The 269,489-nt window shown below is 43.5% G+C and overlaps 3 protein-coding genes across 11 annotated transcripts in view; 1 reads left to right on the forward strand and 2 right to left on the reverse strand.

Moving 5' to 3' along the window:
• Window positions 1-48,995: 48,995 nt before the first annotated feature.
• FAR2 (fatty acyl-CoA reductase 2) lies at window positions 48,996-191,745 on the forward strand. 9 transcript variants are annotated; one of them, XM_068162416.1, is made up of 13 exons: window positions 48,996-49,137; window positions 82,993-83,115; window positions 119,913-120,136; window positions 152,649-152,824; window positions 154,856-155,035; window positions 158,778-158,955; window positions 160,206-160,250; window positions 166,242-166,360; window positions 169,647-169,714; window positions 172,444-172,615; window positions 181,721-181,850; window positions 183,567-183,694; window positions 185,514-191,745. In XM_068162416.1, the coding sequence occupies exons 3-13, from the start codon at window positions 119,948-119,950 to the stop codon at window positions 185,674-185,676; spliced, it is 1,548 nt and encodes a 515-aa protein (XP_068018517.1). In that variant the 5' UTR covers window positions 48,996-49,137; window positions 82,993-83,115; window positions 119,913-119,947; the 3' UTR covers window positions 185,677-191,745. The 9 variants fall into 9 exon arrangements, with proteins under 9 accessions (XP_068018517.1, XP_068018518.1, XP_068018514.1 ...); XM_068162414.1 differs by lacking the exon at window positions 48,996-49,137 and adding an exon at window positions 49,964-50,286; XM_068162415.1 differs by lacking the exon at window positions 48,996-49,137 and adding an exon at window positions 50,359-50,704.
• An 8,277-nt stretch (window positions 191,746-200,022) lies between these two features.
• Window positions 200,023-242,155, reverse strand: CDHR3 (cadherin related family member 3). The gene is made up of 18 exons (XM_068162431.1): window positions 242,059-242,155; window positions 230,987-231,189; window positions 228,702-228,870; window positions 225,354-225,439; window positions 224,149-224,243; window positions 223,322-223,426; window positions 220,241-220,389; window positions 218,999-219,182; window positions 217,032-217,200; window positions 215,686-215,785; window positions 215,463-215,561; window positions 212,669-212,895; window positions 210,978-211,149; window positions 209,292-209,536; window positions 205,992-206,173; window positions 203,529-203,560; window positions 202,676-202,718; window positions 200,023-201,326 (listed from the first exon to the last, which is right to left on the reverse strand). The coding sequence occupies exons 1-16, from the start codon at window positions 242,153-242,155 to the stop codon at window positions 203,545-203,547; spliced, it is 2,298 nt and encodes a 765-aa protein (XP_068018532.1). The 3' UTR covers window positions 200,023-201,326; window positions 202,676-202,718; window positions 203,529-203,544.
• Window positions 242,156-245,984: 3,829 nt separating this feature from the next.
• NAV3 (neuron navigator 3) overlaps window positions 245,985-269,489 on the reverse strand; it is a 247,750-nt gene continuing 224,245 nt past the window's right edge. The window contains exons 13-24 of the mRNA XM_068162432.1: window positions 265,262-265,415; window positions 262,156-262,330; window positions 258,619-258,716; window positions 257,877-257,972; window positions 257,068-257,236; window positions 256,124-256,359; window positions 255,434-255,588; window positions 254,497-254,568; window positions 253,710-253,906; window positions 252,920-253,038; window positions 251,259-251,462; window positions 245,985-248,732 (exon numbers count right to left, since the gene is read on the reverse strand). Of these exons, the coding sequence (XP_068018533.1) occupies window positions 248,613-248,732; window positions 251,259-251,462; window positions 252,920-253,038; window positions 253,710-253,906; window positions 254,497-254,568; window positions 255,434-255,588; window positions 256,124-256,359; window positions 257,068-257,236; window positions 257,877-257,972; window positions 258,619-258,716; window positions 262,156-262,330; window positions 265,262-265,415 (1,795 nt within the window). The 3' untranslated portion in view covers window positions 245,985-248,612. The remainder of the gene's footprint in view (window positions 248,733-251,258; window positions 251,463-252,919; window positions 253,039-253,709; window positions 253,907-254,496; window positions 254,569-255,433; window positions 255,589-256,123; window positions 256,360-257,067; window positions 257,237-257,876; window positions 257,973-258,618; window positions 258,717-262,155; window positions 262,331-265,261; window positions 265,416-269,489) is intronic.

The following is a 269,489-nucleotide window of genomic DNA, read 5'->3' on the forward strand; positions in this document are numbered from 1 at the left end:
AGTAGCAAAAATAAACTCTGCCTTCTTAGCATCTCCTCACCCTTCTAGCTTTCCTCAAGAAGCAGAAGTCTTCCCCTTTGCTTGTGAAGACTGTGCACCCCAGCAGAGAGGAATGTCTCCACTGCTGGCAGGCATCAGCCTGATACAAGCTGATCTGAGCTATTGACAATTGGAGCTGGAAGTTAAGCAAGAAGCCCGTTTGTCTGGGCTCCTCCATAGAAGAGCTGCTGCTGTGACACAGATGCAGCCTCATGACACTTGAAGGGGTTAACATACCTGGAAAGTGAGTTTTCAAATTAATTCCTTTTCCTCTTGGCCTCAACACAGGGCAATGCTCTATTAGACATGACCTTTCAGTGGAATAGGATCCAGAAATCAGAGTCCCCTCCTTCTTCACATCCATGCATTAATCTAACAAAAGTGAAAAGGTGTCAGGAAGGCTAAGAGTAACTGAACAGTTCTTGTTCCAGTGCAGAATAAAATACAGACCCTTCAGAAGTGGAAGTAACATGGTTACTTCTGAACTCTAGGTATGGCAGGCATACAAAACAACCCCGAAACATGGACGTTGACAGATTGAGGTACTGAATTTAATGTTTTAGAAAGTAATAAAATAAAATAAAAATTAATTAATTCATCATTTTGGTAAGACAAACAAGAGGGAAATTATCTCCCTAGAATATGTTACATTTTCCCTCCTGAAACAGATTTGCTCAAATGACTTTAAAATGTGAAAGTGTCCCCTTGCCCCATTTCCATTGCTGCCTGGGGAGGGTTTCCACATCCATTCCCCTCGCTCAAAATGTTTCATTAATCTTGTCACCTTGGTCCTACCCTGTCTCATGAGGTAATGGATGGAGCCCAAGTAGACATGAAGATGTGCCATCCAGGAAACCAGACCAAAACTGGTATGTTTAAAAAGGTGTTTGAAGAGAACACAGGCTGAGGAGGGAGAGGGAGCAAAGGATGTTTTTCAGCCAATGCCTTCCTTCCCCCTTCTTCTCACAGCTGCTTGCTGTTGCCCAGCAGCCCAGAGAAAGCAATGTATATATATATATATATATATATATATATATACACACACACACATATATGGGTGTATGTATTTCTTCTTTGGTGGGGGGTGGGAAGGAGGCATGATAGCTAAATCCTCACGGCACATCTGTCTTTGGGTCCTCATGGGAGCCACAGCTGTGTGAGGAGGGGAGAGCAAGAGGAAAAGGGGTGGGAGGAGCGGTGTCCAACTTCAACTTTCTAGAGATGGAGTTATTTTAAGCAATATCTGTGAAACAAGAAAACATGTGTTCTCTGCTCTGCAACGCGCTGGGCAAGGCTCGAACGCCAGCCTGGGTTGCCCAGGGTTGCAGGCCCCGCCAAAGCAAACAGAGAGCTCTGAGGTGGGTCTGAGGCAAAGCTGGGCAGCAGCGAGGGGTGGAGTGCCCAACTGGCAAACAGGGGCTGCAGTGTTGAGTGCCCCCTGGCATTCCCCTACAGCACTGCCACTGGCAAAGCTTCTCTGGGGCATGGGTGAGGGATGCAGGCTCGCCTGCTGGGCACGAGCTTGGTGTGCCTTGCAGACTGGGTTTGTCTGGCCTGAGCTGGGCACTTGGGACAGTGAGGGCAGTGGTGACATGTTGCACCCTGTTGTGGTGCTGCACAGGCCTCTGCACCCTGTTGCCTGGGCTAGCAGCTCACGCCATCACGTTGTGATGCCTCTTCTGCACCTATAAAAAACAGCTCACACAGTCCCTGAGAGGAAAGCATTTAACTGCAGGGCACAGGGCTGGGGCTTAGTTTCCTCAGAGGGAAGAGGTCATTCAGTTGTATCTCCAAAGGACAGGTGTGTGAGTTTTCAAGTGAGTTTTTTTAGATAGTCTCAGCCAAGTGTGGCCAGCAGGTCGAGAGAGGTGATCCTCCCCCTCTACTCAGCCCTGGTGAGACCCCACCTGGAGTACTGTGTCCAGTTCTGGAGCCCCTATTACAAGAGGGATGTGGAGGTGCTGGAACGTGTCCAGAGAAGGGCCACGAGGATGATCAGAGGGCTGGAGCACCTCTCCTATGAGGACAGACTGAAGGAGTTGGGGCTGTTCAGTCTGCAGAAGAGAAGGCTCCCAGGTGACCTAATTGTGGCCTTCCAGTATCTGAAGGGGGCCTACAGGAAGGCTGGGGAAGGATTTCTCAGGATCTCAGGTAGTGATAGGACTAGGGGGAATGGAATGAAGCTGGAGGTGGGGAGATTCAGGCTAGATGTGAGGAGGAGGTTCTTCAGCATGAGAGTGGTGAAACCCTGGAATGTGTTGTCCAGGGAGGTGGTTGAGGCCCCATCCCTGAAGGCGTTTAAGCCCAGGCTGGATGAGGCTCTGTCCAGCCTGATCTAGTGTGGGGTGTCCCTGCCCATGGCAGGGGGGTTGGAACTAGATGATCCTTGTGGTCCCTTCCAACCCTGAATGAAACTATGAAACTATGAAAGAGGGGCATTAAGCTCCATTGTCAGTAAAAATAAACCACCTCTTTCTGGGAAAGGAACAAATACCCACACACACAAGGGAAGCTATTGTACTGGTTTTGACTAGGTGGAAAATGATGCTTACCCAGCACCTTGCGGAGAAAAACTGGTTTAAAAGGAAAGGATTCACATCTGCCAGTTGCCAGTAGTTTTTGGAGTGTGCTCACATGCTGCTGAAGCTCTTGGGTCTCAAAGATGCATATGAGGGGGAAGAGGAGGCTGGAGATTTGAGAAAGCAGTGGCAAAATTGTCACCCTCTCTTCCTTCCTGGCTGCATTCTTGGAGCCACACAAGGACATTTTCATGCATTGGGGGAACTATCAGGGAGAAAAGCAATAATCCCTACAGAATTTGCTACTTAAGGCTACAGATCTCCAAGTATTGCACCTATCAGGCAGACAGATACACAGACAGATAGATAGAGCTGATAGGTTCAGCAGCAGGTGAGCTTGGTGGGACTTCCTGTGAAGTGTAGGCTGAGGAATATGGCTGTGTGTGTTCAGATGGTTTTTGTTCCCTACATGACTATTTCACATGTGAATTTGTGGAGTGCCCACAACTCGGAGCCAGTGGGGAGCAGCAGGTACTTGGCATTCCTGAGAATTAGCCCCAGGATGTGTAAGTATTGCATTAAGTCTCCTTAGCATTTTGCAGATTTGGCTGATTTTCAAGTTCTTTAAAGCATGACAACATCCATTTGTCCCATTTTCCCCACTGGTATGGGTGTGTGCCCATGATGGGAGTGCTGCTATAGGAATTTACCTCAAACCTGACTTTTAAATGCAGCCTCTTGTTTTCCCAGGGCTATTTGTTTATGTGAAAGGCTTTGTTATGGCAGGAGGCACCAGTGTGTTTGAAATTTTGTCACACAGTAACTAATTTACCCTCATTGCACCAAGCTACTAGATAGGTTAACATTATCCCCACATGAAAGCAGGAGAGGTGAGGAATAGAAATTAACCCATGAGGGGCCTGAGGAGACGGTAGGAGAGCCAGAAAAGGAACCCACATCTCACAGAATGAACAGGCTAATGCCTTAACCACGAGTATCTTTCCTAGGGTTTTATTTGTTGCCTTTATCTTTTCTGCCTGATCACTTAAGACAAAATGACCTGTCCCTAGATAACACTGGAACTATAACTATTAATTCTCTTGTCCTACCCTTAAATTGTAGCCTTGTAAGCATAGTAACTTGTGTGAAAAAGACTTCTAGAGATCAAGAAAAAACAGATAAGGACCAACTGTGGAGAAGGCAACAACTATGGAGGGAAAGAACCTTTGGAAGTATCTGTGGGGGATTCAGCTCCAAATACTTCTCACCATTCAAGATTTTTCTTGTGACTTCCCTTCGTGCCCCTTGGAGGAATAAACATGGCATCACAGAGCATTTGTTTTAATCCTCACCTATAATGACAAGTGTGTCCAGCAGATCATGGTAGGATTTTCTCCCTCTGTACTCTGCCGTGGTGAGACCTTACCTGGAATATTGCATCCAGTTCTGGATTCTCCAGTTCAAGAGGAACAGGGATCTACTGGAGAGAGTCCAACAGAGGGCTATCAGGATTACTGAGGGACTGGAGCACTGCCCTGTGAAGAGAGGCTGAGAGACCTGGGGCTGTTCAGTCTGGAGAAGATAAGACTGAGAGGGGATGTAATAAATGTTTCTAAATATCTGAGGGCTATGTGTCTAGAGGGAGGGGACAGGCTCTGCTCACTTGCACCCTGTGATAGGACAAGTGGCAATGGGTAGAATTGGATAGATCTTCTCCTTTCGCATCATTAGTTTTCTGTCTTTGCCTCAAAATACAGCTTTGTTTTAGTTTTCAAGTGACCTGAAAGAGCTGAAGAAAGCCTAAGGTTGGTGGTTTCTCTGTAGTCTTTGTAAGCGTGAGGAGTACAAGACTTTATACACCCTGCTGTCACCTCAGGCTAATTTTGCAACTGTTTCATCGTGCCAGCCCATCCCAGACCTGCCAAACATCACAGTCTCGGCTTGAAGATGCACTCAGCTGGCTCCTGTCTCACAGCCCTTCATTGCAGGGCCGCCACTTCACTTAGCACCACATCACAGCCCTTTGGCTCTGGGAGCCTCTTACACCGGATGGAGTCAGCTGGCCTGTCAAATATCCAGTGTGGGATCTGCGCTTCCAAGCAACAGTGATTCACCTACCAAGACTGTGTCCCTCTGGCTCTGTAATTCTAGTCTCTCCCAGGGAATGTGCATAGAGAAAACCACCTTTTGTGCAAGGTGCCTTTAGCCATAGCAAGAAAAGCCTGGTCTGCACCTGTTTCTGTTGTGCTTTCACTTTGCAGGAGCCTGGGCTGTGTTTAGGAGTCTTACTGTGCATTGCTCACTGACAGAGCCTGTGATTGTGAAATTGAGCTGCACAGAAGAGTGCATGCAAGCTGAAGTAACCTTCCTTAGAGGAAAAAATGGGGTCCAGGTTATTTTTGGGTCTTGAGGAAAACACAGTCATTTGCCTGAGAGCAATGGTTCCCAAAGACACATGGCTCTGGTTTCAGAACAGGCAGTGGCTGTCATATACATGCATGAGCAGGAGGAGACAGGGAGTACATCAGCTCCTTCACAAATGCCTTCCCATATACTGCACGCTGACTGCTCTCCTATCAGTGCGACTCTGCTGTGGGGGTTTTCATAGCAGCCATAGAACAGCTGCTGGCATTCTGCAATGATGTAACTTGGGTGGAAATTTCTTACTAGCCATTTGATCTAAACCAAGCCAGCTCTTAGCTGAGATAAGGCACTCTAGGTACATATTCCATTGGGTAATCCAGCAGATGTGCTGTCTTCAGATCACTACAATCCTGGTTTCAGCCTGCAAGTAGCTGTCAGGGGGCATACCCAGCGCAGCACCTGTGGGATGCAGCCCACTAATTCACTTGCAAAGTTTATCTTAGCATCTAACCACCAGATAAAATAGTTGCCTTCGCTTAGGGAAATGTAGGGCTTAGACATTGTTACTGTGCTAGCAGCTGTGATGTCATGGATGAGAGTAGCTACAACACATTTCCTCTTGAAACCAAAGTTCTAGAGAAAGTATTTGTAGAACTGATATAAATGTAATTACTGGGTTCAGCTAAGGCCTTTAATGGGCATATTTCACAGGATCACAGAATGTTAGGAGTTGGAAGGGACCACAGGAGATTATCGAGTCCAACCCTCCTACCAGAGCAGGACCATAGAATCTAGCACAGGTCACAAAGGAATGCATCCAGATGGGGCTCAAAATTCTCCAGAGAAGGAGACTCCACAGCCTCCCCAGGAAGCTGGTTCCAGTGCTCTGGAACCCTCGCAGTGAAGAAGTTCCTCCTCACGTTGTGGTGGAACCTCGCATGCTATAGTTTCTATCCATTGCTCCTTGTCCTATCACAGGGTGCAACGGAGCAGAGCCTGTGCCCTCCCTCTTGACACCCAGCCCTCAGATATTTATAAACATTTATTACATCCCCTCTCAGTCTTATCTTCTCCAGACTGAACAGCCCCAGGTCTCTCAGCCTCTCCTTATAGGGCAGTGCTCCAAGCGCTCAATCATCCTCACAGCCCTCCACTGGACTCTGTCAGACAGTCCATTAAACTCGATAAGCCTTTCTTTATGATACAGAAAGCAAAGAATTTGGTATCCTTTGATAGTCAGTACAAGGTTTGTTACAGACAGAAATGGTGGGAAATTCCTCATTTAGGGCCTACACAGATTGTAGTCCAACTTGTATGGCTGTGAGCAGCAAGTGACTTGACTGTTACATGTAAATGTTCCAAGATGTGGGAGAGATGAGCATGTCTTATGCTTGTAGCTGAACTCTTTAAAAAGGAACCAAGAATCCACCCATGTAGGTCCCTGGTCATTTATGAGAAGCCCAGTCAAAGAACCTTCCATCCCATTAAAAACACACACCCCCCTCCCCCCGAGCTCTGTGATTGGCAGCAAGCAACCTGAAGGCAGCAGGTAATGCTGTCCTTCGGCAGGAACAGTTCATGCATAGTTAGCAGGGCTGGAAAAATAGAGCATAATGAGTTTTTTGTGTCTGGGTGGATAATGAATGTTTTTTTAATATCTACAGGGCTTTTACAGGTGAAATTTGAGCCAGAAGTTGGCATTATGCCAAACCCAGCTCGACTCCCCTCTCAGACTGGCTGCAAGGCACAATCATATTCTCTGTTCCTTCTCTCCCCTTTATCTCTTGAAAGGATAATTCCTGACAATTTACATTAACGGGCAGACCTGGGATGGGGAGTGCTAGTAGGGGGCTTGCTTGCTTACTTTCTGGAAACTGATTAACTTGAGATCTTCTGTCTCCTCTCAGGAGCCATTTAGACCTCATTTACTTGACAAAAAGAGGTGGGAACCAAACGAGTCTATTACTTGCTCTCTAGGCTATCTAAACAGGCTAGGGCAGAACATCTCACTCCTTCAGGCTCTGTTTTGCAAAGCTCCCCTGACTGGCTTCTGAGCAGATGATACCACGGTCAGAGCTAGGGGTGGAAGTGGTAATGTGGAGAAAGAGGGATATTGCTTTTCAGTTTCAATATAGGTGCTCCCTGCCAAGGTCATGTTGTGTTGTTCTGGGCTGCTGTTGGACATGCAGCCAAAAGCAATTTCCTTCTGAGACAGAAGCTCACAAGAGGTTGCAGGCACACAGTCTTCACGTAAGGATGTCACAAACATGCATGGATACTCTTGTTGGCTACAATGGATGTGGTGCTCAAGGCAGTGCTTCAGATGCTCCCAAGGACTTTAAAGAACTGACCTGGCAAGAGTATGCCTGGAGCAGGCACTGCTCTGTTCTTTGTTCCTCTGGTATGGCATGCACGGTGGTGTACAGGAACTGTGTTCTCTGCCAGAAAGCAAAGAAGGCTCCTAGAAAACCACCCACTGCCAGTGCTTCACAGTGAATGCTACTCACATTATCCCTGGCACAGAAACTTAGGCAGCCTGGAAACAGACATTATGACAGAAAAATAATGGCTCAGCATTTCTGCCTCAGTGGTACAATGAGTTTATTTTCATTGTGCAATGGGTTGAGCAGGAGAGGTAGGGCTGCTGAGCTGTACTTTACCCAGTGTATTCTCACAGGAAGGTTTTGAGCCCTTTGGATGTGCCAGCTTGACAGGAGTGGCATGGTGCCTTCTGCCATGTGCTGCCAGCCTGCTGCTGACATCCACATTCATGGCTTTGCTCAGAGTCTCCTCAATACCTCTGCCTCTCCACAGCAGCAGCAGAACAGCCTTTGCTGCCATTAGAAAAAGATAATCAAGTGCTGCATGCGGTTGCTTCCTTCTTTCTGTACCAGCAGTTCTGACATTTGAAAGCCTCTCTCCCAGTATTCAACCTCAGTTAATCTTTCTATTTTACCAGAGGGTTTAGTCACCTCAAAGTCATGTTTTATGAGATGGGTGGACTCTCCTGGGGGTGTTGGAACATCACTATGAACGTGACACAGAATATGGCTGCTTTGAGACTGGTTCAATGCAAGGAACATGAGCTTGAACCTCAACCTCAGGTCAGAAAGTGTTAATAACTAAGTTACTTTCTTTTTAGCTCCTAGTGGGCTTATGTTTTTCTGAGATGTTAAACCAGTTAGTAACCTCTGTGTAGGAAAGCCTGAGGTTTCAAACACCAAAGGAAAGCTTCTCCTGTATTGGCAGGGTTGTGTGTATCTGTACACAAACTATCCCAAGTCTTTGACAAACTCTAGCTGCTAATCCTTCTCTTTCCTGTCCTAGCTAATAGAAATCAGGCGATCCCTATGCATGTCCAGCTCTGGGTGGGGTGCTGCCTTTGTGGTCTGAAACCCAGTCAGTTTGCTGTCTTGATATGGAAGGCATTCAAAATGGATGGAAACTCTGTTTCTGACCCATATGTCTGGTTCAGGAAGAAGGAAAAAATTTTGAGCCAGATCCCCCTAACAGCCTGGAAAGCAGCTCAGAGGTCACTGCCTTCTGAACCGTGTTACGAATTTTTATTTAAGCTCATTTGGCTTTGACCTCTGTGTCTCCCGGCTTGCATCACAGGGAATGAGGTTTTATTTTATCATCAGGGTAACCAAGATGTCTAGAGTAAATAAAGGAGCCAGCATACAGAAAAACAGAAGTATCTGCTAACCTATTGGCCCACCATTTTCTGAAATCAGTGGGGAATTTTGATGTTGGAGATGGGAAAGCCCTGTTAAGTAATCTTATCTATCCCACTGCCAAAGCAGTTTCAACTGTGGAATATTATTAGCCAAGGCGCTTTTCAATCTCAAGCTTGGTGTTTGAAGTGAGTTGATTGTATCTACATCAGATAACACCACAGGAGAACAGCCAAAGATGACCGCAAAGCCAAAACACTTGCTTGCTTCTCCAGAGCCTTGTTTAGGAAGTTCACCTGATGAGGTGGTGGCAGGTGGTGAGTAGTGGCCTCATGAGTAGGTGTTATCCTAAACAGTGCTGGTTAGTAGTAGTGGATTTTACAGTAACTGGCTGAGTATGAAAGGCAAAACCACTTAGCAAACAAGATAATGAAGCTAGAAATGGTTCAAGAGGAGCATAAATAAGACACAAACAAAACTTGATGACTGAACAGAAGCCAAATACAGTGCAATGAGGATTTGGTTTATTTCACATCAGTTAAAACTTCAGCTGAACCAGTGAGCAATTGCAGTCGTGGAAGCTTCACAGCAAGGAAGATTGCGCTAGGAAAGCAATTCTGGCTCCAAGGTCTGGGGGTGTTCAGCTCAATAACTTTGTCTGCATTGTTCTTACTAGGTTTGTTCATTCTTGGTGTTTGACAGCTGGATCCAGGCTTTTCTGTTTGACATTGTGTGTTTTATTTCACATGAATTTAGAGCTGTTTTGTCATAGACACTGACTTCTCTTTATACCTATGAGGTAGGCATCAGCTCAGTAATTTTCCCATAGCTATCCTGCCAGGACATCCTAGTCCCAAGAACAGAACTGATTGCCCATGTCATTCATCCTCAAGCCAACAAGTCCACACAACAATTTCAGAGATCCTTACATTTAAAGGCCTAAAACGTATTATGCTGTACATTTACTATCATCTGCAATGTGGGATGTGAAACTACAAAAGGGATGTGACCAGCAGTAACTTCTGCACAGGTTTTTCTACCTCTTTCTCCACTCTCCTTCCCAGGCAGCAACCACAATTATAATATAATGTATCAATGTCATGTAAACACTGCTGAGAAACTGCATTGGTCATTACACCAATTACCACTAATTGTATAGGGGCTTCATTTTCCTGTGCAGCAGTGATGGAGACCTCTCCAGGTTTTCATTTGCATCATAATTTCCAGGAAGAGGAAAGCCTGTTAGGCTGACAGCTTGTCCAACAAGCTGTCCAACAATACAGAGAGAGTGCCAGAGAAGACTCTGCAAGAGCTGGTGCCATTGTTGTTCACAGGCATCTCAGGGACATGTTTCCTCTGTGCTGGCACTTCCAAGAGGAGGAATAGTCCCTGAAGGAAACCTTGGAGGGCTACCAGATTCCACCAGATTGTAGGTATGATGATAAAAGGCAAATGAAGGAGAAATTTGTACTCTTTAATAAAAAGTCAGAAATAATTCATAAACAGAATGTCATAACCCTACACAGTATCCATGGGACAGAAGGTAGAAAGCTCTGGGTGGCTTTTTAAGCTCATGTGTGGAAGGAAATGGATATTAAAAGGTTCTTTGTCAAGAAGGAAAAGCTCTTCACACCTGGAAACACGAGAAGGGTTGCTGTATAGCTAGTTGCTTACCTGCTCATGTAAAGGTGCTTGAAAAGCACATTGGTGAAGCTGTCGTGTTTCTTTCAGAACTAGCATAACTCTCCTGACTTCAACCAAAAGCTATCCCAAAATCTTTAAATGCAAAGATTACAGCAACCTAAGTAAGGAGTAGGTCTAGCTGTAGGGCATATAGCTTACACCTCTGCTGAGATGAAGAAAAGTGCTCTTGGCTTTAAGGGGCAAAGGAGGAAACAGAAAAATATTAACTGATTCTGTAATTCCCAGAGACTTGGTTTCTTGTTCCTGCCAAGCAGGAATTCTTCAGCTACATTATTCCTTTGCCATCCATCCCAGTTTTCTTGGCTCTAGCCAGATAGTACATAAAATTATTTTATTCCTAGTTCTCCCATTTAGGTTTGCCTTCTAGCTGGAAAGAATTGTCTCCTGAAAACAGATTTGCTTAAAATGTTTATGCACTTACATGCACAGAGGTGTTATGAAATATTGCATTTAGTAGCTATTGTAGTGATACAGGCATAAGAAGGTGTCTTGGAGGCATCTGGCTGTCATGCACAATTTCCAGTATTGCACCAAAGTGAGAAGCTATTGTCACCTACTTGCTTCTGAGCCTGCTATATGGCTTAGGTTATGCACTCTGATGATAACAGATCACAGAGAACATCAGATACCCAACATAATCAGGTGTATTAAGCCCTGATAAAGGATCTCCTAGGGAGCAAAGCATCTCCAGGGTAGGATTACAGTCTGAGTGGGTTTTATTATTAAAAATAAATGGTACATTATAGGCCCCATATGTTCCTGATTTCACTGATTTTAAAAATAGAAAGTGAAAGCTCCCAGCTGGGGGCACAGCTGCTGCTAAATGCTACTAGAAATCGTAGCTGGGAGTGTCAGTTGTAAATGCAGCAGGCTGCAACTGAAGTGGTGGGAGAGTTTTGTTTCCCCTTAGTCTACAGCTGGATCTGGGAGGGAGGGGAAGTCTTCCGCAGTGCCTGAAGAGTCAGCTTCTCTGAGGCAGATGTAGGCATGTTTAGCTGTAAGATTCTCAAATATTGACAGTGCTTAGCCAAAACTGTACTTCCAGGAACCTTCTGTTATTGTTACTGACTTCTTTAAAAATGATTCAAGTTTGAGCATTTCAAAAAAGTGCACCAGTGAGGACTGTCAGGATGGAGCTGGGCTGCAGACTTCATGACAAGCAGGTGATGTTGAGAAGAGGAAGGCCAACTTGTGAGGACAGCTGAGGGCAATTTTAATGATTTACAGGAACAGTGAAGGGAAGAATGGAAGTCAAAGGAAGAATGGAAGTGAAGAGAGGAATGGAAAGTGGATGTGTTGTGCCTTTTTCGCAAGTGCCAGCACCTTCTCTCAGCACTGATGTGTCGGGAGAAGACTGTCCTGTATGGGCTGTTGGGAGGGACAGCCTTGGAGATCAAGCATCTCCTTTCCCAGAAGAGAATAGCTCGCACTGAGTCCCTGTAGAAAAGCCTATCCTCTGCTCACTTGTGCTTTGGTTGCATTGTTTAAAATGCACCTATCTGTAAAGACTTATAAATACCAAATTCAGCTTCTTTCCAGTCTTCTGTACAAAGTGGGAGGCTTTTGTATAAATAGACTTTAAAATGCAAATGTAAACAGTCTTTTTGCCTTTCCCCTTTTAAAAAGGAGAAAGACTGAAACTGTGGAAAGTGTTTTTAGCCTGCTGGTGAGGCTCTGTGCAGGGTCTGTGAAATGAGAGACTCCAAGGAGAACAGTTTCTACACAGCTGCTGCCTCCTGAGCTTTCATGTCTGCAGTACTCCTGACTTGTACAGCGGGGAAAATAAGTAATGCTATCTTGTTTAATCATGCTGTCTCCTACCTTGCTTAGCATTTAGTGACTGGACTGGACCACCTAACTCGAAGAGCTGCTTTAAAGGCAAGTCTTTGATGGCAGACCCCGGATGTGGGCATTTTTGAAGCAAGGGCACCCTCTGATGGAAACGGGAAGGGGAGAGCAGCCGAAAGCAGCTGCATCAGGGAGCGCACATTTTCTCCTCTCTGAGTACGTATGCTAACCTTTGTGCAAGAATCAATTCCTCTCCTGTTCTCAAAGGAGTGGTTCCATATTCTACACTTTTTAACGTGAAAGGAAGAATTTTTTTTTTCACTGCAGATCAAAGCTTACAAAAAAATAACCACCTTCTGCTCAGCATCAAAAAACACTTCACCAACCTAAAAGCTAAATAGCATCTTGGCATCTTCTGATCCCAGCTGCAAGCTAGCACAGGCGCAGTGGCTGCCAAGGAGGCCAGAGCCCACCTTTAGCTTGTTTCTGTTTAGGTTAGATATTTTTCTTCCTGCAAACTGCATCAGTAGCAAATTGGCTTCTCCTGAGCTGCTGCTGGTGCTCTAAGGGAGCAATAATAGTCACATGGCATGGGAGGACACAGTAGTTGCTATTCTGTGGGTACTTATTCTTGCATAATTAATCTAAAGAATTCTTTCATGTTAACCAGTGTAAGTGTTCAGTGTGATTTTTTTAATCAGATCACTAAGGCTATGTTAGCAAGTCCTTGCTTATAGACAGAAATGTTTCACAGGTGGCAAAAAAGCTGAACAGAAAGGCAGTCATACGCTTTGAGGAGCAAGTTTGTCCTTGTGGCCCTGGTTTCTATGTTCTTAGAGTATCAGAGTACTATTGCAGGGTGCCACTGCACATGCTTCCATTTAATCATTAGCAATCTGATCTTGCCCTGAGCACCCACAGGCCTGTGTGACACAAAGGATGTGCAAGCTCTCTGAAACCACATCAGACAGAAGCTGTGGGCGATGTCCAGGCATGCTGGCTGCACCTACTGCATGGAATGTGCTCCATCATCTCCTGAGAAAATCTGGTGAGTCAAATCAGGCCAGCAGCACATCTCAGCTGTCTGCATCTTCTGTTTCTTCTGCGTTACTGGTCAATAGAACAAGGAACACTGATTGCCTCAGCTCCAAACCCTGCACGTGTAAATAAGTCAGCTCTGTGTCTCTATCACAGCCTCCACGTGAACACTGATGGAGTATTGTAGTTAAGACTGCAGAACAGTTTTTGCTCTAAGTCCAGTGTTTGCTCTTGCTCCCGAGTTTCTGAAAGGTTCTACTTTCTAGACTGAAATTTTCCATCACTGTGCTCAGCCAATGGGTTTTGGGAGAAAGTCTGAGGAGAATCCATCTGACCATTCTGTGAAAATAGAAAACAAAAGAAAGCTTCTCTGGAAAATGATTTAGAAACAGAATGATTTGCATATCCAGTGAGGAAAACAGGAGCAGAAAATATGACTTTGATTAGGAAGCTGATTAGAATGTTCTAAGGGCATGACTCTCTGGTCACTTAGATTTACCCTGATGTATCCATCCTGATTTCATTCTTGCCACATCCTGGTTTAGGTGACAGTGGAGTTAGACACTGTTTTACCCTGGCATTGGAGTTTTCTGTTGGCATGTGCTTTGAGTGCCAATGGGTTGTTACTTAGAAGAACATGAGTAAGCAACATGGACGGTCCTTAGCCTTTGGCCTGTGCCATGAGGTGTGGGGGCTGCCCTACTTTGTGACACCACACATCTGCCAAATAAATTGTCCTGTGGAAGGAGTCATTCAAAGCCTGGAAATCCAGAGAAGGTACATGAAAAAAAAAGAAGAAAAAAGAAATCCTTTTGGGTGAATTATGTCTAATGCTGAGTTCTCATGCATGAGAAAGTAAAGCTTATTTGGTATGTTCTTGGTGTGTTGATGTTCTGTACATATGCTTATGTTATTGCTAGGTAGTGAGGGACACAAGAGGCAGATAGAAACTCCTGTAGAACAATACTAATTTGTTCACATTTCTACAGATGCCAATAATAGGCACACTAATCCTCATCATCATATGTGTGTGATCCTGAGCAAAAATCCAATATTCAGATGACCCTTACCATAAAGGGTGAGCTTCTCACACTTTTATTTTGCTGTGGTACCTCTCAGGTCACTCACAGAACAAGGCCAGTGGGTGGCTGTGGTATAATCCTTGGCTGCAGCAGACACTGTGGGTCAGGTCTGCAGTGAAGCTGGATTGGGTAACGCTGACGAATTGTAGCAGCTGCAAGTCTGGCTTGCTGCTGTATTTGGGAACTGTGGTGATGGAGGTGACTAATGTGTTGTAGTGTTTCTCAAGCTTTGAGGCTGAACATCCTGAGGAAACTCTGATCTCAGAGCAAACCTGAAGGAAGTGCCTTGTGTATGTTGTGGGAGAGGAAAGCTAGGAGGTGGATGAGAAGGAAAGGATTTTTTAGGGGATTTCTAATGCTCAAGACTTGGCAAAACCAGATCTTGGGACAAGCTCACATTAATAAACAGAGCTTGTTTTGCTGAGTCTAGAGAAAAACTGTCTTAGTGAAAAAGAGGTGGAAAAGCGGTGAAAAAGCTCTTCTGTTAGAATTTTTAAGTTTTCATAAAGAGAAGAATAAAACCAAAACCAAACAAAACCCCAAACAGGCAAAAGTTCATATTTCCACATCTCTTCTTTCTGCATTTTGTCTCCTAGTCTATAAACAAATGAGCCTTCTCTGGAGAAGCTAGTTGGTGTTTACATCTTTGGACCAGGAACTGTGTCATGAAATTACTCCATGCAGCTAACCCTTACTGTGGGGATCCTGGGCCAGAGTCTTTGGTGTGGCTGAGCTCTCTTATCCTGTGGACAAACTGAACAGACAATTGGGCTGCAGGACTTTTGGAACTCCTTGCTGCTTCATTTGGCTGCTTCAAAGTTATCAGCACAGTTAGTCCTATGCAGTGGGAAGACAAGGGGAATAAAACACCAGCATTTGGTTTACCTGGAGCAGGCAACTTGCTTGGGTCAGTGAAAGCGAATCAGGCAAACTCATTTTGCATGCACTTTAGTATGCATCCATCATGCACTTTAAGAATAGCATCCAATTTATACCCCAAGAGTTTCAAACCTGGAAATGTCAAGAAACACTGTAGGTCAGGAGAAGATGGGAGAGACATGAAGGGCAAGATTCAGTGTGACTTAACACATTAACTGCTCAGCCACTACGAGCGGCTCAAAGTTCACCAGTTGTCCCCCTGAGCTGCGTGCTCAAGATGCAGCTCAAGGGCAGAGCGAGGCAAACGCAGCCTTTCGCTGGTACCAACGAGAGTGGCCGTTCCCACCTGGCCAGCTTGGCCTTGGGCGCCCTCCTGTGGCAGTTCTCTGGAAGTGTGTTTTCGGCCGGGATAAAACGGTCTCCAGCAGCACGTTGCAGTCCACGTAGAAAACAGCAAAGTTATGAAAGAAACCTGATTCTGTGTACGGTGGGTGTGAGTGTGCGTGTGCGTGTGTACACAGCTACTGAATGCTAGTGAGCAAGCCAAGCACATGTTGCTCATGTTGGGCAGATCATTAAATTTAACCTGACCAACCCCATGATAACTCAGCAAATTGAGCTTAAGCTTGAGTCGTGAAGCCGTTTGCACCTGTGTGAGTCTTGCCTGCTGACTGCAAGCACAGAGCTGTTTTTCCTGTCTATGTGAAAGGTTTGAGGGTAAGGCACCTTCTCTCTGTGCCCAGAGTGTCAAGGTGAACCAGCCAGCAGAGGAAGGCTGAATGCTGTGTGTGAAGTTGGCCCTGCAAAGAAGTCTGATCTGAATCTGATGCGTGGCTTAGAGGATTTATTTGAATCCTCTGAGAAATCCAGGTGGCCTGACTGGGCCTGAGGCCATTCCACATTGATGATGTGGTGAATTTGTGGACGAGGCTGAGAAGATGGGTGCCAACCTGTTGGGTGTCGATGCTGGTACTGCCAAGGGAGTCTCATATGGTCACACATAGCAAAGCACTCCAGGCAAAGCCAAAGAAAACCTCTCTTGAGGGTTCAGGGATTGCTACCCACCCACCAAGTTCACTGAGTGCTCGCAGAATTTACAGCTGCAATAATTACTGTCAAGTAGCACAGAATGGTGGCATGGGGGCATGTTTTGTTCACAGTGTTTTGCATGTTTCTGTCACAGCTTCTTGTGTGGTGGGCTGCCTCTGGGGTTTTCACTGGAGACTTATAGCTATGGCCACCCTGGGTGGATTGTATTTGTCAGCTGAGTGTATAGGAAAAGTAATCCCACCATAAATACTGTTTTCATGTTATTAGTGAATAGAGGGAGGGCAGGACCAATCCCTCTAATTGAAACTGCAAAAGCTAGTCATGAATCCATGCTCTAAGGGTGGTGTCTTCATGTCTGCATTGTTATGCACAAACTGCCGTAATACCTGTATCCTATTAGACACAATCTGTTTTATCTGAGACAAACCTTTATAAATTAGTGGTACTTCACTAAGAGGAAGATTTCAAAAGCATCTCTCTAAAGTCAAGAGTTTGGGAATATTGATGTCCAAAGTTGAAAAACCTGTTAAATTTGAATGAGCAAACACAAAGGCTTGTAAACAGCAGTGACACATATTGCCACATAATGCGGATGCACACACTGGTTAACCAGCACCCACTTGTGTGCAGGTTCCACACCGCATTCTGAAACCCACTTGGTTAAGCTAGAGCTTAAACAAACCTGTTTGCTTATACAAGGTTGCAGCATCCAAAGGGCTGAACCTCAATGTAATTATTGTGTAAGAGGCTGTGTCCAAGAATTGTAATGTAAGGGACCTGCTTTTATCTTAGATGCTTGAAATAATAATATTGAGGTGCAACACTAAGTGATGATGATCGAGTAGAATAAGTTCTCAAATCTTAGCTGCTGTATTAAAGCATATAAAAATTAAAGGATATAAAATTTAATTCAGCCATAAAGACTGAGAGGGGATCTGATCAATGTGTATCAGTATCTGAGGGGTGGGTGTCAAGTGGAGGGGGCCAAGCTCTTTTTGGAGGTGTGCAATAATAAGATGAGGAACAAGAGGTACAAGCTTGAACAGAGAAGATTTCACCTCAATATGAGGAGAAACTTCTTTATAGTAAAGGTGAGGGAGCACTGCAACAGGCTGCCCGCAGAGGTTGTGGAGTCTCCTTCTCTGGACACATTGAAAACCCACCTGGATGCATTCCTGTGCAGACTACCCTAAGTGATCCTGCTTTGGCAGGGGGATTGGACTTGATGATCTCTTGATGTCCCTTCCCACCTCTAATGTACTGTGATACTGTGATATTTTAATCTCTCTGTGTCAATGAACTCAAATCTTTGGTAAAGCTAATTGAACGTAAGATTCTGCCTGTTGCTGTGGATAAACACATGAACAAATATGTACGTACAAGTAGATAAAGAAAAACCTCTTCAATGCTGTTTTATTTTAACTACATTTTAGTTTTTCTTCCTTGATGTCTTCCCTTGCTCTTATGTTAAATATATCTTGAGGAGAAGTTCATGCAGGAAGAAATCCCATGCAAAAGGTCCAGGGATCACTGGTGGTTTGTAGCTAGGGGCTTCAGTGAAACTTAACTAATGCTCAAGCGCCACAGCTGTGGAGTGAATCTGACCTATAGTGAACTAATATGGTAGGTCTTGGTATTTGGGGACTGGCAACAGCTGGCAAGTTAACAGTCACCTTCTGTGCAAGCCTAGGACATTTTTTTCCCAAGCAAAGTTTGACAGGGCTTCCTATTCTGAATTCACACATGCTAATAGCACAATTACATGTCTTGTTTGCTGCCACTGCCTAATTATAAAATGTAATTTTCCTCTCCTAACAGAGAAGAGGAAATAAAAATATTTTTATAAACATAAATCTTGATTATGCAGATTGATGTTTACAAAATTAGGGCTGATGATGCTGCTGTGTAAGGACAACTTTCCATCACACAAGAAAAAAAAAGGAAGCTGTAGCATTAGGACAATAAAGGAAATCCTGTAGAGAGACTAATGGCTCTGAAGAGTTCAGCCAGGAATGCTCCTGATTCCCTTGCCCAGGCAAAATTCTTTCTGAATGGGCTTTTTGACATGTATGCTTCTTTAAAAAAGTCTTCTAAAAATTGCCAAATTTTGTGTCAAGATTTGATGATTCCACATACAAAACAAAATAAAATTTAAGATGAAAATGCTGAGGCCAAGACTTTTAAAAAAAAAAATGTGTAAGCCAGTTGTCAGTTCCATGCAGTGTTGCAGCGACTGAAATTTGATCAAGTCTTTTTGATTTATGCAGTGTCATCTCCTTCACACCATTCCTGAACAATGGTACAATGAAGCTTTGACTTACTATTTCATCAGGGAATAATTACCCCTTTGGTATAACTGTGATCAGACACAACCTTGTTAACTGCAGGATAAAGCCAGAAAAAGCCATTTGGCTTCCAAGAGAAGAAGCTCTGTTGCTCATGCAAGTATCTTTAATAATATTTACTTAGAAATGTAACTTACTGGCAGAGAAAAAGGTAAAATGTTTTCGTTTCTGTATGTTTGTCCCGGCATGAAAGTCCCTCTTTAATGACTTGCTACAGCCAGCTCCCTGCCAAGAGAGGTGAGGAGGGTGGGGAAACAGGCACACGGGGGAGAGCTATTTTAGAAAATATGAAAATGCGTGCAGGGCTCTTTTCCTATTGTTCTTTTGCTGTGATTTTGCTTCTTGAGAGGTTCCAGGACAGGATGGGCTCTTTGCCACTCTCTGTGATGAATGACAAGTCATTTGCCATTGGAATGTGCTGCCCGGGGAGGTGGTGGAGTCACCATTCCTGGAGGTGTTCAAGAGGGGATTGGACGTGGCACTTGGTGCCATGGTCTAGTCATGGGGTCTGTGATGAGAGGTTGGACTCAATGATCTTTGAGGTCTCTTCCAACCTTGGTGATAGGGTGAATGAGGTATCGAGCATGTCTATAGTGCTGCTGTGCCAAGGAGTGCTCTCACCCCAGCTGCAGCCTTGTGCTTCTCATTCTTTGACACTTTGCGTTCCTAGAGACTTCAAAAAGCTCAATGGCTGTTCTCCCACAGTCTGTGCTAAATTCACAGAATCATAAAACCAGAGATTTTTTTTCATTTGAAAAGCCTTGTAAGATCATTGAGTCCAATCACTGACCTAGCACCACCATGGCCACTAAACCATATCCTCAAGTGCCATGTCCACAAATTTCTTGAACACCTCCAATGATGGTGACTCCACCACCTCTCTGGGCAGCCTGTTCCAATGCCTGACCACTCTTGCAGGAGAGAAATTTTTCCTAATATCCAAACTAAACCTCTCCTGGTGCAACCTGAAGCCACTTGCTTTCATTCCATCACCTGATACTAGGGAGAAGAGACTGACCCCCACCTCAGTTAGAGAACAATGAGGTCTTCCCTCAGCCTCCTTTTCTCCAGACTAAACAATCCTACTTCCTTCAGCCACTCCTCACCAGACCTGCTCTCCAGGTCCTTCACCAGCTTTGTTGCCCTTCTCAGAATAGAATAGAATAGAATAGAATAGAATAGAATAGAATAGAATAGAGTAGAGTAGAGTAGAGTAGAATAGAATAGGAGTAAAGTAGAGTAGAATAGAATAGAATAGAATAGAATAGAATAGAATAGAATAGAATAGAATAGAATAGAATAGAATAGAATGGAATGGAATAGAATAGAATAGAATAGAATAGAATAGAATAGACCAGGTTGGAAGAGACCTTCAAGGTCATCGTGTCCAACCTATCATCCAACACCACCTAACCTGGACGCACTCCAACACCTCAATATCTTGTAGTGAGGGGCCCAGGACTGAACCCAGTATTTGAGGCATGGCCTCACCAATACCAAGTATCCTGCACGTGTAGGCTGCCCCTGTGGCCATGATAAATTCCCTGTTCCTGCTGGTCATACTGTTCCCGATCCAGGCTAGGATGCTCTTGGCCACCTGAGCACGCTGCTGGCTCACGTTCATCTGGCTGTCAACCAGCACCCCCAGGTCCTTTTCTTTCAGGCAGCTGCCAGCCACTGTCTCCCAAGCCTGGTGCATTGCTTGGGGTGATTGTGACCCCCAAAATTATCAAGGCTGAGCAGATACTGCAAAGCTCCTCAGTGCCACCAAAACTGCAAGACTGAAGCTCCTTAGACCCTTTCTGAGTTTCAGTAATGCCAGCTCCCTTTGCAGTGGTTTTTAACAGGCTGCCTATTTCTTCTTTTTGTACAACCTGTACTTTCAGAAGCAGTAAGGTATTTGTGGGTGTGTGGCAAAGGGATCTCAAAAGCCCAGACAGAATGTAAACAAAATACAGTTCTTCAATAAAATTCAATAAATATTGGCCAATATAAATCTGAGGAAAAAAAATAGGCTGTGCCATGCAACATTAAACCTTGTGAACTGATGAAATCCCTCACCTTAGCCTTTTTTTCAAAATACTAGAAGAACCAGAGCCTGATGTACACCAACACACAGAGTTTGTGTTAGGAAGGGATGCAGAGACCAGTGTAGTGTACTTGCTCCATATTTCAGAAAGCAGCTTTTTTGTATCTGTCTGTGCACTTAGAAGGTCCAGTCTGTAAACTCCCTATTCTATTGTCAACAGTGATTTCTTTGGAAAATAAACTGCCCTGGCTGCCTCTGGGACCGCTCCCAAATTCAGGTTAGTGCTCACTTCTGGGTAAAAGGTAGTAGAAAATGTGGACCAGCTAAGGTGAATGTGGTTTTTCCTGGGCACATTGAGCACTATGTTGATCCCAGACCTGGCAGTCTCAACACAGAGAGCAGAAGTACAACTGATAGAGCAGCTGCAAGGAGGTGACCACTGCCACAGGGTGGGCAAAGTGGCCCAGAGATGTGGAGCCAGTGGCTGCTTACTCAGACGTAGGTGAATGTTACAGTTCCACTTTTCCACAGTCTACCTTGTTCAGTCCACTGATTTATCTTTATTTTAACAGATGCCCTTCTCATTTCCATAGAATCATAGAACTTTTAGGATTGGAAGGAACCTCAAGGATCATCCAGTTCCAACCCTGCTGCCATGAGCAGGAACACCTCACACTACATCATGTTGCCCAGAGCCACATACAGCCTGGCCTTCAAAACCTCCAGGGATGGGGCTTCTTCCACCTCCTTGGGCAACCTCATCCAGTATCTCACCACCCTCATGGGGAAGAACATCTTCCTTACATTCAACCTGAACCTACCCATTTCTAGTTTTCTTCCATTCCCCCTAGTCCTGCCACTACCTAACACCCTAAAAAGTTCCTCCCTAGCTTTTCTGTAGGCCCCCTTCAGATGCTGGAAAACCACAATTAGGTCTCCTGGGAGCCTTCTCTTCTCCAAACTGAACAGCCCCAACTCCCTCAGTCTGTCCTCATAGCAGAGGAGCTCCAGCCCTCTGCCCATCCTTGTGGCCATTCTCTGGACACATGCCAGCACCTCCAGATCCTTCCTGTAATAGGGGCTCCAGAAGTGGATGCAGTACTCCAGGTGGGGTCTCACCAGAGCAGAGTAGAGGGGGAGAGTCACCTCCCTCGACCTGCTGCCTATGCTTCTGTTGATGCAGCTCAGGATGTGATTGGCTTTCCAAGCTGCAAGTGCACACTGGCGGCTCCTGTTGAGCTTCTTACCCACCAGCACCCCTAAGTCCTTTTCTTCAAGGCTGCTCTTAAGCAACACTTTGTTATTTTTTACTCCCATCCTTTTCTCACCTGGTTTGGAGGTACAACTTCTCTTATCACCTCCAGGGCCTCACAGACATGAAGGCCACCTAAACATTCCATATCATTCCCTTTTTGGGTTCTCACAGTAAACACTGCCATCTGTGTCCAAAGAGAGAAGTTCTGTGCAATAATAATGGGTGGACATCACTCAAACCCTTCAGTGATAGAATATTTATGCAGCACTGAAAAGCAGCTTACCTGAAAAACCCAGTGAGGCTGGGGGGCAGTGCTGCTCTGGTGGCACTTATCTGGATCTAGAACAAAAGTATATTTTGCCCAGACCCCATGGAGGCCATATAAATGTCATATGGCCAAAATTCTTTTGGGAAGATTTACACTTCCTATTATATACTAATCTTTTTAAGGAACAGCTTGTAGTGCAGAGGGACAGTTCACCCATTGGGGCAAGGCATGCAAAGTCAGGCAGAGCAGGAGATGGAGACAGCAGCCACTGCATAGCGATAGGATTGCTCATCTAGGCCCAACACCAGCTTTGTTGCTTTTCTTTGGACATGCTCAACCATCTTGAGATCATCCTTCATGGGCTGCAGGGAGGGGACACCCTGCCTTGCTGTGTCCTCCACAGGCTGCAGGTGGCTTCTCCCTCTCCTTCCCTGACCTTGGTGTCTCCAGGGTTGTTTCTTTCACATATTCTCACTCTTCTCTCCAGCTGCAATTGCTGCTATGCAGCAATCTTTCCCCTTTCTTAAATATGTTATCACAGAGGTGCTGCCACCATCTCTGATTGGCTTGGCCTTGGACAGCAGTGGGACCATCTTGGAGCTGTCTGGCATTATAAACATCTGCGGGATGTGTGTCAGGAGGGAGGGGACAGCCTGTCCTCCATTGCATCCTGTGTTAGGACAAGGGGCAGTGGATAGAAACTACAACACAGGAAGTTCCACCTCAACATGAGGAGGAACTTCTTCACTGGGAAGGTCCCAGAGCACTGGATCCAGCTCCCCAGGGAGGTTGTGGAGTCTCCTTCTCTGAAGACTATCAAGCCCCATCTGGATGTGTTCCTGTGTGGCCTGTGCTAGATTCTGTGGTCCTGCTCTGGCAGGGGGTTGGACTTGATGATCTTCTGAGGTCCTTTCCAACTCCTAACATCCTGTGATCCTGTGATTAGTTCTGCCAGGCACTGTCAGACAAAGGCAGCTTTTAACATCTTCTCACAAAAGCCACCCTTTTAGCCCTCCTGCTACCAAAACCTTGCCACACAGAGCCCTTACCATCTAGGTTTCTTTGGCAAATTGGGTGCTGCTGGTGAGTGCTAGGAGTTGGCTGGCTCTCTGCTCATGCTCTCTTGAGAGCGAGTCTTCACTGAGCTGGATGCATGCCTCTACCCTGATGCCTCTGGAAATGAAAGACAACTCCAGAATGAAAAGGCCTCTGAGGACGAGGCAGTTGAGCATTTAAAATAAATATGGATACAAGGACCTATTATCCTTTTTCTTTTTTTTTTCTGTGGTTGACAGCATTGCTGTTGTGTTGGCTCACCCAATACAATGCCTGTTTATGATGTGAAGAGATGAAAAATCTCTAGTTGAGCATATGGTTTTCATTTTTTTGTGGCATCTTGTTCTCTCTCCTCTTGTTTTTTTCCATGTCTTAGGTTTTTTTTTTCTCTCTCCGTTTATTTTTCTCCCCAGTTGCCATTACTGGACTATTAATTAACCACAGATGTACTTGTTTATGCTGATTCTGACTGCTATTTAACATTTATTCTTTTTGTAGCTCATGTGAAGGTGTCAGGACTCTTCTCCCACTTGGACACATGTCATCCTGAGTGCAATAACACAGCACTTACAGGATGGCCAAGGGATCAGGCCTAGCCAGCATGGATTTAGGAAGGGCAGGTCCTGCCTGACCAACCTGATCTCCTTCTATGATCAGGTGACCCGCCTGGTGGATGTGGGGAGGCCTGTGGATGTAGTCTACCTGGACCTCAGCAAGGCCTTTGACACCATCCCCCATAGCAAACTCCTGGCCAAGCTGTCAGCCGATGGCTTGGACGGGAGCACACTGCGATGGGTTAGGAACTGGCTGGATGGCCGAGCCCAGAGAGTGGTGGTGAATGGTGCCACATCCAGCTGGCAGCCAGGCACTAGTGGTGTGCCCCAAGGATCAGTGCTGGGCCCTGTGCTCTTTAACATCTTTATTGATGATCTGGATGAGGGCATTGAGTCCATCATCAGTAAATTTGCTGATGACCCCAAGCTGGGGGCAGGAGTTGATCTGCTGGAGGGTAGAGAGGCTCTGCAGAGGGACGTTGAGAGGCTGGACAGATGGGCAGAGTCCAAGGGCATGAGATTGAACACATCCAAGTGCCGGGTTCTGCACATTGGCCACAACAACCCCATGCAGTGCTACAGGCTGGGGTCAGAGTGGCTGGAGAGCAGCCAGGCAGAGAGGGACCTGGGGGTACTGGTTGATGGCAGGCTGAACATGAGGCTGCAGTGTGCCCAGGCAGCCAAGAGGGCTAATGGCATCCTGGCCTGCATCAGGAACAGTGTGGCCAGCAGGAGCAGGTAGGTCATTCTGCCCCTGTACTCTGCACTGGTTAGGCCGCACCTCGAGTACTGTGTCCAGTTCTGGGCTCCTCAGTTTAGGAAGGATGTTGACTTGCTGGAATGAGTCCAGAGAAGAGCAACAAAGTTGGTGAGGGGTTTGGAACACAAGCCCTATGAGGAAAGACTGAGGTAGCTGGGGTTGCTCAGCCTGGAGAAGAGGAGACTCAGGGGTGACCTTATCACTCTCTACAACTACCTGAAGGGAGGTTGTAGACAGGCAGATGATGGTCTCTTCTCCCAGGCACCCAGTACCAGAACAAGAGGACACAGTCTCAGGCTGCGCCAGGGGAGGTTCAGGTTGGATGTTAGGAAGAAGTTCTATACAGAAAGAGTGATTGCCCATTGGAATGGGCTGCCCAGGGAGGTGGTGGAGTCGCCGTCATTGGGGGTGTTCAGGAGGAGACTTGATGGGGTGCTTGGTGCCATGGGTTAGCTGTTTGGGTGGGTTGGATTGGTTGATGGGTTGGACATGATGATCTTGAAGGTCTCTTCCAACCTGGTTTGGTTTATTCTAAATAAAGGTTTATTCTAAGTGACTGCATTTTAAGCAATGCTGTCTTCATTTAGCTTGTCTCTGGAGCTACACCGCTTATTATAAACAATTACTTTACCACCCAATAACTAAATTAATTGAGTGAACCTTTTGGGCCAGGGGACTACTATCTGTGTGGATAGAGATATGCACTGGGAGACAGGAGAAGCTAGAAAACTGGGGTGATTTGAGTGTGATGTGTATGTTACAGGATAAGGGTTGGGATAGTGTCCTGGTTTGGCTGAGACATCCCAGGCCAGCCACGGGCTGCAGGCCATCAGCAGTTATGAGTCAGCCACCACAACTGAACTGAGTTGGCTACAGGTGTGTCTCAGAACATCAGCACCATGCTCATTATAAAGGAAGAAGTGTGAGATAAGCAGTCACCTACTACAGCCTCTTGTTTGGGCTTTTTGCTCCGCTCCATGCCCCTTTCCTGTTCCTGAGGTCTGCCTTTCTGCTTAAGGGTGAGTGCTGCACTTGCTGGGCTGAGCATGACTTTGTATGTTTTTCTATTGCCGTGAGATCCAGCTTGGATATCTCACTAAATCCATTTTTGTTTCAGCCTTAGGGTCTTCTCTTATTTTCCTGATTCCCCTTTCCTGCTGGAGAGGGGCATTTGCTGACAGAGTAACTGCTGGAGTTTAGCCCCAGATATGAACTGACTACAGATTAAAAACCAAGAGAACTATCATGTGTAAATTAGAATGCCTTTAGGCTTTTTTTTTCCCCTAGAAAATTGCAGTCTTGTTTAATAAGTCATGTTTTAGGATGCAGCACACTAGCTATTTACAGTCTTAAGGGATTTAGTTTTCTGTGTGCATTTATAGGATTAGTATTTGAATAAGGTTACTCTGATTCTCAGTGACTGCGAAACACTGAGATGATTTTATGGCGGTAGGGGATGACTGAAGCAGAAAACTAGGTTTGCATTACCTTGTACTCGTTTAGCAACACTTTGGTTAATCCCACCTTCTTGTTCTTCTTTTTCCCCTTGTTTGACAGGGGGTTCATCCAACCTTCATCACATTTTCTTGCTCTTGCCCTGGCCTTTGCATTCCAGGACTGCTTATCCCTTGTAAGAAAGTTTTTTCTGGGTACCTTGCCAATGAACTTCCCATTGAAGCTATACTGAGAATGGCCTCCGTGTCATGGCTTGTCTATCAGCATCCTCGAGGGATGTGCAAGCTTGCACTGCTGTGATTGTGTTAGTTTCACTTACAGAGTGTTTTACAAGTGGTTACTGAAAGGTAGGGTGCCTGTTATTTGTGTTCACCACCTGCTATTTGGTGGGGTGTGGGAGAGTGTTATTTAAGAGAAGAGATCTCTCTGTCACTGACAAGTTTCATTACTTGTCTAGTTCCTCTCAATTAAAACTGAGGCTTGGCCTTTTAATGACAAGTGTTAAGAATAATGACTGTCTTTGATGCATTTTTTTACTGTACAGAAGGGTTTGTCTGCTCTACTGGCTTATGCTATTTTCCTAATTTTCCTAAAAGCATGCAGGTAAAGAATAGAATCTTGTAATTATGGACTAATGAGTTCAAAATTCAATTTTATGCTCAAATATGCTTCTTCCCATGCTATTCAGTAGCACAAGATTTTTATCTTGTACTCTGTATGCTTAGAAACTTAGCAGAAAAAGCTAACACAGTAAATGAGCCTACTGAATTTCATCCCCAAAGGCATATTTGTTGGGGCTCCAATCTTGGCAGTCTTCTAAGAGCAATGTTCTATATACACTTCCACAGTCATGGAATTGAGGGCTGGAGGTGTAATAAAATCTGACAATAGACCTTTAGTCAGCCACCTGTGGTGTGACCTGATGCAGCAGAAAAGAGGCACATCACTTGCAGAATATAATCTCTTGTATGTCAGCTCTTCCTTCTACCTGTGTGGAGTCTTCTGTCCAGCACTCGCCTCCTGCCTGTCATAAGGCAACTCTTGCTTGTTAATTGTTTTCATTTTTTTTCTGTTCCTCTGGGGGCTTTTCTTGATCCTTTGTGAAGCTCTTCTCTATTTTGGGGAGGATGTATGTGAGTCACTTTGTTCCTCCTCTCACCCCTATCATACACATCCTGTAAAGAAGCTGTTCATGTCCAGATTTTCATATGCTGAAAGTACCAAGCTCAAATCAGGAAGGTTAAAAGGCAGGGCTCCTTGGCAGCATTATCATAACTCCTTCAGTGCCTGGGTAGACAGAACACCCCAAGAATGTTTCATTGTCTTTGGTGCTGTTCCGTGACACAGGCAGCATGTGTGTTATTGCTGCCATTCTGCCCTTGTGCTTTTTAGACTAGGAGTTCTTGTTGGAACAAATCCGTCTTCTGGACATCATTTAGAGAACTTGTGGTAGTCTGCACTACCCCTAAATTACTCCCCTACTTACTCACCTGATTTGAGTCCTGCCTTCCTGTTGAAGGGAATTCATTTATGGGAAAGCAAGCTACAAAGTGTGTATGAGGACAATCTGTTAGCTCCCTCTAATCCATTGGGGTTATTTGCTGGGGTGCATGTAGTGTTTCACGCGAGAGCTGGGTCTGTACAACTTTTTTCATGACCTCTGCCCATCAAGCAATTGTGACAGCTCAAGCTTCTAAGCCTAGATTTAAACAAGAATTGCCTTATCACTGTCATTTAATAAATTATCTAATATGAACACCCCAGGTTGGGTCTTTTGTTGGTTTTTTTTTTGGTGGTGGTTGTTGCTATTATTTCTTGGAGGTTGTTTCTTTTGTTTGCTCTAGTTTCTAAATAGCCACACTCTGAAACACTGCATTTCATTCACCCTCTTGTGTTCTGAGAATAAGCCACAGACATCAAGCGGGGTTGTTCTGGCATGCAGTGAGTGTTGCAAACAGATCTAGCAAGGGGGAAGAGATGTTTGTTTTTTCCTGAATGTATTTTGGTATGAATAGTTCAATTGGACCTTACTGCAGAAATTGGCAGAGCCAGCTGTACTGACAGATGAGGGAGCTAGGAGGCTGGTGATCGGTCTGGGCTGGAACTGTTAACTAGAGAGACTAAAGAGTTGTTATCACCCTTCTCATCCCTCATTAACATTTCCTGAGTGCACTTCCAGGGCCATATGATGGCATAAGTAGTTCATTGATGAATTTCTTGCATAGACTGTGGCTACACTCACCTGTGCTGGTGAATACGGTGAATTAACCACTCTGATGCATGATCTCTGGCATTTACAGTGCTACTAGTTTGCATCATAGAACCATTAAGGCTGGGAAAGACCTCCAAGATCAAGTCCAAATGTCAGCCCAACACTATTGTGACCACTAAATCACATCCCAGAGTGCCATGTCTACACGTTTATGTTTTTTTTGACACCTCTAGGGATGGCAATTCAACATCCCTGGGCATCCTGTTTCAGTGCTTGACCACTTTTTGTGTCAAGAACTTTTTCCTGATACCCAATCTAAGCCTCCCCTGGTGCAGCTTGAGGCTATTTCCTCTTGTCCTGTTGCTGGTTACTTGGGAAAGGAGACAAAAGCTTCACTACAATGTCCTTCCAGGTAGTTGTAGAGAGCAATAAGATCTCTCCTCAGCTATCTTGCATGTGCAAAGGATCTGGTACTGTGGCTCAGAGGAATGTCCTCACCAAAAGTTGTTTAAGCACTAAGCCTTCTGTCTGATAAAATCTAAGCAAACAGCTTGTGGTGCAGCTTAGTGCACCTTGCTTCAGAAACATAAAGGGAAAAGGAAACTTCATCTCCTCAAACCAAAAATGCATGAAGCAACTGTAAAAAGTAGGCTTCAAAGGTAGTATGCCCTACTCCAACACTGTCAAAACCTGTTTTGGATGAGCTATGCAGCAGCACAATCACCTCAATGTTCTGCTGAGGAAATTAAAAGGAGTTCAAGAAAAGGGGGGGGGGGGGGGAAGGAGGAAAAGACTTTGTGCCGTTGCTTTGCACCTTATTAAAGCTGAGGGAAGATGCTGCTTTTCTGTAGCATTTTGTAGTCCTGCAATTGATTGTGTAGAGCACAGGACAGCAAAGAATCCTTTTAAGAGATAAAATAAAAGGAGAGAGAGAGTCTACCAGAGCATGGTGATCAGCTGAAACCAGAGCACAAAAGGTTTTGGCAGCTGAAACCATCCTAGAACTGCTGTGGAAGGGGGTCAGACTGTGCAGTGCATTGCAGGATCTGTGCTCTCTCCTAACAGAATTGATGAAATCTTTTATGTTTGCATAGCTTTAGAAATGGAAAAGGGCCATTAGGCTTTCATAGCAGCTAACTCTGGACCTGCAAGGACAATCACTACAGCAGTGATTTCCCTGCTCCCCCTCTCCCCCCCAAATTCTTTTGTTTGCAGTCCTTAATGTTCACTGCAGGTACAAAACCCAGTGAAAAGGCTTGCTGCTCTTGGGTACACCTTAGGAGTATTTGCTATATGGTTGAGGAAAAGGGAGAGGTCTGCTCTGCCTGAATTTACCCATGGCAGGTGGGGAAGAGACTAAATAGACCATTGACTATCCTAACTATTCATTCTGCACCTCACAGAATGCTAATGCACAGACACAGGTACCACCATCACTTGCATCCCTCTCTTTCCCTGAAAAGGAACAATTTGCTCACAGGTTATCTACATGGAAATTTTGTTTATCTGAATGGTAGAGAGGAGAGTTATCCTGCTTTGGTCTTTTAGGCTTTTTGACTTTATTTTACTTATCAGAATAGAGATAGGACTCCATAATCCCTTGGATAAGACAGTCTCTTGACTAGTCATGTTTTGCAAGATGCAGGGAATATCTGGGCCCCTCCTGAACTATTGGCAATTAAAGGTGACCTTGCTATTTTCTTGCTGCTCTGTAGAGTGACAGGCTTGTCTCCCTATAAAGTCAGTATGGTAAGAGGGATAAAGAGGCTGAATGGAGATTCAGAGGGGATATTAAGCGGCTGCAAAGAGGCTTGTATGGCATCTTGGGTTATTGCTTTCCTGCTTAGAAAGATGTATTGGACAATTACTTGTGGGAATCGGGATGTGAATGCCATACACTCCAGCTGAGGAAACTTTTGAGCCAGGACTGAGAGGAAAGAATGAATGGAGCGGCTCAAGAAGAGTGAACAAACCAGATAAAAGGTGTTCATTTCTGAAGAGCTGTCTTACAGAGATAATATTAAGTCCAAAAATAGATGTCATTTTTTATGCATGAATCTTTATTGTTACATTATTTGTATTACAATGATCTATTGGATCATTTCAGTGTCTTTTTATAATGTGAGACTATTTTACATGGTACTGAGGAATTACTGTAATTATCTTGTTAAGAACAGAAACACTTATCCCCCCTTCTAAACACCTGCACACTTATGCTGTAGTAAGACTAGTAACAAATGGTCTAACAACCCAATAGAGAATTACTTTATTTAAAGATATCTCAGTCATCAAAAGACAACCACCTATAATGTTTAAACTCTTCCACTATTGTATTTCACATGAAGTTAGACCATCATCAGTACTACTAAGTCTAATGTTGCTTTGTTGCTAATGGAAAAATCATTAATACCTTTAAGATAATGCAATGTTCTAGTTGACACTTTGTGTTTCAAACTGCACTTCTGAAGATGGCACACTCCCTAAAGCAGAGTAATGATGTTTTCTGAGACATAACTGATTTTTCACTCCCAATCTACACAAAGATAAACATGAAAACTTCAGAAAATAGAAATCCAAATTTCAGTCAGCTTTATTAATGAATCTCTCTGGAGCTCTCTATTATACATCTTTATTACATGATCCCTTCTGGCTTTTTTTCCATACAGAGGAGCTGCAGTAAACTTATCACTTGTGAAATGTCCTGAGATCTGCACTGGGATTTGGTATGATGAGAGATAAGAAATACAAAACAACATCTTTTTTGATTTATGAACTACCACAGGCTAGATGTACATTTTCTTAAATACCTGAAAGTTTTAGCACCCTTTCCCTTCCTGAAACTGGAATAGCAGAGATTGCTAAGAGAATGATAGAGCTGAGTACAGAAAGAACCATTAGAATAAACCAGGTTGGAAGAGACTTTCAAGATCATCGCGTCCAACCTATCATCCAACACCACCTAATCAACTAAACCATGCAACCAAGCACCCTATCAAGCCTCCTCCTGAACACCTCCAATGATGGCGACTCCACCACCTCCCCAGACAGCCCATTCCAATGGGCAATCACTCTTTCTGTGTAGAACTTCCTCCTAACCTCCAGCCTAAACCTCCCCTGGTGCACCTTGAGACTGTGTCCTCTTGTTCTGGTGCTGGTTGCCTAGGAGAAGAGACCAAACTCTGCCTGTCTACAACCTCCGTTCAGGTAGTTGTAGAGAGCAATAAGGTCATCCCTGAGTCTCCTCTTCTCCAGGCTAAGCAACCCCAGCTCACTCAGCCTCTCCTCATAGGGTTTGTGTTCCAAACCCCTCAACAACTTTGTTGCCCTTCTCTGTACATGCTCCAGCAAGTCAACCTCCTTCCTAAACTGAGGGGCCCAGAACTGGACACAGTATTCGAGGTGTGGCCTAACCAGTGCAGTGTACAGGGGCAGAATGACCTCCCTGCTCCTGCTGGCCACACTGTTCCCGATGCAGGCCAGGATGCCATTGGCCCTCCTGGCTGCCTGGACACACTGCAGGCTCATGTTCAGCCTACCCTCAGCCAGTAAAGCTGGCATCACAACTTCCAAATCATTGTTTCTTGATCTGGTGGTTAGGGTGCAGGTAGTAAAATCAAATGGACCATGAGGAAGCGTAATTTAAATGCCATACCTCATGAAATAAATAGGAAATATATTCCAATTTGGAGGAGGTGTTTTGGCATTAAATAGATTTAGGAGTGATGCATGTGGAATATTTCTTCTCTAAAAAGATTTGTGTTGATGGTATTGAGCTTTTAACACTCATGGTTGTATCACTATCCCCTACCGGGATCGAAGCTTTAGTGATTAAAAAAGCTGTGTTCAACACACGTGGCATGAAACTATTTGTTAGATGAACAAGGGGGAAAAAGGAAATCATTAAATCAAGCAGAATTTAATCTGGCATTTTAAGCAGAACAAAGCAGTGCATTTTAATTTTATACTGTATTCATACCACTTCCTTTCCCTCTCATCATCTCCACCTAGAATGCACAAATGACTGAGTCACAAAAGATCCCCTTCCTACTGATCCAACTCTCAGCAACCAGCAGAAACTTGGGGGGGGGGGGGGGGGGGGGGGGGGAACGCATTAAGATCTTAATCTAGAGAAGTACTTTTCTTGGTGAATATGGAAGAGTTGGGCTGCAAGGGGAGAGGATGAGCTAGCTCAAGATATTTAGATGTGCCACAGCTTGTGGTAGCTGGAGGTCACCACAACAGCATGCCTAAACACCACCACTGATAGCTGTGTGTTTAACTTGCTCTGCTAACTGTTCTCTTGAAGTCATGACAAGAACTGAGAGCTTTTTCATCTGGTATTAACTTTGGGGACTTGTTATCAAGACATAGGCATCTTTTCAAGCTTGTTGCTCAGTGTTTTGTTTTCTTTTTCCTTAATGCACAGATTTTTAAGTGTTTTTTTTTTTTTCTTACTCCATTTGACCTCTGTGTAGAGCAGCCTCCTTTTTCAAGCTGCCAAATCTACCAGAAGGTAGGATTTGAAAACCTCAGGTCTACAAATCATGACCTAGCTTTATCTTTTGTCAATATTCCCACTAAAATCGTATGAATTTTAGCCTACCTTTCCTTAGAACTCTGCTGGGACACACATGTCTGTATATGTTCACTGACTTCCTACAAAAATTTCTTTCAGTTTCAGAATGAATTATGCAAAATATTTCACAGTTTTGTTTTTTTCTGCAAAATACTGGGGGTCTGGTAGCTTGGGCATATACACAGATTTTATTCGTATAAAATAGAGGTAGTCTTGCTTAGTAATAGCAAATTGGGTTTCAAAAAGAAGCTAGGCTTTGCTCCAACAGACCTTTAAATCCATGTCAACTTGAACCTAGCTGTAGAGTTTTAGCTAATGCATTTGTCAATACACTGCTCACAGTTTGGTGTTTGCCAGGAAGAGCATAAGTCAGAAAAATGTCTGTAAGCCTTCATGTATATTTTTAGATCATTCCTGAAGTGCTATTGCTTCAGTAAATACAGCTAAGAAAATAAACTTTGAGGGACTGTATTCACACTTGGAGAGTAATTTTAGACTTTTCCTCTGCTTCAAGTTATCTGCAGCTTTCAAAAAGTGTTCCTCAAGCTGAAGCAGCACATTTGAAAAGGGCAGGCAGCTACTCAGGAAAGGTTTCTGGTAAACAAGGGGTAAAAATTCCTATTCTTTCATGTTCCATTTGAGGACCTTTGTGAAAGCAGTTTGATTAATCCTTCTGTCACATTTAGAAGGCTCACATTTTAACATATTAATTTTGCAGAGGAAGAAGCTGAAGTTTAAGTAAAACAAAGTGAGGAGAATCACAGTAGATGTACAACAATGTTTGCCTCCCCACTCACCCATATAAAAGGCTCTTCTGTGCTCAAGAGTGATCAAAGATTTGGCTACCAGTCAGACAAGCTATGTGTTAGAAGCAATTCTTTGTGAGCATGCTAAGCAAGGGCATATTTTTCATCACAGTACAAAGATGCTATTGCTTTGCAGCCCCCAAATACTGACAGCTCATCAGCAGAGAAATATAAGAAATGCTGCTCTGGAATTGGCAAAAAGCTGAAAGTGCATCTTCCCCAGTGGACTGATGCCACCAGAACCCTTACTAAAGATAATGAATGCTGCATCATAATCTTGCAGACCACTGCTGTGTGTGCGCGCTGTTCTGTAGCATAAGTGCTGGTTTATATGCGGGAAGTTTTGCATTTCTTCTTCATGTGGCTTTGACCTTTGCAGCGATGAATAGAGAAGGCAAAAATTTCCACTGCAGTTTAAAGTCATGGCAGAAGTGCTCTTGTTTTCCCTTCCTTCAGAAACCCCAGAAGCATTATGTTAAATTTTCCTTCCTCTCCTCCTTGGACTGCGGCAATTCACAGACGTGCTCTGAACCCTCACATTTTTACTGAAGCAGTCGTGATGATAAGAATTTAGCTCCGGTATCACTTCATGCAAATGAGTTCCATCTTGGTAGTAGTATGAATGAAGAAAGGCTGATTTTAAACATTTTAGCAACCTTGTCTTACATTGTCAAGACCATACTAATTCTCTACTGTTCCATATGAACATTTCAAGTGTAAGATGCTAGGACAATTTTAAAGTATACTAGCTCTAAGTGGATGAAGCTGGAAAATTTTCTATATAAAACCTAGAGACGTTTTTTCTTGGTTAACTTTTTTTTTCCACTCTCTTTACCTCAGAAACTCAATTTTTGCCTTTCCCCCACCCACAGTTCCCTTTATGAACAAACAAAGGAATTCTGTAAACATTTGTAAAGGAAAAAAAAAAAAAATAACAGAATGCCACAGAAACCGTATGAAATCCTGCTGAGGAAAATACTCTGCCATGAATACACTGAATAATGATCACAATGTTTCAAAGCCCATGCCAAATGACTGGTAGGGCTGAGGATTGTGAGGAGGCTGGGAAAAGAGAGAGACTGCTGTTGCCAAGTTATTTCCCCTTCAGAGTGGAAAGCTGTCATCCTGCTTCTGTTAGGACTTACCTTCCTTTCTGCCGAACAATGATGAGCAGCCAAACAATGCTTCTCAATGCTTTGGAGAACATCTACATGTGTCCTGAAGACTCAAATCCCCTGCACTTCACCTCACCACAAGAAAGGTTTAGATGATATTCAGTTGCTGGTGTGCAGAACCATCTTTTCTTATTTTTTTGCTTGATGCTTCAGCATTGCTGTCTTCAGATCCAAGCAGCTCTCAGCAGCTGAACAGGAAAGCTGAGTCATGCAATGTGTTTTCCTTCTGAGGGGTAGGGAATTGTTTTTTCATACTTCTGTTCAAAGCTGAATGATAAATAACCCTACTTTTTGCATCAGGCCCCATACCTTCAGGCAGGAGTGCTCTTGTTCTTTTACATTGCAGATTTTTAGGGGATGATTTCTAAGCCATATTTTGCAAAGTTAGACCTAGCTGTGACCTGAACTAGAAGGGGTGGATGGAGGTGGGGCACTCTGCCTATGTCAGATAATGTAGAAGTCCATCAGTCATGCCAGGTGAGGTTTAACAGTTTCCATGGGTCTCTTCAGCACACACACCCTTCCCCCTCAACCTCCTCCCCCATTTAAATCTGTATTGATCTCTTATTCTTGTTCAAGTCTGGTTTACACATTTATCTTTGACAGTCTTCCCCTTGGCCATTAGGCAGAACAAAACCTTGTTTTCACAGAATCACCAAGGTTGGAAGAGACCTCGAAGGTCATCAAGTCCAACCTGTCACCACAGACCCCATGACTTAAACCATGGCACCGAGTGCCACATCCAGTCCCCTCTTGAACATCTCCAGGGATGGTGATGGCAGCACATTCCAATGGGCAACAGCTCTCTCTGTGAAGAACTTCTTTCTCACCACCAGCCTAAACCTCCCCTGGCACTGCTTGAGACTGTGTCCTCTTGTTCTGGTGCTGGTTGCTAGAGAGAAGAGACCAACCCCCTCCTGGCTACAGCCACCCTTCAGGTAGTTGTAGAGAGCAGTAAGGTCTCCCCTGAACCTCCTCTTCTCCAGGCTAAACAATCCCAGCTCCCTCAGCCTCTCCTCACAGGGCTGTGCTCAAGGCCTCTCCCCAGCCTTGTTGCCCTTCTCTGGACATATTCAAGTGTCTCGATGTCCATCTTAAACTGAGGGGCCCAGAACTGGACACAGTACTCAAGGTGTGGCATCCAACTACTTTGCTTTTGCAACTGAAACCTACTGACTGCCACTGGTAGCTGTCGGATGTTCAACACGGGCATCTTACTGGAACATCTTATGATGTCCTGGGCATCTTACTTTGATTTTTACCAGGTCAAAACCAAAGCACTTCAAAAGAGAAGAGCCGAAATAGCTGAGAGGCCAGCATAGATTCGGGAAAACTGCAAACCAAAACTGCTTGATCTCAACTGTGTTTCTGACAAATTATTTCCACAGTCCTGAATAATTAGCAATTTAAGCCTGCAGCTACCTTGGCTCAGCTCTGTTCACTGTAATCTGCGCAAGGACTGGATATTTTATTGCAGCAGAAGCAATGAATGAAGTTCAGCAGAGCAACTTAAGCTGCCTGAAAATCTGACCTCAGGTTCAATCATACTCAAGGATTTTGTTTAGCCAAGTTCCTCAGGCAGCTTAGGGATTTGACTATTGGGATGTAATTTCAATTAGCAATGGTCTTTGTCCCATTAAAACGATGAGCAGTGCTGCTTTAGGATGTCCCTTAAAACATAGTTTTTCACTGATTTAAGTGTTGGTTTTTTTCTTGTCAATAGCAAAGGATAATGATCTGCTTGAACATAAAAGAACAAAAATTTGCTTTCCCTGCTGTAATCTTTTGCCAATTGATTGCTTTCATTTGAGCAACTTCTCAGAGCCTCTGCAAGCAGGATTATACTTTCAGGTACACATCAATCACTTATTGACTAATACAGATCATAGATAGCTAGAACCAATGTAACACTAGGCTGAGCACCAGCATGCCTGCCACTCCTCAGCAGGCAGGTTCTGAGTCTGCCAGCTGAGTAGCTGACAGCCTGATGGGAAACTGCTGGCCTATGCTATTTATAGAGAATTGTCCTTATTCTTGCTGAGTTGCCTTCTGACTTCATGATGTTTTATCCTGAGGACTAACACTTTTCTGTATTGATGTTGGTTCTATTTTTACTCTTGTGTCCCTATCCATGTCTCAATTTTCCTTTCAGTCTTTATTTTATCTTTTCTTACCTTACAAAAGGTGCTTTTTTACAGCTCTACCATAAAAAATCTTTTTTGCAAAGCTCAGCAAGGTCACACAGCCTGTGCTTCTCAAAGAGGTTGCTAGTCGTGGAAAAGTGATCCTCTGTACTGCAGATCATGCAATAGGCCTCTGTTTCATAGTTTCATAGTTTCATTCAGGGTTGGAAGGGACCACATGGATCATCTAGTTCCAACCCCCCTGCTATGGGCAGGGACACCCCACACTAGATCAGGCTGGACAGAGCTTCATCCAGCCTGCTCTTAAACACCCCCAGGGATGGGGCCTCGACCACCTCCCTGGACAACCCATTCCAGGGTTTCACCACTCTCATGCTGAAGAACCTCCTCCTCACATCTAGCCTGAATCTCCCCACCTCCAGCTTCATTCCATTCCCCCTAGTCCTATCACTACCTGAGATCCTGAGAAGTCCTTCCCCAGCCTTCCTGTAGGCCCCCTTCAGATACTGGAAGGCCACAATTAGATCACCTGGGAGCCTTCTCTTCTGCAGACTGAACAGCCCCAACTCCTTCAGTCTGTCCTCATAGGAGAGGTGCTCCAGCCCTCTGATCATCCTTGTGGCCCTTCTCTGGACACGCTCCAGCACCTCCACATCCCTCTTGTAATAGAGGGTCCAGAACTGGACACAGTACTCCAGGTGGGGTCTCACCAGGGCTGAGTAGAGGGGGAGGATCACCTCCCTCGACCTGCTAGCCACACTTCTCCTGATGCAGCCCAGGATCTGATTGGCTTTGCGGGCTGCAAGTGCACACTGAGAGCTCATGTTGAGCTTTTTGTCCACCAGCACCCCCAAGTCTCTCTCCTCAGGGCTACTTTCCAGCCAGTCACTGCCCAGCCTGTATTTGTGCCTGGGGTTGCCTCGACCCAGATGCAGGACCCTGCACTTGCTCTTATTGAACTTCATGAGGTTGGCTTGTGCCCACCTCTGCAGCCTGTCCAGGTCCCTCTGGATGGCCTCTCTTCCCTCCAGCGTGTCTGCTGCACCACACAGCTTGGTGTCATCAGCAAACTTGCTGAGGGTGCACTCAATGCCACTGTCCATGGCACCCACAAAGATGTTGAATAAGACAGGTCCCAGGACTGATCCCTGAGGGACTCCGCTTGTCACTGGCCTCCACTGGGACATGGAGCCATTGACAGCCACTCTTTGGGTGCGGCCATCAAGCCAGTTCCTTATCCATCTAGTGGTCCACCCATCAAACCCATGTGTCACCAGTTTGGAGACCAGGAAATTCATAGGTGTGCTGAAGCCTGGCCATTAATAATATTTACCAGATAATTGGGTTTTAACTTTGCTTCTAGTGGTTTACTGTTTGTCACCCTCCAAATGCTGTTGCTGAAATACTGGACAGCCTGGGATCAATGGACCAAGGCAAATTGCCTGAGATTCAACAGGGCCAAGTGTTGAGTCTTGCACTTTTGGTCAAAACAACCCTAGGCAATGTTCCAGATTTGGGGAAGAGTGGCTGCAAAGTTGTCCAGCAGAGAAAGATCTGGGGGTGTTGATCAATAGCCAACCGAACCTGAGCCAGCAGTGTGCCCAGGTGGCCAAGAAGGCCAACAGCATCCTGGCCTGGATCAGGAAGTGTGGCCAGCAGGAGTGATTGTTCTCCTGTACTCAGCACTGGTGAGATCACACCTTGAGTACTGTACTCAGTTCTGGGTCCATTACTACATGAAGGACATTGAGGTGCTGGAGCAGGTCCAGTGAAGGGCCTAGAGAAGAAGTCTTGTGAGGAGCAGCTGAGGGATGTGGGGTTGCTCAGTCTGGAGGAGGCTGAAGGGAAACCTCATTGCTCTCTACAACTACCTGAAAGAAGGTTGGAGTGAGGTGAGGGTTGGTCTCTTCTCCCTAGTATAAACTGAAAGGACAGGAAGAAGTGGCTTCTAGTTGCACTAGGGGAGGTTTAGGTTGGACATTAGAAGAAACTTCTTCACTGAAAGGGTAGTCAAACCCTGGAACAGACTGCCCAGGAGGTGGTTGAAGCCCCATCCCTGGAGGTGTATAAAAAGATGCATGGATGTGGTACTAAGTGACGTAGTTTAGCACCAGACTTGTTAGAGTTAGAGAATGGCTGGACTTGATGACCTGAAGTGATTCTATGAAATGTGGTAGAGCAGCCATCCCCTGATTGATGCTCCTGCTGACTAACTCCCTTTAGCTGCCTTTTGTGCTACCACTTACTCATGTTTGTCCCTTGTTTTACAATGGCATTACAAGCAGCTGAGAAGGGGCTCTCAGACCACCATGTGTGGCCTGATCTGATGCTAGTGTGCCTACTGGACTATGATCTACTTGTTTTGTGCTGTTATGTCCTGCCTTTGGCTTCCTTCACTTGCTTCTCTGCATCTAGCTTATCTAGACACCACTGCACTGGCATGGAGAATGCTCCATTGTGGTCAAAGACCTCCTTGTCTAAACATGGCACTTCTGCGCAGTTGCCTTCAGCTTCATTACTGTTTCTCTTCCAAATCTGAAGATATGAAGTGCACGTAGCAGCTCACTACAGGTTGTAGTATCTTGCCTTTGCTCCATGGGGCTTTCTCATAGCTGGGTTCAGTCTTGCTTGCCAGTCTGTAGCGGCCTTGCATGCTAAGCCTCATTGTTGCAAAACAACTGCTCATGCCCAGGCGTGCACTCTGCAACAATCCAGAGTGTGCTTGCTCCACTTTAGTTATCACAGTGTCTGGCACTTCCTCCAGTTTTTCCAAGGGACATGTGGCACTCGGTGTCATGACCTAGACAGACTCCAGCAGCGAATGATGGATATCTGGAGCTCCTCAGCACAGCCAAAGTCTGAGTTTCTGCAGAGTACCACTAGGTGTCCTCTCATAGTAACTTTACTCCTCTGATAGTATCTGATTGTGTTGAGGGACGGAAAAATCCTGCCAAACGAATAAGCCCCTTGGGTTTTCACACCCCAGAACTGATTTTTGGCTTGACTTCCAGCAGGTTTTTAAAACTGTTTCATTTTCAAGACAAGAAATATTGTCAGCTCACATTTCTGTGCAGTATTGATCTGATTTCCAGATCACACTGTTATGGATAAAGATCAAAGTAACTTGGGGAAATAATGGAAGAGATGATGTAGCAGAAAACTGCTAACGTGTCTGTCACCTGCAGATTCACAAGTCAATGGATCAGGAAATAACTCATTCCACATCTGGATTCCTAATAAACCTGAAAGATTACAGTGCAGGCACTATAAGGACTCTGGTCAAAAAAGCAGGCTAAGGCTCGCATGACAAAGGATGCTGTTTCTGGCTGCCATCACTTACTACTTGCAAAGTGGCTTGACATTTGGTGACAGGAGGGACTTCAGACACTCACAGAGACATTTATTCAGGCATAAGTGGATCTGAAGTCAGGATGTACTTCATTAATTCTTTGCAGCACTGTGACGTTTCACTACTCAGTGCCAACACTGCATCAGGGACAACTAGCAGCTAATTTAAAACCACAGAATCATGGAATCATTTGAGTTGGAAAAGACCTTTAAGATTGTTAACTCCAACCAATAAACTAACACTGCCAAGTCTACTACTAAATCATATCTCTAAGCACCATGCCTACATATTTTCTAAATACCCCCAGGAATGGTGACAAAACCACATCCCTGGACAGCCTCTTCCAATGCCTGGCAACCATTTCAGTGAAGAAATTTTTCCTAAGGCACAACTTGAGGCTGTTTCCTCTCAATCTGTTACCTGGGATAAGAGACTGATTTCCCCGCCCCCCCCAGCCCCCAACCTCACTCCAACCTCTTTCCAGTGAGTTGTAAACTAAATAACTCTACTTCCCTCAACTACTCACCATAGAACTTGTGCTTGAGACCCTTCACTAGCTTTGCCCCTTTTTTTTGGATGCCCTTCAGCACCTCAGTTTTGGTCCCCTCACTACAAGACAGACATTGAAGTGTCTATTTGAAGTGTATCACAGTATCACCAAGGTTGGAAGAGACCTCAAAGGTCATCAAGTCCAACCTGTCACCACAGACCTCATGATTAGACCATGGCACCAAGTGCCGTATCCAGTCCCCTCTTGAACACCTCCAGGGATGGTGACTCCACCACCTCCCTGGGCAGCACATTCCTATGATGAATGACTCTCCGTGAAGAACTTTCTCCTCACCTTGAGCCTAAATTTTCCCTGGCGCAGCTTGAGACTGTGTCCCCTTGTTCTGGTGCTGGTTGCTAGAGAGAAGAGACCAACCCCTTCCTGGCTACAACCACCCTTCAGGTAGTTGTAGAGAGCAATGAGGTCACCCCTGAGTCTCCTCTTCTCCAGGCTAAACAATCCCAGCTCCCTCAGCCTCTCCTCACAGGGCTGTGCTCAAGGCCTCTCCCCAGCCTTGTTGCCCTTCTCTGGACACATTCAAGAGTCTCAATGTCCTTCCTAAACTAAGAGGCCCAGAACTGGACACAGCCTCACTCAGGCCAAGTACAGAGGGAGAATCTGCCTACTGGGCCCCACAGTGGGTTCACAATGACCCCAAGCAACATTCCAGGCTTGGGGCAGAATGGCTGGAAAGCTGCCCAGCAGCAGAAGACCTGAGGGTGCTGGCTGAAGATGGGTCAGCAGCATCTTGACCTGTACTGGAAATAGTGTGGCCAGCAGGAATGCATCATGGTACATTAGTCTGACCTTCTCAGATTTCTGATTTCCTTAAAGGCTTTCAGCATTTAAAGGCCTGTGCACTGAAGTTCTTGTGCTGGTAACATTCTTTCTAAAAATGAACGTTTGTCCTTTATTTACACTCCAAAACTTGCCGTCTGTCTCCTTGAGTATTATGACCGTGTGAGGAAGTTGTGAGTTAGATTACTGTCATTCAAGAGACCTTGGCTCTGTAAGTCCAGTCTCCTTCATGGACAATAGCAAGGCAGAAATTCAGAGGAACAAGTCCCAAGTCAAGCTTGGCTTGCTTAATTTTTCTTCATTTGTGCCATCACCCAGGAACACAGACCTAATAAAAATGGTATTAACAGCACTCTAAAAATCAAGGTTAATTAATTTGGTACACTTTCTACTATGCTTCTTCTCCCCTCTGGATGCTTAATAGAAGATGATTGCTTTGCTCAGAGAGCTTCACAAAGATTGGATCACTCTCCTTGACAAGATTCCAGAGAAACCCTGACACCTAGGAAGGAGCCAAAGAGAGCTCATCTTGATAAAATGAAAATGAAGCCAGAGAAAAACTGATGCTCAAGAATGAGGTTGGAGAATCTGTAGATTGAGTTTCCTGGTGTATCAAAGCACTTGCAACCCTCCTCAGAGGGAACTGCAGATCGTAGAATCATAGAACAGTTCTGGTTAGAAGGGACCTCCAAAGATCATCTAGTCCAGCATGCCCCACAAGTAAAGCTTGCTCAAAGCCTTGTTGAGCTTGAGCTTGAATATCTCCAGGGACAGGGCCTCAGCTACCTCCCTGGGCAGCATGTTCCACTGTTCTCCCACCCTCACGGTAAAGAACTTCATTGTAACATCCAATCTAAATCTACTCTTCTCTAATGGCAAACCATTGCCCCTTGTCCTATCACTACAGGCTTTTGCAAACAGTCCCTCTCCAATTTTCTTGTAGGCCCCCTTCAGGTACCGGATGTTTCAACTCTGTACTGTTCTCCTGCTAATTCTCAAAACAGTGAGGAGGATACATTTAACAGTGTCAAACACGCAGTAAGTACTAAGAGAGGCCACAAAAGTAAGCATCTTATAAATAACCCTGGGAAAATAATTTTAAAAAACTTTAAAGAATCATTCCTTGTGAATGCCAATATATTCACTACTCTGCTGAAGCCTCGCTCTCTCAAGTACAAAACCAGAAGTTCTATCACAATGTCTTTTTTTCAATTTTCTTGGAGAAAGTGTGAAGGGTGTTTCACATAGGCTTCAAAATTTGAGAGCTGTGTGGCCTCTTCCATGCCTAGAGGACTGTACCATGAACACAGCGAGGAGCTGGAACAGCAGGAGTTCTACGTATTTAGTGAACAGAGAGTTTTACAACATGTTCCAATTCTTGCCTACCTCACATGCCCCTCGAGATGTTCTTTGACTAGATCTTGATCCTGCTGAAGAGAGCCTTTGCTAACAGTTTGCCCCGGAAGAATGAAGAGATGCGTTGCTTTGGGCCTCTGGATTTGACATTAACCCCAGATTTCACCTTTTGTTATTAGTAAGCAGCAAAGCTCTCTTTAAGATAGTTGTTTAACCTGCAGAGGGTGCAACATTTGAAGATCTTCCCTGGCGGGGGTAGTGTATGCTTAGGTGGCAAGGGATCTAATGCATGGGTGATCTCAAGTGGAGAGACTCAGATAGTGCCCTGTTGGTCAAAAGCCAAAGCGGTTATTCTCATGCCTATGGTAAACCAAGAGTGTCGGTCAGCACTGCAGCTAAAGGCAGGAGAGGGAGAAGTCTTTGAACTGAGGACCTGCCTTTGTACCCTCATGTAGATGAACTTGGGAAGAGGAGCAGTTTACATCTCTTGCCATGTTGATACTCTTGTTCAGGTTGAGGCTTCTTCTGTTTAGCTCTGGCCTTGGATACAGAAGCAGGATGAACTCTGGCTGTAACAGATAGGATTCACATAGATATTAATGGCACATAAATGTTAAATACTTCTTTGGATGGTGTTAGATCTTCTTGACAGGCTACAGTTGAAGACCCCAGTTTTGACTGGTTTTGAGGTCTGTGTCTGCAATACCAAATTCAATCTGCGAAGTACTCATACCTGGCAGAATGCCTGCTTTCCAGAATAATCCAACTAGATTGCCTCAAGCTTTCAATAAAAGTATTTTTCCCTGTTGAAATTAGGCATGAAAAAGGCAATTTTAAAATAAATTGTTGAAGAAGGTTTAAAGTGCAAGCAAAAAGGAGGGATAAAATAAATTTCAGCAGACAACTTCAGCAATTTCTACTAGGAAAACAATCACTAATATTAAAATGGCTGCTGAACCTTTATCCTTAGATTCCTGGTATGTTGATAGCCTTTAGGATCATTTTTTGTTTGTTTTTAAGTTTACTTATCTTCTAGGCTCTTGTGCTGGTTCTTCAGACTAAGCTGCTTTGCTTGTGTTTAAAATAAAAGCCCTGTATCTATGCTTATTATTTCCATAGTTATTTAAAAGATCTGGGTGGGCTAATATAAATTCCCTGCTCAGGATAACAGCCAATCTGAAAATAAGCAATAGTGTTTTGCAAGAGCTAGTCACAAATGCTCTAGCCAACATTTTCAGACTTGAGATGAGGCCTAAACTGATTTTTTGGGTGTTCAAGCAAGTGTGGGCACCACACAGAGTTACTGCATGTAACAGCAATGAAGTTCTTTAGTGCTTCATCTACTAAAATACATCAGTATCAGAGTGGTTTTTAATCTAATAATGTTTTGTGGATTTTTTTTGTTTGTTTTTTTGTTTTTCTGGTAAAACTAAGATATGCCACAGATAAACTGCAACTAGATCAGTTACTTGACTATAAATTACAGTAATGTCTCACACTGTACACAATTCATAAATGAGCAGATTAAGCACTTCATTCTGTCATTTATAGCCTGCTAGGATAGGATTCTTACTCTAATGGCCCATAAATGACATGAAGTTTATTGTTAGGAAATTCAGTTATTGCTCCTAAAGTGCTTTCTTGGTTTTGTGCTCCTAAGGCTTTTTTGACATTCACTTGAGAATTCCAATTTTTTTATAGATATAAAGGTGTGTAAATCAAATCAGAGCAAAAGTTAGTTTCCTGAGGCTCGGTTCTTTTTGAAGGGAACTACCTACAAAAGTGCTATGCTTAATGTTGCACCCTTAAGCTGTTCCATAGAAAACACTTCACACCTAAAGCATGCTCCTCAATTTGGCATATGAAGGGAGAAAGAAACACGGGTCTTCACCAGGCAATGTGTGTGCCTGGCCCTCTGTTGAAATGGCACACTGGGTAAGACTCAGTCAGCAGGTTATAGTCAACAAATCAACAGGCAACAATGCACCTGGTACAGATCTGCAATTATAACAGAAAGATTGAGTGGCCTTGAAGCAATGAAGCTGCTTCACCTCCCCTCATTTCTGTGGACCCAATGTAAAGTTTGTTAGATCATCATCCCTGAAAGATGAAAGGGGGTCTATACTCAGACTGATGTGTCCCAAAGATACTCAGTGAAGTGTTTCAAACATTTGACTCTTCCATTCTGAACTATTTCATTAGGCATAGAGTTAGGGCTGTTCCAGTTCTTCCAGTATTAGCTTTGTGGACTCTGAGGCAACTTCCTTCAAGCAGTTTTGTATCAAATCCTTCCGTGGTAGCTTCATGTCAGTTGTAATTTTCCTACTTTTACAGCTTTCTTACACTGCATTAGAAGTTCAGGTGTGTTCAGTCTCCGGAAAGGTTAGTTTGATTTGGGCCTCATCCTTGTGATATGCATTAAAGCCCTAGGTTTGCAACAGCTCTTTCTCCATCTCAGTCACTGCATTGAGTGATGGAATTAAGAAGGTTACTCAAGACAGAGTGAAGGCTGGTATCTCTCAGTTTCCCTGTTAAGTTTACATTTATAATTCCTTTTAAACCTTTATATGTCCTACTTCAGCTAGCTAAAAGGCCTTGCTTTCACCAGAGCCTCACAATTTCCCCTAGCTCTTGATGCATTTGAGAGCTCCAATACCACCTTCAGTTCAGTTCACCAGGTCAAAGGGGAGCCTTTTCAGGTTGGCACTTTTTCAATGATTCTTCATTGTTTCTTCACCTCCTTAATGAAATTATCCCCTCTTTTTGCTAGAGAGTTTGGAGAAGCTGTCATGAAATCTCTCTGAAAGGCTACCTGTTTAATGTCCTAACTGGCTGTTAGTTGGGAACTATTCTTCAAACCTCTTTGCTTTTCTGAACTTCACAAAGGAATTTCCACATGTTTGTAGATATGAATGTACTTTGTCTCCCATGGAATGTCTCTTGAAAAAGTTCTGCAAGAAGTGAAACTTATCAAGTTCTCTGATCAATGTCCTGAAAGATAATGCTAGCACACTGATGATGCCACACTGAGTGGGGAACTGTATGCTTTGGAAGGGAGAGCAGGAAGACCTGGATACACTGGCAGAGTGAGCCAATAATAACATGAAGTTCAGCAAGGACAAGTGTAAGGTCTTGCACCTGGAAAAAACATAATCCAGGAGAGCAGCACAGATTGGAATCCACCCGGCTGGAGAGAAGTTCTGTGGAATGGGACCTGGGGATGCAGAGTTGCATCAACAAAAGTATCAATCAGCAGAGACAAAGAAGTAGTCATCCCACTCTGTTCAGCACTTGCCAGGCCACACCTGCAACACTGTGCTCAGCTTTGTACCCACTATACAAAAAAAAAAAAGAAAAAGAAAAGAGATGTGGGCAGGCTGGAGAGGCTCCAGGAAAGGGCCAGAAAGGTGATCAGAGACCTGGGAAGCTTACTTGATAAGGAAAGGCTGAGAGAATTACCTTTGTTCAGCCTTGAGAAAAGGCTTAGATAAGACCTTACTACCATATTCCAGTATTTAAAGGGTGGCTACAAAGAAGATGGAGCCTTCCCTATTACCAGGAGTCACATGGAAAAGAGGAGGAAAAGAGGAGGTACAAGTTACTCCTGAGGAGATTCTGGTTGGACATAAGGAAAATTTTTTCCAGTTAGAACAATCAGCCGTTCAACAATCTCCCCAGGGAAGTGGTGGAGTTCCCAACACCAGACACTCTCAAGCTCTAGCTGCACAGTGCTGGGCCATCTGGTCTAGATCATGCTTTTGCTAAGAAAGGTTGGACCAAAGACCCATGACATCCCTTCCAACCTAATATTCCATGATTTTGTGATTTAGTCACTTTCCCTCATTCAGTGCTTCTCAGAAACTGTCCTAGTGTTTTTAAGACTACAAGATCATGGGGTTTGCACATAAGCCACTCCTGACTCCCTGGTCTATGAATTCACACCTTTGTCTACCTGCTCCCAGCTTTGGTGCCAAGCAGTTGCCTTCAGCTAGCAGTTCAGTTATGGCTTTTTCTGTTTAGACTGAGGCCAGTCTCTGAAGGCAGGGGTTTATGTTATGCCTGACATGAAAGCAACCAAAGTCATGTTTACTCAGAATTATCTCAGCAATCATTTGTCACAAAATGTGGGGACTTCCTTGGGTAAGAGCCACTTGTATGATTTCTCTATTTTCAGGTTCTCTCCCACTGCATTTCCAGTGAATGCATCTGAAACCCATCTCCTAGAAGCATGAAATCATTTAGATTGGCGAAGACCCTTGAGATTGGCTGCAAACATAAAAGAAACTGTAGGATGTTTTCCCTTGTAAAAGAAAAATCAAAGAAGAACTTTGGTTGGAAAAGAACTCCAAGATAGAGTCCAACCATCAACCCAACACTAAACCATGGCCTGAAGTGCCATGTCCACAGCTTTCTTGAACACCTCCCAGGCTGGTGACTCCACCACCTCCCTGGGCAGCTTGTTCTGATGCCTGACCGCTCTTGCAGAAAAAAATTTTCCTAATATCCAACCTAAACCTCCCCCAGTGCAAGCTGAAGCCACTTCCTTTCATTCCATCACCTGACACTAGGGAGAAGAGACTGACCCCCACCTACTTTCAGGTAGCTATAGAGAGCAAGATTATCTCCCCACAGGTTCCCTTTCTCCAGATGAAACAACCCCAATTCCCTCACCTGCTCCTCACCAGACCTGTTCTCCAGCCCTTTACCAGCCTTGTTGCCCTTCCCTGGACATGCTTTCATGTACTGAGGGGTGCAAAACTGAACCCAGTATTTGTGGTGCATCTTGACCAGCACCAAGTACAGGGATGTGATCACTTTACTGTTCCTGCTGGCCACACTATTCCTGATACAAGCCAGGATGCTGTAGGCCTTGCTGGCCACATGGGCACACTGTCAGGTTCAGCCTGCTGTCAACCAGCAACCTCAGTTCCTTTTCTGCCAGGAAGCTTTTCAGCCACCCTGATCCAAGCCTGGAACATTGCATGGGGTTCTTGTGACTGAAGTGCAGGACCTGGCACTTGTCCTTGTTAAACCTCATAGAAGTGACCTCAGCCCATCAACCCAGCCTGTCCAGATCCCTTTGCAGAGCCTTTCTACCTTCAAGCACATCAACATTTCCATCCAATTTAGTGTCTTTTGCAAACTTACTGAGGGTGCACTCTATTTCCTCATCCAGATTCCTGATAAAGATATTAAACCACACGTCCCAAATCTGAACCCTGAGGAACACCACTAGTGACTGGTATCAGCTAGACTTGACTCAGTTCAGCACTCTCTCTCTGACCCTGGCCAGCCAGCTCTTTACCCAGCAATACTGAAGCCAGAGCTTCCACTCTCCTGCTGAGTCCTCATATCCACTGAGATATCATGTCCTTCCCTGTGAAGGCAGCAGCCTTTCTTCCATCTATACAAACAATTAAGTCCACGTACTCTACACCCCATCCCATCGTGTGGGTTCAGTTCCCCGAACAGCTGTCTGACCTCACATGTAAGCACTGCTCCAACTCCATAGCTGCAGCATGGAGAGAAGTTAACATAGATCTTTTGTCCTGAACAATTTAGACTTCTGTGATCCACACTGGTCTTAGAGCTTTATGCCCAAGCACCACAAGTACAAGCTAGGACACAGGAGGTTCCACATTAACATGAGGAGACACTTGAGTATGGTGAGGGTGCCAGAACCCTGGAGCAGGCTGCCCAGAGAGGTTGGGGAGTCTCCTTCTCTGGAGACATCCAAAAACTGCCTGGATGATCAGACTAGGAGATCTCTGGAGGTCCTTTCTAACCCCTGTCATGCTGTGATTCTTTGATTAGGAGTAGTGGGATGTGTACTGTAAGAGCACCAGGCAGGAGGAGGTGAAAATGTGGATACTTTGGAGACTCCACCTAGTCGTAGGCTTTAACTACTAGTGTGCAGTTGTGCAAACAGACTTGCACAAGGAGATCCCATGTGGAAATGGCAGGCATCTGCAGTCTTTAAGCCTCTCAAGAAAGGAGCTAGAGACTGGAAAGCTGTGAGTGGGTGTAGCTCCTAATTCCTTTGTGTTTGGAGTTCTGCTGCCAGCTCTGACACCGATGCAGTCATCAGTGGGCATCTTACCCAACCTCTCTGGGGCTGGTGCTTTTGCAGCACTAATAAATTGAAGATGATAATTAGATAAACACAACTTTGTAATATTAGGGTTTGTACCTATCATAACAAGAGGATATAAAAGCACAGTATCTTGCTGACTCTTATGTTGGGTTGCAAAGATCTTTCTAAGGGTGTTACCTGCAACAGCTGAAGTGAGAAAATCAATGTTCGTGGCACAGGTAGGTACGGGTAGCTGAGCAGTAGCTATTGTTGCACGGCTCGGTTTCTCTTAATGCTTGTAAGACAAACTGTGTCATTAATATGCTGATTTTATAATTCTTATTTCTGCGTACAACATCCTTCTTGAGCATTGGAAACAGGCAGGTTAAATTCTGCCTTAAGCTGAGAAGAGGAGGAAGTGTAATAACCTTGGGGAACACCCGGGGGACTGCTTACCTTGCCCCTTCGCCATGGATTTAAAATGCTTTGGGTTTCACTCCTCTTCCCTGAACGTCTCCCCTCCTGGCCGCAGGCAGGGGCTGCAGCCCAGCCTGCCGCCCGCCGCCCGCTCCCGCCCAGCGCTGCCGCTCTCCGCGACGGGCGGAGGCGGGGGGTGAACGAGGGCCGGTCAGGGGCTCGGGGAGGCGCTGAGGAGCCGCCGCAGTCGCTCGCCCCCTTCGCCCCGGGGAGCCAGGAGGCAGCCGCACCGGCAGAGGAGCCCCGCTACGCCGGTAAGGAGAAGGAGCACTCGAGAAGGGAGTTCTTACTCGCCAGCTTTGAATTCCTCCGAGGGCTGCTGCGGCGTGCTCGGGTACTCTGCGGCACAGCTAACGGGGAGAGCGGCTGAGGCAGGCTGCGCAGGGAGGAGGCAGCCAAACGTGGCATTGCTGAGCGATGCCGGCAGCAGCAGGGGCTGAGGAAGAAGGGGCGGCCTGAGGCAGGACCTGTCCGAGTCCTGTCGGGGGTAAACCCCTGTCGCCTGCCCCTGGTGTGCCTGGCCCCCGCTTGCAGAGTCGTGCCGCTCGCCGTTTCTCCTGAGCTCGGCAGCACAGTAGCAGGGCCAGGCAAGGTGGAGGAGAGGAGCCGAGCGCGGGCGGCCTGAGCTGGTCCGCATCCCTCGGCAGAGCCGCCTCTCCGGGAACCCCCGGCCGCAGCCGCTGGGTGCGAGAGGCAGCGGAGGGGGAAGGCAGAGCCAAGCTGCCGCTCCTCCCTCCCTCCCCCGGCCGGATATATAGTATCAGACGCATAGGGGAAGGAGACCGTTCTGCTTTTCATTTGCATTTTCTTGTTTGCCTCCTGTTTTTCATTGCCGGGAGTTGCTTGTGCGCTAGGGAAGGTGGGGACAGCGTTTTGGAGACAGGAATTGGTTGGGAAAGCGGTGATTGAAGGTAATAAACCCGCTGGGGGACATTGCAGGGGGAAGGGGGGAGAAGCAAAAAATAAATGGAGGTGGGGGAGAGGAGGCCACGCTGTGGAAGATGATGCCCAGGAGGTAAGGAAGACGGCAGGGGTGCAGCCGGCCAGGGGCGGCGGGGCCGGGCCGGCTGCGGCTGCCGCGGTTGTGGGAGGCTCGGCTGGGGCCAGGCCGGATCGCGTCGGGCAGGTACGGCGAGCCCGGGGGCAAGCTTCGACCCGCGGCTGTGGGGAGCGGTGCGTGGCTGGCGCAGCGCTTGCGGTGATGCGAGCGGGGCTTGGGCGGCCCCCGTGGCACTGGGTGGTGCCCCGAGGGGAGCGGCGGCCCCAGCCCAGCCTCTCCATGGCAGAGTTGAAGCTACAGCGCAGCCCTGCGAATAAGGAGAGGATGTGGTGAGTGGCTCCTGCTAGTTTCACAGCAGGGTTTGCTCTGGGTGGGGGCAATCTTTAGTGCGGTGTTACAAAAAATATAAATGGGAAGATCTGGCATAATTGCGCCGGAGGCTTGCCTTTATGTCTTCCCTGCTGTTAGGCCCATCCGTTTTCCTTTTCAAAAAAGTATGGTATTATACAGAAATGGAGTTTTAATTGTATGGGGGAGGGGTGTGCTCCTTATTCTGAGCCTTGGTAGTGTTTTGTGTCTCTTGATTGGGAAATTGCTGGATGCTCCTGCTGCCCACACATTCACATGACACCACAGAAATTCAACTCCAGTTTTGTTGGAGGTTCCTGTGAGGATATCCTCGGTTTTCTAGAAACTAGAGACCGTGCCCTTGTCTTCTAGAGCCCTTCACAGTAGCGTTGTTGCTCAGAACAATTTGCTTTTACGTGTTTGCCTCTAAGCCTTTTAAGGGCATAACCACACGAATAAATAATGACAGCCCACTGACTTGCAGTAGGAAGCAGTAAAACTAAATAAGAGTTGCTTCTCCCAGAAATATTGCCCTAGAAATTCAATCAAAAGACTAGCTTTGCATCTCCATTTAGACTTAAGACTTTGCTATCCGTGAAGGTAGATGAGAAAAATGTGCTGTGAGATCCATATTTGTTCTAATCCTGGTTCACTTGAATATGTATTAAAATAAGTATAAAACTGAACTGTTGGGCAATCCCAAAGATGTAGTAAAATGCATGGCCTTTCAGAAGCTTTTAATACCAAAGCTTACATTGCTTTGGTGTGCTACTTTTAGACCATAACTTGCTGCTTGTGCTGGTGTCTGGGAACCTTCGTGCCTATATGATAAGAAGCTGATGGCAGTGCAGAGATTTGCTGCTGGAGTTTGTTTTCCTTTGCATCTCCTATATCAAAAGCATCATCATTTTGTGCTTACCTGCAATGTTCTTGAAGAGGGCAGTGCAAGTTCTATTTATTACTGTATAATCTGCTCCTCTTCAAAGTAACTACAGCATTTAAAAATTATACTAGTAGCTGCTGTAGGAAAGTTGTAAAATTCCTCTTATAAGGTAGTGCTTCAATCTCCTGATCTGTTGTGTTTTCTTCCTCTGATAAACTATAGTTGTGCAAAACCAAGGGTTTTTTCCCTTTGTTTTGGGGTGTTTGTCGAAGTTGAAGGCACTGTAAACATGAATACCTGGGTGATGAGAACAGAACATTTGAGAGAGGGAGGAGAGATTCACTCACTCAAAGGTATCTGAATTAAAAATAGCTACAGCAAATTGAGGACAGACTTTTACTATATTTAGAGGATGTTCAAGGATGCATCTGATACTGTAACAAAACTGCAAATTCATGCCAGTTTGAGTTGTGATTCTAATGCTTATTAATGCTTGTTTAAATTAGTAGTGGAGAATTGTACTTTTAAAACATCATGATGGTCATGTGGGAAAAGCCTGAATAAATAAAAGCTGTAGTACATCAGCTGGGCAAAAGAAGACTCTAGAGACAGACTGCCAGAGAAGCAGGGAACGACCTGTTAACAGAGGCACCAAGTTTGCAGCTCTGCTCTGGAGGCAGCTTTGACTGATAAACTCCCTGTGCTTTTTCCAGTCAATTCAGATGTCACAAACTGGATGCTTACAATTTAGTTTCTACAGTTGTCTTTCAGCCTTGCCCAGATCCATGTTTTATTGTCCTGAAAGATGAGAGGCAATTTTACCATGTTATAAATCAGGTCAGTGGCAGAATTGTCCTGAAACCTTAATTCAGAGCTCTGTGTTCTGAGCAGAGGAGGTAGTTGTTTAGCATGTCAGAGTAAGGCCCCACCTCCTTCAAGAATACACTTACTTAATTTTTTGGCCTTAAAGTTTCCTGCTGTGCTTAGTTTGTCAGGTCCTTGATTATGTGTACCTTTATAACAAACTCAGTTTCCACTGCTGTTTCTGCAGTGCTGTATAAACTTGGGGCCAGCTGGACTGACAATTGCTTCTTTTTGTTTGATCTTCCTCAAAACAACCATACACCCTGATTTGAAGGAAAGAAACATTCCCTGACTTTACCTAAAGAATGTAGATGTATTTTGTCATAGATGTTTAAGAAGGGCCTTTTCTTACTTGGGGGATGCTGAACGTATATACACTGTAGTGTCACACCCTCTCTGGAATATTCCTTCAGAAACTGTCTTGTTACTGGGAGTGAAATGATAAAAATGTAGCTTTGTTGCAGCTTTGTAGACAATGCTATAGATGAATGAAGAAAAGATTCTTCCAAAGCTACATATGCTAATTAAAGAAATGGAAAACAACAGTAAGTGTTACACTGACATTGGGTGAATCAGACCTGTTTCTGAGAAAAATCTGCAAAGCAGAAATACTGTGTGGAAAATCAGTCCTTTTCAGAAGTGTAATTCCCACAGCACCCCTTAGTATGTCCTAAAAGAGGGATTCTTAATTTATTCACAAAATGTGTTGGCATTAACAGTCTTCTAAGAGGTTCTTCGAGATGGGTGTGCTGTGGAGTTAACAAGGGGCTACACATACGAATTTGATAGTAGCCAGAGATGGTACCATTTGACTTATTTTGGTGGTGGTATATGAAATTGCCTGAGTCATCTTTATAGGTGTGCTGTGATACCTCAAAAGAGCTGCAGCTGACCTCAACTAGTGCAGCTGACCTCAACTTCAGCTAATGCAGCATGAAGAAAATGATGGCCTCAAGCTGGCATTGTTTGCTCATTAGGAGTGGCTCTTTGCTCTTAAGCACAAGTACAATGATATGAAGAAGGTTGTGGCTGCAGCAGTCAGCACTGTTTTGGCCAAAGGCACAACGATCATTTGGAACTGTACTTTTCTGTTACTGCTTTCATTGACATAAGAAAGCATTTCTTTGCCTGCTGTCTTTACTTTGAGATATAATGTGAATAATTATGCCTGTCTGAGCTTTGCTTCCCATGTGGCTAATGACATAAGGTTATTCACCATTTGTGGAATTTGTTTGGTTATGCAGAGTTGAAGCGTCTGAGAGACCTCCTCCTTTATCACCAAGGCCTTCAGAAATGAGCTAGTGCTTTCAGCAGAGGTCTGTGCTGGAAAGTGTGTTGTTGTCTAGAGCAGAGCATTCAGTGATGCTCACATTTAGATCTTTCTCTGGCATGGTCAGAAGCAACAACTAGAAGCAAAGTGATTGTGTTCTGTGGTGAATAACCATAGTGCTAGACTGCTGAAACCGGGAGCGTTGCCTGCTCTGTTTCTGGTTAGGACCAGCAAACACAGAGGTGATTTTGTGGCTCCTGTCAGCTGACCACACAGCTTCTCAGCCTGTATCAATCACTTGTGTTTGGCTGCAAGGAAGAAGCAATTTGGAGTGGGAGTGGGATGAAGAGTGTGGCTGAGCATGCTTTGCCAGTCTCATCCTGGCCTTGTGGCAACCAGCAAAGAAAGAAGAGTGAGGCAAAGAAAGAAGAGGAAGGGAACCGCTTATTTCTGCCAGAATCCTGTGGATTCACTATGTCAGCAGAGCCAGGGACTGATGCAGATCTTTTCAAAACCATCTGCTTTTACCACCTGTCTTTGCTTATTCACAGTCTTACTGGGCATCGGTATTCAAAAGGTTTCTCTTTAACTATAAAACCAATCAAGTTTCTTCTGAAATTTGTCTATTACATGCTCATAGCTCAATCAGGAGACTATAAAAGTGCTCTGTTGTGAAGGGGAGAGAGAAAAAGACTTGCCTGCCCAACACAAACCACTTCATAATGTGCACACTCACAGTGCTGTTAGTGAAACTTATTTTTGTTATTAGCTGGTCTGAAATGGGTAACATGATTCTGTTTAAACCTAAGTTTCAGGGCAGTTTTGAAGGTGAAATTTTGTTGCGGAATTTTGTTGGCAAAACTTCTGTTGCATGCGCTGACATCAGCTTGTTTGTTGCTTCTAGCTTTAAGTCTAGGGGAATATCACAGTCTTGGACTGATTCTAGATTTCCTGTGGCTGTTGAAGTCAATGTAATTGCTGTAAAGCACCCAAATTCTTTGTTGGACGACAAAATTTTTTAAGAGACCGAGACTGTTGGTCCCCAGACCATTAGTAAGACACCTAGTCTCATGTAGTCATGTTTCTAAACTGAATGTGACAGAATTATGCTCTTAGTTAATCATCACTTCATATATCTATAAAGGAAAAGTTTGCAAACCTGGAGCTCTGATAGCCATGTGGTCTAATATGGCATGCAGTAAATTCCCCTTTGTTCCAGTGGCTGCAGCTCCAACTTCTCAGCAAGGCTTTTTCTGTGCCCTATGATCCTTTATTCAGTAACATACATTATTGCTTTAATGTGGTTCTGCTTGTACTTCCCAATGGAGCCCATCCCTTGCCATCTGTGGGAAGAAATGAAGTCCCAGATCACTGAATCATACTGTCTTCTACCAGTGACCTCCTTTGAGCTGTCATTGCTGCTGTCTTTATCAGATACTCCAGAGTAAACTGGCTAAGTTAACATACTCCTAGTATGGATCAGAGTGTCAGTGATCCCCTCTGCAGATATTTTTTTGTTTGGTTGGTTTAGTTTGGTTTGGGTTTTTGTGTGTGTGCCTTTCTTTGCGTCTGAAATAAACTTGATGACACTGTGGCAGAGAGGAGAGGGCAAGGAGCCCAGAGATGCCAGAGTGTTTATGCCATGCTCTGTTGTATGTGTCAAAACAACCATCAGATCTTGCATCTAGATGTAGTCAAACCTGTCAACTCAGTGGAAAACCTTTGGGGTTTTGCCGTTAACCAGTTTATTTTGCCATAACACTGTCTGTCAGTAGCTCTCATTGTTCATTATTCTTATGCTCAACTTCAAAGAGTGTTGTCTTTTCTCATGTATCCTCCAAACAGCCTGTGGGGCAATACTGCACTTGAATTCAAGGTTTCAGGGCTAGCTAAACAATGGATGGGTTTGATGGTAAATGATGGATGCTGATACGTTTTTCTGTTATTATCTTCTTTTTTTCATTACCCCTATTTCCCAATCTCTTTATTCTCTCCCAGCTTTCACTAAGCAGACAGAGGAGATAATGAATCTGTGTGCTTAAAGACTGATTTCACCTCTCTCTTCATCTGCATTTTGGCCTATCACTGACCCTTCATTGCTACGCAGTCTCAGGCAAACTGCTGTGTATTAATTCCAGTGGCTCAGAAGAGAATTTCACCCCTCTCCACCATGTTTGGAAGCTCTCTTGTTTTTATGCTATAATTAGTGCTTCACAGGCACTTGGCTCAAATCCTGTGTGCTGCTGTTTGCTACAGGGTCCAAGTCAATTGATATGCAGGGAAGGGATGTTCAGTTGTTGGTACTGGAATGCTCCATGCTTGGGGCATCAAGTGGTTTTGGCCTAGTGTGTTTTTCTGTGGAATATTTATGTTGGACCATATGCAGTTGAGATGCAGGCAGTTGTTTATCTACAGAGGGTAAGATTGAATTCTCTACCAGTGGAAAGACTTTTGCTTTGGCTAGCTCAAGGTGTTTCAGGGACTGCTTTGGCATTGCTCATTGCTGGCTGCTGCCCTCCAAGAGTTTCCAGCAAGCAGGTGAAACTATATGCTTCCAAGATGATGTGATGACTAAACTGATCTGACAGTAGGTCAATCACAGCACACAGATAGATGCGTATGAGCTGCTCATACTCCACCACTTGGAGGAGGGGGGGGTCTTACTTCTCATGTTACTATTGGAAACTTTTTGCCTGTTAATGTTACATTTACTGCAGCTTTGTTTGTCAAGTAAGAAATGGTTTAGTTTCGATAGCCACCTTTCTGCTGGTGAATCATATCCAGGCTGAAGTTGCATTAATACTGAAAGCATTTCTGTCATCTTTCTGAATGGCTGGATTTCCCCAAGAGCAGGATGGTGACATACGTAGGAGGATGGGTTGTTTTGTGACTGTCTGCTTTGCCCTTGAAGTTAAATGTGATTTAAAACTTCCAGTCTTAAAGGTTATAGACTGGAATGTCTACCTATCATATTTCACCTTAAAAAATTCTGTTCAGAAAAATAGTATGCAATGCCAGAATTTCCATCATTGACCATAGATTGCAACCTTGAAGATGGGCAAGTTCTTGCCTTCTGAAATGAAATAATGAGTATTTTTCAAGCCCCAAGTTCCCTGCTTGTCACTAACATTTAATTTCCATGGCAACCTGTGTAACTCTTGATCAGAAAGATCAAGTAAGGTGATCTAGAGCCTTTTGTAGGAGCTCCTCTCTGATCTAAGGTTCATATGTTCAAAATGGTAAACCAGTCACAATGCTGTGAAATTAAAACTATCTTTCATTATATGACAGGGTTCCAGCAAAGAGAATAGTTCTTTTATTTTCCACAAATGCCTACACCTAATGTGACTGATGGGGTTGTGACTGTGAGCCCCTTAAAGTGTTATACAAATGAAAAGCAGAATTATGTAAGTACATCTTGTGAAATTACAAAAGCACAAACAAAAGTGCAATCAAATACCTAGATATATAGCAGGAGGCTTGTGTCTTGTCTCCTGTGTAAGAGTAAGCTAAATTTATTATGCCTGCTAGTTGCAGGTAATCAAGACAATAGGATTCTTGTTCATCTGATGTGTGCAAGTCCCTACATATATTTTTACTCTAAATGTGTATCTTTTCAGTGTTCTCTGTATTTGCAGTCAGCTAGCATTGGCAGTGCTTGATGCTTTGCTCAACGATTCTGTGTAGCTTTGTATAAATAACCCTCAGTCTGCTGGATTGTTTATAAAATAGAATGGATACTTCCTCGCACTTGTTTTTTCCCTGGTTTGCTTTGTTTTCTCTTTGTGTCTTTGAAATTCTCACCTGCTATGTGCAACATTGTGTCCTGCCTGTGAAGAATCGAGTGCCCAAAATGTCAGGTTTGTTTAGCCTGGAGAAGAGGAGGCTCAGGGGAGACCTCATTGCTCTCTACAACTACCTGAAAGGTGGTTGTAGCCAGGAAGGGGTTGGTCTCTTCTCCCAGGCAACCAGCACCAGAACAAGAGGACACTGTCTCAAGCTGCCCCAGGGGAAGTTCAGGCTGGAGGTGAGGAGAAAGTTCTTCACTGAGAGAGTCGTTCACCATTGGAATGTGCTGCCCAGGGAGGTGGTGGAGTCACCATCATTGGAGGTGTTCAAGAGGGGATTGGATGTGGCACTTGGTGCCATGGTGTAGTCATGAAGTCTGTGGTGACAGGTTGGACTCAATGATCTTTGAGGTCTCTTCCAACCTTGGTGATATTGTGATACTTGTAATCTAAAGTGCTCGTAATTGCTGGCTTATAAATGCCAGCAGCACCTTTGTTTGACCATGGAATCTTCACTAGGGTGTCCCATAGGTAGTTGGGTTTTTGTGTTCTGTACAGCATTATGCAAAAATCTTACCAGATCAGAACTTTCCACTTGCACCAACAGAGGTATTTCATTAATTTGGCAGTTGTTGTGAAGGTTCAGAAAGATTTGCAGGCAGGGAAATACAATAAGGATGACTATATTTCTGTGATAAAAAGGTCATACTTCATTGCCTTATTTTTTTTTTAAATGCCATGTTTTCCATACTTTATGGAAATGTACCTTCTTGTATTTAAAAAGAAAATTCTGAAAGAATCTGGCTGAAAACTTAAGATAAAATATATCAGCTTTGTCTTCTTTGTCCTATTCATAAATTATAAACCTACAACTGCAGAAGCCACTTTATGTGAGTGTTTATTCCTGGATTAAGTATCTGGTGTGGTGTTAGCAAGGGAGCATATGTTCTGATGACTTGGGATAAACACAAAAGTTATACATCTCCCCCAGAACTACATGTTATGAGGAAAAAAATATGTTGGGCCATACAATTTATCAGGAACAGTGTGGCCAGCAGGAGCAGGGAGGTCATTCTGCCCCTGTACAGAGCACTGGTTAGGCCATACCTTGAGTCCTGTGTCCAGTTCTGGGCCCATCAGTTTAGGAAGGATGTTGACTTGCTGGAAGGTGTCCAGAGAAGGGCAACAAAATTGGTGAGGGGTTTGGAACACAAGCTCTATGAGGAGAGACTGAGAGAGCTGGGGTTGCTTATCCTGGAGAAGAGGAGGCTCAGGGGAGACCTTATTGCTGTCTGCAACTACCTGAAGGGAGGTTGTAGCCAGGTGGGGGTTGGTCTCTCCTCCAATCAACCAGCCTTAGAACAAGAGAACACAGTCTCAAGCTGTGCCAGTGGAAGTTTAGACTGGATATTAGGAAGAAATTCTTCATAGGGAGAGTGATTGCCCATTGGAATGGGCTGCCTGGGGAGGTGGTGGAGTCACCATCACTGGAGATGTTCAGAAGGAGACTTGATGGGGTGCTTGGTGCCATGGTTTAGTTGATTAGGTGGTGTTGGATGATAGGTTGGATGCAATGATCATGAAGGTCTCTTCCAACCTGGTCTGGTCATTCTATTCTATTCTATTCTATTCTATTCTATTCTATTCTATTCTATTCTATTCTATTCTATTCTATTCTATTCTATTCTATTCTATTGGTTTCTGTCATCTTGAGAATGGTTTCTGCCAGAACATCCTGGTTTTGTTAGTATAGTAAATCTCTTGGCATCTGCATTTGGTACTTATTCATACATTCATTGAAGGTGTGCGTGTCATAGAATGCACTGGGTTGGAAGGGACCTCCAAAGGTCATCTAGTCCAGCCTCCCTGCAGTAAGCAGGGAGATTTCCCGCTAGGTCAGCTTGCTCAGAGCCCCTTCAAACCTGACTTTGAATGTCTCCAGGGATGGGGCCTCTACCACCTCTTGGGGCAATGTATTCCAGTGTTCCACCACTCTCAGAGTACAGAACTTCTTCAGAATGTCCTATCTAAATTTGCCCTTCTCTATTTTGAAACCATTGCCTCTTGTCCTATCACTGCAGGCCTTTGGAAGTAGTCCCTCCCCATCTTCCTTGTTAGGCTGCTTTCAGGTACTGGCAGGCCCCTATTACATCTCCCTGGAGCCTTCTCTTCACCAGGCTGAATACCTCCAGCTCCCTCAGCCTGTCCTCATAGCAGAGGTGTTCCAGCCCCCTGATCATTTTTGTGGCCTCGTCTGGACCTACTCCATCAGGTTCATGTCCTTCCTGTGTTGAGGGCTCCAGAGCTGGACACAGCACTGCAGGTGAGATCTCCCCAGAGCAGAGTGGCAGAATCATCTCTCTGGGTCTGCTGGCCATGCTGCTTTGAAGCAGCCTGGGATGTGATTGGCCTTCTGGGCTGCTAAGTTTGCAATGTGTTGGCTCATGTCTACTTTTTCATCCATGAGTACCCTCTATCGCATCTTCCCCCAGCCTGTATTGATAACAAGGATTATCCTGTCCCAGGTGCAGGGCCTTTCACTTGGCCTTGTTGAACCTTATGAGGTTCACCTGGGCCTACTTCTCCAGCTTGTCTATCCTCTGGATGACATCCTGCACTCTGGTATATCAACCACACCACTCAGCTCCATGTCGTCTGCAAACTTGCTGAGGACATACTTGATCCTACTGTCAGTATTGCTGATGAAGAACACTGGCCCCAGTATACTCCTCTGAGGGACACCACTTGTCACTCTTCTCTATCTGGACATTGAGCCATTGACCACTACCCTCTGTATGTGACCATCCAGCCAGTTACTTATCCATTGACCAGTCTGTGTGATGCTGTGGCATTAGTACTTGAAAGCAGAGAGCATAGCAGAGGACACAGGTGCTGATCTGTGGTACAGTGTGTGGAAATCAATTAACCTGGCAGCTTTCAAATGGGAGATTGAGGTCTGCTGATGTGCTGTACAATGAGTGAAGTGGAGCAAGGTGGTGTTTTTCACTTGTGCTTCTCACTTCACTGTCAACAATTCAGATGAGATGAGCACAGTGCAGATGCACTGTAGTAACATATGAGGTAGGGAGTAGCATTTGAAGGCCATGCGTGACGGAAATGGCTTGCCTTGAGTGGAGTTTGTCTGAAGATCCCTGGAAGCATTGCCATAAGAGACCATTTGGGGCGTCTTGTTTCTTAATTTAGAAGCAAGTAGTGACAAGTTTAAGTCCCTGATAAATTCAGAAGAAAGGATATCGTGCAATCATCCAAGCTGGAAAGGACCTCTGAGGTCATCAAGTCCAGCCATTTCACCCACCTCACCAAGTCTGTCACTGCACCATGTCCCCAAGCACAAGATCTAGATGGCGCATCCAGGGATGGCGACTCAACCACCTCCCTGGGCAGCCAATTCCAGTGCCTGACAACCCTTTCTGTGAAAAAAATTTCCCCAATGCCCAGTCTAAACCTGCCTTGTTGCAGCTTTAGGCTATTCCCTCTCGTCCTGTCATTAGTTACTTGTGAGAAGAGACCAATGCATACCTCTCTACAACCTCCTTTCAGGTAGCTGTAGAGAGCAATAAGGTCTCCCCTTCTTTGTAGACTAAAAAGCCCCAGTTCTCTTAGCCTCTTCTCAGAGGACTTGTTCTCCAGGCTCCTCACCAGCTCAGTTGCCCTTCTCTGTACCCACTCCAGTGCCTCAATGTCCTTCCTGCGGGGCCCAGAACTGAACACAGCACTCGAGGTGTGGCCTCACCAGCACTGAGTACAGAGGGACAATCACCTCCTTGCTCCTGCTGGCCACATTATTTCTAGTACAGGCCAGGATGCTGTTGGTCCTCTTGGCCACCTGGGCACACTGCTGGCTCATATGCATCCACTTGTCAATCAGTACCCCCAGGTCCTTTTCTGCCACACAGCTGTCCAGCCATTCTTCCCCAAGCTTGTGGCATTGCATGAGATTGTTGTGGCCCAGGTGCAGGAACCTGATGATATGTAGCATTCAGGAAGGTAACCTGGCAAGTTTGTCAAGAGAGCAGTGAGATCTGTAATGTCAGTGAAGACACTTAATGGGTCTCCCTCCTTCTCCTGGAGGAACCACATCCTAGCACAATCCAAATAGTAATTTTAGTCCTGTTCAGTGAGTATAAGGGCATGTGTCAGAAAGGTGAGGTACTGTTTTTCTTCATTCCTTCAGTTACTTTGGAGATAGTGTTAAAGGAAGGGTAAAAATGTTTCACTGTGGATTTTGGGTATTTTTTGTATCTCTGTCCTTCTCCCTTAGTGTTTAGAGGCTTCATGCTCTGGTGATTTGGATTCGATTCTTTCCAGCATCTGCTTGTGAGAACTACTTTTTGCCAGACATCTGCTGATTAAGATCAGGAGGTAGGGCACTTTCTTATTTCAAAAGAGTGAAGTGAGGATAAATGCTGGGTTCTTAGAATCTAAGCTGTGTGGAGTTGAGTGTGTGGGCAAGAGGAGACCTTCTTGCAGTGTGACCTTCCAAGAAAGAGGCGTGATAAATTCCTGCTGCAAGTATGATTTTTGTACAAAAGCACAGATTGCCTAGGAGAACAAAGCTAAGCAGTGCTGCACAGGAAACAAAGCTTTTTTTACTCTTCAGATGTCCTTAGAAAAGCCAGTTACACTCAGAGCCGTCGGGTTGGGTGAAGGCTGAAGGACATGGGTGATAAAATTGCAATTCTGGTTTCTGAAAAGAGGGAGCAGAGAAGTCCTTGAAGGCTAGAGAAAGGCTGTCATTACACCCGTCTTCAAGAGGCATAAGAAAGAAGAATTCAAGGAACTTTAGTCAGCCACCTTTACCACAGTCCTTGGAGGTATTGTGTATCATCTCCTCAGGGACTCTTTTTCAGGTTGAGAAGATAATCAACAGTTGACCCAGATGTAGAAAAGGGCATGTTGTACTTGACCAACCTCAGTTACTTTTACAATGAAATGATTATGTAGATGTGTGGACACCAATGAATATAGCATTTCTTGACTTTGACTTCAGTGAGGTTTTTGTTACCATCCCTCACTGAAGAAGCTGTGGAAATAGGGTCTAGAGATACAGATTGTTAGAATGATTGAAAATCACGTGGCTTTCTAGGTTGAAAGGGTGGTCTTCAGTAGCTCAGTGTCTCATTAGAGACAAAAGACAAGTTTGTGAGAGATTGGGTCAATAAATGGTTACCTAGAAGGTGGGATAGAATGTACCCTGAGAAAAGCTGTAGATCACATTAAAGTGACAGGAGAGTTTAATAAACCAAATGGTGGAAATTCACTTCAGCTAGATCTTGAGAAACCTGAACTTGGGACTAACACAAACCTCATCAAGTTCAGTGACAATAATGGTAAAGAGATGTAGAAATGTACAGAAATCTGTTGTTCAAACTAATTTGTCAAAAATAAGAGAGACATGAGAAAATCAGATGTGAGGATCATATTAGATCTGTTTTCACAGAACAGTGTTGATGATTGTTTTCAATTGAGTCAATTCCTTCATTTAAATTTGTGATTGTGAGCTCTGCATGGAGCAATCATGGAGAGCGGAAAAGGCAGTCAGCTGAAAGGTAGGATAATATGGAGTATGATTTTATCAGTAATCCAAGGTAGGAGTGGAGACAGACAGAATGGGGTCAAGCTTTGCACAAGAAAGAGAGAAACACCCATGTTCTGGTTCCCCAAACCCACAGCCAAAGCCCCATTGTTGGAAGCCTGTGGGTGGGGATGTTGCCGTGTGCCCCAGGCACCAGCCCTCCCTTGCGGCTGGCCAGATAAAGCTGTTGCAGTCATACGCTGGTCATCCCTTGTGGGTTTGCTGACTCCCAGATGAACACCAATGCCAGCTGCATCAGGGCTAGGGCCATGTGGCTTCAGGGTTGATTTCAGTCCCAAATCAGTTTTGTTTCTTTCATTTAATGTCTAAGGCAAGAAATCCTGCAGACCTGAGTTTGCTGGGAGTCAAACCAGTTTGGAGGTATCAGATCTCGCTTAGGTTGCTCATGATTACATAGAGAGCAGGGGAGAAAACCAATCCGAAACATTGTGTTCTGAATCCAGGAGGACTCAGTTTGGAAAAGCCTGGATTTAAGCTCTTGACTTTAGCTGATGTAAGCTTATTCATGGAACAGCCCTCAAGTAACTAAAACAAACAAAACCTTATTTAAGATGTGGCCATGGTCTTTTGTTTCCTTGTTCAGCGTGTTTCTGCAGAATACTTCTCTGACCTATGCCTGTGTGATTAAAATAGGCGCTGCCATTGATTTACTGCCCCCCTCCCCGTGTTACTGGAGTGCTGTGCCACGAAAATAACACCATGTGGAAAAAATGCTCTTGAGTAGATGTGGATTTCCTTCCTGTGGTTGGTAGTGTTCTGGCAGCGCTTCCCTCCAAACCATGACTGTAATTACAGCAGCTGCCATTGATCTTGTATGTGGTGAATGATATCTGTATTTAGCAATGAACACCCAAATGGCAACTGACATAAAGACTTGCTTTTCCTGTTCAGCCCTCCCTCCCCGCCCTCCACCCCCTCCATTGTTATTTCAGCAAAATAATGTTATTTTAAGGAAATTTCCTGTATTGGTTTTTCAGGAAGTTGTTGCTAGAGGTGAACACGTTTTTTTTTTCCCCCTCTTGGGATTCGATACTTTTGTTGCAGCCTAGTTTAAGCATCGGCATTCATGGTGGCAGTTTCCACTGGAAAGATTTTTGGCAGGAAAGTCTCTGCTTCTGCTGGATACATTTTCACAAGAGGATAATTAGGACCTGGTCTAGGTCTCTGAGGAGGCAAATATGGAAAAAAAGGAAATTATTTGCATGTTACAGTATCACAGTACTGTGATACTGTAACTATTATATGTCTTGAAAATATATTCCAAAGCGAACATGCTTCTGACAAACATTTCTCATGTAAATTTAAATCTTATGATTCATGCCATAGGAGGACGTGTGTGTGTGTGTGTTCATATTTGCTTTCAGCTGAGAAGTAGAGGCAGCAACCAGGGATTAAGTGTGTATGCACAAGAGCTGTCTAAATAGGGAGTGTGGGAAGCTAATCAGCACCAAGAGATTAGATTTGTTCTAGTGATCTTCACTGGACCTTCCAGATGCTGTTATGCATGCCTGAGCAGTGATAACTTTGCTGAGAAATGTTTTCTTGTGAGCTTCAGTGGCAATGCAACAGTGCAGTGAAACAATGCCCTGAGAAGGCTGCATTCCTCAGCTTTCTGTTTTGGCTAAACCCTGCCATGGAGGCATGCTGGCTCCTATGTGTGCTAACTTATTGCAGTGCCATGTTGGTGCATCTCTTTGGACCCTGGGGCCAGTGCTAGCTCAAAAACAGTTTCACAGCTTTCTCCTGTAGTCTGAGCCAAAGCTGTCTTCCAGCTGGGGAGCTTCCATACTACAAAGGACAAAATGCAGATCTGCAGTTGTTCTGTATTGATCTACATGTCATCAGCCTTTAGTGGGGACTATTAAGTTCAGCCAGCAAAAATTCAGGCTCTTCTGCAGTATGCTTTGGTTCCTTGGGGCTGTATCAGGTCTGACACTACATCTAGGCAAGTGTCTTTCAGTAAGTTAAAGCTGGGAGCAGCTCAATCACTTCAGCAGGCATCAGCCTACTTTTGGCTGGGTTTGTGAATTCATTTGTGCTGCTTCTCCTGTTTGGGTGACTGCACTGTTGTCCCTAATGTGCCTTTTACCTATCGTCCTGGATATGCTGCCTGTAAATGAACTACATTTGCCTGGAGCCAGTGAATCTGAATCACATTGTTAGACTGCATGTATAAACCACCCAGCCCATAGAAACTGGAGTATGGAAACCTAATTCTGATTAAACCCTGCATGTTATGCAAGAGCATTTATGAAATAAACTTAAAAAGTACAGAGCAACAGCATCTCAGGTATGAGTGCAATAGCCTGTAATTACAATTTGACCTAGAAGATGAAGGATCATTATTATGAAACCAAAAGCAGAAACCTTGAATTCCTTGGCTGTGATCTGCTGTTTCTTCCATCTCTGGGCAGCCTAGCTGGTAAATGCCAGCTGGTTTTGGAGTCATGAGTGGTGGACATGGATCCTTGAAATTCATTGGGACTCTACCTGGATTTCTTGTTCCTGTATTTGTAGTATGTGGCTGTTGGTTTGGGCTGCTTTGAATTCCATTTTGTGCTTAGAATTTGGACTGGGTTTTATTTGAAAGACTGAAGTCCCTTAAGCTGGGACATAGATACAGTTTACTGAAGGACCTTTGTCTAGATAGTACAGGTAAGAGGAAGTTCATTTGTGCTTTCATTTGCCATTGGAATGTGCTGCCCAGGGCGGTGGCGGAGTCGCCATCCCTGGAGGGGTTAAGAGGGGATTGGATGTGGCACTTAGTGCCATGGTCTAGTCATGAGATCTGTGGTGACAGGTTGGATTTGATGATCCTCGAGGTCTCTTCCAACCTTGGTGATACTGTGAAGTGTTCCTGGGTCCCTTGTACCAAATGCTGTTAATATGATCCAACTCCTGCTCTCTGTTTTCAATGAGTTACTGAGAACAGGCTCATACAAACCTCAGGGTGGAACTTAGTTGCTCCTTTACTGAAACTGTCCCTGTAGAAGAGCCCCAGTAATACCTCTCTTAATCTGCCTGGTGTTGACCCCCCACAAGAAAAAAGAGACTTGCTATGCTATGTAAACATATAAAGCAGAGGTAAAGTCACTGTGTCTTTGAAGACAAGTAGAGTCAGCTCAGAACATGGCCATTGTTTCATTGTCTGGGAGTAGCACATTGCACAGATTTCTTTATTTCTTTGTTTTTATTTTTATTTTTTTTTTTAACTTGGAAATGTTTAAAATGAAGCTGGTTGCTGTGTGATTAGTGGCAGCACTGTGTGAACATCAGAGTCACTGTAAGCACACCAATGTCTCTAAATCTTGTGGTTAAGCTATAGAATAAAACCAGGTCGGAAGAGACCTTCAAGATCATCGTGTCCAACCTATCACCCAACACCACCTAATCAACTAAACCATGCAACCAAGCACCCTATCAAGTCTCCTCCTAAACACCTCCAATGATGGTGACTCCACCATCTCCCTGGGCAGCCTCTTCTAATGGGCAATCACTCTCTCTGTGTAGAACTTCTTCCTAACCTCCAGCCTAAACCTCCCCTGGTGCAGCTTGAGACTGTGTCCTCTTGTTCTGGTGCTGGTTGCCTGGGAGAAGAGACCAACCCCCACCTGGCTACAACCTCCCGTCAGGTAGTTGTAGAGAGCAATAAGGTCTCCCCTGAGCCTCCTCTTCTCCAGGCTAAGCAAGCCCAGCTCCCTCAGTCTCTCCTTACAGGGCTTGTGTTCCAAACCCCTCACCAACTTTGTTGCCCTTCTCTGGATACCTTCCAGCAAGTCAACATCCTTCCTAAACTGAGGGGTCCCAGTTACAACCTCTTACCACAGGAGTCAGCATGGACTTTGTAGTAAGCACTCCATCTGCTCCATGTTTGAAGCACTGACCAAGATTTCTGTGAAGAGCGGCCTGGGTTTACAAAGTATAACACAGCATTGTTGGCAACAACTTTGATGAGAAAAAATGTGGTAAGAGGGAGTCCCAAAGGCAGTAAGCGACTCACCACAGGTCTGTCTCATGCTTTGTGTGCTAAGACTTGGTCTGTGGGTCTCTCTTCCCTGAAATTCTGTATTTGTGAATGGCTTCTCTCTAGCTCCAGGCTACACCTACTGCTGAGAATTGGCAGAGTTGGAGAGGCATCATTACATGGCACTGTGCTGCAAGCTGGGTTTTACCTTCCAAAAAGCATACCTATGTGATATTGGGCATCGAATGGTCACTTTCTTCATGATCTGAAAACTTAACGGATGCGTCAGAGCACTCTGGATGAGATCGTTTTCTCCATGCTAGTGCAGTGTTGGTCTTTTGCATTGGTGTTGGAATAACCTAGAATCATAGAATCACTAAAGTTGGAAAAGACTTCTAAGATCATCAAGTCTAACCATCAACCCAACATCATGATGGCCATTAAACCATGTCCCAGAGTGCCATGTGGACATGGTTTCTTGAACACAGGGATGCTGACTCCACCACTTCCCTGAGCAGCCTGTTCCAGTGCTTGACAACCCTTTTGGTGAAGAAATTTTTCCTAATGTCCAACCTAAACCTCTCCTGGTACAACTTAAAGCCATTTCCCCTCATCTAGTCACTAGTTACTTGGGAGAAGAGACCAACAACCACCTCATTACAACCTCCTTTCAGGTATTCGTAGAAGGCAAGAAGGTCTCCACTTGGCTTCCTCCAGACTAAAGAACCTCAGTTCCCTCAGCCACAGGAACCTGGATCATGTTATGTAATATTTCATTATTATTTGTAGGAGTCATGGATTAGATCTGCAGTGGAAGTTCAGCAGAATGTATGATCTGCACTGGTTTATGGTAACTGAAGATTTTTTGTTTATTTATTTATTTATTTGATGTTGTTAAAAAAGGTATTCTCTGCAGCTGGGGAGGACTTGATGACCAGAAATCTTCCTTGTGCAATTGTGCAGAATGACTTAGGGAAGCAACAAAATATAAATGTTTGCTCAGATTTCCTGCTAGAGAATACAGTGTTTCTAACTTTAATATCATGGCTATAGCAGTATTCTTCTAAGGACTTCGCTCTTACTACAAAAGATAGGGCTCTATGCTTAACATTTGCTTAGCTCACCACATTTCTTGGTTATGAATTCTGGCCTTGTCAAGTGGATTGTTTTCATAACTGCTAAGCAACAGCAAAAATCCAAATCACAAAGCGTCATTAGACCAGCAACCTGCATTTCTGTGGCCTCCTAGCATGAAATGGAGCCAGCCTGCACACTGCAGCTAACTGCAGAAACACAGTCAGGCAAAGATTTTCTTTGTTAGACTGCCTTATTAAAGCTCCTAATTGTGAAGGCAGTCAGTGTGTTTTTCTGAGCCACAGTAATTCAGAGCTCAGTAAAGGGAGTGTACTGTCCTGCCTGGTAGTTAAATGGATAGATTCAGTGCCTTACAAACTGCCTTACACCTCCACCAAATCCCAGCAGGTAATAAATAGTTCCTGTATGCTGCAGATAGGAAAGTCAATGCATGACAGTGCTGGATGTGGCTGTATCAAGTGACTCAAGTAAGTGGTTTTCATTTAGGTATTAAACTGGGTCAGATACAGTACTTTGGGGTTCTTTTTCAATTGTTGAAAATGCATGATCTTCCAGCTTAAAGAAAGGTATCAAATGCTGTGTAAATGCAAATGGGCAGTAAACTGTCACTTTTTTTTTTAAACTTGTTCACTGTAAATTTTTCCTTGGTTAATGAAGCCCATGAACTGAGCAGAAGAACTGGAAGCATATAAACCTGAAACACTTCCTCTGTGCCTGACTCATACTCTGATTTAGCTTCAGGGGTGGTTCTCCTTGGATTCTGTTATCCTCTGGCTGCACTGGTTTTGCCAGAAATGTGTCTTTATTTTATTTTCTGAGTTATTCTTGGTGCAAAATACAATACTGCTGACCCAAAAAAGACTGTGACAAGGGACAGCTGAACTCTGTATAGTTTTCACTGTAGCCTTTCTGGTTTGTTTGGTTTAGGAAAAGCTAAGTACCTTGTTTCCTTTGAGCACAGTGGACTTTGCCTCAGAGGTGCTAGTTAATGCTATAAATAAGACTAGATTTCTGATGGGATGCAGTCATGTGCTCTTGTGCACCCTAGACTTTGGCTTTTTATACATTAGAAGTAGAAAGGGATGAGAAGAGGTGGTTGTTGCCAACTGGTTCACACATGAGCAAAAGCCCTACTTTGTCATTCTCCTTACAACCCTTTGTTTTCCTGGTTTTATTTGGTTGCCAAAGGTGGAAAGGGAAGTTTCACAAGTTTTACTCAGCCTGTGTGTAAACATCAGATCTGAGAAGTGCAAGTCTGAACACTTTTTAGCAGATTTGGTCTCTAATTTCTTGTGTCTTGTATGGTGAGACTGTAGCCATTGTGCAACTTGGTTTTTTTCTCCCCTGATGAACACCATTTAGCTGCTGCTGCTTTCATCTAGATTAATCCTAGCAGCTCCTATAATCATCTGTTTCAATATAGTCATGGTGGACTTTGCAGTTAAGATCTAACAATCCTGTATGTAAGTGTCTCCTGAGGGGTTTGTTTTGTGGTTTGTTTTGTTTTGTTGTTTGTTTTTTTTTTTGTGAAGAGAATGTTTATTGTCTCTTTTTCAAGAACTTCCACATCTGCTGTGCAGTGTTTTGATTTACAAAACAATTTATTTGCATTTTCTTTGTCGTTGAAAAAAGCCTTTGAGTGTAATGGGGTTTAGCTGCAGATTTGTACCAGACATAGTGATGTAACCTTTATTTTTTTCCATGGCCTAGGTGGAATGAGATATTTTTTTGAAACATACTGATTTTGCTCTCTGACCAGTTGCCTGTAAGAGAAAGCAGACTTGCATGCATCAGTAGGAATATGAAACTAAAGGGGGGATTGCACAGCAACCATTGCTTAGAGCGTCAGCATTGTTCTTTTCATGCAGACTTGTTCATGTACTTGTGGTCTGTATCTGACTGCAAAGTGCAGAGATGTTGAAGTTAATTCGAAGTGCAAATTATCATAGGAGTCAAAGGCAGTGTTATATTTTATGTTTAAGCATCTTGGGCTCCGGAATAATCTGTACCTTTGTGTACCCCTACAATTCACAATCAGATAAAGTCCTGTTGTCTCAAAGGGTACATGCAGTTCCAGTTCTCTTTGATGTGATAACCTTTTAGAACTTCATAAGTTGTTTCCATGTGCAAATGTGCTTCAGGTGCTGTCCTGAACAGGAACACATCCCAGAATTGTGGATTCTGTAATTCTGTCCTGACTTATTCCTTGCTGTGTTGTGGCACATGTTACATCCTCATAATTCTCTTGCTAGCTCATTGATTCTAAAAATCTTGCAATGCTTTTTCGGGTATGAGGCCAATGAAATTAAAGCAATTTCACAGTATCACCAAGGTTGGAAGAGACCTCAAAGATCATAGAGTCCAACCTGTCACCACAGACCTCATGACTAGACCATGGCACCAAGTGCCACGTCCAATCCCCTCTTGAACACCTCCAGGGATGGTGACTCCACCACCTCCCTGGGCAGCCCACTCCAATGACAAACAACTCTCTCAGTGAAGAACTTTCTCCTCACCTCCAGCCTAAACTTCCCCTGGTGCATCTTGAGACCATGTCCTCTTGTTCTGGTGCTGCTTGCCTGGGAGAAGAGACCAACCCCTTCCTGGCTACAACCACCTTTCAGGTAGTTGTAGAGAGCAATGAGGTCACCCCTGAGCCTCCTCTTCTCCAGGCTAAACAATCCCAGCTCCCTCAGCCTCTCCTCATTTGTAGTTTCTGAAGTGGAGTTGAGCAGAAAGAAAGAATGTGCCAAAAATGAGCACTATGAGATTTCTCTATAGTTGTTTTGAAGATGTTTCCCAGCAATGGAGTCCTTTCTGTAATGATGCTTTCTTTAAACTCTTCATGCTCATAGAAAGCTTTAAAAATACACTGTAGCATGGATTTCAGATGTAAGAAATTTAGGTGCCATCTTTTCCTTTAGAAGAAATGAGTGAAGAAAATAATATTTGAAGTGGAAAGCCATCCTGATAGTCATGGGGCATTTAGAGCAGCTGTGTATAATGTCACCTCTCTTTAAAAAAATGATTAGCAGTGATGCCAGAAATAATTAAAGACAGAACATCCATTTCTAGGAGAAAGAAGGTGTTACCAAGCTGGCTCAAAGATGGAGCTACAATTTTGGTACTGCAATTGAACCTGTGGAAATTGAAGTACAACTGTAGACTACCTGGCCCCCTTTTCAACAGACTTAAGTTCTTATCCCCATGTGAATTGTCTTTCTTCTTCTTTTTTTTTTCTTTTCCCTTATCTTTTGCTTAGTGCTGAGCTTAGATATTCAAGATATACTTGGAAACATCTATTATATGCCTCAAGGCCTCCACCAGCCTTCCTGAGACAAGCTTGCTGCTGCTCACATCTTTGTTTCTGCTGTGTTCTTCCGGTGGAATCAGAGTTAACCTGATGATGAGGTTTTCCTGTTTTGGTTTGATTTTTCTTTAATGGGTAGTGTGCTGTTATGTAGGCAGGGCACAGTCTATGGCATGCTTGAATTACTTACAGGGCTTGATTTTTATTTTAATTTTTTTAACCTGGCAGTTAAGAAGTTTGGAATGCTTTGCAAAAAAAAAAGTCAGTTTAAAGGAAATACATACACATAATTTCTTGTCTCTTAATTGTGGTCAGCAGTGTGTGTAATTAACTCACAAACCCCCCCGTGTTTCACTCCAGAAAGAGTGATACATGCTGTACCCTAAAATTCAGAAAACAGTTTCATTAACTGCAGAATTACATCTCTTGGGTGACTCTCTGGTGAGCCATTGACTCTTCTACCTTAATTTGTGACTGCAGTTAATTGCCACTCAACTGTCTTTGCTAAGTTGCAGTTAGACTTAGTTTTGGATGTGGTTTGCTTTGGGGTTTTTGTTTGTTTTCTTGTTTGCTTGGGATGCATTTTTTTTGTGGTTTGTTTGGGGGTTTTGTTGTTGGTGTTGTTTTCCTTTTTAGGAAGAGGTTGGTTTTGGATAACTTTGGAAGGCTATGGGGAAGGTTTGCCTTTGCTCTAATGAGAGAAAGCTATGTTTTGTCTTTGAAAAGAATGTAAGCACCTTGTAACTGAAGGAGAGAAAGTAGGCAGAATTTGGTTGGATGTGTTAAAATATTGTTTTGTTATTTTGACCTATTGTATGCCTTAGTTACGGGCATGCCAGTAGAAAACAACCAGTTCAGACGTGACACATGTGCCTTCTGATAGACCAAATAACTTTGCTGTATAACGTAATAAACATCTTTGCCTGCTTACATCTTGTCCTGGAAGCATTGCTCGGGGTGATTCAAACATCTATGTAACAACAAATGGAAGCAGTGCAACGAGAAGACTGAGAAATCTGTATTATAACAGAACACAGAGAGGAATTCTGCACTTAGGTCCTTGAGTTAGTAAACTTTGGGTCCCACAGACAATGTTGTGCAATGGGTGTTTAAAAGCAACCAGCTTTCATTGAGCATCACAGTCCAAGGGAAAAATCAAGGGGCTGTGAGAATAGAATTGAATGGAATAGAATTAATCAGGTTGAAAAAGATCTTTGGGATCATTGAGTCCAACCTATCATCCAGCACTATCTAATCAACTAAACCATGGCACCAAGCACTCCAAGTCTCTTCCTAAACACCTCCAGTGATGGTAACTCCACCACCTCCCTGGGCAGCCCGTTCCAATGGCCAATCTCTCTTTCTATGAAGAACTTCTTCCTAACATCCAGCCTAAACCTCCCCTGGTGCAGCTTGAGACTGTGTCCTCTTGTTCTGGTGCTGGCTGCCTGGGAGAAGAGACCAACCCTTACTTGGCTGCAATCTCCCTTCAGGTAGTTGTAGACAGCAGAAGATGCCTTCCAGCTGATCAGAGCTCTAAAAATCCTACCAGAGCACAAGCTGCTCTTCTCCTAGATCACTGCAGATATTTGCAGCTTTATCTGGATACAGCTCTGAGAAGAGAGGAACTGGAAAGGTCGAGGGCATCAGTTGTGCTCCTGTCGGCAGCATCTTCTCTTGCTGAGTGCTGGAGGCTGAGGCTCACGGGAAAGCAATTGGCATAAGCAGAGCACACTTGGAGCTGCCTGTGCCAAGAAGTGATTCTTTTGAGGCCTGGATAGAGATGCAACTTGAGGGCAGTTCTGCTGACATGACAAATAACCAAACTGCTATTCAAAGCTGAACAGTTGCTATAAACTGGAGAGTGCAGTGCTTTGCAAAATCCATGTACTTAGCTCTCAAATCCAGTTTTGAGAAGAGAAGAAAACAGACTGAAGATGCCACTTCCACTAAGCTGTATGTCTGCGTGGTTTGGAGTTAAAACTTCAGCAGGCTGTAAGAGGCCCACAGGAGCTGGTAAATGTGCATTTGGAAATTTGAAAGGGCAGTACCCTCACCACAATTCCTAACTGAGTTTGAAGCTAAGCACTGCTGTATTACTTGAGTGATTAATGCCAAAAGCTCAAACCTAATAGCATTGTGGAGCATGGTCATATCTCTAGCAGGCTTCCTTTCAGACAACTGAACAGTTTTTTACAGCTCCTTCAAAAAAATCATTTCACAAGTCAGGCTCTGAGTGGAGGTAGAAAAGTTATATTTTACTAATTATAAGTGGTGTTTGGCATAATGCAATAAATAAATAAATTTAGTTATTGCTGTTTATGAAAACAAAACTAAACATTTTGAAGGGTTATTTTGTTCCTAGCACCATGCATTAGTCTTCCTGAGGTGGGCACCTCAGCTCTAAGTTGCTGGATGTTCTCTACATCTTGCTGCAAATATATGAAAGAATTTTGAATACAAATACTGATAAAAACAGTTATTACAGGTAAGTAGAAACTAAAACTCTTTGACTAGCAATTACTGATTATCCACAGCTAGGAAATACTGATTATCCATCTACAGGAGCATAGTAATGCTGTGAAATAGCACTGAATGGAGCATTTGCTCTCTACAACTACCTTAAGGGAAGTTGTAGCCAGGTGGAGGTTGGTCTCTTCTCCCAGGCAACCAGCACCAGAACAAGAGGACACAGTCTCAAGCTGTGCCAGGGGAGGTTCAGGCTGGAGGTTAGGAAGACGTTCTACACAGAGAGAGTGATTGCCCATTGGAGTGGGCTGCCTGGGGAGGTGGTGGAGTCACTGTCATTGGAGGTATTCAGGAGGAGACTTGATAGGGTGCTTGGTTGCATGGTTTAGTTGATTAGGTGGTGTTGGATGACAGGTTGGACATGATGATCTTGAATGTCTCTTCCAACCTGGTCTATTCTATCCTATTCTATTCTATCACCATACAGTGTATAAATGCACCCGCCAAGTATGCTAAACACTTTTTCTGATATGTGTCATATCTACAGGAAGGTTGAAGTTGGTGGTTTTGATATCCCTACCAGGCTGCTAACCCATGTTTCTAACACAAAGAGGGTTTGATTCAGCTGAACAGCTGTTGGGATTGGTGTTTATTGGAACTGGGGAAAGTACCCCTTAAGTGCACTGCAAGCACGGTGGTGTACGCAGGCTGCCGTTACTTTCATCTGTTTTTTATCAGTGATCATGCAGTCTGGGGCATGCTGCTTTGTCTCTCTTTTTTGTAAATCTAGATAAAGCTTTAATTGTCCCATTATCCTCCCACATCTTGCTCTCTAGCAGATCTCAGGGATGGAAGTGCACTTGATAGAAAAGTAAGAGGTTGAACTAGGAGGAGCGTATGCAAATTCATTGATTTGGGTATGTTCCATATTTGTTATGTGTCTTGTCTCTCCTCAGGACTTGTTATTATGGGATTTCTTTTTTTTTTTTTTTGGTACTGGTGAGCATTATCAACAAGAATGTTCTGTTTTAGTGGCTTTTAAAGACGTTTCACCATAGTGGACAAAAAGCTCAATATGAGCTCTCAATGTGCTCTTGCAGCCCACAAAGCCAATCAGATCCTGGGCTGCATCAGGAGAAGTGTGGCTAGCAGGTCGAGGGAGGTGATCCTCCCCCTCTACTCAGCCCTGGTGAGACCCCACCTGGAGTACTGTGTCCAGTTCTGGAGCCCCTATTACAAGAGGGATGTGGAGGTGCTGGAACGTGTCCAGAGAAGGGCCACGAGGATGATCAGAGGGCTGGAGCACCTCTCCTGTGAGGACAGACTGAAGGAGTTGGGGCTGTTCAGTCTGGAGAAGAGAATGCTCCGAGGTGACCTAATTGTGGCCTTCCAGTATCTGAAGGGGGCCTACAGGAAGGCTGGGGAGGGACTTCTCAGGATCTCAGGTAGTGATAGGACTAGGGGGAATGGAATGAAGCTGGAGGTGGGGAGATTCAGGCTAGATGTGAGGAGGAGGTTCTTCAGCATGAGAGTGGTGAAACCCTGGAATGTGTTGTCCAGGGAGGTGGTCGAGGCCCCATCCCTGGGGGTGTTTAAGAGCAGGCTGGATGAGGCTCTGGCCAGCCTGATCTAGTGTGGGGTGTCCCTGCCCATGGCAGGGGGGTTGGAACTAGATGATCCTTGTGGTCCCTTCCAACCCTGAATGAAACTATGAAACTAAGAAAGGAGAAGCAATATCTTACTTTTTTTTGGCTGCAAACATTATGCAGTAAGAATTGCCTTAGTTTCTGCCAAACCTGGCATTTTACCTTTCTTATGAAGAGCACTGACTTTTTAGTATTTATGCAGCATCCCAGCATGACAGGCTCAACAGAATTAAACTGCATATAACAACAGGAACACCATGACAACTTTATCTTCTTTCTCAGTTGTGGTAATACTTTAGGGTGGTTGTGACCACTCTTTTGGAGAGCTCAAAATGATAACTGTTTATACGTAATAATAGCTCTTTGTTTGCTGAAGTTCACGTTCATCTTGGAATCTATTTTTGTTTCATATTTCTCTCTTAACTGTGTGTCTACCAAAACAAGAGAATTAGAATATTTTAATTCAAATTTATGAATAAATGCTGGCACAAAAATGGCAAGGGAGGTTGTGTTTAGGTAGGGTATGTGATAGCATGAGAGCAATCTGGAATTACATGAAACTTAAGGACAAAGACATGGGCAGTTCAAATATGTGCCAAGCCTTGTCATCTACTCAATTTACTGCTGTTTGGTGTGTTTCATGTTGCCCCAAGCTAGGATGATGTGGAAAGGAGCAGATGGTACTGGCATCTATAAAATCTTAAGATTGGTGTTTAATGTTGCTCTGCCTGCAACACCTAGTAAATCCACTCATTTCCCAAGCAGCTAACTGATCAAATTGGCAACACTTGATTTGTGAAAATTAAAATATATACAACTCTGTATGTTCTTCCTACCTCTCCACTTTGGCACTCGTTCACACCCCCTCCCCATAGGAGTAATCTTTGGTCACAGTCTAGGGCATCTGGATCAGTGGTGGCAAACCAGGGAAGAGAAGTCATGAAAGAAGAGTGTTTGTTGTTGGCTAGTTCGATGGTGTCAAGCTAAGAACATTTTCGTTGTGAGATATGTAGAGAGTAATTTCCAGCAGAGAAGACAGAACAGCTGCTTCTTTCCTGGCTCATCCTTTAGAGTCACTGATTTCACAAATCAAAGGCTACTACCTAGAGTCTTGCCATCATTAATGTGCAGGATGAGTAGGTAACAAATCCAACGGCTGGAAATGATACGGGATGAACTATTTCAGTCACCTATCATGCCTGCACACCAGATGGAAAGGAAAAAGAGTGAGAAAAGGAGTGATTGCCTTTTTGAAACTTCAGAGCTAAGCCAGGTTACTTTTGATAGTAGCTGGAGAGCCTCTGTGAGGGGTGAAACCTAAAGAGCAGCCAGACAGGGACAGCTGGAGGCATTTCTTGAATACAGCTTTAAGGTGCTCTATGGCAGTGCGGTTGAAGAGTGGGAGGATTAATTACAGCTTGTTAACAGGTCATAAATCTTTCATAAAAAAATAGCTCCTTATGTGTCTTCTTAATTCTGCCTGGTCAGGTAAAAGGAGTAGGAACATCTAGTGGTGTCTGAGAAGTGGAAGGTATCCTGCTGTAACTGGCTTGCTGTGTAATACCATGTTTTTCCCAAGTGAGGTTTACAGAAAGCTTTCTCTTTGTTCCCCTCTCTGGAAGAGTGTGCATTGTAGATTGCGAGCTTGTGGCTCTTCTTACTCATTGTTTGATTTTATTGAATGACAGATATCAAACAGATCTTCCCTTTTTACACATGTCTCCCTACTAGCAAAAGATTAGAAATGCAGGGTATTTACATGGATCTTTGTTTTTTCCAGGTAAATACTATGAAAAGCTTGTGTGATATACTGTGTCATACTGGGAACATCAAATAGGTTCCCACAAGTAATTGAAAAAGCTGCCATACAGGAATTATTGTTCCTGCTAAAAGGTGTTAGGTAGAACTAATTGGAATCTATTTTTCCCTAGATACCCATACTTTCCCTGTCAAGACTTCCTTCCAGCTACTGTTTTAAAGCAGTTAGGCTTTTCTGGTCAAGAACTGTCTCCTTCCTTTATGTTGATACCTATGTAAATGATGAGTTCTGGGCTCCTGGCTGCAATTGAGCAAATGAGAATTTGAAAACAGAATTTTATTTAATCCACTTCCTGCATCAAGCAGACAATTTTTGAAACAGGTTAACAGAATGGAAAACATGGTTTCTCTGAGGGAAAAAAAAAATGTAAAAGAAAAAAAAAAAGCAGGCGTTAATTTTCTGCCGACCATAATGCCACTTCCTTTGGGTTTGGATTTGTGTGGATTCTTGGAGAGCTGCAGCTTTTCACCTTGGAAGACACAGTTTCACTCCTGTGAATGTATCTACTAATAAACCAGGTCCTAAATCACCTGAATTCATAGTTACTTTTGTTAGTTACTGAAGCCTGAATACACACAGAATACTAAATTGTTAGAAGGGAAGCTTGTTCAATGACTGAAACATGAAATATTAGCACCCTTCAGCTTTGTCTTTCCTCTGAGAGAGCCTGCAAATTAAAGGTCTTCTTTGGGGAAGAAAAAAACCCAACATATATATGCATCCTAACACTTTGTGCACTTAGAAGCCATATTTTCTATTGTTTGCATTGTTCTTTTTTCTTAAAACACTGATAGATTTGTGTTTGTATAAAAACTCTGCCTGACAAATGTTGCTCTTCTTCCTTTCCCACTTGATCACTCTACTTCGTAAGACTGTAATTAAGAATGAAAGTTGTAGGGGGTATGAAGTGGGAGAGACTATGCATCCTATATCAGATACTTATATTCTTCCACCCTTTTTCCTCCTGATGTCAGATCTCATCGATAACAAAGTGATGAAGATCTTGTCACCCTCCACCCTTCCGTATGCGTGACTGATTGTTATGCATGGTCTTGCCACTCTATGCCTTTATCAGCTGCTATCATCACACCCATTATATCAGCCTCAAAATGTTAATCTTCATCTTGGATATTGCTGTACTGGTTGCTTGCATCTGTCAGTGGCACAGTGCCTTCCTTTCGAGAAGTGCATGGCATGGGGTCATGCTGCAGTACACAGGCATGCTAGCACAGAGCCTAAGGGTGGTTCTGGTAACAGCAACCATTGGTCCCAAATCACAGGATCGCAGAATGTTAGGGCTGGAAGGGACCCCAAAAGATCATCCAGTCCAACCCCCCTGCATAGCAGGATCACCTATACCAGATCACACAGGAAGGCATCCAGGTGGGTCTTGGATATCTCCAGAGAGGGAGACTCCACAACCCACCTGGGCAGCCTGTTCCAGTGTTCCATCACCCTTATAGAGAAATAATTCTCCCTCCTGTTTCCATGGAACTTCTATTCCTCAACTTCCACCCGTTGCCCCTTGTCCTGTCATTGGGCATCACCAAGCAAAGCCTGGCTCTGTTCTCTTGGCACTCACCCTTCATATAGTTCTAAACATGAATGAGGTCACCCTTTAGTCTCCTTCTCTCCAAGCTAAAGAGCCCCAGCTCCCTCAGTCTCTCCTCATAAGGAAGATGTTCCACTCCCTTCATTGTTTTTGTGGCTCTGTGCTGGACTCTTTCAAGCAATTCTCTGAGGTCTTTCGTGAACTGAGAGGCACAGAACTGGACACAATATTCTAGATGTGGCCTCACCAGGTAAGAGCAGAGAGGGAGTAGAACCTCTCTCGACCTACTAACCACAGCCTTTCTAATACACCCCAGAATGGCATTGACCTTCTTGGCCACAAGAGCACATTGTTGGCTCATGGTCACCCTTTTGTCCACCAGGACCCCCAGGTCCTTTTACCCTTCACTGCTCTCCAACAGGTCAGTCCCCAACCTATACTGATCCATGGAGTTTTTCTTTCCCAGGTGCAAGACTCTACACTTGCCCTTGTTGAACTCCATTCAATTTCTCCCTGCCCAGCTCTCAGCCTGTCTGATTCTCACTGAATGACAACACAACCCTCTGGTGTGTCAGCAGCTCCACCTAGTTTTGTGTCATCACCAAAGTTGCTGATGGTGCACTCTGTGCCCTCATCCAGGTTGTTGATAAATATATTGAGCAGTACTGGTCCCAGGACTGACCCCTGAGGGACTCCACCAGATAGAGGTCTCCAACTAGACTCCGTCCCATTGACAACAACTCTCTGACTTCTTTCCTTCAGCCAGTTCCCATCCACCTCACTACCTGATCATCCAGTTCACACTGCCTCAGTTTGGCTCCAAGGATGCTGTGGGAGACAGTGTCAAATGCTTTACTGAAATCAAGATAAACCACATCCACTTCTCTGCCATCATCTATCCACCTGGTTATGCCCTCATAAAAGGCTATCAGGTTGGTGAAACATGACTTCCCCTTGGTAAAACCATGCTCCTAATGACCCGCTTGTCATTTGAATGCCTAAGGACAGCACCAAGAATAAGTTGCCCTATTCCCTTTCTGGGGATGGAGGTGTGGCTGATGCAATGGTTTGTTTTTCTGCTTTTTCATGAAGGGAGAAAGTGATCCAGATGTAGTTGTTGGGAAGAAACTGCTCACCCCAGCAAGACAGGCTGTGGTAGCTGGACTGTGTGTTACAAACTTTACATTACAAAGACAGTGATGTGTGGATTCAGCCACCCTTCTTGGGATTGCTTGGGAAAAAAAATGCCTTTCTGTCTATCTACTTCTTGTGGGTGCAGCAGCACACACCCATGATAAGGCAGAGTTCCTAAGGTAATTTGGGGCACTTATGAAACTGTGGAGGATGTAACAAATCCTCTAAGATATGTGTGGACCAAACGAGTTACAGACATTGTGTGAGCTATGGAGCTGTGTCTATGTCTCATTAAGGGTTTTCAGGGAAGTGCCACAATCATTCTTTTTCTCCATGCTTCCACATGCCTTGTGAAGGGTTCAACTTGATCTGTTATTTTTCTCACTGTGCTTCAGGCATGATGGCATGGAGAAGCAGTGCAATTAGGGAACCTGCTCCCAGCATTTTCTTCTTGCTGCAGTCTCCTGTGGTGATACTCCTCTTGTATGCCATATCTGGTTTGGGGGAACCTGTGTGCTAAGTGAGGAAAACCGTGTTGGGAGACCTATACTCTGATGGTCTATAGTCAGCTAGCTGCTTTGCTCAGCAGATACTTCCCAGATTTTGGGTCTAACAGCTGGGAACAGGTACTTCATCTTTCAACAACCTTGTCACTGAAACCTATGCCAAAAATTAGTTTCTCTTCTGTAGCCTGGGCAGCAGTATACAAATGGAAATGAGCGGATAGATGTCTGTAACACCTGACCTTTTTCCAGTGGAGATGAGTCTCCCTCTACTTTTGTCTGATTGTTACTTCAGAAAACTGGTTATATTGTGGACTTAGCATGTAGTGGTCATAGTTGCTATCACTATTTCTTTGCTGAAGGCCTTGAGACCCCAAGCCTCAGTTAATAAAGCCTGTTAAAGGCATCCAAGTCCACCTGGAGCCTCTCAAGTGTTTATGGACTGGGCTTTCCCACCTCCCTGTTTTGGGGAGTGCAGTACAGGTGTTTGTATAATGTTGCAGAGTTCCTCCTGGCTGGAACTCTGCCACACACCATACTGGCAGCATCCTCGTGCGCTTGGGTGAGGGTCTCTTTAGCCATGGAGACCATCTAGTCAGTGAAAGAGTGTCCACACAAATGAAGTGACATAACCATTCACCTTTGGCCTGTTGTTAGGGGGGGTGGGTGATAGGCAAGGGTGTCAGAATGGCGCCAGCAAAGCTGGTTACAACTGGTGGCAATTTAATCACTGTGTAAATACACGATGGAGAGTAACCTGGGTGTGTTTGATGAGTGTTCTGTTTATAGATCACTCATTTCAGAGGAATGCTAAGAAGTAAAGATTTTTACATTTCAGATAATTAAGCACAAGGTGTAACAGTCAAGGAAGGTTCAGGTGAGTTGTGCCATCATGACTTTTACCTCAGAGCAAAGTGTGCAGCCAGATGTACCTGCCTATAGCTGTCTGTGCAACAGTAGAGAGACTGCAATGGTGTCATGTTAATAATATTTAAGGGTAGTATCATTGGAATCAAGATTCACAGAGCTATACTTTATTAAAGTTGTTGCACTTTTGGAGTCTCCACTATCTCAAATTAGTTGAAGGCCCATATATAACATAAGCCTATTGTTTCAAGAAGCCAAAGCAGCAGAAGCAATGGTACACAGCTTGTAAATGCTCTGTTGTCTGGAGGAATGTTTCATTAACACAGGAGATAGAGAAATGGAGAGTGTCTTATCTTCACAGATTATTTAAAAGATTGCAGCTTATTATAGCATGTCTGTTAAATGTTCTCCACCTTGCTCCACCGCTGGTACTTGCACTGGCAGATAACAAAAGCCTGGAGATAAATGAGGCAGCTGTGTTCCTGTGTGGATGAGCTGGGAGAGGCCAGAGCCCAAGCAGTTCTTCCATGTTTGGGTTTTAACGCCCATCAGGGCAGGAGTAGGGAACACGTTGCAACTCGGATGCACAGGCTGGAAATTGTTTCATCCTTTGTTCTGGGTCAGTACTCCCAGTTCTGCTCTTGACAATGTCTCTGTGCAGCTGGGAGCTGGGCAGAAGGAGAAGGAGCTACTTCTGTAAGCCCTCCTATTCTTTTCCCTTCCTGTGCAAGCAAATCTTTTCTCCCAGCTGCATTTTTCCTAACTGAGCTGCATTTGTTTTCCTTAAGAGAATATTTTGTTCTTTTCTCACTGCCACTGCAAACACTCATACCCGCAGTGAAAGGCTTCTTAGTCTGCAGAATTTACCCATGTAGTTGTACCCTTTATCTGATGAGAACATTTACCAGATCCAAATAAAGCTGTGAGGAAGAGCTGGGGTTAGGGGGAAGCTTTGTTGTTTAAACTTTGCCTGAATTGCCCACAAAACCAATCCTGACAGTGCAAAGAGGAGGAAACACCACCACCTCTGTTTTGTTTGCCAAAATCCCTGGCAGAGTCTGGCAAGATGTAGTTTTGTTTATGTGTGCTGGGTTTTTTAGTTGTCTTTGTAAAACTTTTCTCTGTGGTGTTGCTGGTGAACAGAGCATGCTGACATTCAGCAAGGGGGCTCAGGAAATTACAGAGGCACGGAGTTCATCATGATGGCTTTGTAGAGTAATGGTGTCATCTGTTCAAAGAATGGGTTGACTGAAATAGGGATTTAAAATTAGGGGTCTCCCTGGTCATGAAAAGAAATTGTCCCCCTGTTGCACAGACCTGTTTCCCTGAATGTAAACCAGTCAGAACAGAGTTGCCCACAGCTTAGAGTCTTTTGCAGCCCAAGAAGTTGTACGTATTCACATTTGTTTTTTCTCTCTCAAATCACATCTAGTTTCTTCTTCTGCTGTAATATTTTTCATCCAAATCCTTTGCTCCTCTTAACTACAGGAGGATCAATCTGCTCCATGTCTGTTGCTTCTGTGACACTTGCTGGCTGAGGTGCTCTCTGTGCCTTGTGCAAGATTGCTGTTGGATCCAGATGAAAAAACAGGACAGCTAGGAGGCTCTCAGGTGAGGGTATGTCTGTGCTGCACAGTGGCCTGCTGGGTGGAGAGCAGTCACTGGGCTGGTACTTCGGTGTCACAGCAGGATGTTGGGAGCTTAGATACTCAAAGTCTGTTCCAAGGTGGCAGCACTGCACACGGGTGACAGGAGCAATGTTAATTAAAGCAGAGTGCAGTGCTGTCTAGAGCTGATTTTTGTCTCTCCTCAGGTTAGGAAGCAGCTTGTTCATAGCTAGACCAGGCATGTTAGTTTTAGGCTATGCCTTTAAAAATTTTTCACAGATCTTGAGTAGAAAAATAGTAAAATGTAAATAAATCACTACTGGGCGTAAAAAGGAAAATAAAGGTAATTCTAAACAACCCCATTGGAGAGGTAAGGAACTTAAACTAGTTGTACCAAAACAATCTCTCTTTTCTGCTCGCTTCTTTGCCCTGGGAGAGATGCTAACTCCCTCCTGCTTGACCTTGACTGCATTGTTGGCAGGGACCTGCTCTGTGGGCATGTCAGCAGTCTGTAGCTGTCATTCTGCAGATAAAAGGGCTCTGCAGAAAGCCAACCCTGTAAGTGGATGGTGTCTTCAGGGTACTGGCAGCACTGGAATAGCCTCAAGGTATATGTGTTTTTGTGGGGAGAAGGGCTTGCCTGGTCTGTTGTTTTCTTACACTGCTGCTTTTGGGGTTCATTAAAATGCAAAAGATCAGGGGTTTATATGTAACAGAAGAGCATTGTGTGAGGAGTGCTGTGAAGGATGATGGATATGGAATGATGCGTGGGGGGGTTGTATTGTATTGTTTTGAAGACAAACATGCCCTTCCTCTCTAGCTGCATTCTGCTAACTCACTTGAAGAAGCAAGGTCAGCTTTCATCCCTTGTCTCTGTTCCTTTCTTCCTATACTCTAAGAACATTTTAGAATATTCCTTGTTCACTGCCAGAGAGCTTCATGCTTGTTTTCTTAGCTTTGTAGTAACATAGGGCTCCTGGGTGCTTCCCATTACATCTGCTTCACACCCCAATGCATTTTGAGCTGAGGTGGAGAAAAAGGTCTAATAGCTGGGAAAGAAGGAGACCTGGAGAACAGGTCTTATGAAGAATGGCTGAGGAAACTGGGATTGTTCAGTCTGGAGAAAAGGAGGCTGAGGGGAGACCTCATTGCTTACAACTCCCTGAAAGGAGATTGGAGTGAGGTCAGTGTTGGTCTCTTTCTCCTAGCAACAACTGACAGGAAAAGAGGAAGCAGCCTCTAGTTGCACCAGGGGACGTTTAGGTTGGATATTAGAAGAACCCTTCACAGAAAGGGTTCTTAAACACTAGAACAGGCTGCCCAGGGAGGTGTTTAAATGAGGCAGAGATGTGGTGCTGAGGGGCATGGTTTATCACTAGACTTGGTAGAGTTAGAGGATAGTTGGACTCAATCTTGAAGGTTTTTTTCCTTCTGTGAAGGTCACAGGTATGCTAACAGAGTAGGCAGGATTGCCAGCAGCAAGAGGACATTGAATGGTCTCACATCTGTTTGTGTGGCAGATTTTAAAGCTGGCCAGCTATCACGATGGCCACTCGCATGCAGTTATGCTGGACTTGCCCTACCTCACGCTGTAAGGGGCTACAGCTGATTCACTGCAGAGAATCACAGCAATTCAACCACTTTTGGTGACATTAGATTTCTGAAGCGTGCAGCTGGTGCTCAGTAAAATGAGTGCATCTGCTGCATGAGAAGAGACAAAAATGTGCACCAACTGAAGACCACTTCAGAGTGGATCAAGGAGGGCCCACTGAAGAGAAGCGAAAGTAACATCTTCAGTGCTACATGAGCTGGTTTTGGACATGAAAGATTTTCAGACACCTCTCAATTAAATGACTGTTGCACCTTTTGTTTCCAGGCCATTGCAAAATACTGAAGAGGAGTTAGTGGTGGTGGTGACACATGTCAGGTGGCTTGGAGATAGGGTATGAATCCTTGCTTCTGTTGAAAGCAGCAGTCTTTCACCACTGCAGTGAAGCCAGGATTTTTGTTTCTTTGTGTATTTCACCATCTGTTAATCTCAGTAAATGATTGAGAGAGGAAGCACTGCTAGTACTTGCAGTTACAGTTGAGCATTGTCCATGGGCAGCTGTAAGATAAGAGCAGTTTTCTCTCAGGAACTTCCTGGTCATTCGCAACCTTGGTGGCAGGTGATGGGTAATAATGTAGCCGTTGGGGCAGCCAGACAAATGAGCAGGTTTGGAAAGCTGCCTTGCCTGAACAGATGTTTCTTGCATAAAGAAAGTTGGGAAACCCCTTTGAGCAGGTAGTGTGACCAGATCACTGTTTTTAATGGCTTTAATTTTTGTGGCAGAGAGAGCAACAATTTTGAGATAGAAAACTTTCCCTTCCTGCTGTTCTAATTTAATCAACAAGAAATGTAGTAAGCATGCAATCATGAAATAAGTAAAAATGGCAAATTTGTCACAGCATTTTATCCTATTTCTATCCCTTGCCCAAGCACAGCAAGAGGATTATTTTAACGAGTATTTAATTTTGTGGTAATATTTGGAATAGAGAAATTCAAGGAAAGATTGAGAATACATGCTCAGAGGAAATGGTAATTATGAAGGAAATAAATTTTTTCAGCTTTCCAGTGTTTGAAGTATTTCTTTATAAGAGCCATATGCTGCCTATCTCTGTCAGCACTGGTAAAGGCAGTACCTTGCTGTCTTGGGTACACTGCTACCAGCCAAACCTTTGCAGTGAGTTCTAACTGGCAGACCTGATCCCCTGCATCCCTCAGATGTCCATGGACAGTGTTACCTTTGCTGATGTGTGTGGATAGCCCTGGACTCAAAGCTCTGTGTATTTGCTGTCTGCAAACTGCTAAACACCTGGCCTGTGGAGGAGTTCCTTTGGTCTCTTTAAGAGCTGGCATAGAACATTCTCACTCCTGTTGCTGCATTTCTGTGAGCTTGTATGGTAGATACTAGGTTTGGGAATAGTGAAGCAAGGTCAAAATTATTTACTTAAGGATTAAATATTTATATTCTATCAGATTTTTTGAAGAGCTTCCTACTTAACTGTTCCCATAAAAAAAACCCAAAACCAACTTAAATGAATCTGGGCCATTTAGAAAGATGTTCCCCTAGCACTGCCAGAAGATTAAAAGCAGCGTTTTTCATATGGACTTGGTTACCCAGAAAAGCCTGGTTTCTCTAGTCCTACCTTCAGCATACAGGCAGTCTGAGGCATTTCACAGGTTGGGGTTATCCAGCAAATTAGAGTCACAGAAATGATGGAGTGAAACATCTTCCTTATAAGGAGAGACTGAGGGAGCTGGGGTTCTTCAGCTTGGAGAAGAGGAGACTAAGGGGTGACCTTATGAATGTTTATAAATGCATAAAGGTTGAGTGCCGAGAGGATGAAGGCAGACTGCTCCACAATGTCCTATGACAGGACAAAGGGGCAATGGGTGGAAGGTGAGGCATAGGAAGTTCCATGGAAAGAGGAGGAAGAATTATTTCTCTATGAGGGTGACAGAACACTGGAAGAGGCTGCCCAGGTGGGTTGTGGAGTCTCCCTCTCTGGAGAGATTCAAGATCTGCCTGGATGTGTTCCTGTGTGATCTAGTATAGGTGATCCTGCTATGCAGGGGTGTTGAACTGGATGATCTCTCAAGGTCCCTTTCATTCGAGCCCCTAACATTCTGTGATTCTATGAACTTCTTACTTCTAAATATATGCATTTATGAATTGCAACAACCACAAGCTTAGGCTGGGATTTGTTAAAGCAATTGACATAAGAGCATTCCCAGGCCTGCCTGGAGCTCAGCTATGGGGTGGGGAACACCCCATGTGAGGGAGTTTGAGATGAGTGCCTCCTGAGCAGCTTTCCTGGCAGTAAACATCAGGCTTCTCAACCTTCTTGAGTTTCCAGGTGAATGCTGTTGAACCACTCTATATTTTCCCTCTATCAAATGTCTCCTCACCTTGCAGGCTGCTCTCCTTATCCTTCTATGATCTCTTCCCTCTCCCCAGCCTTAATGCAGTATCAGTGCTTCTGCTTCCCCTCCTGATGCTGGGCTGAATCCATCTCATTCCTCACTGAAGGGAGAGGCAGCCTGAGAACAGGTTTGATGCTACAAGTGATCTGAAGGAAACATTGCTCTGATCTCACTGTGCCCTTAATGTTTTGCTGATTAAAAAAAAAAAAAAAGTAATTATTTTTTAGTGTCTGCCAATTTTTCTCATGCCTCTGTTAAGTTTGATGAAATCTGGTTATATACCAAGCATCTTGGAATACCAACAACCTCCCTGAGAAGGAAGGGCTGCACGTCCAGGGTTAGTTTAGATGGCTGGTTTTCATTGTGTGTAGTGCTGTGATGTGCTAACCAGAAGGACAGGTGAGGAAATCCTGTTCAGATTACAATTGTTCAGTGTTGGTTGCAGATGAACACCAGTCTCTGTCCTTGCCTTTCGAAGTTAAGCGTGACTTTGTGGAAGGAGCAGACAGTACCCACCCTGGCCAGCTGTGCTGGCAGTTTTGGCTATTTTCACATTTAAAGTTAAAAGCAGTAGGGTACACAAGGCTCAGCCTCTACACCTACAGGATTGTTGTAGCTAATATTGGAAAGTTATGAGTCATGTTATCATCCTGTTCCCATTTTCCTTCCTCCAAAGAGATCTGAAATGATAAGAAGCTGCATGCCTAATGGTGCCTTTAGAGTTTATTAACTTTGCAAGACAGGCCCTTTACATTGTCTTTTTACAATTGGAAAATCCATTTTTTTCTGCAGATTTCTTGGAGGTCAGTCACTTTACTTATCCTCCCTTAGGCCCTGAGCTTCATTTAATCCCTAGTAAGCTCTGGCTGCACTCACAGTCACCCTCTCTTTTCCTGTTCTCTTGCCCTGTAACCTTCTGCCCCCTCTATTCACAGTTCCCCAAAATGCACAGCTGGTGTGTTAAACTGTCTGTCCTGTTAGCACTTCCTTGTTTTCTGCTTCTCACTCCAGATTTATTCCTCCTCCAGCTTAGTCTGGGATCCCTCCCTAAAGCCATATTTGTTGAACACCAGGGTCTTCTTTTGCCCAAAGTCTCGTAGTTTCACACCAAGTCCCCCTAGTAGGTTGTTATCCTCAGGCTTTGCCCTCAGTTTTCTGTTTTCTGTGGCATTGTTCTGTACTGCTGCACATTCTCAGGCCTTCTTTCCAGGATATGAACAGATAACAGTAAGCCTCATTGTACTGTTGCCAAAAATGGATGTTAAGAACTTTCTTAACAGGGCAGGTCCCTTCCCTGCAAGGGAATCCAAGCCCATTTGGTCTTTTGACCAAACATTGCCTCCTTTAATTATATATAGAAAAATAAAGGATACAGTGAACATTTGAAACCTGTATGGCAAGAAAGAGTAAGTTCTTTCCTTTATTAATAAGACCAGTAATAACAAAAACTACTGCCTAAATTCAGATGTGTGTGGGGACACTATGAGGGGTCAGTGTGGAGCTGATTGTTACAGGCAGTTTTGAAAATGCTTGTCTTTTTACACCTCCACTATTTTTTTGTGGACCCCACTTACAGCTGTAGTTTGGGGAAAAAGTTGTAGGGGAGAGCACATTTACTTGATTATAATTTTGTATGAGTTTTCCTCACTTTCCCCTCTGTCTTCCTCATGATGCCTATGTAGGATGCATCCTGATTTCATTAATGGCCATCAGGATTTTACCCAGCAATATGCCAGCAGCTGTTTTTGTTTTCTCTGAGCAGTAAAGAAGAAGGATTTACTCATAGCTGAGAAGCAACTAAGAAATAGTTTTGTGCATGGTGTAAGACAGCCCCCTCTTACAAGCAAGCCACCCAACACAAACAGGAGGGAAGGTCACACACAGAAGCTCTGAGCTGAGATACAGAGTGTTTAATTAAATGATAGGAGTAGAATTACTTAGCCTGTTGCAGAAAAGCACAGCAAAAGCAGAATGAGCAGCAGAAGCCAGCTATAAAATGACCACTACCACTCCCCAGCCCTGCAGCCAGTCCAGCTGAAAAGACCAACAACCCAAAACCAGCACCAGGAAGCCTCCCATGCTACAATCTGAGCTACAACCCCATGGTGCTTGCTTTGCTCCAGCCAGCACCTTCCTTATACAGCTGGCCTGACAGCAGCCTAGTATTGAACAGGCATCATCAGATTCACTTGGCTAAACCCATGAGTTTTGCAGAAGTTTCTTGCTCTACAGTGTTCCTGATACATCAAAGGAACACACCCCAAAGCAGGCACATCCTCATCCCAGCCTGTAGGACTGGTGCTGAATGGGTTCTGTAAGAGAATGAAATTCATCAGAGCAGAGCTTTGCTCTGTTTTCTCCTGTTTAGGTTACCAACTGTCTGCTGGATTATTTCTGTGCATCTTTGATCAGATTCTTAATTTCCAGGTGTCCACATCTAAATTAGGTGCTTCACTCTTTCTCTGCCTTGCAATGAAGCAGTGAGCTGGAAACAGCTTTGCAGTGCTTGTATTAGGAAAGAAGAAAATAAGGGAGGAATTAATAAAAATCACAAACTTTTGTGGATTTGGATTTGTGTAAGGGCATCCAGAAAAGTCTGCAATGAATAGAACTAGAGCCCAGTTGTTGTAGGCTCTAGTCTAGCAAAAAGGCTATTCCTGAAGTAAAAGCCCATATAATGAGGTCAAATTAATTCTTGCAGTGTGTAACTACAACCAGGTATCCTGTGCCTTTAACAGTTATGAAACAAGATGGATGTACATTCCCATATTCCTTAATGATGGCATTCCTCAAAATATGTGAGAAAGAGGGTGAAAATTTGAAGCTGTGGTGTGAATTGAAGTTACTTTAATCCAAATTTCACCCCAGTACGTTGCACTTAACAGAAAAAAAAGATGTATTTAAAGTAATTTGATTGAAGTGTACCAAAGCTATTCAGTCTACCTGGAAACTCAGCTTTCACAATTTATTTTGGTACCGTTCCTCTGCAGTCTTCTTTCACTGAAAATTTGAGTTCTGAGTTTCAATCGTGCAGGGTTCTCTGTTTCAAAAGGCTTGTAAATATTCCACCATTTCTAGTTTGACTTTATGAGGAAAAGGAAGCATAGAAAGGTGGGGTGTGGGGGGAAGGGGATACATGTCAGGCTGATTACCCAGGAAGGAGCATTTAATTGAAACTGCCTCTGGGAATGCTCTAGAGAAGAAGCAGTTTCTCTGTATGTATTTTAAATGTGGAATATTATAGAGCAAAGGGATAAAAACACTCATGGGAGAAGGAAAGAGATCTGCAGAAAAGGAGAGAGAAGCCCAGAGAAGCAAAAGTGTCATGGCCAATAGACAGACAGAGAATGAACAAGGCAACTAGCAAACGTTTCACAAAGCAAAGAGAAAATATCTTTTAATTTAATTTTCACAGGCCAGGGAAATATTTTCCCTTTAAAAAAAGTTTTCTCAGGACTACTCAGAAAACCAACTTGCTGACCAATAGCGTTTTGCTTCTGGTGTTTTGACACTTCATTATATCTTCAATGAAACCTCCTCTTTATATAGTGTCTGCCTGAAACTTGCATTATCTGTAATAGAATAGAATATGTGAGACAAAACCTGATTTATTTCTTCTCTTAGCAGTTGTAGGTCAGTATTCCCTGGCAGTTTTATCTTTATTGGAAAGATTTCCTTTCTCCAAATCCCATTTGTTCTTCTTCCCCACTGCAGTAGCTGTTCTTTCTCTATTGATGTATGTGTTGAGTGAGGAGCAATGGTCCTTCATTCCCAACTCCCAGTAAGCGATTCAGGCAGTACCTCCTTGAATGTCCTTTGGCTGAAGTTGCCTTTTGCAGGTGTGCTCTGGGATGGTTATGCTTTCCAGAGCTCTTGGTTTCTTACTTTGTGTACTCCTTCCTCCTCACTTTTTGGTCCTTTTTGAGTGGGGCCAGAATCATTGCAGTACATTAGTAGCTATAGTTACTCTGTCTATGAATCTGAGGCAGTGTAGACTTAAGGGCCAAGTAGTTCTTCCTTCTCTTATGTTCAGTCTGGAGAGAGAGAAGTGTCCATTGAGGAGAGTCAGACTCCCTTTCCATGAGTTTTTGCTGTCTTTTCACCCCCCCACCCCAATTTATTTGGGGGTCTTTCCCCATACTGACCTTGAAGGGAGCAAGCAGAGTTACCGACACAGGCAGCCAGGAACACCAGCTTTGTGTGCTAAGGAGCCACTGCTTACCCCAGCTTCCCACAGAAGCTTGCATGGAAATATGACTGGACAAAGAATAAAACGTTTTGGGTTATCATTCTGATGAAACAGCACTTCAGAAAGATGTAAAAATCTGCTCCCAGGGTGAAAGGAACAGAACAAGCCAGTTCACAGGCTGCGGCTTCCAGAGGGTGAAGGCAAAGCTTTTTTTCTTTCTGAATCAATTTTCCTGCTTGGACACTCCCTAATTTTAGTCATTCAGTAGTTATTTGGAGACTTTGCCAATGTTGGAAAGATAAAAATATTTCATTTGAGTTGTCATAACTCTATCATTAAGCAAGCAATGTTCACTTGATGAAAAGGAATTGTTTTCTGGGGAGCAGGTTGAGGCAGGAGCCTGAGACATCTCAGGAAAGCCTCTCTGGCCCAAATAATTACTAGATTCCATGGCAAGCTATTGTCCAGACCCAGGATTTGTTGTACTAAGAAGACAGTTTGATTAGTGCACTAAGAAAACAATCTGTAGAGAAGTTGAATAACTCCATGAACTCCTGTGGAGGGGCTGGGTAGAAGGGCTTGTAGTGACAGGATGAGTGGTTTGAAACTGGAGCAGGGGAAACTTAGGTTGGATATCGGGAGGAAGTTCTCCACAATGAGACTGATAAAATGCTGGAACAGGTTGCCCAGGCATGTGGCTGAGGCTCTGTCCCTGGAGGCATTAAAGATCAGACTTGACATGGCCCTGGGTAGCCTGATGTAGTTGGAGTTGTCCCTGCTGACTGCAGGGGATTTGGTCAAGGTGACCTTTGAGGGTTCCTTCCAGCCCAGTGCAATCTGTGAAGCTCTGAATGAAATTCAGTGAGTTTGAAGGTATTTTTATTTCTTTCTGGAAAGAGTTCTTTATGAAGTTTGGAAAAACTAGGTGCTTTTATGTCCATCTATAATGTGTAAGTTGTTTTTGGCTAAGCTATAGGATAATTTATACTGAGCTTTGATTATTTATTTTTCATCATTTCCATCAGTGTTAATGAGAACTGTTTCTAAAGCCTGCACTCAGGGATATTTGCCAGAGGTCAGTATGCCATTTTCAGCAAGCAAAATCTGAATGCCAGCTCAGGAAACAAGCTGATCTTCAGCTATCCTTCCCCTTTTATGTGTTTGTCTACTTCTTCCTTCTCTTTCTCACAAGAGAAAATGATACAAACTGTAGTTCTACTCATAGTATTCAATAATTTGTATACTCATAGAAAAGTTTAGCTTGGAAGTGACCTCAAAAATCATCTAGTTCCAACCCCCTTGCCGTGGGCAGGGTCACCTTCCTCTAGACCAGGCTGGTCAAGGCTCTATCCAACATAATTCTAGAAACATGGAATGGTTCATCTTCCACCTTTGGCAATTTCTTTCTTCTTGGCCATCCTGGAGATGGTCTTGCCTTTTCCCTTTCCTTATCTGTAGGTCTGTTCAGTCTCCATGACCTTCCCAAAATACTGGGCTCTTTTCTCTTCTTGACATGGGCAACTTTTTTCAGCCCTTTTAAATGCATCCTGTCCCTTCCCACAGATCTGTGTAGATCTGCTGTGCCTCAATTTTATCTTCCTCTACCGGGCATGACATTTTGCTCCCCCAGACTCTGCTATGCACCTGGGAAGTATCACAGTATCACCAGGGTTGGAAGAGACCTCAAAGATCATCAAGTCCAACCTGTCACCACAGACCTTATGACTAGACCATGGCACCAAGTGCCACGTCCAAGCGAACAAGTCTGTGGGCAGCACTTGCAGGTAAAAACTGTACATTTATATTCTTCTACAGTCATAGCAGAAATGTAGAGTATTTCCTCTACTGAAGTTATGGCTTGCTATCCAAACATCTGCATATGGTCATCTGGACTTCAGTAATTAAGCAAGAAACAGAAGAGTAAAATGGTGGAATCCTAATGTCTCAGACAATGTCACACCCTGATGGATGGAGTCTGTAAATCACCCAAGTTTATTCTCCTCTAGCTGGACAACACCAGGTGTTATTTCATCAGGTGTTTTGGCAATGCTGGCATTGTACTGGGAGAGTAATGTAATCAAAAGGGAAGAGGAAATGGGGAACTAAACAAGAAAGGTAATTAGACAAAGAAGACATCTTATGTGCTTTCACATAGTGTATAAAAATCTGCTATTTAAAATACTGTATTTTAAATGTAGATGCTTCTGTGTGAACTTGGTCTAAAGAAACTTGCAAAATAGAGAATTTAATTTGACCTTTAAATTGCTGGAAGCCTCAAGTGGTTTTAAAAGGCTTGTGAAACTGTTTTTTGGTTTTTTTTTTTTTTTTTTTTCCAGTTCCAAGGTGAAGATTTTTAGCTGCAAATCTCCCTTTGCAGCTCTGGCTAATTTTAGTTCTGTGATTGCAGTATGCCCGGAGAGTGCAGTACTCAGAGCATCTCTTGATTCTCTGTAACTTGTGTGTTGTCTGCCATTACACAGAGGATGTGTCCCTCTGAGAGAATGGATTTTGTGGGCAGACTAAAGCAATTTAATTTCCTACACAGGCACTTCCAGAGAAGTTAAGGGTCGACAGCAGATAATGAAGTTTGGTTTTGTGGCATGGTGGTGAGAGAGATGCAGAAATGATGAGGAAAAAGGTAGATGCAGCTCAGTGATGACTGAGCAGGAGAAGTGTCCAGTCCACTGAGGGCAAAATGTGAAATGGAGGTGGACACAATTTCATCTACTCAGACTAATGCTTTGTGATTTAATAGAATTTAATAGAATAAACCAGGTTGGAAGAGACCTTCAAGATCATCGTGTCCAACCTACCAACCAAACCAACCCACCTAATCAACTAAACCATGGCACCAAGCACCCCATCAAGTCTCCTCCTAAACACCTCCAATGATGGTGACTCCACCACCTCCCCAGGCAGCCCATTCCAATGGGCAATCACTCTCTCTGTATAGAATTTCTTCCTAACATCTAGCCTAAACCTCCCCTGGTGCAGCCTGAGACTGTGTCCTCTTGTTCTGGTACTGGCTGCCTGGGAGAAGAGACCAACATCTGCCTGTCTACAACCTCCCTGTGATGTTCTGTCTCATCTATCTCTGATACTCAGCAAACCAGAGAGAGTTTCTAAAGAACAGCTTAAATAAAAGATTTGGCTGGGAAAGATATATGAGGAAAAATTCAGTTGTAGACTATGTAGCAATCAGTGATTAACTGAGGAGTAGTAACTAAAGCTGAATTAAAACTCAGGGAATTCTGCTACCTTCAGCATTTGTCTTTGTGCTAGATAGGAATTAAAAAAAAAAAAAAAGTCCCATTTTTGTGCTAGAATGGGAGGTTATGAAAAGCAGTTTTTTCACAAGGACGGTGTGGGCTTCTTTTTTACAAGACCTATTTGACATTATCTCTTCTGCCACTTCTTTTGATGAGTCCTGGGAACCGCAGTTCAGAGATGACTTCATTAATCACTGTGAGCTGGGGTCACTGGCTGAACACTTTTGTCTTGGTGAATCACATTTATGTGCCTCTTGCTGTGCATCCAAAATGCTCTAGCAGAGTTGAAGTCACAATATACAACAGAATTTCATAGAATTGTCAGGGTTGGAAGGGACCTCAAGGATCATCTAGTTCCAACACCCCTGCCATGGGCAGGGACACTTCATACTACACCAGGTTGCTCACAGCCACATCCAGCCTGGCCTTAAAAGCTTCCAGAGATCACAGCATCACAGTATCACCAAAGTTGGAAGAGACCTCAAAGATCACAGTATCACATCAACCTGTAAAAAAACTATGGGAACACAGAGGCTTCTACCACCTCCCTGAGCAACCTCTTCCGGTGTCTCACCACCCTCATGGTGAAAAACATTTTCCTGACATCCAATCTGAATCTACCCATTTCTAGTTTTATTCCATTGCCCCTAGTCCTATCATTACCTGACATGCTTTCTTGTAGCCCCCTTAAGATGCTGGAGGCCACAATAAGGTCTCCTCAGAGACTTCTCTTCTCCAGACTGAACAACCCCAACTCTGTCAATCTGTCTTCATAGGAGAGGAGCTCCAGCCCTCTGATCATCCTTGTGACCCTTCTCTGGATGTGTTCTAGCACGTCCATATCCTTCTTGTAATAAGGACTTTGCATGCCTGTGTCTCTGTGGAGATAGAGCCTATCAAGAGGCAAAGGTAGTGATAATGAAATCAAGATCTACATAAGCTAGAACGGTCTTTTGGCATAAAGGCAATACAGGTGGGTAGAGATCAGTGGTGAAATGAGACAAGATTTGGCAAAACAACAGTAGGAGAAACATTTTACTTCAGGATTTTTGGATGGAAAGAAATCAAAATATTTCAGTAAAACGTCTGAAAATATTTTTGTAAATTGATGAGGTGGAGGTGGGGGCAACTGGATTGATTCCCCAAGTAAATGTAGCAATTCCCAAGCTGGCTTCTCCATATTAGTAAAGTTATTTCATGTTGTGACATGGTGAAATAGTGTCATGGTGTGTATAACACATTGAGGAAGCTGTGCCTGCTCTTAAAGAAAAAGTGTGGCACCTGTGTTGGTCTGTGTAGAAAAAGGGAAGTAAAATAGTTTATTGGAGCTTATTGAGTTGAAAAATAGGTTTTATCCAGAGAGATTTGTACAACACTTGAGAAAGTTCAGGTTTAATTTAGCTGTATCTTGAAGATCTCTAGTTCAGATGTGTACTTCATCCATTGCCTGAATAACAGCCATCAGCTGTTATCCTGCAATAAATACTTCTGTGAAAGGGGTATTTATTCATGTGGGATAGTATTTAACCAGGATGGTCTCTGGGGGAGGAAAGGCCTCCATAGTAGCTTGTACGGATTTCTTTCCTTGTCATCAGTCTCTAAAACACCTGCTGTAGGAGTCACAGTAACAGAAAATAATTATACCATTTCAAGGGTAATTCTTCAAAGATATCATACTGGTATTTGGTTATTTTTCAGCCTGTGGACTAAAGTGACTCCTGTATGACAAATGGAAGTTGTGTTGGATATAGAATAATGAAATGCAGAGAGGTCAGAGCCAGTCCCTCAATACACAGCTTTGCTTGAGTGGAGCAGAGCACAGCCAAGCTGTTGAAAGCCCCAGTGGAAACAAGGACCCACCGCACTGGGTCTCTGAGTGGGGAGGTTTCCCATGCTGATGGGCAGCACAAACTGTAGACGCCGGGTGGAGTTCATTGAGCTCTGTTTTTACGAGGTGGTTCCTGCCCCTCTTCCTCCCTACAACCCCCTGTGAGTCAAGGTAGGCTTGTTTCAATAGGAGATTAGGAGCTATTCACTCTGTTCGTTTAGGACTGTAGGTTTAAGGTCTTTGTGTAAAAAAGAGCTTGTCACTTGTGCTATGCCTCTAGCTGTGTCAATATTGTCCTTTGCAAGTGAGAGGACAAGTTACACGAGTCAAACATATGCATTTTCTCTTGTAGTTTACCAAGCTTTCCAAGAAAACTCCTCTGGATACAACTGAGAAAGATGTGTCCTCTGTGCGGAGAAAAAGTAATGGTTATTGTGCTGAGTTTCTTCTTTCTTGCTGAACTGAGTGTTTTGATCTAGGATAGGGCATGAGGAAGAACTCCAGCCTGAAATGTCTGCTGTGAGGTGGAGAACACTGAAACATCATATTAGGCTATTTCAGCGCAAATTAAGAGATAATAAACTCTGCAATAAAGAGGCCTTAGGAAAGGAGTGCTGGGTTGTCTTACTGGACTGTATTGTATGCACAGTAGTTCTCTTACAGGCTGAAACCTAGGGTAGGAAGAAGCTGTTTTGTGATTGTGACTCACCTTGCCATTCAGATGCAACTGAACAAAAATGCTACTCTCCTTGTGCAAAGAGCAGGCTCTATCTCCTGGGAATAGCAGTCAAATAAAGCACTGCCCATGTTGCCTCAGCCTAGCAGCTGTGGCAGCTTGTCTGTCAGTGTTGCAACTCTCCTCCTGTGTTCTGTATGGTGCAGTGACTGTGTGTGTCCAGTGTATCTTAGAGCGAGTTTATTTACTAGTAACTGTTGGCTTCCCTGCTTCCTGCCAACCTTACCGTACCTCCCTTACAGCAAATAGAAAGGAGGAACCTATGTCCCGTGCTGTAGAGTTCCCCATGTCTGGCTGATCTTCCTGACTAAACTAACTGTGTGCAGGTAAACTTCTGATTTTTTTTCTCTTTTTAGATAAGCCATGCTCCCATGTCCTTGCTTTGTACTAAACCCTCTGAGATTTTCCCTTTTAAGTAATCTCCCCAGTCCTCACTTCTCCATTACCATCTCCTCATTTGGAACTCTCTAACAGAAGTTGTGGATTAAGGCTAATGGTAGCTCCCAGGGTTTTGGGTTATTCCTCTTTTCTTGGTGGTCATGGAGGTTGTTATCCTGTTTTATAAGCTTCTCATTTCAGAGGACAACACAGCAAGTCAGACTGAAGCATAGAGAAAGGGAGAGAAAAGAAGGGATTTGAAGGGGAATAGCAGAGTATTGGCAAAACACCTACAAGTAGCTGGAGAAGTGGCCAGTAGTTACTCAGGTGAGGCTTCAGGCAAACGCTGAGAGAAGTCCCTTTTAACTGTTAGGATTGTTAAATTTGAGGAGCGGATTCTTTCCTACAAAGGAATATGAAATGTTTCAGTCAGGAGGCCAGAGTTTCACAGTACAAAGCCTTGGCAACAATAGAGGACAAAGGAATTCTTGCCTTTTTCCTGACTCTGCCTCTCATCCCACCACTGCCTCACAACGGCCTCAGTGGTGCTGACACAACTCTTTCAAAAGACGCATTGTAAACCACCAGTCCAGTGAATTTAACTCACAACTTTCTCTTACAATGATTCTTCCTGCACATGTGAAAGGGCAGGAAAAGTACAGCCTGAGATGCTAAAAGTTACTAGAAAAACTAAAGCTGCTGCCAAAACCTTTGCATTTAGCCACTGTGCAGCACCAAAGATGCATGCAAGAGGGCAGCTGAGGATCTGTAAGGGTTTCACCCTGTGAACTACACTGCCTTGGTGGTCTCTTACTGTTAGAACTGAGGAGTGTTGCGATTAAGTTTTTTGTTTGTACACATGGAGCAAATTAATTGACCCAGACTGTCTCAGAAATAAACTACAGGTGTCTTAAATTCAAAAGGATGAACCTCCTATAAAATATTTGTTCCTGTAGTGTAAAGATGAGCTTGGTTATCACCTCTGGACACCTCTGTGCTGTGTAGTGATGAGTGGTACTAAGAGCTTCCACAGACCATTTGCTCCCTGGAAAAGCTGACATATCCCAGCCTGGCAGGGCAGAGGTGCCTTCTACTTTGCAGGTCATCATTTGTCTTTTAGATTTTAGTGAAATAAAATTAAAACTCCTATCTGTTTCTAAAGTCTGGATGCATTCCTGTGTGACCTACACTAGATTATATGGTTATATGATCCTGCTCTCACATAGGGGTTGGACTGGATGATTTCCAGAGGTCCCTGCCAACCCCTAACATCCTGTGAGCCTATGATCTTATCAATGTTTATAAACACTTAAGATGTACCTTTATGCCTATCTATAAAGTATACCTCTAAATACAGGGCGGGTGTCAGCAGGATGGGCCCAGGTGGTTTTTTTTCCAGTGGTGCCCAGTGACAGGACAAGAGGTAACAGACACAAACTTGAATGTAGGAAGTTCTATCTAAACTTCTTCACATTGAAGGGGGTGGAGCACCCCCCAGGTTGCCCAGAGATGTGGTAGACTCCTTCTCTGGAGCAATTCCAGGCCCACCTGGGCACCATCCTGTGTAGCCTGCTGTCTGAAGTGATTGCCCCTGTCTCATTTTGGGGATGTATTCCTGGGTCTGTAACTCACCTAAATTTAAGGTATTCCAAAAGTTAAATTGTGGGTTGACTTTTAAGAGGACTGTGTGGGATTCCATGGAAATAAGGATTTTTCTGTTTTGTAGCTCATAATAGGATGAGAATTGGGCTGCGAGGGAAGCCTGCATTTGGAATTTGTGGCTATTTTTCTTTACCAGATAATTTAAGAATTTAACTGTTAGTCACTGTAACAAACAACAACATCAAAAAAGTAATAAACCCCCTTTATTCAGTGTAGGAGCATGTAAACTTTAAATGCAGAGCTTCTTCAGGACCAGAAGGTAGTTTGTTATTCAGGAAAATGTGTGTGCTAATTTGAACTGATTACAACAAGATTATTCAAGTGCTTTAAACTTAACCTTTTCTTGAACGTTTGGAACTGAATTGTTGTTGAACTGTGTCTTTCCATTCCCTCCTTTCATTTCAGAGTGCAGAGGATGACATTAGCACAGCCTGACCATCCTTTTCTGATGCTGCACTTATGTTTTATTCAGTGCTGGGTTTTTTTTAACTTCTATAAATATGCCTTGTCATTTCTCATCAGCCTGACTTCTAAATATTGGAGAAGGGGGGAAGAAAAAAAAAATTCATTCCTCTATGCAGAAAAAGAGTAAAAAAAAAATTCTTTGCACCAGTATATGCCAGCCAAGAGGCATTTTCTATTTATGTTTTATTATCTCTTCCTTCTGGGGAAGTCAGTGTGTTTCAGAGGCTCTCCATGCTGCAAAGCTATCTGCTGCCTCATTATTGAGAGCTGCTGATGTGCTGAGCAAAGTTTCTTAATGCAGATTTCAGCAACTCCAGGGATTTGTCTTTTGGTTTCCTTTTCTTGCTTTTTTCCCTCTATCTGAAGAGTAAATGTTTATGTTTCTTGGAGAGCTTAGGGGAGAGAAATCTGCAGACACTGCTGCCTGTCTTCCATAGAAACTCAATGAAGAAGGAGTTGTATTTTTCTTGCAGTTTGTGAGGAAATCTGATTTGGAAGGGTAATAATGTTTTGATCTTCTGCTTTGGCTTCTTCCACATATAGTGGTGATTTCTATTATGAATCCACAGTGTGGTCTGTGTGCTCTTGAGTGGCAGGAATAATTGTATGGCAAAATCACCACAAACACAATGCCAAAACCCACCAAAACAAAACACTCAACAAACCAAACCAATCAACCCCAACAATAACAAAATGGTAAAGACTTTTTCTTTACATATGCACGTGAAATTGCAATGCTGCAACAACTCTTTTGGTCAGATCAATGTATCTTACAGCACAGATAGTCTTTCTTGCGGCTGTGCTCTGTGGCTTGCAAAATGGAAGCTGCAATTTCAAAGAGCTAACCACAACTCACAAAAAGAGGGAAGAAAGGACTTCTTGACACTGCATCGTTAACTCTCAATCATTAACAGCTCTTGTGAATTGCCTTGCTTCTAATCATGACAATAATGAAATGTACATTGGTGTAAATGAATACACTAAACGCAATCAGCAGCATAAGGGAGGGATAAACATTGTTGTGCTGTGTTTGCTGTGCCTGCCCTCACTTTATGACTGATTTATATACACAAATCCAGGAAAAATATTTCCTCTCTGGTACCACCTTCTGGAACCTGGGTGACTCAGCTGTGGTGACAGACCTGTTCTGACTGATAGAACTGCACTTGCATAGTTCCCATCCCACAGGGCTCAGGATGCAGCAGATCTGTCCTTTCTACTAGAGGGATCTATGTTTCAGAATATTCCATCTAGCTCTGTATTTTCAAGCAACATAGATTTGCTTCATGTTTACTTTTCAGTTTTATTTCTCTCTCTTTTTATCACGCACACACCCCACACCCCCCCCCTCCATGGTTATCCTGGTACAAGAGGGAGAGCTATATTAACTAGAAGACCTGGAAAGCCTTAAACTCCGTCTGATGAGAATCAGCAAAACCACCTCTTGAGAGTAACTAAACTCTCAGAAATTAAGACAATATTTAGTATGAAGAGTGCCAGAACTATGAAAGATTTTGTGAAAATGCTCTGACTTTTAGAGGGGTGAGGGATGCTCATAGCCCATAACTGGATTTCAAATAAGGGAAGAGCTGGTGAGAGGTAGAAAATGTTTAATATGTTTGTAAGAGCAAATAAGACCATGATGTCTGCCTTGTTGATACCTTCTTAGAAACTGCACCTTTAAACTTTTATCTTAAAATATTGTAGCATTGGCTTCTTGCATGGGAAAATCTCTTAGGGACTGATATTGGTTGTTTTCAGAGCTGAGATGATCTCAGTCCATTTTCTCTGAACCAGCTCCTGTTTGACAAAAGCCTCCCTCCTCTGCAAGCTTTGACTGGCACCTATGTTGCCAACTAGCCACGGTGTGCCAGTTGGCAGATTCTGTGAGAAGTAGAAACTTTATCAGGCACATGAGGAGACCCTTGTAAGTTGTTTTAAATTCCATTCAGCTATTAGTCTTAGTCTTAAGGAAACTGTTTTTTGGAGGAACTCAGTTTCCATATCATTAGCACTGGAGATCACTGTGATACCACCCAAGAGGAATTTTCCTCAATGCATTTAGAGATCATAAAGTTACTTTAAATTTTAAGGTGCTGTATATAGTTCTGGGCATAGCACGGTGAGGTCTCTTGGGTTTGCATAGTTGGTTTGTTGTGAGATGCAGGCCTAGTGGTAGAGGATGACTGGGAAGATCTCCATAAACAGACTGACTCAGTAATCAGAGTCCTAAAATCTCTTCTCTTTGCTGCCCTCTTGCTTGTACTGATTTTTAAAAGAGAAGCTAACTGATACGGTCTCATATTTCTTTTTCTGTTGGTAGCAGTTAGCACCCCAAATATGTTCACTGTCAGCTTACCCATGTTCAGTAGATGTTCTTCAGTTTTTCTCTTTGATCAAACTCTGATTTACTCTGTTGAAAATCCTAGCAGCTACCTCGGAGCTGCCTGTTCATAAACATTGTGTGTTTTCATGTGGCTAGTGAAGCTTCTGACTTGGCTGGCCTTCTTTATCCTCTGTTAAAGTTTCCAGAGAAGGAGGCCCTCTCGCTCATCTGCCCACATCTGCTGTGTTTGTTAAACCCAGCCACACTCTGACGATGGCATTGGTTGTTGGAAGGGGCAGAGGCAAAGCCAGTAGTCTCACTGTGCATAGGCACACTCTGAAGCTTTTATCCCCTAGCCCCAAGCTGTCCTGCAGCCTCACGAGAAGCAGCAGGAATCAGCTGTGCTTTCTACCTTCATGCTTCCCTTGTTTTGCTAGAAGCAGTAGATCAAGGACTTGAAGAGGTTGTGAGTGCATCTCTGCAGGGAGAGGCAGACAAAATGGGGGAAAAATGGTGAGGTGTGAGGAAGGCAGAACCGCTGCTGAGTCTCTGAAGTGTCTTCTGGCTCACTGACTTATGTCTTAAGAATTAATATGCTTTATATTAAAAAAATAAATTATATACATAAAGTCTAAAGGATTTTTGTTGTTATATCTCCTCACCCTCTCCTGGGAAGCAGGCAAGTCCTATACTGCTGTCTCCATTGCCTCCTCCCAGCACTCCATGCACAGGTAGTGATGGCATTGGCCTGCTAAATTCTTCTCACAGTGGCATATGTGCATTTGCAAAGTATGAATGAGATGTTTATCAGCTGATCACATTTACACAAGTCACAACATGGCAGCAAACTGCCAGCTGGAAGAGCTGTAGCTTTGCAGCTGTAACTGCCTCACTGATCACCTTTACACTGCCTGTGCAAGGCCATTCTCTTGGGGCCAAGGCCTCTGGCAGCAAATATGTCAGTGTAGCGTAGTTGTGATCCACATAGTCCCCGATTACGTCCATGAAAGTAAGGGCTGCAGGGAATTAATGAGGAGGTGGGCACTGCTGCTGGTGTTCTGGCTTGCTGCAGAGTAAGCCAGCTAGTAGCATGCACTAAGCAGCAAAAAATTCCCAATGGAATTCTTGGAACAAAATAAGCTTTGAATAGAACAGAATTAACCAGGTTGGAAGAGACCTTTGAGATCATTGAGTCCAACCTATCACCCAACACTATGTAATCAACTAAACCATGGCACCAAGTGCCCCATCCAGTCTCCTCCTGAACACCTCCAGTGATGGTGACTCCACCACCTCTTCGGGCAGCACTTTCCCATGGCCAATCTCTCTTTCTGGGAAGAACTTCTTCCTAATATCCAGCCTAAACCTCCCCTGGGGCATCTTGAGACTGTGTCCTCTTGTTCTGGTGCTGGTTGCCTGGGAGAAGAGACCAACCCCCACCTGGCTACAACCTCCCTTCAGGTAGCTATAGAGAGCAATAAGGTCTCCCCTGAGCCTCCTCTTCTCCAGGCTACGCAACCCCAACTCCCTCTCCTCACAGGGCTGTGCTCCAGACCCCTCCCCAGCTTTGTTGCCCTTCTCTGGACATGTCCCAGCAACTCAACATCTTTCCTAAACTGAGGGGCCCAACATTTCTTCCCTGTTCCTGAAGGGCTTGATTGTAGTTTGTCTGCTGAGAACTAAACCTGACAAGAGAATTTGCATAGCAGAAGTCCGGATAGCTTCTGTGCTATTTCAGTAACTAGGTAGCGCAATGAGACTACTGCTCTTGTCTGATGGATTTTTGGGCACTCTCAAATCCTCTAAGTGTGAACAACAGAGAATTTAAAAACATTGAAATAATTACTAAAATAATTTACTTTTTGTGGGTATTTAGCCTGGGTTTTGACACAAGAATGAGGTAGATGTACAGGCAAAACTGTAGTATTTCCATTGATAATACTTCCTGATAGGTTTCAATGTGAAAATAAGACCTGATTGTGTCTTGAATCTTTGGTTTTGAAAACACATCTCTATTTCTGTATTCTATGGAATTGATAGTACAAGCTCCCACGTCCATCTGCTCATCCTTTTAAGAAGATTTCTCTCGGTGGGAAACACTCCCAAGCATTTTCATCTTTCAACCCCAGCAGAGTGAGGAGTAGGGTTCTAGGCTGTACTTCTTAATAAAACCTGAATATAAAAATATTCAGACTGCTGAGCGTAGCTTTATGTTGGAGAGAAAAATAATTACAGTTATTCAATTAACCTTAAGTCTCAGGCCAAATACAGCAGGTAACTTTTTACGCTCTGTTAGCTCTGATACCTGAAGTGTGAAATTCCATTTGAGCTTGCTGTCACAGGACTTCGAGGCTTCTCAGCATGGTAACCACAGTTTTCTGTCAGGCAGCATACACCGTGCTTCTACCCGATATTGGAAGGAGGAGGGCACAGCTGCTTCTCCTTGAAGGCAAGCAAGGGGACCAGAGGAAATTAATCCAATCTAGAAGTTCCTGTTCCTTCCTGGAAAAGAGGAGACTCAGGGGTGACCTTATTGCTCTCTGCAACTACCTGAAGGGAGGTTGTAGACAGGCAGAGGTTGGTCTCTTCTCCCAGGCAGCCAGCACCAGAACAAGAGGACACAGTCTCAGGCTGCACCAGGGGAGGTTTAGGCTGGATATTAGGAAGAAGTTCTACACAGAGAGAGTGATTGCCCATTAGAATGGGCTGCCCGAAGAGGTGGTGGAGTCACCATCACTGGAGGTGTTCAGGAGGAGACTTGATAGGGTGCTTGGTTGAATGGTTTAGTTGATTGGGTGGTGTTGGATGATAGGTTGGACATGACGATCTTGAAGGTCTCTTCCAACCTGGTTTATTCTTATTCTTATTCTTATTCTATTCTATTCTATTCTATTCTATTCTATTCTATTCTATTCACAACAAAGAGGAGTCTTGTAAGACTGTATTTGAATAAAGGGAGAGTGCAGAGGACAATTCGCTGCAGGGTCTCTCAAATTGCTGGAAGGCACAGCTTCCCTTTTATCCTAAATTCCCGGATGCAAATTTCCCTCTCTCTTTCCCCCACTAGCTAAGGTGCTCAGAATCTACATTCTTCCCCGGTATACCTATATGTACCCCTTCATATGTACCTCCCTTGCATTACACATCGTATGTTCATTTAAATTCGGTTCTTCACTTCTCTGGGTGGAGAAGTTAATACTCTGTAGTCTTATTAAGCCTGTGCTCTGTCCTAAAAGTTTAGAAGTTCAGGCTGTGTCCAGTGTCTGCTGTCTCCAGACAGCCCCCCACTGATTTACAGCAAGATCCCAAGTGAGGCACTTAGCAGAGGCTATTCGTGATTTACATACACATAGATAGGGTGAACTGTCTTGTTCTTCCTTTGTTATTTCAACTTCGCCTTAGCCAACTCTGTAAAGGCACTACCTGCTTTTAATCCCATCACTGCTGAATCTGCACAGGAGTACAAAGTAATGAGTCTTTGCTATATGCAGCTTCCCTTAGATATAGCTGTAGAAAATGCGGTAGGAACAGAAAGGCAGCCTGGCTGAGATAAATGCCCACTAATGACCCTTAAGGAGGCATCACTGTGACCGCACCCCTGGTGCTACTCTGCTGCTTTTGTTGTGCTTTTTGTAGGTTTTGTTATGTAAACATAAATGAAGTTCCGTTTGGTTTCATTAAGACTTTTTAAGCGTCATGACAAGACAGCAGGATGGAGACTAGAGTGACAGAGGAGAGAGAGTTTGAAGACTGAAGGAGGAATCCCTCGGGAAGGCAGTCTCTCTCCAACGTTGCATGACATAGATTTGCTTATTGATCCAAGCAGAGCATTATATGGTATCACTGCTTACTCAAAATCTAGAGTGAAGACCATTTTTCTTTATGTGTTGACAGTGTGTAGAGCGTGGTTGCTGCAAACAGATGAATATTTGCATTGCTCCCAACCCCTACAGCAAACTGCTGACCAAGCTGTCAGCCCGTGGCTTGGACTGCAGCACTCTGCTCTGGGTTAGGAACTGGCAGGAGGGCCAAGCCCAGAGAGTGGTGGTGAATGGTGCCACATTCAGGTAGCAGCCAGTCATCAGTGGTGTCCCCCAGGGATCAGTGCTGGGCCCCATGCTCTTTGATATCTTTATTGATGATCTGGATGAGGGGATTGAGTCCATCATCAGTAACCTTGCAGATGACACCAAGCTGGGGGCAGGTGTTGATCTGTTAGAGGGTGGGAGAGCTCTGCAGAGGGACCTTGACAGGCTGGACAGATGGGCAGAGTCCAACGGCATGAGATTTAACACATCCAAGTGTCGGGTTCTACATATTGGCCACAACAACCCCATGCAGTGCTACAGGCTGGGGTCAGAGTGGCTGGAGAGTGGCCAAGCAGAAAGGGACCTGGAGGTACTGGTTGACAGTAGGCTGAACATGAGCCAGCAGTGTGCCCAGGTGGCCAAGAAGGCCAATGGCATCCTGGCCTGCATTAGGAACAGTGTGGCCAGCAGGAGCAGGGAGGTCATTCTGCCCCTGTACACTGCACTGGTTAGGCCACACCTCAAGTACTGTGTCCAGTTCTGGGCCTCTTAGTTTGAGAAAGATGTTCAGTTGCTGGAACACGTCCAGAGAAGAGCAACAAAGCTGGTGAGGGGTTTGGAACACAAGCCCTTTGAGGAGAGACTGAGGGAGCTGGGGTTGCTTATCCAGGAGAAGAGGAGGCTCAGGGGAGACCTTATTGCTGTCTACAATTACCTGAAGGGAGGTTGTAGCCAGGTGGGGCCTGGTCTCTTCTCCCAGGCAACCTGTGATAGAATGAGAGGACACAGTCTCAAGCTGCACCAGGGGAGATTTAGGTTGGATGTTAGGAAGAAGTTTTTCATAGAAAGAGTTTTGGTCATTGGAATGTGCTGCCCAGGGAGGTGGTGGAGTCACCATCACTGGTGGTGTTTAGGAAGGGACTTGATGGGGTGCTTGGTGCCATGGTTTAGTTGATTAAATAGTGTTGGGTGATAGGTTGGACTCTATGATCTTGAAGGTCTCTTCCAACCTGGTCTATTCTATTCTATTTTCTTTTTTTTTTTTTTTTTTTCCATTTGTTACAGAAATAGTAATCTTTTAGATCCTTTTGGTTGTAGTTACCCAGTCTGTTTTGAGGTCACTATGGCATGGTTTTCCAGAGCATTGGAATGTGGAAACTGGGGAAGGTGGAAGTCCTGATATTGCCCTTCACAACAGCTGTGCTAGTTGAACTGTTCCAAAAGTGGGTCTTGAAAGAAACACCAAAACACTTCAGCCTGCTGTTACTCTCCAAATGTATGCTGGTGCTCTTAAACTGGATCAGTCATGGAATAACAGAGTCATTTAGTTTGAAAAAGACCTTTAAGATAATTGAGTCCAGGTGTTAATATAATACTGCTGAGTCCACCACTAAATTATGTCCTTAAGCACCACATCTACATGTCTTTTTAATATATCCAGGAATGATGACTCAACCACTTCTCTGGGCAACCTGTCAATACTTGGCAACCCTTGTGATGAAGACATTTTTCCTAAAATCCAACCTGAATCTCCCCTGGTGCAACTCAAGTCTGTTTCTTCTTGTCCTCTCCTACTTGGGAGAGGAGACCAAGACCCACCTTGCTACAACCTCCTTTCAGGGAGTTGTAGAGAGCAATCAAGTATCCTCAGTCTAAACTCTTCACCAGTTTCATTGTCCTCCTTTGGGCATTCTTACAGTGAGGAGCTGAAATCTGATGCAGCCTCCACAGTGCAGCATACAGGGGCACAACCACTTCCCTAGTCCTGTTGGCCGTACTATTTCTGATTTAGGGGTCTGAGAGAGGACTGCTAGTTGAAGAAATCCCAGTTAGAGCTAAAGAAGAGCGAGGTGATAATGGCTGTGAAGACTGAGCTAATGGAAAGAGAAGAGGAAGGATGGCTTTTAGAAAGGCCGTTACATACAATGTCTGCATTTAATTATTCTGATGTAGAGCAAAGTCTCTCTTGTAGTCCTCATCTGTGCACAGAACCTAAGCTTTGATCCTGCAACGTGATCAATGGCCTTGCAAGATGTAGCTCTAAGCTAAAACCATATGTGGACACTGGACACTGTCACTGGTCAGTGTCATACAGAAAGGAGCCTGCAGAAGCTGCTCCTTTGATGTCTCTGTGAGCTGCTGCTCTCACCAGTGGGTTAACTAAACAGAGGTGAGACAGAATACATCTGTCTTTGAGCTACTAAAACACCCAGGGTTTAAAATCCTGTGTCACATGTATGTAGGTATGTTCTTAACAGAACTGCCCTGTCTGAATTCTGAAACACTTATGGGCTTGTTTTTGTCAGTTTTAGGGGGAGCATAGTGAGGCTTGGAGAAACTAGCAGGCCTCACTGATAAATCAAGAGGCTGCTCTTGGATTTCATTGCACCAGGGGCCCTTCTGCTTCATTCATTCTCTTCATTCTTAATGGCAGTTGAACAATTCAGGAGAGTCAACCAATCTGTGAAACCGTTGAGATAATGCTTAAGCAATGACCAAATCATGACATCCAAGCTTTTTCCCTGCAACTGGGGTTTGTTCTGCAGGCAAATCTCTAGCCTAGAAGCCACAGTGCTCAGTGGTTTCTATAGGATTGAAAGCTTCTGTCCACATGTCATGTAACATTCAGCAGCCTGTGGGATCTGGCTGGGCACTTTGCTCATTGTCTCTAGCTCTTTAATTATGCTGTCACACTGCACTGTCTCTTTAGATTTAACTGTCATAAATTGAAATAGATTGCAAAGCTGGTGTCATTTTTCAAGCCATCGTTTCTGGGAGCAATGAGCGTTTCTCCTTGCTTGTTGCTACTTGGGTATGCTGTTAAAGGAGTCAAGTAAGCACTGTTGGCAAACAAAAAATTTCTTGAAGTCTATTAGCTGCAGAAAAGTGATTTTACCTGCAGGCCACTAGCAACAACATTTATATTTGGTGTAAATTGCTTGGAGCAAAATATCTTTTGTGAAGAGGATTATGCTCAGGAGCTGGTTTGGCTGTAAGTGTGCTCATCTTTGAATTGCAAGATTGTATTTCTTTGAGCTGTATAGTGCTTGTACAAGGGATGGATTGTGACCTCCATTTTTGTCTGAGCTAAATGAGAGAAGGTTTGTCTTCACCAGTTTGTTGTTGTTGTTATTAGGGCTATTAAATATCTATGGATGTTTTGCAGACCACAAGAATCTTTTAACTTGTCCCTTGGTCAGCCATTTTACCACCCTTTTGGTTTGTTTTTTTGCCATTAGTAAAATATCCTTTACCTTTTCCCAACTACCATGTTATACCCAAATCAGTCTGCACCTCAGAGACCTTTGAAAATATATGATGCAATTTCATAGATTCGTAGAATAGTTTAGGTTGGAAGGAACCTTTAAGATCACCTGATTCCAACACCCGCTGCTGTGGGCAGGGACACCTTCCACTAGCCCAGGTTGCTCAAGGGCCTCATCCAGCCTGGCTTTGAACACCTCCAAGGAGGGGGCATCTACAGCCTCCCACAACACCTGCAGGTTATGGGACTTAGTGACACTAAGGCCACAGCATGTTCTTCTGTTTATAGATGCCCTGGGGCTAAAAAGAATCTTTGAATCTGTGAAGCTGATCCTAGAGCTCAACAAAACCTTGACATTCATTTAAAGCATCTCAGCTGAGAGAGCCAAGTAGAAGTAATGCAGCTGTACACACTGACAGTTTCATTGTGCAGTGATGGGTGATGTTCTGTGCCATGTTTCTAGTGCCAACACATAAATGAAACCTATAGCTTCTTTTAGCATTTTTCTGTGTCTTTTGTATCCTTTAAGCATGGAACAGAGTGTTCTGTTATTCTGAAAACCAGAATGTTGGAAAGCTGCTGGGAAGTTGGACTTTGCTTCATAGGAAGTGATCTGCAGGTGTGGAACTTGTAGCAGTATTCCTGCCTCTTCATCCATGTCCACACTCTCCTTGGATTTGCTTCAAAATGTAGAGTTGTTGTAGATGCATTAGCACTGAAGGAGAACTGCTTGGTATTCAGATACCCATCAAAGTATCAGGTTGTTCCTGCTACAGTCATTGTCATGGGATTATTTGCTTGCTCGTGATTAACTAACAAAAAGATCACACACAAATGCTTTGGTGTGCTTAAAGCAGATGTTAGAAAGAATTGCTTTTGCGTGTGGTGATTACATAGTTTGTGAAGTCTCTGTCACACATCCTGAGGCAAAAAAAAAAATAAAAAATTATATGAAGATAGATTGTTCTGACATCCATAGTGTTTGATCTGTTTTAAACTCATAAAATAATTAATAGACCAAGCAAGCAAACTGATGAGACTGAAATAGTCTGTGACCACTTTGTATTGCTGCGGCTGCCATCAGCTGTACAAGTTCTCTGAAGTGACAAAGGAATATTTTTCTTAGAATACAATAGAATTAACCAGGTTAGAAAAGACCTTCAAGATCATCAAGTCTAACCTATCACCCAACACCATCTAACCAACTAAACCATGGCACTAAGTGCTTCATCCAGGCTCTTCTTAAACACTTCCACTGATGGTGACTCCACCACCTTCCTGGGCAGCCCATTCCAATGACCAATCACTCTTTCTGGGTAGTTCCCTGGGTAGCAACCCTTAAAAACCAAGGGGTCCAGGCTGGTTGGACCTACTTCAAACAGGAGCTCTTGAAGGCACAGGTACTGGCAGTTCCCATGTGCTGAAAGATGAGCCAGCAGGGAAGGCGACCGGCCTGGATGAGCAAGCAGCTCCTGGAGGATTTAAGGGGGAAAAAGAGGCTGTATCACCTTTGGAAGGAGGGAGAGGCTTTTTGTGATATGTTTAAGGATGTTGTTAGATTATGTAGGAGAAAAATTACAGAAGCAAAGGCCCGGTTAGAACTCAAGCTGGCCACCTCTGTGAAAGACAATAGGAAGCATTTTTATAAATATATTAACACTAAAAAGAAGGGCAGGAAGAACCTCCACTCCTGATTGGACCTGGAGGGGAACACTGTAACTAAGGATGAGGAAAAGGCTGAGGTCCTGAATACCTTCTTTGCCACAATTTTTAACAGTAAGGCAGGAGGAGTTCAGGACGAGTGGCCTCCTGAGCTGGGCGATGGGGTCAGGGAGCAGTGTAGTGCCCCAGTAAAGGAGGAATTAGTTCAGGACCTGCTGAGCCACTTGGACACTCAGAAGTCCATGGGACCGGATGGGATCCATCCTAGGGTGCTGAGAGAGCTGGCAGATGAGCTGGCCAAGCTGCTCTCCATCATTTTCCTCCAGTCCTGGCTCACAGGTGAGGTCCCAGATGACTGGAAACTGGCCAATGTGATCCCCATCCATAAGAAAGGTCGGATGGAGGAACCTGGAAACTCCAGGCCAGTCAGCCTGACCTCAGTGCCAGGGAAAGTGATGGAGCAGATTATCCTGGTGTCAATAACTGTGCACCTGAAGGATGGCCAAGGGCTCAGGTCCAGCCAGCATGGATTTAGGGAAGGCAGGTCCTGCCTGACCAACCTGATCTCCTTCTATGATCAGGTGACCCGCCTGGTGGACGTGGGGAGGCCTGTGGATGTGGTCTACCTGGACTTCAGCAAGGCCTTTGACACCGTCCCCCACAGCAAACTGCTGGCTAAGCTGTCAGCTCGTGGCTTGGACAGCAGCACTCTGAGCTGGGTTAGGAACTGGCTGGAGGGCCGAGCCCAGAGAGTGGTGGTGAACGGTGCCGCATCCAGCTGGCAGCCAGTCACTAGTGGTGTCCCCCAGGGATCACTGCTGGGCCCCATGCTCTTTAATATCTTTATTGATGATCTGGATGAGGGGATTGAGTCAATCATCAGCAAGTTTGCAGATGACACCAAGTTGGGAGCAGATGTTCATCTGTTAGAGGGCAGAAGGGCTCTGCAGAGGGATCTTGACCAACAGGACAGATGGGCAGAGTCCAACAGGATGACATTCAACAAATCCAAGTGCCAGGTGGTACACTTTGGCCACAACAACCCCATGCAGAGCTACAGTCTGGGGTCACAGTGGCTGGAGAGCTGCCAAACAGAGAGGGACCTGGGGGTGCTGATTGACAGCCACCTAAACATGAGCCAGCAGTGTGCCCAGGTGGCCAAGAAGGCCAATGGCATCCTGGTCTGCATCAAGAATAGTGTGGCCAGCAGGAGCAGGGAAGTCATTGTGCCCCTGTACTCTGCACTGGTTAGGCCACACCTTGAGTCCTATGTCCAGTTCTGGGCCCCTCAATTTAAGAAGGACATTGAGGCACTTGAATGTGTCCAGAGAAGGGCAGTGAGGCTGGTGAGAGGCCTTGAGCACAAGCCCTATGAGGAGAGGCTGAGGGAGCTGGGATTGTTTAGCCTGGAGAAGAGGAGGCTTAGGGGTGACCTCATTGCTCTCTACAACGACCTGAAGGGAGGTTGTAGCCAGGAAAGGGTTGGTCTCTTCTGGCAGGCAACCAGCACCAGAGCAAGAGGACACAGTCTCAAGCTGCACCAGGGGAAGTTTAGGCTGGAGGTGAGGAGAAAGTTCTTCACAGAAATAGTAATTGTCCATTGGAATGTTCTGCCCAGGGAGCTGGTGGAGTCACCATCCCTGGAGGTGTTCAGAAAAGGATTGGATGTGGTGCTTGGAGCCATGGTTTAGTTGTTGTGAGGTGTTAGGTAATAGGTTGGACTTGATAATCTCTAAGGTCTTTTACAACCTGGTTGATTCTGTGCAAACTAATTTTTTTTGTTGTTGTTTGTGTGTGTGCTGTTGAGTTGGAAAGGTAAATACCTCAACAGACTAGCTTTTGAAACGTCCACTGTGCGAGTTTATGCACTGGACCAAACAATAGTGAAATATGAACATGTTCCCGTCTGCCTGTCCTTCAAGGCTAGGGCTTAGTTGTGCCATCTCACACTGACACCCTGCAGCCACAGACCCACTCTGGGCAGCAGAGACACATTTAGATAGAGGTATCCATTTAGATTCTGATAGATGTTTCCCTTCCCATGGCTCTGGTTTTGGTAGGTGTCTGACTCTCAGCATTACACTGTTGTAATCTGAATACAGATTTGGCATCATTGAAATATGTAAGGATGAGGACAATATATTAGAGTTATGTTTGTTGGGGTTTTTGTGTGGTGTTGGGTTTTTTGTTTGTTTTGCTTTTGTTTTGTTTTAAGATCAGCTCAATTGTATCTGCTCTTGCTGGGGGAAAGGTCTCCTTTACTCCTCTGTATGAGATATGAGGCCTTTGTTTCACAGGAGGAAACTTGTGGGCTGGTAGGCTTCCCACCTTTCACTTAGCTTGTCCTTTGGCATATGGCCTTGGCACAAGATCATGGCTTTCTTTGTAATGCATCAGTGTAGATCGTCCTTTAGGTCTGATCCAGAGGAGACTGTTGCAGGCATCAGTAAGAGATTTACTCTTAAAGCAGTGTGTGTACTTGTGTCTGCAGAGATGCTCAGCGTGATTCCTGGCTGACTGTCCAAAAGGTGTTATTTTCACACTACAGTTGGAGATGAGTCACCATAAGTGAGATGCATATGGCTGCAAAGATGCTGTGTTCAGAATTCAGATGGCACCAGTGATTGCTTTCCTGCTCCGATTAGTGCCTAAACCATCAGTGTAGCCTGTAATTACTCACTTGAATTTGCATTCAAGAATCCCTTATGTGGGTTCTTCTCCACTATTCAGTGTGTTTCTCATCTTTAGTCAGTTCTGGAAGAGACAGGAACCCCAGGTTCTGAAACAGTCTTTAGCCTTTACTTTAGGTGCACGTGTCTTGGTCCAGAGAGGGAAAGAGCCTCAGTTCTTTTGAATATTCCCGTGTAATGAAACTAGAGGCACAAATGAGGCCAAAATATCAACAGCCAAGCTATTTATTAACAGAATAAAGTGGATGGATCAGAAGGGGGGAGAGAGAGAAAAGAGAGAGTGAGAGAAGAGGGAGAGAGAAGGGAAAAGGAATTATATTACCACACCCCTCCCCCCCCAAGACAGTTTGGATCTGTTGGAGGAAGACTGCTGCAGCTTTGGCGTGGAGGAGATGTTGGGTCTGTGGAGGAAGGGTGCTGCAGTTTTGTCGTGGAGGAGAGGTCATCCTTGTTGGCTGCGCTGTCCTCCAGGGGAGGAGAGGAGGGAGAGATCCCAAAGTCCAAGTCCAAGCCCTTCTTTGAGCAGCCTCTTCAGCTCCATGAATTGGAGCAGGCGGAACTTAGAGAGATATTCTCTCCATTTTGATTCAGAGCAGCATTACTTCAGTCTTTTCCTTCTCTTGTGTTTTCCTTCTACTTGAGCCAGTAGTTGCTCAGATCTTTTATATAGCTTTTAGGTTTGAGTCCAGGTGGTGAATATGCATATTCCAGAGAGTATGGGTAGCAGTGGCCTCTGCCCATTATTTCCAGGGCAGCTGCAGTCTGGTGAGCAATCTTTATCTATGCACCTTCCAGAGAGTCGTTATCCAGTGGCATCTGCCCAGTACACATCAGCCATTGTCTGGGCAAGGAGCAAAGGTGATTTTATCTTTGTTAAGTCACATCAAGAGAGACAAGATTTAGTCTCTCACACCATGGTTCAGAGTTTGAATAGTTTTCTTTTACCAGAGACTTAATCCCTTGCAGCTTAATTTACTGGGGAACAGTTTAATGTTCATTATTGGTTGTCTATTCCTTAGATTGAAAGCAAAGTAAAAGATTCTCTAAGAAACATTTTTTTTCCTTCATTTGATTGAGTGCCTTTTTTTTTTTTTTTTTTAAAGAATGCATACAGTTCCTTGGATTTTGAAGCAGACATCCAAATGGTCAGGTCAGCAGGTTTTACTTAGATCACCTTAGAAATCCTCTTGTTCCTTAAAATCTTTGTAAGTTCTACCCTCCTTTCTTTCTGAATGCCAAGCAGAATCTTTACATTTACCTGTACAGTGGGGATTCAGGCATCTGTCTGAAGGCAGTAGATTGCAGCACTCTGGCTTTTATATCATGATTGCAAAGCTTCCATTTGTTTGTGCACATTCAACAGGTACACAGATATTAGTGTGGCATTAGGTGGATGCAAGGTTATTGTCTTTTCTTATAAAGCTAATTTCGGAAAGGAGAAAAAACAGTTGCTGCAAGGACATGAAAATCTGAACCCATAATAATCAAAACAAAACAAAATCTCATTCCTCATGGCTCTTTCTTGTGGATGAGGCCTTGAGCAACCTGATCCAGCTCTGAAACTAGCCCTGTGAGCTGCATGCTGCCTGAGGTAGGCTGCTTTACTATAGAAAACAGAAAGAATGTGGTTTTCTTACCTTCTAACACTTAGAAGGGTAAGTCAGTAACTGAGAGGAACAGCAGATTGCCACAGAAATTCAGTTTTCCGTGGCTGTCTCTGGTGTTTTAGTTGTCATCATATCGGAGTGGTTTGAAAGATGCAGTTGTTTTCCTAACTTTTTGGAGTCAAACATTCACAATGGTCTCAAAATTGTCAGTTATGCCTGCAGTTCTTGCCAGGGATAATGAAACCTATCTACATAGCTCATCTTTGGGACATTTTCAATTACTTTGATTTTATTTTATATTTTTTTTTCACTGTTCTGGTAGGCATCCAATGTCTGGCCAAAACAAATGAAGCCTCATTTGGATAACTCAAACACAGACCCCAACTGAAACAAAATAATAATGTGATGTTCACATTCTCAGCAGTTGTTTTTGCAGTAGTCTGCAGCTGTAATGCAGAGCACTAATGTTCAGTGATGCAGGCTGGGTCTGTTCTCTAACTGCTGAAGAAGAGTAGTTCCTGTTAAACACTGCTAATATCTGAGTCTGTGGCATAAAGTGATTTATAGATGTGGAATATTAGGTGAGGTTAGGTAGATAGGATCTTCTGAATACATGTTCAAAGCAGGTACCCAGTGGCTGGTAGTGGTCTTTTACTTTGTATTTTCTTTGTATGTGTTCAGTATCATTTGTGTGGCCTCTAGGGACTAAGAACTTTGCTCAATTTTTCTGTTTTTTAGGACGTGTTTTGTACCAAATTTAAGTATTTTTCATCTTTATCTGGTTAAACTAATACCTATTTTTGAACTCCCATCCCCTTTCACACACTTTTGGGTTCTGCAAGTCCCTGTTTTCCAAATCTCACTCAGCTTTTCCAAACTTGAAGGACATGTGACATTTTATAATAAATAATTATCTAATAGTTTAACCTGTTTGGCTAACATCCCAAGTGCCCAGCTCCTTGACAAAAGCAGGTTTTTAATAGGCCTAGATGAGCTTGTTAGGGTCATTTAAATAGTGATCTAGGCCATATCTGAAAGTAGGCTAATACCTGAATTCACTGAGCTAGAATACCCACAGCTATTAATTTGTAAAATAATGTCCTTCAGAAGTTCCGTGCTTGACCTGCTTTATAAATTGCATAGCACACAAAATGTTTTGTTTTAGATAAAGGAGTTTGGGATTTTCATTTGTTTGATGAACATACTGCAGTTACAGGCAGCACTGGGAAAGAATAACAATGTTTTCTTGGGCTTGAGTCTCTCACATATGTGTCTGTGCTGTAGCCTGTTAGAAACATGCATTGAGCCTCTGGAATAGGTTGTGGATGGCTTCTCCCTGGAGGTGTTCAAGGCCAGGCTGGATGAGGCCTTGAGCAGCCGAGCAACCCCCATTAGAGGGAGGCTGGCGTAGATGAGCTCCAGAGTCCCTTCAAATCTAAGCCATTCTGTCTTTATACAATTTGCTGTTTCCATGCAGCAGTACAGTGATTGTGAAAACTGGCAGAGAGTTAGGAATGAAAAATCAGGTCTGGGTAGATGCATCAGCTACAGATCCAAATGATGACAGCACATCAACACAGACTGTGGATCACCTTTCACTGCTGTGAGTGGTAACACCTTGGGGATCACAGCTAAACACACTCCTGAGTGTTGCAATGACCGTCATACACCTTGTAAGTGTACGATGTAAAGGTTGATCTCTCTTGACCACTGTTGTAGGATAGGATTTGTCCCTTTCCTCCCCTCCCAACAATCAGAGATTCACCCACATAATGGAAATTTACCTTCAGAATAAATCACCAGACTAGCTCAGAAAGTTTGGAAACAAAAATTAAGCTATATTTACAAATTGTGAACTAAATGTGAAATTATATAAGGTGATAAGACATGTACAAAATATATTTACAGCTCAGCAATCACAGAAGCACCCCCCTGGAATGGTTCACACCCCCCCGGGCAGCCCAGAAAGAGACTGCTTTGCCTCCCTTTGCTGTACCTCACTGACACAATAAAAGTCAGTTCAGCCAGCAGAAGGTCAAAAGGGAGATATAGCAGCCAAGCCAAAGCACCAGCCAGAGCGAAGACAAGAAGAGAAAGAACTTTCTGTGCTTTCAGATATATAGAAAATTACAGAGCACAGGACATGAAATAATTTTATCACTGTTTACATTGCTTAGACTCTTAGAAAAATTCTTCCAGCCCCTTAACTGAATTCGCTGGAAGAATCTAATTCTTATTTACAGTTTAATCATAGCTTGTAACTGTAACAACCACATAGCTGACAGACAGTTTTCTAGGATAAGATATCTCACTACATCTTGAGGAAGGCACATGCTGTAGAACAAGCTTTATTTCTCTCATGGTCACGTGTGGTGAAGGGAATTCTACCTACCATTGCACGTAGCCAGGTTCTTCCAGTACATAAAGCTCTGTGTTCATTTGTCTTGGTCCAAGCCAAGCCTTGCTCTAAGTTAGGCTACTTCAGTGTCCCTGAGTAGTTTACTAAGTTTCAGAAACGCAGAAGTTGGTAAGAACCCGGAACCCTGGAAGACTGCAAAAATACTTTGAAGTATTTGCATTTTATTAGTATGCTGTTGGCTTATGTCATGTAGAGAAACTTGAAATGGCGAACAATGTTTCTGAAGCTTCTGCAGGAGGAAGAGAAGTTTTTCTGGGGTGCCTGAAGATCATTGTCCTGTTTTTTGAGTACTTGATTGGTAGTGTTCAATCATTCCTGTTTCTTATGGTTTCAGATTTAGTAGGCTTTCCTCAAAACATTTATTTACATTCTTCATGAGCCTTTCCCTTGCAATGTGGTTTGTGTATGCTGTGATCTGTAGCACCTCAAAGATAGGATTTTTTTCCCCATCTGTTAGTCCGATAAAGAGAGGCAATTCTAAGAGGAGTCAGTCTAGACTTGTCATTCAATCAGCTTAGAGTTTGAATCAAGATGGCTGGGGCTATATAGACTTGAAACCATTGTATCTAATTAAAGTACTTAACTGGGACACTTCATGTGGGAGCCTAGGCATGTCAGTCCCAGAATAGAATAGAATAGAATAGAATAGAATAGAATAGAATAACATAGACCAGGTTGGAAGAGACCTTCAAGACCATTGTGTCCAATTATACAGTCAATAGATCTCCAAAGGGAAGTTCAAACAACTTATTCTCTCCAGAGAAAGCATTATGACATCTGTGCTCATTAAACTGGATGAATTTTGGCCTTAGCAGGTAACAGGTGGTTATTTCCACACAGGAGTGTGGCATTGCTGTCTCGCAGAGCAATGTCATTGCACTGTGTCTTACATGAAGAAGAGCTTTCTTCGTGGTTTTATCTCAAGCCAAGACAGAGGAAAAGACTTGAGCACATTGCTGATTAATGGCTGGCAAGAAATGCAGTAGCTCAACACAGTGGAATTAAAATGGAAACAACAGCATTTGTGCCTGCAGTGCTTGCAAGGAGATCTGTTGATCTGTTGCTACTTTGTCTTGTAAGGCTGACTGCACATCTTTATGGTGGCCACTTCACAGTGTGGTAGGTAAATACTATTCTGCATCTACTTCCAGGACTCTTGGACAGCACAAGCTATGTTCTGAGCTGTGACAGCTGGTTATAGCTGTGTTATAACATTGTGGTGGGTTGAAATTTCCCCCCAAGAGTAAATTTGCCAGACCAGCCTAGTTAGAAGCACATGAAAGCTGTATTTACAGGCAAAACTATAATCTACAATGAAATGCAATGAATAGACAGGTTGTAGACAGGCGGATGATGGTCTCTTCTCCCAGGCACCCAGTACCAGAACAAGAGGACACAGTCTCAGGCTGTGCCAGGGGAGGTTCAGGTTGGATATTAGGAAGAAGTTCTACACAGAGAGAGTGATTGCCCATTGGAATGGGCTGCCCAAGGAGGTGGTGGAGTCGCCGTCATGGAGGTGTTCAGGAGGAGACTTGATGGGGTGCTTGGTGCCATGGGTTAGCTGTTTGGGTGGGTTGGATTGGTTGATGGGTTGGAGACGATGATCTTGAAGGTCTCTTCCAACCTGGTTTGGTTTATTCTAAATAAAGGTTTATTCTGAATAAGTACAAAATATACAGTATTTACAATATTTACAGATATTTACAATTAATAAACAGCACAAGAACCTCTCTGGCTAAGGACCAGGGGAAGCTAATAGCTTCTCTCTCCTTGCCTCCCCCTTAGCCCCCTGTACATAAAAGGGATGAGAGAAAGGAGCAGAGAAGTTAGACTTAGCCAAAACAATGCAGCCTGGATCAAGCAGAAGCAAGTTAGTAACTCCCAGCCCAAGGAAGTGAGAAGAGAGGAGGATTGTTTTGGTGCAACTAGTTTAAGTCCCTTATCTCTTACGATGGGATTGTTTAGAACTATCATTATTTTCCTTTTTATGCCCAATAGTGATTTATTTACATTTTACTACTTTCTGTTCAAGATCTGTTTTAGGCATAACCTAAAACTGCCACAAACATGGAGGATAAAACTGATCTTGATGTCTTAAGATTCTCAGATGAGCCTTTTTTAATTTGTGTGGTGCTTTTTCATACGAAAGGGGTTTGTTTCCAATCCATTTTTAAAATCACCATTGACTGACCTAACATCAGCTGCCATAACTACCTAGGAAAGGTTATCTCAGACTGTAGTTCCCAAATAACTGTTCTGTGTCTTGATTCAAAAGGCCTTAAAGTTTTTTTTCCCCCTGTATCTTCTCAGGTACCTGCCATAGGAAGTTAAAGGAAGGACAGAACATGTCTTCAGTCTCAGCTTTTTACAATGGCAAGACCGTACTTATCACAGGAGCTACGGGGTTCATGGGCAAAGTGCTGGTGGAAAAGCTTCTGCGCTCCAGCCCTGAAGTGAAAGCAGTTTATATACTTGTCAGGCCAAAGGCTGGACAATCAATGCAAGAAAGAGTGGCTAACATGTTGAAATGCAAGGTAAGTTTTCTGGTTTTTATTCCAGAGTCCAATCTCAAATCCATTTAACTGTGTGAAGCAAAGGACTTCTCTTATGCTGAGCTCATTAAGGACAAGCTGCCGTCTTTTGCTGTAACCACTGTGTGTTTTTATTTTGCCTAAACTGAACAAACAGATTGTAGATGAATGAGCTTGTACCTGCCTGATCTCTGTCTTTTTGAATGAAGGGTGGTATTTGCTTCCATGAACTTTTTTCTTTCTTCCCCTTTCAACACTGGATGTTTGAGCAGTAGCATTCAAAGCTGAAGCAGCGTGAATCACACCCTGCTGCTTGCCTTTGTTTGGAGCATTAATTTCCTAAGACAAAGCCTAGTGGCAGTGTATAGTGGGCTGTGCATTGCTGCAGTCAGTAGGGCAGCTGCCATCTTCTCATCTCCAGTTTAACCTTATTTATGAAGTGGTAAAATACTTCTGCATTTGCAGAGGGTATTTCCAAACCTGCTTGCAGCAGAACACGAAGGCTAAGACAGGCTTGTGAGTTGAAGAGCAGACCTGCATGACTTCCACTCTTGTGGAAGGCTTGTGGCTTGTTTTTGAGCTTCCTGCTTGCTGCTTCTGTGAGGAAGTCCAGATCTCTAGTGTCAACAAGGATGTCAAAGCCTTTTGCTGCATTTCGTGTAAAGATTTGTAAGGAGAGACGACTAAACCATTGTGGTAATGAGAAAGTTCAATCCTCCCACCACACAAACCACAGCTAACTCAGTCAGAGAAGCGAATGAAAAAGGCTGTATTTTACAATCAGAATGAAATGCAATGAATATATACAATATATACAGCATTTACAGTATATATACAGGAAAGAACATAACACAGAAACTTCCTCTGGAGGAGGATTCCCCCTCTGGGTTCCCCAAAACTCCTTTTCCCCCTTCCTCCCCTTTTATTCCCAAAAAGGATTAAGAGAGAAAATGGATATTAAGGGAAATTTTGTTAGTTTAAAGCAGTTGTTAAGGGGGAAAAAAAAAGTTAGTTTTCTTAACTCAGAAGTCCAAGGTCAGCACTGGCCAAGAACAGAAGAGAAAAAGCAGCTGAACAGACTGAACTCAGACTAAATCCTTAAAGTTACATTCCTACTGATCTACCCATGAAATTCATTTAGAATTATCTTTGTTTTCCTTTTTACACCAAAACGTTCAGCTATAGTATTCTGTAGCTGTCCTTTCCTTAAAGGCATAGCCTAAAACTGTCACATCTAGTTTCTGGAGTTGACTTGTCCTAAGGACCTCAAGGTCATGAACTTGTGCAGCCTCCTCCAGCTATGATAGGTAACAGAGTTCAAGCTAATGCTTACTGCTGTTGTAAATTTGTACACAGCTGATGTGAAGTGAGAGGAAGGGACAGATCTGTCCCTAGTAGGCAAGGAATTACTTGGGATTAATCTGAAAAATGTCAACAGATCTTTAGAGTATTGATGTAAATCTTTGAACTAGATTTGACTGGAAAAATACTCCTCTTTGAGATGGAGTTAGAAGTTAAAGAGGTCTAGAGATAACTTACTCAGAGACAAGTAGCTCTGGGCGAAGGCATGCATTTTTCCTCCTAATATTCGGAGGCATCAAGCAAGAAAAGTCTTAATTATGTCCAACAACAGAGTTTGTTGTTTATGTTTTGGTGTGTTTTCAGCAGAGAGTAAGCTATTGACATGTTCAGGAAAATTTATGAGTGATATAAAAGGAAAACATCACATTGATTTTTGCAGGTCTGTCAAGTGCAGTTTTTCATTATTTTTCCTTTTAATGAGCATTTTTCAGTTGTTTCTACAACTTTCATCAGTGAAGAGGATGTGTTATGGTTTTCATGACCAAACAACAAAACCCCAAATGTGATGTATTTGCATGGGGTTCCCCCCTCACCCCCTCCCTTTTTTTTTTAACTACTAAGAAAATTACAAACCTTGCTATTTTTCAGGATTTCTTTAAGCTTTGTTTGCATTTGATGTATAAATATTATTGGTTTATGCCTTCAGCTGGCCAGCACAGCTTCGTGGCACTGTTAGCACTGGGTGAGATTGCCTGGTTGCTGTCATAATGTTGCAGCTGATCGAGGTGTACCCTTTTTGTCCCTAGCCTGTGTCAGCAGTTTTAGACATGCCAACAGAAATAGGACTTGATAACCTCTCCTTGAATCTTTGACAGACTGCTTCAAGGTGTTTCAGATGAACACAAGGAGGAGGCAAGACTCTAAATTGTGTTGTTGCTGACTGGAGAGGAATTAAGACTCTGGGGGTATGCTCAGAACTCATCAGGACCTCTCCAGGAAGAAGAGGCCCTTTGCAGGTGTTCTTTTTAAGTAAAACAAAAATCCTTTCCTAAGATAGGAGCTCAGCTCGGGAAAGGCAAAGTGAAAATCTCCAGCAGGTGTTGATCTGTTAGAGGGTAGGAGAGCTCTGCAGAGCCTTGACAGGCTGAACAAATGAGATTTAACACATCTAAGTGCCAGGTTCTAAGTGTTGGCCACAACAACCCCATGCAGTAGTGCAGGCTGGTGTCAGAATGGCTGGAGAGTGGCCACAAAGAGGGGCAGAGAGCTGGAGTGCCTCCCCTCTGGGGACAGGCTGAGAGACTTGGGGCTGTTCAGCCTGGAGAAGAGGAGGCTCTAGGGAGACCTTAGAACAGCCTTCCAGTATTTGAAGGGGGTTACAGGAGAGCTGTGGAGGGACGTTTTAGAAGAGCTTGGAGTGACAGAATGACGAGGGGCAGTGGCTTTGATCTTGAGGAGGGCAAATTTAGACTGGAGATTAGGAAGAAATTCTTTGCTGTGAGGGTGGTGAAACTCTGGAATAGGCTGCCCAGGGAGGTTGTGGATGCCTCATCCCTGGTGGTGATCAAGGCCAGTTGGATGAGGCCCTGAGCAAGCTGGTCTAGTGGGAGGTGTCCCTGCCCATGGCGGGGGATTGGAACTGGATGATCTTTAAGGCCCCTTTCCAACCCAGACCATTCTATAAATCCTTGAACTGTCTTGTTGACAGTGTGTACATGCAAATATGCTGGAAGATGACTCCTGTTAAACAAAAAAAGCAGTTGCAAGTCACAAAAGGATGTTGAGATGGGGCAAAATACCTTATTTTGTGTTTTTGAAATGTTTCTTATTTGGAATTTTAAAAATTCTGCATCCAACATGAAAAGTAAAGTACAAAACAAACAAAAAAAATTGTTCATGAATTGGAATTTTTCCACTGTATTCTGGAGTAGCTGAACAGATGGCATTGAAATGTAATATAATGCTGGTTTTCTTCAGATCTTGTATAATTATTTTTACATGTGGGTGCGTTATTGCATTAACATGAAGTGTGTAATGAGCACATACTCAATTAGTTCAGCACCAGCTCCAGAATGAATGTGTGCATTGAGAAATGTGTGGCACGTGGTGACCTTGCCTGTTTATGCCAGGATATGTTCTGTTACCCAGCAGTGAGTCCCAAAGGGAGTCAAGCTATTACCCTGTGCTTAATGAAATGCCGTGTCTGCATGACACGGGGCACAGCTGCTACACACAAAAATGTGCTTGCTTCACGCTGGATGTGCCCATGGATCACAAGGCAAAGCTTGATAGTTCTATTTGCTCGTTAGTTGATGAGAGATGTGTATTTATCAGAGGTATGGAATGGTTTCAAGAAGTAGTTTTTTTGTTGGCTGGTTCTTCTGTGCAGAAATAGGCAGAAATCCTTGGAGAACTTGTCCCAGATTCCCTGGAGGGCAGTTCCTTGGGCTCACGCTGAGTCACTGGTTGTAGCTTTTACATTGCTCCTGGGAGAGCAGAGCTTTTTCCATGCCCCTGCACACAGCAAACCAAGGCTGCTTGCTGCTTTCAGGCTGTTTCTCAGATTTGTTTGCTCAGTGCTCCTAACTAGAAAGATCAGTCAAAGGGAAAAGTAGAAAGAACTCTTGTTAATGTTTCTGATAATTCAGAGAGAAAATGGGGAGGCTGTGAGGCTAATGGGAAGGGGGAATAGATACTGCTGGGTATGACCAGAAATAATTTAAATAAATTTTACATATCATTCAACCACAGTGAACAACTCTCATGGTTCCAGTGAGTGGTACAGCAGAGCTTCTCTTCCCTGAAAAGCTTTGGAACTACACATAATGATGGAGCTGGTCCCTGGAAAGAGCAGCAGTCCAGTGTTACTAGACCCCTTTGCCTCTTCAGTATTTCCTTGTCAAGGGTGCTGTGCTTTTCAACAGACATACAGCAAGACCCTCCATTAGATGTACCAGTTTTGCCAAATCATGCCAGATTTCTCTTTTTCCACCTGCCTTGACTATTCCTTTCTCCACTCCCTCACTCATGCATCTTTCTCATCACCATAAACAGTAAAGTTCTCCACACCATACCAACACAGCACCACTCCCTATGGAACAGCATCTCCTAAATCTGCTGTGACTACAGACTTCTGTTCTTTATTTTGTGCCATTCCTGACATTTGGCAGAACTAATACAGAGCAAACTCTAAACTCTGTCATCTTCCTTCAGCCAGTTAAATTGTCCATTTTTCTTCTGCTCTCTGTGTCACGACATCATGTAGACATCTCTGTGGCTGAGTAGTTCTCTCAGCCACTAATCTGAGGACTCTGAAAGAGGTACTGTTCTCCAGTTTCAGGGTAAAATAAAATCTCCTTCTTGTCTTCTAATTAAGATCAGCCTTTGATACTGTCTAAGCACAGCAGCTATTGCCAGGAAATTTCATCTCCTATTTTAATCAGTAGGGAATATGATAAGGCCTCTGTAGTGCTCTTTATTATATATGTAAAAGCTAATAATTCTATTCACTCCAGTTTCAGCTATTTTTTTATAAGCTTGAAAATGCAAATTTCCTTCTTTTCTGCTTTATTTTTCACACTCCTCTCTCTGCAGCTTTTCAAAAAATCACAGAATTCCCATACTTGACAGGGACCACTGGAGACTGTCCAGTCCAATCTCCTGCTCAGAGCAGGTCAGATAACTGCCCAGAACCATGTCCATCTGGGTTTGGAATCTGCAAGGAGAGAGACTCCACAACGTATCTCGACACCTGTGCCAGTGCTCCATCACTCTCACAGTAAAAAAATGTTTTCTTACTTTCAGGAAAATTTCATGTGTTTTGGTTCTTTGCCCAAAGAACCAAATTCTTTTCCAGAATTGAACCTAGACTTTCCTTAGCTGTGTTTTTTATTCTGTCAGCTGAGTATGACCAAATTCATGTCAGAAGAGCTTGTAAAGAGGTAAGGCTTGTTGTGAACAAAACATTGTATTTTAAGAAGAAATCTTAGATATAGTGGGGCAGAGTCTTTAATCTTTTGCTTTGGCTTCCCAGTCAAGACCCTCACAGTGGGCAATATTCTTTACAAGGAAAGTTAAAATACTGAGGAGAAGACGGTGCCGGAATGCTCAGAGCCTCAGGGCTTCTAAGGGCTTGTGACATAGTGGTGTGTGTGGATATGGAGTCCAGATCGTTTATCTTCTGGGTGTCCTACCTGCAAAGACTCTTTGGCTCAGGCATTATCCTCCTTTCAGTCCCTGGCACTGAGCCATAGCTGGCAGAGTGGAAACAAGGTAACTCTGTATAGCAGAATGCCATTGATTGTCAGAAAGCACTCAAAAGTTTCTTCACACAGATACTGGCTGCTGCATTGTATACCAAACAACTAACCCTAAAATTGATCCTCCAGAAACCAGACAGATTAAAAGTTGGCTGAAGGCCACCTTTGCCTGCACCGAACTGTTTTTATTTCATTTACAAAAAACATGAGGACTGCCAAGTGTATTAGGGAGAGGGTTTTCAAAAAATGTGAAGTTCTGAAACACACCAGTCACACACAAGACAAAACGTCTGAATTGTGCTAAGGAACCCAAGTGTGAAAATGGGATTTTAGTAATTTTCTGAGGCAGTGTACTAAGCCTTTTGTTTTCTTTTAAGGGAGCAGGGGGTGAGACTTTTATTAGTGTTAGCCTGTCACAAATCAGTTTTGCTTCCTGAAAGAAAGAACTGCTGTGGTTAACATGGTTAACATTTACCTTAATGTTAGCAAAGCCTTCAGAAGCATCCACATTGGAATATTACAGTCAAGATAGGGGAAGAAACCTGGCTGGACAGTCAGACTGCCAGGATTTAATTGCTCAGGCCCTGCCTGGAGGCTAGTTAGAAGTAGAATTCCATAGAGGTTTATCTGGGGACCTGCCCCGTTTAATACCTTAAGAAAATGTATCTCCTGGCTATATTGCCTTCTTGATGCTTGTCCGTGCCTTCAGAAGGAAGATGTTGTTTAAAAAGGAGATAGAGAAGTAGCCTGCAGAGAATCTGTACTGTAGATAGGAATATTGAGAGGAATGTGTAACATGGCCAGGCATATTCAGAAAGATAGGCAGAGAAAACACAAACTTGCTCAAGGGACTGAGAGACTAGAGTGTCCTCTTCATCTCCATCAATTTTCTTTCATCGATCTGCTCCACATTATCTCATGGAAAGAGTGGTCAGGCATTGGAATAGGAGGTGGTTGAGTCACCAGCCCTGGATGTGTTTAAAGGTCTTTTGGATGTGGTACTTGGGGATATGGTTTAGGGGTGAGAATAGGGTTCTCGGTTGGATTTGGTGACCCTGAGGGTCTCTTCCAACCTGAATGTTTCTGTGATTCTGTGATCATGGAAGTTCTCCAAGGAAGGGATTTTCTCTGCGTACAACTCATGCTATGTTCATTAAAGAAAAGTCCATCAGGTTTTGACTCTTATCTTTCCACTGATTTTAAACTACTAGTCCATTTTATATCAATTATCAAAATACATGAGTGCTTTGTGGTTTTGTTCGGGTTTTTGTTTTTGTGGGGTTTGTGTGTAAGTGTGGAATACATCGATTTTACTTTATGAGTATGTGCCAAAGCATTGATTTAGCATCTCTTTAGGGCATCAAATAAGTAGTTTGTAAAATACAATCCATTTGAAGAATTTACACTAAGAAAGGATGCACAAGAGGGTCAAGACATGGATGTTTAGAGAAGAAAAAAAAATCTTGTATATGAAGACTTATATGTGCTAAAAGTACATTGTGGCATGTTCTCTGGAGATACTACTCTCAAGCTAATATTTTTAACCCAGTATATCTGCTGCATTAAAAGCCTGATATCTGCTGCAAATCCTGAATGCTGATTTTGCTTGTCTCTGTTTCAGCATGAGCAGAAACACAAACGGTAATCAAAGTCAGTGTATTAGTTTTGGTAGTGATGTCCAAAGGACATCAGGACTCTGTACACTGTAGCCTGAATACTGAAGAAATAAAGAATAAATCAAGTTTACAGCAGTTCAGAATGGTTAATGTAGTGCCTCCATGATTTTGATGGAGTTTTATTCATGGAGAGTCTCTGAGCCTTCAGGGAATGATAATTAGATTCTTGTCAGATTTTTCCATGTGCACAGTACATTGCTTTGAGAGGACAGTAACTGTTCTTGGCAGCACAGAGACCTTGAGCTTCAATAGGGCATGGAAGCAGTAATTCATTTTATCATCCTTTCAAAATTCTTCCTTTCAACCTTTCCTTTTGAAGCTTGGAAGATAACCTTTCTTTCTACTTTTCCCCTGTTACTACTTCCATTTCTTTCTGACAGCTTCAGGGCCTATCAAGCCGTTTCCCCACTGCCCATTAGCCCAGCAATCTCCAAAGCAGGTTTTGATCACACTTTCACTCTGACATGGGCAATGCCAGTTGCATCATTACGTTTCCAAGGCAAGTCCAATGAAAGTATTGTGCCCAGCCCTAAATCTAATTTATAGTTAGTGATCAGTAGAGCATTACAGCCATCATCTGCTCAGTTCCTTCTTCACAAACTTCCTTCACCTCCTGCCTTTGTCAGGTCACTTGTCCCTCCCATGTACCTCAGCAGCTATAGTCAACAATAAGTAAATTGTTTGACCTTTTCCATCTTTGCAGATGCAGAAATGGGGGGGACTAAGACACAAATTTGCTGAGATTCAGTGCCTGCCATCTGTGTGTTCCTGCTGAGAGTGAGCCACCACCATATTTGGGTGATGGTCAGCAATGTTTCCTAATTACCTTTCCTCACCAATCTGTATTTCCACAGCTCACTTTTCCCACTTTCAGAGGCTACCCTTTGAACAGGGTGGTAGAGTTGCACACTTCCCTATCAGCAGTGTGGAGTTTTAAGTGCAGTCTTTGTGAATGTTGGAAGAAATCAGTGTATATTTGTATCTTGGATTTGAACTGGAGAGTGCAGTTCATCATACACAGGCGAGAGTTTGCACCTACCTGCTTGATCACTCACATTGCAGAGTCTGCAGAACTGAAATGCAGCTGCTTGCCAGGAGACCTGACATCTAGACAGCTTCCATAGCCACTGCTGGTTAGCTTGGGCTGCTCAGCCTGAGTGTGCCTGCCCCTAAGCATTCCCTGAAGAGCCTTCCTTACTCTTTGATGTACTGGAATAGCTGCTGGCCAGGGATGTTCAGAAGGAAAATCACAGTGTCACAGTATCACAGTATCACCAAGGTTGGAAGAGACCTCAAAGATCATCAAGTCCAACCTGTCCCCACAGACCTCATGACTAGACCATGGCACCAAGTGCCACGTCCAATCCCCTCAATGTTTGGTTATATCTTAGCTTGGCAGTTGTCTCAGCTGGTGCACTCTGCACCTATGACCAAACATATGTCATGCTTGAAACAAGGTGACTGAAGTGCTGTCCCCTGACCTGTACATGTGGCATCATCCACCTTGCTGAGACACTGCTGTCCTCTTTTCTTTGGCTATGAAGCCATGCCCTTGCAAGGGTCAAATCATGTTTTTGATACCCTTGTTTGCAAAGCAAGGGACACCCGCTAGATCCTTTCATATTTTTGGAGGGTTGAGTAAAGCAGTATGTTTAGTGGAGGAGGAGGAGAATTACCTGAAGTGTTCAACAGCAACCCCTTGTCAAAACAAAGTCTTGTAATAGTGATTTTACAGCTGTATTAGGCATCTTCTGTAAGACAATGCTAACTCATCTCAGGCTTAGTCTTATGGATTGTGGCAGTTTGAGGCTGTGGGAGCCTTTAAGAACCACGAAGTTACAGACCTCCAGAGGGGCCAGAATGTCCAGGAGGTGGACCAGAAGATGTGTTTCATTCCCATAAGACCTGCATCCCTATAAAACTGGCTGAAAAATCAGTTTTCTTCCCTTTTCCCCCTCCCTCCCTCCTCCTGGGAAGAGTGCCCAGGTTCTTATCTCCTTGATGGGGGAGTAAGGCCTGGTGTCGACATTGGCAGTGTTGCCAATTAGGCCTGGAGGAGCCAGGCAGAATTTTGTGCTGCGTCACAATGGTGTGGTATGGAGGGTAGAGAGGCTTGGCAGGGAGGGACATGAAAGCTTAGGTTTATTAGCCTGGTTTTAAGGGAGGTTTGTGTGAAACTTTGGCTTAATGAGCTTCTGCATTAAACCCAGACTATGAAATCTGTGTATTTTGTATGTTGTTGTAAACAGCATTTCCATTTAAACTTTTCAATTCTATCCAATCCTTTGTGTGAGTGGTTTTCTTTTCCCCCTTTTGGAAGAGTTAAAAGAGCAATCTGTCTTTCTGTAAACCATGACATGGATGCTGATTAAAAAGTACCCAATAAGAGCATGTCCAGAACAACCAGACCAGCTGACCATAAAGACCATCTACCTTTAGGAAGTAAAGTGCTTTATTCCATACCTCTTTGTATGTCTTTTTTCCCTCTCAGCGCAATACACATCCCTTACTCCTGAAAGCTTGTCCTTTTCCCCAAATGGGATTCAGCATTTGCTCTCCTTTTCTTCCTCTCTCAGGTAAAGGATTTTCTGTATGCCTCTCTTTCTAGCACTTGGGTGAGCATACTAGAAACTTACTTCTTACAAGTCTTTTAATCTTTTTCTTTTAGCTTCTATTTTAATTGCTATGGGTTTGGTCTGCTTAACCCACGTGAATTGCTATGAAAGAGTTGGGACTCTTCAGCCTGGAGAAGTCTCTGAGGAGACCTTTAGAGCTCTATTTCAGTATCTGATGGGGACCTACAGGAAGGCTGGGGAAGGGCTGGTTAGAAGGGCTTCAAGTGATAGGACAAGGGGCAATGGTTTGAAACTGGAGCAGGGTAGATTTATGTCGGACATCAGGAAGAAGTTCTTTGAGATACGAGAGTGGTAAAATACTGGAACAGGCTGCCCAGGGGTGTGGTTGAGGCCTTGTCTGTGGAGACATTCAGGATCAGACTTGATGTGGCCCTGGGCAGCCTGGTGTAGTTGGAAGTTTAAAAAGATGACCTTTGAGGATCCTTTCTAACTTGATACAGTCCATGAATCTTCTTGTCTTCTGTGTTTATGTATTTCACTACAGAGTACAAGCATCCTAACTGATGTTTCAGAATAGAGTAAGATTTGAGTAAGATTTCAGCTGGCATTGTAATGTCCACAAATCAAACAGCTTAAGTACACATGTGTTGTTCAGCTGCACCTGCAAAGTGAACCTCACATTCAACAGTGTCAGTTTGATGTCTCACTGGGACAGAGGATGATCTTAGGAGGTCCATTCCAACACTGTTTTTTTCTTCATTTATGCCTGTGACAAACAGTGCTGTTTTTAATAAGAACACATGCACAGTGAGCCTACAATCTAACCATGCAAGATGCTGTACCATTTACTAGAATGACATAACATTAAAGCTGAGAGCCTGTGGCAGCTCTAGGGGCAAAAAGAGAACTTGAAAAATCTATTGCCTTATTGAAAGGAAAGCAACAAAACTCCAAGTCAAATACATATCTGAAGTGCACTACAGGTATAGTAACCATTTGTCCCATGCATACTAATGGGAGTAATGCTGTATGTATCAGCTTTTGTCCTGTCAAGAAGACTTATCCACAGAACTACATCAGTATCTTGATATTCTGGGCTAATCCCACCTGGGGACCTAGAAGAACTTTTCCACTTTTGCTTCTGTCTTTCTGAGAGTGATTTAGGCAGTGTGTAAATATATATATATATATATATATATATATATATATATATATATATAAAAAAGAAGATGTAGTCATAAAGATATAGATCAGTTGTCAAACTGCCTGATGGAGACAGTTCTTGTTTCAAAGGTTATCATTTTACTTGGAACCTTGAAAGAGAAGGTGTTGCCCTCAGATTGTTTTACTGACGAGGAGTGTATTTAATGTTTGTGTAAAATATTAACCACAAACAAACTAAAGTAGAATTTGTTGATGGACTTGTTCCTATCTCCTGAGGTACACTGTAAATACACTCAGATCTCTGGACAGAAAGCATGTCATGCTGAGAGCTGAAGTCCATAAAATAAATAAAGCTGTGTAATGCAGATTTTGCTGCAGGCTTAAAGCAAAATGACAGCTTCTGATTTCTCTAGCAGTTTCAGTGTTGGTTAGTATCAAATGATGACACTGCTCTTATTCTGTACTCAATTTTTTCAATGATATTGTAATTTCTCCACTTAGTTTAGTTCAGTACAGGAATGTCAACCCTTGTGATGTTCTGTTCCTGTATGGATGACATGACTGGAAAAGTTTCACCTTTATCCCAAGCAATCTAAGTGGGTTCTAAGTGGGTTCACACTAGAATATAATTAGAGCAATGTTCGAATTTATCAGGCCTCCATTTTTAATTATGCTGCTGTGACCTTGTGTCAATTTGATAGGCCAGCCCACAAGCCCACAGAGATAAAAATCCTTATATGTAAATCAAGCTTTACAAGCTGCCAATTTCTGAGCAACGTCTCAGTTGTATCCTGTCTGTAGGACATTTTCCCCTGCTTTTTCTGCCTCAAGCCCACGTGCCTTTAAGCCGTGGGAGCAATGCCTAACCACACAGGATCGCTGCAGCCCAGCCCTCCTGCTTGTGTGTGCTGTGCCTTCCCAGCACCCTCACACACCTGCTACCGAGTAATAAAATAACGTTTATTACCAGGAAACAAAGGCATAACAAGGGCTTTGAGGGAGGAGTACCCTGGAACGGCAATAACAACAAAAAGCAGTAAAATGCCTACAGGGTGGGGTGGTTGGTGCCTCAGTACACTCTACCTTAGGAGCTGCTGCTGGGCAGGGCCCTGGCTGGATGGCACTAGGGAAGTGCTAGGGGTGGGACAGGTCAACCCCAGTGTCCTGGGCCCATGCAGGTTGGCAGGGTAAAAGGTGAGAGCAGTGGTACCGTGAAATGGTCTTTATCCAGGTTGCAAGCAGCTTTTCTTCAGTACTGCCTCTGGATGCAGGCTCTCTGCTGAGTTACAGTGATGTGCTAATTCTGTCAGCACCCTGTGAAACAAAGTGCTGACATCAGATACCTGCTTGGCACCTCCAGCCTGCACTCCTCCTCAGCCATCCTCCTGAAAGCACCCATCATTTCTGTTGCCTTCAGTGTCTAGCACCATGTCCTCAGAGGAAAACTTCTGCATGAGCTTTTGGCAGAAATGGAAAACAAAAATTACCCTTTCTCTTATTCTCTTCCTAATTAATTAATTTCCTAATTTTCCTGTGTAGACCACAAAGGAAGAAATTCAGTCTGCATAATATATAGTAGGAGGGAAGGGATGCAAAAACAAATCACAAGTTTGAGGGACACTTTCATAGCAAAGGGAAAATGCACAGTTTGTGTTGCTCTGAAGCAATCAAGGTCAGGTTCAGCTCATAGCAGCCTCGGTGTTTGTGCTTTTACACAAGCAGAGCGTGTCTTGCTCCAATTTTGAAGCTATTAAGCCTAGTTCATCACCTGGTTATTAATATAAAACACAGCCCTTTATCTCTGCTGCTGGTTGCATGATTGTGAGCTGAAGGTGTCCTGGAAAATAGGGTGGAAGGACACTGGAGATATTGTGCATGACCAAGAAGAGAAATTTTGAGAATTTTAACCAAATGGAGATGGAATTGTATTACAGAAAGTAGAGGAAGGTGTTCGCTAGTATGCAATTTAGATGGGAGGAAAGGGCAGGAGAGGGGTAGAGAAAGCATGAGCAGAGGCAATTGCAATGCAAGACATTTCTGGAAAAGAACATATTGCGGTCCAGAGAAAGATGAATTACAGCTGTCTAAAAGAACCCAAAGAACACTCTCCTGGGTGTCCATATTTTGTAACTGATGTGTCTCAGGAGGAAGACTGGGTGTCACTTGGGCAGAGAGGCACTAGCTCCTAGAAATTTTCTCTGGTCTCCGGAGGATATTATTAGTAGTGTCCTTAAAAAGAGCCATACTAATCTCCTGCCACTACAGCAGCAAAAATACTGCACTCTGGACTCATGCAAATGCCCTGGGAAGAAGAGAGGGAGTCAAACCCCCTTCCTCCTTGATGAAGAGGAGAACTACCCTAATTCCCCATATTCTTCATTGACAAGGCACAAAGAAAGAGCAAGCAGAAACTCAACTAAGGACTAAAGTAGAAACAGCAGCAGTGATACATCTCCGAGTATCTCTTTCATGAAGCATTGTGAGTAACACTTCATTTCTGCATGTGTGAAAATATCCAACTGCCCTCTTTTCCTGTGTACCAGCCAAGAATGGACCAGACCAAGGCATCAATGCCTCCTGCGTGGGTCTTTGCCTGCCTGTGGGGCTGTGGACTGTTTTCTGTCCTAGAAATGTACTCCAGTGTGTATTGCCCCTTGTCTTCAAAAAGCAATGGCATTGGTGATTGATCTTCCTGGAGTCATCATCTGCTAATGCTGTAACTGTGGAAACTGCAAGTGTCCTAAAGGGTTACAAAATCTCACCTTACTAGTGGCACATTTGGTTAAAAACCTGCACGCAGATTCTTCAACTCCTCCTTGTTTCATTTTTGTTTTCGGAATGTGTTTGTGCTCCTGAAAATGGCAATGTGGGATCCCATCTGCTTGTTAGGGATAAACAGTAAAATTGCATTTTTATCCCCAGTAGATATTTATCAACATTGCCTAGACTTGTATTTATACAAATCTGGATATCACATTTACTCAAATACACTTATTTACTTTATTTTTCTTTAGTTTCTGCTACTGCTTTTTGAGTGTCTCTCTTTTGGGGAGGCTGTTTGGGAAACAGTTATTATTTTGCATGTATTAAGAAATCCTTCCCCCTGTATTAGGATGTGTTTCGGTAGGAAAGACCAGATGATAAAAGAAATCAAGCTGATGGACCAGGAGCGAAGGAAGTCATAGGCTTGGCAGTCAACCCATAACCTCCACCAATAGTAGCTGGGAATGTTTCCTTGGAAACCAGGCTGAAAAACTAATTCTCTCCTACTACATTTTCAATTTCACTGAATAGCCAATTGTACACAATATTAGCTCTCTGTGTGTGCCATTTTGTATTTCAAATAGCAGTGAATAACCTGATGTAGGTTCATGTAAATGGGGCCAGGTATCTGTGAAGTTGTAATTTGTCTTTGGTTCAAAGGTGATCATTTTCCTGACAACAGGAGAAAGCAAATATGTAAAGTGCACAACTTTTGCACAGAAGTGTGTGTTGCTAAATTGCCCTTTGTGCTGGACAGAGTCAGTTGCAGGGAAAAAAAAATGCATTTGTGTGTTATTTGTCAAAGTAGAGGACTTGGTTAGTTTCCTTGAGAGGTTCCAAAAGGATATTTTAGCAAATGTCCTTGATTCATAAGAGCATAAGAGTTGGAAGGGCAGAGTAACTGAAGCAAGAGGGAGCAAGCATTTGTGATGCCAGATGCCCAGTGGTGAAGCCTTGCTTAGGTTTGTAATAAAGTGCAAGGATGAACCTCCTGCTGAAGGGGACACGAGGAGATGAGCTCTAGCAATCTTGAGGCATTGGTTCCCTGCTGTGACATACATTGAGCCTAACCCAACTGAACGTTATCCATCCATTTACACAAAATGGGCAAAAAGAAAATCCCTTGAAAGGTGCTTTTAAGATCTGAGATCGTTCCTGTAAATGTTTTTCATATAACACTACGCCCCTACATTAGCAAATGGGGGTGGCACAGCTACCTCTGTGTTGATTTGTCAAGTGCAGAGAAGATACTTTTGCATTTCCACCTTAGCTGCTACACATATATTTATTTTAATTGCCAGGATATGCCTCAGTTACTCCTTCCTAACCCTCAGATGGGTCCTGCCGCGATTAAGAGACGGGACGCAGCCTGATCTGCGTCCCGTCTCTTAATCGCGGCAGGGTCCCCTTGAGGCCAAATTTTACCCCTTTCCTTTTGTTTACATGAAACCCCTGGATCACCAAGTAGCAATTTCCACATTTCCTGACTGTGTTAACCGTGCAGGACATGTTAGAATTGCCACTCCTAGGCAGTTTTCCTCCAGATAAATGTTAGGCCCTGATTAGAATGTATGGGGAGCAGAGTAAAGGTACAAAAAGCAAAGCAGTTACCTACCCTCTTTGTTTGTAAGCTTGGTACTGTAAAGAATGATTTTGCCAGCCTGCCTGGAGGGAAGCAGAGGCATTCTGTCCTTAACAGCATCTCTACATTTTTCCCTAAGGGCTGATACTCTCTGGGGGTGATATTACTCTTCCTCCCCCATGTGCTTTCTTCCTTCTCCTCCTCCCTGGGGGCCTGTGGTCTCCCTACTGTCAGACAGATAAACAATGAACAGAGGAATGCTCGGGGCACCTACAAAGAGATTCTTTCACAGGCCTGTCACCTAGGTTTGTTAGTATTTACTCCAATGCATCCTGTCTCTATTAAATACAATTTCTTACACTTCTGTGCAAGGATTGAATATTGCAAATCCTAAAATCTGTGCTGGATTTTGTTGTTGGTTTTTTTTTAACCCTAAATTTGAGTCAGTGTCATAATTTTAATGTTACTTTGGCACTCAAGTGGCAGCTCTCAGGAAAGAGACTCTTGGTTAAGGAAAGAGTATGACCTGTTACAGGGCTTTAAAATAGCTATGTTCTCCTGCCAGTTCTTCCACTGCTTAGTTGTGTGACCTTGGGTAAGCCACTTCACATCTGCGTGTCTGTTTCCTCCCTGAAAAATTATATGGCACTTCTTTACAAAGAATGTATGTGTAATACTTTGGCATTAATGGAATTTTTTATCCAAAAAACCCTATTTGCAACTCAAAAGATATGCCTGGAGACCTGTAGTTATACTTCTGTCCCTTCTGCCTCTAATCTAATCTGGAAGGTTTGGGGACATTTAATTGGTGCCATTCCCTGGCCACTTACATAACTTTTGAGCTTGCTCTCTTTAAATTTGTTTTCTGTGGGCTGTGTGCCTCTGGAAGCAGTGAGTTCCTTGGAATGCAGATGCTCTCTAGGAAAGCAATCAGATCACTCATGTACTAATAGATGTTCAAACCCCTGGCATCAGGAGGATCAGCAGAACATGAAACCAGCATGGCCAAAGCCATTTATGCTAAAATTAAACAAAACAAAATAAGATAAACACAGTGTCCAGAAAAGGAGACATTCAGTGAAAATACATTACTAAAGAGTAACTGGATTTTGAAATTAATTGTGCATGCTGTTGTTGAGGCAACAAAATGAGACTTCAGGCTGTACTGAACATTTGGGATGGAAAAAATAGTATTCTAAGTAAACTATATATATATATATATATATATATATATATATATATATAAAAAAATATAAAAAGATAGTGTTGTGACTTAAACACCTAAATCAATCCCTTCCTCCTATAAACTACAATGAGACCCAAATGGAAAGAGTTCCCAGCAGCCTGGTCAGGCTGCTTAGGGGGTTGATTGAAACATCCCTTGCAGAGTACAAGGGCTGTGAACAAATGCACCTTACATTTGCTCCCACATGGTACTTCTTGTGCCTCTGGATAATGTCTCTGCCTACACCTCACTTTGTGTTCCTGTCCTCTGACAGTCACTGTATTTAATGTACTCAGTGCTCCTTGTCTCTTCTTCCCATTAACTTTCATTCCAACTGCAAGGCTGGCTGGATTTTGACTCCAAAGGCAGGTCCCTGCACTGCTAAGATGCCTGGGCTCCTGAGGTGTAACACTGGAAAGAGGAAGTGCCATGAAATGCCATTTCTGTTCTGAAAACTTGCACGTTTTGTTTAAAGAGGTTAGATTTTTCTCTAAAGTCAGCAGCATGCCTCCAGGGAGTTAGATCAGCAGATCATACTGGGGACTGAGTGGAAATACTGCGTAGGTAAAGTGCAAGAGAAATTATTTTTTCAGTAGTATCCCCTTTGATCTGAAAACAGAATTTGGTTTTCTTACTCCTTCCCAGTTTTCTGTTGAAGGCATGGCCTGTATTTACTCACTCACTCCTTCACTGCAAGTTGCCTTCCTACTGGAGTGATATAAATGAAGGTGAGAGCTACCCAGGGTGCACTTGATCCTAGTATTGGGTGAAGCATGAACACATAAGTGCAGGCTGCAGCCCATCTTCCTGTCTGTCATCTGCATCTTGCATGTTGGACGAAGCCCCCAAGCTAAGGCTCATGCTTCATTATTACTATTTGGCAGATGTAATGGATGTGATGCAAGATGATACTTTCATAATAGATGTATTAGCTCTTTCAGTTTAATCTGATTAAACTCTTCCAGGCAAGCAGTTAGTTAAGGTAGCTGAATGAGTCTGAGTCAGAATGATTAGGTGACTCTTACACCATCATGAAAAGGTCAGAGGCAGAGGAAGTAATTTAAAGAGCTTCACCCCTAACTTGCACATAAAACTCACTCAGTGAAATCAGGGCTCAGACTGTGGAAAGGGAAAGGGAACTGGCACGATATCATTCACTCCCTTCCTATCCCCACATCTTGCACAGGTCTTGCACAGTTGGTATTGTAGCAAGAGAGTGGGAATCAGCAATCACTGCAGAGCAGTGAGCTGAAGCTGGTAAATCTATATCTATATCTCAAGTCAGCCTCAGGTCAACCTCTCGGCTAGCTGCCCTCCTTAATGTGAGTATGTTACTGCAGGAGAACCCTTAAGATGAACTTTCACATAGGACAAATAAGAGCTGTGTCATTAGATAAAGTAGGTGATGTCAGTGAAACTACTCCCATTTACACTGAATGAACATAGGCACAGGCTCTGTGATTGAACTGCCGCCATTAGGCTTGAAGGGGAGAGCAAAACACAGTGTGTCCTCTCTTAGCTGTTTTCTCAGATGACTGACAAAAAGAAGTTGGACAGATTTTCTCATTTGTTGCTTCTGATGATACCACTACATCTTAGAGCATTATGTTTAGGATTAAATTCTGACTCTGGGAGAGTAGACAGGTTTGCTTACTCTCCAGAGTCAGTCTTTGAATAGTGGGAATTGCACAGAAATGCCTTAATCATGATAATGAACAGAGCCATGAGTACTTGTGTTGTTTCCCCAGAGACTCATATCACCTAGCTTCCTATAGCCATTTCTTTCCTAATAGAAGAAACTCGTTGTAGGCGTAATTCTGCCATGGTGTGTAGGAGGGAAGTCTTGGGGAACAGATGGTTCTTGGTGAGCAGACTCTAGTGACTAAGACCAACTCTCAAAAAAAGAATGAATCTAACCAGCTGGTTTGATGAAGAATAGGAATATGAAAGATAACCATAATATAAACACAAAAATGAACTACAAAGCAATGCTGCCTGTTGTATGAATGGAATGGAATGGAATGGAATGGAATGGAATGGAATGGAATGGAATGGAATGGAATGGAATGGAATGGAATGGAATAGACCAGACCAGGTTGGAAGAGACCTTCAAGATCATCGCGTCCGACCCAACATCCAACACCATCTAATCAACTAAACCATGGCACCAATCATCCCATCAAGTCTCCTCCTAAACACCCCCAGTGATGGTGACTCCACCATCTCCTTCTCCCTGTTAAAGAAATAGCACTCTAGTAGCTCTGTTGTGTAAAAGGTCTTCTAAGCTGTTTCTTTTTAAAATGCTGATGTATTTGTCATTGAGCACAGCAGGGCATAAAACCAAGCAGTTAAAACTGGTAAATAAAAGGAAGAATTCTGCACCAGCAGGAATTTTGCCTCTACAGATTCATATCTAGCTCCTTGAAGGTGGTGTAGGAAACCATTGAGAATTTCTGATGAAAGTCAACTTAAGTCTAATTTTCACCTGGTGTCACAAATGATTGGAGTGTACCTTGCTCAAAAGAGAGAAGCAGCAATGTGTTTTATAGAGGTAAAATAATAATTGGACAGAGTTCAATAATTTTGATGGAGTTTAAGAAAGTTTAGCAGTGGTTTACCACAGTTCAGTAAGTTTGATGGAAAGATTCACCTTATTAATTACTACACGGAAGAAAGATACAAAGGAAAATGGAGCTAGAACCAAGTCAGAATGATAGACACAGAATCTGGAGCTGTAAAGAGTGAGGATGACACTCCCATTGAGTCACGAGATTCAGACTGAGAACAGAATACACTGAGTCAGAGGGGACCCTTAGAAGTAATCTTGTACAAACCCCCTGCAGTGAGCAGGGGTGTTAACTAGATCAGGTTGCTTAGGGCCACATCAAGTTTGTTCTTGAATGTTTCCAGCAATGGGGCCTCCACCACATCCCTGGGCAACCTGTTCCAGTATGAAGAACCTGTTCCAGTGTGAAGAACTTTCTCTGTATGTCTAAGCTAAGTCTGCCCAGCTCCAGTTTAAAACCATTGCCCCTTGGCCTCTCACTCTGTGAGTGGGCTCCCTTTTCTAAGCTTCTTTTAGAGCTTCAGTGTTGCTAGGCCAAATCTTAGGCTTGGATGATTTTTCTGCAATGTTTATAATAATATTAAGTAGCTATGTGGATTAGCAGTGTTGCATTAGTATTTATGCAGCATGCTACTGGTCACTTACTGAGGATCCATTGCAGGTAAGGGATATCTCTGCCTTGATCAAAGGAAGATATTTAGTGTAAAGTAAGGAATGTCAAACCTTGCAAAGTGTCTCTGCTCAAGGGGAGAGTCACCTGTCCTGCAGTCTAGCTGCAGTTCAGGGAGAGCTCAGATTGGGTTAATTTTGATGTTAATGTTTACTAGCTGGCTGCTAGTCAGTACAATAGACAAGACAGATGTCTTTATTTTACCTATGCTATCTTGTTTGTTGGTTATCTTTGCATTTTGGGGCTTCAAAACCCACCTTTAAAATATTTTTCCAAGGCACCTTCATTTCCTTGCACTTGAGCCAGGAACTCTCCAGCTTGCAGGTTGACCACAGGGCATAAGTTGCTCCGTAGTCAGCCTGAACCAATGTTCAGCTAGGGGTCAAGTGCGTCTGTCATATGTGGTACCTTTGAAGGTCTTGAGAGAAAAAAGAGAGTGGTAAACCATACCTGGGATGACTGGTAGGTACCTTTGAGACATTGGTAGAGATTCAGATGCATTTGCCTTGCCTGGGCTTCCTTTCACAAGCAGCAGTACGGGTTTGCTCACCAGGCAGCTGCCCGGTTAGGTGTATCCTCAAACATTGGAGGAATTGAAGCAGCAGGAGACTGTGCTCCATGTCTGTCTCAGATGTGTCCTGCTGCAGAGTGATGGGAGTTGCAAAGATACCACGCTAGGGGTGCCCCTCGCTTCATTTCCCTGAGGAGGAGGCAGTTTGCATAAAGAAAGATTTCAGAAAACATCATCCTCTAGAGGCACTAATAATATGTACAGTTAAAATGGGCACATCCTTCATTTAAGCTAATTTCAGTCCACAGGTTTTTGATAAAAATGTACTTATGGTTTACTTATCAGTGTTGATAATGACTGTCATGACCAACGCAGAGCAATTTCTGACACTAGGTTGCTGACTGGGTAGGTTAAAGTCTCTCCCCATTTAGTAGGGTTTTCTCCTACTAAAGAAGTACCCAGTACTGTGGGCTGTTTGCTCAGTCATGAGTAGTCTCTTAAGTCTCTTAATGCCAGCCATTTGTTAAGTTGGTGTTTCATTTTCAGCATGTATCAGCATCCCACCAGCTGGGAACTAGATAAACAGCATCTCAGTTTTACCAGTGCGAAAACTGAAAGTAGTTCAGTAAGTGGCCCCTTCTTATCTGGCAGTACTGTTTCAGGATTTACTTGATCACTATTTTTACTGAAGTGCTGTGGTAGGTCTATAGGCCTGCAGACCCAGCACAGCTCAGGGGAGGTAATTTTGTAGTCTGTATCTATAGGGAGCTTTTTAATATGGAGTGGGCCACAGTTATTAGGGAATTCTCACCCAGTTGTCTAACAAGCATAGTTTAGACAAAGCTTTGAAGACAAAGCTTTGAAGACAAACCATAGTTTAATAGAATGTCTTGGGTTTGAGAGAAGAAGTACTAAGCAGTCTGAAACTTAATTCTGCTCCCCTTTGGCATTACAGTAAAAATGTCCACTTTAAAACTAAATGTCCAGTAAATAAAACTGCAGAGCTACCCACACAAAACATCCTGCAGTAATGTTTCAGCACTGGCATCTGCCCTTGTACAATTATATCTAAACTGCCAAGATCCTTTGAGCAACATGCAAAGAAATGCACATTTCTGTGGCTGCAGCCACAGACATTCATTAGCATCCCTTCAGAAATGGGCTTTAATCTTGGAGATTATCTCCTCAGCTTCATTTTCTACAATGGCACATTGCTGATCTCCGTATCTCATAAGATGTAGATCAGTGTCATTATGCATTAATTGTTTTTTCTCTTGGTTCAGATAGTGATGATCAGATATATAATGTGAGCCTCTTCAGGAGATGCTTTTAGGCGTGTGGGTGGGAAGGAAACACAGTGTTTTGAACAGTCACCTCACCCAGTGTAAAAGGGAAGAAGATATTCTTGGTTTAGTACGTTTTTACTCACTCTGAAGTAGATAAAATTGCAATGCTCTAAGTAACAAATTGAGTGAATGATGGTGAGATAATAACTGTGCTATTATCCCTGGAGAGAAGATGCCAAAACTGCTTTTCATTTGAAGGGGATGAACTGCCATAAAATATTCAATGTAAGGAAAATTCCACAGACTAGAATTTTCTTGTTCTGTCCTTAGAGCCCCACTAACCTAGTGAGTTAGACACTATTGCTGCAAAAATGGGTCTGAAAACAGCATACCTTTGAAATTAGAGGAACCCATTCATGAGATACTTAACCATTAGCTGATATTCTACTGGATAATCCAAGACAAAAAAAGACACAACAAGTTCATCATTAGGGCATGTGCCACCTCAGAGACTATCTTCCATAGATGTAGCAGAGCAGTACTTTCACTTTCCTGCTTGGGCACTCCCACAGAGCTGCTCAGGGTTCTTGGAATCCTGGAGAGGTGGAAAGTGAGTGATACTGCAGGACCAGGAAAAGGTACTGCAAAAGGAAAGCACAAAGGAAAGCAGGGGACCAAGAGAGTATGGGAGTCCCTCTATTACAGTTATGAGTTCAGTGAGGAAGATCTGCTCATACTGTCGTGGTTCCCTCAAGTTGACAGGAATGGCCTTGTGAAGCAGTTGCAGAAACTCTTTAAGATGGAGAACAGAGACTAGTTGAGTGGGGTGGTGCTGCCCCTGTTGATTAATGGATAGAGCTGGGCTTTCAGGCTGCTGAGCCAAAGGCTGTACTCGTGTGCTGTTCTATGAGTCTGCCACTCCCCTTCAGGTTGCAGGCTTGAGGCATAACTGAATGAAGAGACTTAAATTAAGCAATAGAGACTAATAAAGCAATTAGATGATAATTAATCTGAAAGTACACACACAAATACAAAGCTACTAATTATCATTCTTAATGAATCACACCCAGCTGCTATGGAATTGCAATTCTATCTCCCTTCCCACTCTAATTCTGTCCCTTCTTTTTCCATTCTTACACCCCCAACTCATTCAGACAGAGACATGGTGCGGGTCTGAATAGGTTAGCAACAGGAGTCCCTCCAGCATTGCCGTGAACTTGAATTCAAAGGTCAGCTTCATCACCATGTGTAGGTGTCCGCACTCCTACTGACACAAAAATCCTGTTCTCCTTTATTGTGTACCAGATTTTACATCTTAGCTTCCAGTTTTGTATTTTTGTACGTGTCTTTTCACCACCCTTGCACCTCCTTCTCCATCCAAGCTCCTCCTCTATCCCCAGTTACTTTTTTTTTTCTAGTTGGTCCCATTTCTGCTGCATCCATGCCCTATTTTGGTGTTTTCTTCAGTACAATCATAAGCAATCTTGACTATATATGGTATTACTTATATGGTTGTCTGGGTGCAAGTGACTTTGGAAAACTTTGCATCCCCAAACTCCCCTACCCATGTCCAGTTAATCCTGAAATCAGACTGTTTACCATATGCAGACAAATCTGGGAATTGATGGGCTGCCTCTAGCCAATATGGCAGAACAGGTGGAAACTGAATGTAGTGGTGAGTTGTTCTTCCCTCTGTGGAATACATAGTTAGGATGTGTCTCCTCATGCAAGTAGCATTTGCAGAGCATGGTGTATTTCTTCTTTGTGAAAGCACTGTGTGGGATGAGAGGCTCATTTCAGTACCTGTAGTTGGTTGTGGTACGTTCTGCTTGCTGATTCTTCACTCCTTCAGCCAGGGTTTTTCACCAGTAGATTAAAGCATTAAAGTAGTTTATATCCTCGCAGGACTAGGGCCAAGGACACAGGCTCATTAATGGTAATCCCTGCTCAGACAGATGAAGAGACTTTTGTGTACAAACAACGTTTTGCTGTTCAACCTAGCTGGAAACATTGCTTATTCTGGTGATATATGTACAAGTGATTTGTTACACTCAAGTGTAATTAGCCCAAGTACTCACCTTTCTGCCTTTTATGTACTGGGTAGCATAAAATTAATAGGTGCAATCTAGATCTGCAAGCCAAGGACAGAGCATGCAGAAAACATTGATTGCATTTCAGCTTAGATGAATGTTTGGTTTCCATTGGAAGCAGCATGAGCTAAAAATATACTTGCAGGGAAAAGTGACTTTTCTGTTAATAATTGTACTGTATTTGGGATATTTTGTGAGTGAGATGAGCACTGCATGTCAGTGTGAAAGATGCCTGGAGTCACTGATCCTCCGATAAGAAAGCTTGAACATTGAACTAGATGATTGTTGAGGTCCCTTCCAACCCTAATAATTCTATGAGTAGGCCTTTGGCTGAAACAATAGGAGTGTCAGAGATGGTAAGCTGGGTTCGCGCTGGTTGATTCCCTTCAGCAGTCTCTGACAGATGTCAGAGTGAGCTAAAACCTGAGCTTGGCTTAGGGACACTTGATCTGGCTTTCCTGATCCTCTTTAAAATGCATGTGTGTTTCCTTACATACTAAAATATCTGGATTTCTCTACTGTTAAGGGGAGGGGAGGGGGGAAAGGAAAAAAAAAGAAAAAAGAAGCAGCAAGATAAACTCCTATCTAGCTGCAAACAAAAATCATTCTTTTACCACCTTAAAGAAAGAAAAGTCTTGCAGGATTCATGAAGCATCATCTGGCTTGACTCTTACCATCAGCCCTGTCAAAGCATTCTAGTCAGGTACAACTGCAATGGAAGGGTAGGCAGAAAATTTTGGTGTGCTGTAACTGAGCCATCTACAGCAACTCTCTGATCTTTGCACCAGGAACTAAATGACATCTGCTCCTGGGAGAAGTGTTACTATCACAATCTGACGTGATGTGGCCCTCTGAACAACAGGTATCTTTATTTTGAAACAAGACTATGCCTCCTGCTTGGTGACACCCAGGCTCCTGCCACTGTTTCTGAAGGGTTTCCATAAATGTTTCTGAGAACTGAACATGATAAATGAATATTAATTACAGCTGGACACTGGTAAGAGCAGTCCTTGCAGAGCCACACTGTGCAGTAAGTAGCTGGACACTGTTTGGACAGATGGTTCTATCTTCTTAAGGAAGTTTTAAATTCATAAGCTCCTTGGATGGAAATCAAGGATTACTTGCAACTCTCTACTTCTTTGCTTGCTTGGAATAGTGACACTGTAGAAAATCAGTTTATGATAGTGTCAAGGGTTAGGGGTCAGCCAGCCACTAAATGAGGGGCAGATACTTCCCAACAGGGGAGAAAAACATAATATGGGAGAGAGATTTAAGAGCTGGAAAAGAAAACTAAAACAGCGTTAATGAAAATAACAATAAAATTAAACATATGCTAATATATTCTGCTAGAAAGCTCCTTCGCCTAGAAAGCTGACTCGGGTCTGGCACCTGGGACCAACAACCTCGGTAGGCACTTCACTCTTTGTTCCTTTTCAGGCTACAGGAGCACCCCGGCGAGCTCCAAGCAGACAGTGAGGTCTGGCATAGCCACCTTCTCACGTGCCTGCCTGCTCATGATCGTGACGCCAGCCGCGGCAAATTTCAACCGCGCCCGGGGCTGGTGTGGGCTGGCGTTCGGCTGGGAAGCCAGTCTGCTTGCTCGGCTGCAGCCAGTTGCGCACGACACCCCACGGTTTTGTTTCTTTTTCCAGTAGGTCACATGGCCAGGGATAGAAACATGGTAACAAAGGTGAGGAAAAGTCCAACGGCATGAGATTTAACACATGCAAATGCTGGGTTCTACACATTGGCCACAACAACCTCGTGCAGCGCTACAGGCTGGGGTCAGAGTGGCTGGAGAGCAACCAGGCAGAAAGGGACCTGGGGGTACTGGTTGATGGTAGCTAAACATGCGACAGCAGTGTGCCTAGGCAGCCAAGAAGGCCAGTGGCATCCTGGCCTGTATCAGGAACAGTGTGGCCAGCAGGAGCAGGGAAGTCATTCTACCCCTGTACAGAGCACTGGTTAGGCCACACCTTGAGTACTGTGTCCAGTTCTGGGCCCCTCAGTTTAGGAAAGATGTTGACTTGCTGGAACGTGTCCAGAGGAGGGCAACAAAGCTGGTGAGCACAAGCCTTATGAGGAGAGGCTGAGGGAGCTGGGGTTGCTTAGCCTGGAGAAGAGGAGGCTCAGGGGAGATCTTCTTGCTCTCTACAACTACCTGAAGGGAGGCTGTAGCCAGGTGGATGTTGGTCTCTTCTCCCAGGCAACCAGCACCAGAACAAGAGAACACAGTCTCAATGTGTGCCAGGGAAGGTGTAGACTGGATGTTAGGAAGAAATTCTTCATAGAAAGAGAGATTGGCCATTGGAATGGGCTGCCTGGGCATGTGGTGGAATCGCCATCACTGGAGGTGTTTACGAGGAGACTTGATGTGGTGCTTGGTGCCAAGGTTTAGTTGATTAGATGGTGTTGGATGATCTCAAAGGTCTCCTCCAACCTGGTTAATTCTATTCTATTCTATTCTATTCTATTCTATTCTATTCTATTCTATTCTATTCTATTCTATTCTGTTCTGTTCTGTTCTGTTCTGTTCTATATACAAATCCAATATCACGGTCCCTCCCCCTGATGGCAAGGACATCGCTGTCACCACTGAGGCTGTGAGCAGGCACTGGGAAAGTCCCAGACATCAAGAAGAGTTTGGCAAGCTCATTGAGTGGGAGGTTCTCTTCCGCTCTGCTCTGCCCTCTAAGGCCTCATCTGTGTCCAGTTCTGGGCTCCCCCGTTCAAGAAAGAAACTGCTTGAGAGGAAACAGCAAAGGGCTTCAAAGATGAATAGGGGACTAAGAACAAAAAGCTAAGGGATTTGGTACTTTTTAGGCTAGAGAAGACTGAGGGGGGATTTTATCAATGCTTATAAATAAGAGTGGGTCCAGCCTTACTGCAGCAGTGCCCAGTGACAGGACAAGTGGTAATAGGAACAGACTTGAACACAGGAAGTTCCATCTAACCATGAGGAAGAACTTCTTTACTTTAGATCACTGGAACGGGCTGCCCAGAGAGGTGGTGAAGACTCCATCTCTGGAGTCATTCAAAACCTGTCTGGACAGGCTCCAAGTGTTGCTGTTCTCTTTCCCTGTGTTCAACTTCTTCCTCTGTTTTAAATGTCAAGCATACCATCAAATGCTTATAGTGATATCCGAGTACCACGCAGGGGCACAGGGAACATCTGCGATGAATGTAAAAAAGCTCCATATTCTGTCTGTGGGTTGTCCACCCACTCACAGGATGGTACTGGAGACCACAGGAAGCTTTTCCAGGCCTGTCAGGTCCCTAGTGCTTCTGCCTACAATGCCTGGCTCTGAAGTAGTTCCTTTTACCACTGCAGATTAACTTGCATGTTACCCAAGTACTCTAGTTAAAAAACATCAGGCTTTGTCAGCAGCCAGTCTTCAAGGAAATTGGCCACATAAAACCACATCCTAAGTAGCTGGTTGTACATATTAGCCTTAGCTGACCTATATTGAAATTTACCACCTGTAATCTCTTTGTTTCTGTAGTCTTTATCTTTAAATAATCAGCTGTTTTATCTGCTAGACATTGGTCATGGGCACTGTATTTCTACTACATTAGTTCTACTCAGGGGCAAGCAATAGCTCTAGGTTGAAGCATGCGCCATTTGTCTCCCTGTAATGGGGAGTGCTAAGCCGCCTGCTTTCTAACTGATTAGATGAATTATGCATTATTGGCCTTGAGAAGAGCCATACTCCAAAGCAACTTTCTGAGGATGAAATGAGGCAGAGTGTGCACAAAGGAAAGAAAAGGATCTATCCCCATTAGTGCTGCCTGAGTGGCATTCTCATGCATTTCTTGGCTGAGCAATGCTGATGTGCACTGCTGGAAATGCACTGGGCTAAACAGTCATTGCAGGCTCAACATTTCTCCTCAAGAAGCTGCCCAGTTACTTCTCCAGTTCACTGCAATGGCAATTATAAAAGTAGCTCTGCACCTTCCTTCCTTCAAAACTGTGTTGTGGAGAATGCAAGTAGGGCAAGTTCTGTCCTCTGTATAGAGCTGCAGGGATCAGGTGCTTTTTAAAGAGCTACTTCCATCACTTCGGTGCCTTCAGTCATTTAAATTTGTGGTGGTTGCTTGTATACATTTATGATGCTGTCATTGAAATCACAGAGGGATGGAGATGTACTCCAGGGTGTTGAGCTGTTTATCTAGATACAGTCTGTTCCCTAGCATTTATTCACAAATGCTCTGTCCAAAAGAGAGATTTCAAACATCTTGTTTTAAAAATCATGCTGTCCACCCAATGAACACCTTGTTCTTTAAAGGAATTGCTGCCAGAGTGTTTTACCCCTTAGCCTATGTCTTACTAAGCAGAAATTGTATTTCCTTTACAGAGGCAGTTCATGCTTATATTCTCCTAAATTATGTCAAGCAATCCCTTCCATTTCTTCATCTGAAAGCATGGAAGCTTTTCTGGTTTAGTGCTTTCCTTCCTTTCTTAATTGAGCTCTCTCAGCCTTAATCTTCTCACTAGTGCCACATACATGAGATACACTTTGTGGTAATTCTCTGATTTGTCTCCATTTGAAATGTTCTCATGAAGTAGTGCCTTGAAATGGGCATACTGTAATCTAAGTTACCATCTTTTGTTAATCCTCCTAGAGAAGATATCTAAAATCCCAGTGCCTATTAAATATACTTGCCCCCCTCCCTGTGCACCAGAGAAGACAATTCTTTAGTAGTTTTAAGAAAAAAAATAAAAGGCAAACAGCTGGCAACATCTGGTGAAAATTGTGTGACTTGGATGCCTGAATTGATTGCTGGTTTTGTACCACAAGAGGAAAGAAGGTTACCTCTTTAGGCCACCCTTAAACCCTTGATGCTTCCTGGGTCAGTCAGAAAGCATTTGGCCTTGTTCTGGTGGAGGGAGAGCTGAGAGTGCTATCACTGAAGGAGCTACAGTGAGTTACAGACTGCTGTTAATGTGATGAAGAGCAGCAGTCCACCTCCATCACAGCTTGCATTGCTGGGATGTGTTTATTCAACACTTTGGAAGATGAACCTTCCACAGCAGGGAAGAACACAGGAAATAGTGTTAGGTAACTCACCAAACAAAAAGGAGACCTCGTTTCTCCCCTCCTTTTGTAGACCATGACTTAGGCACTCTGGTTTTCAGTAGTTTGTATTTGCTTCACTGAAAATGTGTCCCGAGGAAGAAGCAAAGCCTTTGACATTTTGCATTGCTCAGTGGCTTCTTTATTTTTCAGCTGTGCTGTTCCATAAATGTGCAATTTGCCCTTTGTTTGAAGTTTCTTTATCTCTGTGGTATGGAAAAAAACTCCAGTTAAAGATTGATGGGCAGAACTCTTTCTGAACTATGACATACTTCAAGGCAAGAGCAGAGAACACAGAGTTACAGATGCCCTTTGGGATGGGAGGTCAAAGCTTAAGAGCATAAGAATAAGGAAAGAGATGCTTATCACCCAACAATACTGCTAGGAGAAATTCTAGGTGTTCTGTTTCAGAGTAAGTGCTTGACAATGTTAATTTGAATCACAGAGTATTGTTATTATAAATGGGGAGTGCCTGATTCTAAAAAGAGAAAAATTCAGCAAATATTTCCCCTCTGGTGAGGGGCAGCACAGGCTGTGCAGAAACTGCATCTCGTGTGAGGTTCGAAATGAGAGTAGCAGCAATTTGGTTCATTTACTCTGTTTTGGTCAAGGCAACAGTGTTACCCTTGGGATACATTGCTCTAAACCACGCTGAAGTCAGGATACATTATTACTGATTCAGTTTAGTATTAGCCAGCTTGAAATCAAACGTGTTTCCTTTCTCTTCACTAGAATTTTCTGACAATGTCATATGTCACTTATGGAGTACTGGTAACTTGGCCAGTGTTTTCACCCAGCACAGCACATCAGCCCACTTCTGTCCATTCAGTATATTCTGTATTGGCAGATGGCCTCTAAAAAGAAAAGAAGGAACAGTCCTTAGGCCTCAGGTCCTTACTGGGGATTTATTATATATGCTCTGGATGAGTTGATCAGAACATAGAGAGGCAGTTACTGTTTACCTGCAGATTAAGCATCACCTCTATGTTAAGCACTCCTTGAACTATAGGAGACCATGTCAAATAAGCTGCATCTGTTCTGTCTAAATTTCCTGTGAAGCACTGACAAGTCTGAAATCTTCAGAGTCAACAAAAGAGGCAGCAGACTTTGATTAAGCAGCTGATCCTGTTTTCTGATTTCATGGTGACAATGAACTGAATGTTCTTGTGATCCAGAAGGTTTCCAAAGCAGTATGCTGATTTGTGAGCTTGCGTTTAGAAACTGCCATCAATCCTTCAGAGAAATGCAGTGAATCACATTTGACCTCCAATTCTGTGTGAGTGTTTTTATTTTACACATTTGGGGGATAAAATACCTTTCTGTCCACTCAAACCAAGATAGAAGAGAAAAACTAAAGCTGTTGACTGGCAGGTGGTAGTAGGCAATGCCTAGCAGTAGGCATGGAAACTGAAGGGGATATTATCTGCAGTAGGAAGTGTCAGGAGATGGTGTGTTGGCAAAATACAACTTTGCAAGTTAAAGTAAGGTTGGCACTGCAGAAATACTATTCTTCTTTTTATATGCCATGACTGAAATGGAGAAAGGGCTGATTCATTCTTTCCCTGCGTTATTTATGCCAAAGTAAAGCAAATACAAAGGAAACTTTACATTTTGTGTCTTGAGATTAGTTGGGTAGAGTCTCTCATGAAATGATGTATATTTGGACAGCCAATCTAGCATCCTCTTATTAGGAGGATAATTTTTACAGCGCTGCTAGGACCTGATTCTGAATATAAGTCATTAGAAATTGAGTCTATCTGTTTCTCACAAACATCTTTGTCCATGATTACTTTCTCTGTCTAGAAATCTGTTCTTTCACCTAGAGGACACTGCTGATTCACCTCTGTAGTGGGGTGCAGCTGAGAGCAATTGACATTATCATACCCTCATAGATGGTAACTTGCTCACCTTTAAGGTTCATGAAGGATGTGCAGCTGAGTGTTAAAGGAAAATATAGGTAGTCAGGTACAGTGGCTACATAGTGGGAAAGGATAATAATTTTCTTACCACTTCTTCATCCCTTAAAACATTGAGGTTTAACTAGTTTTGGTTGTCAGATAAGCAGAAAGATGGTAATCCCTTAGTTAAACAATAAAGAAACTGTTGTTAGCATACAACTTTTCTTTTAGTATGTTTAATGTCACACGATTTCCACTCTTACGTCAACACTGGGCAAATCAAAGACAGAACAATCTCTAGGAAAACATGATCCTAAAGAGATTTGAAAAACTTGGTGTTTCCAGTGAGTAAGCTACAGAATAGAGGAAACATCCAAGAAAAATATTGCTATTCAGAAACCAGCTGGCCTGTCCTCCAGCTCCCGGGAAATTTCAGTCCTAACCCTAACCCTGCCCTTCCCTTCCTGGCAGTGCTTATCTAGACAGTTCTTAAATGCTTCCAAAGATAGTGGCCCCCAGCATCCCCCAGCAGTCTTTCCCAGTCCTTAGTGATTCCTGTTGGGAATCTGGTTACCTTTGAAGTGTGGTTATCCTTTGAGATTATAACTCTGCAGATCCCACAGCCTCTAGATTGTATTTGTACTTTCTACCCTTCTTCTTTTGGTCTCTACCCCAAAAGGGGGGAGCTTTTTGGATTTAACTCTTACTACTATTGTTGGTAAAGTTGCTCAAACACTATAGTGCTGGCCAGCAATACAAAGCCCTTAGAACAGATGATTCTGAAACTTAAGATGATAGTTTTTAATCTTCCAGCAAATTCACATAGTGTTTTGAAATCCAGGCTTCATCTTCTTTGCCTGACATGTACCAAATGAAAGCTCTGCAGGCAGAACCCACAGCAAGCAGAACTGCATCCACACCTGCTATGTCAGAGACTCTGAGCTACTTGCTAAGCAAAAATGGGAACTGAGGAAACTGCTGTTTTCTCTTAGACACTTTTCAGGTAATGGCAGCATCGATTTCCTTCTTGCTTCAGAAGGTTTGTGCACAGTTGTTGCAATTGCAGGCAGAGCAGGGTACCAGATGCTGATTTTGGACAAGTCTTCAGACAGAACAATATATTAAAATGTTCTCTTTACAGAGGACAGATGCACAGTCTTGTCATTCTGCAGAAGGCTGGGCAGAAACTGTGTGTTGGAAAGAGGTGTGGATCGTACTGATAGGGCTGGAAGACAGCTGGAGAGGCCAGCTGGCTGCACACTTGTCAAGCAAAATTGCAGTCAAGAGCTTAAAGCAGTATGGATTATTGAGATTCCTCACCTTTCCACCCCGAAGGCGGGTCCCCACAAGAGTCATCTAGCATGAGCAAAGAGTAACAGTAGAGAAGGAGCAGCAAACAAAGAGGAGGAAGCAGAATGTGTTCAGTTCCTTTCCTCTTCTCAAGTCCTTTGTAGAACCATCAAGAAAATTGCTAGGTCTAATGCTTCATAGGCTTTCCCACTCTATACTCTATTCTCCTTTTTAGCTCCTTACAGGCAGTCTTTGAGGTCAAATAACAAGTGATTGCATGAGATATGGAGATAAAGGAATGTCAGTGGCTGTCCAGTGAAATAAGGTACACAGGAGATTCATTTGTCTCTTCAGGACAATGCACTAACTCCTATATTTTTGTTCTGTTTCCCCTATGAGATTTTCCTGTGGGACAAAACAAGTGAATGAACTATTCCATCATCTCACCTGTCCTCCTGTTGAAAGCACCAGGCATTCTCTTTTGTGCCATCTTCATTGACTGACGTAATCAGACTGGCTTCTATTCAAAGTGATCTCAGGAGCCTAATTCTGTACCTGATCTCTCTCTGTTTGTGCTTTAAGGTCTTTGACAGGGTCCGAGAAGACTGCCCTAATTTCCATGAGAAGATTAAGCCTATTAATGCTGAACTCACTCAGCCCAAGCTGGCCATCAGTGCTGAAGATGAGGAGGAGCTTCTGACCCGGGTCAATATTGTCTTCCACTGTGCAGCAACAGTTCGCTTTGATGAACCCTTGAAGTATGTCCTGCTTTCTGCTTTCTGTATGTGCCCAAGCGTGATTCAGAATGCACAACAGCCCATAACACACCATTCAGTGCATCTCTTGTCTGGTAATAATGGTAATAATGTGGTAATAATGCTCCACTTAACGTTTTCACGCTACACGTGGTTCTGTGCTGAATGTGCAGTGTAAATGCTCTGAAAATGTCATGTGCATGTATGCACGTCAAAAGTGAAGTATCTTGGCAGATTTCCATGGGAACAGAAGGAACTACTACAAGCTTTGCTTGTAAAATAGTAGTTAAGTGTGACCTAAATTTGGGGAAGGGAAAAACATGGTTTAGGTCAAGAGGGACATGTTTTGGAAGAACTAGCTGAAGACAGCTTGGAGTGAAACCATGTTGTGTCTGTCTCTGAAGTTAGTGTTAATGGCCTTTCTTTGTCACTGAGTAACTGAAGAGAGAAATGAAATGTTGTTTAGGAAAATAGTCTATCACAAGCTTTAAAATACCCACCACTTGTTGTCATTAACTGGTGATAATTGTGCAGTTTCTCAACGAGCTCCCTTGGGAGTGTCTGTCCAGGCAGGCTTTCCATTAAGAAAGAACAGCAGAAATAAGCCACTAAACCAAGATGGGATGTGTAAATGCTTCTATGCAAATTATAACCATCAACAGACCAAGAAGGATAGTGTGGATCTTCAGAGCGTTTTGAAAAACACTAAAACACATCAGAATTCCAAAGCGTGCAAAAGAATACGTAGAGTTGATAGGTAAGGGAGATGCAGCTTTTGAGATACTAGGAAAGCAGCAGCAGAATGAATTACTGGTATCAACATGCAGAACATTTAGGGAGTTCTGCAGACAGAATTCTTGAGGGCAGAAATCTGAGAAATTGTGTTACATTGAAATATTAGTAGATGCTGTTTTAGTACAAACAGAGAAAACAGAGTAACAAACCACTGGGTTTTGGTGATACTCCCCTAGAAGGCTAAAGGAACTGTGAATGCTGGGCCTGTATTCTGAGCACAGTTCTGTTCATCCCCTCTCCGAAGGATTACAATCAAATAGAAGACTAACTTTTATATGAAGCATAGCAAAAGTAGAATCATCCACCCTGCTGGAAGGGCAGGAGGAAGAGAAATAAGTAGAAAATGCTCTTTTACAGCAGCATGCTAAAAAAACCCTTTTTGGGTTTAGACACTGTGATCCAAACATTCTTCTGTTTTTTTTTTTTCATTCATCTGACTATTTTCAGTTTCTCTTTGATGATAGTGTAATTAATTTCTTTAGTGTACACTGTATTATTCTTAATCTTGTATGTGTTGTTGAAGCTTCTGCTTCTGGGATGAACATATTACCTGCTCCTTAGCCTTTTCCATTGTGGGCAGAAAAGTGTTCTTTCTTCCAGTTCAACGCATACAACGAATGTGACCATCTGTTCACTGAGATCCATTGTAGATAATCTCTTGGACAACTTCTAGCTATGCTAGGTGCTTCAGGATCAGCCTTGCTAACCAGGACTCTTTTGCATTCCTTGGGAATTCAGGCTGTCATTTCTAATTGTGTCTTCTTTCAGTATAAGCCTGTTTTTTCTGGGCCCAAGGACCCTTTGCAGTTTACTGAAACCGTGTCTTTATCTGGTTTAGCAGCGGTCCCTTGAGGAGAAAGCTGAGTGGGTACTGTAGGAACCATAATGCCTCAGTGGCCACATGTATTGGAAGTGTTTGTTCCAGGACAAGGTGGAAAATACATTAGATTTAGAGATGTTAGCTCAATGTTACCGATGATCCTTGGGACAAATTAAAAATATCGGAGACACGTTCTGTGGCCAGAACAGTGAATTCCTGTGGCCAGAGCAGTGAATTCAACAGCACTGCTCTGAAAAGCTGGGCTTAGGCCTTGCATCCCAATGAAGGTCCCTGCTTTGCTGTCATCCCCTCTTCTTCCCTTACTTGCCATTTCACTGTGTGGGGTTTGGATCATGCTCAACCCCAAAGTATTCTTCCCAGTGACATGCATTTTGTTTCTTTCCCCCTGTCCTCTTCAGGCATGCCCTGCAGCTGAATGCCATGGGCACACAGCGGCTCCTGGAGCTGGCGCGGCAGATGCAGAACCTTGAGGCCTTCATCCACATCTCCACCGCCTATGCAAACTGCATCCGGAAGTGCATAGACGAGGTCATCTACCCACCCCCAGCTGAACCCAAGAAGCTCTTCGATTTAGTAGAGTGAGTAGGAATGTGGTGGAATTCAATGAATGTGTACAAAATATACAGTATTTACAATATTTACAGATATTTACAATTAACAAACAGCACAAGGACCCCCCTGGTCAAAGACCAGGGGAAGCTATTGGGTTCTCCTTTTCTCCTTAACACCCTGTACAAAAAGAAGGGAGTAAGGAGCAGAGAAAGTTGCTGTTAGACTTAACCAAAACAATACAGCCAAGGCCAAGCAGAAGCAAGTTAGCATCTCTCCAGAGCGAAGAAGCAAGAAGAGAAACTGTTTTGGTACAACCAGTTTAAGTTTCTTATCTTATGGTATCGTTTAGAATGGAATGGAATGGAATAGAATGGAATAGAATATAATAGAATTATCTTTATTTTACTTTTTACACCCAATAGTGATTTATTTACATTTTACTACTTTTCTGCTCAAGATCTGTGTAAGAAACTTCAAAGGCATACCCTAAACCTACCACAAGGAACCAGGTCGCCTCTTCTGACATTGGTTTTGCTTCACTTGCAGAAGACCTCTGAGCATTCACCAACCTGGCTTGTGTGATTTCTGCTCATAGTTGCTGTGATTGTTGTGTGGCCTTGTCTGGGTGTGCTCATGCCAGCCAGAGGTGCTTGCTGTAGTACAAGTGAGACTCAGGAAGAGCGAGCTTTCTTTCTGGGTTGTTTTGAGGGGCACTTTCCGTGGAGTCTTGTCTTAAAATGCTTTTCTGCAAGTGCATTAAGAGGCATGATCACACAACTGGACACAAAACCAGATCCATTTAACGATGCTTTTGGCCACACACTTGATACATGCTTATGATTCTTTATTTAGCTGAAATCCCAATTAGGATTCCCAGCTGTTTGGTTTTTTTTCAGTTCTTATCCTCCTATTACATCCCTGCTTTCCAGTATTTTGATATTTAACCTGCAAGTAAAGCCTTAAACCTAATCTGTGTCAACCAAAAGTCACACTTGTAAGTGCTGCCAGGCCAATAAAGGAAACGTGATCTGCCACATCAAGCAAGGTTTGCTTTAATCTGAAGCTGAGGGAAATCAGCTTTGAAGGGTATGCTGAGGTAAGGAACACAATACACAGTGAAGTGATGGGCTGAAGCAGAGCTGTTTCCATTCTTGCAGAAAATGTAGATCTGTCATCACTTTCAGGAAAGAGTTTCTTATTACTACAAAGTGCTTAACACAGAGAGCTCTGTTTTGCTATGGCAGGGTAATTTGGTGCATCTGTGTGGTGAGAGGTTACTAATCGTTTAATTTGAGGCAATTGCAGCATTGAGCAAAAGCACAGTAGCTTTGTGATTTAGCATTTCAAAATCTTCAAAGTAGGTCACAGAGGAGTAAGAACAGTTCACCTCACTGAACTGTCAGCTCAGTGCTCCTGTGATGGTAATGCTGGTAGATCAAATCACCTGGTAGGATGGTACCCTAGAGGCAGTCAGGAGCACAGTCCTTTTAATGACCACTTAAAGTGATGCAGAGGCCTGTCTGGAAGGATGGGAACAAGAGGAAATTTCTTCTTGTATTTCTACACCTGTCTTTGCTTTATGAGAATGCTAAATTGTAAACTCCTTATTTAAAGAAAGAGAAAGAAAGAGAAAGAAAGAGAGAAAGAAAAAGAAGGGAAAAAAGCCTTGTATGCAGCTCAACCTGAGTGCCTGAATGACCCTGGTCTGCCTCCAGGCTCCACAGAAGCAGACAACTCCCTTTAGTAGGCTGGTGATAATTCTTGACAGACTCAAACAGCGGCAGTTTAGCTGAGGCTCTTAGGAGGCCAAGTTCAATGGCTGCCTAAAAAAGCTTTGTAAATTAAGTCAATATTGTGTGCTATTAATAGCCACTGTCGAGCTCAGCTTCATATTTTATGTTCAAACCATTTTCCTGCCTTGTTTATGAAGCATGGCACTAGAGTTGCAAAAGGAAGTATTTGTGCCTCCATAAGAGGGGTTTTTGTGTAAAAAGAAATCATTTCTATATTCTCATCCTGGGTTAAGTCGAATATTTGTTGCTGTTATTAAAAAGCATCCTGCCTCATACCAGCTTCAAATAGAAAGTGCTGGCTGGAGGGAAGTATTATGGGGCTTGAAGTTCAGCTTGTAACATGGGAGGCTTCCTGTTCCGGCTGTGGTTTTTTGGGTTCTGGGTTTTGGGTGCTGGTTCTTTTGCACAGGGATAGCAGCAAGATGAGTGGGAGTGGGGTAGCTGTTGGGATTTTTTTATGCTTTTTTTTTTTTTTTTTTTTTTTTTTTTCTGTATTCTGCTGTCTTTTTTCTTCACATAGTCTAAGCTAAGCTCATTTGTAGTAAACTCTTACCTCGCTCTGTCTTAACCCAGAGGGTTTTTTTGTGTGTTGGGGGAAACAGACAGGTTAACCCATTGCTTAAAATCTGTCAGATTCTTTTTAATATGTTCCAAAACTGAAAGATTTCACTGGATTCAGCCCTCCCCTGCAAGCTCTGTGGCAGTTTCATTGAATTGGTGTTTTCTCATGCAACACTTTTGTGTCATATTTCCCTCTGTGTCGAATGGGAGCCATCTGAAAAGCAGTGTGCCACTGTTTGCATGTGTAAGTTGATATGATCAAGTAATTTTCCAGGTGTGACAGCCTCCACCTTACTCCTCTCCCCTTGACCTCCACCTGGTCAGGATAAGGAGGGGTGAAGACAGGTAAAGACACTGTATCCTTGAAGTGCCCCTGGAAGAGCACACCTATTCAGTCTGAACTAGAATTGCAAATTGGATTATGGGAGTTAATCTTCGATTCTGTGCTGTAACACCAGACTGCTGAAAGCCTGTTGGGGATTGGCAGCAGTGTACAAGGGCTCTGGAAGTACAGCCAGTTCCTGTCCTCTAGGCCCAAATGCTGGCAGAACCAGTGAAGTCTTGATGGAGTGCCAGGGAAGAGCTTTCGAAACTTACTCCTTTGCTGCAAAACTACAGTGGTGAGGGCCACGTTGTAGAAGGTACATGCACACCTACTTCTGATGTGTTAGCTACTTGAATACCAAAAAACCCCAGCAAAAAACCCCAAACAAAAAATCTACGCAAAAATAACCCCACCACCAAAACAAATGAAAAAGCAAAAACCCCACAAACTTTTGGATATTTTTGGTTGGTTTGTTGTGTTTTTTTTAAGCAGCTAGCACTGATAGTTCCTAATTTCTTATATAAGAAAGCCCATGGAAAATAAGTAAGAAGGAATGTCTAACCCTGCTAATAGCACTACTAGGACAGTAACCCTGTAGTACATTGTTCTAGCTTTTGAGACCTTTGTGGTGCTACTCCACTCAGTAACTCAAGGTTGCCAAGAATCTCCTGAAGTATGCCTGGGAGTATATAAGAACTGTGTTGCCTGAGAATGAGCACTGCCTGGTAAAAGTGCTAGGTTGGAAAGCTCCATCAATCTGTAGGCTCTGGCTACATTTATAGTACAGATATCAGTGAATCATAAAGCACACAAGACTGCTGTAAAATTGCATTGTATACATTCCTGAAATTGAGCTGGACATCATAGCATGAAGCTCACCAGGGTTATTCTGCACCTGAGAGAAAAAATGGACCCTTTCTCCCACAGAGCTATTTGAAATCCAAACTGGTTTGCTCTTGCTTTTTCTTAAATGGCTTTGATTTGTTTATCCTTTTGTTTCAGATGAGGGTTCCTGTCTCAGTGGTCTTCTTTGCCTCACTCTTTTTTTTCTCTCTGCACAGCAGATAACATTCTCCTTCTTTTCTGTAGGTGGTTGGATGAATCTATCATTCAAGACATCACACCCAAGCTACTTGGGGCCTGGCCCAACACTTACACCTACACCAAAGCCTTGTCAGAATACCTGATTCAGCAAGAGAGAGGAAACTTGAATATTGCTATCATCAGGCCATCCATCGTGGGAGCTAGCTGGCATGAGCCTTTCCCTGTAAGCACAAATGCATAGCAATTCCCTACCAAGAACGCTTTGATACAGCTGTAGTAGTGTCAGGAAGCTGTCGCTACTTGTATCAGTAATCACTTGAAAAACAGGTACTGCAGTTCATAGAGAAGCACATGGAAGAGGCGGACAACCTTTGCTGGTCATTTTCAGCATCCTCAGGAAAGAGTCATGTCCCAAGTGAAAAGAATTTATTCAAGGAATAATAGCAAGAGCTGGGATAGTAATGGACTTTTAACTGACAATCTTGTACACAGAGAAGTTTCAGTGCTAGCTGGGGAAATATGAGACCTGAGGGTCTCAGTCATGCATTGATACATTCTAGTTTGACGCTTTCCGTGTACTAGACAGGCTATCAATGAAGTCCTGATGAGCACCCTACACCTCACAGGGTACTTGCAAGCATTCAGTATCTCCATCTTATGTTGGTAGTCGCTGAATTTGCTGGATTCAAACTTGTATGGGCATGTTGCAAATGCAGATGTCAACCACAGTTGCAGTTGCAAAAAGCTAAATATACTGGTAGGAATAATACACCTTGACCTTGCAGCCAGATTGGAAAGACCACATAAAGTCACCTTTGGCTGTCATGCTACTTGAAATGTGACAGTGGTGGCTGAGATATAGCCAAGGCTCTAGCTAAAGCTCCCCATATTGGAAAGAGAGAGCAAACTGTTAGGTGTCATAATCTGTTTCAAATCAAACAGCTCATCACCGCTTTTAACTCCAGCTCCCACAAGCAGCAGTTTTTCTGACTTAAAGGAGGATGGGATACAAAAGTGGAGTGGTTTGGAAGTTTTGTTCTTCCTCACCTTAGAAATTAGGTATAATGAGCAAATCAGTCTTAGTGACATCTGTATGTTGTATACCAGAGGGTGCACTATGTTTTCAGCAAGTGTGACAGCACCAAGATGCTGTAGTGTTAGATTTTATTCCTGTGGCCAGGTTATTATGGGAAAGAAGTGGCTCTGAAAGCAGAATCAGATTCTGTTGTTGATGGGTGAATTGCAGACAGAATGAGCTGTCATACAATGCATCCCCTATTGCAAATCTGTTGGGTACTTTGTACCCAGGTTATGTCCCTGGCAGCTGTTGCAGATAGACCGGTGTCCATCTTAACTGGTGTCTTGTTGCTGCTTTGTCTACACCCCAGCATTGTAGCCCTTCCACCATTTCAAAGGCTGTAAGCAACATGTCATTGAAAAAAAAAAAGTAATCATTCTTCTTTTTTTTTGCAGGGTTGGATTGACAGCTTCAATGGGACAAGTGGAATATTTATCGCGGTATGTCTAGTTACTACTTAAGGTGCTCTTAAAGTGGCGTTTGAGCAACTAAAATAGCAACTCCAAAGTTACTCTGCAGTCCCACTTAGAAACTGTGTAGACTAAAACCCCAACAGAATCACAGCAATATTCTGAGTTTTGTAGAAAGATGTCACACACTAGCCACACATCTTTATGCCTGTATGACCCAGAAGACAATTTATGCTGTGCTCAAATATAGGACACTGAAAGAGCATTCATGTTGCTGGTTCACTGAATGTTAATTGCAGTTTCTAAAATCTCTGAAAAAAAAAAAAAAAGAAAAAAATACAGTTTTGGACAAGTTTGCCAAATTTTCAAAGAAAGGGCAAAAGATGCATCCTCAAAACTAAGGTAATTCACAGATGTCAAAGCCTGAATCTTATAACAGTAGTTAATTATCCAGGCCAGACTACCATACCATCAATACAAGGCAGCACTGTTTTCCTTTCTTTTATCTTCATATCTGCTAAGCCTGCTGATGTAGTTTGTGACCACTCCACAGTAACAAAGACTCTGGGTCTCACTTGTCACTGCTTTACACAGGATGTCTTCATGTGCAGAGGGCACTGAAATAATGCCCCTCACTATCAACTCAGGCTCTGCCAGGAACATGGAGAATTCACTGCAGTCTTGCTTAACGTTCGCCAAATGTGCGAAACAGTGAGGAGCAAATCCATGAGATAAATAATGAATAACTTGATAAAATATTCCCTATGATACAAAAGCAATCATTACAATTTAACATATAGAATCATAGAATGCCTTGGCTTGGAAGGGGCTTTTAAAGGTCATCTAGGTCCAACCCTCTTGCAGTAAACAAGGACATCCCCTACTAGATCCCCCATCAAGCCTGATCCTCAATATCTCCAAGGGTGGAGCTTCCACTACCTCCCTGGGCAGCAGTAAAATTACACACCTTTTGTTTTGGCTTTTTTTTTTTTGTCCCCTGAACTGAAATGACTGCCTTAGGTCTGTTTGTCAATGCATAATGCTGTATAGCTATGAGCAGATATTTTTGTTCATGCATGATTTGTCCAACTTGATTACCTTGGAGAAACTGTATTGTAATCAGCCCAATGCCACCTATAAAAGGATTAGTAGTGTACAATCATAGGAGAGTAGAATAAAATCCAAATATTATCTTGTTAAAAAAGCTCATTTGTACCTGGAAGTCGAGCATAAATAGAAATTGTTCCAGTTACTTCTGAAATCTACAGGAGGGGTGAAATTAGTGGGTATGTCCTTGCTACTGCTTTTATCTGTGAAATCCCAATTACACATTTCACAAACAGTCCAAAGCCACCAAGTGCATCCTCTGTGTGTTCACAAAGTGTCGTTAGTTCCAGTTCATGTCAGTTTCTTTAAAATAAATCTCTCACAGCCTTTTACTCATTGCTGACTTCCCATAAAGCTTGCACTGCCTCTCTGCCCTACTCCCAGCATCTTGGGCTGTTTTCTTTCATGACATCTTGAAGTCATCATAATAAAGGTTTTGCAGTTTCTTAATTTTGCAGATCCACTCCTTACATTTTCATGTGACAGATTCTAACTTCTGTTATAAATGTGAGGTTTCATATTTCTCCTGATTACTTTTGAGCATGGAGGTTTTACTGAGGCCAGGTTTCACATGCAGATGCCAGCCTAGATCTTTATCTCCAGATTAATTCTGTAGAAAGTAATGATTTTAAGATTCTCAGGTCACTCTAGTAAATAACATCCTTTCCCTTCTGTATAAAAGGCTTTGACTTGTTCTGAAAGGCTTTTCAAATAGAGATGGTGTATTTGGTTCAGGATTGCAGCTCTGAGGTTCTTCAGTGTAGGAAATAAAAAGACAAATTGTTCTCATCTGCACTGAGCTCTTCAGTGATGAAATATGATGATTTGATATGTAACTATATTGAGACTTAACCAAGAAATGACAATAGGGACAGGGTGTAGGGACCAGGCTGTTTTCCATGTCCAATGGCGCTTTTTTTGTCCTGTGGGAGGCAGTGGATCTGGCTGACATCAAACAGGAGCAGAGACTCTGTGGTGTGGAGAAACCACTGCTGGTGGACAAGTATTTCTCTTGTACCATCACCAATTGCTACTGAACATTGTTGGGCTGGTACTACTTTTCTGGAATTGGAAGGTATTCACCATTAGGGAGGCCAAGAGTCTTTTAGTTTTCCAGGGGAAGTAACTACATTATTTGAATTAATATGCCAGGATACGGTGAATTGGTAAATCCTGCCTGGCAGCTTGAAAATTAACCCCTGAGCATGTAAGCTGCACATCGGTTTGAGTGACTGCAACCAGCTCTCTCAGCCAACTGTATTCCAATGTTTATTTATTAGTCAAGTGTCTTTAGTAACCTTAATGGAGAATGGTTAGTGTTTTGGTATTTGTGTGTTCAGTCCCTCTCATACTAAAATACTGATTTACTGCTGCTAACCCAACCTCATCCTGTATGGGGAGCAACTGCCAGATTTTAGTTTAGGAAAGATGTTGAGTTGCTGGAACATGTCCAGAGAAGGGCAGCAAAGCTAGTGAGGAGTTGGAGCACAAGCCCTATGAGGAGAGGCTGAGGGAGCTGGGGTTGCATAGCCTGGAGAAGAGGAGGCTCAGAGGAGAACTTATTGCTCTCTACAGCTACCTGAAGGGAGGTTGTAGCCAGGTGGCAGTTGGTCTCTTCTCCCAGGCAACCAGCAGCAGAACAAGAGGACACAGTCTCAAGCTGTGCCAGCTAAGGTTTAGGCTGGATGTTAAGAAGAAGTTCTTCACAGAAAGAGTGATTGGCCATTGGAATGTGCTGCCCAGGGAGGTGGAGTCACCATCACTGGAGGTGTCTAAGAGGAGACTGGATGAGGCCCTTGGTGCCATGGTTTAGTTGATTAGATGGTGTTGGGTGATAGGTTGGACTTGATGATCTCGAAGGTCTTTTCCAACCTGTTAATTCTATTCTATTCTATTAAGATTTGGTGCAGATGATGTTTGGGATCATCTGGGCAAAATCTCAACTCCAAACCTTGCCAGGTTGTTTTGTTTTTTTTTTTCATTCCTCAGTCACCACATCAATACTTGAGCCTGAAAATTTAATTCCACGAACAGATAGATTAGTTTGAAATATTAATGAAATATTGGAGTTGAAGTTATTCTCGATGGTCTAATTATGTTTCTGTTGTCTGCAATTGCTCACAGTTGTGAGGAGAGATTTGTTGATTGAAATAAAATTGAAAGTAATTGTATTTCCACTGGCATTTTGTCTTGCTGTTCTGTGTGACATGTAAAAAGACTTCTTTCCTTGCAAGGCAGTAAAGCTGGAGGGCAGAAACATGGATTAATTCATGTTCTGGACAATGACTGGGTCCAAAGCTCTTCAACTGGGAGGCTGTCCAGAAACATCAGACTTAGACCTGGAAATTATTTTGGAGGCTTCAGCCACAGTAGCTTCTATTTCAGTAAAGAGAAAAAAGTCAGGGACTATAAATAGAAATAAATCTATACCTGAAAAATAAATATAAAATAATTTCCAGTGTAAAAAGTAACTTTAGAAGCTTAAACCTGAAGTCTTTGGTAAATACAGAGTATTAAATATTGAAGTCATCCATATATATATATGACCTGTTAAAATGTGATAGCTGATCACACAGTAGTCTCTAGTGGGCATGAGTTCACTGCAGTGGAAAATTCATAGCTGAGCTTGATTTGCTGCTTTGGTTCCTTTTTTTCCTTCCCCCCTCCCCTCCCAATTATAAAAAATCAGTAGTAGGAGCAACAAAAAAATCATAGTGGTGTTTCAAGGAAAAGTTTTCATGACTAAGCATAACTGCAGTTCAGCTTAGGGCAGCAGAAGTTAACTGCATGGTATGGGTTTGACGAGGATGAAGTCACGTGAGGAAGCTTCCATGGTTGCCTGTGTCTGAATGTTGGTCTGTGATCCCTCTGCCAGCTGCACCAAGGATGAGATGTGTCTTAGCTCATGAAAATTAAACCAGTCATAAGTGGTATTTACCTTGCAAGCTCTAAAATGTAACAAAACTGTCTGATTATAGAAGGGGAAAGGTGGGGGAGAGAGGCAGAACAAAAAAGCCCAAACACCTCCCAGACAGGCAGCACAGTGTCCCTTAAAATCCACCAGTGACCAGTAGACAATGGTCTGTGCTTTACAAGTTTAGTAACAAATCTTAAATGCTTTTTTCATCACACCTTTCTTCTCCCCAGACTTCAGGCAAGGGCTTTTGCACAACTAGGCACTTTCTGTCTAGTTTTTGTAGTTCTGCCTAGTTGTTGCAATAGTTTGACAGCTGGAGAGCTATTTTGCCACAAAATGTGAGTCTCAGATGGAAGAAAATAATAATTAAAAGAGCTATAACGTTTTTGTTGCTGTAACTTTTAAATATTCATGGATCTGTAGAGCATATTCCTTTACTGCATCACTCAGTCCTTCTCTCTGGTTTTGCACACATCTAAATTATAAGCGCTTTTCTCCTTCCTTGCTTCACTAGCACTTCTATCCTCCTAGCTTTTTTACTGAGCTCTCAGTTTCCACATCAAACTCAACTTCATTGCATTTTATTTCCCACATGCTAGGTAGCTTGACTGCAACCTTGACTCTGCCATTGGGGGTTCTTTCTCCATTTGCTCTGTTCAGCTCTCATACCTGACACACTAGGTAAAGCTCCTTCACTCATTTTCACCTCCATGTTTCTATGTTGCTGAACATGATGGTGTCCTCTGTGATTCAGTCTGCCATGTTGTTACTATCTGTTGCTGTTCTGGAACCTCCAAAGAATAAATGGTCATCAGGGAAACCCCTTCCTTGATAAGCATTCAGGTTATATATCTCTTTGGTTGTCAGTACTTTGTAATTTCGCTCATTTCCTGAGTTTCATTGGGCAGCAAGCTCTACAAGGCAGAGGCCATGTCTTGTCTTCATCTTTGGATGTGACACAGAGATTTGGAAAAGAGCAGGGTGTGAATACATCCAAAAGCATGGGAGTGACCTTTTCAAAAAGCCTATTTGTGTCATTTTCAAAGTGGTATTTGAGGGACACTCAGACTTCTACCTGTGTCATTTCAGAAAACATAACTTAAGGTATCACCATGAATTTTACTTCAGAAAATTAAAATAGCGTGTCCAGCAGGACTAGGGAGGTTCTTCTCCCCCTCTACTCTGTCCTAGTGAGACCACATCTGGAATACTGTGTCAAAATTTTGGGCTCACTAGTTCAAGAGAGACAGGCATCTGCTAGAGAGAGTCCAACAGAGAGCCACTAAGATGATCAAGGGACTTGAGCATCTTACCTGTGAAGACAGACTGAGACATCCAGGTCTGTTAAGTCTTGAGAAGAGAAGACCCGAGAGGACATCTGATCAATGTGTATAAATATCTGATGGATGGGTGTCAAGTGGAGAGGGCCAATCTTTTTTTGGTGGTGATAATAAGACAAGGAACAGTGGATACAAACTTGAACATAGAAAGTGTCATCTCAGCATGAGGAGAAGCTTCTTTACACTGAGGGTAACAGAGCACTGGAACAGGCTGCCCAGAGAAGTTGTGGAGTATTCTTCTCTGGAGACTTTCAAAACCCAGCTGGATTTGTTCCTGTGTGGATGCCCTAGGTGATTCTTCTTTGCCAGGGGGGTGGACTTGGATGATCACTTAAGTTCCCTTCCAACCTCTAATATTCTATCATTCTGTGATGCTGTGATTCTTTCCTAGATGTATTTCTTTCATCTTGAGTTAGCCAAGAGCCACAGCTTTTCTTGTTACACATAGCACAGACACCATTGTGTTTTGGGCCTCCTCTGAACATGCAGAGCAGTGGGATCCACCTGAGTTCTGTGTTTGTTTTCACAAGAACCAAACAATCTTCTGCAGCTGGTGCCAGGCTTGAAAAGTGCTGACATGTCGCTCTGTCCTAAGGCTAAGCTGATGAAATCATATCCATGGCATTATGTCAGTGACCATCTTCCTCTGTCTTGCAGGCGGGCAAAGGGATTCTGCGGACCGTGCTTGCCAACAATGAAGCAGTGGCAGATATGATTCCAGTAGACGTCGCAATCAACCTCACCCTTGCGGCTGGGTGGTACACTGCTGTGCACAGGTGGGAAGGCACTCCTGTTTTGCCAGATTTGGGACTTTAAGGGGAGCCAAAAGCTGACTGAAAACCTGTGCAAGAACCCTTGTTGACTGATTTTTCTGGTTCTTTTGGTTTGTTTTGTTGTTTTTTTTTCCTGGATTGGCAAGGACTGAGAGTACAGAGAAACAATTAAGTTAGGAGATCTCTGAAGCTACAGGTGAGACCTGTTTCTCTGTACAATGTAAGCTCAGCTCTGTCTCTCAGAAATCATTTTTCTGAAGGCCAAGAGCTTTACTGCAGCTTTACAGCAGCCATTTTTGGGCCATTTTCTCAGGCAGTTGCATTAAGTTGCTGTTCACGTGGCTTGTAGAGCTTTCTCAGTGAAAATGCTCTGTGTTTTCCTTGGAAAATACTGCACGTTGTATTATGGTCTTATATGACATGATTATGGTCTTATATGATATGATTAAAAAAAACCCACAGCATTCTTTGTGTTGGTGAGAAGGGTGTGCATAAGTGACATTAAGCAGTTAAGAGCTTTTCCTGTGAACCTCTGACTCGGACCTTAAGTCATTCAGTAGGAAGTGTAAGCCACATGAATTTCTGGGGGTTTATGCATCTCTGAGAAGTCAATACCTGGCAAATAAAGTCAGAAATATTTTACTTTGAAAGACAGAGTAAGACCTCTGAGCTGAGTAGAAGGAGTGCTGCATACAGCAACCTAAATATAAAGATCATAAAAGGATCACAGAAGACAGCTCACCAGCTTTCAGATTTGTTTTCCTCATGATTTCATCCCTATCCATCAGCAACAGGCAAACTGCATGACCTAGGAAAATAAATACAGCTTCACTTTACATAAGCACACACACACTTCACAGTGTCACAGTATCACCAAGGTTGGAAGAGACCTCAAAGATCATTGAGTCCAACCTATCACCACAGACCTCATGACTAGACCATGGCACCAAGTGCCATGTCCAATCTCATCTTGAACATCTCCAGGAACGGTGACTCCACCTGGGCAGCACATTCCAATGACTAACGACTCTCTCAGTGAAGAACTTTCTCCTCATCTCCAGCCTAAACTTCCCCTGGTGCAGCTTGAGACTGTGTCCTCTTGTTCTGGTGCTGGTTGCCTGGGAGAAGAGACCAACCCCTTCCTGGCTACAGCCACCTTTCAGGTAGTTGTAGAGAGCAATGAGGTCACCCCTGAGCCTCCTCTTTTCCAGGCTAAACGATCCCAGCTCCTCAGCCTCTCCTCATAGGGCTTCTGAGAGCCTCCAGATAAAAAAGGCTGCAGCTTGTCCATAAAACTGAAAAAGCAGAACATGTACTGATGAGCAGTGTGTTAGCACACAGATAGACTTCTTGGATCTGGCCACAGTAGGAGAAGTGCCATTTTTTTAACTTTTCACTGGCAGAAGATACATGCTTTTAATCTAGTGCCTACACAAATAATTATTAAGCTACAGGAACAATTGCACAAATTGTATCATAGTATCATTCAGGGTTGGAAGGGACCACAAGGATCATGTAGTTCCAACCCCCCTGCCATGGGCAGGGACACCCCACACTAGATCAGGCTGGCCAGAGCCTCTTCCAGCCTGCTCTTAAGTACCTCCAGGGATGGGGCTTCAACCACCTCCCTGGACAACCCATTCCAGGGCTTCACCACTCTCATGGGGAAGAACTTCCTCCTCACATCCAGCCTGAATCTCCCCACCTCCACCTTCATTCCATTCCCCCTAGTCCTATCACTTCCTGAGAAGTCCTTCCCCAGCCTTCCTGTAGGCCCCCTTCAGATACTGGAAGGCCACAATTAGGTCAAATTGATTTAAAGCTTTATCTGGCTGGGCACAACCCCAGGGTTAGCAATCCATATAAAAAAAAAAAAAAAAAAAAAAAAGAAGAGAAACTGAGTCTTCTGTAAATTTAATTTCTCTAAAAGAGCTTCAGGTTTAGGTGCTGTCATGAAATGTGGCATGTATAGCTTACTGTTTTGTTTTTTTTTTTTCAAATCATTTAGTTAGAAAGTCAGTGTCCTTCAGGACAGGTGCCATTACTGGGGGAAATTAGATTCTAAAACTTTACAGAGAATTGCAGTCTTCACTCTGTAGTGTAGAAGCTCTACAAAGCTCTATACTAGGTGAGTTTTCCACATGGACACATGTTATGGGTTTAGTCCTTAGTGAGTTGCCATACTGAGTTTCTCACATTAAGCACTAGTATGCACATTTATGTTTAACACTCTATCAGACTTCTACACACTGATTCAAAGTCACAGAAGGTCATGGATTCATTGTTTGATACATCTTTTAGTCCTAACCATCCCTAGAAGTCTGCGGGGGATTAATAATAATTAGAATATACAGTCAAAGGCCATTATTTCACAGTGCTCTTTTTAAAAAGCACCATTTCAACTGTGCCTTATTCAGCTGCAGTTTTCAGGCAGTACTGTGAGACATTTCCTATCCCAGTATCTCAGGCTTAAGGGTCCTGTCTCCTGGTCACTTGAGTCACAGGAGTTTTTAGAAGAGAGGTTCCTCATAGGCAGCCTCCTCTAGTGCAAAAAGCCTCTGAGCACCACAGGCAACCTAGAAACAGAGCACTGTATCCTTGAGCCAAGCTGTTATCAAGGCCAGATCTTACTTCTTTTAGCATTTTGGCAGATGGCTCCAGCTGCTAATCTGGAGTAAGAAAAATGCTGTATTGATGGCATCACTTGCACCCTTGGCAAGGCAAGCTTAGAACAAAAAAAAAAGCGGTCTGACCAATTCCTGCCTTGCAGCACAGGAAGAAAGAAGACCACTGTGATCTGTGTTTATTTCCACACCCAAACAGCCACCAAACTTTATTTGGTAGTAAAGTAAGGATTTTGTTGAAATGGATTGATTTATAATCACCACCCTAACAAATGGAATTTCATAGTAGCACAAATGGAATTTATTAGTAGTACAAACCACAAAGTGATTGTGAAACACCCAGTGTATCCCGGAGGTTGGTTTGCAGCATATTAAGTGAAACTATAAAAAGAATAAATCAGGAACTTGCCAGTATGCATGCTTTACTCACTGCTTTTACAGTCTTTGAAAGGTGATATGTGGATGCTTTTTCATATGCTTTCCAGAGTCTGACTGAACCTTATCAAAACTCGGAGTTTTATGTGGTGATTTTATGTTTGTGACAGATGCCCTTTTTTCATGAGCTAATGTTACAACTTCTCGGGCTGTTAGCGTTTGTGCTCCGCTAATAAAGCTTTGGGGACTTTTCTTCATACCTTAAAATAATGCTTCTTTCTCTTTTCCAGACCGAAAAACACATTGGTGTTCAACTGCACAACAGGTGGAATCAACCCTTTTTTCTGGGGAGAAATGGGTAAGGTCTAATATAAACCTAAAAGGTGTCAAACATCAATAGCATTCCTTGGCCAGGCTTTGAAAAAGTGATTTCCTCTACGTGGCAGTCAGCATCTGCCGTTAAAACTGTGCTGCTGGGCTTTCAGCTCAGGAAAGCATCTATTCAGTTTTCATTGTGGGTGTAAGCACATAATGACCCAGCGAAGTGTGTACTTTGCTGCATTGAGGTGTTAAAGTGGTGGGAAAAGTAATAGAAAACCAGCCTCTTAATTCTATGGGAAGGTGCTCTGCATAGCTGTAACAGAACATCTGACTGAGAAGCTTTTCAGAATTTTGCAGGGCTGGGGGAGGTGTGAGAGGTGTGTGCATTGAAATCCCTTGGGCAGCCTTGATAGCGACTGAAAACTAATGCATAAAGGAAATGGAGTAGCCTTCCTTCCTCTTTCTCTGAAGAAAATTCTGAGGGGAAGCAATTGGTGTAAACTTGAGAAGGCAAACAGGCATGCCTCAAGAGCTCATTGACCACATTTTGTTTCACCACAGTCCTGGGAAGGGGGAAGGCTTCCCAGATGATTGCTGGAAAACACAGCCTGCCTTCAGAATGTGAAATGTCAGATCTTCTGTGGCTTTTTCACAGGAGTAAATGCAAAGCTCTTCACAGGCTGCTACGTCAGGCAACAGCCACTGTAGCACTACTACCTGAGGTTTACCTATTTTAATCCATTTTCAGTGCACTTTTACTGAAGAAAGAGCAATGTATTTAATGCATTGTAACTGACCTTACTCTGATACTTGGCTCATAACTGGATTTTCTAACGAAGTCATCCAAGTGCAGAAGAAGCTTGAATAAGCTGTTCATCTGCATGATGAAACGGAAGGCAGAATTTTCTCTCTGGGTGACACTGTGGGAGCTCTTTCTACCACATGTTATAGCCACAGTTTTCCAGAGATCAGCAGGCTGCAGAGGGCTATTACACAGGATCACATCAACAGGATGTTAGGAGTTGAAAGGGACCTGCAGAGATCATCGAGTCCACCCCCCTGCCAGAGCAGGACCATGGAATCTAGTGCATCCAGATGGGTGCAGATTCATAAATAGGAAGTAGGAGGAAGAGCAAAATGTTGCTCTTAAAGATGTTGCATGGTTTAGGGAATTAGTTTGGGAAAGATTTCTTGCATTAGGATGTAATGACTGTGACTATCTACTCTGAATTTTCAATTGAGTCTCCTACCAATTTCTCTTTCGGTAAATATGCACAATTGAAAAATCTTTATATTTGTGATAGAACTTTTTAACCCATTATTTGGCAGCCAGTATTATGGCATGAGCTTCCACAAGGCCTTTCAGAGCCATGATCTGTCTTAAATAAGAGTTACCACTGAGTGGTCCAACCCCTGCACAGAATGACCAAACTCAACTCACCATTTTCCTCCTTCAGAATGGAGCAGCATCTGCTCCTAGAACTGTCACCTTTTCTTTTTAAAAGCTTGTTTCCAATGGTGTGTAGCTCTGCTAATTTTCCAGGCTGAAATAGTTGATGCCAGGTGTCTACCTCCAGTGTTTTTTCAGTGTTTTCAGAAGAATTTTTCTTCATTGTGAAGGAAGCTGTTTGATGCTGACATACAGGGGACATAGGATTAGTAAATGGAAGGAGTGTCTGTTCAAGGAGACTTGGGAGGCTGAACTAGCACAGAGTCCGTAACTGGTCATTGAGATGAAGGGCTGTGAGAGAGAGACTGGAAGCTATTGAGAATCAAAGGTGTGGAATGGGAGTCATCTGGCATGAGACTGAGAATTTTAATGCAAATCAAACACGGTGTTTGCAGAGGGGAGGATCTGGGCTCTACCTGGTTAGGGAGACTTCCACAAGGGCCAGCTGTATGACAGGTTGGAAGAGACCTCTGGAGATCATTGAGTCCAACCCCTCTGCCAGAGCAGGACCATAGAATCTAGCACGGGTCACACAGGAACACACCCAGATGGGTCTTGAAAGTCTCCAGAGAACGAGACTCCACGACCTTTTTGGGCAGCCTGTTCCAGTGCTCTTTGACCCTCACAGTGAAGAGGGTCCTCGGTCCTCCTTGTGTTAAGGCGGAAACTTCTGCACTGTAGTTTATATGCACTGCCCCTTGTCCTATCACAGGGTGCAACTGACCAGAGCCTGTCCCCTCCCTCTTGACATCCAGCCCTCAGGTATTTATAAACATTTATTACATCTTCTCTCAGTCTTATCTTCTCCAGACTGAACAACCCCAGGTCTCTCAGCCTCTCCTCACAGGGCAGTGCTCCAGTCCCTCAGTCATCCTGGTAGCCCTATGCTGGACTCTGTCCAGTAGATCCCTGTCCCTCCTGAACTGGGGAATCCAGAACTGGATGCAATATTCCAGGTGAGGTCTCACCAGGGCAGAGTAGAGGGAGAGGAAAACCTACCTTGATCTGTTGGACACATTTATCTGTGTGAAGCATTTCAGGCAACAACTGCTCGTTTTTCCTAGCAAAGTTTTTGTCTGCCACTATTAAGCCTAGAGTTAGATTGTGTTTCAATTAGGCAACTAATGGAGTCATCAATTTCAATGCCAGAAGGGGGACCATGAGATGATCTTGTCCAAGCCCTGTTGCACAGGTCACAGAACTCTGAGCATGTTAAGCACTGTAACATGGGCTTTACTACAGCCTGTTGATGTGGTTGTGCCAACCCAGCTGAAATTCAGTGCCTGAGTGGAAGCTGACTGCCTGTTCCCTTGCAGAGCGGTACGTCATGTCCACGTTCAAGAGGAACCCGCTGGAGCAGGCCTTCCGGACACCTAACGCACACCTGACCTCCAACTACCTGATAAACCAGTACTGGGTAACTGTCAGCCACAAGGCGCCAGCCATACTCTACGACCTGTACATGAGGCTCACAGGGAGAAAGCCCAGGTAAGACATGGCACGTGCCCACAGCTTACTGCACCCCTGCTGCTCTTCTGGACAGCAGGCCTCTGACAAGGTCTCAGTGCTGGTTGCCTCCACCTGGAGTCTTCTTCCCATCTCGCTTTCTTGAGGAGATAGTTAATGTGGTTGCTTTTCTTTTTGAACAAAGCGCACTCTGGGGTTCCCACACTTTCCAGTAACCAAGGGACAGCAAATCTTCTAAACTCTTCTTCACTCACTGCAGAGGTTCTTAAGACAGAAGATGAGGAGTGGTAGTTACACTGTCCTCTCTGTAGAAAGGCTGCCACCTTTGCAAATTTCCTGCATAAGGACTTGAGATTGGCAAGATTCAGATCATTCCAGCTGATGTTTCTTTTCCTGTAAATCAGATACGTAATCAGTCATTGCCAGCGCCGTCCCAGCAGCCTGTAATCTAGAAAGCAGTTGGTTGAAATCTAGAAAGCAGTTGTTTGAAAACTGGAAATCAGTTGTTTGGAATCTAGAAAGCAGTTGGTTGGAACCTAGAAAGCGGTTGAAATCTAGAAGACAGTTGGTTGGCATCTAGACAGCAGTTGGTTGGAATCTGGAAAGCAGTTTTTTTCTGAGGGTGAATAAATTCAGAGTTGTATTTATGAGGACAGGTTACCTTTACATGGCCATTATTTGAGCCTTGGCTAGGACATGCACATGTCCCATGTGGAAGAAACCCTGGCATATGTGACGTAACTCAGCCAACATCCTCCTTTATTCCCTGCAACCACAGGAGAGAACTTATTGTGCAACACAAGAACAGTCTGGCAGCACTGTGTTGATTTTAGCTGCTCTATGCTCCTCTGCTACTTAGAAAGCTGGCTTCAGCTGTCTGCAAGGAAATCTGTGGAGGATGTATTGCTCTGCTTTCTCTCTTGCATTCTGCTGTGGAGGGAGATTGGTCCACGAAAACACTTCTGGTTATCCAGGAGGCAAGAATTACCTCAAAAATAGAGGTAAACTGGATATGACCAACAATAGGCTGGCATCTCCAAACTCTTGAAACAGACTGCAGTAAGATCTTGGCATTACCATTACTATTGATGTTTCTTTTCATAAAGCTGATGGGCATAAGCAGCCAATGGGCATTGTCTGCAGTACTGTACTTAAATTTCAAATAGAGCTCAACCTGAACTCATGCTGAGAAAGGTATCTTCTCCTGATTTGCAAACTGAGCAAACATGGCTTAGCAATGAACTTGAGTTAACCACATTTGGGGTTTTTTTGTTTGGTTGGTTTTGATTTTGTTTGTGGTTTTGTTGTTGTTGTTTTTTGGTTGGGTTTGGGTTGGTTTTTTTTGGTCAGTTGGTTTTTATTGTAAATATAATTCCCCTTTTCTTTTCACACACTACATAAGCTCATCCAGCTATGACAGGCTGAGGGAGCTGGGATTGTTCAGCCTGAAGAAGGCTCCAGGAAGACTTAATAATGGCTTTCCAGTACCTAAAGGGGGCCTACAAGAAGGATGGAGAGAGACTGTTTACAAAGGCCTGTAGTGATAGGACAAGGGGCAATGGCTTCAAACTAGAGAGGAGTAGATTTAGAATAGAATAGAATAGAATAGAATAAACCAGGTTGGAAGAGACCTTCAAGATCATCGCGTCCAACCTATCACCCAACACCACCCAATCAACTAACCCATGTAACCAAGCACCCTGTCAAGTCTCCTCCTGAACACCTCCAGTGACGGCGACTCCACCACCTCCCCAGGCAGCCCATTCCAATGGGCAATCACTCTCTCCGTGTAAAACTTCCTCCTGACCTCCAGCCTGAACTTCCCCTGGCGCAGCCTGAGACTGTGTCCTCTTGTTCTGGTGCTGGCTGCCTGGGAGAAGAGACCAACCTCTGCCTGTTTACAACCTCCCTTCAGGTAGTTGTAGAGAGCAATAAGGTCACCCCTGAGTCTCCTCCTCTCCAGGCTAAGCAGCCCCAGCTCCCTCAGTCTCTCCTCATAGGGCTTGTGTTCCAAGCCCCTCACTAACTTCGTTGCCCTTCTCTGGACTCGCTCCAGCAAGTCAACATCCTTTCTAAACTGAGGGGCCCAGAACTGGACACAGTACTCAAGGTGTGGCCTAACCAGTGCAGTGTACAGGGGCAGAATGACCTCCCTGCTCCTGCTGGCCACACTGTTCTTAATGCAGGCCAGGATGCCATTGGCCCTCTTGGCTGCCTGGGCACACTGCAGGCTCATGTTCATCCTACCATCAACCAGCACCCCCAGGTCCCTCTCTGCCTGGCTGCTCTCCAGCCACTCTGACCCCAGCCTGTAGCACTGCATGGGGTTGTTGTGGCCAATGTGCAGAACCCGACACTTGGATGCGTTAAATCTCATGCCGTTGGACTCTGCCCATCTGTCCAGTCTGTCGAGGTCTCTCTGCAGAGCCTCTCTACCCTCTAGCAGATCAACTCCTGTCCCCAGCTTGGTGTCATCAGCAAATTTACTGATGATAGACTCAATGCCCTCATCCAGATCATCAATAAAGATGTTAAAGAGCATGGGGCCCAGCACTGATCCCTGGGGGACTCCGCTACTGACTGGCTGCCAGCTGGATGTGACACCATTCACCACCACTCTCTGGGTTCGGCCATCCAGCCAGTTCCTAACCCAGCTCAGAGTGCTGCTGTCCAAGCCATGGGCTGACAGCTTGGCCAGGAGTTTGCTATGGGGGACGGTGTCAAAGGCCTTGCTGAGGTCCCGGTAAACTACATCCACAGGCCTCCCCACATCCACCAGGCGGGTCACCTGATCATAGAAGGAGATCAGGTTGGTCAGGCAGGACCTGCCCTTCCTAAATCCATGTTGGCTGAGCCTGATCCCTTGGCCATCCTGTAAGTGTTGTGTTATTGCACTCAGGATGACCTGTTCCATGATCTTGCCTGGCACTGAGGTCAGGCTGACAGGCCTGTAATTCCCTGGCTCATCCAACCGGCCCTTCTTATGGATGGGCACCACGTTGGCCAGCTTCCAGTCCTCTGGAACCTCGCCAGTGAGCCAGGACTGCTGAAAAATGATGGAGAGTGGCTTGGCCAGCTCCTCTGACAGCTCCCTCAGCACCCTAGGATGGATCCCATCTGGTCCCATGGACTTGTGGGGATCCAGGCGGCTGAGCAGATCACCAACTACCCCATTTTGGAACAGTGGAAAACTATGCTGCTCCCTGGCTCCTTCTGCCAGCTCTGCAGGCCAGCTGTCTGGAAGACATTCTGTCCTGCTGGTAAAAATTGAGGCAAAGAAGGTGTTAAGTATCTCTGCCTTTTCCTCATCCCTTATCACAACGTTCCCCTCCGTGTCCACCAAGGAGTGGAGGTTGTCTCTGCCCTTCCTCTTACTATTAATGTATTTATAGAAGGACTTTTTGTTGTCCTTCACAGCAGAGGCCAGACTAAGCTCCAAATGCGCTTTTGCCTCCCTAATTTTCTTCCTGCAAGACCTAGCAACATCCTTAAATTTTTCACGGGTTGCCTCCCCTCTCTTCCAAAGGTGATACACCCTCTTTTTTTCCCTTAGTTCCATTAAAAGTTCTTTAACCATCCAGGCTGGCCGTCTGCCCCGGCGTCTCATCTTCCGGCACATTGGCACAGCCTGTCCCTGAGCCTTCAACAGTTCTTCCTTGAAGTAGGACCAGCTCTCCTGGACCCCTTTGTTTTTAAGGGCTTTATCCCAAGGAACCCTCTGAATTAGTTCCTTGAGTAGCCTGAAGTCCGCCCTCCGGAAATCCAGAGTGGAGGTCTTCTTGCTACCCTTCCTAGCTTGACCAAATAATGAGAATTCAATTATCTCGTGGTCACTGGCCCCTAAGCACCCTCCGACCACCACATCACCCACCAACCCTTCCCTATTGGTGAAGAGGAGGTCAAGCATAGCCTTGCCCCTGGTAGGCTCTCGCAGCACCTGGGATAAGAAGCTGTCCTCCATGCATTCTAAGAACCTCCTAGATTGCCACTTCTCTGCTATGTTAAGATCCCAGCAGATATCAGGCAAGTTGAAGTCACCCATGAGAACAAGGTCAGGCGATCTTGAGACAGCCTTAAGCTGCCTATAGAATGACTCATCAACATCCTTCTCCTGGTTGGGTGGTCTATAACAGGCTCCAACCAGGATGTCAGCCCTGTTGGCCTTCCCTCTAATTCTTACCCACAGGCACTCAACCCGATCGTCCCTAATCTCCGTCTCAATGGCATCTAGTGCCTCCCTGACATACAGGGCCACCCCTCCACCCCTTCTTCCTTGCCTGTCTCTCCTGAAGAGCCTGTAGCCATCAATTGCAGCACTCCAGTCATGTGAGTCGTCCCACCACGTCTCTGTGATGGCAACTACATCATAACTTTCCTGCTGCAGCAAGGCTTCCAGCTCCTCTTGTTTGTTGCCCATGCTTCGTGCATTAGTGTACATGCACTTCAGCCGGGCTGCTGGTTTCACCTCTGGCTCTGGCTTATCACCCCCAGACCCCAGCCTGGGGGGACTGGTTTCAACCCCTTCCCCCTTCGAAACTAGTTTAAAGCCCTGTCTATGAGACCTGCCAATTCCCTCCCCAGAATCTTTTTCCCTTTGAGGGATAGGCCATTCTCGTACACTCTGATCTTACCCCTCCTCTGGGACAGATGTGCTCCATCTGTTGCCAGCTGGCCTGGTGCAGCAGAAAGTTTTTCAAGATCAAAAAACCCAAAATTCTTTTGCCTGCACCAGCCCCTAAGCCACTTGTTGACTTCAGCTGCTGACCTGTTCCTTATGGTATTCCCACCTGCAACTAAGGGTATAAGACGAAAAAATTATTTGTGCCCCTGATCCCTCAACCAGGTCTCCCAGGGCCCTGAAGATTGGATGTTAGGAACATGAGGGTACAATGAGGGTAGTGGAACACGGGAACAGGTTGCCCAGAGTGGTGTTTGGGGCCCCATCCCTGGAGATATTCATGATGAGGCTCAACAGGGCTCTGGGCAGCCTGATCTAGTTGAGGATACCCCTGCTGACTGCAGAATAGGTTGGACTAGAAGACCTCCGGAACTTCCTTCCAACCCAGACCATTCTATGACTCTATGACTGCAGTGTGGTAGAAAGAGTAGTAGCAAGTCATTGTTTCTTTTTATCACAGCTACCTAAATATAAGGCCTTTATGGTATAAAGGCAGGAAACCATTAAAAAAAAAAAAAAAAAAAAAAGGCTGAATGTCATAGAAACTGCTTTAATATTTCTCTGTACTTCATCCCTCTGCTTCAAAGAGAGCACCTAGGCTTAACTTTCTTCTTGTCACACCCATCTATTGAAGCTCAAGCTAACTTCATGGCAGTTTCTTGAATTCTCTCCATTACCTTAGGTTGGATTTGCAAGCAGAAAGGAGAAAGTTTTTGACTCGGAGCAAGACTCAGGCTTTAGTACCCTGCTGGATCTATATTCAAGTTACCATGAAGTGATGGGTTATCATGGGGAATAAGTCTATCTGGGAGCTGGTGGTGGTTTTGCAAGTCTAATGTTTATTAAAGGTCAGCCCATGGCCTTCACTAATTTGAATTGCAGAGTATTTTGGGAGGACTGGATTGTAGTTCTTCCTGTAGTTATCATATGCAGTACCCCATCTACCAAAGGGTAGGTACAGGAGTCATCTTTCAGTTGCAGACTTTTATATATTGCCTTTCCTGAGAAGCTTACTTTAAGTGTTGGTACATTTCACATAAATTGCCAGCAAAGCTGCTGTGAATGGCTTACTGTTATTGCAGCACATCCATCCCTGACTTGGAAAATAATATGGTTTATATCATTAGTAGTCTCCTAGGGTAATCTGTTGCACCTGAGAATCGGCTCAAGCAAATAAAGAAATCATTGCTGTAAACAGTTTTCTGAAAGACAAGATTAATTTCTGAAGTCTAACTCATGAGGCTATCAGTGGCAGCTAATACTTGCATTATTCCTTCACAGTGGAGAGATTGTCTATAAGAAGCCTTTGTCAAAGCTTCTCAGAAGCTGCAGAAAAGCAAGTTTCTACTCAGCTGGTATTTTTCTGTAGATCATTCCTTCAGCCAAATCAGTCAATATTTTGAATGTGGTCACATTTGAACTCAGTCAGTTAACATGAAAACCAGTTTTCATGGGTACCTCTTTGGATGCTTCATTTCTCGTTTTTACTCTTACTTTTAGCCACTCAGATATGTTGCTTTGAGTAGATCTACAATCAGAGTTACTCTACCCACATTGGTAGGAGGCTGTGTGGATAGCCTATTTTAAAAACATAAGTAGAGACACACAGTTGAATATTGATTTTTTTGTTTTTTTCCTTACAGATTCCATTAGCTCTAAGCACTCTAAAAACAATGATGGTTTTGGGGATCTGGTTTGAGGGACAACTTCAGATCACAGAATGTTAGGGGTTGGAAGGAATCTCTGAAGATCATTGAGTCCAACCCACCTGCCAGAGCAGGACTATAGAATCTAGCACAGGTCGCACAGGAACGCATCCAGATGGGAAAGGAAAGTCTCCAGAGAAGGAGACTCTACAACCTCTCTGGGCAGCCTGTTCCAGTAACCCTTACAGTGAAGAAGTTCCTCCTCATGTTAAGGTGGAACCTCCTGTGCTGGAGTTTCTATCCATTGCCCCTCGGCCTATCACAGGGTGCAACTGATCAGAGCCTGTCCCCTCCCTCTTGACTCCCAGCCCTCAGATATTTAGAAACATTTATTAAATCCCCTCTCAGTCTTATCTTCTCCAGACTAAGCAGCCCCAGGGCTCTCAGCATCTCCTCAACAGGGCAATACTCCAGTCCCTTCATCATCTTGGTAGCCTTCCATTGAACTTTCTCAAGTAGACCCCTGTCCCTCTCAAACTGGGGAGCCCAGAACTGGATGTAATATTGCAGATGAGGTCTCACCATGCAGAGTAGAGGGGAAGGAGAACCTCCCTGGATCTGCTGGTCACATTTCTGTTAATGAACCCCAGAATCCCTTTGGCTCTCTGGGCCACAAGGGCATATGGCTGACCCATGGATAACTTGTTATCCACCAGGACTCCCAGGTCCTTCTCCACAGGGCTGCTCTCTAGCAGATCACCTCCCAACCTGTACTGGTGCAGTTTATTATTCCTTCCCAGTTGCAGGACTCTGCACTTATCCTTTTTGAACCTCTGCCCAGCTCTCAGTCTGTCTAAGTCTTGCTGAATGGCTGCACAGCCTTCAGGTGTCTCAGCCAAGCCTCCCAGTCTGGTACCATCAGCAAAGTTGCTGAGCAGGCACTCATTGATGAAGATGTTGAACAGATCTTTGCAAACTAGCCCTATGCTTTGTTTTCCAAGTTCCTAATAGGTACTAAAATATTCACAAAGCTTTACCCCATCCTATTTGCCTACACAGGCACAACTTGGGACATTAATATGGAGTAATTTTAAAGTACTTTAGGTTAAATGCATTCAATCAGCATGCACATAATTATTCAGAGTGAGGGCTGCCTTTATCTGGCAGTGCGCTTTGCCACCTTAATTCTGTGTAGCAGTGCCTATGTGAGGTTTTGGTGCTCTTAGAGTTCGCTTTGGGTAAGCTGTGCAGTTCTCTTATGATGTACTCATTGTGCCTTTTCTGCTGTGCTTAGTGCTTATTGTCGTGGCAATCACATCTGCACACGGAGAAGCCAGCCTGGCACCATTCTTCCCCAGACTGCCACTTTTTATTTGTCATGGCAACTGTGCAACCCTCTGGGCAGCTCAACATTTCTCATCAAAACAGCTCTGTTTTCTAAAGAAATCAGCCTTTTGATGCTCTCTCTTGCCCTTATCCAGTCTGAGAGAACATGGTGTTCTCTCAGAACTGACCAAGTGCTGTACGTCATGCTTTAAACCAGCTGCCTTCCAGAGGCCCTTTGTGCTCTGACTGTAGGGAAAACTGGAAAACAATGCTGCGAGGCAGGATGGCATTACTGTCATCCCCTTTCATACAAAAAGATGAATGATAAAAAAGGCTCAAGACATGTGAGAGACTTGAACTTAATTTCCAAAGTCCCTGTTAAGTGGACATGCCTCTGAAGCAGCTTTCATCTTCACCAGAACATTCATGCTCCAGCAGAAATTCAAAGAGTTCCCCCTCCTCCTACCTCCCAAAATAAAAGCCTATGGACTTGGATGATTTTCAAGGAGCACATACTATCAGACCCTGCATGTATAATGAAGAACACAAAAAGCAATCCAGATTGCCACTATCTTACAGAGGGAGAGGAACAGCTTCTAGGAAATAGGATATTTTTTTTTTTTTTTTTTTGTGAGAGATCAAAGAAACCCAAAGACCTGAAAACCACACCACAAAGCTGAGTGGTGTAGGTGATGCTCTGAAGGGAAGGGGTGTAGTCCAAAGGCAGAGACCTTGGCAGGCTAGAGAGCTGGGCCCATGTGAGCCTCAGCAGGTTCAACAAGGCAAACTACAAGGTCCTGCACCTGGGTCAGGGCAATTCCAAGCACAGTTCCAGACCAGGTGATGAGTGGATTGAGAGCAGACCTGCAGAGAAAGATTTGGGGTGTCAGTGGCTAAAAAACAGAGTATGAGCTGGCAATGTGCGTTCAGCCCAGAAAGCCAACCGTGTCCTGGGCTGCACCAAAAGAAGTGTGATGGGCAGGTCAAGGGAGGTGATTTTGTCCCTCTACTCTGCTTTCATGAGACCCCACCTGGTGAACTGTGTCCAACTCCAGGAAGTCCAGAAGAAGACCACACAGAGGAGGACCACACAGATGATTAGGGACTGCAGTACCCCTCCTATGAGGGCAGGCTGAGAGACTTCGGGTTGCTTATCCAGAGAGACCTTAGAGTGGCATTCTAGTACTTAAAAGTGGGCCTACAGGAAGGATAGGTAAGGACTTTTTATCAGGGAATACAGTGATGGGATGAGCACTAATGATTTTAAACTGAAAGAGGGTATCTTTAGGTTAGATATTAGGAAGAAATTCTTCCTAGAGAAGCTAGGCTTGCTGAGCAACTTCTCAGCAACTTCTCAGTGCTCATCAGGAACTGCAATTTTTATTTTTGTGTGTTGGTGAAAACACAGAGCAAACTGACAGCTTTTGCATAAGGTCAAACTGCCTGTCCACCTCTGATGCTTCCCTTCTGTTTCAGAATGATGAAGATTATCAATCGACTGCACAAGTCTATGATGCTCCTACAGTATTTTTCCACCCAGTCCTGGGATTGGTCTTCAGATAATATGAATATGTTAATGAGTCACCTTAACACAGAGGACAAAAAGGTAAGTATGTCTTGAATATGGATTGCCAATCTCCAGCTCTCTTCAAGTGCAGCAATTATTTTTAGTGTATTGTTGAGCTTTTGAGTGACATTCAGAGTACTGGAACTGACTTCAGTCTCAATTAATTTATTTCCTCCTTTGTTTATTAAATAACTTATCAGGAGTCTTCTGTCTGTTACAGTAGAATATTTTCGCCTGAGGTGTATTGCTTGGTCTTCTGAGAGAGCTCAATCACTGAAGTCTTTCTGGTTAACACGGCAGTTGTGGTGGATGATCTAGGATGGAAACTGCTTGAAAGGTTTTAATGGGCACTGCACAGGGAAGCTGCATTAACACTTAAAATCTAACCCTGAACAACATGAAAAAAAGTTCTCATTTTATTTAAGTCCCTGAAGAGGAATTAATTTGCAGGATGCCAAGCTCTGTTGTAATCTTTATAGGTTTGAAATACTAGTCCTCAAGAATGGGATTGTTAACTGAAACACTGAAAGGAATACAAAGAGAAGATTAGTGATAAGCTTGAGTCCAACCTTGGTCGGTATCTCCTTCCAAAGAGGTACATAGGCATTCACATCAAACTGGTCTCACATCATGAGAGTTTTGCACAGATTCCTAGGAGTAGAATCAAGAGTTTCCTTTTCTAATCTGCAGTGAAAGTGCATGCAGCAAATTCTAAGGGCACTGGCACTGATGTGAGTACAGCAGATTATGAGAAAGATTAAAATAAAAAATGAGCATCAGAGAGCTAGAGAGTGGGTTTAGTCTTGCCAGGCTGCTTATGATAACTTCATGAAATGCATGTATGCTGTAAGCAGTATTCAGGCTTGGTAGTTCATGGGCAGCAAAGGTTACTGTACAAATCTGACAGACACACCAGGATCTGTACAGTAGCTAATCCATCTCCGCTCAAGTTACTGCTGATCTAATACCAAAGCTCTTGCACCAAATTAAGTGGCCCGGATTGGCTTGTGGGTGAGAGGAGGGTCTTGTTCTGAGTGTCTTCCGTTTGAAGACCCTGTAAATAAGAAACACCATTCACTTCACTCCTTCATTTAAATAATAATAATCATTCTTGACAGCAAAACATCTCCCTCTTTGCAAATCTTTTCTTTGCTCTGATAGACAGAACAACTGCCTGAGAGCAGGCTAACCCTTTTTTCCAGTATAAACATCTGAATTTAACTGGAGTGATTAGAAAATAAAATCTCATTGCAGAACTAATGCCAAACACCAGAGTAACCCATTCCTTGGGCTTCTGTCAGTCTAGTTGCTGAGAGAGAATGCAGTACAGCAGAGAGTAACACTGATGCAGAGGTGTTGACTTGATGTCCAATTCATTTATTTACACTTAATTCTAGCTTGGAGGTTTTCATATGAATCCATGTAGCTGTATGGAATGCTATTTTCCTTCCATGGTTGTGTGTGTGCAGAAATACATGCATTTGTGCAAAAATTGCCACCTGAAAGGCAAACTTGCCTTTATTTTCTGCCAGCTAGTAATAAATTTCTGCTTGTCTTGCTCTAATTCCCAGCTGGATAAGATATTAATTGACAGCTCTGTTAGTGCCCATGTCTTCTTGGTGGCTTTAACTTCAGTGGGGGGCAGGGCTTGTCAAGAATGAAGGTCAGTGAAGCATTTGTGCTTAAAGTGAGCTTGTTTTGAACTTGGGTATTTAACTTCTGTTTGGGTTTTTTTTGTGTGTCTTGAAATCCTAGTTATACAACTTCGATGTTCGTCAGCTGCACTGGTCAGAATACATTGAAAGCTACTGCCTAGGTGCTAAGAAGTACTTGCTGAACGAGGACATGGCTGGCATTCCAGCAGCAAAGCAGCACTTACGAAAGTAAGTCATAACCCAGTGACAAGGGCAAGAGTTCCTGGCTGCTTGAATGGCTTTTGAAGAAAATTATCCTACTTTGAAGCAATTGTTGAACGCTATGGAGATAAATACAGTGTAGTTGTAGATGTTGTGCCCTCCCAACAAATCACAGTATAACTATCACAGTATAACTAACTAAGGTTGGAAGAGACCTCGAGGATCATCGAGTCCAACCTATCAACACAGACCCCATGACTAGACCATGGCACCAAGTGCCACGGCCAATCTCCTCTTGAACACCTCCAGGGATGGTGACTCCACCACCTCCCTGGGCAGCACATTCCAATGACGAACGACTCGCTCGGTGAAGAACTTTCTCCTCACCTCGAGTCTAAACCTCCCCTGGCGCAGCTTGAGACTGTGTCCCCTTGTTCTGGTGCTGGTAGCCTGGGAGAAGTGACCAACCCCTTCCTGGCTACAACCACCCTTCAGGTAGTTGTAGAGGGCAATGAGGTCACCCCTGAGCCTCCTCTTCTCCAGGCTAAACAATCCCAGCTCCCTCAGCCTCTCCTCATAGGGCTTGTGCTCAAGGCCTCTCCCCAGCCTTGTTGCCCTTCTCTGGACACGTTCAAGTGTCTCAATGTCCTTCTTAAACTGAGGGGCCCAGAACTGGACACAGGACTCAAGGTGCGGCCTAACCAATGCAGAGTCCAGGGGCACAATGACTTCCCTGCTCCTGCTGGCCACACTATTCCTAATGCAGGCCAGGATGCCACTGGCCCTCTTCGCCACTTGGGCACACTGCTGGCTCATATTCAGGCGGCTGTCGATCAGTACCAAGTAATGAAGCTGCAGTGCATAAGAGTAAAAATAATCAATGCAGAAGATCTTTGTCATTCAGAATCAGAATAGAAAAGTGTCAGATTTGGATTTTGTGAAGCTCCTAGAAGTTTTTAGCAATTCAAAGACAATGCATAAGAAACTTAAGCATGTTTATGTTTTTATATTTCAGTTTAAAGTTGAAGTGTCTGATTGCCTGGGGGAATGGGTAAAACTTCTCCAAAATCAGTAGAGAGCTTATGCATTCAGTCCCTGGTGACAGTTTAAGAGTCTGAATGAGCAGATTGAGATTGTCCTTCTATTCAGTTAAGGACTGTGCTCCTCCTGTCTTCTCTAGCCGTTTCTCTGTGAAGTGCAGGCAAAATGAGAAGGAGCAGCTCTCTTGGAATAGGAACCTGGTTGCTTCCTTCAAGAAAACCATTCTTGTGCGCTGTAAATGCTAGAAGCATAAATCAGCCTGTTGCCAAGCAAGGAATCCTAAACAAGTGTTTCGTTTATGGGTCACTTTTAAAGGATTCCCAAGAGCCCCTGTAACAAGCCAGTAACTCCCTCATAGCCAAAACTGACAGTGTAGTATAGTGCAGGGGTAAACATTTACCAAATCAAAGTGCTCCTGCAAAGGTCCTCTAGCCTGGCACAAATCCTGCTAAGTGAAAATAGCCAATATACCAAATCAAAGCAAGAAAGTATTGGACCTAGATTATCATAAAACAAGAGAAACCTCTCAGTGTGACTTCTGTTCTGGTTTGGAATGAGAGTGCACAGAGCATGAGAGACTTGCAGTACAGGTATTCCACCTACTCCCATAACTCTTCACTATACCCTAGCTTCAACAGTCAGTGCTGACAATAGGGACATGTGAGGCACAGTGTCTTCAATAGGAACAGCAAAATGTCCAAGGGCCACTTGTAAACAGGATTTTGCACAAGATTACCTGTAGCAACTGAAGCAAGCTTTTGTTGTTGGTTTCCTCCTCTGTAAGATGCCTCTTTCTCTTCCTCAGGCTGAGGAACATCCGATATGCATTCAACACCACCCTTCTTGTGATCATCTGGCGCATTTTCATTGCAAGGTCACAGATGGCTCGAAACATCTGGTACTTTGTGGTGAGCCTCTGCTACAAGTTCCTTTCCTACTTCAGGGCATCCAGCACCCTCAGGCACTGAAGCCGTCTGTCAGCAACCAGCCTCTTCTAGAAGGACCTCCATCTCCTCTAATCAGCAACTATGGGCATCGGGGTCTGAAAGTAGCAGGAAAATCCACTCCCTCCAACAGCAGCCTGCATTTATCATGCACTGTTATATGTTCACCTTTAACTAATGCTTTAATACATGGTGGTCTTTCTTCCATAGGACGATGCCAATTTTTAAAGCCATAACTGAAGCTTTAGGAACAGGTCAAGCTGGAACCATTCATCTAGAGTCTGATGTGCAAGAGTAAGGATTAACCAAAGTCATTGTCTTCCCATGTATTACCTAGGCTATCTTAATCCCATCTTCTTCCTCAAAAGAGGCAAATGTAAAGCCTTGGGAGGAAAGAATGCCATCAGAGAGAAGACCTATCCAAGGAAATTAACCTGCAAGAGGTCTTCCTAAGAGGCTATTCCTTCATTCTCATGCAACAAAATGGTACGTTGTTGAAAAACATCATTTCACAGTTTTGGTTTTTCAGAAGAGGAGGTGGGGAAAGGCAGTTACACTAGGCCAGTGAACACTCTGAACACTTTTCAGATCTTGTCTCATATTGCTACTGAGGACTGCTGCTTTCAAGCCATAACTGAAGACACATATAATTCATGTATCTGTGTAAACTCTACTCACTCACAGGCTACTTTCTCAAGGAGAGGTATTTTTTCTCTCTGTGGTTAAGGTTGCAGTCTGTTAACCCCCCCTGTCCTTGTATTGTCACTTTTGCCCTGGAATATTATTTCTTTTTTTTTGCTTGAAAAATGCTGTATTTATTCTGAGAATGAAGAGATGACTTCTTAAAAGATTGAAAAACTCAGAAACTCTGTTATTTTTGAGGAATAGGTCTTTTCCTCCCCTCTTCAATTTGTCTACAGAAAACATTTGTCCCTGTAGAGCAAAAACAGCCTGATACTGTCCTTCACACTTTCATTACAGCTAAATCACTTTGCAGTTGATCACTTCCACTGGCAAAGAAAGTGTAGACCCATGTGGAGGAAATCCCATCAGGCCAATTCTGCTGGCACTCTTGTCAGCAGGAATTTAAAAGTCAGAAACTTGGTTTTCATTGAGAACAGAAAAGGTTTCATTGACTTCTGTGTTACAACTATCATGCAATGCATTTTGTCCTACAATGCAGTTTAGAAAGGAACCCAAGGATCATCCTGATGCTCATGGCTATTTCAGAGACTTGTTCCACCAAAGTATGAATTCCTGCAGGAGGAGAGAGAAAGAGACAGAACCTTCTGCAAAGTAGCTGGTGCAGCAAGAGGGCTTTAGTGCAACAGCAGCAAATGTATCATGCTATCAGATTTTCAAAAGCAAATCTAGTACTGGAATATTCTCTATTCAGATAGCACCAAATCAGTACTTTAAGATTACCAGTTTTTAAAGCAGCTAGTTTTTGAAATACTGCAGTATCCATTTTCTCTCGTCTTTTGTCATGCTAGATGTCTGAAAAAGTACCCTTACCAAAAAATGAGAGTTGCTCTTGTGGGAGATGAGAATAGCACGAGTATTTACAAAGATGGCATTCCTCAGTAACATTCTGTTTGGGTTTTGGCAGTGAAGGTGAGAGCAAGTTATGGTGACAATGTATTTCTAACTTAGGCCCCCATGCTAGTACAAAAGACTTTCTAAAGGTGCAAAGAATTAATCTTCCTCCATATGCTCCAGAAATCTATTTTCAAGCAATTACCAAAGGATCACAGGATGTTAGGGGTTGGAAGGGACCTGCGGAGATCATTGAGTCCAACCCACCTGCCAGAGCAAGACCATAGAATCCAGCACAGGTCGCACAGGAACACATCCAGATGGGGCTTGAAAGTCTCCAGAGGAGGAGACTCCACAACCTCTCTGGGCAGCCTGCTCCAGTGCTCTGTGACCCTTAATGTGAAGAATTTCCTCCTCGTGTTAAGGTGGAACCTCCTGTGCTGGAGTTTCTATCCATTGCCCCTTGTCCTATCACAGGGTGTAACTGATCAGAGACTGTCTCCTCCCTCTTGACTCCCAGCCCTCAGGTACTTATGAACATTTATTAAATCCCTTCTCGGTCTTCTCTTCTCCAGACTAAACAGCCCCAGGATGCCTGCAGCAGAACCTGACCAGAAAGATGGTGTCCAGAATGGCAGCACTCTGGCATTCCCTAGCAAAGACCCCAGTGTTTGTCGTGTATTCCTTCTGATCTGTGCTTAATTAGGTCAGGCACCCAGTTTATAAAGACGCAGATTTGTTTAAGCTCTTGCCTTGAAAACACACTTCCAAAATTCAGAAAGCTGGCAGTGCATGCTTTGCACTGAACATTAGCAAAGTGCCACTTCCTGGAAAGCTAGGACCTGCGGGTTCAGTTGCCAGGGACCAGGAATTTCATGTACAGTGTTTCTGTAGCAGTGTGTATGGTGAAAGTTAACTGCATTATACTTGGCTAACTTGGCAGGGTGAGGCAGGTTGCTGTAGGGATTCCTCCTGAAAGACTGCATTCTCTCAAGTAGATGATCAGGTCATCAGTCAGCTTCTAGTTTTCTCCTATGAAAGGTGAAAAAAACAAAACAGATTATTTTGAAACAAACATCCATTAAAAAAAAAAACAAAAAACCCAAACCAAACAGTAAATAATTCTAACTCATGCTCTAAAAGTCCTTTTAAGTGCCTGCCTTACGTACAAAGCAAAGCAACAGCTAATAGGCTCTTAAGTCTTATGCTGTGCACATATGTGGTGAGTTGGAATTACCCCCCAAAATAAAATTGCCAGACTAGCTCAGCTGGAAAGCAAATGAAGCTGTATTTACAAGCACACTAAAATCTAGAAATATGGAATTCAATGAATATGTAAAAAATATACAGTATTTACATATCTTTGCAATTTATAAACAACACAAGCAACCCCCTGGACAAAACCAGGGGGCTACTAATAGCTTCCCCCTCCCTGCTCCCCTCCTCCACCCTATATAAGGTAAAACGGATAGAGGGAAGAGCAAAGAGTAGCTTGTTGGTCCTTAGCCACGACAAGAATGCAGCCAAGCAAAGACCATCAGCTAGTATCTGCTAGAGCCAAGAAGCCAAAAAGAGAGAGTTAGTTTATACAACTAACTTTGTTAGTTATCAGCCCAGTGGGATTATTTAGACATTATCATTATTTTCCCTTTGCACCTAGTGGTAATTTATTTACTGTCTATTACTTTCTACTCAAGATCTGTGGAAAATTTGCCCAGGCATGAGCCTAAAACTGCCACAACATGACAGACAAAAACTTGAGTCTCACAGAAAAGTCAAATACTGCAGACCTGCTACACCTACCATGTCTGGTCTACGTCATTCAGCTCTATGATGAGAAAAGTGTCCTGTCTTCTCTTCCCCAGTTCTAGTCATGCCACACATTCCTCACATATCCCTGGAGACATTCACAGTTCTTTGACAGGCTGCATTGTCCCAGCAAGTAAGAGAGGTATATTTTCTCACCTGAGCATGTCCAGACCTGTTTCCTGCACATACAAAGAGATGCTACAGGTTTCACTTATAGCAGTGGTGGTATTATGTTTTGAAGCTCTTCAGCATTTTGCTGAAGATAATAGCCACAGCAAAGCTACCACTCAGCCCTAAAAAAAAACCCAGCAGGAACTGCTTGGGATGTTGAGGAAACATTGCTGCTGCAGATGGTGTAAGCTCTTCTGGAGACCTTTCATGGCCCTCACTGCACTGAGAGCAGCTGGCTCCAGAGCTCTGGCATTGCCTGAGGGGAAATCAAGCTGTTCGCTTTTCTTAAGCCAGACATAATGTGCAGTGAAGCTTAAATCTTTAACCTGTTTTCTTGTGGCTCGAGATGTTTTCAGGTGGTTGGCTGAACCACAGAAATATTTCAGAAAAACCTCAGTGCAGAGACTGGTGCCTGGTAATGGCCTTTGAGTGGCAGTCATGACTGGCATCATCATGGAGAGCTGGACCTGGCATAGGAACTTGTACTCACCTCAAGTATTGGCTTACCTTTGATGTTTTAGTCTGTGCTCTTGAGTGTATTTGTATGTGCTCTGAAGAAACACAAGCCTTGAGGAAAGTATCTAAAACAAAACAATGAGCAACAGCCATTCCTTTTCTTCCCTGTTCTCTCTCTTGCTCCTTCATGTACACTGACCAGCTTTTGACAAAAGCCAAATGCAGTTGTTAAATCAGAGGTCCTGTGGTGACCTTGTACTGTTAACACAAACAGCTCAGGAGTGGATATTTGGATGTTGCTCATGGTTGATGGCTAAGAACTTTTACTACCTGTAAGATTAAAGCAAGACCAATTTTGTTTTACCCTGTGAAGGGGAGGACAGAGGAACAGAAGCCTTTCTGCAACCTTTGCTGATAAGCAGCTGAAGCGTTGGCAGGCACAGAGCATCCAGATCAACCAGCAAAGGGAAATTCAAGGGAACAGAGAAGTATGAGCTGCCAAACTCAGAGGACTCTTCTTCCCAAGGAGATGGGGAAGAGGTCAATCAGCATTTTGTTATCAGGTTGGGTTCTTGTAGTCAAATGTTTGAACTAAAGGCTCCTCGATCCTTCTGCCAGCTACCAGTAGGCAGCATGGAGGACAGCAATTAGCAGTCGTTCCGCACAGCCACAACAGAAAATGCAACAAGTCTAAGGGGGTTATTTGTTCGTACCCTGTGAACTTGCAGTGTATGTACCCCCTCACAGTGTCAGAAGCCTGGAGTGCTCCTACAGAAATAACATGTAGCACTGCTGAACCCCATGCACTGAGGTGTTGTTAATGCTCTCCATGCACACCTGGCCGTGGGCTGTAGCTGTGAACTGCTGTGTGAAAGCAGCTGGCAAAGTGCAGTGGGCATAAACTTGCAATTAAGAAATGTGTTTTATTAAAATTAAATTGCAATAACAACCGAAATCCCTAAAAGGAATCCAAATTTAAACAGCCTCTTGACTGACAGCTGAAGATGTTGATCCCCAGCATGTCTTCCCAACACAATGAAATGTCTCACCCCTCCACTCTCCATTCTGATAACTTTGTCAAGACAATTCTTTCTTGGCAGAGATGGGGGAGGATAGACATATTGGTCTATATTACAGGTTGGTTGCCTGTTTGCACCTCCTCAAGAAATTTGTTGTTTTCTATTTAAAGCATGATAACATATGCCTGTGTATATAGTGACATCTTTCAGCACCGAGCTTGTCATGCAACATACAGAGATGGTGAAAGGTAGTGGAGCTCCTCTTGAAAGGCCAGGCTTTGCTTGTGTGGTATTGCACTGTTCCAATTCAGTTTCAGATGAGGTGATTAAAACCTATCCCCTTAACGCTTACCTTTCCAGTGTAAAAGAAGCCTAACCTGTAGTACTATTAACCAAATCATCATCATGAATAAGCAACTGGGAAAAGAGGGAGGGGGGCATTTTTATTTTTGTTTGTAAATAAGCTACAGCTTCATGGTTGAAAGCATGCTGTTGCTTCTCCAGCATTGACATTCTACTGCAGAAAGCAAGGATAAACTTTAATTACAATTGGACCCTTTATTCTAGTGCAGAGTAGATAACATGCTGCACGTTCCCCAGGAGCTAAATGGTGAATATCCCATTACATGGTGCTAAATGTCGGTGTGAAGGTGGTACAGACTTACTGAAGAGAATTTGTGTGTGTACACACACACACACACATATGTATTTGGGGAATAAATAAAGATGTACTTATCCCACTTTATTGCTTGAAAGTCAGCTATGAAATGAGTTGGTTTGTTCAGATTAACCTGGAAAAGCTTATAAAAGGTTTCTTGTCCTTACATAATTTCAGAAGACCTGTTTATAGCCAAGTAGGTACTCTCCCACTGTCCAAAGTTTATACAGTTCTATCTGCTATTTCTATTCTCTTGTTAGCTCTGAGACACCTGTTATGAATCTTAATTACAAAATTTCTAACGTTGAAAGTGTAATCTTTTCAGCTCTCAAATCAGACACAACGGTGAAGTCACAAATTATGAGAACCTCAGCCATAAGATTGTTAATATGATGTTTATGTTATTTTAAACATATAATAAAACAAAATATTTTAAAACTATGATCGCTTTGCACCGCTTAAGTTGCTGCATCTGCACCGCAGCGGCCACCATCCCAGCACGCGTGGAGTGGCAGCCCCACCTATAGGCAGCTGCCGGTACAAGGACCTTTCGCACAGGCAAGGAGGGGGAAAGCAAGAAGGGGGAATTCACAAGTTTTAAAAGTAATGTGAGACTTCAACCCAGATACCTGCGTCCTGGAAAGGTCCACCTCTGATATGCATCCTTCAGAAAGTGATAGGGATGGTTCTTCATCAAGAACAAATTGGTAATAACCCAATCAGCTTCCTGATCAACGTATCATTTGCACCTGAGAATATTAGCCACAATTGGTAGTTTTACAAGGTAAAGACTTTTAATTTACACTTGGTGTTAACACCACGATGCTTCTCTGAAGTAAAGAGCTTTAAAAGTCCAGAGAAATATGGCAGGCTTGTATTTCAAGACCCTACCTTAGAGCAAGACCAGTTTAAGGATGTTATTGCATTGGCACACGTGGGTGGGAAGTAATCATGGTTTAAATCTGTTTCCAAGACCTGTACACAATAATGCTTCAGGCTGTTGGCTAAGGTCTTAAGCTAGCAGTTCTCAGGATTGCCAAGAACATCCTGACTGTGTGACAGATACTTCAAATTGTGTCTGCAAGGCTAATTGGAAGCAGTGGCATAGTAAGATAATGAAATTACCTTCACAAATTAACTAGCAAGTTGTTTGGTTTTTAAGTAGAGCAGTTCTTACCTTTTCCCAGTTCTGGGGGCAAAAAATTCAATGAAAAACAAACAAAGAAAAAGCCCACCACAAACCCAACATCTTTCACGTTGAAATAAAATCTTCACATCTGGGAATTTCAATAGTCAGCAAATCTTCAGCTGTCTAAAACAGAGGCAGTGTCTCAAGGTTTGGGTTCAGGTATTCTGTCAGAGTGTCTGCAGACAAAGAGAACATCACGTTTTCCAGAGGTCTCTTCTATCAAACCTTTGGGGTGTGTGTGGGGGGGGTAGCATTTAAAACCACCACTCAGCAAAATCTACCCTTCTGCAGTTTTCCCTGAGCAGGGTATGCAGAGAGATTTACAGAGGGTGTTCAACAGAAATTCTCACCTCAGCTGGTGACCCGAATTCTGCATTTCTGAGTCACTTCTCACTGCAAGCTCCTCCTCTCAAAAAAAAAAATAATAAAAATGTTTAGGAAGGTACTTGGAGAAAGCTACTGCATAATTAGTTGGACCCAATGTGTATAAACTAGTTGGAAAAATCAGGGCTGGCGAAAATGCCATCAACAATAGCAAAAAGGTGCATAGAGAACATGAAAGATTTGAGGCAAGCAAGGCAAATATTTTGCTAGTTATAATGCCCTTGTCAGTTGTCATTGTTCCTGACAGCATTTGCTGTACAAGCCACTGAAAATCCCCTGAAAGAAGGAGCAAATACCCCAGACACTGAGTAAGTCACATCTTGAGAAGGAAGGAATAGAAAGCTCGTAGTGGTGCATAATCTTGCAGAGAAAGGAGGGTGCATTTAAGTGTCTGTCTTGTTCTTTCTCATTGCCTCAGGCCTTCAGGAGTGAACACATTTTGCAACTTGAGCAACTAAAGGAAATTTTACAAGCAGAAGTAGTAAAAGCTAGCACTGCTAATTGTAGAGTAGTGAATAAAAGTTTGGCTACTTGGAAGTGTGAATGGCAGTAAGTTATTCAACAACGACTGTGTGCAGGAATGTTCCCTCGAGTTAGTCATGTTTTCACAATCCATGATCATGGATCATTTTAGCAGATCCTGTTGCTCTCCTCCCAGCAGAGGCTGGTGTGCCACTTCCTCTGGGAAAAAAAGACAGTCACCTACTTACCATGTTACACCTCTGGAGAAACTTCGTGGATAATTCAATGCAAACACTTATTTTGTATTGAAAATAATCAGTGTAAGAGCTGTGGGCTGGTGGGATCCAAATGCCTTTGGGGGGGTGGGGGGGGGGGTGGGGGGGGAAAGGAGTGTGGGGGGGGTTCTGGGTGAAGTAAAGGGGAGGATGGTGGTGCAGAAAAGGAGCAGGTGAGGGATGGATGGGGCAGCCTCTTGCAAAAGGGTGCTTGCAGCCCTGAATGCTGAAAATACTTCTAGGGGATTAAAAGCTATTTAAAACGATAAGTGTTAGTGTGAGGAAAAAAAAACACCTCATTTTTATATGTAACAAAGATTTTTAAATGACCTTCCCCCTGTATCTGGGGAGTTGGACTAGATGATCTCTCGAGGTCCCTTCCAGCCCCTGACACGCTGTGAATCTGTGATCTCTATTGCATAAAGGCTTTCAGAACATTAAAAAAGAAATTCCTAAGTAGAGCCACCTAGGGTTTTGAAATATAAATATCAATTGTGTATATATAAATTTAAAAGAGTGGATTTTTCCTTTGTGTGTGTTGTTTTTTTCTAATAATTTAAATAGGGAAAAAAAAAAAAGGCCAAGCTGAGCTGCTCACCACGCACAGAATTCCCCGCGTTGCTGCCATGTGTTTAGTTGCCGGCACTGCAGCTGCGCAGCGTGCCGCCGTGTCTGTACTTAATGCTGCCACCGTGTGTTCATGTTCGGTACTGCAGCTCCGCAGCGGCTTGTGCCGCCTTGTCAGTGCTCAGTGCTGCCACTGTGTATTCATTTTCGGTACTGCAGCACTGCAGCGGTGTGTGCCGCCTTGTCGGTGCTCAGTGCTGCCACCGTGTGTTATATTGTCGGTATTGCAGCTGTGCAAAGGCGTGTGCCGCTCCGTCGGTCCTCAGTGCCGCTGCCTCAGTTCTCAATGCCCTAAATGCTTGAAGTGCCTGAACAACTTAAGGGAGGAGGGGAAAATTGGAGAGAGCTTAAAAACTATTTAAACTTATAGGTATTAGTGTGAGGAGTGGGACAGAAATCTCTGATTTTTATATAGATATTTTAAAAATTGTATTAATTTACAGTTAAGAAAGAATTTTAAAATAATAGGCCAGTATCTACTGTAGCATAAAAAGGGTTTGAGAAGATCAAAAGTCGTGCTGCAGCAGCAATGGAGCCAAGCTGGGCCAGAAGTAGCTGAGTCTGATGGGGCCAAGCTGGAAGGAGCACAAGCAAGACGAGTTGCACTTCTGCATCCCTTGCCTGCAGAGGCCTGCATGATGGCTCTACCTTGGGAGCAGAGGGGTCATGGAGAGCCTGAGACTCAGCATCTCACAGACTTCTGAGCACCCCCTGAAATGCCACGGGGGGTGGGGGGTGGGGGGTGGTGTGAAGTGTCTTGCAGGATCTGGGGAGGTCTCACTCTCGTTTTCAGTGTTGCTGCAGTCCCAGAAGCCCCAGCCATGTCTTCCCCAGGATCTGGGGGCATCTAAATGGGTTTCGAGGGTCACAAAGGAGGTCTGAGGACATCTAAAATGGGTATGGGGATATCAAAAAGTCTTTTGGGGGCATCTAAAGTGGTCTGAGGTCCAGGGGCCTCTGGAAGATTCCTTGGCAGCTCCTGGGGCATCTCTGCAGGGTCCTGAAGGAGTTGGGTGGGTAAGGGGGGGGGGGTGGGGTGGGTGTGAAGGGAGCCCTGTGTGGTTTTCGGGGCTGTGCCAGGTCTCCACAGTGTCTAGATTCTTCTATGGTGTTGCTAGGGATTCTGCACTGAAATGCCATGGACTCACTGCTGCCGCTTTGTGGATCTGGTGAAGTACTGCTTGCTGCTACATGCTGCTGAGGGTCTCAGAGGCCTCTAAAGTGAGGGGAGGGGTGTTTGGAGGTGTCTAAAATGAGTCCTGGGGCCTCTGGAGGCTCCCTTTGGAATTGCAAGGGGGAGTGGGGAGGTGGGGAGGCGTGTCTCTGGAGGGTCCCAAAGGAGGTATGGGGGCTATCAATGAGGTTAAGGGGTCTCTGTGGCATTTCAGGTATTGGGGTCCTGCAGGATTTGGGGAGGTCTCACTCTGGTTTTCAATGTCCCTGCAGGCCCAGGACCCCAAGTCAGGTCCCCCATAGCATGTGAAGGGAGTCTGGAGGCAGCTAGAGGGGTTTTGAGGGTAACAAAGGGGGTCTGGGCACAAAAAAGGAGAGCATTTGAGGTTATAAGCTAAAGGAAAGAGCCTAGCCACAAAATCCTCTCCTATGGCTGAGTTCCCAGGACACTGTCAGCATGATACTTAGAATTCAGGGCTACCACTTTCCTTGCAGAATCTTGAACCAGATATGCATTTTTAAAGCAGAGCCCTTCCTCAGCCAAAGGGCAACAAAGTCAAACTTTAGAGGTTACAAGCTAAAGCCCCAAATTCCTTTGCTCTATGGGTGAGTTTCAAGGAGGCTGTCAGAATTCCAGGGCCAAGAAGGATTTGATTAGATACTAACCATCTACCCTACTACTGGCCATTGAAACTGCACATCCTTACCTAAGAGGAGACCTGCTCTTAGAACATCTTATGAAGATCTATCTTTTAGTGGCTGCAGACTGTGACCTTGCACTTAGGTTGGCACTTTGAAAATAGCTAGAAGCCTGAGCAACAAGCTACACCCCCAAGCCAAATCCTTCCAGTTTATGGACCAGCTTCCAGTTTATGATCCAGCTACTGGACATGGAATCACTCAGTATGGAATATTCCTTTGGCCACTTTGAGTCCTGGCTGTATATCCTCCTAACTTCTTGTGCTCCTCCAGCTTTCTTTTTGACAAATCATTGATGTAGTATAAACTCTACATGGCAACAACTGAAAACATCAGTGTGTTACCAACATTATTCTCATAGTAAATCCTAACCACAACACTATACCAGCTGCTGCAAAGAAACTGACTTTATTCCAGCCAAACCCAGCACATAAGGTAAAAACTGAACTTGCTAGGTTAGTTCTTAAAGAGTGACATCAGAAAGGAAAGGGGAAAGTTGTTCTGATGTCTAGAGGCATCAAAAAGCAATTTAATTAATTAATATACTGCAGAGGTGTGTTGTGCCATGTGGTACAGGTCATAGAATCATAGAATTGATAGGGTTGGAAGGGACCTCAAGGATCATCTAGTTCTTGCCATGGGCAGGGACACCTCACACTACAGCAGGTTGCTCAGAGCCACATCCAACCTGGCCTTAAAACCCTCCAGGGATGAGGCTTCCACGACCTTCCTGGGCAACCTGTGCCAGTCTCTCACCACCCTCCTGGTGAAGAATGTCTATGTAGATCACATGTAGCAGTAAATGCTGAAGCTTTAATGAGCTGAATGCAGCTTTAGGGAGGCACACCAAGCATAAATGGCCTGGCAGAGAGTACGTTCTTGCACAGTTTCTTCAGGCTTTCCACTTAAAATCAGCATTTATGGCATTCTTTTTCTGTTCCTTTCATCCAAGAAATTATGTTTGGCCTCACAGATTACATAATAATAATAATATGTTGATTAATATTAAATTAAACTAAAAATTCAAATAAATCTAATTGATTAAATTAATAACAGCCCCATTATCCTGAAAATGGGCAAGTTCCACACTGTGCACAATCATGCACAATTCTGCAGCCACTTGGCATTCATAGTATCATAGTATCAGTCAGAATTTGAAGGGACCACAAGGATCATCTAGTTCCAACACCCCTGCCATGGGCAGGGACACCCCACATTAGAGCAGGCTGAACAGAGCCTCATCCAGCCTGGTCTTAAACACCTCCAGGGACAGAGCCTCAACCACCTCCCTGGACAACCTATTCCAGGGCTTAACCACTCTCATGGGGAAGAACTTTCTCCTCATATCTAGCCTGAATCTCCCCACCTCCAGCTTCATTCCATTCCCCCTAGTCCTATCACTACCTGAGATCCTGAGAAGTCCCTCCCCAGCCTTCCTGTAGGCCCCCTTCAGATACTGGAAGGCCACAATTAGGTCACCTGGGAGCCTTCTCTTCTCCAGACTGAACAGCCCCAACTCCTTCAGTTTGTTCTCATAGGAGAGGTGCTCCAGCCCTCTGATCATCCTCGTGGCCCTTCTGTGGACATGCTCCAGCACCTCCAGATCCCTCTTGCAATAGAGGCTCCAGAACTGGACGCAGTACTCCAGGTGCGGTTTCACCAGGGCTGAGTAGAGGGGGAGGATCACCTCCCTTGACCTGCTGGCCACACTTCTGATGCAGCCCAGGAGCTGATTGGCTTTGCAGGCTGCAAGTGCATACTGAGAGCTCATGTTGAGCTTCTTGTCCACCAGCACCCCCAAGTCTCTCTCCTCAGGGCTGCTTTCCAGCCAGTCACTGCCCAGCCTGGATTTGTGCCTGGGATTGCCTCGACCCAGATGCAGGACCCTGCCCTTGGTCTTGTTGAACCTGATGAGGTTGGCTTGTGCTCACCTCTCCAGCCTGTCCAGGTCCCTCTAGATGGCCTCCCTTCCCTCCAGTGTGTCTGCTGCACCACACAGCTTGGTGTCATCAGCAAACTTGCTGAGGGTGCACTCAATGCCACTGTCCATGGCACCCACAAAGATGTTGAACAAGCCTGGTCCCAGGACTGATCCCTGAGGGACTCCGCTTGTCACTGGCCTCCAGTGGGACATGGACCCATCGACAACCATCAAGCCAGTTCTTTATCCATCTAGTGGTCCAAAACTGGTCATGTGCATTTTTAAAGCAGTGGTCATGTTAAATCACTTCCAGTAACCGACTAATTCTGTCTAAAGATTGGTTAGGTTTACTTGGGATTTTAATTGCAAGTGCATACATCATATTCTTTGTCATTTACTGCTAACTGTCGTATTCCAAAACTCTGGATCTTCAGTGATGGCTTTCCAAGGTGTGGTTACAGAACAAGGCACATAATCAACATACTGTAAAGGATAGGTGTTGTCGGACAAGAGGGGACATGGGTCCCAGGAACACCTGTGCAATTCAGGCCTTGAAGAATTCTCTGTTGATAATATACTGGCGGAGTAGGAGATGTGAGAAAGTGCTGATTGCTTGGTATGCTGAAGTCCAGCTGCCCCTGAGATGGGAGGCAAGCAAGATAAGGAGGAGGCGAGATCTGGGAAAGAGAGCAATTAGGCCGGATGGAAGAATTCCACAGAGTTGTGAAAACAATGATGTAACCTTTTAGAGAGCAACCAATAGTATGTTGCCAAGTGGGCATAATTATAGCAAACTGTATATAAGATGTGTCTGATGCTCAATAAAGTGGAATCCGCTGATCAAATTGGTCGTTAAAGCGGCCCCCTTCTTGCAGTAGATAGGTCTCACTTTAACACCTCTGAAGTATCACAGTATCACCAAGGTTGGAAAAGACCTCAAAGATCATCAAGTCCAACCTGTCACCACAGACCTCATGACTAGACCATGGCACCAAGTGCCACATCCAATCTCCTCTTGAACACCTTCAGGGATGGGGACTCCACCACCACCCTGGACAGCACATTCCAATGCCTAACAACTCTCTCTGTGAAGAACTTTCTCCTCACCTCGAGTCTGAACCTCCCCTGGTGCAGCTTGAGACTGTGTCCTCTTGTTCTGGTGCTGGTTTCCTGAGAGAAGAGACCAAATCCCTCCTGGGCTACAAAAATTAAGCTAAAGAGTTAATTTGTAGATTGCAATACCACACTGCCTGGGAGGCAAGAGCAGCTACAAGAATCTTCTGCCCTGAAGCATCCTCCAGAGGAGCTACAGCCTCTCTGGGAAGCGCTGCTTTCCCTGTTGCCCTTTAGAAATATGTACAGAAATATAGGGCTGGCCTTCAGCCACTTCCACAGGGATCAAGGAGAATAACAATTTTTTTAGACATGCAGCAGTTGAAAATTAAAACTAAAGAGAGTAAGAATATTAATCACGGGCACCAAGGCTGGTGAGGGGGCTGGAGCACAAACCCTGTGAGGAGAGGCTGAGGAAGCTGGGGGTGTTTAGCCTGGAGGAGAAGAGGCTCAGGGGAGACCTTATTGCTGTCTACAACTACCTGAAGGGAGGTTGTACCCAGCTGGAGGTTGGTCTCTTCTCCCAGGCAACCACCAACAGAACAAGAGGACACAGTCTCAAGCTGTGCAGGGGGCAGTTTAGGCTTAGTCTTAGAAAGTTCTTCACAGAAAGAGAGATTGGCCATTGGAATGGGCTGCCCTGGGAGGTGGTGGAATCCCTGTCCCTGAAAGTGTTTAAAATAACACTGGATGAGGCACCATGGTTTAGTTGATTTATTCAGGTTGGGTGATAGGTTGGACTTGATGATCTTGAAGGTCCTTTCCAGCCTGGTTAATTCTGTGATTCTGTGATAGTTCATCAGTAACTAATCTGCTTTGAGTAAATGAGATCAAGACAGTGTAAAGTGCTTAGAATTTATTTTCAAATTTTTCATAGAGTATCTCAGAAAAATCTGACTTGTTTTAACAGCAGAACCTAAAACTTGCTCAAAACAGATAGATGGCACATGCAGTGAAATATTGTCTCAAGGCTTTCTAGAAAAGGGCAACCTGAAGTCTTGCTGATAAGGCAAAGGGACGCCACAGAAACCAGGGGGAAGGAGCAACGTAACAGTGCCATTACTAGAGAGGCAAAAGAGAAACAAGTGTAATGATAAAGATACTAACCTGTCTAAAGAGGAAAGATTTAAAACATCAGAATGCACAAGTGAATAAAACAATGCAAAGAAACCAGAAACCAGACAAACAGCTAGTAATATAGACAGAAAAATGCAGCCTCTTGCATTGCAAGACGTAGACATCTGTTTGGCAGGTGACATTTATTTAATAAGGGAGGCTGAGAACCAATTCCCCACATAGAGTTTCCAACATTACAGCAAAGCTGATGACTGGACACTGTGATCCCATGCAATGGTGTTTCCTCTGCCTTAATCATTCCCCCTACTTAATCATTCACTCTTCAGGTAACACAGATGTAACACCCCTGTGGGTAGCTTGATGTCAAAGTGATACAAAGAACAGTTACTGCAGTACTACCAGCTCCCACATAATTTCTCTGCATCACTGGAAAACCACCTGCTTTCTCTGTTGGAATATACTGTATTTACAGCAAATGAATGCAAGCAATGATGAGCTGGAGCTCTGAACCAGCCCTATTTGTACCAAAGAGTCAAGCAGCACTGTAACAACCACCACAGACACAGTAAACTGACAGCATGCTCGGAGTACGAAATTACTCTTTCCTATCTCTGTTACTGTGGTGTTCATAGCTTGCTGGATTTCTGATTGTGCATTGAAACTGTACCTTATGTTTTACAGGTGAGCTATATAGAGAAAAATCATACCTAACTTGCTGTTCAGAGCAGGCATTATTTGGGAGATGCCTTGGGCAACAAAGTGCTCCTTTGGAAGAGGACGTCAGTATCTACCTACAGGAGTTGGTGACAATGACCCTCCTGTCCTGACCCATCCCCCCACCCCTGCTTTTGTAATCTCATTCTGTCCTAGCCTGGTGTTTCAGCTTGCCCTGCCAAGGGCTTCACAGCAAATTTTGTTTCTGCAGTCAGCTCTTTCCTCTTCTCTGAATGCTCCTTTGGTGCCTCTCCTCTGTCTGTCCCTTGGGCACTGTTATCGATGGCACTGGGTGTTACCTGCCTGACCAGTGCTGGCCGAAGGGTTTCACCGCTGTTCTTCCACCTCCGAGCACCCGACCGTGTATTAAATTCATACATTCTGCCAGTGACTTGGAAGGGAGAAAAGAGAAGTGATTAAAATCACTCCTGCCTCAGTTAAAAAACATGAGAGATTTCCTTGGGATTGAGCTGAAATGTGAAATGGGAGGCACCTAGAAAATCAGCTGTTTGGGATGTAGCTCAAGAGGGGAATCCTCTTGCTTGGGTGGGGAACTGGGCATCATGGTGGCCACTCAGGGAAGACTCTATTTAATCAGTACAAAAACTGGCTCTCCAGTTGGTTGAATATGAATATTGAAAATATCCCTATTGCAAAACAGGGGACTTCTTATTATCTTATACCTCTATCCATGGGCATTGTAATAAACATATCCATAACTCTTAGCCTTTAGAAATAATTCTTCCAAACCTTTTGCCTTGGACTATGATGGCCAAGGCCTTTGCATTTGTGTGTTGTTATTTTAACAAGTAGAGTTTCCTGCCTGAGGTAGCAAAACCTGCTAGGAGCACAAAATGCTAGATAAATATTGCAGACCATGTCAGGTCACATAATCTGACTTCCACTTGGGCGGAAGTCTGGCCAGACAAGTCAGAACGCTCAGTCAATCCTGCCTCCTTCTAGGCTGTTTTTAAACATATTATTTGGGACCTATTGGCTGCCCCCCAGTCCCACCCTGTGCGTGCTGAGGCCCTCAGCCTTAAGACACAGGCCAGGCATTGCTGAGTGGGACTCAGGCAGGAGCTGCTTGAGCGTCCAGGAGCCTCCTCCTCACCCTAGGCCACTTCTCACGGGACCCCATCACCAGCTTTATTCAGCAGCAAAATGTCTTTCTTGAAGAGAGGGGCCCAAAATTAAACACAGTATTTCAGATGTGGCATCACCAGTGCCAAGCACAGGAGCACAATCAGTTCCCTACGCCTGATGGCTACACTGCTCCAGATACAGTCCAGGATACTGTTTGCCTTCTTGGCCACCTGAGCACACTGCTTGCTCATGTTCAGCCAGCTGCTACCCCAACATCTCTCCCTGACAAGCAACTTTCCAGCCACCCTGCCCCAAGCCTATAGCATTGCACGGGATTGTTGTGACCCAAACGCAGGACCTAGCCCTTGGCCTTGCTGAACACTATACATTTGCCCTCAATTCATTGATCAAGCATGTCCAGATGCCTCTGCAGTGCCTTCCTGACCTCCAGCAGAGGGACACTCCTTATGTGCAAACTTACTGAGGTTACACTTGATCCCCTTGTCACTATCTGTGAAATACAGCTCCCGCCTGCTCTACTTGGGAACAGCAAACTGGAAACACGAAAAGCAAATGTTGAACCATATTTAAATGAAGTAATCCAGCTAGTTTTCAGCCAAACATTCACATCCACTGGTAACTACTTTTTCTTACCTGGGTCTCTCACTTCTCCATCAAAAACAGTGTTTAGCTTTGTCTATGAAAAGAGACAGAACATGAAATTAACTCTCTGAATTAGTTTAGGGGGAGCAGTCACTTGGAAATGGTGACCTACATGGATGGAGTTGAATTTGTACAACCTGCATATTCCATTCCTGTAGTCTGGGTTTAATCCAAACTGCCAACAAAATCCATTTGTGGTGTAGGGTGTTGCCACTAGATTTTCACAGAAGGGATTTTACAATTGAATTACATGGTGGGGATGGGCCAAACTGGGTTTTGTTTGTAGGTGTTACAGTTTGAATGGGGAACTTTAGCATAGATCCTGACTGCAATGACTGAATGTAAAATAAATTACCATTGGATGCAAAAGAAAAATAATGATAAGGTCTATATAATTCGCTGGATTGCTAATGGAGATACAGAAAAGAAGCAGAAACAGTTGTTTCTTTCACTTTTCTTCTCCTGTCACTTGGGCTTGCACTTCTCTCTCTCTCTCTCTTCTCATGGCCTTGCCAGTGGTATCTCTGTTTTGACTACTGTGTGAGTTAACAGGAAGGAGGAAGGGAGTTGGGGAGGAAGGTGAATGGGTCCCCTGTATCCATCCAGGGGGGTCTGAGGACTTTCTGTGTTGTTTATAAATTGTATATATAATATTGTACATATATTGTATATTTTGTACACATTCATTACATTTCTTATTTCTGGATTGTAGTTTGCTTGTAAATAGAGCTTCATTTGCCTCCATTCCAAACTGAGCTGCTCTGGTAGTTTATTTTGGGGGTAATTTTCTCCAAATAAGTTGGAGGGGGGTTTCAAGCCACCACAGTAGGCCAGCAGTACTTACCACAAACACTTCTTTCTTAGGTTTCTTCTTTTCTACAGAAAGAAAAATACACATTATGAAACCCCAGATCCTTCTGACAGTGACAATAGTTCCTCAAACATATAGACAGTCTTGTTGCTCACATTCTGAGATAGCTCAGATTTATCTCTTTTCAAATGCTGCTCTCTCATACTGTTTGAAAAGCAAACTTTCTCATATTATTTTGGAGTAAGAATACACAGTTACCAACGACTAATCAAAAGTTTAGCCTTGAAAAGTCTTATTCCTTGAGAATGGTTTTTACCTAAGTTAATATGTTAATACAATCAATTTAGTAGATTAATAGATTTTAAGACTGAAATGACCATGAAATCACTTGGCAAGTCCTCCCATCAGTCAGCCAGTGTTATTTAGTCTCAGTATTTTCGTAGCAGGACAGATTTATCTGTCTAGAAATGATTATACAAGCTTTACAGCAAATCCTAAACAAGGATTGTTGTGAAGTATTAGGCTTTAGAAGAAAAAGTACATACCTGACACATTTATCCTATGATTAAAAGAAAAATAATAATAAATAATTAAGCATACAGTTAACAACCATCATAGTTTCACCTCCATAAAAACAGACAAGTTACATCCTGTGGAATTCAGCTGGGCTTTTAATCACCAATTCCTAACTTTCTTGCATGGACCATTTTCTTATCATCACAGTTATATCTCCTTACATTTACTATAATTTCCAAATCTATGTCCAAATCCCCAGAATAGCCATAGAAATCCTGATCTTAGTTTTAAGAATGCCAGATGCTCCAGACCACTGGACCTCGGCTGCTCCAGACCACTGGACCTCGGCTGCTCCCCACAATGAACCAATGCCACTTCTAGGTATTCCCATGCCTTTTGCCAAGCACAAGCTGGGCAAAATCCAGAAAATCTGCAGTTGTTTTGCCAGAGGAAAGAATTTGGCATGACCACTAAAGTTTGGAAGCCACTCTGGGATTTGTTGCTAAGACAGAGCAAAATGCATCCTACAACTACCTAGATGAGAGCTCCCCTGGACTGGGAGCCAAATACTAACCAAAAGCATTTGTATTTTTGTTCAGTACAGTTAGGCTGAGGCACTGGGTGCTCCTTACAAGCACAGATAACTTTAGAAGACATAAGTGCTACTTTTACCTTCAGCAAATGATAATGTTAATAAATCTATGCACATTTTATCTCATTTCATATAATTGAGGTGCTGGAGTGTGTTCACAGAAGGGCAACGAAGCTGGTGAACCATCTGGAGAACAAGTATTATGAGGAGCAGCTGAGGGAAGAGGGACTTATTTTTAGTCTGAAAAAGAGGCTGAGGCAGAGATCTCATTCCTCTTTACAACTAACTGAAAGGAGGTTGTAGTGAGGTGGGTGTGGGTTACTTCTCACTGGTATCAAGTGATAGAATGAGAGGAAATGGCCACATGTTGCACCACAGGAGGTGTAAATTGGAGATCAGAAAAAAATTTCTTTACTGAAAAAGTGGTCAGGCATTAGAAGACACTCAAGGAGGTGGTGGAGACACTGTCCCTGGATGCATATCCTAGTTTAGAACTCTATTGCTCCAAGAGGGGCAAAAGAATAATGTTCACACAAATGTAAATAATGGTAAGTTTGTAATGGAAAGTTTAAATGAAAAATCAATTAATATACTATGAAAATTGCAAAGCATAATGGTCAGCATAGTAAAGCTCCTTTACACCAGACTAAAAAAAACCCCAAACAACAACCCTTCCCTTCTCCCAGCCTGGGGTTCACCAAAAACACCAGGGCTCTTTCTTCTTTCTCCTGCCTTGCCAGGCTAGTTTCAGTTTGTCCAGGCCTGAACTGTCCCCCCCCCCCCCCCCCCCCCCCTCCATTTTTACCCTCACATTAGGCCTAAACTGGCCAAGATTGCACAGGGGAAAAAAAAATTACTCAGGCCAAAGAGGCCTGGGATACTCCCCCATTGTTACCACATAAGAGAGTATCTCCCCCTCATGAAAGCAGAGGGGGAAGATAGATAAAGACAGCAGCTTTGCAGCCAGATTTATAAGGGTGCAGTATTTCTGGGTAGCAATACACTATTGCCTGTGTCCACCCACTGAGCTGAGTACTGTAGACACTGGAAGTCTCAACTCTGTGGCTTCTTTTTTGGGCGCACCCGCACCCAGCCTAAGCGGCCACAATGTGTTAAAAAAACGTGTAGACATGTCTCTATGGGACATAGTTTAACAGGCATGGTGGAGTTATGGTAAAGGATTCTCTGGTCTTAGAGGTTGTTTCCAGTTGAAACAGTTCTATGACTGTAAGGTTAACATCAAATCACAGTGTAGCTGCACTGAAGCAGTGTGCCCTGTATCAAAGGGCACACCACTATAAAATCATCAAAGCAGAGATTTCATGACAAACAAAAGCTACCCTGTCATTATCAAGTGTTTCTCTAGCATGGCATCTGGGAGGACTCACAGATGCACGTTGTCTGTTTTTCCTGCCGGAGGGCATAGAGTGTGGGTCCACGTTGAGAGCAAGATCCCCAGGTAACCCAGCAGGCCGAGGAGCAGCAAGCTGCCGAGACTGATGATGAAAGGCACGTACCACGCCGACTCAGAGTAGACATTTTCTCTTTTTGTCACAACAGTGAAGGCAGGCTTTTAAAACAAGATAGGAAAAGTTCTTGAACACTGACTCCAGCAGCATCTTCTTTCAGGTTGAATTTCTGCAGTGAAAGACCTGGCCCAAGATCACCTCAAATCTATGCAGAGGGTGATAGCATCTGCTCTAATTCACAGAATCAACCAGGTTGGAAGAGACCTCTGAGATCATCAAATCCAACCGATCACCCAACCCAAACTAATCCACTAGACCATGGTACTAAGTGCCTCATCCAGACTTTTCTTAAACACTTCCAGGGACATTGACCCCCACCACCTCCTTGGGCAGCCCATTACAATGGCCAGTCTCTCTTTCTGTGAAGAACTTCTGTCTAAGAGCAAGCCTAAACTACCCCCTGCACAGCTTGAGACTGTCCTCTTGTTCTGTTGGAGGCTGCCCAATACAAACCCAGAACAAGTCCTGGGATATCCAGACATGATCCCACTCTCCCCTGCAGGAGCCCAGGGGAATGTGGGAAAAGAACACAAGAATGAGAAACCAGAAAGTTTGGTAAATAAAGGGATATGTTCTCCCTTTATGGTAAAAGAGCACATGCAATGGCCATGCTTCTTGGCAATTTTTCATGTTAATAAATAGTTATTAATATTTGTATTAATATTTGCCATATTACTTTTGTCATAATCATAATAGCTGGTCAAATGGAGTCCGGCCGCAGTACAAAGAGGATATTCCACCTTTTCCAAACATAGGTTCAATATCTTACATTAAAAGAAGTATGTCTCGTTGGGGTGTAAAAGCCTCTGATGGCCTGAGAAGATGAGCACATGCTGTTTTAGTTCAGAGAAATCTGCCTCTGCTAAGATAATGATTTTTGTTTGTTTGCTTGTTTCATTACTTTAAGATAAAATTGGAAGTAGGTCATCTTCACTACAGTAAACATTTTGGCCCTCTTCATTGACGCCACTGAGGAACTGGATTATTGTATTAAAAATAATGACACCTTTTGGGTTTTTTTCTGTCTGTGATTTTTTTCCACTAAGGACAAGTTTTTTCAGGAGCTGGAATCTCCCACGTCTTTCCAAGTGCCAGATGAGATGTTTCCGAGCTGGTAAAGCACTTGGAACTAGTAATTAATTTATTAATAGTCCCATGATGAAATTGTCCTCAAACAGATAAGAAACTACTCATTTTTTCTGCATGGGTCATTAGCTATTGTGGTACTACTGGTGTTGATAATCTAATAAACTCTTGATTTATTTCTTTTTTGTAGGAAATTTCTAGTCACATTGCATATGAAAATTAGTAGGGTATCTATTTCTTTCCTGTGTAATGATACTTTAAGAAAGCCTAAATAGCCTTGTTCATCCAATCACTAGATCAAATCTCAGATAATTTCAAGATCAGCATCACAAGTCTGTCCTCACTGTGACTCATTACAAGTTAAGTTTTTCTGAGGAGGCTTCTTTTCTACACTATCAGCGTTCTAGTATGTGATGCATCAAGCTGCAGCACTGAATACATGCAAGTAGCAGTGATGAAAGAAACTGCTGTAATGGAAGTGTTCTTCTGGAAAGTAAACTGGAAGTGGAAGGCTGATCTCACAGAATCAACCAGGTTGGTAAAGACCTCAGAGATCATCAAGTCCAACCTATTATCTATTACCTAATACCTAATGACGTGGTTCCAAGTGCCACATCCAATCCTTTTATGAACACTTCCAGGGATATCCCTGGGGAAGAAGATTTAATACTGTGGGATATGGTCTAAACTGTTTGTATTTGGGGTAAAGGACAGGAAAGAAATGCAGAATAAGTTTTGTTATTTAGCTTAACTTTTAATTTCCAAATCATATACTGGGAGGAAAAGCATTAGATAATAAAAGGGATTTAAAGAGTTTCAGAGCAAAATTATCCAGACTTTCTTGTGCTCTTTGGTTTTGTGCTCATCTGGTTTTGGTTGCAGAGACTCTACTGTATCCAGGCCATTATACAGTTACTTGCTTTTTTAATCCTTCATCAGCACACTCATATTTTCATTCCAACATGCAAGAGAAAAAAGAAGAGTGATGCCAAATAAAAAGTCCAATTCTTTACAGTGAGGGTGATGAGACACTGAACCAGTTGCCCAAGGAAGTTTTGGATGCCTATCCTTGGAGGTATTCAAGGACAAGTTAGGGCAATCTTTTCTGGTGGAAGGTGTCCCTGCCCATGGTGGCGGGGTTGGAACTAGATGGGCTTCAAGGTCCTTTCCAACCCAAACCATTTTATGAGCTGCAATCAGGTGGAAAGTGGATTGGTGATTCTGTGATTCTGTGAATCTCTGCTAGTACAGCAGCGACTGGCAAAAGTGTGGTCCGTGCCACTTCTGCAAGGAGAGTGAAGGAAACTCTGATCAGTTTCTGCACCAAACTGATACCATCAGCTCCCAAATGAGACTGGTGAGCCAAAGATTACCTGGGATGGCTGTTTGAAGAATGTCAAACGTTGTGCAGGCTTCCACAGCTCAGCTATGGGCTGCTATGTGAGCAGAGAGCTCTGAAAAGACCACATCCCTGCATTTTCTGTCTGAAACCTCAGTTTGATGATAAGCTTGTACATGACTGCTTCAGTTCCTGACTGGCAGTCTGACGTTTTACATGACAGGATGGGAAGAAAAAAAAGGCGCCTCCCAGTGGTGAGGATTTCTTGTCATTGCCTGTTTCAACTTTTCTATCCACAATTTAATGTGCCTCAGTGCTAAAGAAGTGCACAGGTGTACAGAGCAGCTAGGAGAGATAATAGCTACAAATGCATGAGGTAATGTTATGGTTTCAGGCAAACTTTAACCATTTCCCTTTCCTTGTAAAAAAAGATGCCAAAATCTTTACAGCTGTGTGGCAGTGGCAGCATGCCCAGCTACTTTCCTTTTTATTTTAGAACCTGAAATATATAACATATTATGAATCTGTACCTGGGACCAATGCTTTATGGTTCAAAGCATGTCAGCCATCTCTGGCTTCAATGTCAAAAAAGCACAAGGCTCAGCAGCTCTCAAGACTGGACACCCGGTACGTTTTTTTTTGGTCTTTATACACCTACCCTCTTTTCTTTGTGAAGACTCAAGATCAGCATGTAAAAGAAATGTGGAACTACACATGAATTTCATTGAACTTACTGTTGTGGTAGTAACAGTAGTTGGTTTTGGGATAACTCTGATGCTTAAAGTCACCATTCCAGTTTTAATGAGGTGCGTAGTTTTGTCCCTGGCAGGTAGTAGATTGTCATCTGTTATATAGACACGTAGCCTGTAGATCCATTTTGTATCAAGCCCGCTCTCATAGTCAAATCTTGATGCAAGAATCAGCCAAGATGTGTTGGAGCCAGCACTTGGTGAAAAGGTGAAATGATTGTTCATGTTGCCTACAAATAATGACATCAAAACTCAAAAAATCCTATATTAAAGTTCAGTCTCTGCTGTCAACTCATGATGGTCACTACACATCTATGCAGTGAAATATCATGACAAGGAATGGGTGCTTGATTTTACAGATGCCATATAGAATGATTTGAAACAATACAATCATAATGTAGAATAAGGCATATATGGGGACAGAGCTGAGAGAGGAATGGGGAAACACTTCATCGTCACAGGACACACAAGAGATCACCTGAATGACCTAGAGAGCACCCAGAAGGAGCAGCACATAGCTGGGATGAAGACCTTACACTGTTGCAGTACAGGAGTGTAGCCTAGGATACACGGACACTAGTGGTATCTCCAGAGGCAACTTCAGCCTCTAACCATGGTTTCTTCTACTGCCTTTAAACAGGTCCCCCAGAAGAGACGTAATAACATGAGAATGTTAATTGTCTCCAGAAATCCCCAGCCATCGTGTTCTTTCCATTTAGTTGGAGATCAGCTATTGGCTTGGGCTGTGGGTAGGCCAGCACCATTTATTAGTCTCCAAAAAGACTGCATGGATCAGAGCCATGAAAAGGCACCACATATTATTCAGTTTTGATCTTGTTGCCCCATAGACCTGCAGAGAAAGCAACATTGTACAATACAAAATGGGCTGCTGCTTTGTGGCTCAGAGACCAATTACACAGCACAGTTCACAGGCATGCAGCCCAAACTGGACCTGTGGTTGGACCTTGATCTATTAATGCAAACATGACCTTGTATGGCTTTGTATGTAAATACCGCTGCTGCAAAGCTCGCCTGCAGCATTAAGGGGCTGCAATAGGACAGAAACTCTCTTTTTTTATGCTCACAGGTGACACCTGGACAATCTGCTCCCTCCATCTCAGCAGTCACTTCAGCAGCAATAAACCGAATTGTGCCAGGAGAACATGCTCCCTTTTTTGTGAAGCCAAAGTTGTCCCACACTACTGCTGTTCTCCAGAAGAATGCATAGTATGACTAGGTTCAAACACCTATTCTTGAAATGGAGGTTTAATGCATATAGCATAGGTCTAGATAATGTGGGTTTAAAAGTGCACAGTAACAGAACACAGTATAGCTTCTTAAGATTTCAGCTGTAATTGGGAGGTAAATTTGACCTTGCATACCACTCTAGCTCATTCTTCTGACATCTTTGTCAACTGTGTAATCAATTGCCAATCAACACTATAGCTAATCCAGTCTTGCAATGTAATGGTTCTAGGTAGTGGCAGCAGTAGCCCACTTGTGGAGAGACATCTCTTCATAAGCAGCAAAGTAATGATATAGAGAACTTGTGGATCAAAGCTGCCTCACTATGAGAAGAAGCACATGAACTGATAGATGCTTATTTACAAATCAAAGCAAGCCATGAGCATTCACTAGTATTTGCACTGCTCACACTCCCTGACACAGTACCTTCATTAATGAAGTAACGGAAAGACCTAGGATCAGAGTCACGATCTTGACATTCAATCTTGAAGCCATTAATATTGGTCCCAGCAGCTAAAGTGTCCGGGACTTGAAATGAGTAGAAATTTGGTGAACAAACTGGTTCTTCATCATTTACTTCCAAAACATTGACAGTTACCTGAAAGAAAAGAGCAACAGCAAGCCAAAGCTCCTCCACTGTGCTGAGCCAGAAACCCGTTGGCTTTGTCCAGTTGGCCTTTTAATCAACAGCAGTTGAAAAGAAGAGAATTTTCCATCTATACTAGCTTCTACTTTGAAAACATCTCTGTTAATTTGACCTTCAGTTCTTGTAATTGGCATTCTTCTGCTAACAGTTTCCTTAGCCTGACCAACATTCTCAAACTCTGAGGGTTTGAATCACTTCAATTATGTCATAGGCAGAATAAGAAATAACAGTATAGTAAATAATAAATAGTAAATAAATAATAGTATGGTAAATAATAGGACTAACATTAAACTTACTTCCAAACCTCTCAAATTGCTTCACAGTCATTAATTAAGAATCCTAGCATATTTAACAATTTAGGTCACCAACAGAGGGAGGGAGGGAGGAAGGAAGGGAGGGAGGGAGGAAGGGAGGAAGACTATAGTCTGTTGCCTGGGACAAAGAAATGCTGATAATGCCTTTCTGTGTGGCTAGGAGCATCACAGGTAGCACTGAATGTGCTTAATATCATCTGGGATTAGCTAGCTGAGGGGAAATGAGTATGCTCCTCAAAGCTTTTTCCCCTAATGTCTGTTGGACTTTAATACCCAACAGATGAACTTGTCATTGTTAAAAGGTCTGGGTGCTGAATTTTCTTTAGCCATCACCTTAATAGCTGTTCTGTCTAGTTTCTGGCTGGACTAGAGAGGAGGCCTGTATTTTCAACAGATGTGCAAAAGTCAAATGTGAGGCTGTCATGAAAGAGGAAATGTGAAGAGGAGTATGTGAAGCATTGCAAGCTTCGTTGAAAGAAGTGACTATAAAACACCTCTATGAACACACAGTCTGTGTATTTTTTTCTTCTGAATAAAGTAGGTGTGTGTAGCAAACAAGCACACCCATACTGTTTAATGTTACCATGGTCCTTAGCACGCTCTTGACTGTCAGATAGCAAGGCTTCATCTCAACTGGTTGTGTCCATAAGGACACAGCTCTGTTGGGCTAGCCTCTGACAGGTTTGGGAACCTTTCATCCCATCCCCAAAGTTCTCAGTATTTCCCCTTGATTCTTGCATCATTTTGAGCACTCTACAGTGAGAAAAGCTCATATATAAAATCAAATGTAAGTTTGAAAGCCAACACGCACTATGAAGGATGCAAAAAGGACTTAGCTACATGGCTACAATTAGATTTACTACCTCGCCTCAACACTTTGTCCTTTCTCTAATTTATAGTACATTTGTAGCCATAAAAATAATAGCTTTTATGGTCTAGGGCACAGAAAACAATTCTGTACAAAGCCCACAGAGTTAAAAATATTAAAATACTATTTTAATCCTTTTTGTAAAGAAATAAATACTGAATTAATATAATCTTATTAATTTTACTAATATAAGAGTCTGTGCAGGGCTGGAGTTGTCTATTTTCAGGCACAATGTTGTTCTTGCTGGGAAGAAAACATAGATAATGGGGAGGAGGGTGGATTTACTCACAGAAGCCGTTGCAGTCTTCTCTTGGTCAGAGGCCTGTACTGTGAGAATGTGTTTCTTTGCTGTTTCATAGTCTAAGCGACCCAAAATTTTCAAGACTCCTTTGGTTGGGCTGATCCAGAAAATATTTGTATAATCCCTGGTATCACCTTCAGACACAATGGAATAAGTGATGACACTGGGTGGCCAGTCCTTGTCTATGGCATTCACTCTTCCAATGCTGGATCCAACTGAGAGACAGAAAATCTGTATTTCAGTAATATTTTAGGGAAAAGGAGGTACAGAGTCGTTACTCCAAATGAAAACTGATTGAACTAAACATTTGGTTTAGTGTTTGTTGTCCCAAAAACATAAAGAAATGATGTGAGAAATACACGCCATGCTGCGTAATGATCTTGTCTGCTATCAATTGTGATAGTTTAAGGCTGTGCCTGGAAAAATTTTCTACAGATCTTGAACAAAAGTGATAGAATGCAAGTAAATTGCCAAATTTATGCAAAAGGAAAATAAAAAGGTGTAACTAATCCCATTGGTCTGATGTCTAACATGAAGTTCATTGTGTACTCTTTCTCTTTTTGATTTCTTTGCTGTAGCTGGTGCTTCTGCTGGTTTGTTGACCTTGCCTGTGTTCCTTTGTTGTGGCTAAGTACTAACAGCTACTCTGTGATTTTTCTCCTTTACTTTGTACTGGGGGAGGGAAGGCAGCGGGGAGGGAAGGCAAGGGGGAAGCTGTTGATAACCCTCTGGTTTTGTCCAGTGGGCATTCTTGTGTTGTTTATAAATTGTAAACATTGTATATTTTGTACATAGTCATTGCATTCCATATTTCTAGGTTTTAGATTTGCTTGTGTGATGGGCTACACCCATCCTGGAAGTAGGTGGGGGGTGGGCTTGTGAGAGCTTTTGCCCTCCCTGGAGGGTGTTTTCCCCCTGGGAACCTAAATTAGTCTGTTCCACACCCCCTCCCTGCCCAGCAAAGCTATAGAAAGGAGAATACTGCAGCCATTAGCTCTCTTGGCCCCTGCCTTATGCCTGGACGAGGACTGCTGCTGGTTCCCCTGCTTCTCTGCCATGTGGTCCTCCCTGCTGTACCCACGCCTTTGCAAAGGACTGGTTTTGAATTTCATATTTCTTTTTTCCCATCCATCCTTGTTCCTTGCCCTTGTGAACCCTACCTGTTATTGTTATATATATGTATATACATATATATATATATATATACATAAATATATACATCTATATACTGTTTAAAGAAAATTCTTTACCTCTCTACTTCCAAGCCGAATCCAAATTATTTCTTGGTGGATTTGCCCCTTTCCTTTCTTTTCCTCTTTATTGGGAAAGGGGTGGGGGGGGGAGTGGGGGAGTGATTCTCAGCCTGGCCCCCATCTGAGCTCTTGAGTCCCAGTTAAGGCTCAAGCACCACAGCTTGTAAATACAGCTTCATTTGCTTTCAACTGAGCTGGTCTGGTGATTTTATGCTGGGGGATAATTTCAACTTGCCACATTAACAAATGCCAACATGTGAGGACTATGTAAAGAATTACAAAAGAAGTGGCCTGGCATTAAGGGCAAATGTAACCCCTGCACCAACCAACACAAGTTTTTTCCTTGTGACACCCCAAGTGTCCTTGGTGGGAGGAAAAATGATCTGCCCTGCAGCCAAAGAGTCCTGCCCTGCACTTGCTGTCATTTCTTCCGAGGGGTTTGAAAAGCAGATTAAATTACTTTTATTTTGAAAATGTATGAAGCAAACTACAGCACTGCCATTTGTAATCTGGAACTGGGGGTCAGAGACACACTATTGAGTTTCCAACATTGGAGCTTTTCAAAACCACTGGATGAAACCCTGAGCAACCTGAGGTAGCTTTGGAAACTAGCTTCACTTAGTACATGAGCTGAACCTGATATCTTCAGAGATCCCTTATGTAGAGATCCCTTAGTGGCCATAAGAGGTTCAGAATAAGGGTCAAGATTGATCTAGCATAAATCTAATGAACATCTTGTTTCTGCCTCAGACTAGAGAATAAAACCTGTAAATGAGATCCTGGGGCAAAAAGACTGTGTTTGATACATTAGGTCATATGAAGGAGATGCTGAACCTGGGGAAGCTGCTCTGCAGACTAATCAGCTCAGCACAGAGCAGGCTGGCAGTCATGCCTGGTACCCATAGATTACGAAAGAGGCAAGGTGTTTTCTCACTGCTCTGCAAACATGAGATGCACGTCTCACCAGAGGACAAAGAAGGATGCTGAAATAGCACGTGAGCAGTTTCAACAAATAAAGTTTTTAGACTATGATTGCAGACGTCAGCCCCCAGACATAGGAGGAAGCCTCATTCTCCCTGGGCTCAAGGAGCTGCTCTGACTGCTGAGTGGCTGCGGGCAGCCTCAATACCCTCCCTTCAGACACCTTTTGTACTCAAGATGAGGTAAGCCTAAGGGTGAAACCATCCTGCACCATGCCTAAACCAAGGGAATCCTTGGCAGCCTGCATAGGTCTGTAACAGTTTCCTTGCACCATTGCAATCCCTCCAAAAGACTGATTTAGCAAGAGCAGAAAGACAAGCTAAAACAAGACATCAGAGTTCAGTTCCTGGCTCTGTCACAGATTTCTTGTGCAATTGCTGAATTTGTCTGTGTCTCAGCTTCTGGCTCTACAACTGGGGTTGGTGCTAGCTTTGTGTAATTAAGGGTAGTAGGTGGTGAACATTGTCCTCATTCAAATATATGAAAATCCACTTAGAATGCAAAGTTGTTTACCAAGATTATTTCTAGCATATAGGTTCTTACAGTACCTTCAGTAATTTCTGGAACATTAAATTCATAAGATAAGCTACTGAAGACTGGAAAATATTCATTCACTGGTTTTATCCTGATGTAAATGTAGATGATACCTAGAAATAGAAGGTTAAATCATAGTTAAACATGGCTGTGAAATGTTCTCATGCATATATTCAAAACACTTTCCTCTCATGAGCTCACAGGAAAAACCAGAATAATTGCAAAAGGGTTACTTGCTTGAATAGTCAGGACAGGCAATATCTTGCACCCTGACAGTCAGAGAATAAATGTCAACTCCTAGATTGGCTGGGTTTTCCAAATCAATACTTTTAGTCATCTAAATCAAAAAGAAAAACAATTACATTTCAACATTGTTTCATAAAGCAATGACAAACATGACAGCCTGGTCTCCCCTTTGGATTTATGGAATGGCTCTGCAGGATTAATACACATGTACTGTCTGATGTTGCTTGAAAATTGAGGACTATCCTTCTGCCAAGAAAATTTCTTACCCTTTTGTGCAAGAAGTGCTCATGCTAGAACTCTGCCCTTTGTTGGCTATGCCGTAACCTGCTATTGCTAAATAGTAACAGCTGAGTTCCTGCTGGCAGAATTATTAAAGGTATTAGCAATCAGGTTGTTATTAAATGGTGGTTCCTGCAGATTTAGATTCTAATATCTTGAATACCTTCTTCAGGAAAGGGGCAGCAGGACTAAAGCAAAGACATTTGCTGTTAATCATCTACAAGATGAACAGGAGGATCTAGTGGAGGACAGGGCACTTCAGATAGCCTGTTACATTATAGATTCATGATGGTCGCCTGTGCAGCAGTGAGAATTATTATGCTAAGGACAATGCTCATTGAAATGTACACTTCAAGTCAAAACCTAAGGCAAGCTGTAATGAAATCATTTACTACTTCTGTAGCACCCTCATAATTTAGACAGAATACTTATTTTTATTGTTTTCCTTTTACTATAGTTGTCTAAAGTTTAGAGATCTTTTTAAAGCAAGAAGGAAAAAACACCATTACATTGCATCCAGCAAATGGGGGGGACAAATGTAAAGGGGACAGCAGTTACCAACATAAGGAACCCATTCTGATATGCAAAGGCACAAGTCCAAATTCATGTGAAAATGTACTGCTGAAAGTAGTGGTGGTATGATTTTAAGCAATGATGCTGGAAAGTAGATACAGAGTAAGCGATTTCTCCAGTATCTAAATTCTTCATGCTGAACTGCAAAGATTTTGCAGTCTGTCATGAATAAATATCAAAATTCTCAGATTACCCATATCAAAATAAGTGCTTCATGCTCCCTAAGAAAAGGATAGGGTTGGTTTGGGCTTTTTTCCAAGTCTCTCTACCACAGTTAATTAAAACTGGAGAAAACAGTTCTTTATTAACCAAATTCTGTAGAATAGAAAAAGTCTTATGTAGCATGTAGTTTATATCTAATCAAAACAGTAATTCTCCAGGTCACATGAATTACAGTTTTAGGCAGGAGGTTTCTTGTACTTATACTATTTCATAAACTGAATTCTAAAATGGTACAAGCTTACATAAAACTGCATAAAACTGACCACAAGTCTCCCAGACACAGCAGACTCCAGAGCGAAGTTATCTCTTCCAAAACCAGATAATCCAGTGAAATTAAATTGATTGTTTGAAGGATCAGCATCAATATCATGACAGAAATCTCTAAGATGAAAAAGAAACGTCCCAGCAATTGTATTTTCATTTGCCTCTTCCCTGTTTAAAACAAACACATTTTCCATGAGAACAGCTTATAGCTCTCTTGAGCTCTTCACAGAATCAACCAGGCTGGAAGAGACCTCCAAGCTCACCAAGTCCAACAAATCACTCAACCCTAAGTAATGAACTAGGCCATGGTATTAAGTGCCTTATCCAGGCTTTTCTTAAACACCTCCAGGGACATTGACCCCACCACTTCCCAGCATTAATGTTCATGTATTTTCTATGTGAAATGTGTAGCTGACGAGACAGGAATTGATGAAGTAAGCCAGGATCAGTTCATATCAGTACATATTACACTGGTCTCCTGATGGGATGCTTGCTCTCTTATCGCTAACTGATAGTTGGACCATTCTGATGTTTTGTAAAACCAGCATTAATGGCCTTGTCATGGATAATCAAGGTAGCTGTGAGTGAGACATTCATATTTTGAAACTGCAGAATTATCTTGTTATCATGGTATCATAGTATCAGTCAGGGTTGGAAGGGACCACAAGGATCATCTAGTTCCAACCTCCCTGCCATGGGCAGGGACACCCCACACTACATCAGGCTGGACAGAGCCTCATCCAGCCTGGGCTTAAACACCTCCAGGGACGGGGCCTCAACCACCTCCCTGGACAACCCATTCCAGGGCTTCACCACTCTCATGGTGAAGAACTTCCTCCTCACACCCAGCCTGAATGTGATCTAGTCTTGACCAAGATTTAGTAAGATTTCTTGAAGAAAGGCAACTTCTTCACAAATACTGAGTTATGGCTGGAGAGTGATGATCTCTTTGCTGCAGTGGTCCTTTTGGAGATCTTGAAACAGCTGCACATAGTTAGACCTTAATATCCTCTCTCCTCTCAGAAATCCATTCTGGAAAAACTGGTTTGGGTTGTTTTTTGGGGGTGCTGTTTGTTTATTTCACTTCCCCCCATTGCTTTCTTTTCCTAAGAAAAGCAGGCATGCTAATGCTGATGCTAAAGTACAAAAATAAAAGTTTATTTGGTCCTGAATTACAGAATTACACATCTGAAGGAACCTGCCTAACACATAAAATTCCTTCAAGGAACAAACTTAAGAACAGTGCTGATTTTAAATTCAAAGATCCCATTCCTGACTGGGAATATGTATGAAACTGTTTGATGATTCCCCAACACACACATACCACACACATACCACACACATACACCCCCCCACCCCCCCTCCCCCGAAGACTTTTGCCTCTTTTATACCAAAATTGAAGCCTACTAGGTAACAAAGAGAGTGTTGTGTTACTGTCACAGATATTGTAACTAAGTGTGTTGTGGTTTAAGCTTTTTCCAGAGCCCAGAAGCCCAAGTGGAACAGATTGAGATTGCCTCTCCTCTCCCCCTTTCCCAGTAGGGAAAACAAAATAGGCAGGAGGAGAAGAGAGAGGTAAAACCATGAAAAAACACTCTTGAAACAACTTGGAAGTATAAAGGTAAGTTTAACAAAATATAGAAGGCATTTGAGTGAAAGGAAGGTTACAAAGATATAAGGAAAAAGGGTAAATAAAAATATATACAAAATCAGACACAGCTAACAAAGGATTCTCTGGATGTAAGATGTATTCCGTTAAGATGCACTGCCATTAGGAGTCTGGAACCTGGTTTCTTTGTCTGTCCACCTGAGGCTAGGTTCTTTTCAGCCCACGCCCTCCTGGGCTGGGCTTAACCACAGTGCTCAGAGAACTGGGTTCTCTTCCTGCCAGTACATAAAAGTATGTTTTAAATGCAAAACATTTCTGTTAGATAATATGTGAAAAATTTAATCAGACCCACAATACCTGAAGGTAGAAGGATTACATTTGGGTGAGTTGTCATTGATATCATCAATCATGATTGTGATCTCCATTTCACTGTAGTGACCAATGCTGGGACTGTCCTCCACTCGAATTGTTAATGAGATCTTAGGTTGGAACTGATCAGCATCTCGGTCGATACTTTCAGACACCTGCAATACTCCAGTTGCTAGACAGAATGCAGCCAAAAGTTAGATGTTTGCCACGGCGAGGAGTAACAAATGCTTATACTGTGCACACAAAAGGACAGGGAAACTCAGCAACAATTGACAGAATAAAGTCTCCTATTATATGCTAATCATGGCTGGTTTTGTTATTTCTTTAAATTATACAAAATGGTTTTGGAAGTTCTACTTAATGACTAGACATACATTGCTCAAAATATACCATAGGAGGACTCTGCAGATGGCTTGAAGGGCAGCCCTCAAAGAGCTTGTGCAAGTCAAAGTAGAACTCTCTAGCTCCTTCACTTTCTACCATTATTGTTCAAGCATCCTTCAGCACCTCTAAATCTACTCACTTCAACAGTATAACAGTACAGTAGAGGGTACAAAGGAGGTTGTATATACTTTGCCTTTCAGAGTATAATTGAGGTAGAAGGTGGAACTACATGTCCCAGTAGAAAATCCAAACAATTCATGTCCCAGTGGAAAATCACCCTAAGGTCACCCTAAATCCTCACAGTACTATGCTATGTGGCACCTCTGACAGCTGTCATGAGCAGTTCTAAAGTAACAGCAGAGTGAGCAAAGCAGTCTCTGAATGCCAGCCTTGGTGGATGCACTCCAGAAAGCACAAGGAGACATGACTAGCACTCTCTTGGAGGGTCTTGCATGAGAAGTGTCATGAACTGAGCAATGAAGCTGAGGTGCAGATTTGCTGTGTGCCTGAGTACTTGAGTGGATTTCTGAGAGGAGAGAGGATATGAAGGTCTAACTATGTGCAGCTGTTTCAAGAGCTCCAAAAGGACCACTGCAGCCAAGAGATCATCACTCTCCAGCCATAACTCAGTATTTGTGAAGAAGTTGCCTTTCTTCAAGAAATCTTAATAAATCTTGGTCAAGTAACCCCACAGTTTGATCCTAATAACATACCAAGCATTTCTTATTTCCAGGGCTATCCATAGAATAAAACAAGTAAATTTAAAACCAAGGAAAAGCATTCACTCCAGAGTAGCCACTTATTTTTGGTTTTAAGCATCAGAAAGCACATATATGTTTGCCTTACATGGATTTATGGAGAAATATCTGTTAGAAGATGGGATGCTGAAGAAAAGTCTGCCCAGAGACTCTTCATCATCAGGATCTTTAGCTGTTATATGGGCAACAATAGTGCCTGGGCTTTGCTCCTCTGGAATCCTGTAGTTTCCTTGTTTTCTACAAGATAAAACAAAATTCAACACAGTGAACATCTGTGTTTTCAAGGGCAGCTGCTTGCAGAGTTATCTGATTATCCACTTGTATCAGGAGAGCCCTGGCCAAGCTGAGCTCAGAAATGGCAAATGCATTTCAGAGTAAATATCCCAGTCAGTAGCTCTGCCAGCTGAATTTGGTATGTGGTCATAAAGCATGGTACAGCCATACACATGACTGTCCTTCCCCCACAACTTTTTCTCTGTAAAAATACTTTTCTTTTCACAAACTCATGGAAACTGAAGATGGAAGAGGCTGTTAAGTTATGCATTCCACCACACTAAGGAGCCATCAGCTTGTAAAGCTGTTTGCCTTAATTTCCTAATTTTTCCAAGAGGCAAACAAAATAGATGCAGTAAAGAAATTAACCATATTCTGGAATGAATGCTGGATGCTTGTACGCTGTATTAAAAAGCTGAGTTGCCCCTGTAGTAGGTGGAGGCAAGGAGAAGTCTCATGGTTATCCAACAGATGAACACACTCCAACATTCTAACAACATCTTGCTGTCTGATTCATTTTTACAAAAAGAAAAATGTTCTTTACTGGTGCTGTTTTGCACCACAGCTGTCAAAATTTTCCTACAAATTAAGGGAGCTGTATAGCTCAGATGTAGCCTGACACATAATTGTACATGATTGCCTTATAGTCAGTGTGAGAAGATGCCCGCTCGCATCGGTACTAAGGTATGCAATCATGGCATTTGAACCACCTGCAAAATCAGGCATGGACAAGCACATAAAAATTGTGCAAGGAATTTCTGACGAATGCTTTGCACCACTGTAACACACATAAACAATTCCTACATGGAGGAGGGTGGTCCTCAAGGGTTCAACAAGGCATAGGAAGCATATTTTAAGGATCAATAATTTTCAGACTTCTTATGCCATAACTTAACTAATTGGCTAGTCTGTAATGCCCAGTATGGCAAAGCATGAGCCCTTTGTTGCTCTCTGAACATAAACATAGTGACACATACAGCAGAGAATCGCAGAAACGGAAGGTCTCCGCCTGCAATTGCAGAAATGGTTAAGAAGAAACAGTATCTTCAACTGTTTTGCCAGCTCATGTGGAAAAAGGCAAGAAAACAGGAGAGAAATCACATAGGGTTTTCAGAGTAAAAGCATCTAACCTACAGAAGGAAGTAAAGGAGCAGTTTGTGAAGGCTGCATAAAGAATGTATTTTGTTATTCTATTTTGCTCTTGGCATCGGATCTGTTACTTCCTTGTTCTCCTGTCGATTCCAGAGTTGCTCAGAAACAGAAGAGCTCTATTAACACTGCAAACATAAAGATAAATAAATAGAAATGGCAAAATTTGGAGGAAATTGTGTAGAGCACAAGGAGCAAACAGGGGCACAGGAGGAAGATTGATCCTGCATGTACCACTACAACAATGTGGAGCAAGCTGTTAACTTTATTGGCTATTTCAAATGAGGTTCAAGTAAAAACAACAACAAATCCATGTCTGTTTCTAGCATTTCATACTTCCATTTCTTCAGATTATCTACTCCTTTACCTAGCAAGATCCTTGGCCTTAGCCTGGGACCTATGCATAGCTCTGGTTCCATAAAATATTTGGACAATTGCTCCAAACAATTGTCTGGAAGCATCATGGCATGTCCCAGGTGCTACCAGGTATCCTGTTTTACATAAATGACATAATAAACATTGTCGCAGGGACCTTCTAATGCCGCAGGATCAGGAGACGTAAAGAGTGTCTTGTATCCAATCAATATCTCATGCAAGTAAAAAATATACCAACAACACAATCAGAACTGTGATAATTCCCAAGCTTCTGCTTCAGCAAGTAATTCACTGTCTTCCACTGCAACAGAACCTGCTGGTGACACATATTCTTTCCCATTTCTCCAAAGTTTCAGCAATATTCCTGATTCCATTAGGCTTCAAAACCATTTTTTTACTTGTCTGACACAATTTCCTGCTTATGTTTCTAAGATCAATGGGGGTTTGCTAGAAGTGTGTCTGGAACACAGATCAAAAGCAAGCCCTTCTTTTGTCTAGACAGTTCAGCATCAGTAGGGTGAAATGCACACCTGCATGATGCATTCTATATGATCGTATTCACACAAATTTCATCAGCTTATTTGAATATATCCAAAGGTCTTTGCACAGCTTTAACTTCTCTAAATAGTAACAAACACAACAAACTTGTCTGGCTGTTCTCCAGGATGATGGCAGAGACTCGAAACTCTTAAGAATATAAAAATAAATAATAGAGGGAAATTAGGGTAAAGCTTTGAAGTAAAACTACAGGAACCATTTAAAAAAAGCAGTAGTGTTTTCTTAGTATATTTATTTGCCCTTACGTTATGCCCTCACCCTCACATCAGTGCCTGTAGCAGTTTGGGCTGGGTGCCCTCTGCTGTGTTCATATATGGGGTACTTCCTGTGTCCAAAAGTCCAGCCCAGTGGGTGGCCACAGGAAACTAGGTATTTCATACCATCATTCCTTGTGCCACTATAAAATCTCAGTGGGGGTCCTGGCACTTCCTCTTTCTTTCCTTGATGCCACCCGGTAACTAGCTAGGCCCAAGGCTGGGGGGATGGGCAGTCTCAGATCTGGCCAGCTGAGACTAGCCTAGCAGTGGAGTGGGAGGTGGGGGAAAGAAGGAGCCCTGGGGGTCTTGGGTGTACCCTCAAGTGGGGATGGGATGTTTCTGGGTTTGCTTTGGGATTTATTTTGTCACTGTGCTTCTGGCTCTCTGTAAACATTCAGCGCTTGCCATTTAAACTTTCCATCACTTTTGCAATCCTTTTGTCTGAGTTGTTATTTTTCCTGTGGTGGGGAGGGGGGCTGCCTCAACCCATCACAGTGCCAAAGCAGTAAATCTGAGAAAAAGTCTAAATTTTTAATACAAGGGAAGATTTTACTCACATGGTAAAGTAAGGTCTTTCATCATTGACATTAATTATATTTACTTGCAGTGTTCTAGTTGAGGTCAGTCCGCCTGGATCTGTTACCGTTATATTGAAAAAGTAGCTGTCATATAAGAAAACAAAATAAGAATAGCTCCATGGCTTGCAGGAGAACATTTCTCTGCCTACCATAAGCTAACAGACAACATTGTCGTAGGGTTGGAAGGGTAAGGCCCAAAAAGCCTCCTCCCTCCCCCCTGTGAAGTAAAGGGAAGGAAAAATTGAAGGGAAAGGAATAAAACCTCACAGCTGAATTAGCAAAGCAATGGGTGCTGTATATTTACAAAGCAGGGAAACGCAGGGAAATATATACAAATTTACAATATTTACAATATATACAAAAATATACAACAAAGTAGCACAGAAATGAGAGTTCCCCCCTCTGCTGAGGGGGTTCCCCACCTGCGCTCTCCCCTCTCTCCCCCTTTCCCCAGAGCGGGTTAGAAAAGAGAGAAAAGAGGAAAAAGTTAGAAGCAGTTATGTGTTAATTGGAAAGCGGTTAATACAGGCCTTGCAGTTTATCAGTTTCAAGGTCAAGCCTTGGCTGAAAGCCCAGAACAGCGAGCTGCTGCCCAAAGGAGGAGCGGAAGAAAGACTGAACGCTAAAGTGCAGGAATTCCCAGGAAACTCTGCCGCACTCCCAGTTCAGAAGGTGCTTCCTCCCAATCTACCAATGAAATTAGTTTAGATCCGTCTTTTTCGTTTACAAACATCCGTCCACCATATTCCTTTTCTTAAGGGGACAGCCTCAAACGGTCACAAACATGAATAAAAATACATTCTCACCTATGTGACCCATTCTCATAATCAAATTCTTCTGTCGAAAAAATGGCTCCACTTTCCGTGACCAAGAATGGCACTTGTGCAGGCAGCAAAGAATACTGAAATGAAGAGAGCAAGAAATTAGACTTAGGAGCTTCAAACACTCCTCCACTCATTCCTTGCCTTGTTATAGTACAGCATTTGCCTCAAACACATGGTGATGTACAGTTGCCAGCACAAGCATGCATCATCCAAGTTGAAGGGGTTAAGTCATACGTACTTTTCTTGCCAGTGGCAGTCACAGAGACTGAACTACACTAATGCCCATTGCCTTAGATTGGGAGAATGGGTTCTCAAAACACAACTTATGCCCAATTACACTGTGGCTGGGTTGTCTGGGTTTCATACTGAAAATGCTCCTTCTTTTCCTGACTTTTCCTGTATTCCTTATAAGGAAGGTAGTTCTTAAAAGATGCTGCCAATTAGAACTGCATGCATCTCCTGAGAGGAACATGGTAGGCCAGAATTACAAGCCTCATTTGAACTCTCTCCTGCAGGGAGATCAAGTGGAAAGAGAAATTTGGTGCCAGACTTTTCTCCTTAGGTTTTACCCCAACAATGTTTCGACTAGTTTTATTTGTCTCAGAAGCGAGCTGTTTCCAACAGCACAGAAATGTGTGCATCTCCCCACAGGAAAGTGGTAGGCCAGAATTCCAAGCTGCATTTGAAGTCTCTCCTGCAGAGAGATCAAATGCAAAAAGAAATCTAGTGCTAGGCTGTTCCCTCTAGATATTTCCTAGGCACTGTTTTGATTAGCTTCTATTCGTCTCAGAAGCAAGTGGTTTCCAAAGCATAGAACTGCATGCATCTCCTGAGAGGAAAGTGGTAGGCCAGAATTCCAAGCCCCATTTAAACTTCCTGCAGAGACATGAATGGGAAATAGAAAACTGGTGGTGGACTTTTCCCATTAGCTATTTCCTAGACACTGTTTTGATTAGTTTCCATTGGTCTCAGAAGTGAGCTGTTTCCAACTGCATAGGACTGCACGCATCTCCTGACTTTTCCTGTATTCCTTATAAGGAAGGTAGTTGTTGAAAGATGCTGCCAATTAGCTGTTCAGATACATTAGATTGTATCCTCTCTGTTGTGCTTTGGTTTTGGGTTTTTTTGTTGTTGTTGCTTGTTTGTTTGTTTGTTTTTTTCTTGTTTGTTTCTTTAATACAACTTACTTTGAGATTAGCATTTTCAGGGTCAGCTGCATCAGTTTGGTAAATGCATCCTGGAGGGGTTCCTTCCAAGACATAGATAGTGACAGCTGCATGGATAGAAGTATACTTATTGTCAACCGGGTAGGAAACATCAAACATGCAGAAGGTGTCCACACATATTACTGCCTGTGTGTTTTTACAAGTATAATTCTAAAATAATCACAAAGAGCACAAAGATAAAAAAGAACCAGCTGCTACCAGGCAGCCATCACTGAGAGTAGCCATAGAATTTGTGCCATCAGGAGAAAGAATGATTTTTAAATATAGCCTGTTCAGAGCTCCTCATAAAGGATGGAGTAAAGTGATGATTTGGGCTACAACTGTGTCATTCTTTGCTGTGCAGATGGAGTGGACATAGCTCTGTGCTATGTTGTCATCATCACTCCTCCCTCTCCCCTGCCAGGAGAGCTCAAAGCCTCTGTTTTCCCTTTATACATATAAGTTGAACAACTTGTTGAAGGTTTGCCTTATTAAGGCTGTACTGAAGTGCAAGGTGTACTGCTTTACATGCCAGGAATTCTCATAGCCAGCTTGTCCCATACTGACCCACTCTCAACTGGCTTGTCTTTCTTTGGCTAAAGGTATTAACAAAACAACAGATCTTTAGACATTATTTGCTTCATGCCCTTTTGTATCTGCTGGACCTGCTGTTTCCGGACCATTAATTTGCACTGTGAGCCCCGCTGACTGCTGCTGCTCTTTAGAGCAGTGGGAATCCCAGACTAGTGTAATGAGTTGTTCCCAGGGGACAAGAACATGAACATGAAGTTTTATGAGAGAGAGATGCTTTTTCATACTTGGCTAATGCACAATTACTGCGTAATTGTAGCTGGTACTGTTAACTACAGCCACACAGTTAGACAGATCAGACATTTGTGTTCACCCTAGCTGACAGTTTAGACAGTGCACTTATTTCTAATGAGCTCCCACACAGAATGTGTTTCATGCTCTGCTGATCCCCTGAAGTACCACATGTAATTATTATTAGATTCCTGCAGCACCCATGATATTCAAGACAACAGCTACATGCAGAAGATGACACAGCCTCCTCCCTGGAGGAAGATAATTTGCTTTACAAACTAAGCATTTTATGGAAGCAGAAATGCCAATGTGCTTAAGATATATTTGTGAAGCTGGCTGAATTTGAGCAGGCCTGGCTTGAACCTGTCAGAGTTGACAAACCCTGCCTTCTGCAGCAGGCAGAAGTCAAGGCTGCAGTCATGCTGTTCTGCTTGATCACCTCAATGCCTATGGGTCACAAAGCAGTTCAGGGGCTTCAGCAGCCAGCTCCAAAAACCTACCATAAACAGATCACAGTTTGACGTTTTCAGATTAAAACTGACCAACAAAAACCCCCAAACAAAAACAAACAGACAAATCCCATGTAAACCAAGCAACTGAATATTGTATTACTGAATATTTTTCTGTACAGTGCTGTCTGGACTTCAATGGGATATCAGTATCTCACGAAATAATAAGTGCACATTTTTTACTCACTGCTTGAAGAGATTTGTCTCTGTGTGAAGACACAATATGATGAAGAGGTTATTAAATTTCTGAATAGGAAAAATATTATTTTTATTATTATAAAATTATTAATAACTAATGAATCACTAACTTATATACATGTTCTAGTGCACGTTCGTGAAATACATTCCATAAGTGGCTTAGTGTTATGATTAGAACTCAACTGAACTATCTACAGAATTATTTCTATATTTATATAACGAAGGGTGCAGTTCCACCGCTTGGCCACGAGACGGCGACTCGACGGAGTGCGGGCGGCTTCTAGCTATATGTAGAATAGAATAGAATAAACCAGGTTGGAAGGGACCTTCAAGATCATCGCGTCCAACCTATCATCCAACACCACCTGTAATGGGTTGGGGCAAACCCCCTCCCCACCACGGGCAGAAACAACGACTCAGACAAAGGCATTGCAAAAGTGATAGAAAGTTTAAATAGGAAAACAATTTAAAAAACAAACACCAATGAAAGCTTTACAGAGAACCACAAGCACCATGACAAAGAGAGAGATCCCAGAACATACCCAAGAACATCCCATCCCCACCTGGGGGTACACCCAAACCCCCCCAGGGCTCTTTCCTCCCCCCCAACCCAGCCTTGGGCCTGGGCAGGCCCAAGGGAGGTGGCTCACACCATTTTACCTAGGCTGCAGCTGGGGACGAAAGAGGAAGTGGAGACCCCGCATGGGCATTTTATAGGGGAGCAGGGCATTATGGGATTGAATACCTGCCTGTGACCACCCCCTGGGCTGGGCCCACCCGTAGGGACCTCCCAGGTGTGTTCTGTGCAGTGGCATCCGGGCCAGCACCCAGCCTAAACCACCACACCACCTAATCAACTAACCCATGTAACCAAGCACCCTGTCAAGTCTCCTCCTGAACACCTCCAGTGACGGCGACTCCACCACCTCCCTGGGCAGTCCATTCCAATGGGCAATCACTCTCTCTGTGTAAAACTTCCTCCTGACCTCCAGCCTGAACTTCCCCTGGCGCAGCGTGAGACTGTGTCCTCTTGTTCTGGTGCTGGCTGCCTGGGAGAAGAGACCAACCTCTGCCTGTTTACAACCCCCCTTCAGGTAGTTGTAGAGAGCAATAAGGTCACCCCTGAGCCTCCTCCTCTCCAGGCTAAGCAACCCCAGCTCCCTCAGTCTCTCCTCATAGGGCTTGTGTTCCAAACCCCTCACCAACTTTGTTGCTCTTCTCTGGACTCATTCCAGCAAGTCAACATCCTTCCTAAACTGAGGGGCCCAGAACTGGACACAGTACTCAAGGTGTGGCCTAACCAGTGCAGTGTACAGGGGCAGAATGACCTCCCTGCTCCTGCTGGCCACACTGTTCTTAATGCAGGCCAGGATGCCATTGGCCCTCCTGGCCACCTGGGCACACTGCAGGCTCATGTTCAGCCTACCATCAACCAGCACAGAGATTACTCTGTTAGATGCAGATACTTTGAACTGAGAGTTAGTGGATGGAAAGCATGTACTTTGTAGCTGTAGATTGTGGCAAGGTTGGGTTTTGGCAGGCTACTATCACTGGACTGATTCCTATCTTCATCATTCAGGTGCTTCAGAATGGTAAAATCATTTCTGGTCAAAACCTCAAGGAAAATAAAAGGGTATTTCCAGAGATGAAACATTCCAAACACTTGTGTAAAATAAGGCTCTGATTAAAAATAATGTGTTCTTCTCCTCCCATGTTTTCCCTAAGGAGAAATGTTAGCAATTTTGCTACTACTGTACACAGATATAGGGTTGGGGTTTTTCTCACTCCACCATGATCTTACGTTGATTTGCCATATTTCCTCGAAACACGGGGTCTTCATTTTCATCTGTTACTTGGACAGTCAGTATGCTAAGGTCAGTTGTCCCATTTCTATCTTCAACAAAAATCTCTAAATCAAAGGTCTTTGGCATAGTTTCATAATCTAGGATCGGGTTTCCTGTGGTAACAACCTGAAAAGGAAAAACGAAATTGTGTGTATAGATATATACACACACACACACACATATATATATATGTATATATGTGTGTGTATATATAACTAGCACATGAAGCAAGAGATACAAATTATATTCTGTATGAGTGAATACAAGTAGAGTGAGCATTTTAGATGATCTTCTACAGGCTGGAGTATTTCTTGACACAAATGTGAGGTAAAACTCAGTAGAAAGACCACAATGTTGTGGCTTCATGGAGTAACTCAAGGACTCCTTGTGTGAGGGACAGTTTGAGAAGGCAAAAGCCTGGAAGGAGCTTTCCTGCCTCACAGGCAGCCCTTTGCCTTCAAAGTCAGGAATATTTCTTGCAGCTACTTATCTCCATGAAGGTTTCAGTCTTCCACACCAAGCTCCAGGACCAGTTGAGGTATGAGAAGACTGAAAACTAGGAGAACACCCTGCAACACAGAAGGGCATCTTCATTATTGCTGCAAGTCAGGAGCATGAGAGGGAGGAACTCTCACTTGGAGAGTGGGGGCAGAAGATTGTATAGTGAAGGCAGAAGTCCTTTCCTTGTATAAGTCATGTCAGAGAGAAGTCTTGTGGGAAACCACAGCAAGAAGGCACTTGGATGAGCATACCATAAGAGAAAGGGACCAGAATTATTCGGTGAAAATGTCAAACTAGTTCAAAAATTTACATAGGTTGTGAGTTTTGCAAGACTCAGCTTACTTTATTTTGGAAGTGACGCAAAATCCTTTAAAATCTAGATGAGAGTGGCCAAACAGGAACCATACATGGGTATCTAAGGCACTTTAAATTCACAGTTTCTTCACATAAATTAAGACTGGCTGGCAGCCAGTCACCAGTGGTGTCCCCCAGAGATCATTGCTGGGCCCCATCCTCTTTAACATCTTCATTGATGATCTGGATGAGGGGATTGAGTCAGTCACCAGCAAATTTGCAGATGACACCAAGTTAGGGGCAGATATTAGTCAGTTAGAGGGTAGAAGGGCTCTGCAGAGGGACCTCAACCAACTAGACAGATGGGCGGAGTCCAATGTGATGGCATTCAACAAGTCCAAGTGCCAGGTGCTGCACTTTGGCCACAACAACCCCATGCAGAACTACAGCCTGGGGTCAGAGTGGCTGGAAAGCTGCCAAATGGAGAGGGACCTGGGGGTGCTGATTGACAGCTGCCTAAACATGAGCCAGCAGTGTGCCCAGGTGGCCAAGAAGGCCAATGGCATCCTGGCCTGCATTAGGAATAGCATGGCCAGCAGGAGCAGGGAAGGCATTGTGCCCCTGGACTCTGCACTGGTTAGGCCACACCTTGAGTCCTGTGTCCAGTTCTGGACCCCTCAGTTTAAGAAGGACATCGAAACACTTGAACTTGTCCAGAGAAGGGCAACGAGGCTGGGGAGAGGCCTTGAGCACAGCCCTATGAGGAGAGGCTGAGGGAGCTGGGATTGTTTAGCCTGGAGAAGAGGAGGCTGAGGGGTGACCTCATTGCCCTCTACAACTATCTGAAAGGTGGTTGTAACCAGGAAGGGGTTGGTCTCTTCTCCCAGGCAACCAGCACCAGAACAAGAGGACACAGTCTCAAGCTGCACCAGGGGAAGTTTAGGCTGGAGGTGAGAAGAAGGTTCTTCACCGAGAGAGTCATTAGTCATTGGAATGGTCTGCCCAGGGAGGTGGTGGAGTCACCATCCCTGGAGGTGTTCAAGAGGGGATTGGATGTAACACTTGGTGCCATGGTCTAGTCATGGGTCTGCGGTGACAGGTTGGACTCAATGATCCTCGAGGTCTCTTCCAACCTTGGCGATACTGTGATACTGTGAAGATGAAAAACCATTGGGGAGGGGGAGGAAGAAATTTCTATACATCATTCTTCACCTCTTAGTTTGCAACAATCACATCTTTGCTTTTACAGAATAAATATGATTGTGATAGCTGATTTTTGCATAGATGCAATTAAAACTTATCATTGCTTCTGCTATTCATTTGTAATTATCTACTCCTGTCCAAATACAACCTCAGTCTGTATTTGCAACTCTTTTCTTGGTTTAAGATAAGATACTGTGCACTGTCAGCTTATATGAGTGAAGCTCAGATGAAATGTAAAACTCACCGAGTATTCCAGACCCCCATTTGGTTTAATATCAAAAGCCTCTGTAAGTGGATTTGAATTTACTATGGTAGGAATTATTGCAACACCTTCAGAAGACAATGGAGAAACAGATACATTAAAGGTGTAAACAGAAATACCAGCTGCTGCGTTTTCTTCAAGAGTGCTTGTTGCAGGTAAGCCCTTAAGAATCTGAGTTCTTTTTCCTGCAAGATGAAAACAAATGTAAAATTAATTTTGAGAATCTTAGGCTAGTGGCAACACACAGCTTGTGCCAAGAGCACAATTAGTGGACACAAAGTGGGATGATTCCCTTTTTGCTTGTGAATGGTGACATCATGTGGTAGTAAAACCAGGGCTAATGGGGGGAAAAAACCCAACCCAAACCTTTTCTGTAATTCAGTACTGCAATGTTGTCATCTAGAGTGGCTATTGTTATTTTGCCTTCACACAGGATGTTAGGGGTTGGAAGGCACCTCTGGAGATCATTGAGCTCAATTCCCCTGACAGAGCAAGACCACAGAATCTAGTGCAGGTTGCACAGGAATGCATCCAGGTGGGTCTCAAAAGTCTCCAGAGAAGGAGTCTCCACAACCTCTCTGGGCAGCCTGTTCCAGTGCTCTGTCACCCTCACAGTGAAGAAGTTCCTCCTCATGTGGAGGTGGAACCTCCTGTGCTGTTTTTTCTATCCATTGCCCCTTGTCCTATCACAGGGTGCAAGTGAGCAGAGCCTGTCCCCTCCCTCTTGACATCCAGCCCTCAGATATTTATAAACATTTATTAAATCCCCTCTCAATCTTCACTTCTCCAGACTAAAAAGCTCCAGGTCTCTCAACCTCTCCTTTAATCATCCTTGTAGCACTCTGTTGGACTCTCTTGAGTAGATCCCTGTCCTTTTTGAACTCACTGTCAGTTCTGAAGGCATCCTGCTTGCGCCAATGAAACAGGTGAAATGGGACTGTAGTGCCCCAAAGAGAGTCTATTTTGATCCCTTATCTTCACAGAAGCTGGTCTGACATGTTTGATTACCCTATTTGAGAGCACAGTGGAAGAAGGCCACAAGAAGAAGCAGCTGCTGCCTAAGCAGTTCTAATGATGGAGTGGTGTGCACAGGTGTCGGATACTGGAAAGGAATATAGGCAGCACAAAGATCTTTGGGAAAAAAAAATAAAGCAACAGACCTTGTCATCTAACTTCTACTTTTGTTTGCTACAAATATGCCTTTATATAGAAGCAAAGAAAATGAGCATGTTTCTATTACTTCATTGCACCATCCCTGTGCTACCACCTCTCTGCACTAATCACATAAAAACTTTTAAGGCATGTCCTGAAACAACATTTTAATAACCTCTCATCCCTAAACTGGCAATGTACAGGAGACTGTAGCAGGGCTGACTGCTGCCTGGCAGTCTTTGCTGGCTTACCAATGAAGCTGGCTGTGCCCAGAAATATGTCCTGCTTAGTGTGTGTCAAGAAGAAGGTAAACACTCTTCTGTCAAGAGGCTGGACAGGATGTCCATACACTACCAGTTACTGCAGACTTATAAAGTCTTAACTATTGCTGAGTGGATAAAAGGTAAAAAACCTGCTACAGTAACTAGTTTGAGGGTGCTAGGGCATGGTTCCACTTGGGTGCTCAGGAACCTAAAAATCTGCTCCTTTGCAATACCTCTGCAGTGTAGGAGATCCCTTTGCCACTTCTCATGTGTCTGGGGAAGGATGTCTGACATCATCCAGCACAGAGGTGCTCCGCCTTCCTGCATCCCACCCCAGGAGGTGATTTTCCTTACAGAGTTTCCTGGAGCACTTAGAGCAGCATGACTCCATCAGACATCTCCAGAACTTTTTGCAGTATGTAAAACTCACTGAATTTAGGGAGAAGGAGGGAGCACAGGGAGTGTTGTTCATGTAACAAGCCATACTATGTGGTGGGAGTGTTTGTCTCAGGAATGACCTCTTCTGAGCAGAGTAGGTAGAGCTGAAGCACTGCCCCATAGCTTTTCCACAGCTTCACAGAGGGTTCTGATACAGCTGATCCATGGATGACTGATTTGGATGGGGTTACTGTGGCATTCATGAAAAAAACACCCAAATAACCCAAAACACAAACAACAACAGCAAAACAAACAAACAAACAGACAAACCCACAACAAAACTCAAACTTGCAGATGCACTGCAGATGGGTGAGGTACAGGCTGTGATGTAGTTTTTGTCTGGAAAGTATCACCAGCAAAAGTCACTCACAACTCAGAGCAACTGCTCTGAGAGGGTATTCTGGAGATAACATTTTGATAAGTGAAACTGCTTTTTTAATATAATCTTTGGACAGTACCTGCTATATCTTTTCCCTTTAACAAGCTACAGTTCATTAATGGAAACCATTCTTAAAGTCAGTTAAATCATTCATAACATTTATTGTAGTAGAAAAAGAGTTGATGTTTTTATATTCTCTCTAAATCTTGCATTGGTTGTTTATTTAGTATTCATCTTTCTAAGTAACAGGCTCTTTCTCTTTGTTTTTAACTGAAATTTTTGGTATTCTTCTTCTTCCAAATGATTTTGCAAAAGCCTTCCTTCTATATTCACAAGTGCTTGATTACCTTCTTAATTTGTAGAATGACTGAAGCAATTCAATGCATGTTTTAACCAAATCAACAACTCTAAACTTTGACAGATGCTGAGTTCAAAACAAAACACTCGTGAGACTGACTTTGAGAACTATATGTGTATTTCAGTCTTATTTATCGGTGATTTGATAATCTTTAGAATGTACTTGCATCACACCTTCAAACTTTTCCCTCTCTATATTGATGTGGGTCAGAAAAACACTGCTTTTCAAGGAAGCTTGAGATTCACATGCAGTGTTCTGATGAGAGTTTTGGAGACATAGGGAAAATAATCAAACACTTACAAGGTAACTGAGGGTTGGCAGGTCTTTCAGTTCTTTCAGAACAAAAAGTCACTGTACCCAACCATCTAGAAATACTAAATGCTCCCAGAGACTGAGAGGTTTGCAGTTTGATGATCCACTTTAATTTACTAACATACATAGATAGTCATATAGTCAAATATCCCGTGTTTTTACATTGGGCAAAGGTTACCTCACTAATAATCCTCACAAGTGTTTTCCTGCTTGGCTGCTTGTTTTACTTCCTCAAAGAAAAATGCTGTCAATATTGGAAAAGAGAACACTGGAGTATTAATACAAGATATTGCTACTTGGAGAGCTAACCTCCTTTCCCAACACTGTCACACCAAGCAGTGGTTATTGATCACAGTATCACAGTATCACCAAGGTTGGAAGAGACCTCAAAGATCATCAAGTACAACCTGTCACCACAGACCTCATGACTAGACCATTGCACCAAGTGCCTTGTCCAGGGAAGTGTCTTAAAGTGTCTTAACAAGAAGTTATACGCTTTTCATTATACTGCTGTAATGACAGAGCCTGTACCTCACCCACCTGCAGTGCATCTGCAAGGTTTTGGGGTTGTTTTTTGTTTTGTTTTGTTTTATTTTTCATGAATTCCACAGTAATCCCATGTAAATCAGTGATCCATGGACTTCTATTTCAGTTGGAAAATAATTGTTACTTGATTTTTTTTCCACCCATGTCTGATCCCTAAATATGTATTATGAAGCTCCCAACAGAAAGTACAATAGCCAACAGTGTAGCAGTATAATGAAATCATGTTCTTACCAGATACTAGTCCTAGCAAAGTGAGGAGAACCATGCTCTTCATCTTTATGACACAATTCATCATGGTCCCAGGATGCAAACTAAAGAAAGATTATGGAATATTTTTCCTAGTTTATATTGGCTCCACCTAATTTCTTTGTTATGGGTAGAGTGAGAAACAAAACAAAGAACCTGAGTTTCTAAGGGAGTTTCTAAACACTGTCAGCTTGATAGTTTGTCAGCTCTGCCAGCTCCATGTTGACACTGCATCCACAGACCTAGGCAACACTTGAGGAAACAATCATCAATAGCTCCTTCACAGCAATTACCTTATCTATGAAAATAATCTGCTGTGTTCTAAATATGTAAGTATCATGTTGGTTTCATCTCTCTGGCAAATGAGGTGCTCTCTTCACACACCAGAATAAAATATCCATGCTTTATTAAATTAAAACAAGAACCTGGCTATCAGAGAGTTACTTAGACCACACACACTGCATACATGGAGGTGAGATTGCAGCAGATGTGTACAGCGAAGTTAGCTTTGCTATATGTGTTTCAGGAACAGAAAGGACAACTACACAAAATGCACTGGCTCCCTTAGATCAGGCATTTAGGTTAAAGGGGACCTCTGGAGGTCATCTCAAAGGTCTTTTCCAACCTGGTTAATTCTATTCTATTCTATTCTATTCTATTCTATTCTATTCTATTCTATTCTATTCTATTCTATTCTATTCTATTCTATTCTATTCTATTCTATTCTGTCAAAACACTGCTCAAAGCAGGATAACATTGTTCAGTGATTTGTCTGGGTCATTCTCAAGGATCTTCAAGCAAACTCAACAAGTCTGCCAAGAAAGAGAACTTAGAGATTCTGCTTTTACACAGCTTTGGCTTATGAGCTAAGCTCATATATGTAGATGAGTCTGCAAGACACTATGACTGACAGTAGGTCAGAAAGTTCTGTCCTGTGCTCCAGCATTTTGTTTAGCATGAACATGTTAATGGAAAATGCTGAACACCAGCTAGCTTAATGCTGGAGTGGGCATGCAGAGTATGTGTCTTGGTCCAGAGAGGGAAAGAGACTCAGTTCTTTTGAATATACCCATGTTATGAAATTAGAGGCACAATCAAGGCCAAAACATCAACATTGAGGCTATGTATTAACAGAATAACAAAAGGAGGGAGAGAGAGAGAGGGAAGAAATAAAAACAGGGAGAAGAGGGAGAGAGCAGGAAAGGGATTATCAGAGGTGGAGAGAGGGTTTTCGGAGCCCAAGATCTGTTAGAATTAGAATAGAATAGACCAGACCAGGTTGGAAGAGACCTTCAAGATCATCGTGTCCAACCTATCATCCAACACCACCTAATCAACTGTGTTGCCGCGTGATGTTTCCAGTGTGTGGTGTAATCTTCTTTCTTCTGCCTTGCCAGTATTGCTCAAGTCTTTTTTATACAGGTTTTTAGTCCTTAGGTATGTGTCCAGATATTGTCCCCCAGGAAATTGTCCTTAGATATGTGTCCAGGTATTGTTCCCCAGGAAATATTCCTGTGTATTCCTTGTGTTTGGGTCTGGAGTAAGTTGGATTCTGCCCATCTGTCCAGCCTGTCAAGGTCCCTCTGCAAAGCCCCTCTACCCTCCAGCAGATCTTGAAGTGCAATTGCTTGTCCTCAGGAAGGTGAGTGATTTTAACAGAAGTAAGCTTCACAGAAGCAAGTTTATTTGTGTAACAAAATGTGCAGGTTCAGGACATTAATCTTTTTTATGATTCCAAATTGACTTCCAGTCTGTCAACAGGAAAAAAAACCATCTCTCACTTTTCAAATGCATCAGAGCTTCAAGACATATTTTTTCCATTTCCATTTCCAGACTATTTCTGCTCAGCCCACTGGCAGGAAAAGAGACATTTTGCTCAGTCTAAGGAGAATTTTCACACACCTGATCCAACCCCAGGTCAAGAGTACTATTTTTATTTAATTAATTAAATTAACCTAGTGAAATTTTATTTCCATCTCTGCTCTCTTTAAACAGTGCATCTCTATCCACTGCCTTGGTATCTTTTCCTAAAATGTTAAAACACTACCTTAGCATTACACACACACACACAAAAACACACAACAAAAACACAGTATCAGAGTATCACAGTATCACCAAGGCTGGAAGAGACCTCAAGGATCATCGAGTCCAACCTATCACCACAGACCTCATGACTAGACCATGGCACCAAGTGTCATATCAACAACCACAAAACTCCTACAACTTTATGCAATATTGCATTTGATTTCTCAGCTAAAAGCTTCCCCTGTACCATTTGTGAGTGACATGTTAGTTACCCATGTGATTATGTTAAAAATCTAGACAAGTATCCTGGCTATCTATTATTTAGCATTGATTTGTAGACACATAAACCCATCACCTCCTTGATAATGAAATTGTGTTGGCTGTTCCTGTTAATAGGAAGTGATTCTATCACTCCAAGAGCTTTTTGAGGGGATCCAGATTTAAGAACAGCCTAAAATCCAGGTGTGTCCAAGCAGGAGTCTGAAAACATTCTTTTCATCAGTGCTGAAATCAAGTTCTCCTATTGCTCCAGAAGTTGTACACCTGAGATGTGAAAGGATTTTCCAGGGAAGAAGGAATCCTGAGAGTTTGTTTTGCTACAGAGAATTTCAGCACTTCTTTTAGAAGGATTGGGCGTACATAAGGCCTTAAGATAAGGGTGATTGTTCTGATCCTTCCCCATTCTCCCTGCTCCATTGTGACAAATGTGGACTGAGGCAGACAAAGGAATACAAGGACGTAAGTTTAAAAAAGTTAAGGATGTACTTGAATCCTCCCTACAAAGAGGTCAAGTGAATTCTCCAAGGCCATGCAGAAAGTCCAGGAAAGCCAAAGTTCTTGGTCTCTCTCCCAAGCTCAATCATGAAAACTGTAAGGCATTCATTGTGTCTGTGCAAAGCATGTTGTTGCAAAATGTTTTTTTCTTTAGGAAGTTCTTGTGCTACTTAAAAGCATTACATTTTGTTCTGTGTGAATACAACATGAAAGTCAGTGAAACACCAGCTTCAGTACTCATTCACTTAAGCAAAAGTAGATGATATCAGCAACTGCATTGTGTTTTGTGGTTCAAGATCAAAAACATATGGTGGTGTAGAACACTCAATGCTTGTGAGAAATTATGTTACTTGTCCATTTCAGTCACACATGTTTCTTGAATTTTAATAATGTGGTTTATCTTTCAATATAAGTTCTAGTACAAGTAAAGATTCAGTGAGATATGTGTTGAGGCCAATTAAATCTTCTGTTGAATCAGGGTATGAACCCATGTGGCAATACTTTGTACCTCATGATGCAGTATTTGTCTGCTATTGTAATTGCTTGACCACCTGAGCTGATGGGTAAACAAGGATGTGAAACACCAAATGATGCAAACGCAACAAGAAAGAATGCTCTGGGAAAATATAGGTACAGAAACGGAGGTTTCTATGTACACAGTGTGATGCACTTTTCTTAGTCAAGTATTTTAGTATCTCAACAACAATTACTTAATCATGCCTTTCCACCATGAAACATACTGTCTCTTACATTATCAGAAAAAAGGGATTTCACAGTATCACAGTATCACAGTATCACTTAGGTTGGAAAGGACCTCGAGGATCATTGAGTCCAACCTATCAACACAGACCCCATGACTAGACCATGGCACCAAGTGCCACGTCCAATCTCCCCTTGAATGCCTCCAGGGTCGATGACTCAACCACCTCCCTGGGCAACCCGTTCCAATGCCGAATGACTCTCTCGGTGAAGAACTTCCTCCTCACCTCGAGTCTAAACCTCCCCTGGTGCAGCTTGAGACTGTGTCCTCTCGTTCTGGTGCTGGTTGCCTGAGAGAAGAGACCAACTCCCTCCTGGCTACAATCCCCCTTCAGGTAGTTGGAGAGAGCAATGAGGTCACCCCTGAGCCTCCTCTTCTCCAGGCTAAACAATCCCAGCTCCCTCAGCCTCTCCTCATAGGGCTTGTGCTCAAGGCCTCTCCCCAGCCTTGTTGCCCTTCTCTGGACACGTTCAGACAAACCAACCAGACAAAACAAAACCAAAACACCCACAACAACAAAAGTGTATGCAATTCACAGTAGGAAAAACAAACCAAACAGCCAAATACCCACAAACAAACAAAAAACACAACAACCCACAACCCAAAAAATCACCCCATGTATGGCTACAGGGTACATGGATATGTACAGGCCAGGCTGTACACTTTATCAGCTAGTACAAACCATCATAGTTCTACCAACACTTGTGCTGGCTGAGCCTTCACCCCAAGACATGCAGCTTTTTGATGCCAAGACATAAATTCACAAGTTTTTTTTCCCAAGCTAAGAGGCAGCAGTGGGATGACTTGCCCCTCTTTCAGATTCCAGTGATGGACATCCTAAAATCTTCTCAGACCCAGCAGTTCAGTTGGATGGCCAGTCTTAATGCAAGGAGAAGTGATGTCCATACATGTCTAACAACAGTACTGATTTCAGTTTATGCTAATGGCAGGCAGTGGATTATAGCCATTTTACTTTTGCAAACCTCTGAGACTATTTTCCTGTATAAACCATTTTTCAGAGCCCAAGCATTATTTTTTTACTTTCTTTTTTTTGACAAAACCAGGCTAAGATGCATAAGGGATCTAGGCAAGGCAGTGCCTGTGGAACCGCAGTCCAAGCCACTCTCTTCTTTTGTGTCCAGTGGATGTGGACTAACGCTGGTCCAGGTTGCAGATGAGACTATAAACAGATTTTGCAAACACTTCAACCTGTGGTGTGGTTGCTGTTCTGTGATTACAGGGAGTTAGCCTTTTCTTTTTCTGTGAGCACTCTTTTTCTAAACAAACTTTGGGATATAACAACTATGACTAATACAGGAATTGTGATGTATGCATTAAATTTTATATATCCCTTCTTAACTTTCTAAACATTTCTGAGCTGACCTCACTACATTTGACTCCAGCTTTCAAATCCCTCAGAGTTTTGTTTGGTGACTTCTATACAATACATGGCAGATGTGCTCATTTGTGGATGTGAGCTCTTTGATACTGTCTTCTGTATGTGACTTGTGCTGCTCTAACAAAGGCCTTCGAGTATTAGTTTAGATGGTGATATCACCATCTCAGACAAAGAGATAAGTTTATCATCATCATCCATTCATTTCACTGGCATCAGAAAGGACTAGAGATAACACACAGCTCACCCTAGCCAGGGGGAAAACATGGATACTTGCATTCCACCTTTTGCCTCTCTGCAAGTTGGTTGTGTTTTTGGAGGGATTGGATGTGTGGGATCATGAGGAAAATACTCTTCATACATGAAACAGCAAACCTTCTGCTCTTCAATGTGTAAAGTCTACGATCATCTAACTTTGAAAGTAAAGAAAAGCTTCATCTAGATAAAGAGTTAAGCAGTAGGGCTTTTCCACAAATCCCTGCTTACAGCAGGTTCAAGGTGGGCAGTTATCTTCATGTCATTTGATAAAACCTTGCTGAGTGATACATATAAACTCAATACTTCCTAAATTGCTAGAACAATTAATAAAGCAGATAATTTGTAAGCAGCCAGAGACAAATAACTTGTAAATAGTAGGCAACATGGGCTCATCAAAACCAAATCATGCTGAACTAACCTAATTTCTTTTACTGATAGGGTAACAAGCTCAGTGGTTAAAGGAAATGCTGTGGGCATTCTACATCTTGATTTTAATACAGAATTTGATACAGTTCCATGTAACCTTCTTGTAAAGAAGTTAGATAAATGTTGATTAAATGCAATTACTGCTAAATAAATACAATGCTAGAGAGAAGGGGAAAAATAAGTTACAACAAAACATAAACCACAAACACACACACACAAAGCCCACTGCCACCAAAAAAAACCCAAAACACCAACAACACCCCCCCCCCCCCCCCCCCCCAAACAAACAAACAGACCCTGAGCAAACCAAAAAAAAACAATCCACAGAGCAATTTTTAATGGTTCAGTGTCAGGTCAGGAGGAAGTGTGGCACCAGGTCAGACCCACCTGCAAGACCTGCACTTGGTTTTCTGGACCCCAGGGTACGCCCAGGCAAGCCTGGGCTATGTGCAGGCCACCAGCCTCCCAGCCTCCCAGCCTCATTGTCTGTCTGGAGCTGAACAATTCCCCAGAGGGAGGGGGAAGAGGGGGCCTGAGTTGGGGGCCTGAGTTCTGGGCCTGTCCTGGGCCTCTTTGGCCCTACCACCACACCCCAAGCCTCCACCACGTTGGGTGGTGAGGTGCTGGGGGAAGCCGCCCCCTGCTCCCACTTGGACCTCCCTCCCTCCATGCTGTGGGCAAAGACGTGGAGGAAGCTGACAGTGTCCCAGAGGCAGCTTCGGGCCAGGCTCTGCTGGTTGCCCATGCAGGGACCCTGGGGACATGGCACCTCCAGAGACCACCCTGGGGGCCCTTGGGACCACCAGGGGGGTCCTGAGACCAGTAGGAAACTGGGGATACAGGGAGCTGTGGGATGGTGAATCTCCAGGTCTGGGGACCTCCAGGAACATCGCTGTCCTTGGGGGCCACTAGGACATCAGGAGGTCTTAGATATTGAGGGCCTAGGCAAACTGGGACCTCTGGAACCTCAATGTCCTTGGAGGAGCTCCAAGGGACACCAGGATCTCTGGGACACCAAGGCTTCTGGAGACCCTGAGGACCTCCTAGGGAGATGCTTGGGGAGGTCCTCATCGGGTCTCACCTGGATGTACTCAGTGAGGCTCTGGAGGACCTGCTTGGCCACGGCCATGGCCTTGGAGAAGTTGCCTTTGCCCTGCTTTTCGACAACCTCCTTGCCTGAGCAGTACCAGTAAACGTCACTGATGGAGTCCTGCCACCACCAGATGGGCACCAGCAGCCTTGAGGGGACATTGTGGGGACCCACCAGCAGCATGGGGATGTGGATATGAGGACAGGGTGCAGGCTGGAGGCCATGGTGTGGGGTTGGGCTGTCCTTGGGTCCCCATGGGTGGCCGTGGTGGCCATGGGTGTCCAGGTACCTGCAGGCACAGCAGGTAGTCCACAGTGCAGATGACGATGATGATGTCAGTGGTGATGGTGTTCCCTGTCTGGGTCCTTGGGTAGTTCTGGAAGTCTAAGGTAGGTTTGGGGACACACCGTGAGGTGACAACTGGCCCCCATGGCCACCTCATGGCCACCTCATGGTCTCCATAACCACCCCATGGTCCTCTCCACCACCCTATACCTTCATCTTCTCCACAGCTCCTACCCCATGGTCCTGCAAAGTCCCTTCCCCACCCCTTAAGCCCCTTAACTTTGTCCCTATGGCCAAGTGCTCTCCACCCCATGTCCCCCTTTGATGTCCCCTGGTGTCACCTCACTGTTGATGTGCCCCTCACAGAGGAGCTGCAGCAGCTGGAAGAGGTCCTGGGTGAACTCCTCATCAGACATCACCTTCTGCCCTGGGGACAAGGACATGGTGGGGACACCCGAGGCTGGCAGGAGAACAGCCAAGGGTGGCACTGATGGACCAGGGTGGCATGGGGACACCCCAGGGTGAGACTGGGTGACACCAGGGGGTGGCAGAGGGGACACCTAAGGGTGACCCCAGGGGGTGGCAGTTGGGTTTAGCAGGGAGTGGTGGCAGCCAGTAAGGCCAGGGTGACTGGGGACAAGCAGGGGAGAGGCCAAATAGGGGGGATCCCCTTCCAGTGACCCACATCCTATAGAGCCCTGGGGACCCTGTAGAGCCCCATAGAGCTCACAGAGTTTATAGAGCCCCTTCAGAGCCCTAAAGAGCCCCTATGGACCCTGTAGAGCTTATAGAGCCCCTCTAGACCCCTCTAGAGCCCCTGTAGAATTCCTAGAGAGTCCTAGAGACCCTATAGAGCTTGCTGAGCCCCTATAGAGACCCCATCATAATGTCCCCCAGACCTAGAGACCCTGAAGAGCTTATAGGCCCTATCATATAAACCCCTAGCCTTGTAGCTCCTATAGGGACCCCAGCTTTGATTACCCCAGCCCCTAATTAGCTCCACAAACCCTAATTAGCCCCACCCCAAACCGCATATAAAGAATCCAAAACCCATAGTGGGACCCTAACGCCCATGATGGGACACCAGTGCTCATGGTAGGACCCCAGTGACAATGGTGGGACCCCAGAGCCCATGTGGGGACCTCAAAACACATGCTGAGACCCTAAAGCCCATCTGGAGACCCCAATGTCCGTGGTGGCACCCCAAAGCCCATGTGGGGACCTTGAAGCCCATGGTGGAATCCCAAGATGTCACCTGCAGGTCTGCATCAGGGCCTGGAAGCTCTGGAAGAAGCTGACCTCTTGCTTCTTCAGGTAGTCCAACATTTTCTGGGGGAGAAATAGGGACATGTGTGGGGATGTGAGGACATGGAGACACCTGGACATGGGGACACATGGCCATGAGGACATGGTGGCACACATGGCCATGGGAACACCTGGCCACATCTCCCCACCTGTGTTGCCCCCATTGAGGATGGAGATGCCCAGCTTGAAGGTGGAGAACACCTGTCCCCTCGCACCCCCGCCAGCATCAGTCACCATCAGCACCCTGCTACTGCTGCCACCATGCCAACATAGCTCTGTGCCCACCTGAAACTGTGTCCCTTCCATGTTTCACCAGCTGCAATCAGGTCAAGTTCCCAGTTTCAGCAATCTGAACAGATTTGGGCTGAGTGGGAACAGGGAAGGAGGGAGGAGCTGTGTCTGTTGCAGCAGATGCTGAGGCTGGTTGCTGCCCCTCCTGCAGACATTGCCCAGCACCTCTGCTTCCAGAAGCAGGAGGATGCCCACGAGTTTCTGCACTACACCATCGATGCCATGCAGCAGGCCTGCTGGAATGGCTGTGCCTAGTATGTGTGGCCCTCCTGCCCTGTGCCCTCACCAGTGCCCCATGCCCATGGGAGGGGTGAACGTGTGCCCCAGGTTGAACTCTAGGAGCTGTGGCCCCATCCCCCAATCTTGAGGCAGCTCTGGGTTTGGATCCTGTGCCAGCTGCCGAGGAACCCAGGCATGCAGCTGGCTCAGGTGCAGCTCTGTGGCTGCTTCTGGAGATCTGCAGCCTTTCTGCTGGCCAGAGCACACCGGAGGGAGCTGAGGACATGGGGAGGGGGCCCTCAGGGGTGGCTGTGGTAGAGGGGCAGTGTGGTGAGGCAGATTGACTACATCACTCCACCTCATTCTCATTTTGGTAAGCAATATGTGCTGACTATGGTAGAGTCAAACACTGGATGGTTGGAAACTCATCCAGTTCCACATGCAACTGCACCTAACACCATTCTTGGTCTGGAGAGACAAATCCTTTGGAGACACGGAACTCCAGAGAGGACTGAGTCAGACAATGGAACTCATTTCAGGAATAACCTTGGAAAGAACTGGGCCAAAGAGCACAGCATTGAGTGGATATTCCACATTCCCTACTATGCACCAGCTGCAGGGAAGATTGAACGCTACAACGGTTTGCTGAAGACCACTCTTAAAGCCATGGGGGGTGGATCTTTGAAAAACTGGGAAAAACATTTAGCACAAGCAACCTGGCTGGTAAATAGTAGAGGTTCAGTGAACCGAGCTGGACCTGCACGTTCAGATTTGCTACAGAAAGTAGAAGGTGATAGAGTTCCTGTTGTTAGAGAAAAGAATCTGTTAGGTAAAACTCTTTGGGTATTTTCTCCCTCAGGAGAGGCTAAACCTGTCCCAGGGGTGGTTTCTGCTGAAGGTTCTGGTCACACTTATTGGGTAATGCAGGAGAATGGTGACATTCAGTGTATTCCACAAAGAAATCTAACTTCAGCTGAGAGAGTTTAACTTCAGAGTGCTGTACAGATACAACATCGTGCCTAAAGGAAGAATCCATGAGGAGTCTACAGAGCACAAACCCTGAGAGCCCTGAGTTACCTGAGAGTCTCTGTTCCTTTTCTTTGCTTCGTCTGCAGAGAGACAAACTGTGTTCTGTTTTCTTGTTTCCTGGTTTTTTGGACTTCTGAATCATCTACATCTGAGGACAGCCAGAATGGACTGCAAACTTCATTTACTCATTGTAGATATTCTTTTAGATTAGATGGACAGTATTAGCAGCCAATGGAATTGTTTAGAAGGGGTGGATTGGTAGTTTTAGGCTATGCCTTTAAAAGTTAACTGCAGATTTCAAACAGAAAAGTAGGAAAATATAAATAAATCAATACTGGGTGTAAAAAGGAAAACAAAACATTATTCTAAACAGATTCACTGGATAAATGTCTGGAACAAGAGAAGCTGTATGATAACAGCTCTTCACATTTCACTTCCCTTTTCATTCCTTTTCTATCTTCTCCTCCGATCTTGGCTGCTCTGCTTTGCCTAGGAGGAGATACAGTGAGGTCTCCCCTCAGCCTTTTTCACATTAACCATCCCCAACTCCTTCAGTCACTCTCCATCAGATTTATTCTCCAGGCTCTTCACAACTCCCTTGCCCTCCTCTGCCCTGGCTCCAGCACCTCCACATCTCTCTTGGATTGAGCTGCCCAAAACTGGGCATAACACTTGAGGTTTGGCCTCCCCAGAGCTGAGTCCCAGGGGGCAATCCCCTCCCTGCTCCTGCTGGACACAGAATTGCTGATCCCAGCCAGGATGCCATTTGCTTTCTTGGCCACCTGGGCACACTGCTGGCTCCTCTTCAGCTGCTTGTCCATGAGCACCCCCAGGTCCTTTTCTGCCAGCAGCTTTCCAGCCACACTGCCCCAAGCCTGTAGCACTGCTTGGGGTTGTTGTGCCCCAAGTGCAGGACCTGGCACTTGGCCTTGTTGAAGTTCCTCCTGTTAACATTGGCCATGGATCCGATCTGTCCAAGTCTCTTTGTAGAGCCTCCCTACCCTGGTGCAGATCAACGTTGACACCCAGCTTGGTGTCATCTGCAAGCTTACTGCTGACACACCCTGTGTCTTCATCAAGGTCGTCAATAAAGTTAAAACAATATCTAAGCATTCAGTGGTCCTGACTGCAAAAACACCAGACTGTGTTTTCAATAAATAATTCCACTTTAATGGCAAAGTAATAATTTAGACAGATACAGTGTGCACACCTGCAAAAAAAAAAAAGAAAAAAAAAAAAAAGAAAAAAAGAAAAGAAAAGAAAAAGAAAAGAAAGAAAAAAAAGTAGAAGAAAAGCAAAAAAAAAAAGAAAAATCTCTATGCAAGCTGGCTTGCAAGATAGAGGAACAATAAACCAATAGAAAATACATTATCCAGTTAAGTCTGATGACACCAAATACTTATTATCAGGGCTTTACAAAGACTACAAAACTTTTCAGATGATTTATTTCACTGTTTCTGTCTATTTACATGATATGTTACATCAAAAATGTACAAAATATAAAATGTGTACAGACAAATGTTTCACAAACAAGGTCTGGGTTGTAAACGAGGGTGGACTCACTGAGATGTATTGCAGGAAGTTTCGTGTCTGCAGCGGTGTGTGTTTGCTAGGTATGGGCAGGAAAACTTCCTTGGGCTTGCTCAGAGCACAGGGACAGGATAGCTTTCCTCTCCCTGAGTCAGGCAAGGTGTGTGGGTCAGAAATGGATCCAGACTTGGGGGCATGGTGGTGGTCTGACTGAACCCTACATGCATCAAACTAGCTGGAGTTGTATTCGGGCAGTAGCACCGTGTAGGAACCTCTAGATTCAGCGATACAGCTCAGCGCCCTTTGGAAACTTGCACCGATTGATCTTTTGTTCGACAGCCAGGGTGGCTATGAAGAGTTAATAGCACCAAATACACAGCCCGAAGGTAACATCCATGGAGGTGTACAGTAAGTTGTCTACACAATGCCAAAGCCCTTGGGTACCTTCTGTTTTTCATATGCACCTATTTCAACCTTCTGCCTTCGGATTACTCTGAGCACTTGGAAAGCGATCTGGCTGCGGCCTGCCGTCACAATATGCACTTCAAACTTATTTGCAGGTCTTTAAGCCCCCCACACACAATGTATTGGCTTCATATAGATATTGTAACATGCTGACTGTAGCATGGATAGCTCCTGCATAGTTGTAACAACTGTAAGTACAGGACAAACACACCAGGTAAGAACAGCTTTGAAGATCTGCATTCTGTATTTGTTTGCAACACACAGGAAATCTCAGCAGGTGAAACATCTCTTAACACCAACAGAATAAAATACAAGCTTGTTTGTTTGTTTATTTTCAATTTCATTTGTGCAAGGCTTTTTTTTTTTTTTTCTCTTTTTCTTTTTTTCCTGCCTTTTAAATTTTTTTCTTATTTTTTTCCTCCTTTTTTACTTTTTTCTCCTTTTTAATTTTTTTTCTCCTTTTTAAATTTTTTTCTCCTTTTCAAATTTCTTTTCCTCCTTTTTAAAAAGGTTTTTATCTTTTTTTTTTTTCACTTTTTTCCTCCTTTTTTCTTTTTTTTTTTCTTTTTTTTCTTTTTCTTGTTTTCTTTTTTTTTTTTTTCTCCAATATTTACAATACCCACCCGGTAGACTGTGCAAAACCAACCCACTTTTACAGTATAAACTCTTCCTCTTCCACAGTGGACATCACTGCTTCAGTGTTCTTTTATGCTGAATTCTTCATGTACAACAATAGCAATCAAAACAACATGCTAAAAACTAGAAAAAGGGAAAAAAACCAAAACAAACCAAAACAACCAAAACCAACCAAACAAAAAACCAAACCAAACCATACATTTGTGCTCATGCTGCATCAAGTGCATCCAGCTCTGCTGGATAAGGATTCAAAATACCTATCCTCAAAAGAAAAAACAAAACTCCATTCCAGGGGGCCAAAAACTGATTTGAGCATTTAGGTGGCAGTGGAAGTGGGTTTGGGTTCCTTGTGTGTTTCTGAGGGTAGGCAGAGCAATCTATTCACAAGATAAAAATACTATATAGCAACTGTTCTTTCTCCTGTCCATTGCTTTAAAAAATCAGGATATACAGAGGTGAGGCTACTGTGTTAACTGACCTTTTCTCATTAGTAAATGAAGAAAAAAAACAGTGTCAATTACCAATGGTTTAGGAATCAAACCAACTGTAAAACCGGTCTAGAAATCTGGTTTAAGGCAGTGAGACAGCACCATAAGAAATGTTCCTTCTTTCACTGAAAAGGCTCAAACAAATGAAGCCCTAAAAAAGCCTTTCATCAGTGTTGGCTAATAATTGGTAGAAAACCGTTGTTAAGGAGTGGACAGGTGGTTAAAAAAGACCTTTGTGGTAAAAAGAACTTTATAAAACCTGTGAGTCGTGTACTAAAAACTTGATGGAGCGCATCACCATGACCATGGCAGTTACAATTAAATTGGCACTTATCCAGCATATCACAGTCATGTTTTCTGGTGATTGCACAACACTGTTTGTGCTTTCTGAGTTACCATCATCATCCTTGACTCGTTTTGGAAGGGGCAGTAGCATACAAACACCACTGCAGTCCTGTGACCAGCACCATGTGGCACAACAGAGGTTAGAAGAGAATTAGAAGACCGCATTTGTTCATGCAGTGCCTCAGGGTAAACGAAAGGAAAAAAACACAACCCCAAACCAAACAAACCAGAAGAAGTTGCACTGTAAACTTCTACAGAGAAACAGAGACAGAGAGGAAGAGGGAAAGGGGGGGGGGGGGGCGGGGAAATCCAGTTTGGCTAACACGTGTGCAATCTGCTTAGATGCCCTCAGTCTAGGGCCCTTTCCAGTTGACAAATGGAGTCTCACTTGACTCCATAGGTTTTGAAATGCCTTAAAATTAAAGTAATTCAAGCTTTCCACTTCAATTTTTCCTCTTGATTTTGCAGTTAGCTCTCCTGCCTACCTACGACACACCATTCTCAACCAGGGATCTCGGCGTGCTGCTTTAAGAGTGGCAGTGGTCTAGTGGCAACGGATTTTATCATAATCCTCCACCAAGGTTTGTCCCTCTCAGAGAGCTGATTCCAGGGATGAATCCAAAATGTCATCATGGTGGCTGGTGCTATCACTGTCACAGCTTTGTGCACTCGAATAGTTGGCTGCCTCTTGAAGCCTCATTAGCATATTCATCTGAAAGGAGAAAGCAATGTTTACATAATTTCATCTCATCTCATTTAATGCTGCAGTGGCCATGTTAAAATTTAATTAAGCTCCCTTGCTGTAGGAGATGTGCTGGCATCTCGATGAGAGGACCACACAAAAGGATTTCAGAAAGGGCAGGGTATCAGCAGTTCCTCCTGGCACCCTTTTCATCACCTTCTGGACATTAAATCAAAGTTTAAAGGTCCAGAGAGCAAGAGGGATACAATGGAGCTGCCTGATAACTCTTTAATTCAGAGGTGAGACTGGCTGCAGCTGCTAACAGCATCAGAGGAAGAAGCCATATCACAGCTGGACATCTGGACCTATATTTGGAGACAGTCAGGCTTCCAGATAATTTTTGGATGGCGTAGACACACTACTTTGAAAATAAACTGAATCAGGCTAACACATTAAAAAGGAGACTCCTCACATAATTTGGTGATTAATAGGACCTGAAACCCACTCTGGAAAAAATCATCAAAAAGCAGCATTAAGCCCTAGAAATTTACTTGCACACTTTATGTCCAACTGTGTAATGATCAGGATCATCCACTTCTGCCAGCATGCTTAGGGCTGCAAGCAATAGTGACTTTGTTTTAGTGTTTGTCAAGGAATAAATATGCTGTCATTACCCAAAGTCAGGCAATGAACAGCTAAAGAGGAAGAGGCATTCTGGGGTGCTTGTGTGTTAAGCCCCTCTTTCCAGTTTGCTCAGCAATCCTTACATCTCTCTGATTTCAACTGGCAGTCTTCTCTAGGCATTGAACAGTGTTAATGCTATCATGTAGCTGTTGCTGAAGGTTTCATCCAGTTCTGGAGCCCCTATTACAAGAAGGATCTGGAGGTGCTGGAAGGTGTTCAGAGAAGGACCACGAGGATGAGCAGAGGGCTGGAGCTGCTCTGTTATGGAGACAGACTGAGAGAGTTGGGGCTGTTCAGTCTGGAGAAGAGAAGGCTCCCAAGAGACCTTCTTGTGGCCTTCCAGGATCTGAAGGAGGCTCCAAGAAAGCTGGGGAGGGACTTTTGAGGGTGTCAGGGAGTGATAGGACTGGGGCGGATGGAGCAAAACTAGAAGTGGGGAGATTGAGATTGGATGTTAGGAAGAAATTTTTCCTCATGAGGGTGGTGAGAGACTGGCACAGGTTGCCCAGGGAGGTGGTGGAAGTCTCATGCCTGGAGGGTTTTAAGGCCAGGCTGGATGTGGCTGTGAGCAGCCTGCTGTAGTGTGAGGTGTCCCTGGCCATGGCAGGGGGGTTGGAACTGGCTGATCCTTGAGGTCCCTTCCAACCCTAACAGTTCTATGATTTGTGTTCACTGTCCAATACAGGCTGCATGTGACATGTCTTGTGTCCACAAGCACAGTGCCTGTCTGTCCTCCAGCTCCACTGGAGGCAGAGGCAAACCTTCCATTCACAAAGCTCTAGCTTCTGATGTTTAGTCAGTTATAGATATTGATCACAGTGTGCAGGGAACAAGAGTGATAGGACACTGAACTTGGGCTGCTCAGGAATTTTCACCTTAGTGGAGATCATGCATATGTATTGGGAGCATGGTCAAGACACTCACTGGCAGTCCAAATAATAGGTCAAACCACCACAGAATCACAGAAACATTCAGATTGTAAAAGAGCCTCAGGATCACCAAGTCCAACCCAGAACCCCTAAACCATACCCCCGAGCACCACATCCAAACCACCTTGAAACATCTTTCTTTCTCTCTGTGAAATAATTTCAATTAATGTTAGCAATGATACTCTTGAGAAATGGATGAATATAAAGTGGATAATCTAAACTGAAAAGCATCTAAGAATTTGTTATTATTTGTTATGAATTACAAATAGAATCATAGAATTGTCAGACGTGGAAGGCACCTCAAGGATCATCCAGTTCCAGCCCCCCAGCCATGGGCAGGGACACCTCACACTACAGCAGGTTGCTCACAGCCACCTCCAGCCTGGCCTTCAAAACCTCCAGGGATGAGACTTCCACCACCTCCCTGGGCAAGCTGTTCCAGTGTCTCACCACCCTCATGGGGAAGAACTTCTTCCTAATGTCCAGTCTGAATCTGCCCACTCCTAGCTTTGCTCCAATATCTTAAGGATGGCTGTCTAAACTGCATTTCCACTGAATGTGATAGACAGGGACGATAATGTATTTCTCAGTCCTTCCTTTATAGAAGGTAGATGAAGGACTGCCCAGCTTGGAAAGGTGTTTGTAGAATAAACTGAGTAATAAGTAGCTGAAACGTGGTACCCAAACATTACATTTATGAAGACCAGATACATCTCTGGGCAGAAAGGAAATGCAAACAAGGTAGGGATGTATTAACATAATGGTGATACCTGATCTCCAGCTAGATTTTCCTTTTATTTTCAAGCTTTTAAATGAATTCTAGTAGGGTTCACTTTAAAGCCCATTTTGGAACAAGTGCCTTGTTTTTATTGTACAGTGTACAATTTAACACATGGTAGTCAAACACATGCTGAAAAGCTTTTCTTCAAAGTTTAAATCTTACCAAGGGATCTCCCTCTGTATCATTCTGTGGAACATGCTTTGAGGTTGTCCCTTCCTTTGCAGATGCATAACCTTCATAACCAACATCTTCTGGTCTTAAGTGAAGTAGTGATGGCCATTCATGCTGTAAAGATGCAGAGCTCCATGGATAGGTATCAGCTACCCACTTGGAGGGATCTTCCCAGGGTGCCCTCTTACCATACATCTGTATTGTGGATATAACACAGGTTAGTATCCTACAGTTTTCAGTACCAGTTGTAACAGCAGACAAAAGTAATGAAAAACCTCTGAACTATCTTAGCAAGTGTTTTGTTTTCAGATGTGCTCAGCATTTGGCTATAATAAGGCACTCGAAAGACCTCATCTCCATTAAAACTCCTTCAATATGTGGAGTACTTGCAAGCTGAAAAGCATTCTGCAAACAGTGACACTTATAGGCAATGGTGGGAGCTGCAAGTTCTTAATGCAATGTGAAATGAGACCTTTAGATAATTTGCTTAAGGTGTATTGGTGAAATCAACTTAGATCTATCTAAAACATTCATATTGATCAGATTTTGGTTGAACTGCATTAAGAAATGCCAATACAGATTGTTCTCTTCTAGCAGAATGGGATACAGAAGCAGATGTCTGTCCACACCTCATGTTTGAGATCATTCACAAGGTTAAGAGATGTTCACAGAGGATACATTTCCTTACTACGAAGCACAAACATGCTCACAAATCTGGAAGGAGGTCGGAGGAAGGCAGCATTGATAATATTGTAAGTTTATGAGGTCTGGTAGCTTCCTCACTAAAATGCACCCTTCTCCACACTGTTGTTCATAAGCAACATGTTGAACAAGAGGCCCTTCCTTGGTTGCTGTTTTACAGATTTCCTTTAGCTGTGACAATGACTCATCTGGATAGGGAGCCATTCACTAGGGCTTTCTGTGATTTCTCCCAGCTCAAGCAGCCTCACATAATCCAAGGAGCAGTATAATATTAGCAAGGCATACACTCCTGGAGGAGTTAGATGGGCTGCATCCTTAAAGGGAGGAAAACACTGAAGGATATTAGTGCTAAAGCCAGGGAGATGAGTTGTGCTTGTCACTGCAACACCTGCTCCCAGGCATTTGCTGAATCCACAACTCCAGGTTGGGCAGCCAAGTTCTCTGTATTACGTACAGAGATACTCAGACTCCTTCTGCCCTTCACTGAGGCTAGGATGCTACAACAGGGATCTGACTAAATAAACCAAGGGGAAACTTTTCTCAGGAAGGCAGCAGACTAACTCTGAGCAGCACTTCCTCTCCTCTGAGATTAACAGCCACTAAATCCTTTCTGGAATCTGCAACAGGGCTTGTAAAATAGTATGTCTGACAAGTAAGTTTGCAATGTGCCAAGCTAGAAAGGCATTTTCCACCTGTCTCGTTCCAGGAATTTCTAATTATCTCTCAGGGGAGACCTTCTTGCTCTCTACAGCTACGTGAAGGGAGGTTGTATCCAGGTGGGGACTGGTCTCTTCTCCCAGGCACCCACAGCAGAAAAAGAGGACACAGTCTCAAGCTGCACCAGGGGAGGTTTAGGCTGGAGGTTAGGAAAAAATTCTACATGGAGAGAGTGATTGCCCATTGGAATGAGCTGCCCGGGGAGGTGGTGAAGTCACCATCATTGGACATACCTGAAGTCCTTCTCTCACAGCTTCCAGAAGATATGGCACCAGTGAATAGTTCCAGAGGTCTGTGAACCACACTCTAGAGCCATCAACATCCATAGGGCAAGGGAGGAAAAGGCGGGGACCTGAGAAATCAAACTGTATGTTAAAAAAGGTAGAAGTGGGGAACACACTAAAAGTAATCCTCAGTGAATCAAGAGTAGTATCGGAGCAAACGGAAGGCAAGATGCTATTAGAGGACTAGATCAAAGGAGGTATCAGTCTTCTGTTATTAAAAATGAACTAGTATCACTTCATCCAATTCTAGGGTCTGACAAACAGTTGAAAGTTTTATGGGCAAAGCTATGTGAGAAGATGACTTCTTTGCTACCACAGCTACTCCACCAGACCATTTCAGGTCTATGTGTATCTCCCACCTGCTAGTTTCCTGAACTGACTGACTGAGCCGTTCTATTAGGGTAACGGTGTGAAAGCAGGAGGGAAAAAAAAAAGGGGGAAAAAGCTTAAGAAAGTTGCTGTTGAGCTAATTTTTTTGTACATTTAATTTGTAAAAACCATGATCATTTACCTGCAAGTCTTTATCAACCAAGGCAGAAATACCAGGAAATAAATACTCACTTGTTAAATGTGCTGGTGTAATGTCAACCTCGCTGGCAAGCAGGCAAATTCCCCACACTGATGTTGTGTATCTCACTGAGAGATGACAAGTTTCAAAACCACAATATACCCTCCACAAAACCTCTAAAAGGCTCAGCCTGCATCCCCTCAAATCAAACCGCTCTGCCAATGGACTCACCAATGGTTACATCTGAAGAGCTGTGCGTTTCTAGGAAGCTGTTGAGATGATGCCACGTTTTGGGGATCCAGTCAATGATTTTCATGAGCTCATTATTGCGCATGTTCTTCTCTATTTCAGTCTCAATCAGTTTCCTTCTCAAATATCTGCCCAAGAAACCTTTAACAGGCTCTGTGTGATTAGCACACAGCACCCACCTGGGTAGAAAGGATAAATGTAAGCTAACAAGGAATAGCAAACACATCACTTCCTCTTACATGCACAGATGAATGTCATAGCCTTCTGAGTCTCATTAGTGAGCAGGTATTAAATTGCTCCCATGAACTTCCCACTGCTCCAACACAATCATTAGAGGTTTCAGCAGAAATTCAAAACACTGCTGAAGACAACTGGAATTCAAGAGTGCAACTGTCTTGAGCAACTGACTAGAGGTACCTTCCTGGTACCTTTAGCAAGATACTCATAATGAGAGACTTGTCAATAGAGGAGAGGGACAGACATTAAAATACTTTCACAGAATCACAGAGTGTTAAGGGCTGGAAGGGACCTCAAAAGCTCATCCAGTCCAACCTCCTGCCAGAGCAGGGTCGCCTAGAGCAGGTCATACAGGAATGCATCCAGGAGGGTTTTGAATATCTCCAGAGAGGAAGACTCCACAACCCCCCTGGGCAGCCTGTTGCAGTGTACTTTGCTGTGATGAAACACAAGAACAATGTTTGTCAAAGAACTGGGCTAGGAAGCATGGAGCTGTGCAGAGACAGCCACAGTACATACTGAGTGGACATACCTGAAATTGTGATGCAGCTCTAGGTTTGGTGAAGAAGAAACTCCCTGGTTCATAGTTCCAATAATGTAGGGACTGAAAAGGAAAAAGTAGTAGTTTGTCTGAGGGAGAATCCATTCAGATATGCAGAGAATAGTCTGTCTTCTTCTCTGCACTAGGCCAATTTTGAGAGTTTTTGGACATCTCAGATTTAAAATATTTCTAAGGAACCTTTTTTAAATGTTTATTCTTGTATGATTCCCCTTTGTGCACAGTTGTGGTTTACTAGTACTTATCTGTAATACAGAAATAAATGAGGCAAGACTGTCCTCATGCTCCTCATAATTTTACTGTATGCTGAGAGTTTTCATTTCAGAGCCAGTGAACCTCATAATCAAGACTTAGCATGCAGGGATTTTATGAAGGGAAGTCCCTATGATGACATTGCTACAGGCCAGTAGAAGTTCCAGGACACATTATTTTTATTCTTCCTTGGCAATGAAGGACAGCCAACAATGCAGTGCTGCAGGAAAGCTGCAGGAAATACAAGACAAATTCTGCACAGCATCTTTCATGGATTCACAACTACCCCAATTCCACTATTATAAAGTGAATTTCTTCTCGCTCTCCCTCAAGCTGTCCTCCTGGTGCTAATGAGCTTGTGTGATCTGACATGTGAAAGGGCTAAGACTCTAACTCGGTCAAGCCTTTAAGTACTTTCTTAAATTCTGTGGTACTTTTATACCCCAATGAGATCCATGGGAGTTATATAAACAAAGTGAAGAAACTCAAGCACTTGGCTGAAGAGGTTTCAAGGTATTCAAGAGCATGAGGGCTTTGCTGGCAGTCTGTGGAAGTCTTAAGTTTACACTGGGACATTTTATTTTGCAAAGAAACTAGCAGGTGTTACTGCTTTAATTGCAAAAGGTGTCTGAAAGGGGAGAGAAAGGTTTCTACCTACCATTTATTATATTTACAGTTGAGGAAACCATTGAAGATGTCACTTAATGAACTGATGTGGTGGAGGTTATCAAGAATTATGACCACAGGGAGATCAGCACCATTGTTGTCAGCACTGCATTGCTCAGCTAGGTTTGCTAGGTATTGTCGCAGATCCTTAAGTGGAACAATGAAAACAAAACCAAGAGAAGATTAACCTAATTAAACCATCGATATGATTTCAGTGGAACAGACTCTCAGAAAGATAAAGAGGCTGCTACAGAGCTTCCCAACTGCAGACCATTCAGCTGGATCAGCACATGCAGGAAGACTTGCTTCTGAGATAGGTCAATGCTTTTCTAGCCATGTGCTAGGAAAGACAATGCCATTAAACATAAGGCAAGTGACTGAAGCAGCCACATTCCTATTTGGTGGATACATTTCTTTCACAGAATCACAGAATGTTAGGGGCTGGAAGGGACCTCAAAAGCTCACCCAGTCCAACCCCCCTTGTCAGAACAGGATCACCTATACCACATTACACAGGAACACTTCCAGGTAGGTCTTGAATATCTCCAGAGAGGGAGACTCTACAACCCTTCTGGGCAGCCTCTTCCTGGGTTCTGTCACCCTCACAGGGAAAAAATTCTTCCTCACATGGAACTTCCTCTGCCTCAGCTTCCACCACTGCCCCTTTTCAGCAGTTACCTACCTTGCTTGACTTGTGATCCACGTTAAAAGTTGCAATTGCATCCTCAGTTTTTTTCCTGCCAGATTTAGTTATAACATATTCAGCCAGTCTGTTAGCTAAGTAGGTCTTTCCTGTGCCACTGGGTCCCGACAGAATAATTCTGCGATGCTCCATCAGTAAATTAAAATACCGCTGGGTAATTGGCTTAGGAATTAATGTGTCAAACACAAAACTGTCCAGACTGTTTTCTTCCACTCCTGGAAACAGAAGAAAAGAAAAACGGACTGTCTTCTTCCTGGATAAAATAGCCATTGGCTTGACCCAACACTTGATGCCATGAGTGTTATGCTCAAAGTAAGGGAAGACTCTTCTGTCTAAGCGAAATTCCTATCAAGGGTTTCATGAGTGTAGAAATGCTTCTGTACTCTCACCAGGCTGGAAAATTCAACAGTGGTGCTTGGATGAGGTGGGTGGAAATCAAACTAAGTGTGAGGAGAAGGCTCACTGAGGCAAAGCTGTGTGTTTCTGACACCACAGTCAACCCTGACAAAAAAAAGGTCAAAGTGACAGCCATAGGATTTACTGGTTGTTGGAACAATGTACACATGGTTCTTCTGAAGGCCCCCCTCCAACAGAACATCCGTACACCTTTTGCACTGGAACTGGGCAAGGCATAAATGTTTCTCATCATAATCTGTTTTAGGGTTGTTTTTTCTTTTCTTTCCCCTGTTATTCAGACATTTTTACTTTTCTGTGCTTTGTCAGGCAGGCAGAGGACGGAGATATTCTTAGATTTGCCTCATAATGCTGCCCCGCTGTCATTTGTGAGATAAATGAGTCCTCATACTGGAGACAAAATACAAAATGGTCAAGCATAAGGAAAAAAAGATAAAAATAAAATGAAGGAATGGAGGACTGCAGTGAAAACTCTACAGTATCTGCAAAAAATATTCTCGGGGTTTTACCTTTCAGGTTCACAGTGATGATGTTATTATCTCCAACCAGATATCCACAAGGCAGCAGTTCAGGCACTTCTAGGCTATGGCCTCTAATTATATCCCCTATACAATAGCTAGCAATGCAGTCAGAGCTTAAACCCAGGCTGGTAGTTGGATCCACTCGGAAAATGTATTCCTGAAATGATATGAAAACGTAAGACATAGAAATGGTTATTGAATGAAAGCAGTCTGAAAAATATTCTGGTCCAGGTGAAGCCACTTGACAAGTGACTTGCAGTCACATTCAGTAAAGAACTGCCTACAATCATGGAAAAGAAAAAAAGAAGAGACAGCCATGTGGGGATTGGAACAGCAAGAGCAGATGAAACAAACAAAGATGACTCTCTGCAAGTAAGCTCAAAGCTTACTTGATGTATAAGAAAATTTACTATCCAAGACAGTCCTGATCTTGCAGATAAGAAAGCAGAAACAATTTAGACTAGCAAAAGGAATGTGTTTGTTATTTTAGTGTAGCTGCAAGACTTGCTATCTTTACCTATATGTCAATGTTAGAATGAGCTAAGTGACACAGCTCTGATCTTTGTAACTTTAGTGTGTTACAACACCGATCTTCAGGCAGGTATAAAAGGCCCCCAGATGTTCTAATAAATGTCTTCAGTTATCATATTGGAGTCTGTGATCAATCTGCCATGTCACAGCCATATTAAAATGAAAGTTTAATAGTGGTGCTAGCTGTATGTCAAACCAAAAACTTAGCAAGCCAAACCAACAGAAATACAAAAAATGGAATGAATATCAATCTTTCAGTGTCTTACCTTAAAGAGACGTCTGATCACACCATCTAAAACATCCCATTTTGTTTTTCCACTGACTCCAATTGATCCTATCAGATATGTATGTGGCTTTTGATCCTACAAAGACAGATTTTTGGAAACTGGACTAAAAAGGGTGGCAATGAGCTTTCTGTGAAGATCCACAGTTTTCCCAGTGACAAAAATTATTTGGAATGTGCTGTTACAACTTTGCTCATCATCTCTGTGCCAGAAATAGGTAGAGATAATACCACTTTGGTGCATCTGTATAAGGAAGGATATTCAGTGTGTCATTCTGCATATTGATGGCATCTATGCTTATGAAGTGCTGAAGGTAAATAAAACTTCCACTGTATTTATATTACTCTCTAATTCAGCACATAAATACATGACAATGCAGTTCTAAATTGATTACCTCAGCAGCATATTCACAGGTGCACCTTAAAGGGGTCCAAGGCATAGATCTAATAACTTTCAAATGAAGACAGCAAGTTCTACAAGTTCCTACTACTTAACTGAGAATTGGTTGTGTCTTAGCCACCTCAACGGCAGGAGGCCATGTGTCATTAGGCTATGGAGAGTGGTAATCGTATTGAGCATGGATGATACAGAAGAGAGCTGCTGCTATTTTTTGGATGCTTCCCTTTGTTTCTTGGCTGAAAATACTGGAATAAGTTGAGCTACAGTCCTGCAAGACTTTCCTGAGCTACAATTCTGCACCTTGACCTTTGGGTAATGAACTCACCTTGGCTCGACCATAGCCCTTGTTTATAGTGACTAAAATTTTCACGCTGTGACCTTCTTTGTGGGGTGCTCCATCAGTGGCATCATCCAACAAAATATCTGCAGTAAAAGAAGGGAAGTCATCAACCTGACAAGTCATAGCAGTTACATTCATACAACCAGTTCAGTATTTGTTCAATGGGTTTTCCAGTCAAACATTTTCTATCTTTGGACACTTACCGTGCTCTTTAGAACATTTTAAGGAGAAAACCATGAAATCCTTACATGAAAGCATTTGTCACTAAGTGAAACATAATTTAATTTCTCTTTCCAGCTCATTTCATTAGCTTCTGTTCACATGGCATGGTTAGAGTCCTTTTTTACTCTCAATATACAGGCTCACAAACAATATCCATTAGAAAATTACTTTGCAGTCCTTCAGAATATGAGAGACTGCATTCAGTCATTCCTCTGAGGAAAAGTCTCATTTTTCACTGAGGTAAAGAGTGATTCTGATCTGCTCTGTGCCTGTGTTTCTACCTCCTTACTAACTCCTACAACAGGAAAGCAGGAGGATCTATTTCCTAATGAAGGCTGAGCCTGCAGCTATATTCAAGGGATAAAACTGCTGTCTTCCTCTAGAAGTTCTCTCACAGACTTCACCATTAGGCATTTAAACTGATCTTCAAATTAGGATAGATTATGGATTTGCATCTTTTTCACAGGCCAACACACTAATCCACTACCTTAAATTCCTCTCTTTCTTATTGTGGTGACTGAAAAAAAAAAAGCGCATCACCTTTATGTCACAGTCTGCACGACGTCAGAGTTCACCCAAATGAAATGAGGTGCCAGTAAGATTCAGTCACTTGCTCAAAGCAAAACCACAGAAGACTTAGAAATAGAACTTCAATGAATATATAATGAAATAAGTCCTCATGTAAAATGTTTGAAAACACACCCAGATCAGAAAGTAGATTTTTCTGGTGGAGTGTGCTGTGGGGTTATTTTTGTGGGGGTTGGTTTGTTTATTCTGGTTTTGGTTTGGTTGGTTTTTTTTTAATTGAGCAAATGTATTTCTGTTATGAGCTCAAACAAATCCATGCTTGTTTTGTTCTGGGCAGACAGTTGTGGGCTTTTCTCCTGCCACCAACACTTAATATTTTGATTAATTTACCTCGTGTTTTGGCATATTTGACAAACCCTAAGAGTCTCCCTGATGTCAGTGTTCATCTGAGGGCAGTTTACAATGTACCTGATCTTCCTGTGTGTTTTTTTCAATCTCTAAATGACCCTCATGCAGCCATTTTAAATATGTTCTTCCATAAGTCTTCAGGAATGAGGAATTTCTTTGTGGCTAGGAAAGCTGCACCAGAGGAGTTTCAGGCTGGATGTTAGGAAGAAATTCTTCCCAGCAAGAGAGATTGGCCATTGGAATATGCTGCCCAGGGAGGTGGTGGAGTCCCCATCCCTGGAGGTGTTCAAGAAGAGATTGGATGAGGCACTTGGTGCCATGGTTTAGTTGCTGAGATGGTGTTGGGTGATAGGTTGGACTCGATGATCTCAAAGGTCTTTTCCAACCTGGTTAATTCTGTATTCTGTAAAAAATTCCACTTTTCTAAGAGCAACAAAACAACACTCAAATGATCAGAAAGGCTGGAGTCATAATCAAATTAAATCCTCCACTCCTCATTAGGCACTCTTATTTCTTTCATTTCTCATCCCTTTGTAGTTACTTTGCATGCTAGAAGGACATTTAGAACCAACAACAGAAAACTCTGTAAAGCTTATAGAACACAAGCATCATTCTTATAGAATCACAGCTTCCTGTAGTTTGGAAAAGACCCTTAAGACTGAGTCCACTCACTTCTCCCAGTCTTCCTCTTCTTTCTCCTACTCCTTTCCCCCCTTTCCTCCTCTTCCTTTTTTTCTTTCAGCTTTTATTTCTTCTGTTCTTTTGCTAAACATTTCCTGATGATTCTATTAATCTTAGTTCTTTTTTGTTATCTTTCACCTTCCTGTGTTCTTCTCCCTGCTTCTTTTCTCTCATCTTATTCTCCTCCTTTTCTTCAGACTCCTCCTCTTCTTATTCCTACATGTTTATTCCTGTATCAAGACAGAGTTAATGCCAAGTGACAAAGCTAATAGCTGCTGCTCATGAAAGAGATTCTGCAACTGCCATTAAAGAAAAAAAATAATCTTCTGGGTTTAGTTTTGTTTTATTTTAAGTGTGTGTGGATGTGTGAGCAGGAACCATGGTTAAACTTCCCCCCCCCCGCCCTGTTTCTGCAACACTTCTTGTTATACTGAGGCCCAATCCAGGCTCATCCACTCTGAAAATTAAGCCTGACATAAAATAAATCAGGATAATAATAATTGTTTAAAAGTACCTATTTGCATACAAAATCTGGTATCAACCAGAAGAAAAAAAATCAAATATCAATATATATCAATGTCTGGAAAGATAATATCACTAACTGCCAATCCAAATTATACTCAGGCAGCTTGGCACATTCCCAGCTGTACTCTTGCCTAGACTCTTTCTACAATTATTAGCCACATTTTTATTGCTTCCAGAAACTGCATTATTCTTTGTGTGGAGTCTATGTTAACGAGAGCTGCTTTGCTTCTGCTCTGCTCCTGGTTCTAATGTTACAGACAGCAGTTATGTTTCTTGGCTACATTATCAAAACAAGTGTAGAGGCCTTATTATCATAAACCCTATGGCATGGAAAATAATTGAATGTTAATGTTCAGGAGGCAGTCCAAAGTTCTTCTTGCTTTCTCTCATTCACTGAAGACAATGAGACTGTTTAATAAGCCAGGCAGGGTTTGGCTCCTGTGGTAAATGGTGATTTGGTCCAACACAGGCTACCCATTATACCCAGGTATACAGCATTTAAAAGGAGTAAGGGGTAAAGCTGAGACCAATTTCTGCCCCAGCTGCATATATGACTTGAAGCTAAGGAAGCTGAGTGATAAAAGATCAATAAGCAACAAAAATGAAGTTTCATGTACTATGCTCATATTTATCCCATAGGCAAAAGAGAATATATCTATCTATCCATCCATCTATTTATCTGTTTATCCATCTATTATCTATCTACTTGTCTGTATGTCTGTCTATCTGTCTATCTATCCAATCTATCCATCTATTTATTATTCTTTTCAAGTAAACTGTGAACTTGAAGATCAAAGAGTGTTACAAACCAGGTAGGAACTAAGCAAACATAACAGTCTGCTACTGTCATCCAGAGCCTTCTCAAATCTACATTTTCAGAATTTGCTGCCAACATTCTTCCTCATCTCAACCAGTGAATGTATATCTGATTTTTACTTAAGTCTTATGAATTTTCATAACTTGCAGGCACACTTGTTATAAGAGATTTTAGTTTGCTTATAAATATACCTCCATTTGCTTCCAAAACCACCTGAGCTAGTCGGGTGATTTATTTTGGGGGTAATTCTCCAAATTAATGTGTGTGTGTGTGTGTGGTAATTCCTAAATCCACCACACTTGCTAATTGCTGAGGCATGTATGCATGCAAAATATATTTACCTGATGTTACAGATTCAGTGATGTTTAAATTGTTCAGAGAAAGCCCTAGTGACTGCCGTGAGGAAGAGGATGATGTGCTGCTCGAAGACTCGGAGGATGGCCGGGCAGGCTTGCCAGTATTTCCAGTCTCTGCCTTTAAACGATCATTTTCAGCTTTCAGTATCTCAATTTCATTCTGGTGATTTAAGAGAAATCAACATCAAAGCACAGGAGATTATTCTTTTGGAAAACCGCTGGAGGCAGCTATTGCGGTGCTGGCTGCTTGCTGCTTGCCTGCAGTTTGCAGCCTTCATGGCACGATGTAGTACGATATATTGTAAGTATAATACTGCCTGTGAAAACTGGATTGTCTTCAATTCTGAAATGAAGGGGGGAAGAAAACCCTATAACCTTGCTTTAGCTTTTGTTTTCAAGACAGGGAGTTGGAACTAGATGATCCTTGAGGTCCTTTCCAACCCTGACAATGCTATGATTCTGCCTTTATTGTACATCTGACCATACTACAAGTGTGGTGAGAATTTCCTGAGCTATTCTCTGTTTTATAATCTACTTTATATTGCCAAGTAAGAAAATTATTATATTGCCAGGTAAGAAAATTATTGTTAAACTCTTGGACAGATCAATGTTTCTAAAGTCACTGAAAAATTACATGCAAAACATTGCATGCAAAACGCAAGCAGCAACTTTGCAGAGGAGACATGAAAGGAAAAATGGACAATTAGAAACTGATGGTTTGTTTCATAACTCTTCTTGCTGTCTGATAAGAGATTTTTGATCATTCAAACATGAAATTGTTCACATAAAAACCAGCAAACTGTCTTTGATGACAACATAGAGAGACAGATGAATCAGTAAATCCTGAGAACAGCCTAGTACCAGTTAATGGAGCTGCCAGTTGCTTCACAAATCATGGTACGAAGCAACTACTTATTCTCGCAGGAGGTTTTGCACAGCACATTTATTTCCACCTTCACTGACACTCTGCTAAAAGTCTTATTCTCTTTTGAAGGCTGTACAGCTACATTATAAGAATAAAAATATAAGGGATAGCCTTGCAAAAAAAACAAACCCAAACCCAAACAACAAACAAACAACCCTGCAACAGCTACAAAAAGATTAGATCATATGGGCAAAGGTAAGGAGACAGTGAAAGGGAAGGAACAAACCAGCCAAACAGCGAGGGATGGTAATGGATGACTGCAACAGTTTAGCCTGGGGTTCAAATCAGAGGCTATGGTGAAATGAATCACGCAATCTCCATCTATTCTGCATTACACATTCAGCTGAGCTTTAGATTTTTAAGGTGCTTTGAAAACACACAGTATCCATATATTATTCCCACAAATCCTACTTCCCCACCCCCCTCCCCCCCCCCCGCCCCCCCCCCTCCCCCCAATCCTCATCACTGTTGCAAAACATCAGATTTTAGCAACTCCAAGGTGTCTGGGTGTCATTTTGGGAGCACTTTAGAAGTGGTGGCTACCAGTGACAGCATCTGAACTAGCTGCTTCTGACCAGCTTTGGTGAACTTCAACTCTGGAGGCCTGTGACTACTGCAGGGACTACACCTGATATAGGCACTCATAGGTTAGTGTAAGCATATGACCAGCCCATAAGCCTTAATGTCTTGTTCTCCACCATTAACTGTGTTCCATCCCTTACAGTTCCTGAATACTTTTTAGTGGATCCAATCCCTTACATTTCCTGAATACTTTTTAGTGGCTCCAGATAAAATACTTTACTTATGCCTTGACAACTGAACCCCTATTTATGGACAAGTTCTTCATTACATTCCAAAGGAGCTCAGATCTACTAAAGGACCCATATCACATTGTGTGGATGTGATACTAGGCACACGGACATGGGCAACAGACTTGAGTTCCATAAAGCTCAGTGCTCCCCTGCTTAACATTGCCATTATTTCTGCTTCTTTTCAGCCTCATGAAAGGAAAAATCTGAAGAAAAGTGTGTTAAGGAAGGATTTGGAGAGGTGTCAAAAGATAATGCAATGAAATTTTAGTGATGCTGGGTATAACAATTTAGTTCAATTTTACATTCTTTGCTTCAACAAGGCATGACTGGCTTTGGACTCAGAAATGATGACAGAGTAAGCACATATATTCCACACGCCACCCAGGCCCAAGGATTGAAAGCTCTCTAGAGATCAATTAATGATCTGATGGTCTGTCTTGTTGCTTTCCCCAGTCATGGGCTTTAGATAACAAATGTCCTTTGGGCAGGGATTATGTATCTCTTAAGGTGAACATTTCTCATACTCAATACCCAGGGAGAAAGGGACCTGGGGGTACTGGTTGACAGCAGATGAACATGAGTCAGCAGTGTTCCCAGGGGGCCAAGAAGACCAAGGGCATCCTGGCCTGGATCAGGAATAGTGTGGCCAGCAGGAGAAGGGAAGTCATTCTGCCCTGTGCTCAGCACTGGTTAGGCCACACCTTGAGTCCTGTGTCCAGTTCTGGACCCCTCAGTTTAGGAAGGACATTGAGACACTTGAATGTGTCCAGAGAAGGGCGACGAGGCTGGGGAGGGGTCTGAAGCACAGCCCTGTGAGGAGAGGCTGAGGGAGCTGGGATTGCTTAGTCTGGAGAAGAGGACGTTCAGGGGAGACCTTATTGCTGTCTACAACTCCCTGAAGGGAGGTTGTAGCCAGGTGGGTGTTGGTCTCTTCTCCCAGGCAACCAGCACCAGAACAAGAGGACACAGTCTCAAGCTGCACCAGGGGAGGTTCAGGATGGATGTTAGGAGGAAGTTCTTCCCAGAAAGAGAGATTGGCCTTTGGAATGCGCGGCCCAGGGAAGTGGTGGAGTCCCCATCCCTGGAGGCGTTTAAGAAGAGCCTGGATGAGGCACTTGGTGCCATGGTTTAGTTGATTAGATGGTGCTGGGTGATAGGTTGGGCTTGATGATCTCTAAGGTCTTTTCCAACCTGGTTAATTCTGTGTTCTGTATCCTTAGGAAGTTGTGTCAATCTAGTGAGTTACTTTCTACCAACAGTTTTTTTGGTACCTGGAACAAAGTATTGGGAAAGAAAATACAGCAGGCACACATTTGGTGTGCACCCCTGCCATCACTCCAGCTGCTGCACTAACCTGCATGCGGTTCATGGCTTCCCGGATCTGATCCAGATGGTGTGCAGAGCTGAGGGCTTCAAGACGAATGTCTGTTAATTTTAGCTCCTTCTCCCTCAGCTCACTTTTTAGCTGAAGAATAATTTCAGCCTCTGCCTCTGTGCACTCGCAGATCCTAAAGTGGAGCAGGAAACAAGCAGGAGATTAGACGAAGGTTCTCCCCCAAGGCAGCATCAGTACTAAACACAATGGTACAGAAAATGCTCACTGCTGGTGATACCTAGGAGTGAAGAAAAATGTTAATTAATATGAAAAAGCTCAAATTGTGAATTGAATAAAGAAAAAATAGCAATTCTCTCCAGATGCAATGATCAGCTTGCATTATACCTTTCCAGTTTTGTCAGATACTTCACTATGGCAAAGGAAAGTTGTTCAAATATATTCAGAATATTTTGGGTTTTTTGAGTGCATATAACCCATTGATTTTCACCCTTAATTCCTAGGTGCAAAGGTTATGATTTGCCCCCTCTACTCTGCCCTGGTGAGGCCACATCTGTAGTATTGTGTCCAGTTCTGGGCTCCTCAGTTCAGAAAGGACCTCAAGGAACTGCTTGAGAGATTCCAGCAAAGAGCCATGAGGATGATGGAGTGGAAGATCTTCCTTAGGAGGAGAGCCTGAGGGAGCTGAGGGCTCTGTAGCTTGGAGAGGAGCAGCCTGAGAGGTGACCTCATTGCTGTTGATAAAGATGTGCACGGTGAGTGCCCAGAGGCTGGAGCCAGGCTCTGCTGGGTGATGCCCAATGCCAGCACAAGGGGCAATGGTGGAAGCTGAGGCAGAGGAAGTTCCATGGAAACAGGAGGAATAATTTTTTTCCCTGTGAGGGTGATAGAACCCTGGAGCAGGGGGGTTCTGGAGTCTCCCTCTCTGGGGAGATTCAAGCCCTGCCTGGATGTGTTCCTGTGTGACCTGCTCTGGGTGCTCCTGGAGCTCTGGCAGGGGGGTCGGTCTGGACTATCCTTCCAGGTCCCTTCCAGCTCCTAACACTCTGTGATTCTGTGACTCCTAAGCAACAAAGAACAAGAGGACACAGTCTCAAGCTGCACCAGGGGAAGTTTAGGCTGGAGGTGAGGAGAAAGTTCTTCACTGAGAGAGTCATTCGCCATTGGAATGTGCTGCCCAGGGAGGTGGTGGAGTCACCGTCCCTGAAGGTGTTCAAGAGGGGATTGGACGTGGCACTTGGTGTCATGAGGTCTGTGGTGACAGGTTGGAGTTGATGATCTTTGAGGTCTCTTCCAACCTTGGTGATTCTGTGATTCTGTGATGATGATGAAATTGGAGTACAGCAATTTATTATCTGTTAGATACTGTTTTCTTTGTTATGAACAGTCCACAAAGAGGCAGCCCTTTACTTCATCATCTAGAAGATTTTGCTCTGTAATGCTTTTTATTTTGATGGCTGACGTGTTTTTTTTTTTTTTCTTTAAAGGCTGGATTGAAAGTAATCACCATGTGATCATTTTTCATTAATATTAAAGGAAGAAACCATTATACTGTGAGAAACCACCAAAATATGACTGGCTCAGGGACCCACAGTGGCCCAGTTTTCATGTGAGGCTGTTTTGCCTCTGTCATCACCAGACCTAGACTTCCTGGAGAACAGAATCAGTAGAAAAACAAACAAGCCACGGAATTTTTAGCTACATTGTTACACTAAGCATATTCAGTCAAATCACTAAATGCTATTTGCTCTTGATCACTGTCACTAAAATTAGTTAATATTTGCAGAACAATATAAATATTTTTAAGATGTATAATAATAAAATAAATTATAATTATTAATATGTATAATAAATAATAATTATTATTGTTGGGGTTATCACTACTAATCTACAAACAAGAAACAGAGGTCAACTTTTGTTTGACAGAATGCATGCAAATACATTTTGGGGAAGAAGCACTCTTCAGGTCAGCCGTTGGGTATACAACTCCATGCCCCACACTCAGTTTTACCAGGATCTATGTTTGTAGTCCACGGGATCATACTGCCTTTTCTTTGGTGCCCAGACTAGAGATGACCTGCATACACAGGTGTTAAACAGATGCAATTGGAAGAAAGTAAAGGGAATGGTTTAGGACATGAGACTCAGGTAGAGAATAAAACTTCAAGTGTAAGCAAATGGAGAAGATGAAGAAGTTCACAGGATGTCAGGGGTTGGAAGGGACCTCCAAAAATCTTTGAGTCCAACCCCCCTGCCAGAACAGGACCATGGAATCTAGTGCAGGTGACAGAGGAAGGCATCCAGACAGGCCATGAAAGTCTCCACAACCTCTCTGGGGAGCCTATTCCAGTGCTCTGTGACCCTCACAGTAAAGAAGTTCCCCCTTGTGTTGAGGTGGAACCTCTTGTGCTGTAGTTTCTACCCATTGCTCCTTGTCCTATCACAGGGAGCAAATGAGCAGAGCCTGTCCCCTCCCTCTTGACACCCAGCCCCCAGATATTTATAAACATTTATTAAATCCCCTCTTGTTTTTCTTCTCTCCAGATTTGAACAGCCCCAGGGCTCTCAGCCTCTCCTCTCCAGGCAGTACTGCAGTCCCTTCAGCATCCTTGTAGCCCTCCCTTGGACTCTCTCCAGCAGATCCCTGTCCCTCTTGAACTGGGGAGCAAAAAACTGAATGCAGTACTCAAGATGAGGTCTCACCAGAGCAAAATAGAGGGGAAGGAGAACCTCCCTGGATCTGCTGGACACACTCCTCTTGATGCACCCCAGGATCCCATTTGCCTTCTTGTGCCCCAGGTCACATTGCTGTCCTATGGATAACTTGTTATCCACCAGACTCCCAGGTCCCTCTCCACAGGGCTGTTCTCCAGCAGATCACCTCCCAGCCTGTCCTGCTGCAGCTTATTCTTCCTGCCTAGGTGCAGGACTCTGCTCTTGTCTTTGTTGAACCTCATTAGGTTCCTCTCTGCCCTACTCTCAGTCTGTTCAAGTCTTGCTGAATGGCCTCACAGCCTTCAGGTGTCTCAAACAGGCCTCCCAGTTTGGTGTCATCAGCAAACCTGCTGAGCAGGTTCTCTGTTCCCTCATCAATGTTCAGGGCAAATAAAAAAAAAATGGAAAAATGAAGAAGGAAAACAATTAATGTAATTCACAACATGCACAAATGTTTAAAGGTGAGTAAGAATTAATAAAGGGCTATAGTAGGAGATTTCTGAAACATTATGATAAGAATTTAGACTGGGCATTAGGAATAATTTTTTCAGGGCAAGAGTGGTCAGGGATTGGAATGTGCTGTGCAGGGAGGTGGTTGAGTTCCCAAGCCTGGATGTGTTTAAAGATCATTTGGATGTAGTGCTTGGGGATATGGTTTAGGGGAGAACATTATAGAGTAGGACTAATGGTTGAACTTGGGGAGCCTAAGGGTATTTTCCAACCTGAATGATTCTGTGGTTCTGTGAGTTCTTGATTTGATGTATTAGCTAAATAAGAAAGAAATAAAATTTTATTTACATGAATATGTTATCTTGTACAACAACTTGGTCAGCTGAGAAGATAAGTATCCATTTGCTTGTTATTTGCTTTTTGACTTTTTCAGTACATCTCAAGATGGGATAGACAAAGAGGCCTTGGAAAGCTAGCTTCAAATAACATAAAAATGAGGCAGAGTGGGGTTACAGCTCTGGAAAAAGGCAGGAATGCACTGTCTAGACCCATCAGGGACTGTCGAGAATGATCAGGGGGTTGGAGCAGCTCTGTTCCCTCTGTTGAGGGGGCTGGGGGTGTTCAGCCTGGAGAAGAGGAGGCTCCAGGGACACCTAATAGCAGCCTGCCAGTACCTGAAGGGGGCTACAGGAAGGAGAGAGACTGTATGCAAAGGCCTGCAGGGACAGGACCAGGGGCAATGGCTTCAAACTAGAGCAGAGTAGAATCAGATTGGATGTCAGGAACAAGTTCTTTCCTATGAGGGTGGTGGAACCCTGGCACAGGTTTCCCAGGGAGGTGGTTGAGGCTCCTTCCCTGGGGATATTCAAGGTGAGGCTGGAGGAGGCCCTGGGCAGCCTGATCTAGTTGGGGATGTCCCTGCTGACTGCAGAGGGATTAGACTAGATGACCTTTGGAGGTGCCTTCTGGCCCAGACCATTCTATGACTCTATGAATTTTTATGTGGGAATATTTGCTGCCAAACTCCTAAATTTGGCATATAAAAATAATGAGCTTTTATAAAAAGTTACACATAAAAAAGTAT

Source organism: Melanerpes formicivorus, unplaced genomic scaffold (genome assembly GCF_026170545.1).
Source record: "Melanerpes formicivorus ecotype bairdi unplaced genomic scaffold, bMelFor1.0.p_v2 SCAF_64, whole genome shotgun sequence".
In the NCBI taxonomy this organism is placed as follows: domain Eukaryota; kingdom Metazoa; phylum Chordata; class Aves; order Piciformes; family Picidae; genus Melanerpes; species Melanerpes formicivorus.

What these genes read in the sequence shown, in the direction of transcription:
- FAR2 (XM_068162411.1), top strand. Translation starts at nt 118,700, where the DNA reads ATGGTGGCCACTTCACAGTGTG. An exon ending in GCTGGCATGAGCCTTTCCCT is followed by an intron (nt 158,956 to 160,205) that starts GTAAGCACAAAT and finishes TTTTTTTTGCAG; the next exon opens with GGTTGGATTGACAGCTTCAA. An exon ending in TGGTACACTGCTGTGCACAG is followed by an intron (nt 166,361 to 169,646) that starts GTGGGAAGGCAC and finishes TCTCTTTTCCAG; the next exon opens with ACCGAAAAACACATTGGTGT.
- CDHR3 (XM_068162431.1), bottom strand. Translation starts at nt 242,155, where the DNA reads ATGTCCTTGTCCCCAGGGCAGAAGGTGATGTCTGATGAGGAGTTCACC. An exon ending in ATATTTCTCCATAAATCCAT is followed by an intron (nt 219,183 to 220,240) that starts GTAAGGCAAACA and finishes CATTCTGTCTAG; the next exon opens with CAACTGGAGTATTGCAGGTG. An exon ending in CCGTTACTTCATTAATGAAG is followed by an intron (nt 209,537 to 210,977) that starts GTACTGTGTCAG and finishes CATTATTTGTAG; the next exon opens with GCAACATGAACAATCATTTC.